The 249,859-nt window shown below is 38.6% G+C and overlaps 12 protein-coding genes, 1 long non-coding RNA gene and 2 pseudogenes across 20 annotated transcripts; 6 read left to right on the top strand and 9 right to left on the bottom strand.

Annotated features, from left to right (window-relative positions):
- Positions 1-1,238: 1,238 nt before the first annotated feature.
- On the bottom strand, positions 1,239-8,212 carry LOC127435153 (platelet-activating factor acetylhydrolase IB subunit alpha2-like). Its single transcript, XM_051688381.1, has 6 exons — positions 7,825-8,212; positions 5,041-5,121; positions 4,807-4,896; positions 4,207-4,323; positions 3,596-3,718; positions 1,239-3,499 (listed from the first exon to the last, which is right to left on the bottom strand). Exons 2-6 carry the CDS (start codon positions 5,116-5,118, stop codon positions 3,221-3,223), a joined length of 687 nt encoding a protein of 228 aa, XP_051544341.1. The 5' UTR covers positions 5,119-5,121; positions 7,825-8,212; the 3' UTR covers positions 1,239-3,220.
- Positions 8,213-13,660: 5,448 nt separating this feature from the next.
- LOC127439742 (myelin protein zero-like protein 2) lies at positions 13,661-27,878 on the top strand. The gene is made up of 5 exons (XM_051695981.1): positions 13,661-13,715; positions 18,645-18,814; positions 19,094-19,304; positions 20,653-20,807; positions 27,669-27,878. The coding sequence occupies exons 1-5, from the start codon at positions 13,661-13,663 to the stop codon at positions 27,876-27,878; spliced, it is 801 nt and encodes a 266-aa protein (XP_051551941.1).
- A 5,318-nt stretch (positions 27,879-33,196) lies between these two features.
- On the top strand, positions 33,197-50,887 carry LOC127435177 (sodium channel subunit beta-4-like; annotated as a pseudogene).
- Positions 50,888-57,163: 6,276 nt separating this feature from the next.
- Positions 57,164-62,868, bottom strand: LOC127439743 (transmembrane protease serine 4-like; annotated as a pseudogene).
- A 1,252-nt stretch (positions 62,869-64,120) lies between these two features.
- Positions 64,121-74,587, top strand: LOC127435109 (transmembrane protease serine 13-like). 3 transcript variants are annotated; one of them, XM_051688322.1, is made up of 14 exons: positions 64,121-64,185; positions 64,397-64,454; positions 67,350-67,503; positions 67,686-67,799; positions 68,327-68,452; positions 68,588-68,714; positions 68,825-68,920; positions 71,485-71,528; positions 71,630-71,792; positions 71,949-72,118; positions 72,327-72,425; positions 72,523-72,665; positions 74,001-74,153; positions 74,382-74,587. In XM_051688322.1, exons 2-14 carry the CDS (start codon positions 64,440-64,442, stop codon positions 74,394-74,396), a joined length of 1,419 nt encoding a protein of 472 aa, XP_051544282.1. In that variant the 5' UTR covers positions 64,121-64,185; positions 64,397-64,439; the 3' UTR covers positions 74,397-74,587. The 3 variants fall into 3 exon arrangements, with proteins under 3 accessions (XP_051544282.1, XP_051544275.1, XP_051544288.1); XM_051688315.1 differs by having other exon boundaries at positions 64,130-64,185; positions 64,373-64,454; XM_051688328.1 differs by lacking the exon at positions 64,121-64,185 and adding an exon at positions 64,190-64,254.
- A 3,168-nt stretch (positions 74,588-77,755) lies between these two features.
- Positions 77,756-100,226, top strand: LOC127435089 (rho GTPase-activating protein 35-like). The gene is made up of 7 exons (XM_051688265.1): positions 77,756-78,416; positions 90,775-94,694; positions 94,881-95,022; positions 95,466-95,543; positions 95,788-95,919; positions 96,103-96,208; positions 96,296-100,226. The coding sequence occupies exons 2-7, from the start codon at positions 90,966-90,968 to the stop codon at positions 96,660-96,662; spliced, it is 4,554 nt and encodes a 1,517-aa protein (XP_051544225.1). The 5' UTR covers positions 77,756-78,416; positions 90,775-90,965; the 3' UTR covers positions 96,663-100,226.
- An 861-nt stretch (positions 100,227-101,087) lies between these two features.
- LOC127435203 (insulin-like) lies at positions 101,088-103,811 on the bottom strand. The gene is made up of 3 exons (XM_051688480.1): positions 103,665-103,811; positions 103,331-103,515; positions 101,088-101,341 (listed from the first exon to the last, which is right to left on the bottom strand). Exons 2-3 carry the CDS (start codon positions 103,506-103,508, stop codon positions 101,193-101,195), a joined length of 327 nt encoding a protein of 108 aa, XP_051544440.1. The 5' UTR covers positions 103,509-103,515; positions 103,665-103,811; the 3' UTR covers positions 101,088-101,192.
- A 3,348-nt stretch (positions 103,812-107,159) lies between these two features.
- On the bottom strand, positions 107,160-107,919 carry LOC127435195 (insulin-like). The gene is made up of 2 exons (XM_051688468.1): positions 107,748-107,919; positions 107,160-107,263 (listed from the first exon to the last, which is right to left on the bottom strand). The coding sequence occupies exons 1-2, from the start codon at positions 107,917-107,919 to the stop codon at positions 107,160-107,162; spliced, it is 276 nt and encodes a 91-aa protein (XP_051544428.1).
- A 9,513-nt stretch (positions 107,920-117,432) lies between these two features.
- LOC127435125 (pannexin-1-like) lies at positions 117,433-130,975 on the bottom strand. The gene is made up of 7 exons (XM_051688340.1): positions 130,747-130,975; positions 128,225-128,361; positions 125,480-125,682; positions 119,693-119,898; positions 119,191-119,501; positions 118,885-119,047; positions 117,433-118,579 (listed from the first exon to the last, which is right to left on the bottom strand). Exons 1-7 carry the CDS (start codon positions 130,925-130,927, stop codon positions 118,494-118,496), a joined length of 1,287 nt encoding a protein of 428 aa, XP_051544300.1. The 5' UTR covers positions 130,928-130,975; the 3' UTR covers positions 117,433-118,493.
- Positions 130,976-132,585: 1,610 nt separating this feature from the next.
- On the bottom strand, positions 132,586-133,916 carry LOC127435209 (uncharacterized). The gene is made up of 3 exons (XR_007896141.1): positions 133,864-133,916; positions 133,688-133,722; positions 132,586-132,784 (listed from the first exon to the last, which is right to left on the bottom strand). It is a non-coding gene; the product is annotated as an uncharacterized LOC127435209 (long non-coding RNA).
- A 19,047-nt stretch (positions 133,917-152,963) lies between these two features.
- On the top strand, positions 152,964-157,004 carry LOC127435134 (uncharacterized). 2 transcript variants are annotated; one of them, XM_051688357.1, is made up of 5 exons: positions 152,964-153,065; positions 153,302-153,457; positions 153,613-153,714; positions 154,509-154,724; positions 155,231-157,004. In XM_051688357.1, the coding sequence occupies exons 2-5, from the start codon at positions 153,302-153,304 to the stop codon at positions 155,720-155,722; spliced, it is 966 nt and encodes a 321-aa protein (XP_051544317.1). In that variant the 5' UTR covers positions 152,964-153,065; the 3' UTR covers positions 155,723-157,004. The 2 variants fall into 2 exon arrangements, with proteins under 2 accessions (XP_051544317.1, XP_051544309.1); XM_051688349.1 differs by lacking the exon at positions 152,964-153,065 and having other exon boundaries at positions 153,230-153,457.
- LOC127435094 (unconventional myosin-Ic-like) lies at positions 156,498-195,916 on the bottom strand. 4 transcript variants are annotated; one of them, XM_051688289.1, is made up of 33 exons: positions 195,774-195,916; positions 195,448-195,608; positions 176,160-176,315; positions 175,819-175,934; positions 174,609-174,807; positions 174,435-174,515; positions 173,391-173,573; positions 172,979-173,077; positions 172,774-172,887; positions 171,351-171,422; positions 171,053-171,172; positions 170,799-170,881; positions 170,475-170,580; positions 169,769-169,849; positions 169,582-169,673; positions 168,820-168,914; positions 168,653-168,699; positions 168,482-168,562; positions 168,002-168,107; positions 166,769-166,886; positions 166,512-166,625; positions 165,928-166,004; positions 165,628-165,696; positions 165,408-165,492; positions 165,144-165,303; positions 161,063-161,146; positions 159,050-159,143; positions 158,894-158,952; positions 158,640-158,775; positions 158,346-158,416; positions 158,142-158,239; positions 157,577-157,676; positions 156,498-157,383 (listed from the first exon to the last, which is right to left on the bottom strand). In XM_051688289.1, the coding sequence occupies exons 3-33, from the start codon at positions 176,283-176,285 to the stop codon at positions 157,363-157,365; spliced, it is 3,087 nt and encodes a 1,028-aa protein (XP_051544249.1). In that variant the 5' UTR covers positions 176,286-176,315; positions 195,448-195,608; positions 195,774-195,916; the 3' UTR covers positions 156,498-157,362. The 4 variants fall into 4 exon arrangements, 3 of the variants coding, with proteins under 3 accessions (XP_051544249.1, XP_051544240.1, XP_051544257.1); XM_051688280.1 differs by lacking the exons at positions 195,448-195,608; positions 195,774-195,916 and adding an exon at positions 187,034-187,353 and having other exon boundaries at positions 156,499-157,383; XM_051688297.1 differs by lacking the exons at positions 173,391-173,573; positions 195,448-195,608; positions 195,774-195,916 and adding an exon at positions 187,034-187,353 and having other exon boundaries at positions 156,499-157,383.
- A 10,909-nt stretch (positions 195,917-206,825) lies between these two features.
- chrm1b (cholinergic receptor, muscarinic 1b) lies at positions 206,826-208,433 on the top strand. The gene has a single exon (XM_051695982.1). It carries the CDS (start codon positions 206,898-206,900, stop codon positions 208,431-208,433), a length of 1,536 nt encoding a protein of 511 aa, XP_051551942.1. The 5' UTR covers positions 206,826-206,897.
- A 2,248-nt stretch (positions 208,434-210,681) lies between these two features.
- Positions 210,682-224,403, bottom strand: dpf2 (double PHD fingers 2). 2 transcript variants are annotated; one of them, XM_051694294.1, is made up of 12 exons: positions 224,349-224,403; positions 221,454-221,614; positions 221,269-221,376; positions 220,907-221,085; positions 220,663-220,755; positions 220,095-220,176; positions 217,684-217,725; positions 215,336-215,473; positions 214,358-214,489; positions 214,150-214,262; positions 213,855-213,936; positions 210,682-213,163 (listed from the first exon to the last, which is right to left on the bottom strand). In XM_051694294.1, exons 1-12 carry the CDS (start codon positions 224,378-224,380, stop codon positions 213,081-213,083), a joined length of 1,245 nt encoding a protein of 414 aa, XP_051550254.1. In that variant the 5' UTR covers positions 224,381-224,403; the 3' UTR covers positions 210,682-213,080. The 2 variants fall into 2 exon arrangements, with proteins under 2 accessions (XP_051550254.1, XP_051550261.1); XM_051694301.1 differs by lacking the exon at positions 217,684-217,725.
- A 6,376-nt stretch (positions 224,404-230,779) lies between these two features.
- Positions 230,780-241,570, bottom strand: LOC127438609 (cdc42 effector protein 2-like). The gene is made up of 2 exons (XM_051694312.1): positions 241,199-241,570; positions 230,780-236,326 (listed from the first exon to the last, which is right to left on the bottom strand). The coding sequence occupies exon 2, from the start codon at positions 236,002-236,004 to the stop codon at positions 235,216-235,218; it is 789 nt and encodes a 262-aa protein (XP_051550272.1). The 5' UTR covers positions 236,005-236,326; positions 241,199-241,570; the 3' UTR covers positions 230,780-235,215.
- Positions 241,571-249,859: the final 8,289 nt, after the last annotated feature.

A 249,859-nucleotide genomic window follows, 5' to 3' on the forward strand; every position in this document is an offset into this window, starting at 1 on the left:
TTCGCAAATATGTCCAGAGTTTGTCTTCTCAACATGAAAATAATGTGGAAATACTGACAAACATGGAAGTTTGAACCTTGTCAAGACACTGAAATTTATTAACTATTACAAAATTTAATTACAGAAATAATGTTGACTTCAGTAAGACAGGGTTTCAAATGTATTAATTCTCAACTTTATAGAGATTAATGAAAGTGATGCAAAAAAAAAAAAAAATGCATGTAACTAATATGAATGTATGTGATGTGCATTAAGGGGCTCTCATGTAGCTTAAAGTTTTGTTTCTTTGTCTGGGACCTGAACAGATGCACAAAGAAAAGGATTAAAATGACGGACATCAGTATGCGGAACTACTTTATTCTATACTTAATTATCGTAATTTTGACTTTATTCTAGATATATTACGACTTTAAACTCGTAATTTTGACTGTATTATCAAAATATTATGACTTTATTCTCGAAATCTTAGAATTATTATTTTTTCCCCCACGGCACTAAAAAGCCGTCGTAGTTATTAGTATGACATTAGTACTGATAAAGTTTCGGCAGAAGTAAATTTTCGCAAGTTGGTATGTTTTGTCTCCCTCTAGCGGTTACATGAGTTTACTGCGTTTGTCACTGAAGACCTTCAGTCTGCCTCTACAACAACGCTCATGGTGTACAGTAGCTCCTCCTACAGGAACTCCTTCCATCCTACACTGAGCAGAAGTGTCATGATGAGGTATGAATTATCATGAAGCTTGTTAATTTGGAATAATTTAAGGATTCATTTGAGGGCATTTTCTGCCATAATGGATGAATAGTGTACATATATTGTAAGGTGAAACTTCATCCTGAGTTACAACAAATCAAAATGGTTGTCACCCAAAGTTAGCTACTAATTTTACAGTTCATCACACCATAGACCATTCCTCAAGTGTCCAGTGTTGACATCAGGTGAAAGAAAGTCCACACAAAGGAAGTTAGATCCCTGATGATTTATTTAAATGCTTGGATCTGAAGCATGTGGGCAGTTTTTGCCGTAGTAGTAGTGCACGCTTTGCAGGCCATACAAATAGTTATAGATGGTTGCTCTCTTACACTCAAACACAAAGACCTTCACATACACTAGCACCAGCTATAATAAGCACTTGCACAGAGTACATGGATACTAACAGATACATATATATATATATATATATATATATATATATATATATATATATATATATATATATATATACATACACACACACACACACACACAGGGGGCCAAAAGTTTGGAATAATGTACAGATTTTGCTGTTTTGGAAGGAAATCGGTACTTGAATTCACCAAAGTGGCATTCAACTGATCACAAAGTATAGTCAGGACATTACTGATGAAAACAACAGCACCATCACTATTTAAAAAAAGTAATTTTTGATCAAGTCTAGACAGGCCCCTTATACTTGAGTAATCATGCTAAATAGCTAATTTGGTACTAGAAAATCACTTGTCATTATATCAAACACAGTTGAAAGCTATTTGGTTCATTAAATGAAGCTTAACATTGTCTTTGTGTTTGTTTTTGAGTTGCCACAGTATGCAATAGACTGGCATGTCTTAAGGTCAATATTTGGTCAAAAATGGCAAAAAGAAACAGTTTTCTCTAGAACTCATCAGTCAATTGTTTTGAGGAATGAAGGCTATACAATGCTTGAAATTGCCAAAAAAAAACTGAATATTTCATACAAAGGTGTACACTACATTCTTCAAAGATTAAGGACAACTGGCTCTAACAAGGCCAGAAAGAGATGTGGAAGGCCAGATGTACAACTAAACAAGAGGGTAAGTACATCAGAGTCTCTAGTTTGAGAGATAGATGCCTCACATGTCCTCAGCTGACAGCTTCATTGAATTCTACCCACTCAACACCAGTTTCATTTACAACAGTAAAGAGAAGACTCAGGGGTGCAGGCCTTATGGGAAGAATTGCAAAGAAAAAGCCACTTTTGAAACAGAAAAACAAAAAGAAAAGGTTAGTGTGGGCAAAGAAACAGACATGGACAACAGATAATTGGAAAAGACTGTTATGGATCTTAACCCCATTGAACTTTTGTGGGATCAGCTAGACTGTAAGGTGCGTGAGAAGTGCTCAACAAGACAGCCACATCTATGGCAAGTGCTACAGGAAGTGTGGGGTGAAATGTCACCTGAGTATCTGGACAAACTGACAGCTAGAATGCCAAGGATCTGCTAAGCTGTCATTGCTGCACATTTTGTGATGAGAACTCTTTGAAGTAGTTTAAGAAGTGCTGAACATTTTTTTGTTTTTCAAATTGTAATAGTAATTTTTCATGTTATTTACATCCTGACTATACATTGTGATCAGTTGAATGCCACTTTGGTGAAAAGAAGTACCAATTTCTTTCCATAAGAGCAAAATCTGTACATTATCCCAAACTTTTGGCCACCAGTGAGTGTGTGTGTGTGTGTATCAAGTCTTGCTCACTCTCACACTCAAACATACTTCACATAATACTTTATAGAGCACATGGAGAAATACTGTACACAATAACATGGATGCAGAGCATGTGGGATAAATATTAACACTATGGTTGTGCATTAGATGCTTAATATGAGATTTTCAATCAAACACACACACGGTATGACATGGTTTGCAATCTCCAGTCCACTCTGTATATTATGTTACTATTTTTGTTACTGAGAACAAATGAAATGGCAAGAGAAATATATTGCAGAACAGAGAGTTTCACACGCATCTGCAGTGTATACCAAGAAATAACTAAAGTATAAATGGGAGCAAGTTAAGTTACGGTCATCATAACACCACTGTGAGTGTGACTGACTGAGTGTATGAAGGCACAGAGAAGCTGGCAGAGTGAGTGCTACAATTAATGGTTGTTCAGACAGTGATGGTGAGATTTAGAAGATATTCTGGTCCCACGCAAAGCAACATGTCCTAAGAAACCGATTGTTTTTCTCTCTTTTAGTCACAAATATTTGCCACTTATTCTTCATTCTCCTACTGTTTTTGATTATGCATTTTAGATACATATAAACACTTAATATTGGTCAAGTAAAACTGGCCATACATCCGCTTTTTGTTTTGTCAAATCAAACGGTCACTTTCCAATTTACTTTGTCTTTCTAAATAAAGTATGTCAAGTACATTCTGCATATTCAACACTTCTTAACCCTGCCTCTCCAGTGATTGACCAATGAAGTGCCCCCCATCTTAGACCAGTGAGGCCCGCCTGTCCTGAGGCGTTTCCTCCAGTAGTTGAAGCAGCAGCTCATGGAGAGTTGTCGATATGGTCCTGTATGCACCAGCGGTCAGATGTAGGTAGTCGAACATGTCTTGAGAGGAAATAGTTCCATCTGAGTGGACAAAACCACCTCCTGCATCGAGAAACTGTACTGGGACGAGTCGAGGAATAAATGCACGAAGTAAATTGTTCACCGATGCATTTTTCTCTCTCAAGGGGTTAGGGAACTCTCCCCTTGGCAATAGGCCCTAAATGACAAGAATTAAGACTAATCAGGTAAAATAAATAAATGTAATGTATTGTCACATGTGATGACATGAGACATAGTTATTTACATAACTTACCAAAACAATAATTTTGGAATTAGGGAGGCGAGAGAGAATTAGCTGTACAATGGCCAATATTCCTCCTGCAACCTGTTCTGCCGTGTTCTCATGATTACTGGTCCCTACCCATAAAACCACCACCTGAGAAAAAATGATAATGCTATTATAACTTCTGAACACACATTTCACTCTATTATGTATTCATGAAGTTATACAGTCAAACAACAAACCAAGAAAACAATAATACCTTGCATATGCCAAAACATTCATGGACACAAAAACGTGCACACAAACAAAAACCTAGAATAAAAGATGAGAGGAAACCAGTCTGAGCTGGTTTTAGAGCAGTGCAACTATTACCAACTTCTATAGTTACATATTTTGCTGCAATGTGCTATGTAAATTGTTTTTGTTTCTTGATCGTGGGGTGAAATGTGTGCACAGAGTTCAAAAGTAGTCTAATAAATCGTCTTCTTGCACACATTTGTTAAATTTACTAACCAAATGCACTACTCTAAGTCATTCTGTAAAAACATTCTCTCTTTATCTCTCTCTCAAAAATAAAAATAAATAAAATAAAAAAACATTCTCCTTAGTAACTTCTATCACTCCCAGTCTCTTTTTCTCACCCTGGGTCTGATGTTCTCCAGTTCTCCATTCTGCAGCCTCCACAGCACATTAGAGGTTGTGTCTCCATTAATCCCAAAATTCAGAGCATGAAGAGGTGAAAACAGTTCTTTCCACACCTGAGTACAAACCAAGTATTTACATTTAGATGAAAACCCACATAATGTTGATTTATTAATCTACACAAAACTCATCCAGTACCAAAAGGAAGCAATAGCAATACTCTTTTTGACACCAAAAATGTAGTTAGCTACCAACTATTGCAGCCATATTACAGAGTAGGTCCGAAGTTAAAAGAACAGTTCACCCCAAAATGTAAAATTCTCTCATCATTTACTCTCACCCTTTCTCAGACTCGTATGACTTTCTTTCTTCTGTGGAACACAAACAAAGATATTGCTGTATGATGTGTTTATATCCATACAATGCAAGTCAACGGGGTCCAAAACTTTCCAGCTCCAAAAAAGCCAAAGTCAGCATAAAGGTAATCCATACAACTCGAGTGGTTTAATCTACATCTTCTGAAGCAATACAATCAGTTTTGGGTGAACTATTCCTTTAACAATAAAAGCATAAGTAAGCATTAGCAAAATAACAGTCACCTCGTACTGCTGCATAAGCTGCACCATGGAGTCCCCCACAAACAGAACATCAGGCTCTGCATCTTTGCACTCCTGCACAAATCGGTTATGCTGCAACAATATAGGACATATCCGACCGTGTTACACTAAACACTCAGAGCGAGGTGTTATAGAAGAGGAAAAGCACTAAGATGCTACAAGCACAAGATTATACTGACTTCCATAATGAAGCTACTGTTACATGCACACACAAACCTGTGACATCCAACGTCCATCTCCCTGCACGTCTATCACAGGCGCAGGTTCAGCAGCAGGGTTCTCCTCACCACTCATTCTCTATAACACAATCACATGCAGCCTGCATTACAAAACACAACACTAGTAATGACCATACAAGTATCTCATAAATAATGGAAAACAATAGAATTTGTTGACTAGACTGAACTCAAACAAAAGCATGTTTGAGCAGCCCCTAACTCACCCAACACTTGAAAAACCTGGTTTGTTGGAACTTGTCGAGTTTGGGTCGGGTTGAAGACCTCTATTGCACATGCAGAATAACCAAATAGTGATTTTGGTATTCGAATAGTGGAGCATCGAACGGTTAACTGAATGTCGACTATCCGTGTACATCCCTATTCTGAACCCGGGTCTTCCACGCTGCTGGCGTGGTCCGGTCACACCAAAGGGGAAGGTAAACACGCAGGAGCCAATGCACACAAGTCTGATATGTGCTTGTCCGTGAGTCGGCATAATGTGGCCAAACCTAGGGTACCGTAAATATCGGAACCAACATGCCGACCTCCAGTGTGATCATGTTGCGTGAGTCTTGTTAGTAGGGGATCATCAACATTTGTGAGATTTATTCCATCAAAACAGTTTTGAGGTTAATTGATCTAATTTGTGTCATTGGAAAATATTGATCTTAGATATTTTATTTTGAACATTAAGAGTTCTTGTTATGGGGGATTTGTGGACACAGTAATGTATTCACATTTGTGGAGTAATATACAGTATATACAGCTCTGCAAAAAATTAAGAGACCTCTGCAAAATTATCAGTTGATCTGGATTTACTATTTATAGGTATATGTTTGAGTAAAATCAAAATTTTTGTTTTATTCTATAAGGTACTGACAACATTTCTCCCAAATTGCAAATAATATTTTTATTTATTTATTTATTTATTTAAAGTTAAAAAGTTAAAGTAAGACCATTGGGCTAAGATGCTCCCCTCAGAATCAGTGCCATGTTGTTGCTGGTGTTATTATTATTTAAATTTATTAATTATTTGTTGTTTAATAATTCCATGCCATTCAAACATCTTCACTGTTCAATATAACCTAGGCTAACTGAGTGAAATTCAATCTGAATTCAAAGAATTGCTATTATGACATCCCTTCAATTAAAAATATGGGCATCTATACATGTATATATTCATAAGCCTGTATGGTAGTGTTGTCAAGAATACCGGTTCTTCGGTACCAAGTCGATACTAAAATAAAAAAAAGATGTAACGATAGCAGTCTTTCTACAGTACTGGTAGTGCAGAGCACTGACTCTATCCAGTACCAGTCCAGTGCGCAGTATGACAGAGTTGACCAAAGTGCTTCACAGTAATACAGTTTTAAACATAACAACATTTCAAAATTACCACAAACACCAGTAATCTAAAAATATATAACATAAACATATAAAATAACATTTAATTTGTCCGACTCAAAGGCCAGTGTAAAGAGATAAGATTATCATCACACTGGGCCCTGTTGCTAACTGTTTATCCGCAAAAGTGAAGCTTCCAGCAAAAAAAACCACATGTCATAATAAAAGCACAATTCATAATAAAAGCTAGATGCGTGAAATTTAAGAAAGTGTAACAGAAATATATTACAACTGTATAGTAAAATGTAGTAGTAGTAGTAGTAGTAATTAAGCAATATATTACAAGCAAGACTGATATTAAATAAAAGTTTGCTAAAAAAAAAAAAAAATATGCAATGACATGTTGAAAAGTTCTAATTTCACTTGTTAAAAGTTGTAAGAATTAATTGATTAGACACCATTTTGATGATGAAATTAAATTAAACTTTAAAACATGGAGTTCTAGAAATAAAAATTATTATTCAAATAATTATTAAATTATAAAAACTAAATAAACTGGTGTTCAATAGCACATTATCATATTAGCATATTTTTGCTGTGGTATTGAAATTGGTATCAAGAACCATGAAATTTCAGTGGTATCGGTACGGACTACTGCAATGCTGGTACCATGACAACACTACTGTATAGTATAATTCATAGAATGAGTTTACCTTTCAGCTTAATCTTTTTGACTGGGATTCTGTTATTTGATTTGTCTCTCAATATTCAGTTATTCAAATATGCAACTAAACTGTATAATTGCACCAATAGTGGGGTATGATGGCCCATTTTCATTATTTTAAATTTTGCGCTATGACTACTTAATTAGTTATGTTTCTATTTATTTTCTGTGATAATATTGAGTGAGGCATCATCATCCTGTTCATGCTCAACTTATGTATAAATATGTTACAATTTGTTACATTAATATGTTACATTCAATGGACATTGTTCTTAAAGGGGAGCATCTTCCCTCATCATTCCCCATACATCCAGCCACCATGCATGCAAGCATTGTATTACTGTCAATAGTACCATCATTCACTCCGAGCAAAATACTGATTATGCAAACAGCGCTTCCGCCCGTACCAAGCAGAAATATACAGGGTACATAAATGAAACGCCAGCAACGCAACAAAGAGCGCATGTGTTTTGCTTTTAGCCCTGAGGAGGATGATGGTGATGATGGACCACGGATAAAGCCAACACACAGCAGAGGTTGTGCTGTAAAGATTAACGGTAAACCTGGACTGCTACTGATCCCGGTGACGTATAGCTAGCTAATGGTATACAGAAGATGCAATTAATCAACAGCTGAGACAAAAGCAAAATGACATTCCCGGAGTTAACAGCATCTCATCCGCCTTTACATGCACGCCTCCTCTCCTCCACTAACCTGGCCAGTGATTGTAAATCCCGTCTGCAAGCGGTCAGTAATCAGCTGCTGGTGAGCAGCAGGACAGGACTCCCTCAATCACCGACTGTGATTATCACTGCAGCACCGCAGTCGACTGTCTGTCCGGGGAGGATGCAGAAGAGTGTTTTATTATGCCGCGCGCCCCTTCAGTGAATCTTTGCTTTTACTTCTCTCCCTTCAAAAGCAACAAAACCTTAACTTATTCAACCTACACAGCGATAATATTTGATGGTTTAATTGTGTGGGTATATAACACTTAGTCTTTTTAAAGAAATCACAGTAAATTGTTTAGGTTATGTAAACCGACAGCATCCAACCACCCGCCTCCTCCCCACTTCCCTGCGTAATCGCCCTCGCACTTTCTGGAAGCCTTACTTCCGCCTACAGCCATCATCATCACGCACTTCCCATTCAACTATGTCCCGCCTCATCGTTAGGCTAAACTCTGTGATATGTATTATACTGGAATAACAGTTGTAAATTCAAATGGGTATTCTTAATCTGGGAAGTAGTGCTAAATTAATTTAAGGTCTGTTATGGTTGTGTGGCCGTCAATGTAAAAGTAAGGCATCAAAAGGCAAAAAACAAAAATAAATGAAACTGCAAAATGCTTGTATGTGCCTAAATATAAATATTTTATTAAAGGAATAGTTCACCCAAATATGAAAATTCTCTCTTCATTTACTCACCATGATGCCATCCCAGATGTGTAGGCTGACTTATTTTTTTTCTGCAGAACAGAAATACAGATTTTTAGAGGAATATTTCAGCTCTGTAGGTCCATACAATGCAAGTGAATGGTGCCCAAAACTGTAAAGCTCCAAAAAGCACATTAAGGTAGCATAAAAGTAACCCATATGACTCCATTGGTTTAATCAGTCTTCTGAAGTAATCCAATCGATTTTGGGTGAAAACAGACCAAAATGTATCTCCATTTTTTTTACTGTACATCTTGCCATTGCAGTCTCTCAACACAATCATTATTTCAAGCTCGATTACACTTCCTAGTGCTTGATGCATTTGCAGACAAAGTTGTTTTCAAGGCAAGTCAGTCCACTTGGCAGCCATCTTTGGAACGATCTCGGGCAGACTTAGCAGTCATTTTCTATATAAACAAATGTCATAAAAGTACAGCTCCTATCTACTTCAATGGGGAAAAACAGAAATCTCCAAAACAGTTAGTCAAAATTATGAACAATAACCAAATCTGACATCACTGGTATCATAAATTGCACTTCTCTAGCTCAGATCATGTTAAAATATGCTATTTTCCCAGCTTGTCTGGCTAATGCACATGTGCATTCTTGAGTTGATTGAGCGGCCTTTTCAATATCACAAGGTGATAGACCTTCGGACCCCTGGGCATCTGTTAAGTGTTTTCACTGTAGGGGGCCCCGAACTCATTGCTAAATTGTTATGTCTTTTATTATTATTTTTCTTGTGATTTTAAAATGGACTTTGTATCTTTTATTTTCTTTATCATTACAATGTAAAGCACTTTTATGTTTATAAATTTATACTACAGTCATACCACTGTTTATGAAATATGCTATATAAATAAACTTGCCTTGCCTTGATAGACAGGTGATGTCTGTATCTAAAACTTTATTGGCTCCTTTACCTGCGCAGGACTTCCTTTTCTACATCTGTTGACTGTTCAGTGTTCCAATATCTCCCATTAATCTCTGCTAAATAGTCTCTGGCTCAGAGTGCTTGATGGAGTAAGTGTAATCAAGCTTGAAATCATGAACGCCAAAGAGACTGCTAAAAACTCCCCCGTGAACACCGCTGCCTCTCTCCCGGATGAGCTAAATACTTTTTATGCTCGTTTCGAGGGAAATAACACCGTCCTCGCGGAGAGTGCTCTGGCGGCCGAAGCTACAGAGGTTAGTTCACTCTCCGTCTCTGTAGCGGATGTAACCCGATCCTTCCGACGGTTGAATATCCGTAAAGCTGCGGGTCCAGACGGCATTCCGGGCCGCGTCATCAGAACGTGCGTGAACCAACTGGCTGGGGTTTTTACGGACATTTTCAACCTTTCCCTCTCCTTGTTTGTGGTCCCCACATGCTTCAAAACGTCCACCATTGTGCCTGTACCAAAGCAATCCAAAATCACTTGCTTAAATGAGTCCTGTTGCTCTGACCCCCATCATCAGCAAATGCTTTGAGAGACTAATCAGAGATTACATCTGCTCTGTGCTGCCTCCCTCACTGGACCCATTGCAGTTTGCTTACCACAACAACCGCTCCACTGATGATGCCATTGCATCTAAACTACACACTGCTCTCTCCCACCTGGAAAAAAGGAACACTTATGTGAGAATGTTGTTTGTAGACTACAGCTCAGCATTCAACACCATAGTGCCCTCCAAGCTTGATGAGAAACTCTGGGCTCTGGGCTTAAACACCTTGCTGTGCAGCTGGATCCTGGACTTCCTGTCAAGCAGACATCAGGTGGTTAGAATGGGCAGTAACATCTCCTCATCACTGACTGTGGAGCCGAGGAGGGCGGGGCCGGGTTGGAATGAGACACACCCGGTCCCCAATCAGCCGATTCCTGTCGCAGAGTCCTCGACACTGCCGTCCACCCAGGGGAGCGCCACTGCCGTCCGACGGGGGACGGAGTAGCCCGACTACCCGGACGCGGGGAACGGCCGCCGTCCGCGAGGCGAGTGGGGACGGGACTCCCCGACCGCCTGGAGCGAGGGAGCCGCTGCCGGGGGCGGAGGAGTGCCCTGCCGTCCCCCGGGAACGTGGAGGGGTCGAGAGAAGACCGCCGTCCGCGGGGGGAGGAGGGAAGCGACTCCCCGACCGCCTGGAGTGGTAGGGCCGCTGCCAGGGGCGGAGGAGAGTCCCCACGGGACGCCGGGAATGCGGAGGGGCGTTCTGTCCGCTGGGGGTCGGAGGTCTGACTCCGGTCCACCCGGGGAGGAGCGGCTGCAGTCCGCCTGAGAGGGTGGAGTAGTGATCGAGGACCACGCGACGGCACATCAGAGAACCTGTGAGTTTCTTTTTCTCTCTCTCCTCTCTCTCTCTCTGCCGCTCCGTGTTGGCCTTTCCCTCGCCATTTTGTGTTGTTTTTTCTCCTCCCAGGTCGAGGAAGGCGGGGAGGACCCGCCGGCAGTCGGGGCATAAGGCACACCCCCCCACCCGGAGAGGAAGGGTGGGGGGGGATGTACGTCATGCCGGGGGCTCCCCGGCCTGAGGCAACGCCGGGAGGAGTGTAGAGCTGAGGAGGGCGGGGCCGGGCTGGAATGAGACACACCCGGTCCTCAATCAGCCTGATGGGGCGCGCGAGGGATAAAGGCGGCCGGGGACGACAGTTCGAGAGAGAGAGAGAATTACAGACAGCTGTGCTGTGTTTTTAGTTGTGTGTTTTTGGTTGGGTTTTTGTTTAATAAATTATTATTTAAGTTGTCAAGCCGGTTCTCGCCTCCTCCTTTCCTCTAGACCCCCTTACACTGACCCTCAACACTGGAGCCCCACAGGGCTGTGTTCTCAGCCCAATCCTGTATTCATTGTACACACATGACTGTGTGGCTACACATAGCTCCAATGCCATCAAGTTTGTTGATGATACGACGGTGGTAGGTCTAATCACTGACAATGATGAAACAGCCTACAGAGAGGAGGTGCACACTCTGACACACTGGTGTCAGGAGCACAACCTCTCCCTCAACGTTAGTAAGACAAATGAGCTTGTGGTGGACTTCAGGAGAAGAGATAAAGAACACAGTCCCATCACCATCAATGGAGCACCAGTAGAGAGTGTCAGCAGCTTCAAGTTCCTGGGTTTCCACATCACTGAGGAACTCACATGGTCCGTCCACACTGAGGCCGTTGTGAAAAAGGCTCATCAGCGCCTCTTCTTCCTGAGACGGCTGAGGAAGTTTGGAATTAACTGCCACATCCTCACACGGTTCTACACCAGCACTGTAGAGAGCATCCTGACTGGCTGCATCTCCGCCTGGAATGGCAATAGCACCGCACACAACCGCAAAGCCCTGCAAAGGGTGGTGCGAACTGCCAGACACATCATCGGAGATGAGCTTCCCTCCATCCAGGACATATATACCAGGGGTGTGTGAAAAAAGCTCAGAGGATCATCAGAGACTCCAGCCACCTGAGCCATGGGCTGCTCTCACTGCTACCATCAGGCAGGTGTATCGCAGCATCAGGACCCACACCAGCCGACTCCATGACAGCTTCTTCCCCCAAGCAATCAGACTTTGAACTCCTGATCTCTCACGATCAATATACATCAGCACTGCACTTTATTACTCTTATATCTCATACCGGACTGTCTTAAATTATATTCTCTCTTAACAACACACTGGCAGCTTACTATCAACCGACAACCTGAATGTCAATACAGTACAATACAACCTACTGAACATTTTATATATACTATTTTTTTGTTGTATAATGTGTATTCTATATTGTGTGTATTGTATACTGTACACTGTATGTTATTATTTGTATATTGTGTTATGTGTAATTATGTGTATATTAGATTTTAAATTGTGTTGTGTAAATTTGATGTTTATTGTAAATTGGTATATGTCTCATCACTGTCATGACTGCAATGTTGCTCGGAACTGCACCCAAGAATTTCACAAACTATTGCACTTGTGTATATGGTTGTATGACAATAAAAGTGATTTGATTTGATTTTTGATTTGATAATAACAACATTTCTAGTGAAAAATTTTAATCTCAACCAAAACTAATTGGATCGCTTCAGAAGACGTGGATTAGACCACACCGTATGGATTACTTTTATGCTGCCTTTGTCCTTTTGGAGCTTTAAAGTTTTAGTCACCATTCACTTGCATTGTTTGGACCTACAGAGCGGAGATATTCTTCTAAAATCTTCAATTGTGTTCTGCAGAAGAAAGTCATAACATGGTTTAGAATTTTAAAAAGTACTTAAATATTTATCTTTTCACATCAAAAGTGATCGTGACGCTTTAGAAAACATTAATTTAACAGCTGGTGTCGTATGGATGACGTTTATGCTGACTGTCTGTGATGTTTGGAGCTTCAAATGTCTGATCACCATCCACTTGCATTTTAAGGACCTACTGAGCTAAGATATTTTTCTATTTTCCTTCAAATGTGTTCTGGTGAAGAAAGAAAGTCATACACACCTGAGATATATGAGGGTCAGTAAATAATGTGAGAATTTTCATTTTTGGGTGAACTATCACTTTAAGGGTCCACTTGAACGTGAAGGCTGCAGCTGCAGTTCTTCAATATACCACAAGACGCCGACAGAGTCATACCACTAAATGTCACACCTGACCTGTGATTCTACTTTGCTTCCTTTGACTGCACATTTTAATGGGGGGGCAGAGAGAACTACAAGTAGTAAATTCTTATTATATAATATTATAAATTTTGCATGGTTGATAACTGTATGTAACTCTCACACCATTTGTTTAACGGAAGAACAAGCGAAACGAATGTCCAAATTCCATTAGTAAACAAAGTGACTAATCGTGTCCTTTCATTTAGATGTTGTCACAATGTGAGAAACATGCACTGGATACACACATAAAAAGCAGGTCTAATTTAGTCTACTTCTGGAAATGGGAAAACTGCTTTTCCTGACAGTTTTTTGTCCAAACTCCTCTTCTATTCATCTCACAGAGAAGCAAAGTTTTGTGAGATGGTTCAGTATAGCCACGGTGCTCAAGTGTGCTCAAGTCCGATTGATATTTAGAAATTGAGTGTGAACACAGTAAACGTCTGGATACAGAGCTAAATTTGTTTCATTTGTAGCAGCTCTGTTTGCTCCTCTAGTATTTGTCTTATGCGTCGGGTATGGATTTATCTGTTTTCTGCACTTTGTGTTCTCGTCTTGCTAGGTGAGTTTCCTACTTCCTAGATCCACCTTTTATTTCGTAAACAGTATAAAAATATTCTGTGTAATGCAGCCTATTTTTTTTCTATGTTTGATTTAGCGGGTTGTTTTTTTTTTTTTTTTTTTTTTTTTTTAGGTGTAGGAAACACGTTATTCTGACTTGTAATTTTTTTTGACATTGTGACTTCTGCTGTCACTTTCATTATTGTTCAGTAGTTCAGGTCTTTGGCAAGAAGATTTGTTTTAACCACGACTAGTTTTAGTGTTTTTCTTTGACACAAGATTTGCACTGCTAGATAAGACAAGATTTTAAGAGATTAGACTGATCTCCAAGGGGTAATAATGGCATTAGAGCAGCTTGAATTGGGTGGCAGGTGTAGTAATGAACATTAAAACTAGTAGTTAGAAACAACTGGAACGAAAACAGTATATAAATACTATATATTAGTACAAAAATGACTCTAAAATGAAATGTAATACACAAACTATGCCCCTGTACAAATTTACAAATAGCCCAAACACATGTTTCTACAGTGTGTAGACAGAGAGTGACCTAGTGCAACAGTTTAAAAGGATGGAATAGCAAAAGTCTCAGTTTAAGCAGAGTTAAACACCTCGATGACAGCAGGATCTGTGAAAGCTTTACCTTCCACACTAATGTTTATTAATTAGTTCAGGTAGTCAGTGCAGTTTGTTTCTGGACAAATTTTCAATGCAAGTGAATAAATGATAGGTGCTGATTCATTATTGCCAAACTTGTTTGAAATTGTTTATTTCATACAGCAACAAACATATGACGCACACACTGATCAGCCACAACATTAAAACCACTGACAGGTGAAGTGAATAACATTTATTATCTCGTTACAATGGCACCATCAAGGGGTGGAATATACAGTGCATCCAGAAAGTATTCACAGCACTTCACTTTTTCCACATTTTGTTATGTTACAGCCTTCTTCCAAAATGGATTAAATACATTATTTTCCTCAAAATTCTACAAACAATACCCCATAATGACAACATGAAAGAAGTTTGTTTGAAATCTTTGCAAACTCAAAAAAAAAAGAAAAAAAAAAAATCACATGTACATAAGTATTCACAGCCTTTGCTCAATACTTTGTTGAAAGCACCTTTTGCACCAATTACAGCCTCAAGTCTTTTTGAGTATGATGCTACAAGCTTGGCACACCTATTTTTGGGCAGTTTCTCCCATTCTTCTTTGCAGGACCTCTCAAGCTCCATCAGGTTGGATGGGGAGCATCGGTGCACAGCCATTTTCAGATCTCTCCAGAGATGTTCAATCGGGTTCAAGTCTGGGCTCTGGCTGGGCCACTCAAGGACATTCACAGAGTTGTCCCGTAGCCACTCCTTTGTTATCTTGGCTGTGTGCTTAGGGTCGTTGTCCTGTTGGAAGATGAACCTTCGCCCCAGTCTGAGGTCCAGAGCTCTCTGGAGCAGGTTTTCATCAAGGATGTCTCTGTACATTTCTGCATTCATTTTTCCATCAATCCTGACTAGTCTCCCAGTTCCTGCCGCTGAAAAACATCCCCACTGCATGATGCTGCCACCACCATGCTTCACTGTAGGGATGGTATTGGCCAGGTGACGAGCGGTGCCTGGTTTCCTCCAGGCATGACGCTTGCCATTCAGGCCAAAGAGTTCAATCTTTGTTTCTCATGGTCTGAGAGTCCATCAGGTGCCTTTTGGCAAACTCCAGGCGGGCTGTCATGTGCCTTTTACTGAGGAGTAGCTTCTGTCTGGCCACTCTACCATACAGGCCTGACTGGTGGAGTGCTGCAGAGATGGTTGTTCTTCTGGAAGGTTCTCCTCTCTCCGCAGAGAAATGCTGGAGCTCTGTCAGAGTGACCATCGGGTTCTTGGTCACCTCCCTGACTAAGGCCCGTCTCCTCCGATTGCTCAGTTTGGCCAGGCGGCCAGCTCTAGGAAGAGTCCTGGTGGTTCCAAACTTCTTCCATTTAAGGATGATGGAGGCCACTGTGCTCATTGGGACCTTCAATGCTGCAGAAATTTTTCTGTACCCTTCCCCAGATCTGTGCCATGATACAATCCTGTCTCGGAGGTCTACAGACAATTCCTTGGACTTCATGGCTTGTTTTGTGCTCTGACATGCACTGTTAACTGTGGGACCTTATATAGACAGGTGTGTGCCTTTCCAAATCATGTCCAATCAACTGAATTTACCACAGGTGGACTCCAATAAATTTGTAGAAACATCTCAAGGATGATCAGTGGAAACAGGATGCACCTGAACTCAATTTTGAGCGTCATGGCAAAGGATGTGAATACTTATGTACATGTGATTTTTTTTTCGTTTTTTATTTTTAATAAATTTGCAAAGATTTCAAACAGACTTCTTTCATGTTGTCATTATGGGGTATTGTTTGTAGAATTTTGAGGAAAATAATGAATTTAATCCATTATGGAATAAGGCTGTAACATAAAATGTGGAAAAAGTGAAGCGCTGTGAATACTTTCCGGATGCACTGTATGTACATGTGATTTTTTTCATTTTTTATTTTTTATTAATTTGCAAAGATTTCAAACAAACTTCTTTCACATTGTCATTATGGGATATTGTTTGTAGAATTTTGAGGAAAATAATGAATTTAATCCATTTTGGAATAAGGCTGTAACATAACAAAATGTGGAAAAAGTGAAGCGCTGTGAATACTTTCCGGATGCACTGTATTTGGCAGCAAGTGAACAGTCATTTCTTGAATTTCATGTGCTGGAAGCAGGAAAAATGGGCAAGCGTAAGGATCTGAATGACTTTAACAAGGGCCAAATTGTGATGGCTAGATGACTGGGTCAGAGCATCTCCAAAACGGCTGGTCTTGTGGGGTGTTCCCGGTATGCAGTGGTTAGTGCCTACCAAAAGTGGTCCAAGTGGACAACCGGTGAACTGGTAACAGGGTCATGGGCACCCGAGGCTCATTGATGTGTGTTGGGAGAGAAGGCTAGCCCGTCTGGTCTGATCCCACAGAAGAGCTACTGTAGCACAAATTGCTGAAAAACTTAATGCTGGCTATGATCGAAAGGTGTCAGAACATATAGTGCATCGCAGCTTGCTGCGAATGGGGCTGTGTAGCCGCAGACTAGTCAGAGTGCCCATGCTGACCCCTGTCCACTGCCGAAAGCGCCTACAGTGGGCACGTGAGTGTCAGAACTGGACCATGGAGCTATGGAAGAAGGTGGCCTGGTCTGATGATTCAAGTTTTCTTTTAGATCATATGGACGGCCGGGTGCGTGTGCGTTGTTTACCTGGGGAAGAGATGGCAGCAGGATGCACTATGGGAAGAAGGCAGTCCGGCGGAGGCAGTGTGATGCTCTGGGCAATGTTCTGCTGGGAAACCTTGGGTCCTGGCATTCATGTGGATGTTACTTTGACACGTACCACCTACCTAAAGATTGTTGCAGACCACGTACACCCCTTCATGGCAACGGTATTCCCTGATGATAGTGGCCTCTTTCAGCAGGATAATGCACCCTGCCACACTGCAAAAATTGTTCAGGAATGGTTTGAGGAACATGACAAATAGTTCAAGGTGTTGACTTGTCCTCCAAATTCGGCAGCTCTCAATCTGATTGAGCATCTATGGGATGTGCTGGACCAACAAGTCCAATTCATGGAGGCCCCACCTTGCAACATACAGGACTTAAAGGATCTGCTGCTAACGTCTTGGTGGCAGATACCACAAGACACTTTCAGAGGTCTTGTGGAGTCTATGCCTCGATGGGTCAGAGCTGTTTTGGCAGCACGAGGGGGGCCTACACAATATTAGGCAGGTGGTTTTAATGTTGTGGCTGATCAGTGTATAGGGCTTGTATTCATGCAATAAATCAGGTAATTAATGAATGTGTATTAGGCCTATGTGCATTGCAGTACCTGTTTGAAAATGGGGTTCACTGTGAGTCAGTGTATCAGCATAAATGTTTATTTAAATTTAGGCGAAGGCTTAGTTAGTGTGTGAGAGAGAAATGGGTCACTCTTGAATCTTGGTTTATATTTAACAATTTGTTTCCATTTGCAGCTTTCATCTATTTACTGACAGATCAAATGTCTGTTGAGTGCTGATAGTTCAGTTCTAGTATCATTTCTAGCCTTTCGTTTGTTGAATAAGATTACAGTAACAGGGCTTTGACAGCTCTTATTTTTAATAAGCAGTTTTAATTTTTCTACACTAATTAGTGGAGCTCTTTGAATTGTGAGTCTTTTGTTGTGTTTGTCCTGGGTGACTTATTTGTCCAACACACTTGTTACTTGTCACGCTAACACTTGAGACTGAAAATGTCTGATCTTGGAATAGCTCATGACAAGAGGTAACATTTAAATAGATTAGTATTAATTAGTATTCTTCTTAGAGGTACTTAAAAAGGGTATGTGAAATGAAGTTGGTGCCAGGTCAAACAGTTTTTATAGAAGAAGAGAAAGGAGGCTGATTATTGGCAGTCACAGGATTTACCTTCTACTACGGGAATCTCTGTTAGCTACTGTAGCATTCACATGACAAATAATGCAAATCAGTGCAGTCTGCCTTTTGAGGACAGAACAGTATTTCTTTTCCCAAAAAAAAAAAAAAAAGAAAAAAAAAGAAATATATATATATATATATATATATATATATATATATATATATATATATATATTATGAAAATGAAAATTGTTAATGCATTCATAAAGTTTGGGATGGCACTATAGTTTTCTCTTTTCTCTATGTTTGGAAGAAGGCCACACAGGGTTGACTTTTTAGTGCCAAGTTTAGACTTGAGAGAATGTAAATATCACCCAACTCCACATTCCATAGACTTCACTCACACGCTGATAGTCTGGCAGTGAAACTGGTGAATGTGTTGAAATCAGCTGTTTGTTTATGCTCCTCTTTGTAACATCAGAATTTATGGTTACCAGGTGTATATCAGGTGGAGGGAATGGAGGTGCTTGTATCAAAAGAGATTGAGGCAGTCAACGGAACAGAAGTACAGCTCAAATGTACATTTAAATCCACCCATCCACTGTCTGAAGACAGAATCTCTATATCCTGGAGTTTTCGGCCCCTCGGAAAGGCAACAGAAGAGTCGGTGAGAAAGTGTGGGAATGGGTATAAATTGCATGAGTTAATGTAACTGAGTTAAGGATTTTGTTATTTTTAGGTGAAATTATGCTTTCAGAATTGCCTTTAATAACAAACAAGTGCTCTTCAACAATCTGCTATCCACTTTCCCCTCTCCCTCATATCTGTCTCTCATTCATCTCTTTCACATCTTTACCTCATACGTGTCAATTTCAACCTTATTTAAATGGCCAATACTACGTCCTACTGCACTACACTTTTCATCCTTTATCTGTCTTCGTCACAGTTTTTTCACTACCAGGGAATAGCATATCCCCCATCAAGTGGCCTGGTTAAGGGTCATGCAGTATGGTCTGGTGATGTAATGAACGGTGACGCCTCCATCACACTACAGGATGTGCAGTTCAGCTTAAACGGAACCTACAGCTGCCAAGTACGAAATCCACCCGACATACAGGGCTATGTTGGCAAAATCAAACTCAGAGTCGTCCAAAAAGGTGATACCAAATGCTAATTTAAATTAGTGTGAAGCTGATGATACTTTTCAACAATACCTTTCATTAAAGGTATTGTTTACTCAAAAACGAAATATTCTGTCATCATTTACTCATGTCATTCCAAACCCATATGACTCCTTTCTTCTTTATGGAAGATCAAAAGAAGATACGCTGAAAATCGCAGAATGTCCAAAGTGCTCTTTTCCATGATTGGGATTAGAACTGCTTCAGAAATGACTGGAAAGCACTGTAAAAAAGCACCTTAAAAGTAGTACATGTGACTGATGGTCTATATTCTTAAGTCTTCTGAAGCCATACGATAGCTGTGTGAGAAAAAGACTGAAATTTAAGTCGTCATCCGCTGAAAACCTTCCACTCTTCCACTCTTCCACTATAGTTTCCAAATATCATTTGCGCCCTCGAATTTAAATGTGTATAGGTCATAATGTGTATTCACATTACAGCAACTCCGCGAGCACTCTCAAAGCTCCCTGCATGCATAATAAGCAACCACACAGAGAGAAGCTGCCTGTCATTCAGTAAAAGTGCACTTGAGTACTGAAATAAGGAACTAAAAAGTGATATTTAAGATTCTCATTATTTGTGTAGTTTCTCTCTCTGCTCTCTTTTCCTTTTAGCCTGTTAACTATTATGCCGACATAATGAGCATCCCTAGCATAGAGTAAAAGATTGATCTTGTGATTTTAAGAATCTAAATCCGGATCATTCAAATGAAGATCACAGTTAATCGGAAAATGTTTTTTTATTAACCCAGCCCTAGTTATTTTCAGATTATTCTATTATTCAGATTATAGATTTTCAGACTTTCTAAAATGTACAAAGCTAATCGTATGGCTTCAAAAGACTTGAAATACATTGTGCATTAATCGGATGAATTGCTTTTATGGAACTTTAAGGGTGTATTTTTAAGACTGACTCTGCTGTGTTTGATCATTAGTTTCTCATTGATTTTTATGATTGTGGATATTTGTGTTTTCTGAGCACACAGTTGAGGTGAAGGTTTTATAAGCAGAATGTTGTGTTCTTTCTTTAGCCCTGTTGATTGGATATATTTGTCCTTCAACTGCTGATATTAGTGTATGAAACTGCCAGGCTTGTCAGAGCACTCACACAGAGTGTAACAATATAGTCAACAAGAAAACAGTGTGAACAGTGAGTAAGATTTAGTTTACTGGCCATTCTTGATATATATAATATTATTATTATTATTATTATTATTATTATTATTATTTATTTTTAAGGAAAATTTAGTTCTTGGTTTATTTTTGGCTCATTCACTCTTTATCCTTTAATGAACAGACTTTCTCTCTCTCTATTCCACTTCCAGTGTCGTTCTCTGAAATTGGAATTCTGACTATAGCTGTGGGTGGATCTATCGGCGTCATTTTCCTCATCCTCCTCATCTACATCATTGTGCGGTCATACCGAAGATGGGACACTGACATGGACACTGAGATGCAAGAAGACAGATTTAAGGATCGGGTGTTGTTAGAGAGGACACCTGACTCTGGGTTTAAGTGAGTGTGTATTAGTGCTGTGTTGTCTGTGGACTAACCTGTCTTTTAATTCCTAACTCTTCTAACTAGTGATACACATAAACTGTATTAAATTCTACCACATAATTATCTGATTATACTTTATAAAATAACAGAAGTCATAAATATTGAGACACCAAGATTGTCAGCTTAGACTTTCTTTGGATTATTTTTAAAAGAGATAAGTTACATTACTGTTTAAACATGATTTTTATTACATTTGAGTTTTATTAGATTTTTACATGTGATTTTAAAGTTTTTTTAAGTGTTATTTTTTACTTTATGTATTGAAACTTTTGGTGATTGTGGTTATCCTTTTTTTTAATTTTTTTTTATGTACTACATTTGAGAAAAAAATCTTTGTTTTCTTAAAGACATCAAATGCCAGTTCCAACACAGGGTTGTGATGTGTTTAATATAAACCCTTAAGAACATGTGGCCGACTCATGGCAGGTAGACTTAGCATTTTTTTACTATACAGTACATTCCATGTTTGTCCATCTACAGAAATATGTACGTTCACACATGTACAGAATTTGCAAATAGCCTACAGATGTGGTTTGTTCATGTGTATCTCTGCATCTATGTCTGGGTGTGTTTCTGTGTAAGTATGTGTGGTTCATGAACCAGTGTGATAAAGGAGGCTATTTGATTAAATGGGTCACCGAGGGTTCTGGAAATGTACTTTTAGCTTGGATGGAGTGGATCAGATAATAACCATAAACATGATTTAACAAATACAAAAATTGCCGATCTCAGTGCATAAACCTCACATCTTAAAAGGGTCATGGGATTCTTTGTTCAGTCATAATGCTACTGCTCAAGATTGTTTTGCTGTTAAGCAAATGCTTGTTAAAATCTACATACTGTGATTTGTGCTGATGATGGTTCTATTGATTACCTTTTGCAAACTGCAGTCTCCCAAATTTGTAAATTGAACCCTAGTTTAAAAATCATTATCAAATAATATCCTTTTTTTGTGACTGTTTTGGTCTCAAAATGTTTTATTTCAGTTTTTTATATATATAACTCTTATGTCAAATTTTCCAAAATGATTTGAGAGATTTTTGTTGACTAAATATTTTATCAGACTTTTATAAAAAGTAAACTTGACATTTTTTAAAACCTAGTGTGTGGATTTTGGCTTATGTGCTCTTTTAAATAAGACAGTACAGTTTAGCAAAGCTAAACTCAGCAAAAAAAAGAAACGTCCCTTTTTCAGGACACTGTATTTTAAAGATAATTTTATAAAAATCCAAATAACTTTACAGATCTTTATTGTAAAGGGTTTAAACAATGTTTTCCATGCTTGTTCAATGAACCATAAACAATTAATGAACATGCACCTGTGGAACGGTTGTTAAGACACTAACAGCTTACAGACGGTAGGCAATTAAGGTCACAGTTATAAAAACTTAGGACACTATAGAGACCTTTCTACTGACTCTGAAAAACACCAAAAGAAAGATGCCCACATGCCAATAAATTGCAATGTCCGTACTGTGAGACGCCTAAGACAGCGCTACAGGGAGACAGGAAGGACAGCCTTGCAGTGGCAGACCACGTGTAACAACACCTGCACCGGATCGGTACATCCAAATATCACACCTGCGGGACAGGTACAGCATGGCAACAACAACTACCTGAGTTACACCAGGAATGCACAATCCCTCCATCGGTGCTCAGACTGTCTGCAATAGGTTGAAAGAGGCTGGACTGAGGGCTTGTAGGCCTGTTGTAAGGCAGGTCCTTACCAGACATCACCAGCAACAACGTCGCCTATGGGTACAAACCCACCTTCACTGGACCAGACAGGACTGGCAAAAAATGCTCTTCACTGACGAGTCGCGGTTTTGTCTCACCAGGGGTGATGGTCGGACTCATGTTTATTATCGAAGGAATGAGTGTTACACCGAGATCTGTACTCTGGTGCGGGATCTATTTGGAGGTGAAGGGTCCGTCATGGTCTGGGGCGGTGTGTCACAGCATCATCGGACTGAGCTTGTTGTCATTCCAGGCAATCTCAATGCTGTGCATTACAGGGAAGACATCCTCTTCCCTCATGTGGTACCCTTCCTGCAGGCTCATCCTGACATGACCCTCCAGCATGACAATGCCACCAGCCATACTGCTCGTTCTGTGCGTGATTTCCTGCAAGACAGGAATGTCAGTGTTCTGCCATGGCCAGTGAAGAGCCCGGATCTCCATCCCATTGAGCACGTCTGGGACCTGTTGGATCGGAGGGTGAGGACTAGGGCCATTCCCCCCAGAAATGTCCGGGAACTTGCAAGTGCCTTGGTGGAAGAGTGGGGTAACATCTCACAGCATGAACTGGCAAATCTGGTGCAGTCCATGAGGAGGAGATGCACTGCAGTACTTAATGCAGCTGGTGGCCACACCAGATACTGACTGTTACTTTTGATTTTGACCCACCCTTTTTTCAGGGACACATTATTCCATTTCTGTTAGTCACATGTCTGTGAAACTTGTTCAGTTTATGTCTTAGTTGTTGAATCTTTTTGTTCATACAAATATTTACACATTAAGTTTGCTGAAAATAAATGCAGTTGAAAGTGAGAGGATGTTTCTTTTTTTTTTGCTGAGTTTAGTATCAAAAGCTATGAAAAATACATATCTGTCTCCACAATTTTTTAGGTTTTCACACATAACCCTCTCATCTGGTTGTGTCCCAGCTAATGTTGGACTTTGTTTTGTGACGATAAAGTGCTAAATCAGCTTTTGCTATCTATGTTCTGGGTGTGTCTGCATTTAATTGCCAGATTATACAGTTTTTATTACTACCATATTTTTTTAATAGCAGAGTGGTTTATCAGAGCTGGGCTTGGTACATAAGCAAGCAAACTCTGTAAGAAACAAAGCCTCAAACTAACTGATTTTGTAGTGCATCTTTGACTGCAATGCAGTATTGGAAACTCTAAATTAATTTTTAAAACTAGGCTGTATTTGTCACAGTCTGTCTCCCTCATTTTCTTCAAGGACTCTTATTTTGAAGTTTTCCCCTGGACTTAATTTCCCATAGTGCACTGCCCTCATCACTTCCCTCTGTTTCTTATTATCCCCACATGAATTCTATTCCCTCATTAGTTTCTTTTGTATAAATATCCTCTAATTTTAACCACTTCTTTGTCAGTCCTTGAAGTGCTACTTTGTGTTTAAGAAGAGTTATGTTTAATAGTTTGTTTCCACTCCAGCGATTATTATTAAAGTATTTAAAGAGTCTATTCATTTTTGGGTGAACTATCCCTTTAAAGTGATTGCTCAGTCATAATTTAATATTATGTCATCATTTCCCTACCCTCATGTTGTTCCAACCCCGTGTGACCCTTTGTATTATGTGGAACACAAAATATGTTAGACAGACTGTTAGGGACTGACAGCCTCGGTCACCATTCACTTTCAAAATATAGAGGGAAAAAAACATTCACTGAAAATAAATAGTGACTCAGGCAAACATTCTGTCTAATATCTCATTGTGTTGCATGGAAGAAAGAAAGTCATACGGGTTTGGAACAACATGATGGTGAATGATGACAGAATTTATATTAATATTAATAATAATTCTGTAATACATGTTAAATGTGTATTATGTAATGGAATATAGAGGAGTTAATGTCCATTATGTCATTTGTGAAAGTAATGAGTTACTGCATGAGTACTCTTTTAATTGGATACTTTCTTACTCTTACTCAAGTAATTATTTATGTTAGTACTTCTACATGTTTTTTTTTTTTTGTTTGTTTTTTTTTTTTTTTTAAGTAATTGTACTTTTACTTGAGTACAGTTTTTGGCTACTCAACCCACCTCTGCTCAGCTTGTCCCGAGTGACAAGAGATGGTTAGATCGCTCGGTCTCATAGATCCATAGTTATTTGTTTAACTTACTATCAATTTCAACCTCACTTAGACCGTCACCATGGTCTTTACCCTGGATTACTAATATCATCAGAGTCACAAGGGATGGAAACCTCACAACCCTGTTTAGTAGCGGCCGAACAGTGGACCCAAAATAATTAGAATTTGCCACATTAACCCCGTAAAATTTAGTAAAAGTACAGAGTGTGCTCCAAGTCACAGCTGATCAGATATCTGAAAGTGCCACCCCTTTAAGTGCTGCCCAAGATGTAGCCATACTCCTGGTTGAATGAGCAGCCAGGTTACCAGGGACTGGTATATTCTGACTAGTATACGCATGAGCAATCATGTCCACTATCCATGAGACAAATGCTGTTTAGATACTGGCTGACTAGGGCTATCACAATTATGCAATTTGGCTGACGATTAATTGTCAAAGAAATAATTGCAATTATGACGATTAATTGTCTGTTTTAGGGCTGTGATGATTCTCATTAAGGGCTTTCACGATTGTCATATAAATTGTAATATTTGTTAAGGTGTGCTTTTTTTCCTGCATGTGTGCTTCATACACTTACGAGGTAGTTTTTACATATTTAACTTCAAATACTGTATATAAATAAAATAATAAAATAGAAATAAACTATGATTTCCTTTTAAGGCTTTAAACTTATGGATGACATAAAAATTATGTTTTAAATATCAAAATATTCCTAAATATTTTTGGTCAACTTTAATTTTGGTCAATTTTACATTTACACTTGTTTTTTGAACTCATATATTTTATAATTTTTTTAAATAAAATATAATTTTTATATATATTTTATTATATTATGCAACAGTAAAACATTTATTTCCTAATTTATTCACTTTCACACATTATTTTAATGTTCTGATTAAACCCTCGAGCCCTTATTTTTCATGAAAAAAACCTTTGAGATTTTGTTTCATCGTTTTATCACTCCACAGAAACAGAGTAAGCGTGTCTGCTCCTCTGTGTCACTGCGTTTCATTAACACTGCGTATGAACCAGAAACTTCTGCCATTACACAATATTTTAAAGTGAAACTGGAGCACTTTGCATTCACTATCAAAATGTATATTTGTTTGTTTATATTTTCATGGGAGTTTAGCGCAAGCCTTTGCTGACGGCGCGTGCATCAGAGCTCTTCAGGACAGGAGCTGGTTGACCTCCTTGGTGCGATTCAGTAACGCTCGGACTCGGAGTTCAACTGAATGACACACAAACGTGCCATTCATGGCATTTATACAATATATTTGCTGAAAATTCCCTTATTTTGGGCATTAAAATATGATTGGAATTTGAATGCCCTATAATTGCGGTCGTCTCAAATAACCGCGGTTAGATCAAATAACCGCGATCAGACGATTATTTAATGACCAAGACTCTTTTTACCAAATAACTGTGTGTGTGAAAGTAGCAAAGACTGAGTGCACACCACGTAAGCACGTTGTGCCCTGACGGGGCACAAAGTGGAAATATCCAGTCCTGTACCCAAATAAAGCGGGTCAGGCAGAAAAGCCTCCAGTTCAATAACCTGATTATCTGTACCTGGTTTCATCACTTTTGGTAAAAAGGCTGGATTGTGACATATAGAGACCCCAGCAATCTCTGCTTTCCACAAGACAGATCTTCACTGACAGATAAAGAGTGTAACTCACCCTCTCTCTTGGCTGAGGGAATGGCAATCAGAAAAGCCATTTTCAATGATAGCAACTTGAGTACAGTATTATCCAGAGGTTCAAATGGACCTTTGGCTAGAGATTGCAACACCACTGTGAGATCCCAAGATGGTGATCTTAATACTCTCACAGTGCAAAGAAACTGAGACACCAAAAGGTTACTTTCTTACCTTCATACCATTCACCAAATAATGAAAGTGGGAAATGGCTGCAATACAATCCTTAATTGTATAAACCTTCCACCCTGAGTCCAGGAGTGACTGAAGGAAGCAGAGAACAGAGCTGATGTCGCATCTGGCAGGATCCAACTGTTGACCTAGGCACCATGCCAGAAAGGCTCACCACTTGTTAGAATAACAATCCCATGCAGAGGATGCCTTTGAGTTACCTAAACATCTGAGTGAAGGACTGAGAAGAGGTCAGACCCAAAGTTGTAGCATGGCCGGATTCAGGTGCCAGATTTGACCCTCTATTTGGGAAAGAAGGTTTGCTCTTACTGGTAAATGCCATGGGTGACCCTGAACCAGACGTAGAAGAGAAGGGAACCAATGTCTTGTCATCCATCTGGGAGCAATCAAAAGCATCTGTAACAACCCAGTGCTACCCTTCTGAGAACAAGTGGGATTAATGGTAGTGGAGGAAAAGCGTAAAATAACCCTTCTGGCTACTCTTGTGACATCTTGCATCTAACCCCAGGGGCCTCCCTGACCATTCAGAGAAAACCACATTCTGTAATGGGTTGTCTCAGCTGGCGCAATCAGATCGGTCTTGTCTCTCCCAAACTATGTCCTTATGAGGCACACAACTTTTGAGTGTAGACGCCATTCCCCTGGAATTGACCCAGTCAGGGATAGGAGATCTGCTGTCTGATTCATCACGCCAGGTATATATGCAGCCCTGAGTGAGGCAAGTCTCGGAAGGGCCCAGAAAAGGACTTCCCTTGTCACCTGAAGACAGCACAACGACTTGGTACCATCTTGGTGATTGATATGGTACACCGTGGAAATGTTGTCTGTCCTCACCAGAATATGTTTGTTCTGAATGAGAGGGAGAAAAGCTTTCAATGATAGATGAACAGCCTTTAGCTCTAACATATTGATGTGTTCTGAGGTCCAAGGTGATTCCCTTAATCCTCTGACCATCCTGCCTTCCCATACTGCACCCCACCCTTTCAGGGATAAATCTGTTGTCACCACTGTACACCTCTCTGAGATGTGTATGTCTTTCTCCAGGGAAACAGAGCGTCACCAAAACTAGATCTTGTACCCTCTCTTGATGGTTTGGAGTACCCAAATATCTGGAACATTTATTTCACAGCTGTACAGGCATATCTGGGAACAAGCAATGGTGACCTCCCAGAGACTGCTATGCGGGGTCTTCCCAGGGTCCAGAACCCCTGGGAGTACGTTTTTGCAGTGGAGCCCCCCCTAACTGAAGAATGAGATTGGCCACCTTGTGACTGTCTGGCACCTCTATTACTCTCCTGTGCTGCGCTTGTTCGGTTGTATCCAATACGGACTGGGAATCTGGGTGAAAAACCTGTCCCGGCACCACTGGCATGTTAGTCAATTCTTTTAATATAGTCTAAGGCAGATATGTCTGGGCCAGCCAGATCTGCCTGCAGGCCAACACAGCCGAGGAAATAGCTGCTCCAATATCTCGAGTAAGTTAGGAATGAGTAAATAGAGCAGCCTCGATTAGACCCATGATATCACAGTCTTCTGAATGAACCACTTTCCTTAATGTGAGCATTACCAGACCGGGCTGCACGTGTGGCTGCATTGAAAGCCTGGTCTTTTGACATTCTTTTCCAGGGCAGCTTGGATTGTTAGTAATTCAATCTGGACCCAATGTGGTAAGTGTCACAATTACATGCTCTTCGGGAGGTATGTCACCCATACCGCTCTCAGGAGCATAATGGATTTTCATTAGTCTCCTACAACCAGCATTGAATTGAAGTTGGGCTTTAGGATTATTCCATGCTTTGCTTAGCATTTGAGAATAATCTTCTGCCACAGGCACAGAAACAGATAGTTGCGTTTGGGAAATATCTGCCCATACCCCCTGCACTGGTTCAGCTGTCGTGACCTCCTGAGTCTCCAGACCCAAAATCCTTGCTACGCTGAGAATTCGGGCGAGAATGTCAGAGTGTGCACTTCCATCTTCTGAAGTGCAAGACCTAGATTTGTTCTCCTGTTGTGGCAGCACATCTGTTCCATCCCCAAATAAGAAGGGCATTCCTGTTGGCCATCACAGGGATGCATGACAGCATGTCAAACCCGGCAAAGTGATGAACTCATGATGTGCTCACTGGTTCAAGAGGAAAAAGATAGGTTTAAAATGCTGCCTCCAGAGGACCCTCACTAGGTTTTGGAACAGACCCAATATGTATAAATGAGGAGTAATCCACTGCAATCCTCAGAGATGCAAGGCACCTGCACGAATACATGACAGATTGAATGTGTGATTCCTCACAGCAGTGTTAGAGGCAAGCTACCAAACCGTTCTCAGATAAGGAGAATGGCAACAGGAAGAGGTCGACTCACCCAGATGTTTATATATGGTAAGCCAACCCCTAAGCCGGTCACCTGACTTTGTTGATAAAGGTCTCAAGGACAGGAAGTAGAATGGTATCATTCAGGGTAAAGACCATGGTGACGGTCTAAGTGAGGTCAAAATAGATCAGCTATTGCTTCATTTTCAAGTGAGTCAAATATTGATTCAGTAATCACTCTGACTGATTCAGTGAGTCATTCAGTGAAAATTTCATCAGATTTAAACAGATAACTTGAGTTTTTTTTTTTTTTTTAAACTATCCATTAAAAGAACCAGTTCAAAAGAGTCATGTGCTTATGAACTGGACTACATTGGTTGCACGGTTTCTGCATGCAGCCCACAAGGCCAAGTCAATAGTAAGGCATGTTTTTTGCCGTTATTTTATGATACACTGGCTTTTTGATCTATTTGGATTTAATTTATGCAGCAAGATCCCTTCTTGGGTAAAATTTCTTCACTTTTTTTTTTTTTTTTTTTTCATGAATTCAGTATCAGCGCTGTAGATTCAGTAGGGGCAGAGCTGCAGCTTGAAAACCTTATTCAGTCTTTTTAATCTTTTCTGGTCCCTTCTCTCAGTCAGTGCACCCAATGCCTTAGTTACTTATCTTTCTCTCTCTGTTATCTTTAGTTGTTGGTTTCATTTGTTGATAGGACTACAGGTGCATCTCAATAAATTAGAATGTCGTGGAAAAGTTCATTTATTTCAGTAATTCAACTCAAATTGTGAAACTTGTGTATTAAATAAATTCAATGCACACAGACTGAAGTAGTTTAAGTCTTTGGTTCTTTTAATTGTGATGATTTTGGCTCACATTTAACAAAAACCCACCAATTCACCATCTCAAAAAATTAGAATACATCATAAGACCAATAAAAAAAACATTTTTAGTGAATTGTTGGCCTTCTGGAAAGTATGTTCATTTACTGTATATGTACTCAATACTTGGTAGGGGCTCCTTTTGCTTTAAATTACTGCCTCAATTCGGCGTGGCATGGAGGTGATCAGTTTGTGGCACTGCTGAGGTGGTATGGAAGCCCAGGTTTCTTTGACAGTGGCCTTCAGCTCATCTGCATTTTTTGGTCTCTTGTTTCTCATTTTCCTCTTGACAATACCCCATAGATTCTCTATGGGGTTTAGGTCTGGTGAGTTTGCTGGCCAGTCAAGCACACCAACACCATGGTCATTTAACCAACTTTTGGTGCTTTTGGCAGTGTGGGCAGATGCCAAATCCTGCTGGAAAATGAAATCAGCATCTTTAAAAAGCTGGTCAGCAGAAGGAAGCATGAAGTGCTCCAAAATTTCTTGGTAAACGGGTGCAGTGACTTTGGTTTTCAAAAAAACACAATGGACCAACACCAGCAGATGACACTGCACCCCAAATCATCACAGACTGTGGAAACTTAACACTGGACTTCAAGCAACTTGGGCTATGAGCTTCTCCACCCTTCCTCCAGACTCTAGGACCTTGGTTTCCAAATGAAATACAAAACTTCCTCTCATCTGAAAAGAGGACTTTGGACCACTGGGCAACAGTCCAGTTCTTCTTCTCCTTAGCCCAGGTAAGACGCCTCTGACATTGTCTGTGATTCAGGAGTGGCTTAACAAGAGGAATACGACAACTGTAGCCAAATTCCTTGACACGTCTGTGTGTGGTGGCTCTTGATTCCTTGACCCCAGCTTCAGTCCATTCCTTGTGAAGTTCACCCAAATTCTTGAATCGATATTGCTTGACAATCCTCATAAGGCTGTGGTTCTCTCGGTTGGTTGTGCATCTTTTTCTTCCACACTTTTTCCTTCCACTCAACTTTCTGTTAACATGCTTGGATACAGCACTCTGTGAACAGCCAGCTTCTTTGGCAATGAATGTTTGTAGCTTACCCTCCTTGTGAAGGGTGTCAATGATTGTCTTCTGGACAACTGTCGGATCAGCAGTCTTCCCCATGATTGTGTAGCCTAGTGAACCAAACTGAGAGACCATTTTGAAGGCTCAGGAAACCTTTGCAGGTGTTTTGAGTTGATTAGCTGATTGGCATGTCACCATATTCTAATTTTTTGAGATAGTGAATTGGTGGGTTTTTGTTAAATGTGAGCCAAAATCATCACAATTAAAAGAACCAAAGACTTAAACTACTTCAGTCTGTGTGCATTGAATTTATTTAATTCACGAGTTTCACAATTTGAGTTGAATTACTGAAATAAATGAACTTTTCCATGACATTCTAATTTATTGAGATGCACCTGTATGGCAGCTGATGTCAGCGTGATGTCAAGTGTACCATTTATGCACCACTAGTGTCACCAAACAGAACTGCAGAAATAACAGGGTTCCTGTACACTCCCTCATCTTCCATAGGTCAAAAAAGTGATAGTCCTTTCCCAAACTCATGCCATTGGTTGAGTCAATAATGCTGTTTCAGGCTGGTCAGAATGCTCAAACAAAAAGCAATGTTTAGATTTACACATAGACATGCATTAATTACATACATTTCTTGGAAGAGCCACACCAAATGCCTAAGTACAAAAAGACTCTGGGTTTCAGATGATGATTGTCCTGATCCAAGAAAACCTGACTCTGCTGTTGCAGACTATTATCAAAGTCAGAGGGGGTGGGGGTTGAGAAATGCAGAGTCATAGGAAACTCAACTCTGCCAATCTATCATGGATGTGGAGGGTGAGAGACATGGACACCTTTTCAAACATACACATGTATGTATCACAGTCTACTCATTTTCATTCTCATGTGTCATGTGATCCATCTCAATGTGTGGGCTAGTAAAACACGCCACTCAATTTGATTTCTATACAGGGGTAACACACACTTTTTTCTCCTTGTCTGTGTTAATTCATGTTCATGTCCAGGCAGTTTATGGTGCTGCATGTTTCTTCGCACTCTTTGTTGCCACTCTAAAAACTGTAATGCAGAAGAGACTCCGGACCCCAAATTTACATTTATGCATTTGGCAGATGCTTTTATCCAAAGCGACTTACAGTGCACTTATTACAGGGACAATCCCCCTGGAGCAACCTGGAGTTAAGTGCCTTGCTCAAGGACACAATGCAACCTTCTGATTACCAGTTATGTGCTTTAGCCCACTATGCCACCACCACTCCAAACAAATAATGCTGCCTAACAAACTGAACCCACATTTACAGCTCAGAGAGAGAGAAAGGAGGGAGGAAAGGAGCAGAGATAGGGCAGGAGAAAGGAAGGGAGGAACAGACAGTCAGCCAAGGAGGAGAAAAGATATGTGGGAGCCAGATTTTAGCAGAATTTTCAGAGAGAGAGAGAGAGAGAGGGAGAGAGTGGAACAGGCTAGCTGCAATTGTCCTCCAGTGCTCCCGACTGGACTGCATGTGTGCCCCTTACGTGGTGCATCAGTAAGAGTGTATGTACTGTATGTGTGAGTGTGAGAGGGTGTGTGCGTGTGTCTGAGCATTATTGGGAGCAGAGCAGTGCAGATTTGTGTGCTGCCCATTCTGTGGACTGATGCCCTCTTCTTCTCCGAACAGGACACACAGATTTACCTGCACAACAGAGGTACTGCACAGACACTCAGACACACATGCTGACTCAAACACACGAAAATGCATGTCATTTGTATACAATATTGCATTGGTAATTTTTGGCATTCATAGTAAGATATATGGATATCAAATTGTGGAGTAATGTTAATCATTACCAAACACAAAATATAATTAGAACATTTGTGTGACTGTGATCAGCAGCAAAAGAAATGTGATCTTAAGATTTTCTCTTCTTTTTCCTGACTGTCTGCACTGATCTCTCTAGTGTTACTGTAGCTACAGTTAATGTGTGATCAGATTTTTTTAATATAGGGATCTTTAGATAAGCTTGGTTTTTATGGAGTTTTCCACACTTCTCTTTAACACAGGGCATCTCAGAAAGCAACCGAAAAAAAAAAGCACTGAACCAGTTGGAGATGTAGCAACATTGTCCCTGCTGGGCAGGTACTTCCAGAACGCTAAGACCTGGACAGGCCTAAGATTGCCCTTTAAAAGGAGGAACCTCAAGTTTGATGTTAGGAACTGCAAATATAGACTGATATAGGGTGCAGTTGCAGAGAAGCAGATCAGACGCTGCCAATGAGGCAGCATCTTGAGGCAAAAAGGCTTTAAGGAAACTGGCGAAACTGGAAGTGAACCACTGAGGAAAGCTGGTGGATGTGAGAAAAAGAGTGCAAGATGGAGGCAAAGAGCAGAGGGTGTCCAAGAGGTGGAGGAACCCCCTCAGAAATAACCATGTCCTGTCTTTTGCTCACACTTTTCATTGGTAAGACTCTCCCCTACTTTGTACTAAAAAAGCAACAGCTATGCTTATTTCTAGTTGTTGTTGAATTATAAAAAAACATGTAGTGAGTCTCTCCAGGAAATCTTTCTGCATGTGTTTTCAATGTGGTTAGAGTTATAATGGTCTACTGGTAAATATGCCACTGGTCATAGTTTATTCTATGTTTACAGTGTTCACTCAAAAATGAAAATTCTGTTATTATTAATTTTTGACATTATTCGTATTATTTACTGCCATTTCACACCTTTCTTTGGTAGAACACAAAAGGAAATCTTATGGAGAATGTTTCGCTCCTCCTTTCCATATAATGACAGCATGCAGTGACCACAACCTGCAAGCTCCAAAAAGGACAAAAAGCACCATAAAATTAGCCATATGGCTCCTGTGCTGAGTCTTCTAAAGACATCAATAACGGCAAACTTCATGGATTTCTTTTATGACCTTAATCACCATTCACTTTCATCGTATGGGAAAGAGCAAATTAAACACTGTCCTACATTCTAAACATTTCGCTTTGTGTTCCGCAGAAGAAATTCATATGGGTTTTTGAAACCAGATGAGGTTGAGTAAATGATGAATGAATTTGCTATTCCTTAGACATATCTAATTTCTTTGAACTATTCCTCTGTGTTTAACTTTGTTTGGGCCTGGGCATCACAAACCATATACAGTACTGTACATATGAGCTATATCTAAAGATTCTGCAAATATTTCCTCTTTGATTGTTCAGTATTTTCAGAGAGCTTTAATGCAAAAAGTATAAAATTGTAAAAAAAAAAAAAAAAAAAAAGGCAAACTAAACTTGTCAGACCTATAGAACATCACAAAACTTGATATTGCAGATGAGATTCATTTGAAAGCAAATTGAGAACTTTTATTAATTCTGCTGCTTCTCAGACTTCTCCACTAGAGTTTCGGAAGAGTGGAACACACTGTTCTCATTTTTGAGAGAACAGTGATGCCATTGTCTGCAATTAAAAGTCAAAATTTTCTATATGAACTCAAACATTTATAACCATATACTTCCAAAGTCAAGTCAAGTCATATGTATTTGTAGCGCTTTTCACAACAGGTGTTGTTTCAAAGCAGCTGTACATGAAATTATGGTATAACAGAAAATGAATGTATATAATGCCAATATTAGTTGTTTAGAACTTTTAGTGGTTAAAATTAGTAAACTAAGTAAGTGTTGTGGGTCAATGGTTAAACAAAATTATTTTGTATGAACTATAAGTTTTAGTGTTAAAGTCCTTGAAGTCATCCCGATATAACTGAGGAAATACACATAGATGCTTTGTCCTTTGATTTTGGCTGATGTAGGCTTTTGTTAGTGGTTAATTCATTTTCTATGTAGTTCATTTTTTTAAGTGAGTATTGTCTTTATTTTGACCAAGCTGATATACTGTAGGTATCATTAAGTGAGGAGCTTCGCAGTCCGGCTTGAAGCTTATGGCAGGTAGTTTTGGTAAACTCCATCCTGAGCCCATGCTTCAGACCCCATGTCTTTGAGTTTGCATCAATTCATCCTCTGTGAAGTCTGTCTTAGTAGACTGAAGTGAAGTCTGGCTGGCACATAATGCAGTTGGACATCATCACTCAGCAACACAGTGGGAGTTGGACATCAGGCAAGATCGGAAATGGATCTGGCAGGCTCTGGTAACCTCAGGATATAATCCTGATATTTAGACAGGGAAAGAAATAGAATAAAAGTAGCGTAGATGCCATTCACTTTAAAGCAGGGTTAAAAAATGAGTGTTTTCGGTTCCAGTAGACCTAACCTAAGTGGCATAACTATGAATTTAGGGATAAATTAGATGTATGCCTGGCTGAATAGATAAGTCTTTAGTCTAGACTTAAACTGAGAGAGTGTGTCTAAGTTCCAAACACTGCTAGGAAGACTATTCCATAGTTTAGGAGCCAAATATGAAAATGATCTCCCTCCTATTTTGGATTTTGATATTCTCGGTATTGTTAACAGGCCGGAGTTTTGCGATCATAGTGAGCGTGATGGATTATAGCATGATAGAAGGTCACTTAAGTACTTTGGAGCTAAACCATTCAAAGCTTTGCAAGTAATTAACAGAATTTTAAAATTAATACGAGACTTAACGGGTAGCCAATGTAACACTGATAAAATGGGGCTGATATGATCATATTTCTTGGTTCTAGTTAGCACTCTAGCTGCTGCATTCAGCAACCAACTGAAGTTTATTGATTAAACCTGCAGGACATCTGCCTAGTAATGCATTAACATTAGGGATGTGAATCGTGAAGAATTTAAGGATTCCGGTTCAGATTCCAATTCCTCTTAATGATTCCGGTTCCTTAACGGGTCCAGTAACGATTCCAGTAATTCTTTTAGTACCTTTTTTAAAATAATTATTTGGAAATGAGAAATGCAATTTTTTTGTATTTACTACCCTCTGCTATCTGTTACCAAATGATTAGATCATTTCAGATTTCTGCAGAGCAGATATAACAAATCAGAAATAAATGTAATACAATTCTTGTAAAAGGTGTGTTTGCAGACTTTTTAGAGACAGAATTACAATCCAATAATAGATACTAACTATATTTTAAATAAATCTAAACCAACAAGAAATTTGATGGCATATTTCATTAATTCATTTATTCTTTTATAAAATTCCACTTATTACAACAACTCTCATGTATCTTTAATTATTGTCATATGAACAACCAGTCAGTAACTGTACTGCTTGATTTAAGTCTCACAGGTCATCATTAAATAAACAGTAACAGTTCCAGAGATTGTTTAGACCGTGTTTTGTAGCCTAATGTTGTACTTCAGGCTTGTGAGATTTCAACAGTTCTTTTTCATTTTGAGTTGGACATTCATAACTTGCACATCAGTATAAGATTACTAGTATATGGAAGCGCTGTAGATTCAAAAGAACCAGCTCATTAGAATAATTCTTTCGGGAATCAAACTATACCAGAAGCACATATGTTTTGCGCTTTAGATTCAAAAGAGTCGGCTTGAGATCAGGAATCAAAGCCACTGGTAGAGCCGTGTGTTTTACGCTGAAGAGTCAGTAGAGGGCAGCACTGCTGCAGAAATGCACTGCTAGAAACACTGTCAGAGTATTTCAGGATAGTGTTCCAGTCACGTCCACAGAAAATTGCATGCAGGAGAACCGTTAATGGAATCGAAAGTCATGAAGATGATACGATTCTGGTATTTTTTTTAAAGAATGGAACTGGTTCTGAACAAGAACCGGTCCACGGTTCCCAACCCTAATTACAATAATCTAGTCTTGAACACATTAATTAGTTTTTCGGCATCAGAAACAGATTAACGTAGCAATATTTCTGAGGTGGAAGAATGCAGTTCTACAAATATTGGAAATTTGTTTTTCAAAGTTTAGATTTCTATCAAATATAACACCTACATTTTTTGCTGTAGAAGTTGACATTTTGTTGACAAATTATTTTTATTAGGCTTTTGTTCCAATAATTAGTACTTCTGTTTCATCTGAATTGAGTAGAAGGAAATTTCTAGCCATCCACTTTTTGATATCATTTATACACTTAATTTGGAAAATTTGGAAATTTCATTGGGTTTCGAAGAAAAATAAAGTTGGGTATCGTTGGCATAACAGTGAAAACTAATTCCATGTTTTCTGATAATGTCTCCCAGGGGGAGCGTATAAATGGAGAAAAGCAAAGGCCCTATCAATTTAGCCACAGTACTGAATAAACATCCAGGATTGTTTTGGTTATTTTCTATGAGTTTGCTCAAATATGCAGACCTGGCAGTTTTTTAGAGCCTGTCTGTAGACACTATCCTTCCATGCGCGAAATACCTCTAATTTTGTATTCTTCCACTTACTCTCCATTTTCCGAGCTGCTCTCTTGAGAGCATGAGTGTGATCATTGTACCATGGTTCAGGAATTTTCTCTTTAACTTTCTTTCATCGAAGGGGGGCGACACTATCTAGAGTGCTAGAGAAGACTGTATCCATATTTTCTGTGACAACATCAAGTTCTTCTGACCTTTTTGGCGTACTGATGTAGTGGGAAATTTTACTTCAATGTAGGGGTAAGTATTTCTTCTGCAATATCTTGGATGACTAGGAAAATGACAGGATCTAAGTCCCCACTCCTAGTATGATTAATTCCTGTACTTATTATCTAAGTTTGTTTTTATCTGCCTTGATAATCTGTTTTCTTTTTTTAGCAACGACTGGTGAGGAGGAGGCTCCAGGATTAAAAGTGTACACGGTAGCTTCCCAGAGTGTGATGAAATTAATTAACCCCTGTTCCGCTCTACTAGCCTACAAGACAGGAGGAATGCCCCTACTCCAAGATGACAGAAGTTTTAGATTTATTTTTCTTAATGTTCCATAAAATAAAAATAAAACAAAGAGAATAATAGTAATGAGAACCACAGATAAACCCTTGTTTCACTTCACTTATGATTCCACATACAAACAAAGAAATAAAGCTTCATTTAGCTTCAAGCTTTTGTTCAGTCTCTTTTCTTTCTACAGTAATACTCAAGCCAAACAAAAGAAAAAAAACAACAACAACAACAGTTCCAATAGAACGTTTAAATGAGACCCAGTTCACTCAACAGTACACAATAAATGTTACATTTCACATCAGATACTTTTCCTCATGTCAATCAACATACCTGAGTGAGATTTACAACCCAAGATTTGAATTTTACCTCGCTGCAGAACTGGGCTGGCGTTGGACTGTCCAGGTATGGCAGGGTAATCAGATCAACTAACAGCGACCTTTCAAAAACAGCGAGTCTTCTCCCTTTCAAACACAAGAAGAACAGTTCAGAGAAAATCCACAAAAAAAAAAAAAAAAAACATCCACGTGAGCGTTTCCAATAGACAAGGCAGACGTTTCCACGAAAAACACACAGTAATGCAGATTCGTTCAAAACAAAACTCTGTTACCAGTTCAGTAAGTTTATGCAGATGTCCATTCAAAAAGGATTTCCAAATCTTGAAATGAAAAACACTGCAAAGCGTAAAATTTTTTTTTTTTTTTAAACGAACTATGAAATATAGAGGGAAAAAATTATTCTCAGGGCAATGGCTGAATACTCAAAATAGGAAGGAAAATACTGTCAAAAGAAAAAGCGTCAAAGAGTTCGCAATGCCGTTTGCGTCCACACAGCGGCACTATTGTGTCAAAACGACGAGCGAGGATTTTTCTCGAAACAACAGCAGCAAAAATCACTCGATCCGGATCAGCTTTATTCCAAAGTAACAACAAAAATGATGACCGTGTATTTCTTCCAGAGGTCAACTGTAGTTAAACAACAATGAAGAAAACTCACAGTACCTCAGCTCCCTTCAATCAGAGACAAACACTCGGGCCAACACAGCGTCTCAGCAAGCACGATGAGCAATGCCCCTCTTCGTATCACACAGACTCACAGTTCAGTTCCTCAGAGATCACGCTCAGCTGAAACTCACGACAGCACAAGCTCGGTCCACAACCTCGACACTTATCAAATGCTGACCACGTAAAAGCGAAGAAGTCACGAGAAAATGGCTTTTTTTCTCTCTTTCACTCCCGCTCGTCTCACTCACTTCCACTTCCGGTCGCAGTTTTTCCACAAAAAAAAAAAAATGAAAGTCCTTGAATACCTCCACACTGAGTATTTGAGACAAACTTGAAAGATTATTAGTGAAGCTACCTTTAGTAGTTGAAAGAATAGATCTACCTGAATGAAAAAATGTCATAGATTGAGTAACCTTTGCTAAGCGCAGCATACAAGATATGAGATAATGATCTGAGACATCAGCGCTCTGTGGCAGAATTTTCTATATTATTAACATCAATTCCATATGACAAAATTAGATCTATCATATGATTTTGGAGACTGGTTGGACCTGTCACATTTTGTCTAACCCCAACAGAGTTGAGAATATCGATAAATGCTTATCGCAGTGTATCATTTTTGTTATCTATGTGGATGTTGATAGCACCGACGATTAAAGCTCTGTCCACAGCAACTACTAGATCTGACTGAAAATCATCAAATTCTCAAAGGAATTCAGAATAAGGCCCTGTTGGTCTATATACTGTAGCAAAAACAAAAGATGACAAATATTTTTTATTTATATCTGACAATATCACAGTAAGCATTATCAGTTCAAAATGATTAAATTTATATCCAGACCTTTGAGTAACACTAAATATATAACTGTACATTGTAGCAACACCTCCTCCTCAACCTTTCAGGCGAGGCTCATGTTTTTAACAGTTACCTTAGGGAGTAGACTAATTTAAACTAATAAATTCATCTGTTTTAATCCAGGTTTCAGTCAAACAGAGCAAATCCAAACTATGATCTGTAATAATTTGATTTACAGTTAGTGATTTGGATGAAAGCAATCTAATGTTTCGTAGCCCTGCCTTTTTTATGTTGTTTATCTTCAGTTTTTTTTTCTTCTTTTTTTTTTTCTTTCTCAAGTTTGACATTAATCAGATTTTTTCTAAATGACTTATTATTGATTTTGTGTTTGGTAGTTCAGGGAACAGACAGTCTCTATATGATATATAGGTGATTCATTCTCTATGTGTTGTAGTTTATGTGACCTGTGTGATGTCTCAAGGCAGCTAGCAGACATTCGGATTAGCCAGTTTGTCTGCTTCCAGACCTGGGTCCCAGTTAGTCAAATATTATCACTATTAAGACTATGAGCCATATTACTAGAGAGGAGAGCAGCACCTTCCCTGGAGGGATGGAGTCCATCTCTCTTTAGCAGATCAGGTCTACCTCAAAAACTCTTCCAACTGTCTATGAATCCAATGCAAAGTAACTGGACTATGCAATTTACATAAATTTTTTATAGCTCTACACTTTTAATATATGTAAAAACTGTCTAACTTTGCATACTGTTTTTGAGAAAATAAGTCTATTTTTTTCCTAAGGAACTTTGCGAGAATTTTTTTATTCAAAGATAGCAACATTAATGCTAACTGACACAACCAAGTAAAATCACTATAAGTCTCATGAGACTTTCTGCTCATCTACATTTTTTGCAATAATATTTTCCACTGGGGTAAAGCAGCTTGGAACATTTCTGTATAGAAAGTGCAATGAAAGAGAACATGATGACAAGTATAATGCTTATATCAAGCTTGAGTACACAGTGTTTGCATGATCATTCCTTTCCTGGTTTAAAATGTCTCTCACCAAGGGTACAGGCGAATTGCAGGACCGTTTTACTGGGATGGTCATCTTAATACCCTGTGCTGATGAGTTACATAGCTGTGTAAACTCAGCACTTTCAAACCGGCTCGTGTTCACTCTCTCACATTTGGTGCCAAACAAGCTTGTGGATACCTGACATCAGTAGCCCAGGTGTGTATGTAATGTCACCACAGTTTGCGTACTGCTGATCTGAAGTGGAATATGTGTAAAAAAAAAAAAAGAAGAATGTAAACCGGTAGTTATACATTTAAAGTTACAGACTGTACTATTTTAATTTATATTTATTTATGTATTTATAAATAAGGGAGGGCCAGTTGCCTCACTTTGGAGCTGTTACGAGGGCTACATCTCATTAACTATAAGGTTTTGAGTCAAAAGTCCAATTACACAAATGTGTGTTTTCTCTGTAAGAGTGGTTTTATAAGCTGGTTTCAAACACCAAGTTCAAAACCTCTTAGGGTGTTTTCACACTTGGTTCGTTTCAGGAGTCTGAGCTCAATTTGTAGGATTTTTTACCCATATGTGAAAACTCCAAATGATCTCCGACCCCTTTAAAGTGAACCCTTTAGAGATTTGGGGTACATAACTGTACCCTTAAGTACACAACAGGTCCTTATGGTACAATTATGTTCCCAAAACGAGTTAAAAACTCAAACTTCAAAGTACCACCTCAGTAAAAATGGCCCATTGAAAAGGGCCAACTTGTACCATGTTAATCAACAAACAAACAAACCAAAAATTAAACAAATGATCCAAACAACGAAACAAGAAAGCATGCATATAATTATTTCACAAATTAAAGTATACCTATGCATTATATTTAAAGAGTAATTGTAAACACAAAGTGGAGAATGTTAAACAGAGAAACAATATACACTGCCTGGCCAAAAAAAAAAAGTCACCATTTGGATTTAAATAAGCAGATACTTAAGAGCCTGTGATTGGATCATTATTGCAGTGATTAATATGTTTCAGCTGGCAACAATACTTTTAACCCTAACTGGTGCAGTGTGTAGCTTATTTCTTAAACAACCATGTTGGAAGACGTATCCTGTGGTCGTGGAAAAGATGTTACTGTGTTTCAAAAGGGGCAAATTACTGTCATGCATGCAAGCAAAGAAAACAACTAAGGAGATTGCTGTAATCACTGGAATTGGGTTAAGAACTGTCCAAAGCATTATTAAAACCTACAAGGATTGTTGTGACCCATTAACTTCGTGGAAGAAATGTGGTCGGAAAAAAATCTTGAATGATCGTGATCAGAGATCACTAAAATGCTTGGTAAAGTCACATCATAAAAAATCGACACTATGCATGATGGATGCATCACTTCATGCACTTCCCTTCTTACCCTGATGCACCAATCGCTTTGGAATAGGGTAAATCTAGATTCATCAGACCACATGACCTTTTTCCATTGCTCCACAGTCCAATCTTTATGTTCCCTAGCAAACTGAAGTAATTTTTTCTGATTAGCCTCACAAACAAGTGGCTTTCTTGTGGCCATGCAGCTGTTTAGTCCCAATTTCTGTAAGTTCTCATCGCATTGTACATGTGGAAATGCTCTTACTTTCACTATTAAACATAGCCATGAGTTCTTCTCTCTCTCTCTCTCTCTCTCTCTCTCTCTCACACACACACACACACACACACACACACACACACAAACTTGTTTTTATATCATTGTGGGGACCCTCCATAGACTTCCATGCATTTTATACAGACCTAATGATAATTTCTATCCCCTACCCCTAAACCTAACCCTCACAGAAACCTTTTTGCATTTTTACATTTTCAAAAAAAACATCGTTTAGTATGTTTACTAAGCCATTTCTCTTGTGGGGACCGCTGGTTGGCAAACAATATAGGTGATCTCAGGTTTTACTATCCTTGTGGGGACATTTGGTCCCCAGAGTGTAGCATAAATACACATACACACACACACACACACACACACACACACACACACACACACACACACACACACACACACACACTGTTTTTGTTAGTATTTGAGTTTGACTCTGTAATTCTTTGTGGTATTCTGACTATTGCTTTTCACTGAATTAATAGACAAGTAGAAAATTAGCTTTCGGTTTTCTTGTCTTTTATTTGTGTCAATTTTCAATAATTATTTTTCCATCTTGTTTTCTGTCTTACTCTCTTCCTGTCTCAGGTGTGTGTTGTGTGCATGCTACTGGAAAGGTTCCATTTTGGAAGTGGTGAACAGTAGCACTGTTCTCATTCCCTGCACCTATGCCAGCTGTATTGGGATCAAGAACCTCTACTTCAAATGGGAGTTCAATGATAATGGCACCATGCAGAAGGTAGCAGACATTCTCCTCAATGGAATACTTATTAATGTACTGCATAAAATGAGAAATAATGCCAGAATAGAATAGAATAGAAAAGATATTGCCATACAATCACATCCGGCCACAGGCCACTAATTAATCATCAATCACAAACCCTTAAGATAAAACATCATTGATTGGATGGAAATATAAATAGAATACCTGCCTTCTTCTTGAACTGATTTTGTATGGCTTGGTTTCAAGGACTCTTCACTAGGTTGAAAAGTATGCAGTTCTTAGAAATCATTAGATTGACTGTATGCTGTTTCTTAATATTATATTCAGTGCAGGACATTGCAAGCACCTTTTTATGTATCAATGATTAAACAACATTACTATTTCTTTCTACTGACAGATATAAATCTTAAAAGTCATGGAGTTTTATATCAACCAAATTTCTGTTGAACTTGACTTAGATACTATTTGCACATGAATACGAATGAATGACCTCTGTGCGCAGGGAGTAGGCTATAAACAAATGTGTAATAACAGATTAGGATATTGTAAAATGGCATAATAATTTAGGAAAAATGTTTGGCACTACAGTAGGACTTACAGTGTCAAAGGTTGAAAAAAAAGAAAATACATTTTCAATCAATATAACAGACAGCTGTTTTCCAACCAGGTGGCTGATTCTGTGAATCCAATGGATATTGTGGAGCCATCTAAAGTGAATGTTTACCACGAGAGGGTGGAGTATGTTGGCTCCAGTAAAGAAAATAACATCTCCATTCTGCTTTGGAATGTAACATTCGAGGACGCTGGTGTCTACACCTGCTTTGGCAAAAACCCCAAAGAGAAGGACAAAAATCACAGTGCCATTTTCACTCTATACGTCGTAGAGGAACGTTAGTGTTATGGATAAGGAAAAGAGAGGGAGATACAGACAGACAAAAATACATCAGTGTTTCCCCTATATGCATTTTGCAGCAGTGAGGGCAGAGCTGGGGCCAGATTCACTAAACGTTCTTAAGAAGAAATTTCTTCTTAACTACCATTTTCTTCTTAATTTTTAACTTAAGAAAAAAGTTACGAAAATGTTATAAAAAAAAACTTTTTAAGAAAGTTCTTATCTTTTAAGATTATTGTTAAGAAAAAACTTAAGAAGCATTCAAATTCTCGAAAAAAAAAATTCTTAAACATTTTCGTAAATAACATCTTAAAATTAGGATAAACTCACAGTTGTCTTAAATTCTAAAAGGTAAGATGTTTAATGAAATTACTGGGTTTTTTATGTTGAGTCTGAAGTAGCAATGGACTGTTTACATAGAAATGTGATTTTAGACCAAAAAACATTTTTGACTGTTTTATGTTATTTTAATTTTCAGCTTGTAAACCATGTAAATGTTATCACCACATTCAAACAATAAATGTTGTTTTGAAGCTTCTTAATGTGGTGATCAATCATGCTTATTCAAACGGATGCACTGCATATAGTGCTCTCACTCCATGATCTTTAGTTCATAGAAACATAATAAATATAACATTAGAAAGCTGAGACTCTTTTTAACCCCCCATCCACATCCCTATTGGTGTTGGGCACAGCGGAGGCAGCCTCCGCCACCTTTTCCCATTTACCCGCCTCTTCATTTCCGACGTGATATAATTATCAAGCTTCTCAAGGAGAACTTTTTCCTTGCAGTAATTTCCTCAACAAGAACATCCTGCTCTTGTAGTTTTTGTTTCTTTTCCTCCATGTCAAATGAAAAATTATCAAATTGTTAGCAGCATGTAAATTCTCCTATGACGTGTAGTGTTGTTAAACTATCACATCTCATGCACTTTGCTTGCTTCTTTAAAAAAAAAAAAAAGAAGGTTAATAGATACATTTATTGTTATGATTTACCAGTGCTGAAGTATTGAATTCAAGGGCGTAGATTTGGCTTGAACTTTGGGGGGTTGCAACATGAAGCATTTACATGTTTCCATTGATCATGGTATAAATATTGGGGGGCTGTACTTGTTGTTTTGATTATTGGGGGGTGGGGGGGAATCTACACACCTGATTGAATTTGTTCTAGGCTATAGCAAGGCAAGCCCATGAGCAGGCTGATCAGACAATGTCAAAGCCTGTCTTAAGAAAATATTTGAGAACTTCTTAAGAATTTTTCAAGAATTGCACTTAGGAACGTTCTTAAGAATTTATAATTTATCTTAAGAACTTTCTTAATATTTTTCTTAAGAACATTTTCAGGAATCCATCCCCTGGTGCGGTAATTCGCGGACTGGTCTCAATCGCATAGACCATTTTAAATGCGCCTGTGAACGCGTGAGATGGCAATGACCCTAAGTGTGGCAAGGAACACAAACTCCATAAGATGTTGGTTAATGGAGGAAAATAACCTTGGGAGAAACCAGGCTCACTGTGGGGGCCATTTCCCCTCTGGCTAAACAACATGAATATAATGCCAATATTAGTTATTTGTGTGCAGTGCAAGTCATGGTTTTAAATTTGTAAATTAAGTAAGCTTTAAGGTCCAGTGTTTTAAAAAGAAAAAAAAAGAAAATATTTTTTATGAACTTTTAGATTAATGACTAATGTCTTTGAAGTCCATCCTGGATTAACTGCAGACGTTCACATAGATGCATTGTCCTTTGTTAGTTGGCTGATGAAGGCTTTTGTTGGCAATTAAATGATAGTCTATGTATTCCGTTTCAAGAATGTAGTCCATCAATAGACAAAGGAGATGCAGGCAGAGATTAATGAAGTGCATCACAGTTCAACCTGCAGGTCATTTCAATGGGGTCCATCCTAAATCCAAGTTTCAGGCAGTGGCATATGAAGTATCCGATGTCTTACAGTTGGAGTTAGCATCAGTTCATCCTCTGAAGTCAAAAGACTGAAGTGATGTCTAGCTAGCACCAGGGCTGGATTGGTAATCTGGCATATCGGGCATTTTCCTGGTGGGACGACGCACTTTGCAGAACGGGCCACAAAACGGCGCCGCGAGATGCCGAAGGGGGCAGCGATATGCACTGTCCCCCACTCAACAACGTTTCACTTTTAATTGACTATATCACAATTCCAGTGGGTCAGAAGTTTACATTCACTAAATTAACTTTGCCTTTAAGCAGCTTGGAAAATTCCAGAAAATTATGTCAAGCCTTTAGACAATTAGCTTCTGATAGGAGGTGTACTGAATTGGAGGTGTGGCTGTGGATGTATTTTAAGGCGTACCATCAAACTCGGTGCCTCTTTGCTTGACATCATGGGAATATCAAAAAAAATCAGCCAAGAATTGTGGACCTCCACAAGTCTGGTTCATCCTTGGGAGCAATTTCCAAATGCCTGAAGGTAACACGTTCATCTGTACAAACAACAGTACGCAAGTATAAACACCATGGGACCACGCTGCAATCATGTCGCTCAGGAAGGAGACGCATTCTGTCTCCTATGAACGTAGTTTGGTGCGAAAAGTGCAAATCAATCTTCCCAGAACAACAGCAAAGGATCTTGTAAAGATGCTGGAGGAAACAGGTAGACATGTATCTAAATTCACAGTAAAACGAGTCCTATATCGACATAACCTGAAAGGCTGCTCAGCAAGGAAGAAGCCAATGCTCCAAAACTGCCATAAAAAAGCCAGACTACAGTTTGAAAGTGCACATGAGCCGTAGTACACCATCCCAACCATGAAGCATGGGGGTGGCAGCATCATGTTGTGGGGGTGCTTTGCTGCAGGAGGGACTGGTGCAATTCACAAAATAGATGGCATCATGAGGAAAGAAAATTTTGTGTATACATTGAAGCAACATCTCAAGACATCAGCCATGGTGTTAAAGCTCAGTCACAAATGGGTCTTCCAAATGGACATTGACCCCAAGCACACCTCCAAAGATGTGGCAAAATGGCTTAAGTTCAACAAAGTCAAGGTATTGGAGTGGCCATCACAAAGCCCTGACCTCAATCTGATAGAAACTTTGTGGGCAGAACTGAAAAAGCATGTGCGAGCAAGGAGGCCAACAAACCTGACTCACCAGTTACACCAGTTCTGTCTGGAGGAATGGGCCAAAATTCCAGCAAGTTATTGTGAGAAGCTTGTGGAAGGCTACCCAAAAAGTTTGAGCCAAGTTACACAATTTAAAGGCAAAGCTACCAAATACTAACAAAGTGTCTGTAAACTTCTTACCCACTGGTAATGTGATGAAAGAATAAAAGCTGAAATAAATCATTCTCTCTACTATTATTCTGACATTTCACATTCTTAAAATAAAGTAGTGATCCTAACTGATCTAAGACATGCAATGTTTTCTATGATTAAATGTCAGGACTTGTGAAAAACTGAATTGAAATGTATTTGGCTAAAGTGTATGTAAACTTCTGACTTCAACTGTATGTATTTATAGCTATACAAGATCATAAAATGTAGTTTAAAATAGATGAAGAAAGTGTTACACAGCAGGACACTGATGACAATGCTTAAAATGTCATGTTAATGTTTATTTTAAAATATCAGTGAAAACAAATTTGGCCAGAATATGTATCTAATTTATATAATATATGTAAATAAATAAATAAATAAACATACCTCTTAAAGTGTAGAACTTTGAAAATATTTTGCAGATTAATTGCTCATATTTTGTGAGTTTGTTGCATCTTTATATCTGCAGTGTTTTAATTCCTTCCCCAGATTATTCTTGAGAAAAAGTGAAAAGCCCAGTGCTTTGGCAAGCGCTGTTTCTGCTTTCCTTTAAACAAAGAAAGCCTCAAAGACTCAAATAGCCACAGAGTAATATTTTTCATGACTTATTTGCTGCACATCATTAGGCATGAGCATTATTCAGCATGCTGCACTTCAGCTCCCAGAAATGCTTTGCGGCATGAATAAATTATGCAAATAACTATGTACTGCTCATAGCTTTACTTTTTGCAGATTTGATATATGCTGCTGTTATTGTATTTGTTTTAACTTGCAGTTATTTGTCATTTAGTGATTATTCAGAGCTTATCTTATACTTAATATGTTGTTTTTGGTTGACACCATTATTGAGATTTGTATGTCTAATTAATCAATTGATGCATACATTTGGAAAAGCACAATGTGTAAGTGATTTAAAAAAAAAAAAAAAAAAAAAAAAAAAAAAAAAAAAAGCTGGCCATTACATTATTTCAAAATAAACGTCATTGTATTGGCTTGTCTTGCAGAGATTATTAAAATTTCCCTTTGTTATGAGCTCTGAGCGAAATGTTGGAGCCCAGGGCGGCTGTCTATATTGCTTGTAAGACGGGCCGGTACTTGCGCAGCAGCGGGCCCGCCCAAATTACCCAGCGGCCCACCAGGAAAACGCCTGGTGCTCCCTATGGCCAATCCGCCCCTGGTTAAAACTATGGATACTATGGAAGAACTATGGTGCATTTTCATAATTATGGACCAAGCTATCAGTTTTCCATCTGTGTAAAATCTGTACTCTTGTAATGCTCTTTGATTGTAGGAAAATATACATTGTTTTGTTTGCCTTCAGAAATTCCAAGACATGACTGTAGTTTCATTAGTAGGAGCCTGATGAATGGAATCTGTAAAGAAGACCCAACTTATTCACACTGTCAGAATATTTCAATTTAGCCATATAAAAATGAGGTGTTCATTTTTTCCACAGATGTTACTGTTCTTAATATTATAATTTGCATCTGCATCCCAACCTCAAAATCAATGCATGGGTGCTACCAAAACAGGTGCTGATGCCACATTTTCAAAGGGCCCTTTGAGGGCACTAATAAACCCTGATGTGGCCCAGGCTGAAATAGAGCTTGACACCTCTGTTTTAATCTATTCTTTGACCAACACTCGTTAATACGGGTCCGGCGTTGAAAAAAATCCTAGGGAAAACACTGTACATGAAGACCCGAAAACATGTTACATTTCAAGGTCTTCAGTTAAGTAACTCATCTTATTTTTTCCCCCATTCATTTTCATTTTTGTTGCTGTGCTTTTCTCTCTGTCTCAGTAAGGGAGGTTGATAACACACTCACCATCATCATTGCCTCCAGTGTTGGCGGTTTCATCGCTGCGTTAATGGCCTTCATGCTGCTAAAAAACTGTTTACTCTGTTCATTTTCACAAAGCTTGAGGAAAAACGTTAATTGATATATACTGTATGTGCATATATTAACCTGGGAGTGAAGGAATCATTATTGTTCACTTCTGTTGTCAATGACTCACTCATAACATAAAAGATGTTCATTTGTCGCCACCCACTGGCGTAGATGTAATCTGCAGAAATGGTGACTGAACAAATCAATTAAAAAAAAATATATATATATCTTTGGTGAACAAAGTTTAACTGAGATGAATCAAAAATCCCCATTACAGTGTACAGTATATGCTATGGCATGCTCCAAACTTTGAATTTTCCATTTAAACTTGTGCTATTAAGCAAACAATAGGGGCTAATTAAATATAAGTATGGGATAATCTTAACCCGCTTATACCATAGTCACTGGACAGAATTGATTAGTTACAGCTGTCATACATTTTTTTCCAGCACAAATTCTGACTGGAAAAACAAAAAATAACGGTTAATTTTATCTGTCGTTAGATCTACAGCTCTGCCTATTCAGACACAGAGAAAAAGTAGTACGACCACACACTTGGTCAAAACTGTGAATTTAAATGCACAATCCAGAAATAATAATATCCAAAGAATGTAGAGGGGATGGCACTCCAGAGAACATGTATTGTTTAATTGTTATTCATTGTCATTTTCACATAAATGTGGAAAAACCGAAGTTATAAATGTGGCATTGACAGTAAAAGTAGCACTTACTGTATGATAAGGGGGAAACCATTCAAAACACTCTGGAACCTGCGGATTTTGACCTCTGAGACATCTTTATGGTATCCATCTAGGCTGCACGACTGACTGAATTAAGATTGAATTCACAGTTTGTTCTTGAACAGCAGTGATTCACCGCAAAATGCTGTGCATTTTGTAAACAGTGCTTCTCCTGTTTAAGTCAGAGATGTGTGCATGCGGGGGGCCTCTTGTGGCTATAGGCGGCACTTCAGCACATAACAAACAACACATTACAGTTTAAATCTTCGACTTGCTGGACAACGAAAGAGGCATTTAATAGGTCCTGATTTCCTTCTCTCACCCTTTGTGCAAAACAAGCTGAATTCCATTATATTAGCTATGCTGATGAAAGTGGTTAGGAAATGTTTTCAATTGCTATTGCTCACTCTGCTTGCACTGTAATGTTATGTTGCTACTGTTACAGACAGCGCATTAATATTGAACGGTGATTAAAACTGACCGGAACTACCTGTGTATTCAACGGTTTGAACCGCATGCATTTCAGTCAATCAGAATAGAGTATTAGAACAGACCATGGTATAAAATGACTAAAAGGATTGACACCGTATTTTATTACTACAAAGCAAATTAACAGGATAATGTATCATTGATCTTGTATACAAAATATGATGTGTGATATTAGTATTAGTACAGCAAAGCCAAAATGTTTTTTGACACATAGGCAGCACTTGAAAATGTATGAATGTCTTTGCATTATTTAACAAAACTGTCAAGAAGTATATATATTTAAAATAAAATAGCACAAGGGCACTTTTCAGGAAAAACATTAAAACAAATAGGTGGGAATTAATAAACAATACAAGATAGATATACAAGATATATTGTTCATACTTAAGATAATAAGAATTTGGAAACGTTCTTTTTAAATGTACTGGAACATGCCCATAGTTAATGTGATAAAGGTCTAGCATTATTTTTTGTGCTATTTTTGTGCACTATTTTTTGTGCACTAGTTTGCCACATGGTTTGATATCTTGCTATCTGATGTAATGAAATACATTTTAATTGGCTTAAGTGTTCAAAAGTATCCAAATACTTTTTGGGGCTGCTTTATATAAATACTTTTTTTTTTTTTTTTTAATTATTCTCTTCCCTCTTTCTTTCTTTCTTTCTTTGTCTTTTTCAGTAAGGAGTGCCTTGTCACCTCCTCAGGGATTGATAACACACAGAATGGTCTGTCGGCTTCTAAATCTACACCAAAGAAAGCTTGAGAGCGTACACACAGTCACACATACACATGGAAACATGGATCAGCCATCAAGCTGTGCCCTCTCTGTTTATTCACATCCGTGTTTACAAATGCTATACTTTTATATTTCTGTTTTGTGAGAAAGATTAAGGATATTAAGCTAAATGCAATTTTTTTTATTTATAACATTTCTATGGATGATATTTAATTTACATAATTCAATTTAATTTTTTCAAATTAATATTTTGTCATAAACACAGATATGAATGAAAAGAGGAGGCCTTATGTATTTCTGCATATATCTGAATTTATATGTGCATTTAAATATGCACCACACATATGCAGTTTCATGCACTTTAGTTTATCAGCCCACACCAAATCTGTGGACTGATTTTTTCTTATGATAGAAAAATATAGAGATATATTTATTTTTTTTATTTTTTTTCAAATTATGCTATAGCCAGAGAAAAATAAACAGTTCTATTCATTTATGGCATTGTGCCATACTGTCATACTATAATAGTTGCAGTTTGAAATGAGAACAGGTGAAGCAAAACTTCATTTAGATCAGAGCTGGTAGTAGAGTCCTCTTTTGGGATTACATTTTGCAGATTTAATTAAGTCTTTTTATGTTTAGCATAAGTTTGCAGCAAGGGCCAATTCATTTTTATTGTGATTTCTTGTTAATACAAATGCAGTCCTCCTCTCAGATGGCCATCAATTTTTTGGGGGGGAAAAACCTTAAACACTGTCTGTTGTAGAAAGATAATTTGCGCAACCGTTTTAGGGAAATTTGTTGAGTGGGCATTATGTTTCACTTACAGTACGAAAGAGACAGACTCAAAGATGGCTAAAGAAACTGCATGTTTTAATGCAGTACTTCTGGACAAAGCAAAATTGTAATTTGTATTAGGAGAATTAGGCCTTGATATAACAATTTGGAGTCCAGTTCAACATAAACCTAATTACTATATTTGCTTGAAAATGAAGCACAGGTGCCTGTAAACGCTTTTGTCGCCACCTATTGGTGAGAAGGACTGATCAATCCAAAACATGATGCAAAAACTGAAAAATAAATAAATAAATAAAAATAGTAGAAAATCGCTGCAAAATTGCAAAAGCCACCAAACAGTTAGTAAAAAAATAAATAAAAATAATGATATTTGACAATGCTGCTTAAATTTCCAATGCATTATAGCATGTATAGGCTGACTGTAACAGTAGAAACATTATATATTATGCTTTTTAATTAAAATATTGAAACAATGTCATGTAGTGAACATAATTAGCTTCAGCTTCGGAAATTATAACAGCTTGGTTAATTTCTTGCTAAACAAAATATGAATACCAAAAAGAAATACAGGTGCATCTCAATAAATTAGAATGTCGTGGAAAACTTCATTTATTTCAGTAATTCAACTCAAATTGTGAAACTCGTGTATTAAATAAATTCAATACACACAGACTGAAGTAGTTTAAGTCTTTGGTTCTTTTAATTGTGATGATTTTGGCTCACATTTAACAAAAACCCACCAATTCACTATCTCAAATAATTAGAATATGGTGACATGCCAATCAGCTAATCAACTCAAAACACCTGCAAAGGTTTCCTGAGCCTTCAAAATGGTCTCTCAGTTTGGTTCACTAGACTACACAATCATGGGGAAGACTGCTGATCTAACAGATGTCCAGAAGACAATCATTGACACCCTTCACAAGGAGGGTAAGCTACAAACATTCATTGCCAAAGAAGCTGGCTGTTCACAGAGTGCTGTATCCAAGCATGTTAACAGAAAGTTGAGTGGAAGGAAAAAGTGTGGAAGAAAAAGATGCACAACCAACCGAGAGAACCGCAGCCTTATGAGGATTGTCAAGCAAAATCGATTCAAGAATTTGGGTGAACTTCACAAGGAATGGACTGAGGCTGGGGTCAAGGCATCAAGAGCCACCACACACAGACGTGTCAAGGAATTTGACTACAGTTGTCGTATTCCTCTTGTTAAGCCACTCCTGAACCACAGACAACGTCAGAGGTGTCTTACCTGGGCTAAGGAGAAGAAGAACTGGACTGTTGCCCAGTGGTCCAAAGTCCTCTTTTCAGATGAGAGCAAGTTTTGTATTTCATTTGGAAACCAAGGTCCTAGAGTCTGGAGGAAGGGTGGAGAAGCTCATAGCCCAAGTTGCTTGAAGTCCAGTGTTAAGTTTCCACAGTCTGTGATGATTTGGGGTGCAATGTCATCTGCTGGTGTTGGTCCATTGTGTTTTTTGAAAACCAAAATCACTGCACCTGTTTACCAAGAAATTTTGGAGCACTTCATGCTTCCTTCTGCTGACCAGTTTTTTAAAGATGTTGATTTCATTTTCCAGCAGGATTTGGCACCTGCCCACACTGCCAAAAGCACCAAAAGTTGGTTAAATGACCATGGTGTTGGTGTGCTTGACTGGCCAGCAAACTCACCAGACCTGAACCTCATAGAGAATCTATGGGGTATTGTCAAGAGGAAAATGAGAAACAAGAGACCAAAAAATGCAGATGAGCTAAGGCCACTGTCAAAGAAACCTGGGCTTCCATACCACCTCAGCAGTGCCACAAACTGATCACCTCCATGCCACGCCGAATTGAGGCAGTAATTAAAGCAAAAGGAGCCCTTACCAAGTATTGAGTACATATACAGTAAATGAACATACTTTCCAGAAGGCCAACAATTCACTAAAAATGTTTTTTTTTTTATTGGTCTTATGATGTATTCTAATTTTTTGAGATAGTGAATTGGTGGGTTTGTTAAATGTGAGCCAAAATCATCACAATTAAAAGAACCAAAGACTTAAACTACTTCAGTCTGTGTGCACTGAATTTATTTAATACACAAGTTTCACAATTTGAGTTGAATTACTGAAATAAATGAACTTTTCCACGACATTCTAATTTATTGAGATGCACCTGTATAACCTTCAGATGCAAACCGACACACTTTGACCTGTAAACCATACAACTCACCTTGTGTTATGATGCATAACTAAATGCAATATTTAAAGTCAATAAGGTTGTAATCATACAATCAAGCAATACAAGAAAATTAAAGTACAGTATATCATGTAAATACAGATCTTACAACAGAAAATGTCTCACAGGTTTACTTAGGTTTAACTTAATTTCAAACATTCAATTTATACAATTCAGTGGAGACCAGAGAAGGGACTAACATCAAGTCAGTCAGTTCATTCAAAAAGAATGGGGGATCACAAAATGCCTAAATAACCTATTATTCTAAATATCTTATAGCAGATTATCCTATCATGCAGAGTAATTAATATATATATTAAAATTTGATAAAATATAACCTGTCAAGCAAGTTGTAGATACAATATACCAATTAAGAATATTCAAACAAAACTACCCTAGTGATCTACCACAGTTTAAAGCGCAACTGATTGTATTTTTTGGTTAAGGTTCTGTAGTTGAGGTGATTGCAATTCTATTTGCTGAAGGATTAGAATGTACCCATAATCATAATTGGAAAAACAAGAATTTAACCAGGGCTAAAATTTTGATTTGCAGATCAAACCATCTCTGAAAGTGAAATTTGAATAATTTGAATATTCTGTGTAACTTACATTTGAGACTATACTAGCTTTGTTTTACAATATGATTCTCAGTTTTTAAAATCTTGTGATGACACGTAGGCTGTGATGTCCCTAAAGCAATAACTATTCACAGGGCTCTTTAGCTTCTTTTAATTGGATAACTATTGTGAAGGTGCATCCATAAATTCCAAAGCAATCGTTACCCTACCTTTCATTCAGAAACCCTTTCAATCACGATTAACTTCCATTTAATAATTTTGCATTTAATTTAAGACATTGGAAAATGGTTTTCTCAGGTCATTTAGTGACAGGGTTGGGTGTTCTTAGTTCAGTTCTCAATGAACAGCCTTATATATGACATTAGGGCTTTTTAACTAATTATATTATCCCTCTTAGTGTTTGCATCTTCCTTAAACTGATGCACTTCAGGGGGTCGGCAACCTATGGCACACGGAGGGGTAATCACTGGCACGCCAGCAACAGCTAGAGAGGAGTAAACTATTTTATTTATATGAAATGTCACACCTGCATTCCAATCTACATCTTGTTGTAATCCTTCCTCTTGATGACAGCGTGTTTTCATCAGCTGAATGGGAAGCTAAACAAAAAGTTAACATGTGACGAGACTGCAATATACCCAACAGATTCTTGCAGCGCGTGTAAGCCATTCGCGCATCACGAGCCGGCAGCGCTTCACTTTTGGTTAATCGCGCGAGTAAACGTGCCTGCTTTAATTCGGTTAGGCTGTGCGGATGACAGTTTATATTCCGTGTTTCATTTGTTTCTTTTTGCTTTCAGAACAACACGTCATGTAACAAGGAAAACGCCACGATTAATCCTTGAGATTTCAAATGCAGCATACAGGTACACCCTCCTTAAACCATGGTCACATTAATATCAAAAGAGAAAACAAATCCACATCGTGGGGTTCAAAAATCTGAGTCTATTCAAAATATAAATTGAACCTGGAAATAAAGTTTAAGTATTTTGCAGGTGCGATTAACCAAAAGTGGATAAATAGCTGATCGGCTTGTGATGTGCGAATGTCTTGCACCCGCAGTGCGAGTCTCGTCACACTTTAATAGTGTTTAGTCTCCCATTCAGCTGATGAAAACACTGCGTGAACGTGATTACATCAAGATGTAGATTGGAATGCAGGTGCAAAAAACTTAATATAAATTAGTCTGCTCCTCTCTGGCTTTTACTTGCGTGCTAGGGATTACAAAAATAAAAAATAAATATTCCTCACAATTTAGTGATCAGGAATCAAATGTGACATTAACTGTAATTTTGTACAAAAAGACAGCACTCAATTTGTGAAAACAAAGGCACTCCATGTCAAAAAGGTTGCCAACCCCTGCACTATATAAATCAACATCATCTCGGTTTTGATATGATCCTGCTAGGCTAACTGACAGGCTTGGCCACTATCATGGCCTAATTGCGATTGTCACAGCACTTTAGCCAACAATGTTCTAGAATTTAGTTTGGAACTATGCAGAATGTAAGGTTTTTTTTTTTTTTTTTTGCCAGAATGAGCATTACTCCCATTTTGAACAATGTGTCTTATGGCATCTCAAACAAAATGTGAGTAAATGTAGAAGTTACCCAAGAGTGCAGTTCTGCCAACATTTCTCCAACCAAATTACAAGTTAAAATCATATTGAGAGAGAACGCAAACATGTACTTATTTCAGCATAGAGCTTCCACCACCACTTAATGTAAATTGTGAATATTTGTCTGTTAATGAATCCCCTGTGTTAGAATCTGTTTTGTCACACACGTTTGTTACCAATAGATCACAAAAAAAAAAAAGATCCCCATCTGGAAAAGGATGAATTGAGTCTTTTCACACACAGATTCTAAAACACTTAATTTTTTTGTAAATTGTCTGCAAGCTATAAAATGTGACAGCATCAGTGTGTCACTAGGAACAAAGTTGTTTGGAGAGATGGATCAGGATTTTTACATTTAGGTGATTCATGAATACAGAGGTAGATCAGTTTGTAAGATCAAGGGGAATAAAAGCTTCCAAAACCACCCAGGGCTTATAAAGCCCATACTCTAGTATTGCTTGGACCAAGGAGTCAATAGTCCTTGATTTAAAAATTATTATTCAAGTACCTGTAAATTGGAAATTTGCACCAGTCTTGATACATAATCTCAGTTTAACCACAGACAGTAGACATTGTTTGACAGACCCTTGTCAAACTCATACCCACACGCTATAGCGTTGATGCTTCACCCAGCCCAGAATCCTTGTCCCTTTAAGCGAGTGTATAGGCCTGTTATTCCACAATCATGCACATAAGCTAATAAAATAAAATGTTTTGGATTTTCACTGGATTGGTAAATGCATTAAGATCTTTATTCATTTGTTGATCCACAGAAAGCTTGATTAGGAAAAAAAAAAAAAAAAAAAAAAAAAAAACCCATTCATAGCTATAGAAGGTTGACAGTGCATTCAACAGGCTAACTGGAAAATTGCTACTTTTAATAAATAATCATGACTAAAAAGCACAAGCTTTTGAAAATACTAAGTCAAATCAAAGAGTAAAAACTGACAATTAAAAAAAAAAAAAAAAAAAAAAAAACATTTGTTCTTGGACAGTGCCATTGCACTGTCAGGCCTAGGTGCAAGAACACTGAAGTTTGGTTGTGCATCCTCTGCTTGTCTCAAAAGCAAGCAGTGATGTGTCCATGCTTCTCATTCTCATGGGTGCATCTAAAATGTGAGTCAATGTGGAATTATATTTTCAGTTCTAAAATCTTTTCATATTTATGTGCACAACTAAGAGAACATACCTCCATTACAATGTAGATCCAGTCAAGAAGTTGACTGACATCAGAGTAAACTCCTGGTTTTCCCTCACGTGCACATCCCACTCCAACTCACTAAGCCCAATAATTGCCAACGTGATGATAGGTACACGAGTGGCCCACCACTGTCACCCTAAAAGTGAGAGAACACTTTAGAGTTGATGGTTCTATTCAGTTTAAATTCTTGGCTTGTCCGTTTATTTTTTTCGATACCTGACACGCATCTACATTTCCTTCAAGGAATCCAGCACAAAGCATTCTAGGAGTAATGGTCGAACCATAAACTGAGGGCTTGGAACACTCCGATCTATCAATAAGTGGCACTGAAGCCTTTTGCCCTCAGTATTGCAACTCACCTGTGGAATAAAAAGGGGGAATATGGAAATGAGACAGGGCAACAACCTTTTAAAATAAATTTATATTAGGCAAGCAACACTCCCTCTTACCCTTCTCCTTTAGCATGCCCAATCCAGTCACCACAAGCATGTCCTTCACAGACAGCTGGTGTGGAGGCAAACAAACTGGTAAGATTGATTCTGTGTAGAAAATGGGAGATATGACAATGCCATTGAACGAACATTTTGTCTCATGATAGACAAACTAATGATTCCATCAGTTTTGCATGAACAAATGCTCATTAATGGGTCTCACTATTTAACAGTGAGGTATCTTTTGCTATAAAGAGTTTCCCTTTGTCATCAAAAATAGGAGTTTCATAAAGTATCTTTAAAGATGCATTCAGTAATTTGTGTGTGTTGTTTTGGACTTAGACATCTATGGGCCTGGATGCAGCGTCACTCAATCATTAGTTTTCGGTTTCAGATGCCATTGTAGAAATTCCCTATTCACAGTCAGCCATGTCAAAAACAGGGCAGTTACTGAGATTAAGCCAGTAGTTTATGACCCCATTTACACCTGGTATTAAGATGTGTTTCAGGTGATCCGATCACGTGGTCAGATACAGGTCTAAACTAAAACATTGTGATCGGATCAAAACCACATACAAATGTGGTCAAAAACGCATGTGACCGCATCATATGAGGTGTAAAAGCTAAACCGTCCTGTATGTATCCCAGCAGCAATGAAGCACCACCCTTCACCGGTCAATCAACTGCTGCGCTAAACCAAGAGTTTAAACTTGGTTACGAGCAGCTTTAAAAACCATTGGATTTTTCTCTTTTTTTTTTTCTCCACAAACATGAGAACTTCACAGATCTTCAGTGTCTCTGAAATCAACATGCAGGGACTTTTGAGAAGCACGAATATCTGCACCTCCGGTTAATACAGGTAATTCACTAAAATAAGACAATTCTGCTCAAAATGTTGCTTTTGTGCTTCAATTAAATTTGCTGCATCTGTGAGAAACAGCACTCCTTTTTCACGATCTGTCATACTTTAATGACATACAGTAGCACGCAGACATATTTGTTGAGGATGATCTGTGTAACCAGTCATGCTCGACCTGCCCCAAGCGGGATTGGAACCGGCATCAGCCTAACAAGGAGGCTAAAGGCTACAGCCTCTAGCATCAGTCACTAGTGCGCCTTGAGGCCAGGCGAGTGAGGTTTACACATACCACATAGCTATCATGTACCAGCTGGCTCCCGTTCCATATGTCGTCATGAAACCAAAACCCCTACAAATCTGATTACAAGCAGTTACAGGAGATGCATTTACAACAAGTGACCAGGTGTAAACAGCGATGTGTCACACCTGACCACGTGTTAGGCTCAGCTGAGACGCATCTTAATACCAGGTGTAAACTGGGTCAAAGGCTGCTGGTCATGTGATTCTAACATGGCAGCCCCCCACGAGGAGACCCTTTCCATGTAAAAGGACAGCTTTTATAAGGTTACTGATATGACGGGAGACTTCATCTCATGCGAGTGCTCATGACTTTATACACTTCAAAATTACAATTAATTTCTTTGAATAAAACTTGAGTAAAAAAAACTGAATGCACCTTAACATCCCAATTAGCGGCAAACCCTGCTTTTTCAAAATGCTGGTTGACCAGCAGACAAAGCACAACATGCTGGTCTTTTCAGAAGGTACAAAAAAATAGCCCAAGTCTAAGATTTGTTTCTCTGTTGGTTATAGATACTTGAGACTTTGCCAAAAAAAAAAAAAAGTCCTTAGAACTCACTTCAGCTCTCTAATATCAGAGTTAAGATCATAATGGATGGATGTAATACCCCCAAGTTTGACAGGCCATGTGAGTTTTAGCAAGGCGATGTCGAAGTCATTACTCAAGCGGCTGTAGTCCTTGGACAACAATCAAGTCTACGGTGACACCCTTGGATGTCCCTAGCTGGGTCTCTCCTAACACCACAGTCCATCGACTCAGCTCGTGTTCGGCTGGGAGTTTGTGCGCAAATGAGACAGACAAGTTATCACACCATCAAAAACCACAGTCCAAGTTTAATCATGTAAAAAGTGTTTCAAGTAGAATTTTATTTAAAAGCAATTGGATTTGGTTTCTCCTAAATTAGACATTTCACTAGGCAACAGCTTCAAAATTTGATGGTTGGAATTTTCCGTTGTTTCACCAACAGTCAGGTTACCTCTGACTAGAATTCTACCAGACATGTGTTATGGATGAATGTGACTCACCCTGTGAAACAGTGAGCTGATGAAACAATCCAGCTTGTGGACAGCAATGCTCCTCCACACAAATGTTGGTGGTTCCATTGTAGACTAGCCTGCCACAGCCAAAGTTGTATTTCTGTGTCCACCCCACCAACAATACGGTCCTCTCCCAACACCTCCCCTCAGTCTGCAAAAGCACAGCAACAAATTGATCTTCATCCACTCAAAGCATGTTTACTTTGTCTTCAGGGAAAGATTTAAAAAAAAAAAAAAAAAAAAAAAAAAAAGCTCCACTCTTACTCACCTTCTGGTAATTACATTATACAATGCTGTTCAAAGTCACCAAATTAGACACTGAATGTTTTTCCTCTATCAAATAATGCATGTCCTGTCACTTCTATGTCTTTATTTGAACAGTGTTGCTGTGGATCATAGTAGATATTGTCTATCATCATTTAGGCTATGTCCACACAAGTTCTTGGTAAAAAAAAAAAAAAAAAAAAAGTGCATCAACTTTGCAATGTTTATGGCTCTCAAAACACAGAGCAGCATTTTCCTCCACTGAAAATGAACTTTTGAAAACACCCTCTACTATGATGTTAAGAAACTGAAAACGGGGGGCGGGGGGGACTGGGTATCTCGGCAAGTAAATATGCTGACTACCACCCCTGGAGTCGCGAGTTTGAATCCAAGGTGTGCCGAGTGACTCCAGCCAGGTCTTCCGAGCAACCAAATTGGCCCGGTTGCTAGGGAGGGCAGAGTCACATGGGGTAACCTCGTGGTCACTATAATGTGGTTCGCTATTCTCCGCGGCAGTCACGCACAACTCCCAACGCGGGAAGCCTCCACACATGCTATATCTCGCAGTAACGCACTCAAGCCACGTGATAAGATGCATTGATTGATGGTGTCAGATGCGGAGGCAACTGAGGCTCATCCTCAATTACCCAGATTGAGGCGAGTCACTACACCACAACGAGGACTTAAGAGTGCATTGGGAACTGGGCATTCCAATCTGGGAGAAAAAAAAAATAAAGCTGAAAACAGATTAGTGGATGTGGCCTTCATTCAGTGCACATTTTCCAGCGAATGTATTTGCTACTTATTAATTACACCCTAAATGCCACAAATTTCAAAGGATTTGTTGATTTTGCCTCACCTGCACACTAGCTTGACATTAGCTTTTAGTTGGTGCTTTAAACAGTCTGATAAAATGGCTAGCTACCTTTCCTAGCTGACTTGTTAGCTGTTCTGCAGACAAGACAGGTATTCATGTTTCATTGTTTAAAGACTCGCAGTGCCTTCACTTTTATCAACCGCAGGTAGCTTGTGTGAATTAGTACATTTTGATTACTTGCTATAATCAAATGGTATAGAGATGTTCAGTTTGCAGTGCAAAAACCCAGAAGAGAATCAGCATGTGAGCCATTGGTTCCCTCTGGATTGTCCGAGGTGTTTTTAAATGGCAGTTTTGGTCTGTAGTGTAAACATTACTTGAAGATATTTTGGTCTAAAATATAAATGTCATGTCACAAACCTGAATTTTTAAGCTGCTGTGTGTTTTTTTTTTTTTTTTTATGTTGTTAACAAGTTAAAGGACTATGATGTTTTCCATTTTGTGATAAAAAAAAAAAAAGGTTTTAAACACACAGCAGCAGCAAAATTCTTGAGGTATGACCATGTAATGCATTTACCACAGACATTTTTACTCACAAATCTGCCATTATCAAAAACCCATGGAAAAATTCCAAGGGGACCCATGGCTAATTAGCCTTCCGGGTTCACCAAACAAATTGACGTCACATCTGAACAGCTTTAGCATGTCTGGATATTGGCCGGGAACACACACACCACACACATTCTTACCAGAGCAGGACAAAGACACCACTGAGCCAGAGAAACATTTATCACTGGTAAAAAAATAAATAAAAAAAAAAATATATAATTTCTACTTGTAAATCATATCTTGTAATAATAGTTGTGAGAAATATCACAAGACTTCATATCTTGTAGTGCAGAGCATTTTGGTGTGATGCTCACCTGGAAGTGAGGAAACTCTGGATGTCAGTGTGTGTTGAGTCAGTGCTCATTGTAGCATGTGCATTCTGAAGGCTTGAGAGTAGTAGACTGTTCACTGTGACTCTTGTACTTCGTTGACTCCTGTAATGTAGAATACTTCATAAACACAAAGACATTACCAAGAGTATTGATTGGTTCATACAGCACTAAGCAGGACATTTCTCTTAGTTATATTAATATTACAAAATGTCATTTGTGTGGTTTCACTGCTTTTAAATTTTACTGGCCATTGCTTACAGTGTATAGCCCAGTTGTTGACAGGTTAACCGTGTGTGCATAGTTCTCCAGTTATCAGCACACACTGTTCTCCAGCCACCCTCATTAAGGAACACTTGCAGGACCAGTCTGTCCCCCACCAGCCTCACTACAGTAAAGAGCAAGAGATAAGCAAATCTAGATAATTCATGTTCTCATAAAAATGCATTAGTAAGCTTAAAGCAAAGGCAACATTGAAAAAAAAAAAAAAAAAAGTTTCTCATAGGTGGTGTTAGAATGAATTGCGTGTTGACCTGGATGTGAGTCATTGGTCCGGAGTTTAGATACACAGATGGTCTCGTCTTCACCACCTGCACAGTCGGCCTTCCCATCACATGCTTTCTCAATTGAAACAAACTTCAGAGAACCAGAGCAGAAGAAAAACTTAATATTCACCATCCTGATGGCTGGAGGGGAGTACAAAGAATAAGTCAGAGATATTTTAGTTTTTTTTCCATGGCGATTTTACATTTCAGAGGACAAGGAAGGATATTAATTAGTGGAGAAAGGAAAATAACACAGCAACAGATTCTTACTGAAGTATAACCCCACTATCGAGGTTGTCAGTATGACAATCACACAGCATACGGTGATAACAATCAATCTCCTGCATGCTCTGCTCTCCTCCATCTCCAGTGAGCTTAACTCTCGCCGTTGTCTCAAATTTGGGGTCATGAGAGACTGGAAGAAAGATAATGGATAGAAATTTGGCCAAATCAGTGGAGTTCACAGGTTCTCTTCAAATGTCACCCAAGCCTAAGTGTGTTGTCCTCCCCTTTTTTTTAGCTGTGATTGGGACTATGTTATATTAACAACTTTCTTTGGCTAAGTGTGTTTAGGCAGGTAGCATCCTACAATCCTAACAACTGAATTTCACTTGAGTACTTAACAGCTCACCAGGCACCATCAGTAATTAGGGAGTGCCTGTCTAGTTATCACATTCACTCAGCTGAACTGCATTGACTAATCATTTGGAGGCAGGTTGAATCAGACTTTGATTTCAAACTCTAATTTAAACAGAACCTCCTCAAAACTTTTATATTCATTACAGAAAAGGGGGATTTTGAAATGATTTTTTAAATCTGAGTGGTTTTAATACCTTTAAACTATTATAGCAGAGAGGACATTTTTCTTGGCTGGCAGGTGTTTCATTTTGTTGCTCATCCATGTGACACCTTATTGAATAAAAATTCTTTGACTTACTGGTTTTGATTGAAACATTAAAATATGACAGACACACACCTGTAAGTGAGGTATATTTAACAGTTCTTCTAGAAATGGAAACAGACACCATTTAAAACATGATTATTATTTTGCTTGTTTCTTTGTGTATGTGCAGGTGTGTCCAATATTCTATATACTGTCAGTCTTAGGCCACATCCACACTAATCCTGTTAAGTTTGAAAGCTCTGTTTTCAGTTTCATAATGACATTATTTCCCAAAGGATGGGAAATGTTTTTCAAATAATGGTTTTCGAAAGTATCAGTTTTTCTGAGAAAATGCCTTTCTAGTGTGGATGAGAGGTGAAATTATTGCATTGGAAATTGGAAATACATGATGGTTAGTAATTGATGACCAAATTTTCATCTCTTTAATGTATTCATCATTCAAGTGATTTTGGCTTTATTCTGGTACTGTCTGGGATTGTGTGGGCTATTGTGTGAAATTTGATCTTTGTGTAAACATATGTCTGTGATAGTGGTATGTATGCTTGTATAAAGGAGAAAACATTTTGATGGCATCAACACAGTCAATGAAGCATCCTATGATGAAAGCTATTCATGGAAATGTGTGTTATGTGCGTATCTGTATTACAGTGTTTCTATGGACATGTCATTAAGGAAATCTGTTTGAAAGGTGTGCCTGTTAAACCAGTTAAACAGGAAACAGCGATAAAAAGAGTTACAGGGTGTGTTACATGGTCTTCTGATTTAATGGTTTTGCTGTGCAACAGGTGCATGACAGAACACAAACACTAAGCTGAGGCATAGGTATGACAGACAAATGAAAAGATTAAAAATGAGAAATAATAAATAAGAGGATGTTCTTAAAATGTTAGGGTAGGTTTCAGTAGGCCTACTGGATATTTTAATAAATAATATTAGCAAGTATAACTTGTGTATATAATGAATATGAAGCTTTCTTTTGATTATCATGTCATTTTTAATGACCCATCAGGAATATTCTTTCATCAACAAACAGGAGGACAATAAGTTCCTGATCTCTTTAAACAGAATACTCACCTATGGAGTACAGACAGGTATGAACTCTTTAAGACATAATATTGCAGCAAAATGTGTTTTCAATGAATATTGAGGGGTCAAATTAACATTGGTTTGTGATTAAGGTGTGTATTTCTTTTTGTGGATGATTTGTACAGCAAAATAATTGTAGTTTTGTTATTTTGTAACAATAAGAATATTTTGAATATTAAGTTAATACTACAATTGTATTAGTACCACATTCCAATCGGCACAATGTTTTTTAATCTAGTGGCCAGCTTGTATTTAGCATTAAAGTTGTCTTGGTGTTGTTTCCAATTTGGCACCTGGATAAGTTGACTTGTATCCTTAGCTACCTTCTAATGTAATAATTAAAGTATATACATTGTATTGTGCTTTGTTTAGTAACCATCTGCTAAGGACATAAATGTACATGTTTATAGTAACAGAAATATAACATTGAGGCAAATGACATTTGACTAGGTGAGTGATTCATTGCCTAGAATATAAAGAAAATGTTCCAACAAAATCTGAATATGTCTTATGGAGAGGGAACAGCATATTCTGTTCTTCATAGTTCTATCCTGTAAAGAAGAAGCTACACTACATTTAAAATCATGTTTTCAACTCCTATAGCAAACAAGTGTCTGGTATTATTATGGAAAATAGTAAAACACTCAAACAATCTTCCTATGTATGTAATCCACATAATTAGTTTTTTTTTTAATGACATGATTATCTGCGTAGGGACCTGGCTGAGGTGTTATGTTGCTCTATAATTATTGTGAATGCAGCGTATGTATGAACACAGGTGTGTGTGTTTGTAGGGTTAATTTTTTCCAAACACACTCATTTGAATACAGCGGTGTAGCCAGAAACAAAACTTTCAGTGTGCCAAGAGAAAACTGGGTTTGCGAGAATTAAAGCACAGTTAAGTGAAATATAATAAAATGACCATAAACAACCATTTCATCAGTTTCTTTTTGGCTATATTTTTTTCAGCTCTGTGTTATCTTTAAATTACTTAAAAAATAAATTAAATGCAGTAGGTAGGTAGGCCTGTTAATATATAAAAATATGAGGCTTGATAATTTGTCATTAAAAAAAAAAATATATGGTTTAGAATGATTCATCATTATTTTCCAAAATATGCTAAAGACACAAATTGAAATGGTGGTAAAATTTGCACAATACAGAAAAAATTACATAAATACGCCAGGTTTTAGTTACATTAATTGGTTTAAAAACTTAATTGTGAATAAGAAATAAATCAGTAATGGATTGTGTTGAACAGAAGAATGCACAACTGTAAGAAGATTCAAAAACTTTTTTGAACATTTGTTGTATTTATAAGGAACAGGGAGGTTTGGTTCATAATAAAAATAATAATAATAATGATACTGTTACATTAATTATTAAGCCAATATAAATAAATAATACCATGTCTGACATGATGCAAACAGATGGTAAGTAGATAAAGACCACTGATCATGCACAATATATTTGCATATCATCAAGGGAATATTTACTGAGCCAATAAAATGCAGTAAAAACACAGGGCAGTATAGACTACCCTTTCAAGCATATTCTCTAAATATTCCACAATATGCATAATATATCGTAGTTGGAGAAGAAAAGAACAACAATTAACTTTTGTTTTTGTTTTGTTTTGTTTTTTTGGACACATGCAATTATTAATAATGAGGCATAAATTAGAACTCAGTAGCATAAACTTTCTTCATTTAAAGTGTGTGCTTGTTTCCTCAGTCATGCGCCCGGCATCTGTTGTGAGAGTGCTCGTGTAATCTGAGACAGCCTCTGTAACTGATTATTACTTTTCATAATCGATGCATTGAAGTTTCAGCATAATAATGTATACCCCTACATATTATAATTAAGCGTAAAAAAAAAAACGTAATTTAATTTAGGTGTGCAAGCTTACGTTTTGGGTGGCAGTTGAAACCCTGGCACACCCGTGGCTACGCCACTGTTTGAAGATGGAAAAAGAGGTGTGCACACAGTACGTTTTGGTTTTAATGTTTTCCTTACCCTGCTGCCAAACCCCCACACAGTCGAATGCACAGCCAAATATCACTTGCTGATTCGTGCTGTAGACTGTTTTGTACGGAAGCTCTGAACCGCACGGTGGAAGAAGAAAAATAAAAAAAAAGAGTGAAAACATTTTTTTAAATAATTAAGCTTTCTTTTGATTATCATGTAATTTTTAATGAACCATCAGGAATATACTTTCATCAATAAACGGAAGGGCAATGAGTAGAGAAAAATAGTTCCAGTGATGTGACAATAACTTTTGGTGATGGCGAGATCTTGTGGTAAGAGGGTGTCAAATGTAATAGACCTTATTCACAGTAGCGCCATATTTTTTGACGGGGATGAAATTAGGCTTTGAGGGATGTACTTACTGCCTCCTCAACGGGTTGCACGGCTGTTGAAACTGTTTTTGATCATTACGCGGACAAAACATTGGGAAAAATACGTCTTTCCAAAAGAATTGTAGTAGACAACAAACTACAGAAAGCACAAGTTGTAATAAAAATTTGTATGTGATCTAGGACCTTGATACTGCTTTATTCAGTGCATTCCTGTCAAAAATGTCATAAATGGCCCTACTGTGTGATAGGTCTTTATCTAGAGTGAAGATAAGGTAGAGAGATAATAAACATTGCATGAATCTCTAGAATTTAATGTTATACGTCAATAGAATAAACAACTTAATATGATGAATAATTACGTTTGAAGAAAAGCAGCCTCGCCGCATTTTTCATTGACTGCGAAAAAAATGAACTCTGGATAGTGGTACAAATATGATGCTGTACATTTAATTTGATGTGACTGATAAGATGATTATAGGTCTATGACAAGTATAATATTGGCTTCCTTGTAAAAATCTTGCATTTATTTTGTGAATGCAGACTGAGGCTCCGCCCTCATATGACTCCGTGGTGAATCAGAACACATGTCCACCTTCATATCCGAGTCTTCAGGCATTGTTGACCACCCAAATCCAACCATACTACATACCTCAGCCAATACCCCAAACACCTGCGCCGTGTTTAGTTGAGACAAGTACTGCTGTTCAGTAACATACAGTACATGTAACCTACACACATAGGTCTTAAAAAACATAAGTCATTAAATAGAAACTGAGCAATTACACTTTAACTCTGTCATCTTACTTACATTTCTGTCAAATCAATTTACTGTAATTTTTTGTTGGGTCAATAGCCATTGTTGTTTCCTTTCTGTAGTTCCACAACAGACAAGACAAGTTCTCTCGTACAGGAGCAAAAGGAGTTACTATGGCGGGTCGGGTGGTTCTGCTTTTGTTGTAGTGCTGCTTATAATTGCTGTTGGGCTGGGAGGTGAGCATATATTTTACTGATTTGATAATATTCACACCTGTGCTGTCCTGTCCACACTACTGTTTACTTCTAAACTTTCAAACTTAAAATATTCTGGGCCAAGGGTATAGCCAGGAAATTACTTTTGAGTGGGCCTCAAAAAAAAAAAAAAAAAAATGGATGGGCCAAGATTTCACCCAATTTTTCTTTTTTTCTTTTTTTTTTTTACCACATTTACCTTAACATCAGAGAAGCAGCGCATTCAAAAAGTTCTTTCACACTTTCAGAAATCAGAATTTATGCATTTTTAAACTATTTTATAAATATATATTTGAAGTCAAAGAATAATCTCTAACTTCATTATTTTTCACCTAAAATGTCCTTTTCAAATGAAACGTATGGCCCAGGAAATAGTTTGGCTCTTTATCATATCTGTAAGTGCTGATTTTGAATTAAAAGCTTAGAGAACGTTTTGATTAGGACCCAAGATCTTGATCAAGATCTGAAATTTGGTGCAACCTTCACTTTTTACACTTTTTAATGCACAGTGCGTTATGGACCATCGCTGTGGGCTCTCTCAGACAAAGATAAGGAAACCGACACATGCCCCCCCTCATCGGTCAACTGTGATGGGAAGAGAGACTGTTCTCAAGGCAGTGATGAAGCTCGCTGTGGTCAGTGTCAATCACGTTACAATTAGATGTCAATAATAATGTGACTTTTAAGAAGTATCTTGTCATTTCCTTTAATTTGGTTTAAAATTCGGAAAGCTTTACACTGATATGCTTTTAAACTGTTTCTTTCTTTAGTGCGGTTTGGGACAGCAAATGAATTGCTGGTCATGACCTCTAAGGCCGGGAGTTTCCTTCCTGTCTGTGCACAAGGCTGGAGTAAAGACATAGCAGACCAAACCTGCCAACAGCTTGGCTTCAGACAGTGTGTACACACACACACACACACACACACACATTACACAAATTATTACATTACACAATATTAAGAGTAGTTTGCGTTCATGTATGTTTCTGTGTTTGTGTGCTTCACAGGAGTTATGCAGAAGGTGTCTTGCAAAGCAACTCATCCTCCTTTCAAAGTGTGAACAGTCTGTTTTCAAACACTATCCAAGGAAGCGTTCAAATCAGGTATGAGAATCCAGAGAAAAGTGTAATTTGATGCAGAAATTACAACAATAGAATTCTAGCTCTAAACAAAAAAACAAAACAAAAAGAGAACTAAAACAATCCCACATAAAGCAGATGATGTTACAGTGATCAGTGGAACAATAATCTGTATTAACTGAGTAGATTCGAGATGAATCTATTTGAATTCCTGTTTGTGTAGCTAATTCCATTGCTTTACAAAACAAGGTCTAATTAGCCCAGGGGTGTCCAAAGTCCTCTGTGGCCCTCCGACTGCTCTTTAGAAATTCATATTCTGGGCACTGGATGTCAGTATCACGTATAGCCACTATTCACAATGCATCATCTCCACTAGTGTGTTCTGTGTCGTCACAAGCTTCATCCACTGGCAGAGTTCAACAGGAGTTTGGAATACTCATTTCCATGGATGAAGCACTCCACGAATGAATTATGCATTCATTAAAGAATTGACATCAGGTTAGATACTTTACTCATGTACTTGTTCTTGTCTGCTGTTGTGCGAGCACAGCTGAACAGAGTTTATTGAGCGCGCACAGAGATGCGAGAGCATACTCTTCCAGAACTTCCTGTTTAGCACTGGGAAGTATACTGTAATTAACTGGTTCATTCTGATATTTCGTTGAAACAAGAAAAATGATTCATAAGCTTCCCAGTGCCATTTGAGTGAGGACATACAGTAGGCCTACTGTGGAAGAGAGCGCTTAAAACATTTGCACATCCGTGCCTGTTGCGTGCATTCAGCTTGCACATGTATGTCTATGAAATAAAATGAAGCGCAATAATTTTAATCCAATTTAAATTGTATTTGTAATGCAAGTAACAACAGAACAGAAGATATAATTGAATAGCTATAAAGAGTAATTCCTTGAAAAATAAAGAGTAATTCCTTGCATCACTTCATAAAGTGATAAAATGTAATCTGGTTCTGATTATTGTGATGGGTCACACCCAACACTCAGTAGCAGATCTATATGTTCTTTGCAGTGCCACTGAATGGACGTCAAAAAGATAAAAATGTGAATAGGCCTACATGAGTATAATATTTAGTATAAGACACATCACTGTTCCATTATGAGAGTTCTTTGTGAGTGAAATACCCTATCCTTTATTTACATGTAGGGCCTGCACAAGCAAACCATAGAGCACAAATTATGATTAAAACTTGCGTAATATTAAGCGTACAATATAAAGATTATGCATAGTGGCAATCTAGTAGCTTCTAGACATTTTTTAAATGATTACAGTGATGCGGCAAGCGGCACCTTATTTTTTTCTGCATTTGGCCCCCGACCAAAAAAGATTGGACACCCCTGAATTAGTCCATGTAAAAAAACACTAATTTGGATTTACCATTGTATGACAGTCAATAGGAAGCATTTTGTTTTAGTCTTTATAAAATATAATATTTAATATTACAATATTATATTAACAGAAAACAATATATTTTTTAAATATCTTCTAATTACTTCGTAACTTCTGATCTTCTTATTTTTCCTAAAGATAGAAACTTCAGTCATCAACTGTATGGAATGGCAGATGTTATTCTGATCTTAAAAGGATAGTTCACCCCAAAATGAAATTGATCTCATCATTTACTCACCCTCATGCCATCCCAGATGTCATTTTCTTTCATCTGCTGAACACGAATATTTTTAGAAGAATTTCTCAACTCTGTAGGTCCATACAATGCAAGTGAATGGGTGCCAAAATTTTGAAGCTCCAAAATCCACATAAGGGCAACATAAACGTACTCTAGTTGACTCCAGTGGTTAAATCCATGTCTTCAGAAGTGATATGATAGGTGTGGGTGAGAAACAGATCAATTTTAAGTCTTTACTTATTATAAAGTCTCCTCCCTGCTCAGTCAATCTCCACTTCACTTTAACTTTCACATTCTCCTTCTGTTTTTGGTGATTCACATTCTTCATGCATATTGCCCCCTACAGGGCAGAAAGGAGAATTTGTGATCAAAAATGAATAAAATGTATCTGTTTCTCAACTTCACATATCGTATCATGTCTGAAGATATGGATTTAACCACTGGAGTCATATGGATTACTTTTATGCTCCCTTTATATGGATTTTGGAGCTTCAAAATTTTGGCACCCATTCACTTGCATTGTATGGACCTACAGAGCAGAAATATTCTTCTAAAACTCTTAATTTCTGTTCTGCAGAAGAAAGAAAGTAATACACATATGGGATACCAGGAGGGTGAGAAAATCATGAGAGAATTTTCATTTTTGGGTGAGCTATCCCTTTAAGGCAAAAGGCTGATTCCAGTAGCCCTCAAATAAATAACAGAAAAACCCAAGTTCATAAACTCAAGTTCACAAACACATACAGTATAGTCAGTGTTTAACAGTAAAGTATTAAACTTAATTTTTCTAGCTACAATCAAGTAATGTCGTAATTAGGTATAAATGTATTGTGGACATGGGAAATGCATATTAAAATTAAAAAGTATAATAAACAAGTGTGTCTAAATGCAGAAATGTTTGAAGAAACTCTCTATTGTGTTTGTAACCATGTTGTTTAATATGCAGTTCATCCTGTCCTCATCAGCAGACTGTGTCCCTGTGGTGTTGTGGTGAGCACTTTACACTGTTCTAGGTTCTTGCGACAGTACATGATAATGCTATATGTATCTAAACACTTTCTTTCTCTCACTCACTCTCTTTCTCTGTTCAGACTGTGGAAGGCCACCGGTCGCCACCAGGATCATAGGGGGAACTGTGGCTGTTGACGGTCAGTGGCCGTGGCAGGCTAGCCTGCATTTCCGTGGGTATCACACATGTGGAGGAACTCTTGTGGCTCCAGACTTCATCATTACAGCTGCTCACTGCTTCCCCCAGTCAGTATACACTAGATACCTATCTTATCTGTCTGCCAAAACAATATTAAATAATATACTGTACATTAGTAAGATTAGTTAATACATTAAGATGCAATATCTGTAAAGCATGAATGGATTAGCAGATTAATAAATCTGCTTTTTGCCTTTTCTTAGAGAAACATCTGCCTATCTTTTGCCTAATAACTGGCAAGTGTATATTGGTATGGTGTCCCAGCTCAAGCTTCCCAGCCCGTATAATGTCAGACAAATTATTGTACATGAGAAATATGATCCAGAGACAAAAAACAATGACATTGCCTTGTTAAAACTCAACAGACCTGCCAGTGAGTTAATATACTTTTAGTATATTATGTGATGTACAATACAAAAACAATTATACAAATGTAGTTTAATTGACTGAATTGTGCAGCCATTACCCATATGTGTTTTAATAAGTGCTGTCTAAATGTAATTTAATCTTAAGAATAAATGACCAGACTCATTGTACAGTTATGACAGCTCACACACCTATGTTTGTTCATGCTATTGCAGGTAACATACAGTCTGCCTGTTTACCTGTGTTTGGCCAGACTTTTTTTCCTGGCAGTCAGTGCTGGACCACTGGTTTTGGAGTTACACGAGAAGGGGGTGGTATGTACTGTATGTGTATGTTTTTGTGGTTTTGTTTTGCATTTATCTATGTATGTATTTATATGTCTGGGCTCTCTCTGTGTGTTTGTGTTTGCAGACAGTGGTTCCACTTATTTGATGGAGGTTGCAGTAGACTTGATAGACTTAGCTGAATGTAACAAACCTACTGTTTACAATGGACTAATAACTGAGACTATGCAGTGTGCAGGAGATCTTACGGGAGGAAAAGACTCCTGCCAGGTTAGACATTATCACATTCAAGCTGTCTTGGAATGCAAATGGTGCCACTTTTTGGTAAAATATAATATTGCAGTTAAAACTTTTTATTTCTCACTGCAGTTGCTCAGTTCTGTATTTCTTCTTGCTGTTCACATTTTCAATCTCTCTCTCTCTCTCTCTCTCTCTCTCTCTCTCTCTCAAATTAAATTTAAAGTACTTTATTGGCATGATTGTGTCTACATACAGTATTGCATTAAAGCTGAAGTATATAATTTCTGCGGCAATTGCACCAACAATGGGAATTGCAAAAATTAATTTTGTTTTCAAAACAGCATTCTGAATACACCCCCCGTCTGCCGTTGGTCAGACAAAGAGATAGTCCCACCCCCAACTCACACCATTGGTTTAGTTACTTTGTTGGGGTGGGTCTAAGCAGGTCATTCAAAACAAACAGAAATTGTTTATTGTGCCACCGAGACAAAGTATTTACAGTTTTTGAGAAAATTAACCCATGAATGGCTTTCTTATCATTGTCTATGCATTTTAATCTGAGGTGGGAGAAAGTATTTAACACAGAAAAAGTTACAAACTTCAGCTTTAATATTAAAGGTGCACTCAGTAACTTTTTGCTTATGTCATCTTGGACTTACAGTGATATCTAGTGGTGTGGATGCAGCATCATTCAAAATCAATAGTTTTCAGTTACAGATGCCACTGTAGAAATTCACTATTCTCAATCAGCCATGATTAGTTTAATCCAAGAGTCAAAGTGTCCAATAAAAAGACAGTTACTGGGATTAAGAGAGTAGTATTCAGCTGGTCATGTGATTCTAAAATGGCAGACTCCATAAGGGCACCCCTCCCCTTTTAGAATAAAACAGCTTTTATAAGGTTACTGATATGACTAGAGTCCTCTTCTCATGTGAGTTGTCATGATTTTATACATATGTTTCAAAATTACAATTCATTTCTTTAGGAGTAAAACTTTTTTAATGGGGAAAATATTACTGAGTGCACCTTTAAACATTAATACACACAACAAATAATGACAAAACAAAGAGAATAATAGTAAAACAGTAGCAAATAACAATAAAAATAGAATTAAAATAAGGTGCCAAGTAATTAATAAAATAATAATAAATATATACACAATAAAATAAACGTTTAAATAGACATTAATGAACAAAAAATAAAATACAATAACAGATTAACAATTATACCCCTAGATTATGTTGATCAAGGCAGTGATTGGTTTCTGAAGGTGAGCAGCTCAAAAATGAATTTTGCTGCAACTGATGAGTAACTGTCAGTAACTCCTCTAGTAACACCTGCATTTGATCTCTCTATCTCTTAAAGGGGGACAGTGGGGGTCCGTTGGTGTGTAAGGCTGACAATCATTGGTATCTCACTGGTGTAACAAGCTGGGGAGATGGCTGTGGAAAGAAAAACCGTCCAGGTGTTTATAGTAACGTAGGTCGCCTTTTAACGTGGATACAAAGCAAGATGCAGGTAAACACATTATCTACACACATTTGTACATATGCTCACACAAACAGAAACTCATATTCAGATATTAAACACATATGGAGATATGCACAAAATAATTTGGTATATCTTATAAATACACAATTACACAAAATAAGGTTGGTACATGCTTTTATGTCCTTTACAAACAATTGTTTTTTACAAAGACAACTTATAAATTCTGTTCTTTTCTCTCCATTTCTTGAATTACAGCAAGAGCGACCATGAGGAACAAAACTTCGCATTCTTCTTTGCTGTGTACACTCCACAACAAACTTTTTTCTAATTTTTTTAAAGTGAAAGAGTAAAGTTGACTTGCACTTTTAACAGTAAATATGCTTTTCTGTAAAGATGAAAACTCACTAACTGTATAATTGTACTGATAATTTATTAATAATTTACATTAAAATAAATGGTTGACATATCTTTTATTCAATTCTGAAGTTTTTCACATGCTTTGAAAATGTTTGTTGGCAACATGAAAGTAGACGGCTGTCATTTTTTACTCCAATATGCATTTTAGGATTTATACGTTAAATGTAGGTGCCATGGCAACAAAATGTAAGGATACAGTCCTCTCTGAGAGCTCTGTGTGCTGTGTATTATATACTGAGGAGGTCATCAACTAACTATTATTTTCTAACAAAACTTCCATACATAAATAGATTTTAAAAACTGTTTACTGACCTGAAATATTTTACAGACATTATATTGTGCAGCATATTGTGCTGCAGTCTCATTCACTCTGTAGTGTAATGCAACAGGCAGTGAAGTTTATATTTCAGACTTCGGCAGTGTTCTTGCTAGCATTTGCTTAAAAATTTGAACAAAGTGCTATTGTCCTTGAAGACAGTTTCTTTCCTTCTGAAAAGGTGAAAGTTAGCATGATCTTTCTTCTCAGCCTTAATCATTAACTTTGCAAAGAAATACCTCCCTTATTCCCTTTTATACTCTGATAGATTTATCTTCCACCTTATTAAAGTGAGAGAGTGTAAACTCACACCTGTTGTATTTGGACAGAAGAGAGTGGTCACTGGAAGAGTCACTATTTTCTACTTCCTATGTTTTAAAAGAAAAAACTATTAAAAGAACTCCTATTAGAACAATGCTTTTAACAGAATTCTCACATTTTCAACTAAAGTGATTAGTTATGTATTTGTTCTACACTTTTTTCATGTGTTGCTCATAAAACAACAGATTAATTCTTAACAACCCACTGAAACAGAACTAACAGATTAACAAAACCAGTTTGGAGTCACAATGCAGTTATAAACTAGGATAAATATATCCATCCAAAATCTCAATGTAATTAATCAATATAATTTTAATTTTATGTACCTTACACAAAATCTAAGCACAAAAAAGTGTTGTAAATTATATTGTGAGATATTAATTAATCTTTTATCTCTTTGTCTCTCCTTCAGAGACAGAATCTGTCTCTCACGGCCTGTGTGTTTCTCATTGATCTTTAATGACCTTGCCCGCTGATTCTAAGGGCAAATTCCCCACTGCTTAAAGGTTAGATACTGTTTTAAGAAATGGCTTGTGCATGTGTGCGTGTTTTGAAGTTTACTGGATAAGACAGGTCAGAGAGAAGGGTCTGAAGGCTGGTCATTGCAAAACATGCACACCCCCTCTCTCCTCCCTGTACATCTCCCTGATTTGTCATTTGTCTCATCAGTCTAAGGAGCTCTGCCTACCCCAAAACTCTTCTCTGGATACTTGTAGAATTGTAAACTTGAGAACTGAAGACCTTGCACCATTGTTAACAATGGTATTGGGTAAGATTATGTGAATGCTATATCCTTCTTGAAAATCAATACTTGACAAAACTACAAATATGTAGGTAACCATTAAATTGTTGGGTGTATGGAGGTATTTTCAATTATATATATATTCTAGATTATGAGTTAATTAGAAGAGGTGGGCTGATCTTTGCAGCTGTTTTGTTCTGTTTGGGCATGTTTATCATATTCAGTGAGTATGTCTAGATTTATGCAATCTGCTGGATGCCTTGTACTCCCTGCTTAAAACATTTCATTTGAATGGTATTAAAGAATACCATCAAACACAAATATGCAAATGCACAGCCTTATTTTTATTTTTCTCTGTGACAGGCAAAAAGCTGAACTGTGGAAACAAGGCAGCATCTAATTAAGACAAATACATACATACATAAAATTCAAAAGATAGCACAACACAGTTACTGTACCTCTTATCTATAGGCTTGAGGACAATGGTGAACTATGACCTCTCCTTCCTTGACCTACAATTCACTGTAAGCAAGCAAGCACACCTGCATTAAAGGTGCAATCAGTATTTTATAAGTATGTCTTAGACTTACACTGACACCTAGGGACATGGATGCAGCATCACTCAATCGTGATGATGCAGTTACCAATGCCATTTTAGAAATTCACTATTCACAGTCAGCCATGACTAATTTAATCCATGACCGAAAGTGTCCAATAACACGTCGGTTACTGAGATTACGTGAGAAGTATTCGGCTGGTCATGTGATCATAACATGACATGCTCCATGAAGGGACCATCTACATGTAAAACAGCTTTTATAAGGTTACTGATATGACTGGAGTCTTCATCTCATGTGAGTTTCAAAAAGTACTATTCATTTTTATAGCAGTATAACTCTAACCCTAACTCTTTTTTTTTTTTTTTTTTTTTTTAAGGAAAATTTTACTGAGTGCACCTTTAACATACAGGTTTATAAAGTTCTCCCTCTGTATATTTATTTGTTTCTAACCAATCAAAGACTTTTTATAGTTCCTAAATGTTTTGTAGGAAGACTGAACTTTACTTGTTATTTCCAATATGTCTTATCCAGATCACATGTCATTTAGAGTTTATTTAAAACTGGACCTTTTACCACATCAAAGTGCATCATATCACAGACTTTCTGTTAAGAAAAGATGGGCTATGTATGTACGTACGCATATTTCTAAAAAAAAAAAAAAAAAAAAACACAACATCCAACAATATCAGAATACATCATGTATCCTTACACTTCCTTACAGTTTTGTTTACACCTCAGACAATCTTACTGAAAAAAGAGATTCACAATAGATGTGTCAAATATTTTAAAATGTCTTGATTTGCAAAGAATGGTTCATGACAACACTTTGACCCATGCAAACACAATGAATTTGTGTATCAGAGAAGAATCGTGTGTTGATGGTCAAGAACAACATTTGCAGTTCTCATTCTTCTTTTTACACCTCAATAAATTCCATGGTCTAAGAGTACAAGTAAGTGTCCTGTCTGTGCAGATCACATTCTAAATGTACATACAGAACATTATGCAAGGAACTTTATGAATTCAATCATAGGTACTGGATGTACCTGTCAAAAAAATCACCTGAAATTATCATGTATTCCAAGGATTTCATGGTGGGTTTACTCCAATTTTATATTTTAATATGCTTTACACATTAGAACAGTATACATGATCACAATCAAATTCAACAACGTCAATCACTCTGTCTTTGGGCCTTACGTTCGCGTGCACGCGCTCGAGCTCGAGCTTGTCATTGGCTCAGCGCTGTGCTGTTGTCCATGCGCCACACTGGGCGAGTCTCTCTGCTGTCTCCGATACCCTCTTTTATCCTCATAAAAGGAGAGAGAAAGAAGACAGTTGAAGAAAGTTGGGTTGGGGTGGACGGACCGCCATTATTTGGAGGCTTGAAAAACCACTTTCACCCTCACGCACAATGTAAATATCTTAGTTTAGTGACATACTTGGCCCAGATTATTTGTGATCTGGCTACGAAACTGGATGTTGAGTCTCGCGGTAAATGCATTGCTGCGTGCCGTCTGCATATGTCGGTGAAATCAGCATTTTATGGCCACAATAAAGGGCATTACAATTAACCAAAACCAATGTGGTTAGGCCATAGGAAGGTATTAAAACAAGCCATTTTCTCCGCGGAAACAACTGGCCTCCAATAAAGGACATTTCTTTGTTTGGATATGGTAAGCCTTCGGTGGATTTTGAGAGCCGTTTCTATACTTGCGTCTGACCAAATATCTCTTGGAAACTGCAAGTCTGTCACGCCACTGAAACAAAAATAAAAGAACCTGCGAGGGATTTAATGTCATCGGCCTTTTGTGCAGTCTTGTGGCCTTTTCCTTCTCTCTGGTATATACCAACGTTGGCCGAGCTGGTTTTAAGCCTTCTCCCGCTGGCCTGAAAGAAGAAGAGGCTTTCAGAAGGGACGGAGAAAGACACCGGTATGTATTTTCCCCCGATGTTTCGATATTAGACAGCAACTACGACGTGACAATTTTTGTATTTTAGGAAGTCTACAAATCGAGTCTGTAACGAGGAGTGGAGTAGCAGAGAAGGGAAATTGTATTAAAGTGAGTGATCTCTGTTGTGCAGACAGAGCCTTGGTTGCTCTGAAAACGGATTTATCTAACCCTTTTTATTGCACAGGGCTACTAAGATCTAGTTATCTTCTATAATCTCGCAGGGTTTTAAATTGGCAGACTATTTTCTCACGTGGTGTGCACCTTTTTAAATTGCTGGTCAGAATTGTAGAGACCGTATTTGTATTATATATTTGCGATTTGCATTATACAGTACTTTTTAAGTGGCTTAGTCGCTTACTGCTTTGATTTTAACGGCCTTCTTTATTTATATACGTAAAAAATGCCACATACTGTGTAATTTCTGTAGAACAACCACATACAGCTGAACCGCTCTAGAATGGCAGTTCTTCTGAAGCATGGCATCCAAATTACGTAGCTGGTAGGTATATGGGATGAATAGAGTATCAAAATTAGTCTCAAATGTGTAAACACTTATACATCAATTCAATAAATGTATGCATTTTACTATCCACACACAAATGCCTTTCAGCTTGTGTCTGTGAAATTCCGAATGGAATGAATGTGGACCTATTTGTACAAATAGGCATGTTTGTGAATAGTGCCCGACAGGTATATCGTTCGGCTGATATTATCGGCTGATATTAGCCTTTCACCGATATATCGGTATCGGCGTATATGTTTACTGATTTGCCGATATGAAAACTTTTTTACAGCACACATAATGTAGAAAACAATGCTTTAGAATTGGTGTCATTACATAGTTTGTCCAGCAGAGTGCGCTCCAACTCCATTGTTTATAGAGCTGACTCTGAACTGACGGCTCTGCAGACAGGGCGGAGTTGAGCTGTGTGTTTTCACAGTAAATTGCTAACTAGTTTGTTTATTAACTTTCCAGTATGTATTTCACAATGGCCCCATCATTTTCCCTTTTCAATATTACTAATATAATGTTAACCCTGTCCCTGACAACCATGTAACTCATGTTTATCTTTGCTATTGTTTTCTATGTTAGTCAGCTATAGTTTGTCAGTGCAGTAAGTAATGCAGCAGATTGAAAGGTAAACATCAGAGCATCTTTTTGCAGCTCAGCAGACAACAGTGTGGTGGTTTATTGTGTCTGTTGAGTGTTGATTTCATGCTATGTTATTACCTAGTTGGTGAGACACAATGCTGGAAAGTAAATAAACAACGTCCGTCTTTTACTCTCCATGGCAACGAGCTTACAGCTAACTAGCTAATCACGTAGCTACTTTCATTGTTGTCAGCTGCGTGGAAGAGAATGAGTAGACGTATTTACCAAACTGTTTTGTTCAGGATTCACAGTTTGGTACCCCCTTCAACCGAACAATTCCAATCGTTGCATTTATAAAATGTAATATTTAAAAGTCTAGTTTTCCACCATTGAAAGTTTTCCATGAACTTGTATAGCAGAATATGATGTAACACCGCTGCCGCTGTTTCTCTCCTCTCGGCAGTATTAATATAGTCAGCTTTGACTGATACTAAACAGGACTGATGTTCATTTAGCTATTTATTTTATTTTTATTTCTTAATTATTTTAATGGTCCACATTTGATTGATACTAAACAGTACTAATGTTTCTTTAGCTATTTATTTTATTTTTTATTTATTATTTGTTTTAATGGACAGCATTTGACTGATATTAAACAATACTGATGTTTATTTAGCTGTTTATTTTATTTTTATTCTGTATTTTAATGGTCAGCAATTGACATAGTAAACATACAGTAGTGATGTTTATTTAGCTATTTATTGTATTTTTATTTCTTTATTTTAATGGTCAGCAATTGACTGATACTGAACATAGAGTACTGATGTTTATTAAGCTATTTATTGTATTTTTATTTATTCTTTATTTTCTCAGTGTTCATTTCTAGAATTTGTTGACAGTGTATAATAATAATGCCAAATATTCTTTGATAAAAATATTTAAGAAAGCAGCCTTCTGAGTACCTTTGCATAGTCATATCGGTGCAAAATTGGTGAAAAATCCACTTAGAAAAGGTCTGTTTTCATTCCAGCTCAAAAAATAAGTATATCGGCCACCATATCAATAATCGGTGAATTTTCTCTCTCTAAAATCGGTGTCAGTCTCAAAAATCCCATATCGGTCGGGCTCTATTTGTGAATATAAATGTTCCCTTTTGTACAAATAAATCACAGTTTGTGTATGCAACCAAATGAAGACGTTCCAAATGAAACACAAAATGGCCTTGTGAAGTATTTAATATGCATTTGTGTTTCAAGTGACATGTGCATTCATTGACATGTTTTTGTGTGTTTTCTGTTTTATTTATTTGAATTTTAAGACTTTTGTTTTGCTGATTTTTGCCATGGCCGACCCACACACAAACAACTACCAATGAAAAGTCCTAAATTCATTCATAAATGTGGGCACATCTACACATCAATTTGGAAAAACTTCACAAATGTGTGTTATTAGCCTCAGAAAATGTATTTTTATTTGTGCTTGTGTAATTTATTATTAAATGAATGTGCACGTATTTGTACAAATAGAGACATATTTGTGAACATAAATGTTCTCTTTTGTATAAGTAAATCACGGTTTGTGGATACAACCAAATGAAGATGTTCCAAATGAAACACAAAATGGTCTTGTGAAGTATCAAATGTGCATTTGTGGATCAAGTGGCATGCGTGCATTCATTGACATCTTTTTGTGTGTTTTCTGTTTTATTCATTTGAATTTTGACTTCCTTTCCGCTGGTTTTGCCTTGCACGATCCACACGTAACTTTGTGTAATAAAAGCAGCTACCACTAGATGGCGGTCTCATTTTACAGATGTACCATCAGGCGGGGCGTGGTTTATTCACAAGGTCACTCGGCATGTGCAGTTTACAAGCACCACTTCAAGCAAACAGCGTCTGAGATCAGCAGAAAGAATCAAAGGTTTGTCTCAATTTTTCTCATATATAACCAAGGATAATGTCATGTCACATTGTAAAAGGCGAAAAAAGGCAATTTTAGAGTGCAAGTACTGGTGACAATATGTTTGTGTTACGTGTCAGAAGCATTCTAGCTAATAGGATTCCAACACCTGCCCAACCAGGTCTTTGTTCCAGGTCAGCGTTAGAGTCTGCTACTTCAATCTTAACTAAGTTTCTAGACTGAAATTCCTGTCTATACAATGGGAAATAACTGTTTGTGTAGTCAAAGCATGAGTACAATTCTTAATGTTGTAGTATCCAATAGAGCTGAGCAGAATGGCGATATGTACCATGGCGATGGAATAAAGTGTCAATTGGTAGAAATGTTTCTATATCATGGTATGCAAATATATGACTATAAATAGTAAATCCAGAGAAACTGATAATTTTGCAGTGCTCTTTTAATTTTTTCCAGAGTTGTATATCACAATATATTTATATCCAGAAAAAAAAAACGTTAAATAACCATGTGATTGGCCATATAAGCAACAAAGTATATGGTAATGTTATGTACATTTTTGGTCAATAATGATATGTATGATATGGAATATAGCCTACGCATTTTGATGGAAGTGATTCAAAAACGTATGAAAAAATAATTAGTTCCTTTTTTTTTTAATTTTTTTTTTTTATGATGCCCAATGTAGACTAATGGAAGACCTGTCATGTCCATTACAATTAAAAATAATATATGATCCGTTTTATCTACTCTGCATCATTTTTCAATGCAAAATGCAAATAGGCTTTTCTATTTCAATATAAGCATTTGCTTTGATTCTGAAGCAAAGCCCTCAATCACTGTTTTGTTTTGGATTTTGTTTTCCATTAGATACTAGAAACCGTTTTGGTAACTATATAGTCTACTTGATATAAATGCACTGTTGACAAAGGTGTTATTTATTCATTCCTGATGTAATTGCGATCGCTTCTCTCTCCGTACTTGCAGGAGAACAGTAGGAAAGCTTGAATGTGGCAATGGTAACTAACAGCAGCTGAGGCACGCTCTGTGTACATGCGCATCATAAACAGGGCTCTCATCCAATAACATGGGACCGCACCTTTTAATGCAAATATATATTCTCCTGTGTTTGACTTGATTCTGAGTTGTCCTGCATTCTGTTTGTTCATCTACCTCTGTGTATGTTTGTCCGTCTCTCTCGCCATCAGTCTCACCTTCATCCAAGTGGAGCATTGCATGCACAGATATTTCCATACCACGATATAGAAACATTTCTACCGATTGACATTTTATTCCATCGCCATGATATATATCGCCATTCTGCCCAGCCCTATTGGATACTACAACATTAAGAATTGTACTCGTGCTTTGACTACACAGTTATTTTCCATTGTGTTGACAGGAATTTCAGTCTAGAAACTTAGTTAAGACTGAATTAGCAGGGGGCTTGGGTAGCTCAGCGAGTACTGACATTGACTACCACCCCTGGAGTCACAAGTTCGAATCCAGGGTGTGCTGAGTGACTCCAGCCAGGTTTCCTAAGCAACCAAATTGGCCTGGTTGCTAGGGAGGGTAGAGTCACATGGGGTAACCTCCTCGTGGTCACGATTAGTGGTTCTTGCTCTCAATGGGGCGCATGGTAAGTTGTGCATGGATCTCGGAGAGTAGCATGAGCCTCCACATGCGGAGTCTCCGCGGTGTCATGCACAACAAGCCACGTGATAAGATGCGCGGATTGACAGTCTCAGAAGCAGAGGCAACTGAGACTTGTCCTCCAACACCCGGATTGAGGTGAGTAACCGCACCACCACGAGGACCTACTAAGTAGTGGGAAGTGGGCATTCCAAATTGGGAGAAAAGGGGATAAAAAATTAAAAACAAAAAAGATTGAATTAGCAAACTCTAATGCTGACCTGGAACAAAGACCCGGTTGGCCAGGTGTTGGAATCTTATTAGCTAGAAAGCTACTGACATGTAACACAAACATATTGTCACCAGGACTTACACTCTAAAATTGGCTTTTTTCACCTATTACAGTGTGACAGGACATTATCCTTGGTTATGTATGAGAAAAATTGAGACAAAACTTTGATTCATTGTTCTGCTGATCTCAGACGCTGTTTGTTTGAAGAGGTGCTTGTAAACTGCGCATGCTGAGTGACCTTGTGAATAAGCCATGCCCCAACTGATGGCACATCTGTAAAATGAGACCGCCATCTAGTGGTAGCTGCTTTTATTACACAGTTACGCGTGGATCGTGCAAGGCAAAACCAGTGGAAAGAAGTCTCAAATTTCAAATGAATGAAACAGAAAACACACAAAGACGTCAATGAATGCACGTGTGTCACTTGATCCACAAATGCACATTCGATACTTCATGAGACCATTTTGTGTTTCATTTGTAACATCTTCATTTGGTTGCATCCACAAACTGTGATTTATTTGTACAAAAGGGAACATTTATATTCACAAATATGTCTCTATTTGTACAAATAGGTGCACATTCATTTAATAATAAATTACACAAACACAAGCAAAAAGACATTTGTTTAAGGCTAATAACACACATTTGTGAAGTTTTCCCAAATTGATGGGTAGATGTGCCCACATTTATGAATGAATTTAAGACTTATTCATTGGTAATTGTTTGTGTGTGGGTTGGCCATGGTAAAAAACAGTGAAACAAAAATCTCAAAATTCAAATAAATAAAACAGAATAGACACAAAAACATGTCAATTAATGCATGCGTCACTTGATTCACAAATACACGTTCAATGCTTCACAAGGTCATTTTGTGTTTAATTTGGAGCATCTTCCTTTGGTTAGACATGCAAATTGTGTTACATTTATACAAAAGGGAACATTTGTATTCACATGTCTCTATTTTTACAAATCGCTGCACATTCATTTAATTCGGAATTTCTCAGACACAAGTTGAAAGGCATTTGTGTGTGGATAGTAAGATGCATGTATGACATTTATCGAATTGATGGATAAGTGTTTATGCATTTGTGAATAATTTTGATACTATATTCATCCCATATTACTATGCCAGGGCCTGTGCTTTTGGTTTTTTAGACATGCATATAGTCATTTTATGTGTTTTTGTAGTACTGCATAAAACAACCTCTGAGATCATAGTCTGTCATGCTGTATGTTAAACCATATATTTCAGAATTTCTCACAACACACCTGGCTACAGCAAGTACAAGGCTATCAGATCATCCAATTGTCTCTTGGTGTGTCAGGATGACTCTAAAGTCATTTAATAATCCAATAGCATTTTCACTAGCTCTCTCACTTAAACTGCACCTGACCTAGTTGGAGATCACCCAATTTGAGCTCTGTAGCCAGACAAGATCTGTATTTGGGGTTCCATAGCTTCAGAGTATTTAACACAATTTAACCTCAAGGCCACAATTTCCTGTGTCTGTTCCCCCAGGACAGATTTTTCAAATTACCATGTGAAATAAACCTGGTGTTGAATGCATTTTTCTGAAGCAGTCTTATAAAACAAAACACAAAGATATTTAAAATAAATTAACAAAGGATAGCAGCCAGTCACCATTAATGTAACAATACATGTAAACACTTGTTTTGAACTATTTGGTGCAGCCCCATCAAGAGCTTTAAGTTATGGATACAGATTTATTTATATACTATTCTGCTGATATTTTATTTATAATAATTTAAATCAAATAATACAAAATAAAATAATTTATAAAAATTCAGCCTAAATATGTTAGCCTGTTAGGGTGTTCAGGGCACTCTAACAAGTTTATGATCATTCTGTTGTTAAATAATGTTTGATAGGTGTTTCATGTATAGTTCATGCTATTCAGGTTATTTTTATCAATAAAAAAATGTTGTTATGTTATGTTATGTTTATGCATAACAATTTAGGCCCTGGAGGGCAGTTGTGGGAAATTCAAGGGCATACATATGTGTACTGTGACAAGTCAAAACAAAAATTTGCGAACTTTTTGTTATCATATCAAATTTAGTGCAACTCACACAGCTTTTTGTATTCTTGTTTCCATTTTTTTTTTTTTTTTTTTTTTTGCATGCAGAAAAATAACTAATGTTAAGTAATTTTATAACCTGTCATCCCTTTCTTGACTAGTCTTAAGGCCTATTCACACCAACAGCCAAGAACACATGCTGTAAACAAGATTTCGTATCAAAACCGAGCATTCCAATGGACTAGGGTTGTAGCGATTCACGATTCGGTTCGCGATACTGAACACACAGTTCGTTTCATGATTCTTTAAGCCTGAATCAAGATTTTTTTTTTTTTTTTTTTTAAAGTTATTTAAGATGTATGTAAAACAGCTCCTTTTTTTATTTTAATTTTATCTTATCCCCATTTGTCCCCAATTTTGGAATGCCCAATTCCCACTACTTAGTAGGTCCTCGTGGTGGCACGGTTACTCACCTCAATCCGGGTGGCGGAGGACATGTCTCAGTTGCCTCCGCTTCTGAGACCGTTAATCCGCACATCTTATCACGTGGCTTGTGTGCATGACACCGCGGAGACTCGCAGCATGTGGAGGCTCATGCTACTCTCCGCGATCCATGCACAACTTACCACGTGCCCCATTGAGAGCAAGAACCACTTAATCGCGACAACGAGGAGGTTACCCCATGTGACTCTACCCTCCCTAGCCAATTTGGTTGCTTAGGAGACCTGGAGTCACTCAGCACACCCTGGATTCGAACTCACGACTCCAGGGATGGTAGTCAACTTCAATACTCGCTGAGCTACCCAGACCCCCAACAGTTCCTTTCCTTTAAAATTTAGCTAAAAGTACTGTTCTTAAAAGTTCTAAATGATCCATCAGAGATGTAGTGGAAAGCCTACATCAGCCAAATAACAAAGTCATTGCATCTATGTGAATTTATGCAGTTAATCCAGGTTGGACTTCAAAGACATTATCATTAATCTTACAGTTCGTACAAAATCTGGTTGTTTAAACATTGGCCCTTAACACTTACTCAGTTTACTGATTTTAAAGCATGACTTGCACTACACACAAAAAAACTAATACTGGCATTATATTCATGCTGTTTAGGAACTGGCCCCAGCAGTGAGCCTGGTTTCTCCCAAGGTTATTTTTCTCCAGTAACCAACATCTTATGAAGTTGTGTGTTCCTTGCCACAGTCACCTTGGGCTTGCTAACTGGGATTGTAAATACAATTATTTACTTATTTATTTTTAGATACAATTTAAAATAATATTTTTATCAAACTGCACAATGATGACTCTAAGACTTTATAGATATTAGTTTAATTTTCTGTTAAAGCAAGATTTTCTGTAAAGCTGCTTTTAGATTAATATGGCACTTATTAATCATTATATCATTATAAATCATGATATAAATCTTTAAACCTCTGTAAATTATCGCACAATCAGAGCAGATCACTCTCATGCTTCAAGCGGACATTCGATCCCTCGCATTGAAAAGGCGCTCCTGGTTTTAGTTTCCGCAGTTTCAGCCAAACTCGTCATTTTTTTTTTCTCATCCAGCTATTACATTGATATCCTTCATAAGTTTATTGTATAGCTGCTCTTTTGTTGTCAAACCAATCTTGTTTTATATTGTTTATGTAATTAAAAAATATATTTTATGAATGATTCCTGAAATCATTCTGTACTATGTAGCATCTGTGAGATAATGTAAAAATATGTCTTAATGCCCAGGTATACTTGGCTTTCCTGCACTCGGGATCAGATCGTGCCCGGTCGACCGAGTTGCCTTTCAAATTATACTCTTGACGGCGAGTGAATACGAACAAGTTCGATGCATGCGCACTACGACTGTTTTGCGATACTCTTTTAGGACCGTCAGCGGCAGGTGCATGACTGAAATTTGCATCACACATATTATGCGTGTAGTGATCAGCAACATGGACAACCAAATGATACTTTGGCCTTTAGACTTTCAATTAATAGGCTACTGCTACTCAAGACGCCTGTATATGATAACCCATTGTATTGGAAATGATACAGAGATATTTATAAAGAGAAATTATTAGGAGTCGTTTTTGGCTGATAATATCAACCAATCAGCATGGTCAGTCTTTATCCATAAAGTTCTAATATTTGTTTCGGTGTGCTCCCTGGATCTTGACTTTGAAAGTGCAAGCTAGCCTTTTGACCCACATTCACCTTTTATTCAGCTGTGTTGGAGTTCAGTGGGGAGAAAACAGTTACATTTTTAATAATTATTTTTATTTCAGATGTTCTGTATTTTACTTCATATATTATTCTGCATGTTGTATTGTTTAATTATTAGTGCATAATAATAATTTATTAGGATTGGGGATTTGAACAAGCCACTATGCCTAAGTAAGTATTTAAAAGAGGTGTGTGATTAATGTTCTAAGCAACTACATGTAGATTTACGAATTTTGAACATAAAACTTTTGAAAAACAAAATCTATAGATTCTTAAAGGAAGGACCTAAGCCATATCAAGGGACCAATATATTTCGGGAGCAAGATTAAATGCCACAATCAACATGGTTTCATCAAACAGACATTTATTTCTAGTTTTAGATTATTTTGCCATTTCTGATTGTAATGCAATATATTTTAGACTACGATGTATTATTTCTGATTTGGGCAGCAAACCTGGAATGACTTAACTGCAGCAGTTTATCGTAATTAATAGGGCTACATTGTATACATATATAACATATACAAACAGATGTGACAACTTGTACCCCCCCCCCCCCAAATGTGACCTGCCCTGCCCTGACATGAAAGTACCCTTTTTCCTGTGAACACCGTTTAATGGGATAATCTTCCTTCATTATACTGTTGACCCTTGCCTTAATTTACTGTATGCTAATATGGTTTTATTGTGATCACTTATTTACCCAACCTCTACAGTAAAAGTATGATGGTATTGGTTTTTCTGGTTTGAAGTGAGACCACTGTGTCCAGGGGGTAACCCCCCGGCAGCCAAAGTCTCGTGAGCGTCTCATTAGCTGTTACTAAGATTAGGTTTAGGGTTAGAAAGATTTAATGGTAGGGTTAAAGTTAAGTTTAGTGGTAGGGGTGGGTGAAGGGTTTCTGTTGGACTCCAAATAAACACAACAAACACTGTGTGAACGTTGCATGCGACTCTCGCATGACTTTCGGCAACTGGGGAGTTACCTTCTTAACACAACTGGATGAGACTGTTCTCACAGTCTTCATCATTTCAGGTAACTACATTCAACACATCGACATGCAGAGAATTATTAATGGAAAGGCAGATTATTTCTACTTTTGAGGACTGTCAATTGGTACTTCATTATTGTTGAATATGAAGTAGCCTCTAAATGTTTCTAAAAATTTTGTATTGTTTTTTTTCTACTTCAAAATGTAGTATATTCAGTTTTTCTTGTAAGAACACAAAATAATAACAAGGATTTGGATGTACTCTACAATCAGTTATAGGGAAAGTATTATTAATCATTTTCATCTACTGACACACAAATCAAGGCTAGTATTAACAGTGGTTGAATCGGCACGCACTTCACTTCTACTGGTCGATTTTGAATTTGAAAAATTAAATTAATTTATTGAGACATGAAAAATGTAACCAAAAATATTTCTAAATTCAAATTACCCTTTAAACTAAATGAAAATCAAATCAAATTAACAAAGTGGTCAAAAAAATCATACAAAATCCAAACATTTTATCCTCTCCAACTTCTTCCACTGGCCCTTTTTGCAGTGACCTAAAAATCACTCTACAACAGTTGGAAAAATACCAGTAAAAATTAGATCATAAATACAGTTGTAAATGTAAGCAGAATAATAATAATTGAAAAATAATCCATGACTAATAGATAGTTTAACACAAATCTTTGTTTGTTTCATAAAACGGCTACTACAGTGAATATCAGGGACTTTTGGACCGAGTTTGGACATGAACATTATTATCACCTGCTGGTGAAATCTCCGAACTGCAAATGCAGGAACTGAGTTTAAATTTTGCACTGAGATAAGACATGGTTTTGAAACATCTTAGCACAATGACCTATTTCTCAGGAAAATAGCAAATTGCGCTTAATGCCACTTCAGTACCATATAATACATCCACAGTTTGTGTGCATACACCTACAGATTGCGCAAACACTCCCACCCGCGCCAACTTGCACTTTGTGCTGGCACGAAAATTAAACTTAAAATTAGAGCTCTCACAAAAATTGGATAAGACATTATGCACAGTCGCTTTGCGCACTCATGAAAATAGAGCCCCAAAGATTCTTGCCACAAGCCTACAGCATTGATCCAGTTACCTTCTCATTAACGTGTGTTTCACTCAAAGGTGATATTCTACTATTCAAAAGCTGCACAAATGACTTTACTTTTAATAAAACTCTCATCTTGATTTTTATTTATATATTTATTGTCCAAAAGGTCTTTCTCAATCATTAAATTAGGTAAATGCATTAACTGCATGAAATTACTGCATCTCTCTCTCCTCTCCCACACACCGGAGCATGGTATTTTAAATGTTTACTTGTTTCACTCAAAGAACACTGGCACTGTATGCTTTACTGGTCTCTTTTGACCTTTGGTGATTTGCAGTTCAAGCTGATCTGTGGTGAAATGTCTGCTACAGATTGTTGTTTGAGGTAAAACCATGAAATTATTTCAGTGTATGTTTATCAGCCATTACTTTCTTAGATTGGCATGAGCTTGGAAGCTTTAACAACTTAATGTGCTGTTGAATTTCAAAGACGCTGCACAGTGTTCAGAATATTAACACTACTAAGGACACTAATTAAAGCAGTGTTTTGGGACACAAATAATGTAAACAAAATAATGTAAACAAGTGAGCAGTATAATTTCAAAGTATGTCATGATGCCAAGTGCCCAAGTATCCACTGTATCAAACTTTGTGCAACACATCACCTACATAGGATAATGTATTTATTTGTCCTTGTGTAGGAATTTTCAGGTTTCCTAGGATAGGAATTGATTACATTTCAAGACGTAGAAATCCATAACCTCTCGGAACATGTTACAAATGAGCTTTTTGTTTTGATTAGGTTTTTATTTCTCATATTAATGTTTGTTGAGGTTATTGAGTATTAATGAAGAAACATTTTGAGAGACTCATGGTAGATTGTGAGCTACTTCAAAGGAGTCCAATTGTGAGACACTTCAAGGGGTGTCAATGTAGAATTATGCCATGTAAATTTGTGGGATTTAATGATGTAGTTTTATTATTGCTTAAAGTTGAGCCTAATTGAGCCTCCTGGGCAAATGAAGCACATACTTTTACCAGTAATTGGTTTGTTCTCTCTCTCCCTCTCTCATTTAGGTTCACCCCAATTCCTGCCTCCATCAACTTCACTCAGGTCCCCCTGCCTGACCCTGATACCCCATAAAATGGGCAGTTTTCTTGACCACATAGGATGATTGAAGCATTAAAGCTAAAGCATCAATTATAAATCATATACAGGGCCCTGACTGTCAAGCTTTGGCCCATGGCAAGATGAATGCCTGCATACGATGATGATGGCTAAAAAGCAAGAATCCCGGATGCCTATCTACAACCTAGTTGTTGTTGGTCTGTCAGGTACTGAGAAGGAGAAAGGCCAATGTGGAGTTGGCAAATCCTGTCTTTGTAACCGCTTTGTCCGTCCTAGTGCAGATGAATTTCATCTTGATCACACTTCTGTTCTAAGTACCAGTGACTTTGGTGGCCGGGTTGTCAACAATGACCATTTCCTGTTCTGGGGAGAGGTGGGGCGAGTTTTGGAAGATGGGGCAGAGTGCAGGATGCATGTGGTGGAGCAGACAGAATTCATTGATGACCAGACATTTCAACCCCATCGCAGCACAGCCTTGCAGCCTTACATCAAAAGAGCTGCCTCCACCAAACTGGCTTCTGCAGAAAAACTCATGTACTTCTGCACTGATCAGTTGGGGCTGGAGCAGGACTTTGAACAGAAGCAAATGCCAGAAGGAAAGTTGCAGGTGGACGGCTTTATGCTTTGTGTGGATGTCAGTCGTGGGATGAACCGCAACTTTGATGACCAAATGAAATTTGTCACCAACTTGTACAATCACTTAAGCAAGACAAAAAAGCCTATTGTACTGGTTCTCACTAAGTGTGATGAAGGGGTGGAGCGATACATCAAGGATTCTCATACCTTTGCCATTTCAAAAAAGAACTTGCAGGTTGTTGAGACTTCGGCAAGGTCCAATGTCAATGTTGACTTGGCTTTCCTTACTTTGCTACAGCTCGTTGATAAGGGAAGAGGTAAGCCCAAGATCATACCTTATTTTGAGGCATTAAAACATCAGAGTCAACTAATTGCCTCTACAAAGGATCGCTATGAGTGGTTGGTGAACCAAATCGTGAAGAATCACAATGAAACTTGGCCCAACATCAGCCGATGTATGCAAACCTCAACTGAATACAAGGAGTATGTTTTTTTAGAAGGTACAGGTAAGGCCAAGAAGCTATTTCAACAACATATTCACCGGCTAAAGCAGGAGCACATTGAAAGGCGTCGCAAAGGATATTTGAGCACTCTTCCACTTGCCTTGAATACCTTGGTGTCTGAGTTGGATGAAATTGAGCATTTGAGCTGGTCTGGGGTGCAGAAGGTCCTTGAGTCCAAAAAAGACTTTGATCATTGGTTTGTGGTACTGGAAGATGCGCCATGGGAGGAAACACCACATCTTGACAACCTGGAGGATGATCGAATTCCTTTTGATGTATTAGACACAACAGCTGCTGAAATAATCTTTGATGCACACCTTGAACACCTGCGCAATGAATGCAAGCGTGCTCAGATGCGACAGGAGTTCAAAGCTAAATTGGCATCTTCACCTTTTGTTACCCCTGGCAAGCCCTGGGAAGAGGCCCGCAGCTTCATCATGAATGAAGACTTCTACCAGTGGCTTGAGGAGCCTGAATATTTGGACATTTATAACCGGCACCAAAAAGCAATCATAGACAGAGCAAAAGAGGATTTTCAGGAGCTTCTACTGGAATACTCTGAGCTTTTCTATGAACTTGAGGTAGATGCCAAACCTAGTAAAGAGAAGATGGGAGCAATTCAGGAAGTGTTAGGAGAAGAACAACGCTTCAAGGTACTGCATAAATTGCAAGCTGAAAGGGATGCTTTAGTGTTGAAACACATTCATTTTGTGTATCACCCTACTAAAGAAACTTGCCCTAACTGCCCACACTGTGTTGATAACAAAATTGAGCAAATACTAGCTTCATACTTTCCCACACGATACCCTTTCTTTGGAAAGTCCCACGTGACTGATGGAAAGGTCGATAGGATAAATCTTGTTATACTTGGCAAAGATGGTCTAGCTAGAGAATTAGCCAATGAGATTCGGGCTTTGTGTACTAATGATGATCATTATGTGCTTGAAGGTAGAATGTATGAACTTGTCCTTCGGCCCATAGAGGGCAATGTTAGACTTCCTGTTAACTCATTTCATACAGCCACATTCACTCCTCATGGATGCCTGTGTTTGTACAATTCAAAAGATTCATTGTCATATATTGTAGAAAGTATTGATAAGTTGCGAGAGTCCACGCTTGGCAGAAGGGACAACCATATTGCTCAGCTTCCTCTGTCACTCTTGTTAGTAACCAAAAGAGGTGTTGGAGGACTGGGTGATATTGGTGGAGAGACTGCCCAAACATTAATCCCACAGGGTCAGCAGGTAGCCATAAAACTGCAATGTAACTACCTGGAACCAGCCACTCCAGGCACTGGCTATGGTCGAAATGTGAATGAAAGGCAGATCAACCAGGTCTTGAAAGGTCTACTTGAAACTAGGAGGACTTCTACATTCCATAGCTGTTCTCCACCTGCACCCCCACTTCCTCCATGTATTAGAGACTTACAGCAGGACCAGAGCCCAGAGGCTGAATTGCGTATTGTGTTGTGCCTGATGTGTGGAGACCCTTATGACACTGATCAACTTCTTGCGCCATTCCTGCACCCTCAACATTGCAAGCCGACCTCTCCTCTGGCAAGTGGTACTTCGGTACTGCTTGAACAGACTATTGGTGGCCACAAGCATACAATTGAACTATTCCTACTGTCATACCATGCTGCTTTTGCCACACGTAAGAGTCGGCTGGTGCATGGCTACATTGCTGTATACTCTGCCTGTCGTAAGGCTTCTTTTGAAACTCTGTGTGCCTTTTTGTGCGAGGTTCAGGACATTATCCCAATTCAGTTGCTTGCAGTGGAAGAAACCCAGGCTGAGCTTATAGACTCTGAGTCTGCTCATGAGTTTTTAGTCCAAGGTGAAGAACTGGCCCATGAAATTGAGGGACGGTGGTGCAGTCTTGTTTGTGGCCCTGGTGGAGTTGTTGGAGGGCTACACAAAATAGACCTCTTGGAATCATTTTTCAAAGAGGTATTAGAAAAGAAAACCATTGTTGAGGCCAGCCACATGTATGAAAATGTTGCAGAAGCCAGTAGCACAAACGAGAATGTTTATTCACCACACTGTGGCTCCCCTAGCCCTGTCACAATGCTGTTAGATTCTGAGGAAGACATGGAAGCTTCCCCGCCTTACCATGATGGCACACTAACCTCTCATGGTGGATTCAAACTACCTGACTTGGACTCAGGTGACACACTCTCTGTAATCTCTGACCTTAGCACTTTTGAGAACAAGCTAAACAATAAAATCCCTCCACAAGTGAGACCCAAACCTAGTGTCACATTTGACCTCAGAAAAACAAATTTCAGCCCTTATGTGGATGCAGTCAGCCAACGGCGGTCTCTTACCACCAATGTGACATGGCCTCTAGGAGGAGATTACGATCCTTCAGACTATGCTGAGCCAATGGATGCTGTTTCTAAGCCACGCCCCAGCTATGAGGACAGCATATACTCTGTACCACATGACAGCACACAGGGCAAAATTATTACCATCCGCAATTCCAATAGGATGCACTCCAATGGAGTAGGCAATGGATCGGACAGTGAAGGGGATGGCAGCTCTTTGGAGAGACGTTGCAAGTTGCAAGCAGCGAGGGTGAAGCCACAACTCTATCGTGATCGTTCTAAACGACTGGGGAAGTTCAGTACTTTTCGCACTAGTTTTTCCATTGGTAGTGATGATGAGATTGGCACCCTTTCAAGGTCAAAAGAAGATGATGTTTCAGGACTGAAAGGAGACATACTCAATGAAGAAGGCGAAGATCCCAAAAAGAGGAACATACTGAAAAGTCTTCGCCGACCAGGAAAAGTGAGTTTTATTTTATTTATTTAACATGGCTTTTATGCCACTCTTTTAAAATAATGTGATAATTTGTCTTCAAATTAATTGATCTTTTTTTATATACCACATGAATGAGAAGGTCTTTTTGCCTTTAACATCTCATTGTTTTAACAGTATTTATAAAGTATTTGTCTGTGTCTTGCTGTTTGGCAGAAAACAAGACCAAAGCCTCGACATTCTATCTCTAAGCCTTTGGAGAGTAACTACTTTGGGGTACCTCTGGTGAACGTGGTTTCCCTTGAAAGGCCCATTCCACTTTTCATTGACAAGTGCATCCGTTATATTGAGACCACAGGTACATTTGCTGCTGCTGTCATTTCCCCATTGTAACACCCCACCAGAGATGTGCAAGGGCTCCATATAAGCTTATCCTTGTCACAGTGTTCAGTTATAATTAGATAGTTAATAGGTCTTAACTGTCATAAATCAACCACAGCATACTATTGAGCATGGTTAACTTAATCACTAGTGTTTTCTTCAGCCTGGATGTCATTTTTGGTCTTGCAATAAGATTCTGACAAAATTATGTGACTTTAATGTGAACTGATTATATTTTGTCCTTTTTATTGCCTCAATACAGAATACTAGACCTATATCGAGTACCAGTTTGTAGCAATGGTAATTTGACAAGAAAGCCAGAATTTATTAGTGCTTAACAATGTTTTCATATTTAACTGACAGAGCAAGTTGTGCAAGAAAACCGATTGATCTCTCTCTCTCTCTGTGTGTCTCTCTCAGGTTTGACCACAGAGGGTATCTACAGGGTAAGTGGAAATAAGGCGGAGATCGAGAGCGTGCAGAGACAGTTTGAACAGGGTAAGTTCAGAAGGATAACAAAACTTAATAAAACTGGGGTCATCATACTTAATATAATAACGGGTTTGCTTTTATATATATATACATTTTTTTTACATGTACATTTTGTATGTTTAAACATTTTGTTAGTGTTTATTAGTGTGTGTTGTTTAAGAATTAATGGATTTCACATTATACCACTCTGTTTTTTGCCGTTCCTTCCAATCCCCCCTTCTTGTCGATTCATTTGTTTGTTTGTTTTTAGACCACAATCTGGACCTAGTGGAGAAGGACTTCACTGTGAATACAATTGCTGGGGCATTGAAAAGTTTCTTCTCTGAGCTGCCTGAGCCTCTGATTCCTTATAGCTCACAGGTGGAGCTGGTGGAAGCTTTCAGTAAGATTTCACCTATCAGTCTTAAAATGTGTATGAGAGGCATATTATATCTTAAATGCACATTTTTAAATTATAAACTAACAATGTGTTGCATGATGATGAAATTAATTTGGGTGTTATGTCACCCATAACACAATGCCTTTTCTAAACCTGTGGAACAATAAGTTGTTTTTTTGTCAATAGAAATTAATGACAGAGAAAAGAGGCTACACACTATGAAGGACGTGCTAAGGCGATTTCCCAGGGAGAATTTTGATGTCTTCAAACATGTTATGAGCCATCTAAACAAGTAAGTGTCAAACCACCTGCAGCTGATAACTGTTGGAGAAAAGTTAAAGGAGTGAGACTTCAAACTTTCTCTCTCTCTGTCTCTCAGGGTTAGTCAGTGGAACAGAGTCAACTTAATGACCAGTGAAAATCTATCCATCTGTTTCTGGCCGACACTGATGCGGCCAGACTTCACCTCTATGGATGCCCTGACAGCCACACGCACCTACCAGACAATCATCGAGATATTCATCCATCAGTGTGCTTTCTTCTTTTACAACCAACCTCCGGCTGAGTCACCCACTGGCCCCTTTGGAACCCCTGGACCACTGGTGCCCTCTGGATTGCCCCCATCCCCCACAACTGCCCCTTCTTATTGCCCTCTGACCCCACATTTTACCCCCCTTTTGCAATCCCCCCCACATTCTCCCCCTCAGAGCCCACACACAGTCCTTGAAGAACCACAAACACTGTGAGTGGGGGAAAATGCAGCCGATGATATAAGTGAATTGTACACACACACTACAATGCATGCATACACATCTACATTCACATATTAGCCCTGCACACACACAGACATTTAAATGCCTCTAACACATGTAGCTTGTTTAGGTCAGTGTTGTATGTGAAAAAAGTGTGCTGATCTCTCAGTACTTGTATTTGGGAAGGAGTTGGTGATCATCTACAGTTACTTACACATCAAGCAATCCAAACACTCACCAGATGAAGGTCTGTGCACTTATGAGCACTTATACATTCTTTAAAAGCCAGCAAAGGCTAGTGTTTGTGATTGCCATGTCAGCACTGCCCTCAATATAGTTTATTACAAAAGGGGGATGTTCTTATTTTCCAGAGTGTGAACATACGTAGATGTTTTAATCAAAAAGGAAATGAGCAGATTTGAAGGACTTGAAGATCTTCCTGCTTGCTCTTTCTCACTGCATACTAGCCAACCTATGTTGTTTTTAAAACTATCTGTGTATCTGATATCTTTCTATCTGTCCCTTTTTCTATTCTGCTTATCTTTTTCTATCCACCAATGCCTCTCTTCCACCATCTATCTGTCTACCTTTTTTATATGGAACTGTAGTAAATGGGACACTATAGTCATGAAAAATCATTAGTACTTAATGATGTTCAACCTTCCATCATAAAGCATTTTGGGAGAATAATAGAATTAACTTAATTTTCCCTCTTTTCTCCCCTTTATTTCAAGAAAATGAAATCACTTTAGCTGCAAACATATTCATCACTTTGCCTGGCTTTTGTGTTCAACACTACCATCATTGGTTTGTATCCTATGGAAAAAATTCTGAAAAGATAAATGCTATGGATTTTGGAGGATTTTTTTTCTCTTGCGTCCGAGACTTGACGTTCTGACACCTAATAGGCCAGAAGGTGAAGTTGATGAGGATTTGCTTGGCTGAGTGGCTCCTGTGAATTTTTTCTGCCTTCAAGCCTTTTCTTGAAGGCTGGGATTTAAATGGCATTGATATCACATGGTTTTAGGGAATGCATTTCCAGTTAGCACTGGTGAGGGGCTCAAGATCACTAAGACTTCAGATTTACTCTGACCTTGAAACTCAAAACTCTCTCACCCTAATTTTGGACTCAATTTCAAAAATGTTTATGTCGAAGGCCTTTCATTAATGACAAATCTGACTGTTTTTAAAAAACGTCATTGTTTTTACTTCATAGACTAAAGCACTTTTTTGTCTTTTTATAAAGACTAGTTGTGAATTGCAACACTGACGACTGGTTGGTTTAAAATGTTGCCACCATGTTTGAAGGATCAAAAAACTTGGAGTGATCAGACAGAGATTAGTCCTATTCTTGGACTAAATTTCCATTTTTGTTCTTATTTTATTTTTATGATTATCCATCTTTATCTGCTATGAGTATTTTTGGACCTGTTATACAGCCTGAATTTTAACTAACATGGACCTTATAGTCATATCACAATTTTTGTATTGTCATCTTCATGTAACTGGATCAGAATGACAAATTTGGCCTTTTCTGCTTTTAACATCTCATGATTTGTCTAAACTCGTCTGGACAAATCCATAATGTATAAAGATACAATATTTCATTGTGTGTAGATTGTATGTATATTACCTAATTACCTTAATATTTTCTCTTAAAACATGAATCTTCTGAAGTGAAGGAAATTATTCCTAAATGTGTTTTGCTTGCATATGCCACTTCCTATTTCTATCCAGCCAAGGTAGAAAAGCTGAAGTACCAAAGTAGTGCAATGTGGTGGATGAGGGTTCAACACCAGTTGTAAATATTTTGATGACGGGGTTGGGGATGAGTATTTCAGATTCAACTCAAATACTTGACAAATAACCCATGGCAAGTCCTTGATGATTTGAAAATGTTTTTTGTTCATTGTCTTCATTCTGTGTACCTGCTGCTTTTCTACCAGGCTAAACAAATATGAATTCATCCCAGCTTTACTTGAAGTGTACAATGTTTCTTTCATATTGAACTTTCCAGCAAGCTGCCTGAAAGCTCTAGAATTACTGTAGTATCTAGTCTGGATGTTGATACAGCCATTTTTGTCTGTAATGGTTATCATAATGGTTGAAGATTTGAGGCCCCTGAAGAGTGCCACAAAATGTTCTCTTTTTAAGTAGAAGTGTTGATATAGAAGTAGAGCTTCTTTGGATTATTTCCACAAAAAAAATGTGAAAATGTGATCATTTCCTGTTCTTCGTTGCTTTGTGTTGAATCCAGAATGTAGATTACAGGCTACACTCCATTGGTTGTGGTTCTGCAGCATTGGGAGTAATATATAAACAATGTGTTTTATGTTGCGCTTCACAACATCTAACCTGCTGAGTTTACATATGTTTGCACCCTGAAATTTTATAAATGAACCCTAGCAACTAGTAAGCGAGCCCAAGGCAAAATCCTGGGGTAGATGTGACCGTTATGGCAATTCTTATGCCACTGTATTAATTGATAATTATCATTATAATACTCATTAAACCATTTCTTGCACTTTTAAATATGTAATTTACCATGACTTTATCAGAATGACTGAGATATGTGTATTTTGTTTTCGTGACCTAGCGAGCATTTAAAGCTTGTTTGACCCTTTTTTTTTTTTTTTTTTTTTTTTTTTTTTTTTTTAAAGCCTCTGAGTTGAAGTGTATATGTTTTGGGTTTTAGCTCACATAAACTAATATCAGTGTAATCAGAAGGAAGTCTGACCAAGTTCAGCTGTATTACTTTGGGGTCTAAATACAAGCTTAGATTGGACACAAGAGCCAGTCGATGCTAATTTCACACTTTTGGCTCTATGAGAATGAATGTTGTACTGCCCTCTTGTGGCCATAATTTCATCAGCAGGTATGAGTTTGTTTAATTGGAAAGAAGTGCATTTCCTAATATACATAACAAATCTGAAAAAATATAAATAATGAGAGAACCCGCTCACAGCCGCTTATTTTTTTATGTTGGCTGGTCTGTTGAAAAAGGATCTGTAATCTGTACTCTAAAGATTTCGTTTTTTATCATTTGCTCTGTTCTCCGTACACCTACCACCCCATTACACCCCCTCCTTGTGTCTTTTGTTTGTATTTAATTGGTAGAGAAGTGCTTTCTGCTGTGAACAGTTGGTTTATTTCCTTTAACGTGGGAAAGAGACAGCTTTTGTTTAACTTAAAAATGTATTTGTTTAGGAGTGATTTGAGAGACATTTAGCTGACAGTATGGCTGTATAATGTGGCTCTTTTAATTCAAGCAACAACAATTTGTTGTGTTTGAGGTGAAAAACACTGCCTTTTAGTTGGACGTGTTTGTTTCATATTTGAACAGAAGACAAGGCCAGGCTACCTTAGTAGCATGCATGACTAAAGATCTATACAGGGAGAAGTTTTTCATATGTTTTCAGTATTTCAGAATATGAGCCTGATTAAAAATATATATTATGAGAAATAATGAAAAAACATCAGCAACATGATCCTGTTATGAAAGAGGGTCAGGCTTTAAATAAACTGAACAACAAACAATAAATCAATTTTGTAACATGATGTTCTCAATTGTTTGTGATTCTCGTATACTGTTTCCTTAATGAGTGACAGTTGTTTGAATATATGGTTTATAGTGGCTATAATCATAAACAATTATCTTTGATACACTATATGGCTAAAAGTATGTGGAAACCCTCAGTGTTACACTATACATTGATATTCTGTGATTCCAAATTTGTGGCTACAATTTGGGCAGGGTCTTTTCTGTCTAAAAATGACAGTATCACTGTTCACAAGCCCAGACCTGAACCCCTTGTTGAACACTGCTGGGATGAACTGGAACAGAGTGCTATAACCCACTGTCAGTGCCTGACCCCACCTGATGCTCTTGTGTTTGTTTTTTTTGTTTTTTTTAAACATTAAAAAGCATGGCAAAAAGTTTGAAATCCCTCCCTTTGCTACTATACAGCTTCCATTCTTCTGGTATGGCTTTCCATTTAATGTTGGAATGTGGATGCAGAGATTTTGAAATGTAAATGATAATCAGGGACCTTGGTAAAAATTAACTTTGGGCATTTGTTTCAAACACTGGGATCATTTGGTAGGCTTGGCATAGCCACAGGTGCAACCCCACAGCCAGAAATGGCACAATGTTTGGATTTGTTCAGTGTACAAGATTCGTTCAATTAAAAAGTAAGTTACTTTGTTACTATGAAATAGAAAATTATACTTCACTGATGAGTTCTTCCCTGAAAACTATAAGAAGTGGGTGCTAGATTTTGTCAAATGATTTCAGCATCTTTTTCTCACTTAAATATTTGCACTTTTAAATAGCTTATTCTTTTCACTTCTCATACTGCAATGATGGATATTAAATATAAATTAAATGCACTTTTGAAATATAAAAAAGCATCCACTGTGTTATTTTGAGATTTTATTTTCTTTGAAAAACACAAAGAGAAGGCTGATACCTGTCTGAAAACAGGTGGTGTCATTGGTAGTTGTCATTAGAAATGTGCAGGTTCTTTAATTGCAGTAATTCTGCAGTTCAAAGATGCTGCAGGGTTTGTGGCAACACTGCTCTACAATGCCTCTCTTCCTTATCAGCTCAGCATGATCTGTGAATGCAAAGTCAGCCACCTCATTTTCCTGGCCAGATTTAGGAGGAAGGAAACCTGGAAACGAATACAACAATGTTTTGATATTAGTCTAGTAGTTTAATGTAAGCAAGGGCATAGATTTGGCTTGAACACTGGGGGGGTTGCAGTGTGAAGCATTTACCCATGTTTCCATTGATCATGGTATAAATACTGGGGGGGGGGGGGTGTACTTACCTGTTTTGATTATTGAGGGGGTTACCTCCCCCCAGACAGCCCCACCTGGAATCTATGCCCCTGAAGGTAAGTGTAAAATTGAGCCAAATCTAATTGTGGCACTTCTTTGAAAATGAACAGCAACATTTATTCAGTACATCTGTAAACCAGGGTAGCAACAAATTAGCTTCTTTTATGTTATGAGTCGTGCAATTATTATTAAAGGAAGAGTTCATCCAAAAATGATAATTCTCTCATAATTTACTCATATGCTATCTCAAACTCGTATGACTTAACACAAATGAAGATATTTTAATTGAGATATTAAAATATCTTGTTTTTGTCCATACAATTCAATAGGGTCTAACACTTTCAAGCTCTAAAAAGGACTTTAAGAAAGCATTAAGGTAATCCATATGGCTTACATGGTTTAATCCATGTCTTCTGAAGTGATAGAATTGGATTTTGGGTGAGTAACGGACCAAAATCTCCCTTTTCACTATAAATGTTGACATCTCCAGTCTCCTTGGCGCAATCATGATTTGAAGCTTGATTACACTTACTCGCACTTGACGCAAGCGCAGAGCACGTGCACGGTGCGTGTACATACACAGAGCATGTGTGTTGCTGCGTATGCATCAAGCACGAAGAAGTGTAATCACTCAAGTCTTATGAATTACCTTTATGCTACATTTATGTCCTTTTTGGAGCTTGAAACTTTTGGACCTGATTGACTTGCATTGCATGAAAAAAAAAAAACATGACATACTGCATCTCCATCAAAAAAATCTTCACAAATGTCCCGTAGAAGAATGAAAGTCATATGAGTTTGAGACAGCATAAGAGTGAGTAAATGATGAGAGAATTATATCATGTTTGACCATTTTTTTTTAAAGCCTCTGAGTTGAAGTGTATATGTTTTGGGTTTTAGCTCACATAAACTAATATCAGTGTAATCAGAAGGAAGTCTGACCAAGTTCAGCTGTATTACTTTGGGGTCTAAATACAAGCTTAGATTGGACACAAGAGCCAGTCGATGCTAATTTCACACTTTTGGCTCTATGAGAATGAATGTTGTACTGCCCTCTTGTGGCCATAATTTCATCAGCAGGTATGAGTTTGTTTAATTGGAAAGAAGTGCATTTCCTAATATACATAACAAATCTGAAAAAATATAAATAATGAGAGAACCCGCTCACAGCCGCTTATTTTTTTATGTTGGCTGGTCTGTTGAAAAAGGATCTGTAATCTGTACTCTAAAGATTTCGTTTTTTATCATTTGCTCTGTTCTCCGTACACCTACCACCCCATTACACCCCCTCCTTGTGTCTTTTGTTTGTATTTAATTGGTAGAGAAGTGCTTTCTGCTGTGAACAGTTGGTTTATTTCCTTTAACGTGGGAAAGAGACAGCTTTTGTTTAACTTAAAAATGTATTTGTTTAGGAGTGATTTGAGAGACATTTAGCTGACAGTATGGCTGTATAATGTGGCTCTTTTAATTCAAGCAACAACAATTTGTTGTGTTTGAGGTGAAAAACACTGCCTTTTAGTTGGACGTGTTTGTTTCATATTTGAACAGAAGACAAGGCCAGGCTACCTTAGTAGCATGCATGACTAAAGATCTATACAGGGAGAAGTTTTTCATATGTTTTCAGTATTTCAGAATATGAGCCTGATTAAAAATATATATTTAATTATTTTTTTATATATTTTAATTTATATTTTATTATATTATTCTTATGCAGACCAGAATGTCTCTGAAGTCTCAAGACGATTGCTTTCTTAGTATCTATTCCCATATTAGTAGTACACCACTTTTCAAAGTTCCTCTAGAAACATATTTTTTCTTACCAATGAGGGGGTCAACATCTCTCTTGGGGTTATAAAAGAAACCTGTTGGACCACAGACCAGGTAGAGCGCATCAACCAGATGAGATCCACACAGATGCTGCGGGGCCCCTCCACTTGCGTTGACACCAGAGACAGCCAACAGAAACAGCAAAGCACCAGCCTGGAGCCACACTGCCATAGTCACACTGAGATAAAGAGACACATATTCCCTTTTAATTAATAAAACACATAAAATTGTAAGTATATATAATAAACAGTCATCATCTCATCTCTTTAGCAATGAGAAACAGTTGTAAGCATTTACTGTTAATTTACAATCCTGCCAGTCTTTTACCTGTTCTTAATGCAGAGGACGAGAAATACAGAGGTAGACGGTAGTGGAGCTGAGAAAGTCGAGATGGTTTGGGATGAACAAGATGTCTTACTTTTATATCTACACAGGTGATGCTGGGTTAAGCCAGGTTCTGCAGACTTTGACTGACTCAGGGGAAAACAAGTCTTGTGAGTGCAAACACACTAGCTTCTTTAAGTGACTGTCCAATTACACATGCCACATTAGCTGTGTTTACCCAACCAATTCATTTTAACGTCTGAGCAGTATTACGCTTACAAAAGACAAACACATTCTGGTGCTCATGCAGGTCTAGTAACCTATGTTGTCAATCTGAAGTCAGTTTTGTTAATTAATAATGGTTGATAATGGAAGTTTACACAGAATGGCCTGATCATGGATCTGCCTGATGAATATTGGGTAATGAGGAGCAGCAGCAGGTGACAGCTGGCGAGCTTTCTTTGTAAAGATCATTTGTGTGAAAAAGCAAGTCTCCTGTTAGCCCATTCTCAAGGACATGGGATGTTAAAAGATGCCCGATTAGTCGTAAGTAATGTGTGTTACGTTGTCAGTGTGACGTTTGGATTGTCATAATGTTCAATTAATGCAATAAAATATTTAGTTGCAAACAACCACATACTGTCATAATGTTCCAAAGAGTTTCAAAAGTTGTAGATAATGTGTTTAGTTAAAAGTTCAAAATAATGTACTCAAAAAAAAGCCACTAATCTCATCTGAAATTATTCATATTTGGTCAAAATAGCACTTTGTAAAGCAGTCCTTTAATCTTTTATGACATTGTGCTATATGTCTGCTTTTTAGATACATGTATGGCAAATTTTGTTAAAGAAGTGTAAAAACACTTATTCCGTGTTTTTGCTTTCTAAATTTGAGATGATAAAAGATAATGATGATAAAGAAAGAAAGAAAGAATAAAAGGAAGAAAGAAAAATGTCCAGCTATAATTTTGCCCAAAAGATGGTTATTTTAAGAGAAACATAAAAAGGAATAATAACACAGCCCCAGCAAAAGTAGACAGAATAAAGGTTCCAAAAAGGGTGTTTCGCAGCAATGCCATAGAAGAACCATTTTTATTTCCCCAAAGAACCTTTCAGTGAAAGGTTCTTAAGAGAACCATTTTGAAGAACCTTTTTCCAGTCTAAAGAACCTTTTCCTATTACTAAGGACCTTTTTTGCAATGGGAAGGTTCCATTGATGTTTAAGGTTCTTCGTGGAACCATACATCTAATAAAGAACATTTATTTTTATTTTTAAGTGTAGAGGAAATCATACAGAAGACTAATAATTTCTTCAACAATGAATTTGAAAAGTATTCAAAGTAATTGTGAGGAATGTAATTTGATAAACACAAATTAAGATATGAAAATATGAGTGAATGAAAGAGGATTTAAAAATTGAGTTGGGAAATTCCCCTGATTTTGCACGGAGAGACAGATGTGCTGGTTTGGTTAGGCAAACCTTAGATGTTAAATAGACGTTGGATGGAAGCTCCATGCGGCACTCACAGTTCAGCATGTGCTTCTCACATGTGTGCATAATTCAGTGCAGGCAAACAGACGAATTTGTTTTTTTGTTTTTTTCAATATTTTGATTAAAACAAGAAACAAAAGCCCTTTAGTACTAAATAACCACTAAGATATTAAATTTTGATTACCTAAGCATCTGGAACCTTTAGAATTTGTAATTTTATTACATTAACCTACTATAGAAAATCAAACTAAAGTAATTTAACTTAACACATTATTTATATAGGATTAATTATAATATTATGATTATTCCCTTGAGTAGACCACTTTGCTGTTGGGACTGTGCTTCTCATAAAAAAATGTGTTTACTAATAAAATGTTGTTTTCCTTTAATCAGGCTCTTTGTAATTTACAGAAAGTAATCTATTGAAATATCTGAAGGCAAACATGGCCAATTTGTTGAATATAAGACATCATTAGAACAAGAGGAAAATGTTGTCTCTAATTTGTCCATAATTAATGAAGGTCCTGACTTTAAACCCCTTCATTCTACACTATACTTTCCCTTATGAAAGTTTAGCTAGCGCTTCCATTGTAAAACTGTGGCATTTGTAATAATAAGGATATTACATAAGCCCATGGATGCCTCGTCATTACTGTGGTTATCAATGTAGCTAGTCTTTCTAAATAATAATAATAATAATAATAATAATATAATAATGGCCTAAACACATTTAGAAACTTTAACAATATAAAATAATACAATAATAAATAAATGAAATCTAATACTTCCCCCTAATAGTTTTAATGTGAAACTATAACATTTCTGTCACTGTTACTACAGTTAAAACATTATATGTTTTGGAAAGGGGGATGATGTGTATAGGTCAGTACAAGTTAATCTCAATTGACAGCATTTGTGGCATAATGTTGATTGCCACCCAAATGTTTTTTTTTTTGTTGTTGTTTTTTTTTTTCGTTGCTTTAAATAAAAAAAGGTTACAATGAAGCACTATACAATGCAGGTGAATGGGACCAATTTTTGTAGGGTTTAAAGGCAGAAATGTGACGCTGATAATTTTATAAAAGCACTTACATGAATTCTGCTCTTGAAATTTGTGTTATTAGAGTTGTGAAAATTTTTAAATCGTAATTTTTACAGCCATTTTAGAGATTTAGGGTATACGCCCCATCATCATGGCAACAAAGTTGAAAACTTTACACTGAAAAGTTTAGCAACTGATGTTATTATGCTAAAATCATGTTAACATGCATATCGTTTACATCTTGTGGTCATACATTTATTTGAAACAGTGAGTATTTTAACGTTCACGGATTGGCACCATTCCCTTTCATTGTAGGTGCTTCAATGTAAGACAAGGTGGCAATCAAAAAAATTTTTTGTGTGGTAATCAACATTAAGCCACAAATGCTGTCGATTGAGTTTCACGTATTGAACCCGGAATATTCCTTTAAAGGGGCCACTGCTCAAATTTACAGGGCCTGGGACAAAAATTTAAGCCCAATGAGTAGGCTATACCTTACAGGACCTTAGTGCCCCACCACTGCCCATCACAGGGCCCAGTACAACATTCTTGATTATCACTCCCCCCTTCCCTCCGCCATAACGAAAGCCCTATTCCTTAACTGGTGTTGCCCTCCTTTGGCAGACATCGCTTTATATATCATTGCTAAAGAAAATGTATTGTTTTGATAACCTTGAATAAAATTGTACAGCCTAGGGATGAAATAATGAACAGACACAATCAGATGTGATTACTGTAATGCAAAGTCAGTCAAGTGTCATTTCTAGTATGAGATCATGCATGTGAGAGATACCAAAAACATGTTCTGTTAATTTAATAAAATTGTATTTTCTATGAAAGCGCAAATTAAGAGCCTTAAGGCTGATACCAGTCTGTAAACTGGTGGTGTCTTTGGCAGTTGTCATTAGAAATGTCCAAGTTCCTTAGCAGTAATTCTTCAGCTCATTGTATGTGCAAGCGTTGAATCAACACTGCTCTACAATGCCTCTCTTCCTTATCAGCTCAGCATGATCTTTAAATACGAAGTCAGCCACCTCATTTTCCTGGCCAGATTGAGGAGGAAGGAAACCTAGAAAAGAATCTGACAATATTTTGATATTAGTCTAGTAGTTTAATATTAGTGTAAAATTGAACCAAATCTTATTGTGGCACTTCTTTGTAATCCCCCCTATTTGATGAATAAAACTGCAGATGATCAGGTTATTTCCACAACATAGACAGGAGGTTTAGCCTTGTTGAGATACTGTAAACCCTGTTTTACTATTTTACCTTATATTTGTTATTGGGAATCTTTTGCATTATTTGTCTTCCAGCCTTTCACTATTATGCACTATTATTCTCTCTTACCTTTCTGTGTTTACTTGAATCAAGAACACCTACTTTAACCGATATTATCATTTTTCTATCCTCTTTATGCTCTGTTTGTATTTTTTTTTTTTTTTTAAAAAGCATAAAATCGACTGTTCAATGTATCAAATACATTATTTAAGGCATAGGAGCAGTATCCTTCCAGTTCACCACATGTCCTCTACTAGAAATATATTCTTTCTTACCCAGGAGGAGATCAACATCTCTCTTGGGGTAAGAGCTTTTTTGACCACAGACCAGGATGATCACTTCAACCAGGTCAGATCCACACAGAGGCTTATGAGTTTCTCCACTAGCGTTGACACTAGAGACAGCCAACAGGAACAGCAAAGCACCAGCCTGGAACCACACTGCCATAGTCACACTGAGAGAGAGGTGCATATTCCCTTTTAATTAAAACGTTTTTTTGTCTTTAAGTGCCTGTCCAATCAGACATGCTACATTAGCTGCATTTACCCAACCAATTCATATTAACGTCTGAGCAGTATTACGCTTAGAAAAGACAAACACATTCTATTTCTCATACGTTGGATCAGTCATAAGGTAATGTCCAATGTTTTTAAAGATTTAATAGCAAACTACAGTACCACATACTATACCTTCATAAAAAAATTTTTTAGAGTTTCAGGATATCCTACATGTTAAGGTTATAGATACTGTCATTTTTATAGGTCCAATATATGCAGTTGAAGTCAGAAGTTTACATACACCTTAGCCAAATACATTTAAATTCAGATTTTCACAAGTCCTGACATTAATCGCAGAAAACATTCCCTGTCTTAAGTCCGTTAGGATCACTACTTTACCAGACAGAACTGGTGTAACTGAGTCAGGCATCCTTGATCGCACACACTTTTTTTAGTTCTGCCCACAAATTTTCTATCGGATTGAGGTCAGGGCTTTGTGATGGCCACTCCAATATCTTGACTTTGTTGTCCTTAAGCCATTTTGCCACAGCTTTGGAGGCATGCTTGGGGTCATTGTCCATTTGGAAGACCCATTTGTGACCTAGCTTCAACTTCCTGGCTGATGTCTTAAGATGTTATTTCAACATATCCACATAATATTCCTTCCTCAAGATGCCATCTATTTTGTGAAGTGCACTAGTCCCTCCTGCAGCAAAGCACCCCCACAACATGATGCTGCCACCCCCATGCTTCACGGTTGGGATGGTGTTCTTCGGCTTGCAAGCCTCACCCTTTTTCCTCCAAACATAACGATCGTCATTATGGCCAAACAGTTCAATTTTTGTTTCATCAGACCAGAGGACAGTTCTCCAAAAAGTAAGATCTTTGTCCCCATGTGCACTTGCAAACTGTAGTCTGGCTTTTTTATGGCAGTTTTGGAGCATTGGCTTCTTCCTTGCTGAGCAGCCTTTCAGGTTATGTCGATATAGAACTCATTTTACTGTGAATATTGATACCTGTCTACCTGTTCCCTATCTGTCACTCACTCGACGTTGTGTCAATGTAGTGACACTAGGGGTCACTCTTGGGAGCCCCAAACACCTCTGCTTTTTTGAAAAAAGGCCAATGAGAATTGGCGAGTGGAACTTGCATGCCACTCCCCCGGACATACGGGTATAAAAGGAGCTGGTATTCAACCCCACTCATTCAGATTTTCTCTTCGGAGCCGAGCGGTTGTATTCAGTGCACTGAATTCAATTCCCTCCAAAGACGCACCTCAAAACTGGTGGATTTATGGCACATTTCAGCGGCTTCTCCCCCTCTGCACCCGTGGAGTGCAGAGAACGCCCCTGGGTGCATAGTCAGTGCTAAAATAAGAGAGTATATTCTAAAAGAGTATATTTTCATTCACAAAAAGAGCGGCACACACACGGAACGTCTTTTTAAAGATGCCTTTGCGTTTGTGTGTTATTCCTGGTTGCGGTCATTATCTCTCTGCTTCTGACGGCCACGATCGCTGTCTTACGTGTCTGGGCACTGCCCACGCAGAGACATCATTCTCTGATGAGTCATGTCCTCATTGCGAGAACATGACAATGGCAACATTGCGGTTGCGGCTAGCTTTCGTAAAGCAAGCCACCCCAGCGGCTCCCCGCACCGGTTCTTCTACCTACGGGTTTGTGGCTGCGTCGGTTAGCACTGGGGGCGATTTGGGGACATCAATGGGACCACCTCCGCTGGGTATCCCCCCACGGACCTCCCATTCCCCAGCACGCTCGCTTGCCCCGATCAGGCTCTCGCATGAGACCGCCAGCTCGTCTCAGCACGAGTTTGACTTCTCGTTCGGAACTCGGGAAGACGATGAGTTATCGAGTGCAGCATCGGAGAGCGGGCTTGTCCAGTCTTAAGCAGAGGCTTCGGCTGGGCTTCCTCCTTTGGGAACGGTCACCCAGCCTCACGCCGATGCGGAAATGACGGACATTTTTTCCCCGGCGGCCGCGAGCGTCGGGCTAGAGTGGAACCCTCCGCTCTCCCCTGAACCCTTGCAGCTCGACAATTGGTTCCGGGTATCGGGGCGCCGCCCAAGGCTACGCCCCGCCCCCATTTCTTTCTTCCCGTAAGTGCATGAGGAGCTGACAAGGGCACCTTTTACTGCCCGGTTCCGGTCTTTCAGCTCCCCCGCTCTCACTACCCTCGATGGTGGAGCGGCCAGGGGGTATACGGTGATCCCCCAGGTGGATAATGCTCCTGTACAGGGCCTGTAGGTTTACGTCGTCCCTGACTACTATGGCCTGCGGTGCCGCTGGACAAGCTGCCTCCGCCCTGCACGCCATGGCTCTCCTGCAAGTACACCAAGCGACCGACCTCGCTCTCCGGGCGATGAAGGTCACGGCGCGGTCTCTCGGGCAGGCGATGTCCACGGTAGTCCAGGAGCGCCACCTTTGGCTCAACTTGGTCGAGATGGGAGAGGCAGACAAGGCACGGTTCCTTGATGCTCCCATTTCCCAGGTTGGCCTGTTTGGCGACGCCGTTGAGGACTTTGCCCAGCAGTTCTCGGCGGTGAAGAAGCAGACGGAGGCCTTACAACATATCCTGCCTGCTCGTCACCAAGGGTGTCCTCCTACAGCAACAACACCGGCTCCGCCGCAGCCCGCCCCTGTGGCCCGGCTCCGGCGTGGAGCCCTCCGCAGGAAGCAGACACCACCCATCTCGCGGCCAGCTGCTAAGAACCCGAGGAAGGCTTCGAAGTGCCCCCGAGACGGGCGACCCAGGGGCGAGGAGACCCACGGTCGACCAGGTGGCTGCGGCACCCAAAAGCTTGACAAAAGAATGGTTCACTCGTCTCCTGGGTCACATATCCGGTGCGCACGGCCATCGTCACGACCACCGTCCACCATCCCATTTTGGCAGGTATGGCGTTCCAGCGGTGGACCCCCCGCCCCAGTGCGCCCAGCTGTGGCACAAACACGCCCACACAGGATTGGTTCCAGTGGACTACGGGGACGAGATTCCTCCTCCCCCCTCCTCGGCCAATCTTATGGTGGGCGGCAGGAGCCAGGTAAGTGCTTCGATGTCCCCTCGACATGGCACCTCGAGCTCCGCGCTGCCGTGAGGCCCCACCCGCCGGTACGTCCGACATGATCATTCCTTGGTCCCCCTTGCCCGGAGTTTGGGCGCATGGCTCGCACTTTCCAACCCGTCGCAATGGCTGACTCGGACCATTCATCTCAGCTAAGCGATTCAGTTTGCCAGGAGTCCGCCCAGGTTCAGCGAGTGAAGGGTGAGAATGCTGCTACCTTGCGTGCGGAAATCGCTACCCTTCTGCACAAGGACGCGATAGAGCCTGTCCCTCCAGCAGAGATGAAGAAAGGGTTCTACAGCCCTTACTTCATCGTACCGAAGAAAGGCGGTGGGTTGCGACCAATCCTGGACCTGCGAATACTGAACCGGGCTTTGCACACACTCCCGTCCAAGATGCTGACGCAAAAACGCACTCTAACGAGCGTCAAGATTGGTTCACGGCAGTAGACCTGAAGGACGCGTACTGCCACGTCTTGGTCTTACCTCGACAGAGACCCTTCCTGCAGTTTGCCTTTGAAGGCCAGGTGTACCAGTACAAGGTCCTCCCCTTTGGCCTGTCCTTGTCCCCTCGCGTCTTCACGAAGGTCGCAGAGGCAGCCCTTGCCCCAATAAGGGAAGTGGGATTCCGCATCCTCAACTATCTCGATGACTGGCTAATCCTAGCTCACTCTTGAGAGTTGCTGTGTGCACAGGGACCTCGTGCTCTGGCACCTCAGCCGACTGGGGCTTCGGGTCAACTGGAAAAAGTGCAAGCTCTCCCCGGTTCAGAGCATCTCTTTTCTTGGTTTGGAGTTGGACTCAGTCTTGATGACAGCGCGCCTCACGAATGAGAGCGCGCAGTCGGTGCTGAACTGTCTGAAGGCGTTCAGACAGAGGACAGTGGTTCCACTGAAACATTTTCAGAGGCTCCTGGTGCATATGGCATCCACAGCGGCGGCCACACCGCTCGGGTTGATGCATATGAGACCGCTTCAGCACTGGCTTCAGACTTGAGTCCCGAGATGGACATGGCACCCCGGGAAACATCGCATGACCATCACGCTGAACTGTCGCCGCCTCTTCAGCCCTTGGACTGACCTTGCATTTCTATGGGCGGGGGTTCACCTAGAGCAGGTCTCCAGGTGTGTCGTGGTTACAACAGATGCCTCCAAGACGGGCTGGGGGGCCGGATGCAATGGGCACACAGCCACTGACTCCTGGACTGGCCCGCGGCTGCGTTGGCACATCAACTGCCTAGAGTTGTTGGCAGTACTGCTCGCCCTGCGGAGGTTCCGGCCGTTGATCCAGGGCAAGCACGTGTTGGTCCGGACGGACAACACAGCGACGGTAGCGTACATCAACCGTCAAGGCAGTCTATGCTCCCATTGCATGTCACAACTCGCCCGCCGTCTCCTCCTCTGGAGCAGGTTGTCCTAGTAGCAACCTACTGGCCCACACAGACAAGGTTCTCAGATCTCACGCTCCTTGCCACGTCTGGCCCCTGGACAGGATGCGGAAGACCTAATTGGCCTACCACCCGCGGTGGTAGACACGATCACTCAGGCTAGGGCTCCCTCTATGAGGTGCCTGTATGCCTTGAAGTGCCGTCTGTTTGCTAAGTGGTGTTCTTCCTGACGCAAAGACCCCCAGAGATGTGCAGTCAGATCGGTGCTTTCCATCCTGCAGGAGAGGCTGGAGGGGTGGCTGTCCCCCTCCACCTTGAAGGTGTATGTAGCCGCTATTTCAGCTCATCACGATGCATTAGATGGTAAGTACTTGGGGAAGCACGACTTGATCATCAGGTTCCTGAGATTCACTAGAAGGTTGAATCCCTCCAGACCATGCCTCTTCCCCTTGTGGGACCTCTCTGTAGTCCTTCGGGGTCTACAGGGAGCTCCCTTTGAGCCCTTGGAGTCAGCTGAGCTTAAGGCACTCTCTTTAAAGACTGCCCTCCTGACTGCGCCCACTTCCATCAAAAGGGTAGGGGACCTGCAGCTGTTCTCTGTCAGCGTATCGTGCCTGGAGTTTGGTCTGGGTTACTCTCACGTGATCCTGAGACCCCGACCGGGCTATGTGCCCAAAGTTGCCACAACCCCTTTTAGGGATCAGGTGGTGAACCTTGCAAGCGCTGCCCCAGGAGGAGGCAGACCCAGCCTTGGCGTTGCTGTGTCCGGTGCGAGCTTTACGCATCTATTTGGATCACACGTAGGGCCTTAGAAGCTCCAAGCAGCTCTTTGTCTGCTTTGGTGGACAGCGGAAAGGAAGCGCTGTCTCCAAACAGAGGATTTCCCACTTGGTCATTGATGCCATCGCGATGGCATATCAGGCTCAGGATGTGCCACCCCCTGCGGGGTTACGAGCCCACTCTACCAGGAGTGTGGCAGCCTCCTGGGCCCTGGCCAGTGGTGCCTCTTTGACAGACATCTGCAGAGCAGCGGGCTGGGCAACTCCCAACACCTTTGCAAGGTTCTACAATCTCCAGGTTGAGCTGGTCTCATTCCGTGTATTGGCAGGCACGAGCAGGTAAGTTCCGGGACAGCTGGCCGGGTGTACCGCTTGCGCATAGCGCCTTTCCCCTCCCTTGAGGTGAAGACGTGCGCCCTTGACTCCCAGTTGTGTTCACAGACTGTGATCCCTGGATGACTTTCCTCCTTAGCCCTCTGGCAGTTGAGTTTGCGGAGAAACTCGCTGACCAGTCCAGTACGTGCGCTAATGAGCCCCTGTACTGAGGTAGGTGCTCCACATGTGCTGGTTCCCTGAAGGCGACCCCATGTGATATTTTCCGCAAAATCGTTTCCCTGTCAGCAAACTGTGTCTTCCTTGGGCAGAGGCCCCTCTGCCCCCGGTCACCATGCTCTGTAGAAACTCCTCCCCCTTCGGGTAGGACCTACCATGGGACCTCTCCACATGACATACTTCCGACAAGACTCGGTAAGACCATGTGACGTATTCCACTCAAAATACCCCCCCCCCCTCTTTTTGGGCGGGGTGTGGTCTCCGTGGTGTCTTCCCCTTGGGAGGGACATCCCCTGACCCAGACACTTATGACTCCCAGTCAGTTAACAAATTCCACTCTTTTTGGGGAGAAAAGTGAGGGAAAGAGGCCTCAGCTGGGCTAGCCTGTCCCTATAGTTGGGCAGTCAACTTGTTCCTGATGGACCGTTCGACGCTCATAAGAGTGTTGGGGGAGGTTACATGACGGCCTGGTGTGCTGACTACGAGGCCCGTCACACACCACCAGTTCACGTAACAGTTCAGATAGTTGTGGCGTTTTGTATAGGGAGCCCTAGTGTCACTACATCGACACAATGTCGAGTGAGTGACAAATATGATGGAGGGAAGGAGACGTTGTGTCTCTCTTGCCACAACGCTGAACTACCCGTTGAAATGGCCGGGACCTGGTCTCAGATCCAGCACAAAACCTGAATGAGTGGTTGCTTTCCAGCTCCTTTTATACCCGTATGTCCGGGGGAGTGGCATGCAAATTCCACTCACCAATTCTCATTGGCCTTTTTTCAAAAAAGCAGAGGTGTTTGGGGCTCCCAAGAGTGACCCCTAGTGTCACTACTTCGACACAACGTCTCGTTCCCTCCATCAGGGAATGGAGGTTACGAAAGTAACCAGGACGATTCCTTCAGCATCTTCACAAGGTCCTTTGCTGTTGTTCTGGGATTGATTTGCACTTTTCGCACCAAACTACGTTCATCTCTAGGAGACGGAATGCGTCTCCTTCCTGAGCGGTATGATGGCTGCGTGGTCCCATGGTGTTTATACTTGCATACTATTGTTTTTACAGATGAACCTGGCACTTTCAGGCATTTGGAAATTGCTCCGAAGGATGAACCAGACTTGTGGAGGTCCACAATTTTTTTTCTGAGGTCTTGGCTGATTTCTTTTGATTTTCCCATGATGTCAAGCAAAGAGGCACTGAGTTTGAAGGTAGGCCTTAAAATACATCCACAGGTACACCTCCAGTTAGCCTATCAGAAGCTAATTGGCTAATTGCCTAAAGGCTTGACATCATTTTCTGGAATTTTCCAAGCTGCTTAAAGGCACAGTTAACAGTGTATCTAAACTTCTGACCCACTGGAACTGTGATATAGTCAATTAAAAGTGAAACAATCTGTCTGTAAATAATTGTTGGATAAATTATTTGTGTCATGCACAAAGTAGATGTCCTAAACGACTTGCCAAAACTATAGTTTGCTAATATTAAATCTATGGAGTGGTTAAAAAATGTGTTTGTAAACTTCTGACTTCAACTGTATGTGTATATATATATATATAGACTACTAAACTCATCCATATTCACATTTTACAAATGTACCTCTTTGTAAACAGTGTAAAGCAGCCCTTTAATGCTTTATGAGATTCCACAATCAATGTAATTAATGCCAGCTTGTTAGCTAGCTGTGTAACTAATTTTCTCATAGGACTGTAAAAAAAAATGGCATCCAGTATTTTTTCCCTCAATATGAGAAAGATAATTATCTGAGGCAGAGCAAAGCCCATTTAGCATTACTGTATATTTGATATATTAATTTATAATCAACCGAACCTTATGACCTAAAGCAAATTTAAATTTCTTTTTATATTTATATGAAGACTCTTTTTATTTTATAGTGATGTATGTAGTTAATACGCTAAAACTTTATGGCTGCCCGGTAACATAGAAAAAAAATACAGTTTATGGGAAGAGTGGTAAACAATTTATCACTTTCTTTTTTTTTTTATTACAAGCATTCTTGTTTCATGTCTGCAATACATTTAAAATAATTTTAAAGAGTTATAGCTATACACAAATACCACACTGTTCACATGTAGAAATGTATTAATTTGTCTAACAATGTTTGAAGTTTTCATCTCCATAAGACATGCAACTAATTTAAATATCGCTGATGGATTCGAGGAATGTAAGGAGGCATGAAGCTACAATAAAAAATAAAAAACACTACACATTGAAATTTACAGTAAGATCTACATAATTGAAAAGCATTTCTTATACAATATAAAACAATAAGTCTATATGGAATAAATGTATACAATTCAATTAGCAAAATGTACAAAAAATGTAGCTCCCCTTAAAACAAGAGTCAGTGAAATATAATTTACAAAACATGATATCTATTGTACATTACTATCTGCATATTTGATTATTGATTTTAGGCAGTGCATTACAATATATTCCTTCTTCCTATGTTAACATTTCATCAGGTCTTATGCATCAATAATAATCATTCACCCCGTTCTTACTGATGTAAGGCATACACAAACATGCTGCTCAGTTCTGCAAGTACTGTACAAGTCTTTAGTCACATATAAACATATCAGAAAACATTTTAGTAATAACTTTTTAAGGTTTTTAGTGTAAATGTAAACATTAAATATCTCACTGTTAGTTTCAGGCATTGCATAATGTTAGATTTTATTTATAATCACATTCAATTTAAAGAAAATCTTCAATATTAAACAGCTCACAGGTCACCAGTTTTTCAAATCAGTGCAGCTATATTGAACTCCAACATTATTAGTGATTTTTATTTGACTGACTGACTTTCACAGTTTGTGTAAACAGCAGAGCTTTTGAAACCAGATTTACATCGTGAATAAAGAAGCTCCCATACATGAACATTTTGATATGTATGTCTTCAGTATATATACACCAATCAGCCACAACATTAAAACCACCTGCTTTATATTGTGTAGGTCCCCCTCGTGCTGCCAAAACAGCGCCAATTCTCACCACAATTGTACAGAGCGGTTATCTGAGTTACTGTAGACTTTGTCAGTTCGAACATTGCCATTCTCTGTTGACCTCTGTCATCAACAAGGCATTTCCATCCACAGAACTGCCACTCACTGGATATTTTTTGTTTTTGGCACCACTCAGAATAAATTCTAGAGACCGTTGTGCGTGAAAATCCCAGAAGATCAGCAGTTACAGAAACACTCAAACCAGCCCATCTGGCACCGACAATCATGCCACAGTCCAAAACACTGAGATAAAAATTTTCCCCATTCTGATGGTTGATGTGAACATTAACTGAAGCTCCTGACACGTATCTGAATGATTTTATGCACTGCACTGCTGCCACACGATTGGCTGATTAGATAATTGCATGGATGATTGTTGGTGCCAGACAGGCTGGTTTGAGTATTTCTGTAACTCTGATATCCTGGGATTTTCACACACAACAGTCTATAGAATTTACTCAGAATGGTGCCAAAAACAAAAAACATCCACTGAGCGGCAGTTCTGTGGATGTAAACACCTTGTTGATGAGAGAGGTCAACAGAGAATGACCAGACTGGTTCGAACTGACAAAGACTACAGTAATGTTGTGGCTGATCAGTGTATATACTGTATATATACACTCACCGCCCACTTTATTAGGTACACCTGTACATCTACTTATTAATGTGATTATCTAATCAGCCAATCGTGTGGCAGAAATGTAATGTATAAAATCATGCAGATATGGGTCAGGAGTTTCAGTTAATATTCACATCAAAGATCAGAATGGGGAAAAATGTGATCTCAGCGATTTCAACCATGGCATGATTGTTGGTGCCAGACGGGCTGGTTTGAATATTTCTGTAACTGCTGATCTCCTGGGATTTTCACGCGCAGCAGTCTCTAGTGTATAGAGCATGGTGTGAAAACAAAAACATCCAGCGAGCTGCAGTTCTGTGGGCGAAAACGCCTTGTTGATGAGAGAGGTCAATGGAGAATGGCCAGACTGGTTCAAGCTGACAGAAAGGCTAAGGTAACTCAGATAACCCCTCTGTAGAATTGTAGTGAGCAGAATAGCATCTCAGAATGCACAACATGTCGAACCTTGAGGCGAACGGATGGGCTACAAAAGCAAAAGACCACATCGGGTTCCACTTCTGTCAGCCAAGAACAGAAAGGTGAGGGCCTACCATCTGTGTACCACAGCAGAAATCCAGATTTGTCAGACCAGGTGATGTTTTTACAATTTCTACGGTCCAGTTTTGGTGAGCATGTGCCCACTGCAGCCTCAGTGTCCTATTCTTAGCTGACAGTAGTGGTACCCGGAGGGGTCTTCTGCTGCTGTAGCCCATCCGCCTCAATGTTCAAGGTGTTGTACATTCAGTAATGCTTTTCTGCATAGCACTGTTGTAACATGTTTATTTGGGTTACTGTCACCTTCCTGTCAGCTTGGACCAGTCTGGCCATTCTCCTCTGTCATCAACAAGGCATTTTCATCCACAAAACCACCGCTAATTGGTTGTTTTTTGCAACATTTTCTTTACACTCTAGAGACTGTTGTGCGTGAAAATCCCAGGAGATCAGCAGTTACAGAAATACTCAGAACATTAACTGAAGCTCCTGACCCATATCTTTTGGTTGGCTGATTAGATAATCGCATGAATAAGTAGATGTACAGATGTACTTAATAAAGTGGCTGGTGAGTGTATGTGTATATATATATATATATTTCAAACAACCCTGTGTCTTACATCTTTCACACAGCTGCAGCTTTTTGCTGTCTGTACACCATCGTCCATCAGAACAGAAGAGACATCTAGAGATAAAACATATTTTCACGTGAGCTGCTTTAGCAAGAGTTCATTCAACAAGACTGACATGTTTTATTATTGTACTTTATTGCCTTTTTTAATTGTATCCTGATATAAAACATGACATGGATTCAGTGTTTATTCCCTTCACATCAAAAAATGAAAAACAAGCAACAATAATGAAAAAAATATTTATTTTAATAAACCAACATCATACTGTTGGTAAATTATCCAACAATGGTAAATTAGTCTTGCAGAAAACTGGACTTCACATTGTGTTCTGATCTTCACATACTGATGTCACACTTACCCTTTAGTTCAGAGGAGACTTCTATCTTAGTTGACTGAGTCTTTCCATCGGTAGTTTGGTATTGTTTCCTGTCCACCATGTCAGTCCTCACTTGTCCCAGAGTCCTGAGGAGACACATGGTGTCAAATGCTGCATCCCCTCCCTCTGACAGTAGCTCTAATACCTGCATACACACACCCCAAATATGTTGTTTTCAGTCACTGATAACAACATCCAGATCTGGGAATTAATACAGCTTCAAACATCATGTTGTATGAAAAAATGAAAAAGAAATGAAATCACATTTAAATACACCTGGACACTTACCTGCAAACATTTGTAGCTCTTGAGCTCACTCAAGTTCTCCTCCAAGAACAGCAGGTAGATACCGAGGTCATCATAGCGCCGTGTAGTCGGCTGTAAATCCAGGGTATGACCGAAAGCAGGCAGTAGGCAGTAGGGACGGAGGAACTGAGCACGCTGGTGCTGGCGGGCAGGCTGGAGGGCAGCGGAAAGCACAGCAGGTACTAACAGTACATATACCGCCAGATTAATGCAACTTAGGACGTGAAACACACCTACTGCTACTAGCTTACATTGCACTGCATCTGGTACCCCACTCTCATTTACTAATATACCTGGAGACAACACACACACACACACAATTCAGTATACAAACACCAGCAAATCATTAGTACACCAGCACAGATTAAGAGACACAGTTTCACTCTAATATATTGATCTTGTCATACTTCATTACTAAGGTGCATCAGATACATGCGAATACACACAAAGACAGACACAACTGTGCTATCCATGTAACACACACCTGTGCGCAGGTTACAGTAGAACTGGTCACTGGGTGATACCCAAAAGATGTAGTAGGTCAGATAAAAGCAAGCCAGCAGTAAAGTGAGGAGTGTTAAAACCCGACAAAGGAGATATTTTGCAGCCAAAGCCCATGAAGTAAGTTTTGTCTTTAGGTACTGCTCTACCAGAGGGTATTTAAAACAACCTTCAGTCAATTCAAAACCACTGAAAGACAGAGAGAGAGAGGAGAGAGAAAAATTAGAGATTAGATTTAGGCTAAGGTTGATAAGGATAGGTTAAGATTTTGGGTTAGTGCTGAGCTTCAAGATAAAAAGAAGATACAAAGTTAGCACGGAATAGCAAAATAGTCAGCATTCAGGCAAGAAAAACTGGAGAGAGTAATAATATTCTGTTGACAAAACACACTTTATTTTGTTTAAGGTGGGAAGTTTAGTGAATTTAAAGGAATATTCCAGATTCAATACAAGCTCAATCAACAGCACTTGTGGCAAAAATTAATTTCAACTTGTCCCTCTTTTTTTCTTTTCTTTAAAAAAAAATAAAATAAAAAATTGAGGCTCTAGTGAGGCACTTACAATGGAAGTGAATGGAGCCCATTTTTGGAGGGTTTAAAGATATGTGAAGCTTATCATTTGAAATCTTAAAAAACATATCACTTATTTGAGCTGTAAAGTTGTTTAAATCTGTTTTTATGGTCATTTTACAGTTTTAGGGTTTAGAGCGTTGCATCATCATGACAACAAAATTGTAAAATTGGATGTAACTTTACACAGAAAATGTTAGTAAGTGATTTTACATACTAAAATCATGTTAACATGCATATTGTTTACAACTTGTGGCTATACTTTTGAAAAAGTGAGTATTTTAACATTTACGGATTGGCCCCCATTCACTTCCATTGTAAGTGCCTCACTGTAACCTAGATTTGTGCCTTTTTTTTTTTTTTTTTTTTTTTTTTTTTTTTTTTTTTTTTTTTTTTTTTAGGGATCGATCGGCCACCGATCTAAATCTGCTGATCTTTGTCTTAAGTCTCTGATTGGCCGATCGTGCCAAGAACCAGGGGCAATCTTTTTGCAGCACGCAGGGAATCACAAATACACTGCAACTAAAATGAATGAGTGCTTTCTCAGCTCTTGATGTATGATGCATGTGGCCTCTGGACATAGGTGTATAACGGACCGGGCCAATGGAGCCAGTACCCAGGAGCCTTTGACTACCAGGGGCCCGGAGTGGCTATATGCTGCAAGGTCTCACGGCCCATCAACTTTGAAAACAAATATTTATATACGCTTGAATATGTGGGCCCCACAGCTTATAAAAGGCCCCCTCAATAGGGCCCTGTGACTATGAGGGTCCCTAGCCCTCTTATAGGACCCTTTTGCCTTCTTGTTTCTAATAAAAAAATTTAGCCACTCTTTAACCCTATATTGCCGTACATATCATATTTGATACATGACTTTCTAAATCCTCTACATCATCAACATGATCAAAACTTTGCTGAAAACCCGGTTGTATGCAATGCACTAGATGTCTACTGCCTCCTGGTGAAAGTTTCCATGCTCTTCTGGAAGTAGAAGACCTTGTAATATAATATCCAAAATGGCTACCTTCATATCGTGATGCACTTGTCTTTTTGATGTGAACTCTTTGCAGATTTTGATAAAGTAAAATTAACAATAGCATTTATATTGTTACTGATATTTCAAAATTAGTGTTTATTGAATTAAAGCAACATGTGCTTGCTTACAGTTTCATTTTTTTTTAGAAAAATCATTTTAAATAGGTTTTAAAAAATATAATTTTTTCATGTTAGGCTTTATAGGGTTGAGCTTTATACTTTGTTTGAAAAGTGCTGTCGAACAAAAATATTTATTACAAAAAATAACTGGGCTTAGGTGGTTAGGGAAAAGTAGACATTGATTTTTTTTTAATTTTGTGTTGTGTAAAAAAGTATGATTAAACTAGATATGTAAAGTTTGTTGATACAGACTATAATGTTGTTTGGACAAAACCTTGTCTGAAAGTTTAAAATACTTTTAAATGCTTCAAGTTAGAAATGTTTACAGGTGTTACAGTAAGAGAAAGACAGAAAGAGCATCTTACAACAGATTAAAGGGCTTGTGTGTAAGTTTTGACAGCTGAAGTTTGAACTCACGAACATTCAAAAACAGACTTTTAGCTTATTTGAACATTCTGTCAATGTAATGTAGCCTAGGGGATTTTGGCTTAAATGATGACTTCACAGCATGCGCGGACTGGCCACTGGGAGAACCGGGACTTTTCCCGGTGGGACGGCCGTGAAATGGGCCCACATGCGCCACAAAAGTTTTGGGCCAGTTTCTATGTAAAATCCCTGGCTGAATTTTCTTCCCAGTCCGCCCCTGCTTCACAGGGCTTTTTTGATGGGAGAATAATAATGGTAGCCAAGCTGTAGGGTCGTTCCAAACAGAATCTCCAATAAAATGAACACTATTTTTGAGCACCACTCCTTTCAGCCCATCGAAGCTCTCACAATGAAGGGTAAAGTCTTTGAAGGAAATACGGCGTAGGGATGATCACTTCTAAATGGAACACACCATAATTTAGACGAGATAGAAAAGATATGGCAGTGCGAGCCAGAACTGCCTAAACTCTTTGCCAAGTTTCACCAAACCCATGCATAGATGCTGTAGGTGCCTATTTGTTCAATTCTACAATATGTAAAGTGTTTTATGAAGTTAAAATATTTCATAATGTATTATTGCCCCTTTAAATATATGCACATGTACACATTTAATACACATTTTGTCACATTCTTGTTTTTTGTATGCATAATTTGTACTATTTACAAGCATTTACATTGAGTTTCTCTTTAAGAACATTTCAGCTAACTTTTCGGTTGAGTGGTTTCTTTACCACATCCGTGCTGTGTGCTTGAATAAATCTGATTGTAAATAACAGAATGGGTATTTAAGGGAATTAAATCAATCGCTCTCCAGGTTCTCTCAACATCTCATCAGTCACTCATCTCAGAGCTATTCTGTGAGGATCCAAATTTAAATCAGATTAATGTTGGTCACATTACCAATAATCACAGCAATTACATTAGGTGTGTTCGACTTGAATTGCATCTCGATTTGCCGATCGGCAAGAGTTGCCGGTTGCATATGGGATCAAAATCCCGTCAAAAGTATTGCGGTCACGGGTCCAAAAATAACAAGCATGAATCAAAAATATACAAACACATTTAAAATATGCTACAAAAAAAAAACCAACAGAAAAATTAAACCATGTTGGGTTCTGAACTCATGACAACATTGGTGCAGCTAGTAAAAACATGCATCAAACATCCATACCAACCCAGCCTTGTTTTTTTTTTTAATATGCAGCCAATAACCTACAAAGAAGGAAGTCTTATATAATGCCTAAACTAAAGACTCTACTAACTAAATTCAGACTCGATACATGTGTCAATGGACTATGATAATATGATGATAATGATAACACATTGTTTCCTAGAGCTGGCAGAAAATACTAAAAACAGATACAAACAGCATCTATCAACCACAAATAATATAATATTGAGCAGCAGTCGTCAGAGTTGCATTGGAGTGACGTCACATCCCCTCTTCGAATGATTGGATAGAGGAGGAGCTGTCGATCAAGAACTAGTGGACCAATGGGGACACAAAACACACCCTGATTTACATAAAACTCAACTCACAAGTTTTGGAAAACCAAGTGCAGAACTTGGAAACAAAATCAAAGAAAAATACAGCGTGAGCGTACAAAAAACAAATTAATTAATTAATTAATTAAAATATAAGCAAAATTGTCAGAGAGCACAAAAAACAGTAATATAACCAAGGAAAACATTATTTTGTTTGCAATTCTTATGACTTATTAACCTTTGCTTATTATTTTGATCTGCGCATTTTATTTATTTTTACGCGTATTATTTTTTATCTGCGCTTATTATTTTGATTCATGCTTATTATTTTTGGATTCGTGACCGCAATACATTTGATGGGATTTTGATCCCATAGTTGCAGTCGTCGTCGGAGGAGTTGAAAAGAGCCGTCAAGCCGGACACTTTGCGCTTCCAGTCGCATGCTGAACCCACACCAGTCACGGATCACGCGATGTTTGCTTTCTTTATTACAGACGAAGTGGAATTCAGACAGACAGATGTTTGAATTTTACACAAAACTAACCAGAAACATTGTTCATTTGAAAAGTTTATATGCTGCTTAATACAGTGCCTGTTGTTTGTATAAGAAGAAAGTCCAATAAAAGCCTGAATTATTTTAATACCAATAAAGGAGTCAGTATTTTTTATCATTTTGATTTTTTTTTTTATTATTATTAATAAACATGATATTACTATGACAAACATAATATAGCATGATATAAACATGATGAACGTTATAAAAACACAGAGTTGTGAGAGTTTTCGCCGAACTGGAGGTGTCAGAATAAACACCATGGTAATGGCATACTAATATACTACTCTTATTTCTGCCATAGACAGACATAGCAGAAGTAATAAGCATTGTATGTGAAGTATGCAATTGTAGACGCAGCCCATGAAACACGTGTAACCGTTGTCATGTTGTGAGTCTGGCCAATCTCTAATGAGCTGTGTCGTCATCAGAGATTGTGCAGCTCCTCTGGAGCAACTGCAGCGACTGCATCAGCCGGCTGCTCTCGAATCGCTCTCGCGGTACTGTGATGGTATGTCACGATGATGCGGTGGTGGCGCCAGTTCAAATTGGACAAAATTTCTTACCGACATGCACTGCTTCAAGTCCAGTGCCGATCGGTCTGCGCAGCTCTGCATGAAGTCGAACACACCTATTTGAACCATAACGGCACCGTGTCTTTTAGTGATTTGTGTTACAGCAAAACGCCAAAGACAGTAAACAAATCATAGATATTAATGATTTCTCACTGGAGCAGTTTTAGAGCTTGTAATGGATATATTTTTCTTGTAATGGATATATCACAATGACCTTTTGATATTGACAACAGAACTATTCATAACTGTTTCAAAACAAATAAATGTTAGCAATTCACAATTAATGCAATTTTTGTAACTTTATAAAAAGGTTCCATTCGTTAACATTAGTTAATGCATTAGGTATCATGAACAAACAATGAACAGTATATTTTTACAGCATTTATTATTTATAATGATAGTTAATAAAATTACAATTGTTCATTGTTAGTTCATGTTAGTTCATTCATAGTGCATTAATTAATGTTAAAAATGTTGTAACTAACATTAAGTTCATGCTAACTACAGTAATGTTATTAATGTTTACAAATGGAACCTTTTTGTAAAGTGTTACCGTAATTTTACTGTGTGCAGCATAAACATATAAATGCACAATATAACTTGCAAAAGTGTGGAGATCGGTACTGGCCTAAAATTTCCTGATTGATGCACCACTATTTTTTTTTTTTTTTTTTAAGAAAACAACTTAAATACTTTTAAGTAATTCTGTTTTAATTACTAGTATTGAGTGGATCTCAAATCTCACAGGCTAGCTGTGGGAGGGAACCCTAACATGTACAAGCGTTGCAATGTGTAACAACCAAGCCTTCATAACAGTTTCGAAGGTGAAGTAAATTCAAGCTTTTGCTTTGAATGCATAGAATATATTATTGATTATGCAGATTAATAGGCAGCACTCAGGCACCAATGATGGGAGGGTTAAAATTGTAAGAATTTATGTAAAATTCATGTTTTCATTATTGAATAAGTTTAGCGCGAGATGTGCTATTCAACAATTTCACACTGTACCTGTGTGGGTCCTCTGCTATGTCTTTGCCTTCAAGGTTGGACGTGAGGCTCTTGGCAAGGCGGATGGCACGGTTATAGCAACGGTCAAGTTCCTCCATGATAAAACTGAGGTCAGAGGAGAGGGAAGGGGCAGCCGTAAAACGCCAGAAGAGAGCAGGAATATACATGAGGATTGCAACCAGCAGAAGGATATAAGGAAAGAACTGCAGGAAAGAAACAGAGAACAGATGAGAGGACAAACAAGCAACTTTGAACTTTGAAATTTGACATATCCCTGCTCATAAGGGTGTTTGTGAATCATCAGTGAGACTGAAGGGCACTCCCAAGTAGACGTTGGCCGATATTCAATAATAAGGTATACCGTGATAATTAACATGCACAATATTGTTATCGTGAGCAATTTCTGGAAAACCTCTTAACCAAATTATTTAGATTTTTCTGAATGCACTGTAGCATTTTCATCAATAAATCAATATTCCCAACACTCTAACTCTTACGGTAACAGGAAGACATACCAAATTACTAGGAAAGGTTTCTTTTGCAATTAAACGTTTCCCTCAAAATGTTACGTTTGATGTTACATTTTCATTTGCAATGAAAATAAACCGAAATAAATCAGATAAATGCATAATAGAAGCATTGGACTCCATGTCTCTTTGAATCTTATATGGTTTGATCTTTGCAAAGTTACTTTCTTTGTGATTTCTAGTAACTAAATCTTGTAATTAAGAACAACAAAGTTTATTTATCTTTCAACCATTTTGTAATTCAACACAATACTGTGATAATACCGTATACCATGATAAATGCTTCAGCAATTGAACCTTCGCTAAGCCCCGCCTTAAAAGCACTTCTGACCAATCCTGTCTTAGCAATTTTTGCCCTGCCTCCATTACTCTGACATGCGTTTGCTATTTTCCAATGAGAGCATATGGAAGTAATGTGTGTTTAAGTACTTTTAAGTGGGATTTTATCAAAATAAAATAAAAAATTTAAAACATGTTGTTGCCAGGTCATTTGTAATAGTGAAACCAGTGACCCAGAGAGAATACCCATAGGTTTTTTCTTCTCTTTTTTAAATATTCTTTAAAAAACAAATCTGGAGAAGAGCATGTTATGGATTATGTGTCAGCCCTCATTCCCAAATGAACATATAACACCTGTAAAGACACCTACATTTGCTCCAAGGTAAATTAAAGCTAATAACTAAACGTTAATTCATTTATGTATTGATTCAAGTCATAGTAAAAGCGATAGTAAATAAAACAGTTCACAGCATCAAAATTTGTATTATGATATGTTATAAACAGCTCAGTTCACTTATGCTAATGTTATTACATGTGTAATAACTATTAAGTGAAGTTTTTTTCTCTTTTCAAGTGACTATAATAATCATTTGCCTTGATTCTGATTCACATTCTACACAGTTTGTAATCAAATTACTGTGTAAATTAACAATATCTTTTACAAAAAACTTCACATAAATATGCATTAAAATGTCACTCTTCATATCAGCCCATGTAAAAATATTATCCATTCTGATGATGAGAATATTTTGTCAAAAACCACATCCTTCACGGCAATCTCCCATTCATTCCAATGGGGCGTTTTGCAGAGCTTGTCAGAGTGAGCAACCGTAACTAAGGGTGGCAGAGCTTAGCGAAGGGTCAGTGTCGTGATATGGAGAATGTATACCATCACATCCCTGAGACTGAGACTGTCCTCACTGCGGACTGTAGCGCGATGACGTAGTGGATTTAATCCACAATGTCATCGACCTCAATGACGTACTGGATGTTTTTAATGTGCATGTGCACAGCTACATATTATATTAGATTCTCTTTACAATATTATATTATTTAGTTATGTCAGTGTGGCATATAACCTATACGCAATTTTGTTTGACAGGTTATATTAGCTTAGTGGCTCCTAAAATTTAGTAGTTTAACTACTGCAGGTAGACATCTGTGTCTGTATAAGTTTTAATGTTTAAATTCATCCATATAACAAATGTTATTTTCTCTCTGGCAGCTTCAAAGTTTGGTGTTTATTTGAAATACTGGATATTTGCATTGTTTTGTATTTATCTCCACGAAACTAGTTGTGCCATTTTGTAATCAACCATTGCAGGATGCAGAAAGACAAATGTTTTCTTCTTTTTATTCTTGTCATCATAAGTACATAAGACATTTTATACTAAAATAAGATTTTAATCCCAAATCAATTTAAAGAAGAAATAGGACTGTATATGTTCTCGAAACAGAATTTTAAAAAAAATGTAAACAAACTTTTTTTTTTTTTTTTTTTAAACATATAGCCTAATAGTTATCATCCATTCCAAACAAATTCACTCCAAATAGTCAGCAACCTCTCATATTCTTTGGATGACTGAAATCCCAGAAGATCAAAAGTTATTAATACACTATACTATATTATAAACATAAAAAAGTTTAAGGATATACAGTCATTATTGCACTCTCTCACTTTTTATTTACATATAACGCTACATATTGTACACACTGAATAAAATGTTTGCATTAAAAACATCCAGTATATCTTGGCTCCGAATGTTTTAAATCCATTAAAACATGGATTTAATCCACTATGTAATGGATGTCCGTGATGTAGTATATGAAATCCACTACGTCATCGCGCTACAGTCCGCAGTGAGGACCTCTTGGACCTACTCAAAAAAAAAAAAAAACCTCTTGGACCTACTCCCAAGTAAAGAATGCATTACATTACCTTATGCAGTCGAAGGGGGGCGCTGTAATCCCCATCCTCCCTGGGCTGGCTCTCCACTGCAGCCCAGCAGAAGGAGTCCACATAGGCAGCCTGTCGCCATGAGAAGTTAGTGGGTGGGAAACATGTGATCTGAGTTCCTAAGGAGGAGGGAATAACATGAAGCAAAGAGTTTTTAATTTTTAGAGCAGAAGAAACCGAAAGAACTTGGGCTGTGTTTAAAATGATGCACCTCTTACATGCACAAATATCCTACTACTTAAAGGAGCAGTATGTAACAATGACATCAAGCGTTTAAAATGGGTACTGCATTCCCCCGCCCCCTCCTCCCAAGACTCGAAGCTCACACGGGTTGCCAGTTTGAGGACACGCAACAGAAACAAGCAAACTGACAATGGCAAGCGACGAGCCTTACACTGTAAGTTGATCAGCAAATGTATACGTTTGCAATATTTTTACTGTTTGCAAATTATAAACCAGCTCATGTGGATTTTTTATAACTCTGTCAATGTTAGCTAGATGTATTGCTGGCTTCCATGGCTGCAGTGCGCTGTGTTTGCCCGCTAACTTGTTTCAAATCTGGCAATACTATTGGGAAATGGGCAGTGGGCGGGAGCACACAGGCCAAAACACAAACAGAAATTCCAGTCCGGTCATTTCAAAGTAGAATATACTGGCAGTAGCATTGTTTTCGGAGAAGCCAGTATTTCAACTTAGCAAGGGTGACAATACGTCCTCTTTTTTCCCAGGCATGTCCTCTTTTTCGGAACGTCCGGCCGGGATTTCTAAATTTGCGAAAATGGCTGGGATTCGGCTTAAGTTGCATTATGATGTGCATCTGGTCTAATACTTCATTGTGTGTGCGCGCATATTTGCATTGTTTTAACCAATCTTTGTAAGTCCCGCCTTCTTGCACACCAATTGGTCGATTATAAGAGGCTTGCAGCAACTATTGGCCAAATTCCTGCCTGTCAATCTCTCTGCAGACACGCGAAGCGCTGTTGTGTTCGGCATCAAACAGTTGCTTGACAGTAGCAGCAAATGACAGCTGAGTGGAAACAATGCCCAAACAAAAGTGCAAATTTACAGAAGATTTGCACACAAAATTCCCATGCTTTCGTCCACGTCGAGGTCCGTGGGAAGCAGAATGTATGACATGTAAAGCTGGCACTTATGTGTCAGTTGCTAATAAAGGTGCAAGTGATTTAGAAGCACACATTAAGCATAAGGGTCAGCAAAAGGTGAAAGTTCATCAGGTAAATAATCGGACAACTTTTTGCGACCAGGTAAAATTATTATCACATTGCTTCATTTTCCATGGCCATTCAAAATATTAGTAATAGTAAATGAAGTTACACTCATGGCATCAAATATTTTATTTTAGTACATGGACATTCAAAAGAATGTTGGAAATGTTTATTTGTTTATTTATATATATATTTATTTTATGCTAATAGAGTGTCTTTTTCACTGTATTAAAGTTCATTCATAGTAACACTGTTTTGAACCCTATTATTCCACCCCAACCCAACCCCTCCAAAAAAGGTGTCCTCTTTTTGGAAAACCAGAATATGGTCACCCTAACTTAGCATGTTTCCTAAATATCTGATAAAAACAAAAAATGATTATTTTATGCTTTAGAACAGTAAATATATTACATAATGCACCTTTAACGCACAGAACATGTACAGCCCCAAGCTGCATCTTTGTTATGAGCAAGCGATATCGCTAGTGGAATTTAAGTTTATACATTAACATGGTGTTCTTGAATGCACGTGTATTTTATGGAATGCCATTATCAAAATCACAGACGTCTGACTCAAGTTCATCGCCATAGGACGGGGGTAAGTACTGACAGATAACATGCCCAACAAAACATAAGAGTTCATTCAGTCTGCAAAATATGACGTTACCTTTTGCGTAAAAATCACTGTATTGATCTTTATCGTTAATACATTATACGTTTTGTGTTGTGAACGCTCAATGCGCTTTTTGCATCAATTGTTTGACGCGCCCATTCTGGGTTTACACACAAAACCGATTATTATCAGCTTGCTTGAGTCTCTTTGTTGCAGTAATCGAGAGTTTCGATCGATGTGTTAAAATGTGGCCTTCGATCTGTAAAGCAATAGGCTAATATCAAATCTTCTACCAAAACACTTGGAAATTACGTGTCTGTTAAGGGTTTGTCTTTTGTTGTTGTTTTTTCAAACAATTGCTCATTTATTCAATGCAGACGTAAACCAGAGAAACAGCCTAGCCAAATACCCGAATGGACTACGTAAATATAGTTTCAAAATGCGTTTGAGCCTATATCTCCCATGTGTAACCTCTAATATATTTAAATGACGTTTCAATGCAACCCTTCATTGTATGATTTTAAGATGGCTTGAAGGTAGCCACGTATGGAATAAAGAGATCGGGAACTCACAGGACAACCATTTGTTTTTATAATTTATCAAATTCTGAGCACGTTTTTATTTACTTTTACGAAAATTAAGGTAGGGATAAAATATTTTACTGACCCACGGAGACTTCTTGTGCAAAGGCGAGTGAGATGAGTAACAAAGGAAGCCCAACCGCGATAAAACTGACCAGTTTGTCTACGGCCAATTCCAGCCGCACGCCTTTATACTTCGATTCACTCTGTTCTTTCAATAAAAAATCAGAAAATACATATTCTGTCGCGACGTGTGCTATAGCCATTGTTGATATGTATATGTGACAAGTGCACCGCTAGTTCCGGTGGGCAAGGTTTTGTGTAGTTATCCAACCAGTATGAGACAATGAAAACAGACCTATGAAAAATATTACGAGGCTGATATCAAATAAAGACAGCAGTAAAGCTGGAAAAATATTATGTCTTATAAGCTAAATTCAAACATTTTTGTAATTTTGAATCAACATTTCATTTTCATATAAAAAGTATATTTTTTCTTTGAGGAAAATGTAAGCAATATAGAGAGATAAATGTATGTAAAAAATACATTTATATTAATAATTTTTATGCAAAGATTTGGAATTGGAAGCCTTATTTATTTTGCCTAATAGTCCCAAATTTCCCAAAGTGAATTCCATGACAAAAATGGGTGACTTGAGAGAAACAAAGGCCAACCATAATTTTCCCCAAATGATTATTTTAGAAAAATATAAGCAGGAATAATTACACAGCCACAGGAAGGAGTATTTAGAGGAAACCATCCATTAGACTAAAAATTCCTTAAAAAATTTAATCTGACTGCTCTCTGTCCCGGAGTGCATATGAAACTACATATGAATCTGAAACGTAAAAAGAAAATGAGGAATTTAATGTAAACAACACAAAATAAGAAGTGAAAATATAAATGAATTAAAAAGGTTCTAACAATTGAAGTTGGGAAATTTCCCTGATTTTGTTCAGAGAGACAGATGTGCTGGTTTGGTTAGGTAAACCTCAGTAAAATATTACATCAGATGGAGGATCCATGTGGCATTCACAGTTTGGCATGTGCTTCCCACAACTGTCATTATTACTGTCAGTGACATTGACCCTGCCACTCCAATTACATATTACATGCGTGTAATTCAAAACAGACAAACAGAGGGATTTTGGATTATTCAATATTTCAGATTAAAAAACAAAACAAACAAAAACCATTGTAACACAAAAACAATATTATGAGGTTTGGTTAATTTGCCATTCATCCTGCAAAACCAATGTCATCACAACATGAGTGCTGCATTAAGCATTAGCCTAAACATAAATGTGTCTAGAAAGAATTAAGGTTTGCTTTACTGCAGACTCTTTTTACAGTACCACAATTCAAAACTAAAAAAATTAAGGGTAAGCAAAGAGAGGAGTGGGATAATCTTTAAAAAAAAAAAAGCCACATTTGAGAGGCATACAGCCGGTTTCATTTGTATCAAACCAGATGGTATATAATATCTTAATGAAAGTGTATGAAACTCATGTCATTGCATTGTGCATATTTCAAACATAGGCTATAACTCTTTTAGATATATTGATAGTTAACTTTTATCTGGCTTATTATAACTTGTAGCTATTTATTATTAGTAGCTTTTGCCATCTTTCTGTGTAAGAATCAAGTCTACAGTAGGCTAATAAAAAATTACTGAACTTACTACTTTTCTTAGTTGCCTACCTTTGTTGTGTTCTCTACAGGTCACATCAGTTCACAGGGATTGGGTGGTTTTGGTCATTTGCAGTAGTGAGATGAACACTATATATATACTGTATATATACTGTGCATGTCAAATTTTAAACAAGTATTATTTCTACATTAATCGCTTTATGATTTTTGTCCTGCAGTCTTTTTTAAAATAGATATTAAAATGGATTTCAGTGAAAGCTTAGCTATATTAATTTTATTAGAATGAAGACACAAAGTCGTAAAAGACAAAAACATAGATATCTATGGTCATATGTCATCTTCTGTTTTTCAGTCATGGAACCTGTCGAAGAAGCTGTGGTCATCTGGTGACTCCTCAAATGCAACACCCTCACAGTAGGCCGGGGGCACAAAGACTTGGTGGTCATCAGCTTCCGTTTCAGCTCCATAGAAACTAAGGCAGGAAAATAACTGTTTAGTGATTGATATCCATCCATTTTCTATAGCCGCTTGTCTTATGTAGGGTCGTGGGTTGTGCTGAAGCCAATCCCAACTGTCTTGGGCTGAAGGCAGGGAAAGACCCTGGACAGGTGGCCAGTCATTAACAGGGCAATACACATAGACATACGAATTCACATGCTCATTGACACCTACAGGTAATTTACAGTCTCCAATTCACTTAACCTGCATGTCTTTGGACTGTGGGAAAAACCGGAGCACCCGGAGGAATTCCACGCGAACAAGGGGAGAAAATGGATAAAATTTTCCAACATTACTTGCTGCATTCATACACAGAGAAAACGTAGCTACTGTATAATCGATTGTACTTTTAAAAAATAAAAACGAAGGTAGTATAGTTCGTGAATTAAATATTAGGTTGTTTTGGTAGCAATAAATATGAAAAAAAAATGTTATATCTCTCCACTTATTTGATACTTAACATGCACACACACTATATTCAGAAGCAACCTCAGCGATTTTGATCTGGAATTGGGAGTGCCAAAGGGACCATTTCTAAAAATTGTAAGCCTATACACATCACTGCATTAGATGTACACATCTTTGCATTAGATTATTTCATTAAAGGTTCAAAAATGAGCTCTCTTTCTGACATTTAGGTGACACCGAAAATATGCAATGTCTTACATTGCTGAATTCCTAGATTTGACTCTGAGTAATGCTACACTTTAAAATGTGGTTACATGCAGTTGTTGCCTTAAGTTGTTATTTGTACTTGATCTGACTGTTAAAAATGTATTTTGTAGGTGAAACCTAATACATTCAGGTGTGCTTAGTCAGAATTAATAGAATTTTTGACTTTGATAAAACCAGTTAGTTTAGATTTTAGTACACTCACCACTTTCATTGTTCCACTTGTCAGTGGTGGTGCATCTGAGAAAGATATAGAAAAAGTAAAATTTCTTACAATACTTCTACTAATTTGAGACAATTTAAGAAAAAAAAGGGTAAAACAATATTACAGAAACGTATTGTTCTAAAACATAAAAGAAAAAGAATTTATAAAGCTCTTACGACATGGCTGGCAATTAGACGAAGCCCAGGAAACAGCACAGAGGCACGAAAACACCACACAGAGCAGCTTGACTGTATGCATCATTGCTTTTTCACTTTCTGCAGGTCCAGACACATGCACCCTCATTCAGACTGTGCTTAATATATATGATACCTCAAATTGTGTTGCTTGTTGAGGCTCTTAGAGGCTATTACTGTTCTAAGCTAAGCATTTAGACAGCCTGGCAGACCATATAACAGGCAACAAAGTCACATACACTTATTCAAGGAGGGACCCGAGCCATACACCATATGGCCAAAAGTTTGTGGACACCCCCTTTTAATTAACATGTTTGGCTATTCCATTAATTCCATGGAAGACAAATCATAATGCTACAACATACAGTAGCATTCCAAAGAATTGTGTGCTTCCAACTTTGTGATAACAGCTTCGGGAGGGCCTTTTTTTATTCCAACATGGCAATGCCCCTGTGCACAAAGCGAGGTCCATAAAGAAATAATGAGACTGAAGTGGAAGAACTCGACTGGTCTGCACAAAGCCCAGACCTAACCCCACTGCACAGCTTTAGAATGAATTGGATGCTGACTGCTAGCCAGGGTCCATCACCCAATATCATTGTCTGACCTCACTGATGCTCTTGTGTCTGAATAGGAGCAAATCCATGAAGCTATATTCCAACATCAAGTGGAAAGCTTTTCCAAGAGAGTGGGAAATGTTATTGCAGCAAAGAGTGGGATTAATTCCTATTGTTTTAAAATTAAATGTTTAACAAACATATATAAATGTTGGTGATCAGGGGCCGATTGCACCAGATATACGTACGTTACAATTTAGCCTAGTTGTGGCGTAAATGGGCACTAAGTCACAATTTACGCACTACTAAATATTTGAGCGTTGCACCATTAAACTTAGGTAGGACGTAACCCAAAGTATAAACTAAATATTTACGGAAGCCTTCCACCAGGCATAACGGTTGGAATAAAAAAGCAGACTCATTTAATGACATCAATGAGCTCATTTTTTGCATGACATGCTTCAGTTGTTTCGACATACAGTATGATGTTGGCATTTACACTCATTTACATTTACGAGAGAGAAAAAAAACGTACTTTTAAGCAGCTCTTCAGCATGAAACCGATCTAATGGTGCAGTTTTCAGGGTGCGTTGCCCGGTGTCAAGTGTCAACATATACGAAATATATAAGATATTAAAATGAATAAATGTCTATTTTTCCAGCCTGTTGTTTTAGTATTTATTTATCACCCCTTATTTATTTTAGATACAGTTCCTATTTATTGTTATTTACACAGGGCAAATATACTATTTATCAAATGTACTTTTATTACGTATCGTATTTTAATGGGGATTTAATTTATTACAGCTGACAGATATGTGAGCAAACAAGGTTTGAACATCAAGGGTAGCAAGATAAAACTCACAGCTTTTTAAGACTTCTCTGTACAAATTTGAAGGCTGTTTATTGGATCAGTACAGGTAAACGTCATATTATTCGACTGCGCATTACTTTACGGAGAGCTTACGACCTACAAGTTAAGTCTTGCCTTAAGAACAGTTGGTGCACGTGCAAACAAATTAAGCACTGATTTAGTTACAAACTAACTAGTAGTTACCAGAGCCATTGAAAAAGAGAGTTGCGACACTCCCATAGACGTCCATTGTAATCGAAGAGTGCGGAAGTAATGCGTGTCATGGGCTGACCAATAGTTCCAAACATTGTATAGTTCCAATGTGCAACCGCATTCATTTTCAGTGTTTCCGAAGCACGCTCGCTGGTAAGTTGATGAAATGACAAGCATTGTTCCAAGCATTAGTGGGCCTCTCATCAATTTAGTCAATAGTGGTATTTTATGTAGCCAACTTTAGTTAAAGTTTATCGTAAGATAACAGATCGTTAGATTCTAAATGGAGTTAGCACTAGTAGCTAACATAAGCAACACCGTTATTCAAATGACTTGGTTGTCATCAAGCTCTGCAGAAGCCTGATAATGACCCATTCATTTGAATCAGGTGTGTTGGAAGAGGGAAAACATATAAAACATGCAGGGCAGGGGGTACTCGAGGACCAGGGTTGAAGACCACTGATCTAGATCACCGGATCTAGCACTACAAATAACAGGAGTAGAAGACCATGGGTGGGGGAACAACCTTTACCCTCTCACTGGACATATTGTATAATAAAATGTTTTATTGAATGCAATTGGTTGCCTTGTATATTCTGTACTATTGACTAAACTCCTTTCTTGGCTTAAATTAGGCAGTTGCTGGTGTGATTGATATTTAGATTAGATTTAACTTTGTCATTGCATCGAGTACTATAAATATAAGTATCGTCAATGAAGTAAATTGTAATGTGGGCTAATTAATAAAAGAACATGTTTAACAAGTCCCATTTACTTAACAGTCTAATGTTAAATGTAAAGTAAAACAATAGTCCTCAGTAGGCTACAGTACGGTAGCTAGCATAGCCATTTCTAGCTCTGCTTAACAATACTGCTGCCTGGTGTTATACAGTAATATAAATAAATGTAAATAATAATAATAAAGTAGCAGACATATAAATTATGCAACACACCAGTAACCAATGGACATTAAGTGTTAATATAATAATAATATATTGCTGTAAATCTAGTTGGTGCTGCTATCTGTCCCGCCGAAAACCACTGAAACTGGTTGACAGCGCGGATTTGTTTGGAATTATTGAGAGCTACATGAACCACATGATCGCGTGTCGGCGAGATCAAAGAGTGTCGCAACTCTGTTTTTCAATGGCTCTGGTAGTTACTAAGCCCTTAGTGTGAACTGTACATCCTAACTTATGTGAGAACTTAAGCACAGCTGGTGCAACCCTACCCTGTCGCCCACTAACTTTTGGCCATATAGAGTACAGTATCTAGGGACTGGGATATCATAGAGACTAAGGCTGTTTGATTAGTCCAGTAAGCAGAAATAATAATAAATAATGAATAAAAATAAAAATAATATTATATATATATATATATATATATATATATATATATATATATATATATATATATATATACACACACTTGTGCTCAAAAGTTTGCATACCCTTGGAGAATTTGTAATATATGTAAAAAATTTAAAGAAAACATGAGTAAGCAGGCAAAACACATTTCTTTTATTTCTTATGGATTCATATTCAACTGTAGGTTATAACAGAATGGAACAATCATAAAACAAAACATGGCAACAAAGAAAAAAATGAAATGACCCCTGTTCAAAAGTCTGCATACCCTTAGTTCTTAATACTGTGTATTGCCCCCTTTAGCATCAATGACAGTGTGCAGTCTTTTGTAATAGTTGTCTATGAGGCCCCAAATTCTTGCAGGTGGTATAGCTGCCCATTTGTCTTGACAAAATGCCTCCAGGTCATGCAAAGTCTTTGGTCGTCTTGCATGAACCGCACATTTGAGATCTCTCCAGAGTGGCTTGATGATATTAAGGTCAGGAGACTGTGATGACCACTCCAGAACCTTCACCTTTTTCTGCTGTAACCACTGGAGGGTCAACTTGGCCTTGTGCTTAGGGTCATTGTCGTGCTGGAAAGTCCAAGAGCATCCCATGCGCAGCTTTCATGCAGAAGAATGCTAATTGTTTGCCAGTATTTTCTGATAACATGCTGCATTCATCTTGCCATCAATTTTCACAAGATTCCCCGTGCCCTTAGAGCTCACACACCCCCAAAACATCAGTGAGCCACCACCATGCTTCACAGTGGGGATGGTATTATTTTCACTATAGGGCTTGTTGACCCCTCTCCAAACATAGTGCTTATGGTTGTGACCATAAAGCTCTATTTTGGTCTTGTCACTCCAAATTACAATGTGCCAGAAGCTGTGAGGCGTGTCAAGGTGTTGTCGGGCATATTGTAACCGGGCTTTTTTGTGGCATTGGCGCAGTAAAGGCTTCTTTCTGGCAACTCGACCATGCAGCTCATTTTTGTTCAAGTATCATTGTATTGTGCTCCTTGAAACAACCACACCATCTTTTTCCAGAGCAGCCTGTATTTCTTTACCTTCACCTGTGGGTTTTTCTTTGTATCTCGAACAGTTCTTCTGGTGGTTGTGGCTGAAATCTTTCTTGGTCTACCTGACCTTGGCTCGGTATCAAGAGATCCCTGAATTTTCCACTTCTCAATAAGTGGTTGAACAGTACTGTCTGGCATTTTCAAGGCTTTGGAAATCTTTTTATATCCTTTTCCATCTTTATAAAGTTCCATTACCTTGTTACGCAGGTCTTTTGACAGTTCTTTTCTGCTCCCTATGGCTCAGTATCTAGCCTGCTCAGTGCATCCATTTGAGAGTTAACAAACTCATTGACTGTTTATACACAGGCACTAATTGCAATTTAAAAAGCCACAGGTGTGTGAAATTAACCTTTAATTGCCATTTAAACCTGTGTCTGTCACCTTGTGTATCTGTAACAAGGCCAAACATTCAAGGGTATGTAAACTTTTGATCAGGGCCATTTGGATGATTTCTGTTATCATTATGATTTAAAAAGGAGCCAAACAACTATGTGATAATAAATGGCTTCATATGATCACTATCCTTAAATAAAAGACAATTTTATTGCATGATCAGTCATATTTTCAAAATCAATGCCAAAATTTCACAATTTCTGCCAGGGTATGTAAACTTTTGAGCACAAGTGTGTATATATATATAATTATTATTATTATTATTATATATTTTTTTTTTTTTTTTTATAAATATTTAACAAATATATCTATATAGATATTGGTGAGGGTTTTTTGGGGGCGTGGCCTGTCGCTAACCCAGTGTCTTTGATGAATTAGTTGTTTTCTTTTGCATGTTATTTTAAGCACAGTCATAGGTTAAGTTTATTTATTTTAGTCAGTATTAATGCCCTTGCGACCTGTTTTATCGTGGTAGTCCTGGCTGGATTGATATGCAAGCATGGCTGTGGACGCCAAGTCTGTTCTGGTTTTGCCAACGCAGACTATCGTCTGAGGGATTTCTTGCTATCCCTGCACTACACTGCCAACAACAGCGGTCCTATCCAGGAAAGGGAGATTTAAGACTAAAAATCATGGATCCAGAGTGGGAATTCGTAATCGGCTATGGAAACAGGGAAGCCGTCACCCTCTCCCAGTGATCACACTATCTAATGCTAGATCCCTCAGCAATAAACTGGATGAAGTGGTACTTCGCGTCAAGCGGGAAGAGGAATTAAGATAATCTCATTTGTCTTACTGAAACATGGCTAAGTGAGAATCACAATGTGGATATTGAAGGATTTTGGACTATTAAGGTGGACAGAGATAAGGTAAAATCACACAAATCTGTGGGCGGAGGACTCTGTGTATGTCGACAAGAAATGGGCGACACAGTTTAACATAATTGAACAGACATGTACTCCGGACTATGAGGTTTTAGATGTCTTTTAGACCCTTTTATCTGCCTCGGGAATTTGGTCAATTAACCATACTTCTCGTGTATGTACCTAGGCCTAATTATAATGAAGCAGCAAAGCACATTACAGAGTGTTTTAACAATGTTTTATTGCGATCAGCTGACCAACCAATTTTTATATTGGGAGACATTAACAGTCTTTCATTGGCAGAGCATCTCCCAAATTTGCAACAGTATATTGACTGCCCAACCCGCTTGTCACGCACCCTGGATTTGTGCTATGGGAACATCGAGGACCCGTACAAGGCAGTACGCAGAGCTCCTACTGGAAGATCCGATCATAATGTTATTCATTTTTTACCGAAACATAGACAGTGGGTAAGATGGGAGAAACCAGTGGAAAAGAAAATCCAGGTTTGGAACAAGGGCAAGGAAGATATGCTAAAGGACTGTTTTTGTACAACAAACTGGGATGTGTTCTTCCATACTTGTATAGACCCTCATGAGTTAACTGACTGTATTACTTCTTATATACAGTTCTGTGAAGAGTCTGTTATAGATACTAACCCAATTTTTTATGTGTTTATCCCCAAAATTTATGACCGCCCCATCACCCAAAATACAGTCTGGGGCAGAGTGAAATTCGAGTGCCTAAAACATCACACAAAAAGCTCTGAACCTTCAGCCACAATTCCTGTATCTTAACACACCCCCCAAAAGCATGAGTTGTGTCCCCATCTTCTGATTGGCATCACCAGCAGGTGGGTGTGTATTTAAGACCAAGCCTATACAATCTAGAGGGGGTCCAATAGAATCTATGTAAAATCTTAAATTGCATAAGGCGCACCCTTGCATCTCTAGATGCAGACTTGACATTTTTTAGAATCCTAGCCCACACTCCCTCCTCCAATACCAAGTTTAAATCTTTCTCCCATAATCTCTTGAGAGAAGTTGAAGCTCCGTCCCCCAGACTCTGAATTAGCAGGGAGTAATATACTGATGCCTCATGACCTTTTCAAAAAGCTGTAATCACCTCTCCCAGAGTATCTGCTGCATTGGGGGGGGTGGGCCACTCCCAAAAACAATACAGAGCAGGTGGCGCAGCTGTAAATACCTATAGAACTGAGATCTGGGAATCCCAAAATGTTGAACCAAATTTTCAAAAGATCTCAACACGCCACTCTCATATAGGTCACCGAGTGTATTTACCCCCCTCACAAGCCACTCTGATCAGCAGAAAGGGGACTTATTAATACATGATTTAGGGTTCAGCCATATGCTTGAGGCAACATTTCAATAAATGTCCGAATTAAACACTCTGGACACTTTTGTCCATACTGAGTGCAAATGCGAGATAACGGGGTGTAACTTAACTTCTCCGATTAGTTTGATAGAAAGGCTTTGCAATGGCAAAATAGGGGCAAGAACTTCCTTCAATACAAAATCAGGGAGGGGCTCTCACAGGTGGAAGTGACCAGTGAGCCAAATGACTGAGACTGAATGCATAATAATAAAAAAACATCTTGGGTAGGCCTAGCCCACCTTTGTCAATCGGTCTATGTAACTTATTAAAATGTAATCTAGGATGCTTACCACTCAAAATGAAGAACTTTGCTATGCTATTAAATTGCTTGAAATAAGAGAGGGGGACATCTACAGGGAGAGATTGTAACAGGTAGTTAATTTTGGAATACAATTAATTTTAATAACATTAACCTTCCCAATCATAGATAAATGTAATGAAGCCCACCTACCCACATCGCTTGAAAACCTTTTTATTAAGGGGTCCAAATGAACTAACTAAATCAGACAAATTTGCTGGGAATAAAATGCCCAAATACTTATACCCTGTTTGGGCCACTGGAAGGCGCCTGGCTGAAAAGCCATTACTGGGCAGTATGCTGTCAGAGCCAAAGCTTCGTATTTATACCAATTGTATCCCAAGAACTTTGAAAAGGAATCAATAATTCTATGGAGGCAAGGCATAGTTCTAATGGGGTCGGAGACGAATAATAAAATATAATCTGCGTAAAGCAAAAGCTTAAGCGCCACACCTCCCACCTGGTGAATCATCTTCCCTTCTTATCACGGCTGCTAATGGTTCCAGGGCAAGACAGAACAATAATGGGGAAAGAGAGCAACCCTGGTGGGTGCCCCTATCCAGAGTAAAATAATCAGAAATTAATCCATTTGTTTGTACCGCCACTACCGGGTGTCTATAAACTTAATCCATCCAATAAAAGTATTCCCAAACCCGTATATTTCCAAAATCTTAAAAAGATAATCCCATTCTACCATATCAAAAGCCTTTTCGGCGTCAAGTGAGATGGCAGTGACCGGAGTCTGATAATTGGCCACTGACCACATGATATTGATGAAATGCCTAATGTTATCAGAAGAGCTGCGGCCCCGAATAAACCCCAACTGATCTATATGTATGAGAGATGTCATAACTTAATTGGTTAGTCAGAATTTTTGACAATATTTATATGTGTAGCTGGATCAGGGAAATTGGACGGTAACTCTTACACTCACTTGGATCTTTGTCCTTTTTAAGAATCAGACTGATCCGGGCTTGTGTCATGGTTGGAGGAAGCTTTCCATTCTTTATTGATTCCGTATAAACTTCTAACAAAAGTGGAGCCAGTTCTGTAGCATGAGATCTAAAAAATTCAGCGGCAAAACCATCTGGCCCCGGAGCCTTGCCTGTAGGCAAGGCCTTAATTACCTCGCCGAGCTCCTCCAAGTTTATCTCAAAATCAAGATAAATTTTTTGCTCAGTCGTCAGTTTAGGGAGTTCTAATGGTTCCACAAAGTTTTGAATGTCTTCATCGGTAGACCAAGTTGTGGAACTGTAAAGATCAAGATAGAATTCTTTAAAAGCATTATTAATATCAATGGCTGAGGTAAATATTTCACCACCAGCAGATTTCACTGAGGGAATGGTAGAAAAAGACACTCTCTTCTTTATATATCTAGCCAAAAGCTTCCCTGCTTTGTCCCCCGACTCAAAGTATGACTGTCTTACCCTGAATTGCCAAAACTCCACCTTCTGTGATAAAATAGTATTATATCTGTATTTCAATTGGGTCAATTCTCTGAGGCCATCAGATGACATTCGGTGCTTCAGCTCTGCCTCGGCACTTTTAATATTCCCTTCCAACTCCACAAGTTCTCGTGCTGTGGATATTTTGATGAATGAGGCATACTGTATGATCCGACCCCTAAGAACCGCTTTAAGTGCCTCCCAACCCACGCCCACAAAGGATACTGAGGACAAGTTGGTCTCCATATAAACACTGATTTCAGCCTTTAACATTTGTTGGAATTCAGGATTTTGCAAAAGGGATACATTAAAGCGCCAGCTATATGATTTATTTTTCTCCGTATGTGGCAACACCTCTAAACTCACCAGGGCGTGATCTGAGACTAAGATGTTTCCAACTGAGCAATCCACAATAGATGAAATGAGGGACTTGGATATATATATATATATATAAATCTATTCTAGAATAAACCTTATGGACTGATGAAAAAAATGTATAGTCCCTACCAGATGGGTTCAAAAGTCTCCAAATATCTGTAAGACCAAGATTTTTACACATCCTTTGAAGCATCAGTGTTGCTATAGTGGGCTTACACACTTTTGCTTCACTATGATCAAGGACTGAGTCCATCAAAAGATTAAAGTCTCCTCCCAATATTATATCATGAGGGGTGCCAATGTCTTGCAACATCCCTTCAAGATCTATAAAAATGCATTGATCATCAGCGTTAGGTGCGTAAATATTAGCCAAAATCAACCTTTGCCTTTCTGCTAAAACAAAAATGACTCTTCCTAATTTATCTTTAATCTAAAAAAATAAAAATAACAATAAATCTTGTTGCACTTTAATCTGTTTTGAATACTACTATTCTGATGCCAGTGAAACTTTGTAATATGGCACTTTTTCTTACCACCGTCTCCTTAAGATGATTCACTTATGTGTTTCTCTTTTGTAAGTTGCTTTGGATAAAAGCATCTGCCAAATGAATAAATGTAAATGTAATCTGTTTGAGACATTTGAATTGTAGATGTTTACTTATCAATGTAATGACTCCCCTGCTCTTACTTGAGCCAGCACTAAAGAAAACATGTCCACCCCATATCTTCCCAAATTTTTCACTTTGCTGCGGGGAAAGATGAATTTCTTGAAGAGACACTTCTTTAAGAAAAGAAATAACCTTCCTTCTTTTTATTGGGTGCCCCAACCCATTCACATTCCACATGGAGAGACAATCCACTCATACTAACATTTGACATTTTGACATATTAGAAAAAATAGATAGTGTGTCAAAAACAAAATTATAAAGACCACATTCCAAAATTAGAGCAACAAACAAACCCCGAATTTCCCCCAGAACAAAATAAAAACAGAAAAAAGAAAAACATGCGCATTAACCCCGTGCACAACAGCACCAACCGGCGTCCATTCCTCTAAACTCAAACAGTCCATGTACGCATACGAGAGCCCCTATGACAACTTTGCCTGCGGTATTCTCAAGTCCAGTGCTTCTATACAAATTTTGTGAGACAGAATTACACAACAGAAAATAATCTGTAAATTAAACTCCAGCCAATAGGCGGGATAAACACAAAGATGTGTAGATTCATCCACAACTGTTCCAAAGGAGTGTTATTCCACAAAACAAACTCCAGCCACTAGGCGAAACCAGCACAAAAAGAAACAAAAAAGGCGCTCAGTTTCCTTGGACAGTCAAGTGTATGTTCATTGAGTCAGGCTCACTCGGCTGATAAACGAGAGTAACAAGTGCCTTAATCACTCCAATGATTGCAAGAAATATACCAGAAAACAAACTCCCACCAAAGGAGGCATAAGAAAAAATAACGTGCAGATTCATCCACAAATTGTTGTGAAAGAAAAACAGTTTCTTGCATTCCTTGAATCGATCACGTTTCTCTCTTGTCGAATTTGCAAAGTCTGGGAACAAGAAAATGCTGTGATTCTTCCAAGAAAGCCTTCCTTTACTCCTCGCCTCACGCAACACAAGATCTATATCGGATGATCTCAGAAATTTGGCCAGAATTGATCGGGGCCTGTCTCCATCTGCGGATCTCCGAGCCGGAACTCTGTGAGCTCGCTCGATTTCCATCTTATGGCCTGTTATGTCAAGCAGACACGGGAAGAGCTCATCTAGGAATTTCACCATATCTCAACCTTCTTCGTTCTCAGGAATTCCAACAATTCGGACGTTGTTTCGCCTGCTACGATTCTCTAAATATTCCAACTTTTCCCAAACGTGTTCCAAATCCACCTTGGTCACTAGTGGGTTAGCAGCTAATTCCCTCTCCGATGACTCCAGATAATCGATCCGTTTCTCAACATCCGCCATTCTTGTAACCATCTCAGTTGTTTGCAGCTCAGATTTTCGTTTCCATGGAAGTGATCGATCGATGTATTACAGCAAGATCCTCCAAGTCCGCTACGACCTTCGCCAGCATTGCTGACATACCCGACAGTTGACGCTGAATCTCTCCCGCCGCACCATCCAAACTGAGTCCCTGGTTTGCGGCCCTGTCTGGGGTATCAGCTTGAGCATGTAAGTGTCTTTTAATGTCTCCAGAGCCCGAGGATTTTGAATTCTTTGACATATTGTCTTCATAGAACAGTTATGGTTCAGGGTGTATTGAATCTCACCGGTTTATGACATAAAAAGTATTAAAAACTAGCAAAGTGCTCAGAGCTCGCCGTTCACATGTCCAACCCTCGCATGGCACCACGCGACTCTCCGAAAAATAAGTTTTAACAAAATCAAAATCAACAATTTTACTCGTGATTTGTGTGACAATGATTAAACCACACTGATCAGGAAAGTTTTAATGATACAATTTATAGTTATGATACAAAAAGTTGACTTTAAAAATAAGGTTGAAAGTAAACTATGTAATGAAAATCCTAATGCTGCATGGCAAGGTCTTAACATAATGATGGGCAGGGTTCCAAGGGACCATAATATCGATATCAACACGATATTGACACTGATACATCTAAATTTGTAAATTATTTGAATCAGTTTTATGGGAGATTTGATGTGGGTAAAAATAGAGAAGATATTAATGACTTGTGTGCTGATATCCCAATGAGCCCTATAATTAATTTTACACAGGAGGAGATCAGGACTTGTCTGGCACTTATAAGTTAAGCCTTATAAGGCCCCTGGGCCAGATGGCCAACGAGGCCGGGTTTTAAAGGTGTGTTCTCGTGAACTGTCAGGAGTTGTTACAAAAAAATTTATGTTTTTAACAAAGACACTGTGCCTTTTTCGTGGAAGATATCCGTGATACGACCAATTCAAAAACAAACAAAAAAACTAGTTTGAAAGCTCTTAAAGATTTTCGTCCTGTGGCCTTAATATCAGTTATGGCAAAATGCATGGAAAGGGTCATAAGGCAGCATCTAAGCTTAAAAATTTCTGAGCAACTATATCCATTACAATTTGCCTACAAGTCACATAGAGGTACAGAGGGCGCTTCACTTTCCATGGTAGAAAAAAATCACTAGTTATTTAGAACAGCCAAAAGCCTTTGCCCGAATTTTATTTATTGGTTACAGTTCCGCTTTTAATACAATACAGATACATCTTCTTTTAACGCGTTTTCTAGATTTGGGTGTAAGTGGGCAATAGTTCTTTGGATTAAGAATATTTTAATTGATCGCCCACAGCGAGTTTGTCTGAATGGAGTAATGTCAGACACGATTATTTTAAATACGGGGGTAACCCATGGTTGCGTTTTATCGCCACTCTTATTTTCTATCTACCTAAATGAATTCTAATAGCAGGGATTTTTTTTTTTTTTAAATACGCAGATGATATGGCACTAGTTGCACTTTTAAATAGGAACTCTCTTAATAATGATAAGCACTATGAGAACATCTCTAAGTTGGAACAGTGGAGTAAGTTGAGTTTACTGCAAATAAATGCTGTAAAAACAAAGGAATTGATTTTAGGTCATTCAGAACCCCTTTCGGAAATTATGTTATGTGGTAAAGTGGCGGATACCATTGACTGTTTCAAGTACCTGGACTTTGATTGACAGCAAGCTAACTTTTTCAGAAAATATGGACCTCATTTGTAAAAAAGAGGTTATTTTTGTTGCGGAAGTTGAGAGGGTTTGCTGTCAGCCAAAGTGTTCTGCAAATGGTTTATACCAATTTAATTTAAAGTATTCTGCTTATTAATATAATAGTTTGGTATGGACAGTTAGATTTGAAGAATAAAATTAAACTGGACAGAACTGTAAAAACAGCAGGAAAAATTGTGGGTGTCAAACAAAGATCACTAGATGATATTTAAAAAAGGGAAGGACTTGTCAATTACAAATGACACAACACACCCTCTCAATTGTAAATTCCAGCTCCTTTCATCAGGACAACATTATAGGACATAAAAGGTAATAAAAGCAAGTTATAAAAAATAATTTGTTGTATATACAAAAGGACTTCTTAATAAATAGATCATATTATTATTATTATTATTTTTTAATAATTATAATAAATGGGTTAAATCATACTGGCTTTAATGTACTTTAATGTATTTTTATGCATCATGTTTGGATATATTTATGCTATATTGTATGTAATTTGTATTTATTTTTTATGCTCTTATGTTTGATTATTTCATGCTTTGCGTGTAATACTGTATTCTTCATACTGTTGCTGGAGTGAAGAATGTGTAATGTTTTATGTGTGTGACGAGACCAAAGACTAATGTTCTGAACAATAAAGTAATATATATATATATATGTATATATATATATATATATATATATATATATATATATATATATATATATATATATATATATATATATATATATACTGTATATATACACTGGCAGCCAGAAGTTTGGAATAATTTACAGATTTTGCTCTTATGGAAAGAAATTGGTACTTTTATTCACCAAAGTGGCATTCAACTGATCTGAATGTATAGTAAGGACATTAATAATGTGTAAAATTACTATTACAATTTGAAAAAAAAAAAATCAGAACTTCTTAAACTACTTCAAAGAGTTCTCATCAAAAATCCTCCACGTGCAGCAATGACAGCTTAGCAGATCCTTGCCATTCTAGCTGTCAGTTTGTCCAGATAGCACTTGCCATAGTCTTGTCAGGCACTTCTTATGCACCTTACAGTCTAGCTGATCCCACAAAAGCTCAATGGGGTTAAGATCCTGGGTAGGGGGGCCTGGGTAGCTCAGTGGTAAAAGATGCTGGCTACCACCCCTGGAGTTCGTTAGTTCGCTAGTTCAAATCCCAGGGCGTGCTGAGTGACTCCAGCCAGGTCTCCTAAGCTACCAAATTGGCCCGGTTGCTAGGGAGGGTAGAATCACATGGGGTAACATTCTCATGGTCGCTGTAATGTGGTTCGTTCTTGGTGGGCATGTGGTGAGTTGAGCGCGGATGCCGCGGTGGATGGCGTGAAGCCTCCACACGCACTATGTCTACGTGGCAATGCGCTCAACAACCCACGTGATAAGATGCGCGGGTTGATGGTCTCAGACACGGAGGCAACTGGGATTCTTCCTCCACCACTCGGATTGAGGCGAATCACTACGTGACCACGAGGACTTAAAAAGCACACTGGGAATTGGGCATTCCCCCCCCCCCCAAAAAAAGATCCATAACACTTTTCCAATTATCTGCATGTCTGTGTTTCTTTTTGTTTTTCTGTTTCAAAATTGGCTTTTTCTGTGCAATTCTTCCCATAAGGCCTGCTCCCCTGAGTCTTCTCTTTACTGTTGTACATGAAACTGGTGTTGAGCGGGTAGAATTCAATGAAGCTGTCAGCTGAGGACATGTGAAGCATCTATTTCTCAAACTAGAGACTCTGATGTACTTATCCTCTTGTTTAGTTGTACATCTGGCCTTACACATCTCTTCCTGTCCTTGTTAGAGCCAGTTGTCCTTTGTCTTTGAAGACCGTTGTGTATACCTTGTATGAAATCTTCAGTTTTTTTTTTTTTTTTTTGGGCATTTCAAGCATTGTATAGCCTTCATTCCTCAAAACAATGATTGACTGATGAGTTTCTATAGAAAGCGGTTTCTTTTTTGCTGTTTTTTACCTAATATTGAGAAAGTGGCCAAAAGTTTGAAAGGGGGACAGAAGTTGAGAGAGAGAGAAGTGAGAGAATAAGTAGCCGAGAAATGTAACAAAACTATTGTGTCAGAGGAAAAAAAAATTATACAGTATTGGATGAGTCAGAGCTGTGAATGACAGCAAGAAATAGAGACACTGCTGGAAAAAGAAAAGAGGAAGAACTGTTGGAACAATATCAGGAGAAAAGTTGAATGTGTGTATATATTTTTTGGTTTATCGTGTGTTTTTGTTTATACTATATTACGCAAATAGATGCGCCTTTTGAATTACACAACCACAGAAGTTCCATGTGTCAGTATGTGAATAGTTGGCCTTATTAACGAAACAAGCTCTATGAATTTGTGTAAATTGTAAAATCAGTAAAACCATTCTAAAATATAATTGTTGAAATTCAATGAGGCAATTTCACAAATAAATGGCTTTATGAATGAATTAAACAGAAATGTTGTATGAATGAGCTCAATTGTGCGTTTATGTCTGGATTATTGTAACTATCTATGCGTGCAAATTTACAAATTTGAGACATAGCCAAAGTCCCAGTATACTACATAGTTACCCCCATTGAAATTTCAGTGGGTGGATGAGTGTTGAGAATAACCCCCACCCACGGGTCACCACCGACCAACAAGAAATTACAAATTGTCCGTCACTGCTTTGCTCCGCCTCCACCATTGTGGTTTCCTCCCAACTTCTCTGTTGTTGGACCCTGCAGCTGAGTGCTCAAGAGATCACCAGGAAGAATCATGAGCGAGGATTTGCTAGGCTCTTGAAGAGGAGATAAATGTCCAAACTGCTTAGTATCAGCAACATAAGTGATGAATTGCTTTCTTAATTGTCCCCTTTGATGACTATAAAATGCAGAAAGAACATATTAGATACAATGGCTCTTTGTGATTATATTCACAAGTGAATAGACATCTGTCTTAAATAAAGCAGAGATTTTTTGTTTGCTTGTTTGTTTGTTTTTTACCTTGGACAAATAACACCACCAAATTCCGACTGCACTTTTACTACATGAGATGAACAGGGGTCAGGAACTAAGGGGGCTCGGGGCAAAAATGCCCCCAAAAGTTGCAAGAAATGCTCCTGAAATTCAAAATGTGGGATGAAAAAAGGCCCAAGTTTATTTTTATTTTTATTTATAACATCAAGTAGTTTTTAAAATTTTCTTCCAAGCCTAGTTATAGACATCATCACATAAAATATGCTTTGACGTTGATTTAATGTTTTGGGTAGGAAGAAATATAACCTCAGTCTATTTATTTAGACTGAGAATTTTTGTTAAAGAATTGATTCAGTGGTGTAACTACGGGCAGTGCAGGGTGTAAAAGGCAAGAAAAAAAAATGTTTAGGGGAAACATGCCCTCATAAATATAAAAGATGCCCATGAAAATCAAAATCAGGTGGCAATTACTGCCCTTTCAAGAAAAAAAATTCTGACAATTCTGAGAGAGAGAGAGAGGGGAAGTGTTGGGTGCTGAGTGTTGCTCAACCGAAAACTACTGGGAAGAAAAACATGAAGTGAGAAACTCATGTGGTGCAAGCGTGGTTTTACATCACTAAACCACAGCATTTCTGTTCAAACAATCTCTAATTTACAAATGTAACCTAACTTAACAGATGTGGTATGAATGTGTGCCATCTTTATTTGCATAATGGTCATATGATTACCTCAATAGCCAACTACATGACCCTATGATGCATGTCTAATAATACAACATATCTTTATAGTAACTGAAATAGTTTTATGGCGTTAGAATGGATATTACCATAATATTTTTTTTTATTTTTTTTTTGTTTTTTTTTAAGTATCCGGATATCCCAGTTTAGACAGACTGAAAGAGAGAGAACCTTAGCTATGCAGTAGACTGTGGGAATGTACAAGAATAGCCCAAAGGATTTTTTTTTTCAACCTGCCAGTTTTTATTTTTTTATTATTGTTTCATATATTTATTTAAGTTATTGCTCAAAACAAAAACATTCTGGGTGAAACTAGGTTTTGAATGTACTTAACATCCTTAACCGCTCTGCTGTTTGTGAACTCTGCTCAGTACAGACATGCAAATCAGAAATGCTTTGGTAGGGCTGCAAGACGTATTAATGATACCTACAGTATATTATCAAACCTCTTCTTCCATGCAGCTTGCAGTACTTCAAAAATCTCTCAGCAGCAAGATCATAAAATGCATATAAATCCAAGGGTGTATTTTAGACTTAAACAATATACAGGGGGGAAAAAATATCCGTGAACAACATTCTGATATCTGACAGATAAATGACAACTACAGACTATTTTATTTAATTAACGCAAATGGCAAAATGAAGAAACATTTGATACACTAAAAATAAAACTGATTCAGAAAAAGGACATAGCAATCCAGAGATGTTTGACTGCAGCTCAAATAATTTATGGAATTCTAAAATTTGCTAGAATACTTACAAACATAGAACTTGAGTTGCTAAGTGATGTAGTGCAGCGATGCTTTAAAAGTCGGAAGCTAATGACACTTGTAATTTTGTGTATGTGTGTGTGTGTGTTTAAATACAGATGTCTAGAATTTACCAACAATATTCTCATTATTTGAGGAGGTACTTTTTATGAAAACATGCCCCATCTGGTCATGCATTTCATGGGACAACACAGACATTTCATTTTCTTGTAGAAAACAGCTGTTGAGAAAGACAACGTCAGACAGAGACAGAGACTACACCATGTGAGGAAGAATGGGAGGGTCTGCCCCCAAAGGGACTGTCAGATGAGAGTTTCCATCTATGAGAGGCGAAACCAGCGACATCTAAAACTAGTATTGATCCCTTAGTATCAAACTATTTTCTGCAAAGAAAAACATGACAATGAAACAAATTCATTGTCATGCCTTTTTGTCTACATTTTAGGTGTTTGAAAAAAAGATGTGGTATGAATGTGTGCCATCTTTGTTTGCATAAAGTGTATGCCTCTTGTGTAGTTTTTCTTTCTTTCTTCTTTTTTTTTTTTTTTTTCAGCTGTTAATTTACAACCTTGGAGATGCCTAGGCCATAGATTTTGAAAATTATATTTTTAGAATAAATAAATAAATAAATTGTAAAAAAAAGTACAACAGAGTAAGATATATAAGCTAATATTTGAGAGTCAGAGGGTGCTGGTGCTATCACCTTTGAAATTAAATGTATTTATTGTTTATTATTCTACTAACTGATCTTCTTAATATGTCTGCCCTTATTCTTCTACATATGTTTGCCTTTTTCCCTGGCCAAGTATCAAAATGCATTTTATGTATTATTTAATTATTTCAGATCTATTATTCCTCAGAGACCCAGAAATACAACGTTTGTTTACAGCACTTAAACAATACCTTTTTTTTTATTTTTTTAAGAAAAATAAAGAAAACTACACATAACAGTATCTGACACTCTGATCTGTACCAGTTTTGGTGGGGGAAAAAATTGCATATTGCATCTCACTGCTTGCTAATATCACACAATAGTCACCTCAAAAAAAATAATCTGCTTAAAAATAAAGATTTTCCCATAGACTGCTATTAGTGTCTTAAGTCTCACAAATTTCACCCCAAAACAAAATTTTATTTGTATTATTTTACATAGTGTCTATTTGTCTGTTTTTTAATGTGATTAACCATGGTGTTAGTACAGTAATATGGTGGTAATATAGTAACCATGGTTCATTTTGTGGTTACTGTAAATTTACAAAACAAATACCATGGTGAAATCATGGTTACTGTAGTAAATAAGTAAGGTTAAGGTTAGGTTTAGGAGTAGGGGTTAATGTAGAGTCTTTGGGACTCTAAAAATACACAATAAACACACTGTGGTGATGCCAATATACTGTATGTTAGCATTTAAACATGGGTGCAAATAGTATTTGACAATACTTACACCAGGGTGCAATTAGTATCTACCATTATTTGCACCAGGGTTGGGATGCAAATAATATCTGCCTCTGTTTGCTCTGGGGTGTAAATTGCATATACCATTATTTGCACCATGATAGCATCTGCAATTTTTTTTTTATAATGAGTGGCTTTCTAAAAAATACATAATCAGTCTCTATAAATGAATCTCTGAGGGTTAGATGCATATAGATTTACATGTTCACTGTTTTCCTTTATAGCAAAAGTTTGATGTTTTCCTGGTATTTAATCTGCATACCACTTATTTTTCAGATATCTCTACTTTTAAATGTATATTAATTACACAACACTTATTAAACAAAATATAGCTTTATAATAGGCTGTAGCCTGTTAAAAAGTTTTCATGCATCATTTTTTTTTTTTTTTTTATTTTTTTAAGTTACAGGCCTATGTAGTTCAAAAATGGCTATGTGTATTTTAACCATTCATATAAAATTGCTTAGAAATAATATTTCGATTTAAAAATCAGTTTGACATTGTGAACATATAACTTAAATAAAATATTACTATACTTCCTGGAATTCCAATGCTATAAGCATACTGAGACCAGAAAGGAGAACAAGACTTACAAATTGTAATTCCCATGTAGAACGAAACAGAAACGATGTGTCAGAGCAAATATACCTATATAAAGATGTTATCTCAAATCAAATCATTGCTGACGACTGAAAGATCAAGTCCTGATATTTTGAGGTGAGTGCCAATGTGATCTTCCCTTTCTTATCCATCAATCTAAACAGAAACAAGACAGGATATTTTTTAACTGTTAAAAATCTTTAATGTAAGTAGCCTATTTCATGTTAAAAATTGTTTAATTCAAATTTGACATTAGGCTATAATGTAATTGACTAATTGACATTAATATAATGTTAGAAGAATCATTGCTTTGAATGATCGGACAGTTAATATACAGTACATCTTTCTCCCAGATGTCTTGTCATTGTCGGACTGTTGTATGCATCCTCCTGATGTGTATGGTGTACCAGAGCTGCTCTTCCCCTCTTGGCCACAGAGGGTCCTTCTCCAATTCACTGCGGCTAACACGCACTATTCGCGCCCGTGTGCAACAGCTGCTGTCTCGATACGTAAGCAAATACATCTTCTAAAGACGGAGAAACCAAAACAAATGATTGGTCATTGTGGATAAACGCCCAAATTATTATTTGTATTATTACATTATACATTATATTGGTATATGCTTCGTTTTGTATATAAAAAAAATCAATTTATTTATGGACAGAAACAACAGCTGTTTGGCGACGAGCACTTTGAATTCAGAGAACGCATGGTGCGCACACTACCTGCCGTCACTGTCAATTACCGGACCTGGCTATACATGAAGGTTTGTCTGCAATCATTTTTTTTGTTTGTTTTTTTTTTGGGGGGGGCTTATTTTCTTAAACAGTGGGTGATTCTCACGAAACAAATAAATCCTATATTTAGGACCATTATGAGTTGTTGTTGTTGTTGTTGTTTTCTTTTCTTTTTTTTTTTGCGTTGTGACATTAATTTCAGAACACTATTATTACGATTCCTTTTGTTTTACATAAAAATGTAGTTGTACAATTTATAAAAGTCTGTGAAAATGAAAGGCCCAGTACCAAGAAACCACTATGATGTACTGTACAAATGTAAATTATTAAAATTGAAATTATATATATATATATGCACACACACACACACACTGGCCACTTTATTAGGTACACCTATTCATGTGATTATCTTGCAATGTTTATCAGCTTGGACCAGTCCGACCATTCTCTTCTGACCTCTGTCATTAACAAGCCATTTTCGCCAACAGAACTACCCCTCGCTGGATGTATTTTGTTTTCACACCATTCTCTGTACACTAGAGAGTTACAGAAATACCCAAACCAGCCTGTCTGGCATTAACAATCATGCTACGGTCTAAATCACTAAGATCACATTTTTCCCCAATCTGATGGTTGATTTGAACCTTAACTGAAGCTCCTGGTCCATATCTGATTTATTTTATTGTAGATTTACAGGTGTACCTATTAAAGTGGCCGGTGAGTGTATATGTGCGTATATTTAATTTATTGTGGGATAAAATGTGCATAACTGTCATGAAAATAATGCACAAGGGTAGGTTTTAACATAATGTGTTTGGATTAGGAAACTGAGCGTTTGCGTTTGGCCTCTCACCATCTCCACACCTTCTGGACTCACCTGGAGTATCAGCGGCAGCAGCTTGAGAGAGAGAGGGATGAGACGAAAGACAGAAGACAGCAGAGAAGAGACAAGCGAGGAAGGCCCCAGCCCACCTTATGTAGAAGTTTTAAGGGTCTACAAATAGATCTGTGGGACCTAATGAAACAAGTCAACTCTCAGGTAAACACTTGTTAGATACATAATCGACTCGACAAATATGTAATTTATAATGCACATAGCCTATGCACTGTATAAGCATATTATATACAGTAGTAGCCTTATACAGTAAGCACAGTGTTTACACAATGAGAAACATTATGTATGCTTTTACAAGTACAGTATTCACAGTATTGCACAACTCTAATGACCCAATCATCATGCATGTTTTGAGTTGCCATTACAAAACAAAGGGGCTCCTGGCAGAATATCTAAAAAAATTCCAAGGGGTTTTTTAGGGCACATAGAAACATGTTTTTAAATGTATTTAAATCTAAGAATAGTAACATTAATGGTTAAGACATTAACTCTAGACGAGTTTGAGAGTTTATTATTCTGTAATATTCTAAACTAGGTCTCCATTTCTATAGGGTCCTCAGACCCAGTTTGAAAATGTCTGTTCTAAAACAACAGAGACAGATAAAGAAACTGAAAGACTAAAACTCATGCTTCTCATCCTCTGTCTGCAGTTGATCAGTTTGAGTATCAGACAGGACCCTGAGTTTACATCCACAAAATCCCCAATTCACTATCCCCTGCACTCCACTCCAACTCTGATTCCCAGCATCCATCATTCCACAGCAAGCTCCACTCCAACCATCAGTAAGAAGCTCCAGACTTTATTTCACACTGACACTCCTCGCAGCTCCACACACTTCACCACAGAATCAACCTCAACGTCCTCCAACATGAAGCTTCCATACCGAGGATTGACTGCAAAGACAGAGAGAACCTCTGTGGGTGTCACAGTGACCCCTAGACCCCCAAAGCCCACTCAGGCATCAACAGTCTCTCATTCCAGGGGAAGCCTGCTGTCTGTGGACAACCAGCAGACAACAAATCTTTCTTTAGGGTCATCGCGATGGGTTCAGCATCTGAGAGGGTACATTATACTGAGAGATCTAGAACGGTACTTGAGCAGATTGGCACGAGATTACACAGTGCTCCAAGCTAAATACTGACAAACACACATAAGCCGTTAAACAATTAAGGAAACAACAACAAAAAAAGCAAAGACCTTGGGGAAAAAAGCAAAACCAAGTCTCACATAACAGACATGCACACTCACACATAATTGAATACACTAACATTCATATACACAAACAACTTCACAGTGTCACAGTTGTTGTTTACCTTGTTTAGAAACTGTTATATTTATTAGAATAATTTATGATCTTTATGTTTACTTCATCAAGGCCAATGAGAGGTACATACCTTGAGAAGAGTGAGAAAGTTTTACCTTTAGATGTGATTTTATTTAGTATTTTATATTTCATATTTCATAAGCATATCCATGTACTGGAAATGACTCAGTATGTGAGAATATGAGCAGGCAGCTAGAACTTTTATTTCAAAGATACCAAGAACAAATTCAAAGAATTTATAGAATTTGTATGCAGTATTCTTATATAGAAACAATCAAATTCTCTCTTAAGATCCTTTTTGGATTTTTTTTATTTAACTGTAAGTTATCATTATTGCCAAAGCACTATTACTTGACCAATAATATATGTCTTCTTTTTTATATAAAATTATTGGGTGAATAGGATTAATATATATATATATATATATATGTCATTCATTAATGAGGCTTTGTTTGAAATTTTAAGCACTTTAAACAGTACAGATATTTTTCACAAAAACAACAGCAAAAAAGTTAGTCAGCCATTCTCGAAAATAAAAATTCCCCAAACACCCCACTTCCCTCCACCACTGATAATCAGCCAATCAGAGGAAAGAATAAGAGATTAACTTTATATCCCCTTTTTTGTTGTCTTCCCCAGTACTTTCCACCTCTTCTTATTTATTAAAATATTTATTTTATTTATGTGAAATGTGTGGCAAGTTTTTTTCATGCAATATTTATTTTTTTATAAACAATTAAAGACAATGCAAAAATATTACAGTATGTTTTGTACAATCTGTATCACGAGCACTGAATAAAAGTACTGAGAAGCAGTTGCAGTGTGTGTGTGTGTGTGTGTGTATATGACAAAGTTATTTCAGACAACAAAGTTAAACCAAGAACACACTTGACTAGACTAGTGTCTAGTCAATATTTTAGAGAGAACATTAAACAAAACAACAACCTTTCTGCACAACAGGCCTTCATAATGCTCATTGGTTATTGCATTCAATACTGAATATCGAAAGTCTTTATTTTATATATATATATAAAATTCAAAAATGCTTAAAAAATTGGAGGGTTGAAACTTTTTAATAGATTGTGGTGCTATTTGTGGAGCACTAAAACAGCTTTTGTTATTTTAAATCTTACTAGATTAACTAGCTAATTAGATAATAAAAAACAATTTAATATATTTGAATTAAAGCTAGAATTACTATAACATAAAGTAAAACGAATTAATTTGATTGACCAGCTGAGAGAAAATATGAAATTGCTTACAGAGTCATTACAATATATGTACTATATATATATACAAACTAATTATTGATATGTGGCTTTGAATTGAAATTAAGCATAAAAAATTGTTATCTGGCTGTGTAGTGTGTCGCTCTGTGTTGTGATTGGCTAAAGTACTCCTGTGAAGTGATTTGTCCACTGTTTGACCCCTCCAGCAAGTGAGCTCTCATTGGCTGATCATGACATTCGTGGGGTGGTCTGGAAAAGAGGGACCAGAATTTTAATGTTTACGTACATCCAGCTAAATTAGTCACCCAGTTAAACTAGTCAAATAATAAATGTTGTTCTCTCTGAACCTCTGCTCCTTCACTTTCTACTTTCCTAATCAAAACCAGTCCACTTTGGTAGTCTTATATTTTCTCAACAGTGCAAGTGTGTGTGCAGGTCTCACCACAGACAAGTGTCCATTCTTGGTCTTGATCACTCGCAGATCTGAACCACTGGTGAAATCTATTACTGCCTCCTTTCCCCTTGCGATGGCAAACCTGATTCTGGAGAGAAATAAATTTATTGAGTTTGAAAGGTAAAAAAGCTTAACTGTGCAACACTTTGGTTGAAGTACTATACTGTATATATATATATTTGAAAAAGCACACATAAATTAAACAACAACAAATAATAAAATCATTGTTGTTGTCACAAGGTTTGTTGATCCAGGGGTATGATACTTGCTTTGAGATTGAGGGATCCTGGGTTTAAAACTCAGAGTGTGTAATGTTTTTTTAAATAAACCCAGCAAATTTGCAAGTGTATTTAAGCAGATGTATATCAGAATCGGGAGTGCTTTTGGTTGCATTTTATTTGGTGATTTCACTCCACTGGAGAGCCTGGACGAGAGATAGAAAAGTGGAGTGCAAGTCTGAGAGCTGTATGTGGGAACAATACCCGTCCCTTATCCTATACACTGGCGAAAGCATTTGTTGTCTGTGCCAGAATATACCACAGCACACACACACCTGTCCTGACTGATGTTGATATTGTGTATCTTGTCTGCCATGATGGCCAGCTTGGTGACGGTCTCAATCACATGATCACACTGCAGCACCAGGTCACCCTGGAGATCAGAAGGCCAAAGGTCAATGTTAAACAACAGAGGACTAGACAACAAAGACAATGAAAGAGCATGACAGCACTCAGACAAGACAGTACTTCTCTCTCACCTTCTGTTTACTGTCAGCTGTGGGAATATGCAAAACTAAGAACCCGTCGCTGAGGGAACTAACAGAGATACCTACAAAAAGAAAGAAAATAAGAATGAAACCCCCTCAAAATTTGAATGTATTGTAGAGTATTGCCCAGTTAATGGTGCACTGGTAGTCTGATACTGATGAGAATTGGGGAAGAGTATAATTACCTAACAATTCGATGTGTTGTAGCACAGGAGTATTAAACATTTATAAGCTTTATTGTCGTACTATGCAACAATGGAGAGAGCTGTATTACAGTAACATTACCCAGCAATGCGCTGTAGTCGATGCGTTGTTTGATTTTTGCTTCCTGGACCAGCACAGCAGCTGAAGTGGTCAACAGCAGCTGACGCACACGTGCACGGAAACCATGACGGTCATACTTAATGACATCTACACCATACTGACAAAGAGAGAAAGGGAACCTGAATCAAAGCAATCAATAAAATGTTTATTATATGAAATTATCTGAAATATATACAGAAAAGGACTCCAGACTTAAGCTTTAAAAAAACTTTTACCTTCACCTTGTTGTCATTGCCAAGAGTTTGCAGTATTTTGAGGTTGATCTCTTCAGTCTCTGCAGAAGTAAAGATGTATCACTGAGTGCCTGTATTTGTTTGTGTGTATGTGTGCATTACACCGTCAAAGACTTTTTATTTCTGTGTTAATATTACCTAGCCTGGTGGCTACGAAAAGTTTGGGAACACTTTGAGGGTAGCAGTCCTTTTGACCACTAAAGATTGCACTGGCAACAACCTTCTGTTCCAACTGCAGATAGAGAGACACAACAGATACAGTAAATGAATTAATCTGTGAATGTGTATGATTGCTTGTGTGTGCTCTTATACGAATGTGTTACCAAGGGCCGTGGGAAGATGATTTATGTTGGGGGTGCTGTAGTGGGAGGTGCATTTTTGCATGTACATGTAGGGTGACCAGATGACCATGAAAAAAAGTCGGCATGATCCATGTATTGGAATATTTGGCAAATTACAACAGATTTCAATGCTCTATTACTCTCTTGAATTAAAAAAGATGAACAATACATTCAAGTTATGTAATTTTATTTGTAGCCTACTTCTGGAAAGTATATCCCAAAATGTGGGGCTACAATTTTCCTAACCAAAAGAAAATATCATCCTTTCTTCTCTTTAAACATTTGCTGGCTGTTGCGTATATAGGTTGATGCCTGTTTTTCTTAAGCGTTTATTTAAGGATGTGAAATGCGTCTTTTCATTTTCTGGTGTCTTTGACCAATGACTTTAGACACAGAGAACTTCAGAAACAACAATAGTTAAAGTGCTCACAGACAGCACAGATTCATTGGCTTTTTACAGCATGTTAATTCACAGTGGGCCACCTTTACCTGGGTTATTTTAGGGCATTTTGTAGAAGATAAAAACATTGTAATCTTAATTTTCACGTGCATTTCCAGAAAAAGTCCCAAAAAATCAGTAAAATATACTGATATGCTCATTTTGGATGGGATTAAAATCAATAAGAAGCTCTGGCAATCATTACATTGCCCCACATAAAATGAATCCCGTCCATATAGTGGTTTATGACATCAAATGGCTCATTGATACAGGGTTGAGATTTTACTGATGGTATGTAAGAAGATGTACATATATGGGGACACCTTTTTTTTTTTTTTTTTTTTTTTGCTATTTGATTACCTTGACCTGTGCTTATATCATCTCTCCCTCCCCAGTTTTTGGCTTCAAGCACATGAGTAAACTTTTCTTAAGGGCTGACAGACAGCAGCAGAGGTGGGAGGGGGTGATAATTAAAGGGGAAAGTTCAGCACACTGAAAAAAAAAAAAATCACAGCTGATACTAAGACTTCGGGAATGAATGATTCTCTTATTATTCATTGCAAGTTTTTCAATACAGAAAAAGCACAAAGCACAGCAATGATCATTTAAATAAAATATTAGGCTAAGGCTGATTATCGGGGCAGTCACTCCGTCAGGACGCTGGACACAACTCGTAAAATCGGGACTGTCCCGATTTTATAGGTATGTCTGGTCACCCTATGTATATGGCTTTTTGAGGGCCGCACATAGCACTGGCACAGATAAATAGACTTTACACAGTGTTCAGTGGGTGTTCTGAAAACAGCAGGTTTCAGCGAACATTTTTCCTTTTTCTTTTCATTACATGCATAACGTCACCGTGTAATACAACATAGGCTTGCTATAGGGACTACTGTAACAATCCCTTTTAATGAATGAGTGCAGTCGTTCTACTTTTCTGAGATTTATTCTTGGCCGTACAACAGGTAAGAGGCAGCACAAAGCTAATGAACAATTCTTTCTCAAAATCTTTCACTCATTTCTCTCTCACACACCCGTGCGCCGTGCATGTGCATACACACCGAACACCACCCCCCCCCCCCCCCCCAAAACTGTTAATATTAAATTTCTCGGTGGCAGCTTACAAAAAACCAAAAGCGTTACCATGAGATGCATTGGCTAGGTACTCCAATAATTAAAATAATCCAAATGTGGCTTGGCCTTCAGGGGTTGCTGAGATGAAAGCCCTCATGGTATTCAGTGTTGTAAATTATTTCTCAAGACTTCCTCAAGTATACACTTTAAGGAAAACATATCCAAAATGTTTTAATGTGTTTATAAAAATAAAAAAAAGACCTGCAACATCCCTATTTCCCATGGCCTTAGTGTTACCTGCTTCTTCCACTCTGGCTGGATTTTCTTGATGTAGTCATTGACTAGGTTGCGCATGCAGATTCTGTGAAGGTGCTCTGATGCCTGCAGGGGGAGACAGAGACTGAATCAGAATCAGAATCAGAATGAGCTTTATTGCCAAGTGTTCTCACATACACAAGGAATTTTTTTTTTTTTTTGGTGATAGGAGAAACAAGTACATAGAGAACATTACAGTGTGACACAGAATATAAAACAAGGTAAGATTATAAATAGACATACAAATAATAGGACATATAAAAGAAAGGCATATGTACATGAGCAAGTGATAATGTATGTGCAAGGTAGGGGTATGTACAGTTATTGAATTAAATATGTGAATTTACATATGTACGTAAGATATGTATTTACATTATTGCACTGCATATCTCATGTACATATGTAAATTGTTAACCCCTTACCCTTGTTTGATATTCATTCAGTCTGACCAAATGGAGCTTGGTGGTTACACAAATTATATGGAAATCAACTTTTGAATACAGGTCAGTGAGAACATCCAAAAATCTCAAACTTCAATGTGCGCACTGCACTGCATACTGCAGATAAACAAATACACCTCACCAGTGATCGATTTGTAAAAAATGTAAAGGGAGATGGAGTAATCAAAGATGTTTTTTTTTTGGGGGGGGGGGGGTCTAATGCTTATGGGCTACAATTTGGCTTCATACATTTTTGAAAAACCTTTATAGCATTTTCTACAAAAAATAAATAAATAAATAAAAATAAAAAAAAAATAAAACTTTAAAATTATCATGTGGTGTAACCATAAAGTAAAAGTATTATAATACTTTCATTGCATCTTGAATACATGAGAGTATAAACAACTTAATCGTTAATTTCCAAAAAGTTTTCAAACATTTTTCAAGAAAAAAAAAAAAAAAAAACTTTTATAAATATTATGCATTATTTTAGTCAAAAATATAAATAATTTTTCTCAGGGTTACACCACATAAACAAAATGTGCCTTTTCATAAAAAATTTCAAAATAATTATCAGATGTTTTTTAAAACTTCACACTCAGTCTTGAGGGTCTAAAGGTGTCCGCTCTGTTTTAAGGTTTTTATGGTCAACATAAACAACAAAATAACTACCTACATGTTGGTTACTTACACCCAATGACTTCGATTTGGTGGACAAAAGCATTTTTAATCATATTTTAAAACAATTTTTTCACTGCTTATTTTTTCAACGAAATAACAGTAAAAGATTATTCTTCACTAGTCATGCCAACATTTCTTTTTTCAGGATTTTTTTTTTACTGTCTCTGGACACCACATGACATTTTTTAATTTAAGCCCCAGAAAAAAACATCAATATGACTTTAAACTCAGCAATTGAAAAATTTTCATCATAGAAGAGGTGTATTCAAGTAAATGGTTTGTGAGAATTGCATTTTTTTATGTACTTATAATTTAATAGACCTGGACAAAAATTAGCGTCACTTCATTGACCCTTAGTACACATGACAATAATATGCACCTGTTACCCTCTGTTACTGTATTTTATGATGAATCTTGTAAAAATAATCCACGTTATGAAACGTTTTTTTTCTAGATTGCTCGCCCACTGCAGACACACATGTTTTCTAATCCAATCTACAACTTGACCATGTTTGAAAGTGCCTGAAACATAAACTTGTGCCGTAAGTTTCATGTGAACACTAGGAAGGACAAGTCAACCCATCGCAAACTCCGACATACTTGTTTTACAGTGTTTTCAGAAACCGCCGCTGCAGTGCAGAGAGAGCTCACGTGCTCATGGTTGCCAGATTGCGTGACTAAAGTGTCACCCTGGCAGTAAATATCCAAAGTGTACAAGTGTCCAGATCTGATTGGGGGATTTCACCTATAGAAATCTGGCAACCTCACACGTTGAAATCTATTCTGACTGGCTAATCGCCCTTATTTAAAGTCTGTTATTTATCAAACGTATTAAAATTAAATATTAAATATTTTACTTGCATAATTATTTCTAAATAATACAAGACACAATTGGTCTAAAGGGGATGGTGGTTTTACAAGGGGGATGCTTTTTGGTGTTTCTTGCAAACCCTTACCAGATCAACAAGTTACAGGGAGTGTAGTTGTAGAGACTAAAAACTAAATGTTTTTCATTTCGTTTTTTTTCTGAGCAGAAACTGTATTTTTTCATAAAGGTTCTGGCGTTCCAAAGCCTTCTTTCTAAATGGTGAGAATGAAATAAAATAACGGTTAATAATGTTCTTTTTAAAATGATAGTGCTCTGTGCTAAGGGTGGGTGATATTCCAGTAGCTGTGCTTCCAGATCTCTCAAGAGAAACAAGGTACCCGTTTTGGAAAAACAAGCTCAAAATTAGGCACTTGCCTCACCCAAAATAAGCAAAAATTAAGCCATTAAATTTTTCCCATGTGGGGGAATTTTCAGGATAGAAATCATAGCAAAAATAGTATACAGAAGCCTACATAAAGTAACATCTTTTCAATAAATGTATTCTTAATATTAAATATATCCCAAAATAGTTCAAATATTTCAATTTTCATTTGGCCATCTAAAATCAAATAATAGCCTAAATCTCTCTCCTGCATGCACATACTTTTTTGAGGGCCGAAGGTTTTTTTTTTACATTGGCTTTTAAAATAGCAGTGTCCTTCAGAATCAAAGTGCATGCTTATGTTCTACTAAAAAGAGAGAAGCCTCATTTTTCAGGCAACAGGAGGTGTTGTTCCAAAAATTAACTGTGATAAACCCTGTGGTCTTTACTTTCATGAAAAAATTATCAGAACAAAATTAACCAGTTATTAACCCGTTACCAGCATTTAAAAATAATGTTTTCACTCCAGAACAATTGAAAGGGATTTCGTTCCCATTTTCAGTTGCGTTCTGCATAAAAATATGTTTGTTTCCTTGAACCGTTTTTATTCCCTGTGTAGCTGTTCAGCAGTTAAATCAGAAGTGAACTACATGCTGTTAAATCTTTGGCCTAGCGGTTATCACATTTCTCACTGAGCTGTGGTGCTTACGTGGGAGATGTTCCTGATCCACTTCACCCCTCTTCTCCCCATCTTATCTCCATTTTGAAAAGTGAAAATAATAATAATATTAAAAACATTTACTGAAATGGAATAAAAGTCATGAACTGCATGCTCCTTGTTCAAACACCTCGAATTCAATACTCACTGTACTTAGCCCTATTCTCTGAAAATGGTTAAATAGTTGATCGGCTTGTGATGCCCAAATGGCTTGAACGGGAGTCTTTACTCTCCCATTCAGCTGAAGAAAACACGCTGCGTGATCATGCGGAAGGATTACATCAAGATGTAGATTGGAATGCAGGTGCGAAAAACTTCATATAAATAAAATAGCCTGCTCCTCTCTCGCTGATACTTGCGTGCTATGATTACCCAGCTCTGCGTGATTTTGAAAAATGTATGACATAATATAAGAAATATTTAAGATTCCACAAAATTTCATGATCAGTAATCAAATAAACAAATTTGTGACATTAACTTTAAGTCATTTTTTGTGCAAAAGGACAGGTTTTCTTTCATTAAAGCACTTTCACAAGATGCTCTGTGAAAATTCATATCCAGGGTCATGATTATATCATAATCATCGGGTTTTGCAAAAAAAATTCACTCAAACTGTTATGCTGATAATATCATTTGTAGTTAAAAATAAACAATTAAATTGGGAAAAATGCTAAATATAAATATTTGTGGACACAAACTTCAGAAAATCACATCCATACGCTTGTTTTTTTTTGGGGGGGGGGGCTTGCCACTGTCACTGAACAGGAAAATAGAAAATGACACTCCATGTCAAAAAGGTTGCCGACCCCTGCTCTAGTATGAATCATTGCACTGTAAGTTCCCACGGAATTCAAACGATGAGTAATCATGTGTCTACACAGAACCAGTTACAGAATATTTAATTCCAGCAGCATGTTGCATCAGCACTTAGAGTTCGATTGTGGCATCCATCTTCATCCACTTATACATGTAAATGAGAGTGGAGGCCTACACTAAATGTTCCACATGACACTTTAAGGGAAAGGGTTTAATACCTCAGTGAGTGAAGGCGGTGGTCTTGGCCAGCTCTTGTCGAGCACACTCTTTGGCAGATTCCGTTTCACTTTCATCAAGAAAGAGAATCGCACGTGGTCAAGGAAGTACTCATTGTCAAGGCAACGAGGCTCATTGCACAGGATGAAGCCTTTGATGAACCTGTGAAAGTGAGATAAACATAAAAACATTATGATGGATTAATAAGAGACCAAATCAATTACACTGAGCAACTCATTCACCTACATACTCAAACACACTCATACTTGCGTATTGTGTTGGCTGCTTGTCTACGACGCTGGGCTTTCCTGCGACCTTTGACCCCTCTCCACCATGACTGGATAACAATTGCTGTGAGTTAAATTTGACAAACACATGGGCTGTAACACATGCAAAGCATTAGGACTGCAAACCTACAGTATTTATAATTGACTGGCTGTAACCTTTTCTTCCTGCCTCTGCATTCTGTCTATTTGTAAAGGTTACCTGCTTGTCGAATGCGATGGTACTTGGCTCGCTCCCTGTAGCCCCGCCAAGAAGTTTGCAGAGTGACGGCTAAAAAAGACAACCCATTTCCAGACATTTCATGATATCTTTCATAAAGGCAAAGATTAACACTTAGACTACAAGTAAAAGGTCAAAAAGTTAGCCAACTAAGTTTAAAAACCAGGAAAATTACCAAAACATTCCAAAACAACTTGCATTGCCAGTAACTGGTTGTAGTGAAAGAACAATGATTATCCTTCTACTCTTCACCATCATCAACACTGTCCACCTCTGTCTTACCGATTGTTTGTTTCTGGGCCTCAAGTGCATCCTCAGTCACAAACAGAGTCCGTGGGAAGTGGATAAAGATTTTGGACCTAAGCAGAAGGACAAATTAAGATCAGTTTTTTTTATCGAATCATCATCATCGGCCCAGCCTCTCTCACTGCCATTCCAGAGCCAGAAGAGGAGGGGCATCTGTAGTTTATAGTGCCTTGTCACCACTGGCTCTTCCCAAGTCTCTCTTCTGTGCATGCACAACGTGTTGTTGATGTCCAGGGTGAATGCAATAAAGCCAGACCACCATCAATACAAGGAATGCTTGGCCAGCACCACTAGAACTCCCACCTTTCTGCACAGCCCTTTCACTTCCAGAACATGACGAGGACACCACACCCTTTCTGTTTCACCTTTCCTCAACCACACAAATCCCCTTTTCTTATTTAGTACATTACATTCAAAATAAATGCCTCTCCCAAGCATCGTGACCAATCTATCCTACCCAGCCTTTACCATCACTCACTTTTCTCTCTACTGCAACACTGTTCACCGTTTATCACCCATCCTTCTATCCATATGTCTGTTCTTCTCTTTACCCCTCTCACCTGCCCAGTTTGTATTCCTCGGGTTTGTAGTTGAGGTGTTTCACCAGAGTGGCGACTCCCTCTGAAAGTTTTCCATGCCAGTTTGGCCAGGTGTCTGGACACAGAGACTTATACCTGCACAAGTAAACATATGCCAAAACAAACCGAAAAAATAAATAAATAAATAAATAAATAAATATCGCAAAGGATAGTTGCAGAACCTTGTCATGTGTTACTAAAAAATACTGGCTGCATGCGACTCTGTATGAGAGACTAACCTCTCTAAGAACACCTCGTAGTTTCTTCTGTATGCGAATCCAGCTCTCCTCACTCTCAGATTCTCCATCAAACCCAAATACTTCACCTGATGCCTGACCAAAACCTCATCAAACCTACCTGAAGAGATGGAGAGTGACATATGGAGGGTGGAGAATAGAATGCACAAGTAAATTTATTGAAATCACATACGAAACAGACATTTTCTTTCCTATTTTTCTAATTTCATATTTTTGTCTTTATTCAATATGAAAAAGAATAGGAAGACAGGACAGGAGAGAAGAGAAGAGTGGGAATGGGATTAGGAGAAGAACTCGAGCAGGGACTCAAAGTCGCTCATCATGCTACTGCACCAAATGTTAAGGCTACGGTTTCAACAGACATTTTCAATTAAAGTTATCAATTATGATTACTAGAGGGTAGGCTGGCTGATGGCCAATATAATGCAGATATATATGATATAACACATTTTAATGATAGAAGTATGAAATGTAAAAAAAACAACAAAAAAAAAAACATTTTTTTTCAGAATAATTGTTGGATTTGGTATTGAACTAAAAAATGCATCATCTGTTGACAAGGCTAATGGTAGATTTTAGCACTAGGGACTATGGAGAGTATTCTTCCTGTAGCACAACTGGTAAATCATGGTGCTAGCCATGCCAAAATCATGGGTTTGGTTCCCAAGGAAACCCACATACTGGTAGAAATGTATATCTTGAATGCACTGGTCCATTGTAGCTGCCAAAGGTATACATTTAAAACAAATAGCACATCTGCTAAGTGGGCACAATTATCAGACAATGCTAATAATATCAAAAAAATCCAAAAATCGTGGGGGACTGGGTAGCTCAGCGAGTATTGATGCTGACTACCACCCCTGGAGTCGCAACTCTGAATCAAGGGTGTGCTGAGTGACTCCAGCCAGGTCTCCTAAGCAACCAAATTGGTCCGGTTGCTAGGGAGGGTAGAGTCATATGGGGTAACCTCCTCATGGTCACGATGAGTGGTTCTCGCTCTCAATGGGGTGTGTGGTAAGTTGTGCGTGGATCGCAGAGAATAGCATGAGCCTCCATAGGCTGTGAGTCTCCGCGGTGTCATGCACAACTAGCCACATGATAAGATGTGTGGACTGACTGTCTCAGAAGCGGAGGCAACTAAAAATCCAAACATCAGCAGATTAACTGGCCTGGTCAATTAAACAATCTACCAATACAACATATCTATGCGCCTACCTGGCTGTTTGGCATCATTGGGTTTTATACAGCGGACATACGCTGGTTCCTTAGACATCAAAATCTCCATTAGTTTAGCCAAACTGAGCTTAAACTGTGTGGCAGCCTGAGTAGAGACAACCAGACTTAATAAGTAAGTGTTAATAAGTGTGTGTTATAAACCAGTGTGTTAATAACTGTATATGTGTTTCTGTGTAATATGTGTGTGTGTGTGTGTGTGTGTGTGTGTGTGTGTGTGGGCAGGTTTAAGTGGTTTATGAGGACTTTTTTTTAGGTTACAAACTGGTAATTACAAGGGTATTATGCTATAAATGTGGTTTATGAGGACATTTCTAGTGTCCCCATAATTCAATCGCTTAAAAAAACATACCAAACAATGTTTTTTGAAAATGTCATAGAAAAAAATCTATGGAGAGTCCTCATAAGGATAGCCACACCAACATATATATGTGTGTGTGTGTATGTGTGTGTGTGTCTAACCGTCTCTGGTCTTTTCTGATCCATCAACTCATCCACATGGAAACACTGACTCATGATGCGATTCTTTGACTGACACATCACCTGCAATGAGACACGCAGGGTTTATTGTCAAACATACATTTTTCACAGTCATAACATCACACCTAAAAATTCACTTTAAAAACACTGTACCTCCTTCAAGTGTCTGTACAGCAGGTCATTATTTTTGTCTAGAAACCCTGAAAATAAAGGAAAAAAAAAGTCTGTTGCAACTGCAGTAATGAGCATAAGAATTATGGATGGATGAAAAAGACAGAGCGATGACTGGACAGATGGATGAAGGGATGATCTCTCCTCACCACTGACATTGTAGTTGACCTCTCCAGCATAGTGAACCAGCCTAAATTCCTCCCGCCCAATTGCCTTGCGAATCTTCCCATTGGCCGTTTTATGACTGGAACATGAAATTGACCAATCAGATTCCAGAAAACAACCCAATGATATTCTAAATTCAGAGCCATGCTGCTCCAGCAATGGAAACACAGAGTTCTCTGAGGGTGCTTCTCAATACTTAAATCGATGCTTCTTCGCTCCACTGTCCGGCATCATAAAGAACGTATGAATTACCTTAATGCACTTTGAAGAAAAAAGGAACAAGGAGAGTGGAAGCTACGAGCAAGGATACACAGATGCATTCTCTTTTTTTTTTTTTTTTTCAAAACACCTGATGTATGCATAAATTCTCCTCGCCCATCACATCTTGTAGTTTTTATAAAAAACATTTTTACAAGGACTTTTTTTTTAGGTTACAAACTGGTAATTACAAGGATATTATGCTATAAATGTGGTTTATGAGGACATTTCTAGTGTCCCCATAATTCAAATCACTTAAAAAAAAACATACTGAATGATGTTTTTTTGAAAATGTAAAAATGCAAAAAAATAACCTTTTTTGTGAGGGTTAGGTTTAGGGGTAGGGTTAGGGGATAGAATCTATAGTTCGTACAGTATAAAAATCATTATGTCTATGGAGAGTCCTCATAAGGATAGGCGCACCAACAGTGTGTGTGTGTGTGTGTGTGTGTGTGTGTGTGTGTGTGTGTGTGTGTTAAAGCTCCTACGTGACAAAATGGGCGTGGGTCCCCAGTGTGTCCTCCAGCTTCTCCAGGAAGCTGATGTCACTGGCATCTCCTGGTCTTAAGCACTCTTCATCCTGATGAAAATAAATGATTGAATTCCCTTCAGCTCAATCTCAGTTTAACTCTGATGTACAGAAAAACTGGATATTCATGATGAAAACACACAGACCAGAATGGCGATGATGCCTCTATGTTTCTCCTCCACCAGGTCACAGATGATTTTGTTGTTAAAGTATTCCACTCTCTCCCACTGGACAAAAAACAACAAATGCAATTTGTAATTTTCACAAATGAATAAGTATTTATTTATTTTTTTATGTGATGTATATGTATAATTAGACTATTGATTCAATTTAAATATTGTTTTGTATTAGGTTTAACAGAAATATTATATTTTATTGAGTTTTTAAGAGGAATAGGACACTGTAATTTTTTAATCGTTCAGTGGTGCCTGAGTTTGCAGCTCCCCTTCAGGTCGTCCAGTGCCCTCACCCATATATTAGTTTTAGGTCAGGGAAAAAGGAAGAGAAGTGTCCCCCTGCTCTACAATGTAATTGTAAATGCAATAATAATTGCACTACACTTAAATGTGAATTATTACTAGAAATGTTTGAAATATTGTAAATGAAGGTGGAGTTGGTGTGGCGAAGGGACACCAGAAGAAGTGTCAAAGGTGAGGTAAGCAGCTGCTTATATATTTTGGGTTGTGATTGACAGTATTAGACAAAAGAGCTCCTCCTAAACTTTCATTTAGATCTCCATATAATGTCATTAGCAATGTGATTGCAATGTAGATGCATTTTTCCAATACAAAAACTCTCACACATAATACACCATTTACACATTTCTGCATCACTTTCATCCCGCACACTCACCACGATTCCCTCAGCCTCATACTCCTCCTGTTCACTCTTCAGTGTGAGCTCAATAAACAGCTGCTGCAGTTTCTCATTGCAGTAATTAATACAGAACTGTTCAAAACTACAGTCACAAAGAGAAAGAGATGAATGTCCTCAATACCTTTTCTTCCATGTCTTAATGTAATTTTCTTTTCCCTTTTTCTTTAATGTGGTACATGTTTATAATGATCTATATAACTATTTCAATCTTATGAAAACAAACAGTAGAATAGTTTCTATGACGCATTATTTCTGCTGTAAAGTTGAATATACTCTCTTTCATGGACAAGCCATACACACCTGTTGTGTTGAAAGACCTCAAATCCATATATGTCCAGCAAACCAATAACAGAAGAACATTTGCTGGAGTAGTAGACCTCATCCTGTTAAAACATATATATATAATAATCTTCCACCATCACTCCACTAGAGGGCACAGCAAAATCAGAAAAAAACATAATAATATCTTATTCATACATCATGATATTCATAACAATAAGTCCATTTAAGTTAAGCAAGGTCATGACTATCATCAATTGAAAGCAGGAGCACACCTTAAAGGCCAACGATTGGTTTATCTTCTGAACAAGCCAGGTAAAGGCACGACCATATGTGGCTTTGGCCAATGAGTCCCGGGCAGAGATAGCCTGTTCTAAACTAAAGGGACTGATCATCTAAAATAAACACACACATACACAAAGAATTAACTGCACAAATCTTTGTTTCCGGCCATTTGTGTCTCTGCTAATGTACTGAATGCAGAATGTGTATGCCACGAGATTACCAAACATAAAGTATGTTGAAAGCTGAAATTGAGAGAGAGAAAGAAACAGAGTGATGTTGTGATATTACCTCCTCCCCTTTGGCAAAAATTTTCTTGTGAGTAAGAGCTTCTTTCAGAATTGACCCATCCACACCCAGCAGCTGTTAATAGAAAAAGAAACACACATTCCATGTGTCTAAGTATGTGTGTGTGTGTGTGTGTGTGTATGTTGGGGGAAGACTTGAATTGATTATTAAACCTGACATAGGTACCTGAGACGGAAGCATAAAACAATAGCGTTAGCCACCGAAGATCATATTTAACCAAGCTTTTAAATGTATACATCCTAAATCAGACAACAGAATGAGAACAGCTTTGTTCCTCACACAAGAATAGTACACAAAAAACCTGAGACAAGTAGTAACTAATGACACTGGTATCTAATTCCCAAACAGTATAAAGTTCAGACAGATATTGATATAGACAGGACATTAATAGTGCACTCAGTAATATTTACTTATTAAAAAGCTTTACCCAGATAGAAATGAATAGTATTTAAAAAAAATAAAATTTCAAATCTTATACACTCAGATGAGATTAAAGGAATAGTTCACTCAAAAATGAAAATTATCTCATAATTTACTCACCCTCATGCCATCCAAGGTGTGTATGGTTTCTGTCTTTTAGAAGAATATTTCAGCTCTGTAGGTCCATAAAATGCAAGTGAATGGGAGCCAACTTTTTGAAGCTCCAGCAAGTACATATGGCCATCATAAAAATAAACCATACGATTCCAGTGGTCTAATTAATGTCTTCTGAAGCGGAACACTAGGTGTGTGTAAGAAATAGATCAATATTTAAAATTGTTTTTACTAAAAATTTTCACTTCCGGCCAGCTTGAAGTTTGTACATTGGCGAGAGTGAATATTCATACATAGATTTCTTATTAGCAGCTGTTTCTATGGACCACAGTACTTTTTCGACACAAAAGGAGTTTATGCAGTGGCCTGAGCAAGGAGCTTAGTCTGAGGCATCTCATCCACTTGCATTTAAACCAATTCAAAAAGCTCTCCTTGTTCACCGTTCCAAAATGGCGCCGCAGTTGACGTGTCTAAACCAGCCAAATTTTCTTTTTTTTTGGGTGAACTAATCCTTTAAGACTCCAGTCATATCAGTGGCCTAATAAAAGTAGCCTCATGGGGGCCACCATGTCGAGATTGCATGACCAGCCAAATACTGCTCATTTTATCCTGGTAACCCCTCTATTATCAGACATTTTTGTTAGTGGAATAAATGAATCACGGCAGAATAATGCATAAATAGCGCATTTCTACAATGGCACTGATAAATAAAATCTACTCCTGTTACACGATGCTGCATCCATGCCGCTAGGTGTCAGTGCAAGTCCAAGACAATTGCCATATTGGCCAGTGCAGCATAAATTAAATCACATTTGTTAAGTACTAAATCATATTAGTTAAGTGCATTGTAAAGCATGAGTGCTTTAAACACCTGGGACAGATATCTGAGCTGAGGCTCAGTGGTGACTTGTGTTTCTCCCTCCTCGTCCTCACCAAACTGTGTGTTACCCAGATGTAGAACACTGGCCACAATCTCCATCAGTTCCTACAGAGGAAAGGATCTTTGTGAGTGTGTACTGATTTTAATTTGAGATCTAAAGCCATGAATGTCCAAGGCGTGTCTGTACATGCATCACCTGTATCTCATCCTCATTAAAGCCAATGATGGTAAGAGCGTTTCTAACAACTTTCCAACCATTCTTGTCACTGATGGCACTCACCCGTGGACAGTTACCCTGACACAGAGAGAGAATATCTGTCTGTTAGAAAGACAAACACACACCAACATACAATGTCTTCACACACTGCAGACACCTAAACAACAGTAGACAATTATATGTAAAGAACTGTATAGGGAGGACTGGTAATGATGATGGAGAAGAAGGGGGGAACATGAACGGGAAATGACGTGAGCCGGATTCGAACTCTCATTACTTGCATGAGCACTCAGTAGAATGAAGCATACCGCCAATCCATGGCTCTTGATAATGGTAGACAAATCTGCTCTCTTTCATGGACAAACATATACACATTTCACATAACACATACCGTAACTAGGTAATGATAGTGTTGTGGGTTGGTTTTCTCCAAACCAAGTCTCTTCAAAAGAGAATCCTCTCCACCTTCCAGTAGCTGATAGAAGATGTGGAAGTTTCTCTCTCCATGGTTCTGATGGGCCACACGGGATTTTTCTAGCAGGTAGTTGAGAATGTGACCTCCAATTGGAGCACCCTGAATAAGTCAGAATTTTATTTAAAGGGCTACAAGCCTGACCACCAATATCTGAAGGACCTGTCAACAGTACGATGCACAGATACTGTAAAGGATACATTCACACTGCAGCAGAATAAGGTTTTCCGTCCTGTTTGTACTGCTGAAGACAGTTCTGTTCATGGATCATTCAGTTATGAAATAGATAGACAACCGCATTCTGTAAGTGAATTCAATAACCGAATTTTGAGAGCCAGTTCGGTTGATGTGTGATGTGTAAACTGAGCTGCAGTCAACAACTAGTTGTCTTGAACGTCACTGATGTATGTGTGACATAAGTGCATGCTTGGGTAATTATTTTGTTGATCACTACTGTTAGGGCAACCTCTTTCTAAATGCCAGAAAAACTCCTGTGTTTGAGAGCAGGAAGAAATACAAGGAATATGGATCTGGAAAGTTTTTGACCACAAATCTGAGGATGAAAGGAGCGGGAGTGTCCCGAAATGCTGAACACAATCAAAATGTAATCCTTAGTGTTTTGATTGAATGCTTTTTTTCATTCAATCAAAGTCAATTTTTATTTAATATTTTCATCTGTCACTGTGGTTACAGGCAATACTCTGGAGTTAATGAAGGGGATTGACTTCAGTTACCTGATCCTAGAGCCATTATTCAATCCACTCCTGTTTGGATATAATGTATGTACAGAACAATTTGAGAGTCACACATGTCAGTGAATATGGTTATCAATCCCAAACACTGACAGTGTGAATGTAGCCAAAGTGTTGCCGTGGTTGCCAGTTAGAGTTTTTTATTTTTTTTAAATAAGCTGAATTTCAGCTCAAGGGTCGTGGTCTTTAAACAAATGTAGGCTTCATTTACCTTATAGTCAAACTGAATGTCCATGTATTTCCCAAAACGACTTGAGTTGTCATTCCGAAGAGTTTTGGCATTCCCAAAAGCCTGGTGTGACAGAGTGAGAGTGATATTTAGTATGTTCAGCACCCTTGCTGTTTTCTTTTTTTTTTTTTTGGGAGGGTGCTTGTGGGTGCATACCTCCAGTATTGGGTTGGACTGCAACAGTCTCTCTCTAATAGTGTGTGTGTTGTTGCGGGTGGGACAGATGTGTGTGTAGTACTGCAGAATCTTTTTGGAGGCCTCAGTCTTTCCAGCACCACTCTCTCCTGAAATCAGAATACACTGATCTCTTCTCTCAGTCCGCAGTGCACGGTATGAATTATCCGCCAGGGCAAAACTGAAGTCACACGGATACAAAAACACAGATGTGGACTGTGCAATCACATATGGCACAATAAAACTAAAGTAGCACTGTTAAAAATACAGAGCGCTCAACAGTTAAACATTAATGATGAATTCACTGAACAGTTGCACTTTTTGGTCAGGTGTTTCAGTTCAAAAAATATTATTCACTAACCACTTGAATTCCATTTTATTCATATAAATATAAGTCATTAACATTCTTTTCAGTGCAAGCACGCCTAAGTAAATTAGGCTTTTCAGAGATAGTGCCTTATTCACAATTACCGGCCACGGAAAGCAGGCATTAAACAATTATTTTAGAAAGAGGTTTGTGTACATCTTCCAACAGTAATTTATCAAATGATGATCAAATGATGGAGAACAGAGTTATAAACAGGCATATTTCCAGACATGCAGTGTATATGAGGGTACTTTCGGCATTTTAAAAAAACGGTTCAGGTGTCTGGATTGCAATGGTGGAGTGATGCTGTACAGTCCCCGTAGTCTCCTCAGATCGCAATCTACTACATCCTACACAATCAAGCACACAACTAACCCGCATGATCAGGAATTGCACTGACATCGCATGCACAAAAAAAATTCTTAGTGAATTCACCACTACAGATTTCAATGCCATGATGAACTACTCTTTATGTGTAAAAACTTCATGTGTAGAGGTGTAGAGGTTTAAATAAAAACAAGTGTGATCTTCTAAAATCATTTTATAAGGACTACTTAAATAGTGGTATCAAACTATCAGCCATGAATCTGACTCCAGTAACTGGCAACATCTAAATTTACCAAACAGCTTGGAATATCCTGGGTGTGAAGAAGGATTTCACATTTTAAAAGAGTGTTTAATTGTGTGTGTGAGCGTGCATAAGTGGAAAGTTGTGTGCATGTTCCAACCTCCGGAATCTCCATGAAAGTGAAGAGAACCTGCGGAATGTTCACAGGGATTCTCACAGCCATGACACACATAAACACACACACATTTAACACTCACATGTGAGGCGAGATCTCATAAAAACTGACTCCTCTGTGACGCTCCATGTTCTGTTTGGAGTAAATCTCCAATTCTCTGTAAGGATTCACCGACACCAGCACTGATCCAATATATGTCTTTTAAAGAGAGAAAGACAAAGAGACAGAAAAAAAGAAACAGAGAGAGAGAGAGACCACATGTATCATACATGGTCATATACTGTATATTGTTTGTGGCTGTGGTTAAAAGTATTTTTTATGTGAAACTAGTTAAAAGTATTAATTATATATTGTTTACAGTTTATTTTACAGTAGGGGCAGTGCGTGCATCCCTCTGGAAAGATGTGTGTGTCTGTGTCTTACATATATGAGGCCCTCTCTGTAACGTCGCCGCAGGTTTTCAATGAAGGCCGCTTCGCTATTGTAGTTCTCCAAGAGCAGGAAGTCTTGAACACCGACCCGATCTCTTGCAGAGAGAGCGTTCTCCATGACTAACCTTACAGCACCTTCTCCAGCTTCCTACAGAGAGAGAGAGAGAGATAAAAATAGAACAAGACCAAGAAAATACAAAAACTCACACACATAGCAGGGTCGTACAAGGACTGAGGGTGTGTATTTGTCCACTTATGTGTGAAGGACACATACTGTAAATAACAGCAAATATTAGAACAAGCAAAAACTCCAATCACAAAAGACAAACAACACGCATGCAAGTACAAATATACTAAGAAAGAATGCTATGGGAAAACATGGGATAGGTTTCCTGTGACACAAACATGGTTGTCTGTTTTTCAGCATGAGTGTTGGTATGGCCTGCAACTGACCTCTGCCTGTGAATCCAGTGGAAATTCTGAAAGGTGCTAAGTGTTTGAGGAAGTGTGTCTTTGTGGGTTCAGTAAGAGAGAGCGTTTGTGTGTGTGTGTGTGTGTGTATGTATGGGCAGGTTTAAGTGGTTTACGAGGACTTTTTTTTAGGTTACAAATTGGTAATTACAAGGGTATTATGCTATAAATGTGGTTTATGAGGACATTTCTAGCATTTCCATAATTCAAATCACTTAAAAAACATACTAAACAATGTTTTTTTTTGAAAATGTAAAAATGCAGAAAGTTTTTTGTGAGGGTTAGGTTTAGGGTAGGGTTAGGGGATAGAATCTATAGTTAGTACAGTATAAAAATCATAAGGATAGCCGCACCAACATGTGTGTGTGTGTGTGGTTTAAAGAGAGAGACAGGAAGGTCACCTGTGGAAGCTCATGCTAGAACAATGATCTGGTTGGAGTAATACAGTGTGTGTGCATATGTGTGTGAGTGGATGTTCACTTTCCTTGGCTTTGCTCCACGGTTGTTTTAAAGATTCTTTCCCAATGAATTAGCGATAGCTCACATCCTAAAATGCCTAACAATATTTGAATGACTCACCACCCCCCTTCCCCAGACACCTGCATTTTCAGATCTTTCCTTTTTCCATTCTTAATCCATTGCTGTCTTAGCCCTCTGTGTGTCTATGCATGTTTTGTGCTTTTAAGTGCTCTACACTCAAAGATTTAGATAAACAAGCTCCAGCAACAGATTTATTACCTGTCCCTAAAATGAATTTCTCTCTGATTGGGACTCATTCATGAAATTTTTGTGTAAATTGTCCGTAAAGCCGATCTGACGTAAATTTTCATGATTCATGAAGGTTTTCATATTCTCAAAACTTTAGATGGTATGAACAAAATTTACACCTGCTCCCGACAATGTGTCGTTCGTAAGACATCCGAACGTTTTGTGTTTCTTATAGATAAACTTCCATGAATACATTTTGATAGAAGTAAATTTAAATAAGGGGACCCTCACACTGTCGTATGGCTTGCAAATTTGTAATATCTTATGGCGTTTCGGTCAAAGACCTTCTTTAGGCATTCAATTTCTTTGAAGATTGTTTTCTGTTGCAAGGGAAGTATATCACTGTTACAGTATTGGATTTAATCGAGATGTTTCTCTGGCGATGTGCTCAGCTGAACCAGAGAAGGTTAATGGTGGTGGACATCCTCCTGTCTGCATGAACTGAAATTTTTTTACGCTAAAGCTTCACGTCAAACCATTTTTATTGACCTCTTGGACTGTTTAATTCACAAAAGAATCTCTGATGACAGCAACTGACTGTAAGTTCCTCAATTTCTTTTTAGATGTGAGTGTTTGCTAAATCAATATTTCACAATGTGAATGCACTCCATTAAAAAAAAAAAAAAACTTTTATTACTGTTCACATGGATGTTAATAGTTTCCTATTCTCATTTACTAGCGAGTCTGAAGCCTTCTTTAAATGGTGTTTTCATGGGCATGGATTATGATAATTGTGAATGAGCGTGCATACGTGCTCTATTTACTGGAATTCTATTTTTTTTGGAATTCACTTACTGAATACACGTTTAATTAACGTTTTTGGGAAGCTCCAATTTACGTGTGAAGTACTCCCAATTTTTTGCGTATATTTACTTTTTTTTTTTTTTTTTTTTTTTTAACTCATTTAGAGGTATTAAAATTGGCCATGCACTTCTTTATACAAAACAAGTCTTCAACCACTTAAAATATCAAAAACAACCCCTTATTAACTTAAAAACAACTTCTGTTTGCTTAAGATTTGTGATTTTATATAATTATCTAATACATTGATTTGTTATACTGTATTTGGAATATGGCAATACATATATGTAACTGTATATATGATACTGTAATGGCCTTGGAAGCTTAATCAGTTGTTTAATTTAATGGCTTTGGCAAGTTTCTTCAGTTTTTGATCTTGACTGTTGTTAACATTACTTGTTTGAGTCGATTTGACAGAGAAGTATTATTAGCTCAACTGAAGCCAAGTCTGGTGTAATCTTCTGTAAGACTTGGGAGCCTTTTTAGGACCCATGTTCTGTTTTGTTTTTTTTTAAAGAAAATCAGTAATCCACATTTCACAAATCCATAAATCCTGAAAAGAAGCCCAAAAGCAAAAGTGACTAAACTATCATGAATAGAGAACACACTTCAAATAACAATACTGGAAAAACAACAGAGGACATATAAGGGAGAAAATGAGAAGAATCAGGAGAATTAGAAGAATGCTTGAGCTTCATCTGAAAGATCATGCTGGTCAACCAGCCACACCAGCTCAGTTTTGCTGCTGAAAAGCATGATGGTCCACCAGCTAGACTAGCACCAACCCAGCACTAACCAGCTTAGAACAGCATGGGAATTGCATGCTGGTTAAACTGGCCTTTAAAGCAGGGATTTAACACATAAAGTCCTGTTTCTAAGAGATGTTTCCAAATTCACTACTGACTCGATTAACTGTGGTAATAATAATCTATTTCAGATAGCACGTTTTGAGTTTTGGTTTACTTGCTCAGCAGAGTTCATATACTTGTGTGGGGTTACCTGTACCTTGGCCAAATCTTCAAAAGATTTAAGATTCTTGTGTAGACCTTAATTCTAAAAAAAAATATATATATATATATGAAATGAGACTATCACAATGGAGAGCATCCTCACCCCCGACACACACACACACACACACACACACACACACACACAAATTCACATCAACAGATGATCTCTATGTTGCCATCAACATGTACAAAATCTACTGCAGACTTTAAACATTACAATATTTTCTTGGATGTTAAAGGTTCATCATGAAACTATACATGCCGATAAAGAACTTCTATTTTTAAGAATGTATAGGTGCCATTATTTGACCAACAAATTAACCAACAAATAAAATTCTTAAGTGACATTTTTGTGTGCAGATACAGTTGTGCTCAAAAGTTTGCATACCCTGTCAGAAATTGTGAAATTTTGGCATTGATTTTGAAAACATGACTAATCACAAGTATTGTGCTCCTTGAAACAACCATACTGTCTTTTTCCAGAGCAGCCTGTATTTCTCCTGAGGTTACCTGTGGGTTTTACTTTGTATCCCGAACAATTCTTCTAGCAGTTGTGGCTGAAATCTTTCTTGGTCTACCTGACCTTGGCTTGGTATCAAGAGATCCCCAAATTCTCCACTTCTTAATAAGTGATTGAACAGTACTAGCTGGCATTTTCAAGGCTTTGGATATCTTTTTAGATTCTTTTCCATCTTTATAAAGTTCCATTACCTTGTTACGCAGGTCTTTTGACAGTTCTTTTCTGTTCCCCATGGCTCAGTATCTAGCCTTCTCAGTGCATCCACGTGAGAGCTAACAAACTCATTGACTATTTATACACAGACACTAATTGCAATTTAAAAAGCCACAGGTGTGGGAAATTAACCTTTAATTGCCATTTAAACCTGTGTGTGTCACCTTGTGTGTCAGTAACAAGGCCAAACATTCAAGGATATGTAAACTTTTGATCAGGGCCATTTGGGTGATTTCTGTTACCATTATGATTTAAAAAGGAGCCAAATAACTATGTGATAATAAATGGCTTCATATGATCACTATCCTTAAAAGTTTTTTGCATGATCAGTCGTATTTTCAAAATCAGTGCCAAAATTTCAGAATTTCTGCCAGGGTATGCAAACTTTTGAGCACAACTGTATATGAAATTGCTGATATAATAAAATATGCCAATGTGCAGCACTGTGGCTGACAACTCATTCCAATAATTATGATCTACATTCGAGGTAGGACTTAAAATAATCAGAGTTCTTGTGATGCCCAAAGTGTAAACAGGACATTCAGTAATTTACAGTGTCAAATGCTGCAGTCAAGTCCTGCAGAATGAGAATGGATGATCTGGAGGATGCTCTCACAGATGCAAGACTTTGGTGTTGGATAGCAAGGTGGCCTCTATGAATGTCTGCCTGACTTATTGCTGTCTAACAGTCTAGAGAGGTTCTAACATCAGGACGGTTGTGGACCAATTCTAAGACTCAATAGTAATTAGAATACAGTTACATTCAAAAAGTATTTTGATTACTGAAGAGATTACTTTGCATTTTATTGTCATTTGTTTCATTTAATAGTTTAGTATTCGCTTTAGATCATAATTTCTTTTTTTTAGTAAGACCTTTGATATTAGGGCAAAAACCATATTCTTGATAATCATTTTTGTATTGCTTTCCTGTAAAAATTTCTAAAAATCCTTAAAACAAGATCAATTTGACTGATCTTGTTGTAGAAACAACACTGCATATGATATTTAGGTTTTTCAGAGAATGTATTTTTAACATGTGTATTCTGTCTTACTGTACTGGCAGAGATTTTATAGTCAAAACAAGTGAAAAAATATACCAGTGCTGAAGAAATAATCTTAAGTATTTAGAATTTGAGTAATCTAACGGAATACGTTACAAATTACATTTTACAGCATGTATTCTGTAATCTGTAGTGGAATACATTTAAAAAGAAACCCTCCCAACCCTGAAGATTACTGAGCAACACTCAAGAAAATAAAAAGAGAGGTACAGTATCTCAGCCTTTATTGATACTGAAAGCAATCAATGCCGACATCAATTCTCTACCACTAGAAAGTCCAACCACAGGAGAAAGCAGGGTGTAAGCAAAGACCCTATCAAGGTAAGCCAGTACACTAGGCATCTTTGGAATGCTCCCAGGCAGCTACATTCTATGGATACAAGCAACACAGAAGTACAGCTCCTATCTACTTGAAAGGGAAATTACTGAAATTTCCGAAATAGTTGGTTAAGGTTCCAATTAAATAACATTTCAAATCAGAAATGAAATCTGACAATAAAGGGATCAAAAACGTCTTGGTTACTAGTGTAACCTCTGTTCCCTGATGGAGGGAATGAAACGTTGTGTCGATGTAGTTTCACTAGGGGTTCCACTGGGGGTTCGCTCTTGAGAGCCCCAATCACCTTTGATTTATTCAGAAAAGGCCAATGAAAATTGGCGAGTGGAATTTGCATGCCACTCTGTGCCCCGGACATACGGGTATAAAAGGAGATGGCGTGCACCACTCATTCAGAGTTGTGCTGAGGAGCCGAGAGAGAGTCCTGGCCATGTCAGCGGTCGGTTCAGCGCCGCGGCAGGAGGGACACAACATCTCATTCCCTCCATCAGGGAACAGAGGTTACACCAGTAACCAAGACGTTCCCTGTCTGTCACTCACTCGAGGGGAAACACAGGGTTCACCTGAGGGGAAACCGAACAGTGGAAACGCATCATACGGGATTAATGAGGGGGGAATCACCATGTATGGAGCACTGAGCCAAGTACACGGGCTCACCTGAAAAGGAGCATACCACGAGTACTGGGCATGGCGGCGTCACTCCTCCGCCGAGTTTGCCACCGAATAGTGCTTAAGGAATTAAAGAGGCATCCAGTGTTCACCAGTTACAAGACAGCGCACATTATCAAAATCAAATCAAATCAAATCACTTTATTGTCACACAGCCATATACACAAGTGCAATGGTGTGTGAAATTCTTGGGTGCAGTTCCGATCAACATAGCAGTCGTGACAGTGATGAGACATATACCAATTTACAATAACATCAGATTAACACAACACAATTTAAACATCTGTTATACACATAATTACATTCAACAGTATTCAAATAATAACATACACTGTACAGTATACAATACGCACTATATAGATACACATTATTCATTAAAAATTAAAAAATAAAAATATATAAAAAAGTATATATATATATATAGAAAGTACAGTATTGTACTGTATTGACATTCAGGCTGTCGGTTGATAGTCAGTTGTTAAGAGAGAACATAATATAATAATAATATAATTTATGACAGTCCGGTGTGAGATATAAGAGTAAGGGTAATAAAGTGCAGTGCTGATGTATTTTGATCGTGGGAGATCAAGAGTTCAAAAGTCTGATTGCTTGGGGGAAGAAGCTGTCATGGAGTCGGCTGGTGCGGGTCCTGATGCTGCGATACCGCCTACCTGATGGTAGCAGTGAGAACAGCCCATGGCTCGGGTGGCTGGAGTCTCTGATGATCCTCCGAGCTTTTTTCACACACCGCCTTGTATATATTTCCTGGAGGGAGGGAAGCTCACCTCCGATGATGTGTCTGGCAGTTCGCACCACCCTTTGCAGTGCTTTGCGGTTGTGGGCTGTGCTATTGCCGTACCAGGCGGAGATACAGCCAGTCAGGATGCTCTCCACAGTGCAGGTGTAGAACCGTGTGAGGATGTGGTGGTTCATTCCAAACTTCCTCAGCCGTCTCAGGAAGAAGAGGCGCTGATGAGCCTTCTTCACAAGACTTCAGTGTGGATGGACCATGTGAGTTCCTCACATGATGTGGACACCCAGGAACTTGAAGCTGCTGACTCTCTCCACTGGTGCTCCATTGATGGTGATGGGACTGTGTTCTCTGTCTTTTCTTCTGAAGTCCACCACAAGCTCCTTTGTCTTGCTGATGTTGAGGGAGAGGTTGTGCTCCTGACACCAGTGTGTCACAGTGTGTACCTCGTCTCTGTAGGCTGTTTCATCATTGTCAGTGATCAGACCTACCACCGTCGTGTCATCAGCAAACTTAATGATGGCATTGGAGCTATGTGTTGCCACACTGTCATGTGTGTACAAGGAATACAGTAGTGGGCTGAGAACACAGCCCTGCGGGGCCACGTACACCTTCAGGGTAGAAGGAGACAGCTGTATCTCCAGTCCCTCTTCTAGAAAGGACAACACAGACCTGACTGCGCACCTCCGTGGATCTTCCCCGTGGGAAGAACACCAATTCGCGAAGAGACGCCACTTCAGAGCATACAGCTGCCTTGTGGTGGGGGCTCTGGCCTGAGTGATCGTGTCTACCACCGCTGGCGGAAGGCCTACTAGGTCCTCCGCGTCCCGTCCAGGAGCCAGACGTGGAGATTCCAGAGGTCTGGCCACGGGTGCCGGAGCGTGCCCTGCCCCTGAGTGTGAAGCTGCTTCCTCAGGGGAATGCGCCAGGGAGGGGCTACTGCCAGGAGCATCAGGTCTGAAAATCAAGTCCGGTTGGGCCAGTATGGCGCAACCCTCAGGACTTGTTGCTCGTCCTCCCTGACTTTGTACAATATCTGTGCAATGAGGCTCACTGGAAACGCGTACTTGCGCAGCCCCCAAGGCCAGCTGTGCACCAAGGCATCCGTGCCGAGGGGGAGCCTCGGACAGGGAGTACCAAAGGGGGCAGTGAGAGGACTCTTGGGAGGCGAACAGGTCTACCTGCCCCTCTCCAAATCTCTCCAAAATCAGCTGGACTGTGCGGGGGTGGAGTCTCCACTCTCCGCACAGCATTACCTGCCATGAGAGCACGTCCGCTGCACGGCTGAGGATGCCCGGGAGGTGAGTGGCTCGCAGAGACTTCAACGTCTGCTGACTCCAAAGGAGGAGGCGGTGGGCGAGTTGCATTATGCGACGTGAGCGTACCCCACCCTGGCAGTTTATGTATGCCACAGTCGCTGCTCTGACCAAGGACTGAAAGTTTGATGGCACCCAGGCATGATAGTCACACGCTGGGTGCCGTGGCACCATGCCCACCTTGGGACTCGAGTCTGTAGCCAGTGCTGGAGCAGTCTCATATGCATCAACCCGAGGGGGAGTACCACTGCGGAGGATGCCATATGCCCCAGGAGCCTCTGAAATTTTTTGACCGGGACCGCTACCTTCTGCGTGAAGGTTTTCAGGCAGGCCAGCACTGACTGTGCACGCTTGTTCGTAAGGCATGCCATCAGGGTGACCGAGTCCAACTCCATAACGAGAAAAGAGATGTTCTGCACCGGGGAGAGCTTGCTCTTTTCCCAGTTGTCCTGAAGCCCCAGTCGGTCAAGGTGCCGAAGCACAAGGTCCCTGTGCGCACACAATAGATCTCGCGAGTGAGCTAGGATCAGCCAGTCGTCTAGATAATTGAGAATGCGAATGCCCTTCTCCCTCAACGGGGCCAGGGCAACCTCTGCGACTTTGGTAAAGATGCGAGGAGACAGGGACAGACCTTGTACTGGTATGCTCGTCCCTCAACGGCAATCCGAAGAAAGGGTCTGAGTCAAGGAAAGATCGATATGCGAAAGTACGCGTCCTTCAGGTCGATGGCCGTGAACCAATCCTGATGTCGTACAGATGTCAGGATGTGCTTCTGCGTAAACATCTTGACTGTTCAAGGCACGCAGATCCAGGATTGGGTGCAACCCCCCCCCCCCCGGGCACGATAAAATAAGAGCTGTAAAAGCCCTTGTGCGACTCAGCTAAGGGGACGAGTTCTAGGACCAAGGCAATCTCGCCTCGCACAGCGGTGGAGAGGATGCCACTGAACCTGGGCAGCCGTCTGGCAAACTGGATCACGTAGCCAAGCCGGATCGTCCTGCTGAGCCATTGCGATGGGCTGGAAAGTGCTAACCAGGCTTCCAGCCTTTGCGCTAACGGCACCAGGGGGACGACTGGATTTATCACGCCTGGGGTGGGTGGTTTGCGGCAGGGCAGGGCAGAGCAGACGCCACACCAGGAGAATCATCCAGGGGAGGCGTGCTGCTCCATGAGCCCACAACGGTGACCGGTGGCTGGGGCGGGCGAGCGGCCCTAAGAACCACCGTACTTACCTGTTTGCCGGCTTTCTTTTGACGGAAAACAAGGGAACGCGAGATACTCGCATCCTGCTTGCTGACCGGAAAGTGGTGCCGCCTTCCCGCGGGAGGATCTTCTTCTCAAAGACCGGCGTACGGGCTCCGATGGTGGGGGAGCCGGGGCCGGCACCGCAGAAGGACGGCCCTGGCGAGAGGCAGACGGGGCACGGGACTTTGGAGGCCTATAGGCGGCCGAGCCGTGCCGTGGCAGGATGTGTTTGATGGCCTCCGTCTGCTTCTTCACCGTCGAGAACTGGTGGGTGAAATCCTCGACAGTGTCGCCAAAGAGCCCCCCTTGGGAGATGGGCGCATCGAGAAAGCAGACTTTCTCTGCATCACGCATCTCCACAAGATTGAGCCACAGGTGCCGCTCTTGGACCACCAAGGTGGACGTCGTCCGGCCCAGGGCGCGCGCCGTGACTTTCATCACCCGTAGATCGAGATCGGTCGCGGTACGCAGTTCCTGCATAAGCCCTGGGTCGGTCCTACCCTCGTGCAGATCTTTGAGCGCCTTGGCCTGGTGGACCTGGAGGATGGCCATGGGGTGCAGGGCGGAAGCAGCCTGACCCGTGGTGTTGTAAGCCTATCGCCACTTACAAGCCTTGGAAGGGAGCCTTGGTCGGTTCCTCCAGGTGGCTGCGCCCTACGGGAATAAATGCACTGCAACGGCGTGTTCTACCTAGGGAAGCTCGACATATCCCTTAGCTGCTCCGCCGTCGAGGGCAGTTAGGGTGGACAAGCCGGCAAAGCGTGTACAGGCAGAGAAATGTGCTACACCCACCATATTGGGCATTCCAGTTCCTCCCATTAATTTTAATAAAAGTGGTCGGTCTCAGCTAAACTATCTCTGGTGTAAGACCAGTTGGGCAATTTGGCTTTAGCAGCAAAAGGTGATTTGATTTTAATGTCCCAATTTGCCCTGGTTAGTGAGCACTTGGACACTGCTGACATTGTTTATATTACATACAGTTTACGTGTTTATGTTGTAGACAGCGAGTTTCACCAGTTTCTTATATCTCAGCTTTTTCTTTGCCTTTCTATACATCTCAGATTCTTTGAGTTGCCTGTATAATTTAAATCATGTGTTATGTTTATGTTGCACTTCATAACAAATCATAATCTATAACTGTGTAGTCTATCTTAAAGAGAGTAATTATTAAGCTAGTGTATTCTGTATGGCATTTTAAAAGCAGAATCCTGTAAACACTATTTTTACAGCAGTGAAAGTGGGCTAGCCCCTAAGAGTTCTGGCACTGAGCTGTTTCTCTGGGTTTTTTTAGTTTATAAGTCTACAGCTCTTCCATATAAGGGATGTTTCTCTGCTTTCCAGCCCATATGAGTGCTCTCTGGGTAGGACATTCAGACAGGCAGGCTGGCCTCCTCAGGAAAGATATATTGTGCAGTGTCACCACAGCTATGCCATGGCTAATGTGGCTTGTCTGACCAAAATAAACAAATGAGTGGCAAATCATCATCAGTTATCCACAATGAACAAAATGTGGGAAAAAACACACTCACAAAACTATAAAAACATGCCTGCAAACACATGCACAAATACACACACCTGGAATACTAAGGACGTTGGATTTATACTTTGTGAACTAAAACACCACTGTTTGAATGGAAGCATACAGACATCAACATAATAAAAAACACCCACATAGACAGATGTGATTAAAACAAGAAGTCTTACCCTGCGGCGGTACCTCATCCTTCTCTCTTTCTTTTGTCTCTCTTTCTCTTTAAGGGAATCCCTTGCTCTTAGCGTTCTTCACTAATAATCTTCAGGGTGTGTCTAACTAATCAGGGAGTACTTGTCTGTGTGTGCATCTTATACAAGCAGTTCCTCTTCTTTTGGCTACCTTGTCATACAATTAAACATCCACATCCATATTCATGCACGCTTACTCCTCATTCTGCAGGCTTGCCCACTAATACAACTCGCCTTTCTCTCTCACACACACGCAAACATATATTCGTTCTCTTCTTTCTTGCTCTAGAAGTCTGAGGGGAAAAATTTGATGACAATATCCAACACCCAAAGCCACACCCACAACTGATCTGTCAAAAGACCACTTTAAAAACTTCACAAATGAAACACTTCTCTCCCTCCCTCTTTCTTTCCTGCTATCAAACTCTTTGTTTTTTGTTTTACTCTGTCTGTAAGTCAATCTCTTATCTCCCCTCCCTTTTTCTATCTTCAGTCAATCTCTTAGATTCTTTTTCCACAATCTCCTTTTCTTTCTCCCATTCTTTCCCTCTGGACAGTTCACAGAAAAAAGCAGTGCTGAGTCACCCCTTTAAAAAGGAGGAAAGAGAAAAATGTTTGCATGCTTAGCTTTGGCAGAATCTAAATCGTGCAAGCAAGAGGCACATAAAAACCTGCAAGACATGGGAAAAAAAAAAAACTGCTAACATCTAATCGCTCATACAACACAGCAACATGACTATAGGCTATTAAAATGCCCAAACAAGTCACATGAGTCAACCTCGGAAATTTTTTTCTTTTGCCTCCCTTTTGCTCTCTCTCCCTCTTCAGTCCCTCCCTCTTTTCCTAACACACTCAGGCACATTTGCAACAATTGATCACTGAATAACAGCCAGATGCATAAATGTCATATATCAGCAACAGTCAAACTTTTACTCTCTCTTTCTCTAATTTTTTTTTTATCTCTCTTTAAAGGGATAGTTCACCAAAAAATTAAAATTCTGTCATCATTCACTCACCATTATTGTGAGTTGTTCCAAACATGACCTTCTTTCTTCTGTGGAGCACAGAAGGAGATGTTAGGCAGAATGTCTTTTTTTCCACACAATGAAAGTGAATGGTGACTGAGGATATATTTCATCTAATTTTCATCTCCTCTCAACATCTCTTTTGTGTTCCACAGAAGAAAGGGAGTCATACAGGTTGGGAACAACATGAGGGTGTTTAAATGATGACAGAATTTTCATTTTGGGTAAACTATCCCTTTAAATTACAAGTGGATGAAGTACAGAAACACTGACGATATCACTGACAAACAACAGCTGTTCTATAGCTAATATATCTGAGCACAACTACACTAAGCAAGACCTGAGGTGTGTCCCAAACTGCACACTTCTGCACTATTTTACGTCATTTTGAAGTGTAAAGGCCAAAACATACTTCACACAAGTACGCGAACGAAGACACGAGAGCTTGGCCGACGCATTGCCTACGCGTGGTCCCACTGTACATACTTTACGTGCGCTCTTGCGTTTATGAACCTCAAACCACAAGGGGGCAATAGAGTTTTTTAGGCGCCACGAAACCAAATCACAAAAATTTGACTCTGTGGTCCGGTGTTTTATGAAGTCAAAAAGTCATCCCGACATGTCCAAAATGACTGGATATCCATAGTTAGTTGCGGCATCTCTGCTGCAGACGCCTTTCCATTTCTTCCTGGCTCAGACAAATCAGTCCTGTAGTTGTTTCCATTTTCTCTTTACGGTGTCGCTGTTTTATTCGAATGGAGAGGGGACGAGAGGTTGTAAATATGTTTGTATAATCAAGCTTGGGTTTGAAATGTCACTTCTGTCAGCTGTTAAACAGTGAATGCTTTGAAATTCATACACTACATGGCTGAGTGCATAGTACATTTTTTAAGTGCATAGTGTGTAGTGTGTCGTTTGGGACACAGCTCAGGTTCTACAATTCTCAGTCTTTTTTCCTCTTGACTGTACGTTGAAAATTGGGCTAGATTTTGCAGTCTGGCTGCATTCTAGCAAATAATTGTCCAATTGGAAACACTTGGCGGGCTTGTGTAAAGGGGCCTGATGTATGACACAATCATGAATCATATTTATAGAACTCTTGGCAGGCAGAAGTGAGACAGCAAGATAATCAATCCAGTGTGCCACACATAATACAAATACAGTTGCAATCAAAATTATTCAACCCCCCTGACCAGCAATACATTCTGGTGATGTGAATTAAAACACATCAACTAAAACCTCAGTAAACAAAGTAAGTTTTTAATACACATTTGAGTGATTTTGAGAACAAAGACTTCAGTTTACCCAAATTTTAAAATAAAAAATAACTAATTCTCTCCACAAATGTCATGTCAAAATATTCATCCCCCAAAGTCAATCATTTGTGGAGCATCCTTTATCCTTAATAACAGCAAATAAATGTTTCAGGTAAGTGTTCTCAGGCTTCGGACACCTCTCTATTGACTTTTTACACATTTCTCATGAGCAAAAGCTTCCAGCTTATTGACATTCTTTGGTTTCTGTGCTGCCACTGCTTCCTTGAAATCCCAATAAAGGTTTGCAATGGGATTTTAATGATGGACTGAAAGGGCCATTTAAGGACATTCCACGACCTGTCCCTGAACCAGATTTTGGACAACTTGGATGTATCCTTGGTGTTACTGTCTTGCTGGAAAGTCCAGTGATCACCGAGCTTCAATTTACACACTGAAGGCATCACATTTTTCATGCCAAAATGGCCTGATACCTGAAAGAATCCTTGGTGTCAGTCACATAGTCAGGATAGCCGTTTCTTGCAGCCGCAAAACACCCCCATAACAGGACTGACCCACCTCCATGCTTGACTGTGGGGATGGTGTTGTTCTTGTCATTACCTTGTCATCTTACTCCAGACGTACTGTTGACCCATGGGTCTAAAACTCATTTTCAGTTTAGTGTCATACGTCTATAAAAACTTCTTCCAGGACTCCACAGGTCTTTCCTACTTCTTTCCTATTACTTTTTGAATATTCAAGTCAACATTTCCCTTGGTGAAGTTTTGCTTTCTTCCACACCCCAAGAAGGTTGCTGTTGTACCATATTCAAAACATTTATGAATGGTGCTGCCAACTTTGTCTATTGGAAATTGAAGTGCCTTGGAAATGTATAAAACTTAAATAAGTGTCATTGCAGCTTGATGACTTAATACTTGTGTAGCCTTAAATATTTAAGGAACAGCTACATGCAATAGGGGTTGAATAATTATGACATGGCTGTATTTTAAAAAAAAAATCCTGCTATTTACAAATATTAGGTTATATATTCACACTATGACTTTGAATGTCACTCAACTGATATAGATGTAAAGTTTAAAAATCCTGGGTCATCAGAAAAGCTTACCTTTGTAAATCCTTACTGTCTTGGGGGGGGGGGGGGTTGAATAATTTCGATTGAAACTGGACAGACAGTTATGCACTTTTGTAATGTATGTATAAATATTCAAATTGAGAAAACAAAAAAACCCCCACAAAAATACACATGGATACCAATGTTCTGTACATGCATATTGCAAAGTGAAGGACTGAATGAATTATTTACAGCATCAGAAATACCAAACATGGAGTAGTGATGGATGTGGTAACCAAGGAGGCAGACAACAGATACGCATAAACACACCCACACACATCTAGTGCATAATTAATCTGGTGATAAACACATGATAAAGATAACAAACTCATGTCAACCCCCTGAAGGTTCATGAAATGTCCTTTCAAAATCAGACATTACTAAACAGTTTGTGTGTGTGCTTAAAGTTCACTTCAGAGCTGCTGTGTCATTTTTGTTTCAGCATGGTATTGAATTTCCCCTCTCTACATGAACAATCATGTCTTTCACTTCAAGCAAACATATACACAAACAAGAATGCATGCACACATGGACATGAACAAACATCCTGTACAGACCAGCTGTGTTAACCTCTTCATCAAATCAATGTGTACTGTATGTCTATGTCTTGTATCTAGTTGATACCAACATCTGGCTGAAAAGACCAATTTAGCCCAGCAAGAATTTCCATGCTGGTCCAGACTGGTTTATACTGGTGCCGGTCTAGCTGGTGGACCAGCATAGGCAAGATGCTGGCCAACAAACAGATTAACATGGTCGTTCTGGTGAAGCTCACTGACCATGCTGGCCAAGCTAGTTGAGAAGCATGGCGGGGACACCTGCACACTAGAATCTAAAACACAACATGTGCTGGTCTTTCCAGCAGAGCACACAGACATACACATGCACAAATTCACACTAAATACAATTAACTGCTATATTCCATAAAAGATAAACACCATTGCACATGTTGATGGCAAAATATGCCTTCACTAAAAATAAATAAAGATACTTTTTTTTATAAAATTTCTGATGTAATTTCTAATGAAATATTCATATTACAATTCAAAATGCACATAGGTGTTTTTGTTTTACTTCAGTGCTACGCTTCACTCTGATGAAATTCACTTTTCATATATTCACAAATAGCTGCCTGCAGGCATCACTAAAATGACACTGAAGCGAACAGACTTGCTCAAAAATCTATGCCGTTCATTGCATCACAGCAAAATTTGAAATAGTTGGAATTCATCCTAATGTACTGTAGGCTAAGTATTGCTTGGGGTGAAAAACAAGATGAGAACTCCCATTCAAAGGTGCTTTCAGCAATCACCAGGATAGGAATCATATGAAGGCTGAAAAATGGTCACATGTACAGTAGTTGCCATACCTACCGTCTCCATTGTCACAATCGTCAACGCTATCTGAATATTTTGGGAATAATAAAAACTTCCGTTAATAAAAAAATAATAACTGGATCTGCTATAAGAGAAGGAAAAAAAGACTGTATGTGTAATGTAATCACTTTATTTTGCTTAAGCTGCAAACACATAATAATGCTCCAGAAGTCAAATTTTAAAAGATGTTTGAAACAAAAGCTACACACATACAGATCTACCAACCTCAAAACTGGTGGCAATAGTTGCTTTCACAGACTTTAGAGGTCATGTGTGAACACCCGTTTGAAAACACTGGTAAATTTTGCACTGGTTATTTCCCTGAATGAGAAATTGTTTTGATGCTTTGTGTGAACAGAGTTGTAAGATTAACGGTTTGAGCATGTACAGTCAGGACGCGCTGATGTAAGATGGAGAGAATTCAGTTAATCTGGAGTCCAAATAGTTTAATCAGATTGGACAGATAGTGAAATTAATCCATTTAACCAGAGGATATAAAAAATATTTGATATTTTAGAGCAGACTGTAGAGGATCTTGTAGTGTTTGATGCTCCATGACTCAAATCTGAAGTCATACACTGAGGAGCCAATGGAAATCGACTATGTGTGGCCACAACACTGGAGCACGAAGAAATGGAGATGGTGAATATGCACTCAAATTGGAGACATGTAAAACACTCACCCCCAACTCACATTGCAGTCTCCGTCTTTCCAACCAACACGGTACCAAATGCGCCCGCCCCGTTTCTTTTGAGACATGGAACAGCAAAATCAATGGCAGCACTTCCGTACATCCATGTTTGCTTACATCTGTCATGTGTCTCAAAACGGGGGTGTGTGTTTCCAAGTGAGTTTGTGATTGAATCGACTTGGCAGCCAGTGTGATCCTCAGTCGTTTAGTGTGTGATGCCCAGTTTATGTCTGTAGCCATTTATATAGTCAATAAGTGTGTGATACCTCGTATTTTTAGAAATAAATTATTCTGTTCGGATTTTAGAAGTGGTGTTGTATAATCCAGCCTAAAAGCGATTCTCTTCATCTGAGCGGACAAAGAAATTTGTCGACTGATAAAATATCTACATCTCAGAGTTTAATGGCATTTTGGTGCTGATGTTTTTTTCAGCAAAACATAAAAAAGACAGTAACCGTTGCATGTGAATAGCAGATGTGGTACATTTACCAGTAAATGTAATCCAACAATTTTTTGCAGTTTACTATGTTGCTTGTGTGAAAAGGGCTAATAAGCGAGTAACAAGTTAGACAAGTCTCTAAGTGAGACAAACAGTGTGAATGCTGAAATTTGGAGGTTCCGACTGTACCTCAGGCCTGACCTTGAGACAAGTGCTTTAAGCAATGTAAATGTGTGTAAATTAAAATGTAAATTATATTTAATATCACTGTGAACTTCTGAACCTGTTTTTCATATTTTCTTTTTCTAAAAAAAAATAATAAAAAAACGTTTATGAGATATATGCTATAAACCTGGTGTTCTAATTAATACATAACTTTCTGTCTTTGAAAAACTTCTTTGTTCAATCATTTATTAAAATTATTAGGCTTATTCTTTTTTTTCTATTTTTTTTTTCTTAACTCATGTTTTTTATTTCATTAATTAATTTGACAGATTTTGAGGCATCTACCAACTCTGAGTGACATTCTGGGCTACCTGTAACTGAGAAAATAAAATCTCGGTGTACAGTGGTGGCCAAAAATATTGGCACCCTTGGAAAATATGAGCAAAGTAGGCTGTGAAACAAAATCTGCATTGTTTATTCTTTTGATCTTTCATAAAAATAAAAATATAAAAAAATCACAAAAATCTAACCTTTAATTGAAGTAAAACAATTGAAACGGGAAATATCTCATTATTAAATAATTATTTTTCTCCAAAACACGTTGGCCACACTTATTGGCACCCTTTTATTCAATACTTTTTGCAACCTCCCTTTGCCAAGAGAACAGCTCTGAGTCTTCTCTTATAATGCCTAATGAGGTAGGAGAACACCTGGCAAGGGATCTGAGACCATTCCTCTATACAGAATCTCTACAGATCCTTCAAATTCAGAGGTCTGTGTTGGTGGACTCTCCTCTTCAGTTCACCTCACATATTTTCTATGGGGTTCAGGTCAGGGTACTGGGATGGCCATGGCAGAACCTTGATTTTCTGGTCAATGAACCATTTTTGTGTTGATTTTGATGTTTGTTTTGGATCATTGTCCTGCTGGAAAATTCAACCAGGGCCCATTGTAAGCTTTCTGGCAGAGGCAGCCAGGTTTTTAATTTTTATCTGTTGGTATTTGAAAGAGTCACTGATGCCATGTATCCAAACAAGATGTCCAGGACCTCTGGCAGAAAAACAGCCCCACAACATTAAAGATCCAGCACCACATTTAACCGTGGGCATTGGGGACTACTTCATCTCTGTATGCGCCAAACTCATCTCTAGTGTTTGCTGCCAAAAAGCTATTTTTTTGTTTCATCTGACCATAGAACCCGGTCGCATTTGAAGTTCCAGTAGTGTCTGGCAAACTGAAGACGCTTGAGTTTGTTGTTGGATGAGAGTAGAGGCTTTTTTTCTTGAAACCCTCCCAAACAACTTGTGGTGTTGCAGGTGATGACTAATTTCTATAATTCTCCAGCTGTGATCTTTGGAGATTCTTTGGCCACTTGAACCATCCTCCTCACTGTGCGTGGAGACAATACAGACACACGTCCTTTTCCAGGCCAATTCTTAAGATCTCCAGTTGATTGGAACTTGTTAATTATTGCCCTGATGGTAGAAATGGGTATTTTCAATGCTTTGGCTATTTTTTTATAGCCACTTCCCATTTTGTGAAGATCAAAATAATTTTTCTGCACATCAGAACTATATTCTTCAGTCTAACCCACTGTGATTAATGATTAAGGGAATTTGGCCTGTGTGTTACCTCATATTTATACCCCTGTGAAACAGGAAGTCATGGCTAAACAATTTCATGTTCCTAGTCACCCAGGTGCACTAAAAAAAATGTAAAATATGATTGAGAATATACTTCAGATATATTTTACTCATAAGAATTTCTAGGGGTGCCAATAATAGTGGCCAACATGTTTTGGAGAATGATATTTATTTAATAATTAGATATTCCCCCTCTTTCAATTGTTTTACTTCAATTAAAGGTTAGAATTTTGTGAATTTTCTGAATGAAAGATCAAAAGGATAAACAATGCAGATTTTTTTTTTCACAGCCTTCTTTGCTCATATTTACCAAGGGTGCCAATATTTTTGGCCACCACTGTAATTCACACCACAAAAATGTGGGTTGCCTTAACAAACGACTGCTGTAGCACGCGATTCTATCGTGTTTCGTGAAACTTAACCTAACATGTGCTCTAATTAAATGGGTTAAATAGCTGTAATTACTCTTTACTAATGACTCTAGCCACAAGACGCTTAGAAGTGAGAAAAACCTAACAGGCACCGAGAAACGGTGAAGGGATGTCAAAACTGATAGATAATTCCACAAACAGAATGGTTTAATTAAAATTGTGGAATTTGTCGATTTTATAATGCACACAAAACAAACGTCTCATCAACGTGCTAGTTATATTGACAGGACATTTATCTTACCTGTATAAGTTTTCCGATCTGCTTCAGAAGTGATAAAAACACAACAGCCCGGAGTCCAGCTAAAGGTCACACTCACGTTTGTTACGGTCCGCTTGGCTTCAGTGATGCTTCACGGGCATCACATATCATTCCTGTAGACAGGTGTATAGAGCACAGCCCACCTGTAGCGGGAGCACATTTAATGTAGTCTTTAAACGTATACTAGTAATAGGGAAGCCAGAAAGACGAAAGAAGACGAATGGGAACACATTAATAAAAATGTAAAAAAGACAAACGAAAAACAAATATTCTGCCAACTCGGTTTGCTTGATAATGTGAGTACATACCTTAAAACTTTAATAGGCATTCAAGCGTTATGCACTTTAGAGCTGTTGTATAGTTCTTATCACTATAACTTGTTAAAACAATGGAGAAAACGCCTAAGGTCGCACACACCCCACCAAATAATTGTTTTTGCAGATGGTTTCCCCTTATTGGTCCAGCCTCTGAGGCGCCCCTGTATCAGAACATCCCGATGACTCAAACGTCTCTGTTGAAGAGTAGAGCGCAATATAAACCTTTCATGATAAAACATGCATCTTGATTACAAGTCTATAGTATTTAATAGCCCAAGTCGAGCGCTAATGTGGTCGTTAAACTTGTAAAAACAGCCCATTTTCAGGTGTATCTGCTGAGAAACTGTCTGGCGCCCCCTGCTGTCCCTGGCCAATCTGCGCAGGCAGAACAGTGTATCAAGCTAAAAAACGATAGGGTGCAACAGGGCTTAAAGGAATAGTTCACCCAAAAATGGAAATTCTCTCATCATTTACTCACCCTCATGTCATCCAAGATGTGTACGAGTTTCTTTCTCCTGCTGAACACAAACAAAGATTTTTAAAAGAATATCTCAGCTTTGTAGGTCCATACAGTGCAAGTGAATGGGTACTTAAATTTTGAAGCCCCCAAAACAGATAAAGGCAGCATAAAAGTAGTTCTTAAAACTCCAGTGGTTAAATCCAAGTCTTCAGAAGCAATACGATAGGTGTGGGTGAGAAACAGATCAATATATAAGTCCTTTTTTACTATCAATCTCCACTTACACTTTCACATTCTTTCTCTTTTGTTTTTGCCAATTCACATTCTTCATGCATATCGCCACCTACTGGGCAGGGAAAATAATTTATAGTAAAAAAGGACTTAAATATTGATCTGTTTCTCATCCACACCTATCATACTGCTTCTGAAAATATGGATTTAAACACTGGAGTCTTATAAATTACTTTTATATGCTTTTTAGAGCTTCAAAGTTTTGGTCACCATTCACTTACATTGTATAAACTTACAGAGCTGAAATATTCTTCTAAAAATCTTTTCATTCCCTATCTGTCACTCACTCGACTTTGTGTCGATGTAGTGACACAAGGGGTCGCTCTTGGGAGCCCCAAACACCTCTAATCTTTGAGAAAATGCCAATGGGAATTGGCGAATGGAATTTGCATGCCACTCCCCCGGACATACGGGTATAAAAGGAGCTGGCTCGGAACCACTCATTCAGATTTTTTCTTCGGAGCCAAGAATTCAGAGAGAGCTGAATTCCACTGCCGGTCCATTCACCTCTGAATGCTGTTGGATTTACGGCGCATTACAGCGGTTTCTCCCCATCGTGCACAGATTGAGTGCAGAGAACGCCCCTGGGCGCTTCAACAGCCTAAAAGAGTATATATTCTTGCAAAATAAAAGAGTATATTTTCTCTAAAAGAGTGCCACTGACGGAGAGCGTCTTTTTAAAAATACCTTTCCATCTGTGTTTAGTTCCTCGTTGTGGTCGCTACCTCTCAACCTCTGATGGCCATGATCGCTGTCTCACCTGCATGGGCTGCGCCCACACTGAGACAGCATTCGTGGATGGATCATGTTCCACGTTGCGGTCGCGGCTTTCCTTCTTCAGAGGGAAAGCCACTCCAGCTGCTCTCTGCCCCGGTCCTTCTACCTACGGGTATGAGGGCACGTCAGTTAGCACTGGGGGCGATTTGGGGACCCCAGTGTGAGTGGTTCTGCCGGGTAATCCCCCACGGACCTCCCATTCGCCATTATGCTCGTTTGCCCCAGTCGAGTTCTGGGATGAGACAGGCAACTCGCCCCATGGCAAGTTTCATGTCTCATTCAGGGCTCAGAAACAGGATGAGCTGTCATCGCAGCATCGGAGAGCGGGCTGATCCAGTCGGACACGGAGGACTCGACTGGGCTCCCACCTTCAGGTGCGGTCACCTAGTCTGAGGCCAACGCGGAGCTGGCGGCCATGCTTGCTCGGGCGGCCGCGAGCATTGGGCTGGAGTGGAACCCTCCACCCTGTCCTGAAACCTCGCGGCTTGACAATTGGTTCTTGGGCTCAGAGCACCACTCAAGGCCGCGCCCCACACCCATTCTTCCCGGAGGTGCACGAGGAGCTCACAAATTTGTGGCAGGCAATATTTACTGCTCGGACCCGAACTCTGAGCTCCTCCGCTCTCACTATCTTCAATGGTGGGATGGCCAGGGGGTACACGGCGATTCCTCAGGTGGTGCATCTGTGTCCGCAAAACGGCGCCACCTGGCGGAATCGTCTGAGACTCCCGTCCAGGGCCTGTAAGCTCATGTCGTCCCTGGCGACCAAGGATTACAGTGCCACTGGGCAGACCACCTCTGCCTTGCACACCATGGCTCTCCTGCAAGTGCACCAGGCCAAGGCACTGAGAGAACTGCATGAGGGTAGTCCTGACCCGGGATTGATGCAGGAGCTGCGCTCGGCGACTGATCTCGCCCTCCGGGCGACGAAGTTCATGTCGCGTTCTCTCGGGCAGGCGATGTCCACCTTGGTGGTCCAGGAGCGCCACCTGTGGCTTAACCTGGTCGAGATGAGGGAGGCCAACAAGGTGCATTTCCTTGATGCTCCCATCTCGGCCTATTTGGCGACACCATCGAGGGTCCACCACCATCGATCAACTGCCCAGCAGTTATCGGCGGTCAAGAAGCAGACGGAGACCATCCAACACATCCTACCCCGGTGCGGATCAAGGTCCTGCCCCATCTGCTCATCGCCAGGTGGCCCGGCCCTGGCATAGAGCCCCCCGCATGAAGCTGACGCCCCCAGTCTCACGGTCCACCACCAAGAACCCTAGAAAGGCTTCAAAGCGCTCCTGAGATGGGCGACCCAGGGACATGGAGACCCGCTACAAGTCTGGAGGCGGTGAACAGACCACTCCATCCCCGATGGAGGGCTGGGAGGAGAATCCTTTGTTTCCTTTTACTTTGATTTAGAAGAAAGAGCGGTTTCCTCATTCCCTGGGTCACACACCCGGTGTTTACGGCCGTCGTTGTTACGATCGCCGGACACCGCACATTCACGGCAGGCACATTCCTTCCCTGTCACTGACCGGTCCTATGGTGGGTATGCGGAGCAAGGTAAGTGCTTTGATGTTTCCCTCAGCACAGCCATGAGCTCGGGACGTCAGGCTCCTCGACGTGGCGTCTCCTGCTCCTCCCCGCCGTGAGGCCCTACCCACAGGTACGTTAGATGCGATTGTCCCCTTGGTGCCCCTCACCCAGAGCTTGGAGGCATGGCTAGCGCTCTCCAAACCATCACGATGGCTGGCCAGACCATCCGACTTGGCTATGTGATTCGGTTCACCAGGCGCCCGCCCAGTTTCAGTGGCATCTGCTTCACCTCAGTGAAGGGTGAGAACGCCGCTGCCCTGCATGCGGAGATCACGACCTTCTGCAGAAGGACGCGATAGAGCCTGTCCCTCCAGCCAAGATGAAGAAAGGTTTCTACAGCCCCTACTTCATTGTGCCACAGAAAGGCGGTGGGTTTTGGCCAATCCTGGACCTGCAAGTACTGAACCGGGCCTTGCACAGACTCCCGTTCAAGATGCTGATGCAGAAACGCATTTTGCCATACGTCCGGCATCAAGATTGGTTCGCGGCAGTAGACCTGAAGGACACATACTTCGAGGGCTGGGCGTACCAGAACAAGGTCCTCCCCTTCGATTTGTCCCTGTCGCCTCGCATCTTCACAAAATTCACAGAGGCAGCCCTTGCCCCACTAAGGGAAGTGGGCATCTGCATCCTCAATTATCTCAACGACTGGCTGATTGTAGCCCATACTCGAGACCTGTTGTGTGCGCAAAGGGACCTGGTGCTCAGGCACCTCAGCCAGTTGGGGCTTCGGGTCAAATGGGAAAAGAGCAAGCTCTCCCCGGTTCAGAGCATCTCTTTTCTCGGGATGGAGTTAGACTCGGTCTCTATGATAGCACGCCTCACGAGCGAGTCAGTGCTGAACTGCCTGAATTCATTCAGGCCCTCAGCCCCTCCCTGGCGAGTTCTCCTGAGGGAGGACCTCCTCTCTCAGGGATGGGGTACCATCTGGCACCCGCGCCTAGACCTCTGGAATCTCCATGTCTGGCCCTTGGACGGGACATGGAAGACCTATGTGACCTACCACCAGCGGTGGTAGACACGATCACTCAGGCCAGGGCTCCCTCTACGAGGTGCCTGTATGCCTTGAAGTGGCATTTGTTCACTAAGTGGTGTTCTTCCCGATGTGAAGACCCTCAGAGATGTGCAGTCGGGTCGGTGCTTTCCTTCCTGCAGGAGAGGCTGGAGGGGTGGCTGTCCCCCTCCACCTTGAAGGTGTATGTGGCCGCTATAGCAGCGCACCACGACGCAGTAGACGGTAAGTCCCTCAGGAATCACGACCTGATCATCAGGTTCCTTAGAGGTGCGAGGAGGCTGAATCCTCCCAGGCCACACCTCATTTCCTCATGGGATCTCTCCGTGGTCCTGTGGGGCCAGCGGAGAGCCCGGTTTGAGCCCCTAGAGTCAGTTGTGCTAAAGGCACTCTCATTGAAGACTGCCCTCCTGACTGCGCTCACATCCATCAAGAGGGTTGGGGACCTTCAGGCATTCTCTGTCAGTGACACCTGCCTGGAGTTTGGTCCGGCATACTCTCACGTGATCCTGAGACCTCGAATGGGCTATGTGCCCAAGGTTCCCACGACCCCATTTAGGGATCAGGTGGTGAACCTGCAAACACTGACCCAGGAGGAGACAGACCCAGCCTTGTCATTGCTGTGTCCGGTGCGTGCTTTGCGCATCTACTTGGATCGCATGCAGAGCTTTAGATGCTCTGAGCAGCTCTTTGTCTGCTTCGGAGCACAGTGGAAAAGGGTCGTTGATGCCATCGCCCACTGGGTCATTGATGCCATCGCTTTGGCATACCACACCCAGGACGTGCCGCCCCCCTTGGGGCTTCGAGCACACTCCACCAGGAGTGTGGCGGCCTCCTGGGCCCTGACCAGTGGCACCTCTTTAGCAGACATCTGTAGAGCAGCGGGCTGGGCAACACCCAATACCTTTGCAAGATTCTACAATCTCCGGGTTGAGCTGGTTTCGTCCCATGTGTTGTCATGTACGAACAGGTAAGTATGCGGGGCAACTGGCCTGGTGTACCGCTTGCGCACAGCGCCTTTCCCCTCCTGGAGGTGAAGACATGCGCTTTTTCCCCCCAAACCAAGTCACGAGACTGTGGACCCAGGATGTCCTTCCTCCTTAGCCCTGTAGCAGGCGAATTCAGCAGAGAAATTTGATGCCGGCCCAGTACGTGTGCTAGTAGGCTCTGTACTGGGGTAGGTGCTCCATATGCATTTGTTGCCCATGAGTAACCCCGTGTGATGTATCATCCGTGGTATGGTTTCCCCGTTGGTAAACCCACATCTTCCTTGGGCAGTGTTCCCTCTGCCACCGGTTGCTGTGTTTTTAGAGCTCCGTCCCCTCCGGGTAGGACCTACCACAAGGACTTCCTCCACATGCGATACTGCCGGTCGGTAAGTCGATGTGACATATTTCCACACAATTACCTCCACTTCGGGCAGGGTGTGGTCTCCGCAGTGTCTTTCCCCTTGTGAAAGGACACCCCCCACCCCCCGACGCGGAACGATTTCTACTTTTTGGGGAGAAAAAGAAGAGAAGAGGCCATGGCTGGTGCAGCCTGTCCCCATTATGGGCAGTCGGCTTGTCCCCGAGGTGCGAGGAACCGTACGATGCTCGTGGAGTGTTGGGGGAGGTTATGTGAGGGCCGGGTGTGCTTGCTATGAGGCACGCAGTGGCTTGCCTGCACCACCAATCCATGTAACACATTTCAGCTTGTTGTGACGTTTTGTATAGGGACCCCTAGTGTCACTACATCGACAGAACGTCTAGTGAGTGACAGATAGGGAACGTCTTAGTTACTGTCGTAACCTCCGTTCCCTGATGGAGGGAATGAGACATTGTGTCTCTCTTGCCACAACACTGAACTACCCGCTGAAATATCCGGGACCCTGTCTTGGCTCCTCAGCGCAAAACCTGAATGAGTGGCTGCGAGCCAGCTCCTTTTGTACCCGTATGTCCGGGGGAGTGGCATGCAAATTCCACTCGCCAATTCCCATTGGCCTTTTCTCAAAGATCAGAGGTGTTTGGGTCTCCCAAGAGCGACCCCTAGTGTCACTACATCGATACAATGTCTCGTTCCCTCCATCAGTGAACGGAGGTTACAATAGTAACCAAGACGTTTTTGGGTGAACTACCTTGGGCACACCTTAAGGAAAAGTTTTTTTGTTTTGTTTTTTCTGGTCGCAAAGTGTATCAAGACTGAAAAAAAAAACTTTTTTTTTTTAAATATTGAATAAGCAGCATAATGTTTGTGAAAGAAATAATAACAGAAGGTTATGATTCAAATATTTTTATTTTATTTTATATATTTATTTAAAGGTGGCAATGGGGCCTTTTACCCCCTGGGAGTGATATAGTGTAGATCTAGGGGCAATAGTTATAAATAATAAATAATTAAACATTCTAAATACATAAATCAAATGTGTCAACTTAGGCAAATACTTTTGAGAATTTTTTGTGTGTGATGAATCAGAACAGGTATTGGGCACGCTGTGCCATTAAAAAGAAGCAAACACATCCCTGTTTTGACACTGAACAGAAACTTTCTTGTGTGTGAGTGAAGCCTCACAGTGTATTATTGAAAGTGTGTGTGCTCATTGTTGCTCATTCTTGTTTGATCATGATTCATTCAAATAATATATTTTTTGGAATCCAACATATAAGTACTCAGTTGTGCCGTTCATCTAAAATTCCAATTGCCCTCCTAATCGGTTGTTCTACCTATAAGTGAAAACCAATTAAAAAATAAAAAGAAACATTGAAAAATTTTGCCTTAGGGTTTGCGTGTCCTGCTTCACAACTGTAGAGCTTCTTTTATGAGACAAAACACAGCCATCCCAAGCACAAGTTTATTTACAACTTTTCTTACCCCCTCTCTTGCTCTCCCTCTCCCCTCAAAATTTCATCTGGTCTTTTACACTTCTCTTCTCACTCAGTCGCAGTAAACTGAGACCTGTACAGTAAAAACAGTAGACCTGTTTTTCATCCACTGGCTTTAATTAAACAAATAATGTCAGCATAAGCCAGAGAATGAACTTTGGTTTACAAACTTCCACAATTAGCCATACAAGTAAAATGATTGTAAAACGCATCCTCTGTATCTAAAGAAAAATGCACAACTTTTCACAATCATGTCTAGATGTCTTTAAATGTACTGTCTTTAATGTGCTTACATAATGTCACAATGCAAGAAATAATGGGGAAAAAAATAGGATTAATTTAATCAAAATATAATTAATATTTCTCATTTGAAATTTTGAGAAATATTTGGGGGTAAAATATGACTCCAAGTTCTTAACACGTTATGTGAGTTTCACTCCTTAAATAATAATAATAAAAGTATATATAGCTGATTAATTATTATCATTACTTTAAAAAAATAAAAATAAAAATCTGGCTACTGCTTGCACAGCCACCTCTTCAAGTCTAAATGCAAACTACACTTAGTTCATAGTTGTAGTGATGCACTTAACCTCATCAGTGTTCAGAGCTCATTTCAGGTAAAAATGAAGAGTGGTGTCTGCACGTCGTCACTTGTGCTTTGAGTTTGAACAGTTAGCAGCCTCTCATTCCATATTTACACAAGTTATGACAGCCACTGCAGCTCAGGTCCTGTAGCAGAAAGAGTATGCATTTCCACCTCTAGCTATGAGTTGGATGAGCCAGTGGGGTACAATATTTTCTACCTTAAACAGAAAACACATCGATGGATGTAGCTGTCATCTGAGCATTGGCGATCATCATATCCAGAGGTACTTCAAGCTTGCAGGCACAGAGTGGATACCATCAAGTGTTAGTGGCCCACAGTGGACACCTGGAGGCAACGGATAAATAAACATATCATGTTTATATTCTTTTAGGAGCCTCAAATAAACTGTAATTATGGGGAACTACAGTTTTAAGAGCCATTACCAAAAAGGTAAGTGTCAGCTGTTTATCAATGCATTTACATTTTGTAAAAAAAAAACTTCTTATAATGCCAGGTCCAATATTTCAAAGATCATAATTCATCAAAGCATAGTCACCTATTGATCTTCATAAAACCTTTAGACTCAGGGCATACTGCAAATAGATGTTTTAAAGCATTTGCTGTATTTGAATCCACTGACAATCAATGTGGAAGACTGTTTCCAGTTAATTGTTCTATAACTGAGACTAGGGAAATGAAAGAGAGAAATGTCCATTAAAATAGGAGGTGGAACTGTGCTGCTATGTTAGTGGAACACAACAGCTTTTCAGAAATTTCAAACTTTTGCTGTAAGTTTACAAGGCTGTACAAACCGACCACCATGAAACATAAGCCTAAAGGTTTCCAAACATCTAATAAGCATTTTTTTAAAAACAAAAAATATTACAATAAGCATTTGCTGTATTTGAATCCACTGACAATCAACGTGGAAGACTGTTTCCAGTTAACTGTTCTATACCCGAGACTAGGGAAATGAAAGAGAGAAATCTCCATTAAAATAGGAGGTGGAACTGTGCTGATATGTTAGTGGAACACAACAGCTTTTCAGAAATTTCAAACTTTTGCTGTAAGTTTACAAGGCTGCGCAAACTGACAACAATGAAACATAAGCATTTTTAATAAGCATTTTTAAACAACTAATAAGCATATATATATATATATATATATATATATATATAAATTTTAACTATTACAACTCAGCCAATTTACTTGTGCTATTTTAATTTAAAATAAATTAAAAAGCAATCAACCAATTTCACAAATAATTTAAAATTGGAAAATATTAATTTATATACTAGAATTATTATCTGTTTAGCTTAAGATCAGTTTTCTTATTAAATACGGAATGCTTTCTTCACATTAAAGTCACTTGTGTTCTGAAGCTTGTGTGTTATTAACCCTCCTATGGTATTCGGTCATTTTTGACCAAAATACATTTTCCTCTTTAATAAAAATGGTTTCCTTTATCTGAGCAGTACAGGACTTGGTGACTTTTCCTTTATTTGCCATCTGAACATGCAAAAAAAAAAAAAAAAAAAAAACAATTGAGAGAAAAGTGGTCATAAAATAAATAAATAAAAAGCAACGCCTTTGGTATTCGTGGTCAAAATTGACCGACCACTGAAAAGTAATGATAAAGACCAAAAACAGAGCAATTTTTTTTTTATCTGTCAAATACAGTCACTAAATCAGCCACAATGCAGGAAAAAAAAAAAAAAAAACAGACCGAAATTACAGGGTGAGACTCTAAAACATCCTCAGTGCAAAACATACACACCCACTCACACACAAACACACACACACACAAATGAACTGGTCAGACTATAAAACAGAGCTTTTATTTTTACATTTGTTAAAAAAACAAAAAACAAAAAAAGTCATAATGCTAAATAGACACACTCATAAATAAAATAGTGAGACGATAAGTCACAATGAAGAACACACTCACACACACACATTGACATTTGCACTGCATCTCGCTTTTTCTTCAGCACCTCACACAGGACTGGCACATTTTAAACACCATGTCAAGTTAAAAAGAACTTCAAATTGTCAAAAATGCATGTCGAGACACCTGCGCTCTGTTTCATTATTTGCGCTACATCTAGATTGTTTTCAGTGCAGTTGTTACAAAGATTCAACATTCTAAACAAGTTCAGGCTTTCATTTTATTCCACATTGTTCTGCACCAAGTGAAGTTTCAGCAAATAAATGGTAAGGCAATGCTTTTTTTCCCTTCTGCTCTAGTGTACTAAGGGGCTGCTGTGCCTTGTTCAAACTGTGTATGTTTACTGTTTCAGTACTGTTACAAATGTTGCCTATATGCTTACATAAAATACAACCTGTTACAACAGTACTTGCTAGGAGCAGAAATTAGATAGTAAGCAATTTGGGGTGGGGTCAGGCTTAAAATCTGATGGTATCATTCGGGCTGGGTAGGGTCTTGGTTACGGGTCAGGTTTCATTTTAAGGCCCGTGCAGACCTCTAAATCTGACACACACACATTTGCAAAATAAATTTGTACTATAGAAAGTTTGAAATTGCTAAATGTTTACTCTGATTCTTCTGTTTTATACTCTAATAGAATTTACAGAATTCTGCAGTTCATTTCTGTTTCTTGATGTTCGTTTTCTTGACATTATTATGCATTTAATTTGAGTTACTTAATTTTTATGTTTCAAATAAATTATTGGTAGAAAAAGGCTTATTTTGTGTTTTCTTTTTGTAACCCCATGGTCAGGTTTGATTGCAAGCATAATGACATTAATTGCAAAAACTGACACTTCAAATCAATTTTAAAATGCTAAACTTTGACAAATAATAGTTTGATAATGTCTAAATATATCTCCAAATGCATATATTATGATAAAATATAAAATTAGGTTACAACAAGCTATCAGACTACACAGTAGGTGGCTACATGGTTTTCAAGTCATATTATTTATATTTTGTTCACCAGATTGCAGCAATCTGCCTCCAGTTTGTCACATTCTCATATTTTCTTCATGTTTCAACTTATAGAAGTTTAGGTTCTGAATTTATCTTTTTCAAAAATTTGCTTATTTGTATATGCAAATTAGTAGTAAAATTTTGAAATTTACATGTAAATAAGATAAAAATAGCATTAAATCCCAAAAGAAATGCATAATTATATTGGTCTTCAGGGAAGAATTTTTTTTATCATTATCATCATAAAAAAAGGGTTACACATCTGACCCTTACGGCCCAAAATGGCCACGAATACCAAAGTGAGGTGCAATTTTTCAATACCATAGGTGGGCTAAAAGGCAACTTATCTATTATGCCATATCTGTATATGTCAACTTGTGGCTGTGGTTCTGTAATCCGGGTAATTCATGTTCACTTGATAAATGACCAAGCAAAAAAAGAATACTTACCTTCAATTTCTTTTTCCTAAGGAAACCAGTGTCATGAAGAATCTGCAGTGTTTGCTGTCAGTAATGCAGGAGACATCACTTCCTGAGGAATGCATTTGGCCCTTCAAGGATTTTAAGTTGTGTCTTCCCTGGAATCATGAACCTCACTTGCGTCTTTACCAAGACAACAAACTTAACTATTGATCCCCTTGGGGGCCACCAGGTATGGGAGGTGGTTCTGATTGTGCTTGTGTCTGGGCCTCTTTCCATTATCACCATCCTAGGTAACCTCCTGGTGGTCATCTCATTCCGTGTCAACAGTCATCTACGAACCATCAGTAACTACTATCTGCTGAGTTTGGCAGTGGCAGACTTGATCTTGGGTACTGTGTCAATGAACCTATATACAGCATATGTAATAATGGGTCGCTGGACATTGGGACATCTCGCCTGTGATCTGTGGTTGGCACTAGACTACGTAGCAAGCAATGCCTCAGTAATGAACCTGCTGGTCATAAGCTTTGACCGGTATTTTTCTGTGACTCGACCTCTGACTTATCGTACAAAGCGTACGCCCAAAAAAGCAGCAGTTCTGATTGCTCTTGTATGGGTGGTGTCATTTATACTGTGGGGACCTGCTATCTTGTTTTGGCCACATGTGGTAGGACGACCATCTGGGGATGAAGCTCATGACTGTTCAATTCCCTTCTTGAAGGTGCCTCCACTAACATTTGGCACAGCAATCGCTGCATTCTACCTACCTGTCAGCATTATGATTATTCTGTATTGGCGAATTTATTGGGAAATTGAGAACCGAGCAAAAGGGCTTGCCAGTTTTATTGGGTCTGTGAAAAAAACTAGGGAAGTTATGGATGGGTTGGAAAAACAATCTATATACGAAGCCAGCGACAAGGGCAGCTTAAGTCACTCAAAGAAAAACATTTCTCGAAAGGGGCAAGGGTTGGCCAAAGACAGTTGGGTGTCAGTTCAGTGTTTTCCTTGGAGACAAAATTCCCTCAGGTCAACAAGGAGCAAAATGGCAGCCATTTTGCCAAAGTCAACTCAAGAGCATTACAAAGAGGCTTGCAGCAACAGTAGCTGGAACATTGAAGATGAGGATGAGGAAGATGTTGGTTCCTTGTCTTCCTCTACTGAGGAGGAACATGAGCAGAACAGTAAGGTAAGAAGACCTTCATGCAGTGCAGCTGTAATTAAGTTAAAGGACCTGCAAAGTAAATCAGAGGATACCAAGGGTGTGCAAGAACAATTCACAACAGCAAGAAATTCATCAACAGAGCTTCCCACAAGAGAGACACTCTCTAAAACACCCAGAAAAACTGACCACATCATCTGCCACCAGCCTAGATCAAAACATCGCACAAGTATGATTATTAAAGAAAAAAAAGCAGCCCGAACATTAAGCGCCATCTTGTTGGCTTTCATCTTAACTTGGACACCATACAATATCATGGTTTTGGCTTCCATTTCATACTGTGTTCCAGAAAAGCTCTGGCAGCTCGGATACTGGCTGTGTTATGTAAACAGTACAATCAATCCCATGTGCTACACACTCTGCAATGAGTCCTTCCGGGTTACCTTCAAGGCGTTGCTGCTTTGTCGACATGGAAATAAACAAAAGTGGGACACAAGTGGCTGGAGTCACAATGCCTTGGTGAGGCTGAATAAGTCTTAATAGTACTGTGTAATCTTTGACTTCACCATTTATCATTCTACAGGATTTGTGCTTTTAGTCCATGGCAATTATATAGTGTCCAGTTCAAGAGAATATGCTTTTCATGTTTTCATGTGTACTCTTAATACGACATAATCTGCTTTTTTATTTTTTGTCTATATTCATGTAACAAATAGGGTACAAAATGTATCAAGGTCAAAAATATTTATTTTTATTGAATATTAATGGAGCAACATATTTTGTGTGAAAAGAAATAATAAGGTTGTTTAGATTAAAATGCTCCCTCACTTGGGATAAAAGGCCCCTTGGGGGTTTAAAGTGATATTGTGCAGATATAGGGAAAATAGTTATAGTACAAAATTTGTCAACTAATTATTGAGACACCAAGATGCTTTTTTGAGCAAAAAATGAAGATGATGCTTACTCAAAATTACTACATCAGAAAAAAGTCAACCATTTCCTGTTAATTTTAAACACATTTGGCATTTTATTAAATCTCAAGTATTCTATAAACAAACTAGTCTCTATTATGATTGGAAGAGTCAATGTGAGCCCACTTTGAACAGATTTCATAACAAATCTATTCGCCCCACATTTAAAAAAAACCAACGTGTTTTATAAGGGTCTTTAGCCCCTGCAACAGGAGGGCTTTTTACCCCAAATACTATCCTTACACTTATTGGAGTTATTGAAAAAAAAAAATATTTAACCACCTTGAACAAAACTGAAAATAATACAAAAGCATTTTGTCTTAAAATAAATTTGATAATTTCCAGGATATTCATTAGTTACATAAATCTGCAATATTTTAACAAAATTTTAAAATTAGATCAAATTGCCTCAAAATCAACCTTTAGACTCCACACGCAAAGTGTGGATGGATCAGGAAAACTTTGCAGTGCATAGTGACAAACAGGTGTTAAGGAAAGTGCTGTGGCAGTTTTTGTTACTATTTAGTGTTTTGTGAGAAAATAAAATCAATGGAGCCTTTTACCCTGCGGAGCCCTTAGCCCCATTGTACTCTACCCTTTGCACACCAGGGTGGTCGCTGGAGGGTGCATAGGGCACGTCATACAAAAATAGAAAAAGTCACATATGTAGCTAAGGCGCCGTCATACAAAAATAGTGTATGTGGGTAACACTGTCGCCTCACAGCAGGTCATTTCTTAGTGTCTTGGCTCAACCTGTGCCTTTCTGTGTTCATGTGGGTTTCCTCTGGGTGCTCCCATTTCCCCCACAGTCCAAAGACATGCAGTTCAAGTGAACTGGAGATTCTAAATTGCCCTACTGAGAGTGTGAATATTTGTCTGTGTGTGTAAGCCCTGTGATGAACTGGCTACCTGTTCAGGGTGTTTCCCTGCATTCAGCCCACTACAGCTAGGATAGGCTAGGATAAACGGCTTTAGAAAATAGATGGATGGATGGACATATAGAGCTTGAGAAAATGTATTACATTAGTGTTTAGGACTTTTCTATTTTTGTACATTTACATTTGTTACGTTATTTTTGTATATTTGAGTTTGCCTCTGCATTTACGCAATACACAAGAGACCTGTTCACTGTATAAAATAAATAAATAAATAGTCTCATTTTGAATTCTGGCACCAAATAGAGGAAGTTAGTTAGACTTGTTGTTAGTCTTGCTACACAAGTAGTGCCATTATGTCCTTTATGTCAGTCTATTTATTAGTGGATTTACGTAGCTCTTCAGCTAAGCCAAAAGCTGCAGTTGTACTTTGTTGACATTGATTGTGTGCCATTTTTAACTTTGTCTTATGCTTGGATGGAATGAATAAATAAAAGCATCTGTCACTTGGGACAACTTTCTATATACAGATTTATGAAACCATGTCATGACACTATTACATTGTGAAAATTCTTTCCGTGAGTGGTATGGGGTTGCGTTACAATTTCCAACTCAGCATCCGGCTAAAGTCTAAACACCAAAAATTATGTTGTTGCCATATGGGATGTGCTTGATACACTGAATACATCCCAAAAACTTCAATCTTGTAAACAGCAGCAAGACACATTTGTGAAATTTGTTTAGTGTACTTTTATAACCAACTGTGCACTGCCAGGTGAAAATTACTGAACTTGACTTGGCAAATTTGAAGGTTAAATGTCCTTTTGCATCAGTTTTAATTTTTTTTACTAATCCTTCAAAAGAAGAACATGTAACCTCTTGGTACAGCAAGCAACAAGTAAACTGGTATTGAACAAGTAAACAAAGAAGTGATGAACAGTATACTGTAAACACAAAAGTTATGGTCGTTTTATTTTTTCTTGGAAAAAAAAAGTGTACCATACACCAAAATAATTCATGAATCCGAATAAATTCCCCCAATAAACAACCAGACAAATACAGTCCTTTTGAAATAAAGCAAACAGAAAATCAAATTACAAATAAGAAACATATTCAATAAATGGCCACTTTCTCTCAAAATAAACTATTTAATCTCTAGAAAAAATCCAGAAGTTAATTGTTGCATTTCTTAATTCAATTAATAATAGTTAGCTTCCTGATATTATGATGATAAATTATAACATTTTCTGTAATCCTTTATTATACCGGTACTGAGAGAGTACAAGAGAATGAATGTAAGCTAAACAGTGTTATGAATAAATGACAATGTAAGGTAAACATGCAGTAACTGAACTGAGAATGCAAAATAATAAATGATAAAATACTGTACATGTTATGGGTGTCATGAGCAGTAATTAATGTATTACCAGTATCTGATATAAGCCTAACTCCCTTTATGGATGTCTGCAGTTGAACCTTTACACAAAAATAAAATTTTGGCTAGTTTGCAAAGGTAAATGGCAATGGACGACAGGAAAGAAGGGAAGATTTGAAGAAGAATTTACTTTAGCTTACTTTTTTAAACTAAGAACGTTTTTCAAACTTTGCTATGCTAAATTAAGCACATACCAAACTTGCTCATCTGTGTTGTATTGAGCTTTGCACTGGGTCACTGCGCTGAATACCCTTGTTCACACAGCTCCTCTTTATCTTTACTAGAGAAGTTTCTGTACTTTCAGTCCTTTAAGTTAAGGGATGACAACATTCATATTTGATCAATTATAATTCAGTTTTCATAAATTGCAGAAACACATTAAATGGCACATGTCTGATTAAGACACATATCCAGACCTCAAATTGTAAAACTCAGTAGCCTACCAGTTCAATCAAGCTGAATTGAATTTACCAGCTTACTAAGCATTTAACTCTCCCAATTCTGCCATTCTGCTAACTCAATTCAAAGGTGGTTTGAGTATTAATTAAAACTTCATGTACCATTTCATTAGTGGATCATTTACTCTACTTTTGCTCACTATTCTCCAGAAATTTGTAATTTGCAATTTACAGAATTGAGTTTGGTAAATGCATAAATATGAGTGGAAATATATGGCTGTATAAATGGAAATTATGTCCTCAGTAAACATGAGAAGTATGGCATTGAAGTTGTTTGTCCACATAATTCCTTACACTATTCCAATTTTTTCTTAAAGCCTGAACTCCACAACAAACCATTCAGAAGAGTTCCTTGGTAGGAACATTCTTGGTGGACAATCTGACTATGAACACTCACTGTGGTGTCGGCACAATTAATTGCTAACAATTATTACTGTTTCTGGAGGTTTATTTTAAACTGGGACCTGCTTGGATGCCCTCTCTTCCTCATTGCTTTACCTGACACATACGTACTGTCCTTCACTAAATTTAAACCAACATAATTAAAAGCAAAAATAAAGGAAAACCACAAAAATAGATGTAATATGACTATGCTAATCTGCACCATTAACCAATTAGTTACTAAAGAACTCACACACTGACTGCAAGATTCTGTGCTTCAATTGCATTCAGTATGCAGATAATACTTACACACGCTATCATCAAGTATCCCTAGAAATCCCCAAGCAAATACCATTGTTATAATGAACCATTTCTATTTTTAAGGTCTTAAATATACAACACACATTTATAAGCTATACAAATATATAAATATACAAAAAAACATTTGTTTTTTGTTTTTTTCCTATTTCGCTTATTATGAACAAGCATTGGCATGCTAATTGGTTTCAACTATTTCTCTCTGTGAGAAGCAGTGTCAGTACACTAAGCAATTCGGATATGGCTGTGCGCAATCTTAATTTTGGCTGATTTTAGCTGTGGTTTATAATTAGTTTTCTATTGAACTGTGTCTGTGGAAACAGGTGGAATAATTCAGGTCTAACATGAGCAGGAACTCAAAAACAGAGTCATATATTCTCATAGTGACATCCTAGAATTATGTACTGCTAAAAAGGTGAGAAGAATTTCTTATTGGCTGTGTCATTTGGCACAGAGGTATTTTGGGAGGGCAAATAGTTGAAAACAAAGAGCGGGGTAGTTTGAAACTTGAAACTGTGTAACAGTCATACTGAGATCAAACCTGCTGAGATGCGAGAGAGGAAAAGGGAAGAGAATAATGCCCTCCGTCTTATTCTCATTCTCTCTCTCTTTCTCTCCCTCCATTTGTCACTACGGTGCTAGGCGAGGTGCTCATCCCTTTTTTTGCTCCACTACAACTTTTGTGCAACCCCTTCAGTGTGCTCATTTGAACAACTCTAGGAGGGAACTTTGAGTATCCAAAGGAACCATCATGAAGGGGGGGCATTCTGATTCTGGTATATGGAGGCTTTCTCTTTCAGGAGGGCCAAACATAGATGGCAACTCCAACTTCCTGTGAACCACAAAAAGACAAAGATATTTACTCTTTATACAGTTATTTGCGACAGCTGGATCCCTGTTCCAAACCAAAGTCTTTTTAGCAAGTCAGTTCACTAGGCGGACATCTCTGGAATGCTCCTGGGCAGCTGTTTTTCTATGTAAACAAGCGGCATACAAGTACAGCTCCTAAGTACTTGAATGGAGAAAGATCTCCAAAACAATTGGTCGAGATTACGATCAAAAACATATTTTAAATCAGCAGTAAAATTTGACAACACTGTTATCATAAATTGTGCTTCTTCTTTACTATTACGCTAAAAACGCAATTTTCCCGGGTTGTATAGCTAATGCGCATGCACGTTCTTGAGTTGATTGACAGGTGATGTCTGTATATAAAAGGTAATTGGCTCTTTTACTTGTAAGGGGGGACTTCCTTTTCTACATCCGTTGACCGTTGGGCATTCCAATTTCAACATTCATTTTAAATGAAGTGACCTGTCCCTGCTAAATAGACTCTGACCAAACCTATACAACTGTCTAAGTGAATTCTCTGTGCTTCGATGTGCATACGGTATACAGCTAATCCAAAAAGTATTTTGGACATATAGGCCACATTTAAAAATGTATGAATGGCTTTGCACTATATAACAGCTCAAGCAAAAGATTTTACATACAGGACACCTGCATGTTTTTTCTTTTCTTACCTTCAGGAGGTTCAGACATAGGGGGTGAGAGGCAGTACATGTGGTAACCTCGGTCGCAGTCATCACAGAACAACAGCTGGTCCTGTGGAAAAGCAGAATAAATTACATTCCCCATTGTCAAAATGAAGTCTCTTTGCTATACCCACACCTTCCTCTTTAGCAAATAATTTCTACCAAAACAACAAAAATCTTTCCACTTAATGAAGTACTGTACACACTGACACACAAACTGAGCATCAGATATTAAGGCAGTAAACATGTTTTTTCAAGGCTAAGCAGTGCTGCACAAACTTACATCATTTTCTGAGGTTCCACACATATTACAGCACTTGCATTCAATGCACTGCCAACGATATGTTTTCACTGCAGCCATCATCACTGGAGTGAACTGCAGACACGAGGGGTGACCTGAGAATGAGAGCAGATCAATGATCAGTTGGTTAAGAAATGCAAGTCAGTGTCTGTGAAGGTGAATGTTTGTTTTTGTGTGTGACTTGTTTTACCAGAACGACCACAGTCTGAACAGGACACAAGCTCCTCTGATTGGCCAGTTTTTTGGTTCATGCTAGAATCTCCCAAACAGAAATCACAGTAGTTGTTCGGCAGAGCCAAACCATCAGGGCCCTTCTTAGGAGCTGAGAAAGAAAGAGAGAGAGAGAAAGAGAGAGAGGAGAATCAACACCGCACCTAAAAAACACATTCTTTATAGTGTTCAAAGACAATAATACATTTTTTTACAGATAAAATCCACATCTGCTGAAACAGCAACACTGTTCCTAAAAGCTAAAAAATAACATTTAATAGGTGCACAAATATGTATACACAGAGTTTACCAAATCCATCATTTGTGTTAAAGGTATAGTTCATCCAAGTATGAGAATTCTCTCATCATGTACTCACCCTCATGCCATCCCAGATGTGTATGACTTTCTTTCTTCAGCACAAATGAAGATTTTTAGAAAAAATATCTCAGCTCTGTAGGTCCATTCAATGCAAGTGAATTGTGATCAGACCTTTGTAGCTCCAGAAATCACAAAGGAAACATAAAAGTAATCCATATGATTCCAGTGGTGAAATCCATATATTCAGAAGCAATATAATAGGTGTTAGTGAGAAACAGAACAATATTTAAGTCCTTTTTTACTCTAAATCTTCACTTCAACTTTCACTTTCAGATGTAAAAGTGAAAGTGGAGATTTATAGTAAAAAAGGGACTTACATTTTGGTCTGTTTCTAACCCACACCTATTATATCGCTTCAGAAGATATAACTTTAACCACTAGAGTCTTATGGATTACTTTTAAGTTTCCATTATGTGGTCAAAGATGAGAGAATTTACATTTTTGGGTGAACTATCCCTTTAATAGAAATGTAATGGATAAAATAATTTCATGTCACTTAAACATCAAGTTAAAATGGTCTCTTTTCATTTGGCTACAAAAGAGTCTGTACAACAAAAACAAGCATGACTGATCAATTACTCTTGGGTTCGTCCTGTTGAGGTGGAGTCGGTTCACGAATGTCCTCCACCTCTTTGTCCTCCCCCTCCTCCTCAGCCAAGTGAGAGTGGGCATAATGATAACTGAGACCAGGTCTGTTTTTGTAGCGTTTCCCACAGACTACATACACACACACACACACACACACAGAGCGCAAAAAAGGGTTATAATCGCTTGCATAATAAAACAGACATATTTTGATACATTTCCATATGCCCTGAACTACATATGTACTGAAACTTCATCTGCATTTCAGCACATGGGGCATAACTAGTTCAAACCAAAGGTGCTCTCATGCATGCACTTGTACTCTTATGCCCGCATGCTTGCTACTTGAAAATTAAGAGGCCTCCGACAAACAAGGAGTCGCTATCCTATTGCTGCGTTCCAGACAACTCGGAACTGTGAATTTTCCCACCTCAAACTAGAAAATAATGAATGGAATGCCACCGGATGTCAGACATCCGATTTGTGAACTCGGGGCAGATCGCTCAACCCCGACCTCAGCGAGAAGCGTAATTTGACGTCATTTCCAAGATGGCAGCAACCGACGAGCAGAAACCGGAGCTGGGATTTGTGAAACATAAAAACAAACTTTTAAGTATTTTCACAACACGAAGTGTATGAATATGGAATGTACAATAAATATACAAGAGGATGTTAAGAAGAATGTACCCACTTTATATTAGGTGGCCTTAACTACTATGTACTTAATCATTTGATACAATGTACTTATTATGTACATACATGTTGTTGCATTGTAATTATATTTAAAGTATTTGCATTTAATTACATTTGTAGTTACACTGTTAACTTTACCTCTAACCCAACCGTTACCCCAAAACCTAACTCTAACCCCTAATCCTAACCCTAAATTTACTCCTAAACCTACCCGTACCTCAACCTCAGTAGCAGCAAATGTGGGCATTTCACAGAACAACATGTAGTTACAGAGTAAATACATAGTCTTGTATGTATGTAATGTTAGTACATAGTAGTTAAGGCTACCTAATATAAAGTGTGACCAGAAGAATGGTTTGTGTTTCAATCATTGCCAACATTTTCACCTATTTTGCTCTAGAAATAGCTCCTAGATAGCCAGCGAGCTAATGTCTGGAATGGTGCAGTGTTTATGCATTTGGCATGTATTCATGTGACCGTGACGTGTGATTGACTGGAATGCACTGAGCTCGAAAGTGGGAAATTTCAACTCAGATATTCCCACCTCCAATGTCATCTGGAACGCAGCATCTGTCTAATTTCTAACTCTGTTTACTTTGTTCATCTAAACGTTCAGTAATTTTCACCAAAGCATAATATTTAGAACACATATCACACATTCTAGTATTCACATTGGAGAAAACAGGAGTGATCAGTCCTTTGGTAAACGTAAAACAATTTCACTCTAATCAGAAGAGGAGGAATGGGAAAAAGAGAGAGGATGGATGACTTGGAGGTGAAGAGACGATAAGTAACAAGGGATGCAAGATACAGGGACCATTTCAGTTATCGGCCAATAACAGTGATTTTTTTATTTATAGTTTTGGCCACTATTAGATATTTAAGTGCAGACTCTCGTTTCCACCTATTTTTAGATTTAAATGACTTTTGCCATCATCTAGTGCTTATTAAAAAGGATATTTTTGTTATCGGCCATCATTTTAATATCAGTGCATCCCTATGAGCAACAGCTTAAAGAAATGAGAGACACAGAGTTACAGAAAGAGGACACAAAGCAGGTAAAGGAGGACAGAGAGAGATGGACAATGGAGGGAGATAAAGAGACTCAATTTACATTTAAAACTTTAAACTGTAGACAGTATGTAGTATGAGTTACAACTGTGAATAGAACAAAGTATCAGAGTTGTAAGAATAAAATGCTTTTCAAACAGCTTATGCTGTGAGCTCCTCACACTGTGAAGTTATATTGAGCCATGCAGCCGCAAACAACCTGCCTGAACGTGTCTGAAAATTGCAAATGGCTTAAAGGCAGCAACGATCCACTTTTTCCACTTATTTGGTGGAAAAAAAGAAATTCTATGGAAAAATGTCTTATTCTACATGTGAAGTGCAGATGCTGCTGTCAAACTGCTGTTTTAAGTTTTCCTTGTCTCTTGATTCCCACAAAACACGTCTAGTATGACTATCAAATAACCTGTCATTTCAAATAAAAGTTTAGCACACTTCTTGTCAAGCACAAATCCTGTTTGCATTGCACACACAAAATAAACAAAGAGGAAAACTAAAAAAAAAATGAGTGGCTGGGGAAGGAGAATAAAAAGACAAAGAGAATGTGGGAGGGAGAACTAGATAGAGAGAGAGAAATGTACCTCTTTCTGAAGATTTTGAAATATGCTTTTGTTTGAAAGTGTCTGAAAGAGAGAAAGAGAAAGAAAAAGGAGAGAAAGAAGATATAGAAAGACTCACAGACTGACAACAAGAATCAGGAAATCAGGAGAAATAAACTCATAAAGAACATGCATCACAGCATCATGTAACATGTAAGCGCAGAAACACAAATGCAGAGAATAAAGATGCAGAAGTATGAAAGAAGAGCACAAAACCTGAAATAAAATGGACATCATTTCATTAAGAATAAACAGTCCTCTGGTTATAAAGGGGTACAGTAGGTGGCTGAAAAACTGTTTTTCTGTGCTTGAACAGGCTAGACTTGGGATAGATTTGGAATCGGTATGTCAAAGTGTACAGATTAAGGGGTTTAATTTATATACTTTATATTTACTTTAGGGCTGCCCCCGACTAGTCGCACGTTTATGATATTAATTTAATTACTTGAATATATTTTTTGGGGTGGCATCAGAAAATGGTTTGAGTTCCAGGACTGAAAAAGAATGTTATAAGTAACATTGCTAACACTGTTCATCATGACAGAGAAATACTAAACCGTAATAATGAGCCTTTAAAATATACATTTTACAAGCGCACGCACAAAGCGACACCGGCAAAAGCTGTAATGATTCTGAATGTGTCGGAAAAACCAGCAAGGAGACTGTCTGAACATTTTGTTAATTTATAGAGAGAAATGCACATTAGGGTTGTGCCAACAGACGATGATCTCGGGGATTGACGATGGTCAGAGTGATCGCCAATAACTGATGCCTTTGACGATGTCAAGACGATATTTGGCTCGTTTTCCCATTAATGTATTAAATTATTATTATTATTATTAGGCTATTATTATCAAATCAATATTACAAATAATTTGCCCATAGACACACAGAAACGCAATTGAAGAAACACTTTATTATATTATTAAGAACAGATGACAGAAAAGCTGTCTATGCGCAGGTATGACGCTGTTTGTACTGAGGCATGCAGTCTCGTGGAACACGCACATCTAAAAGGTTCTCACTCTTTCTTTGTTTCTGTCTTCTGATTTTTTTGTTTTGTTTTGTTGCAAGAACAGTATTGTCTATGAGTGCTGCAGATGACCTCAGACATCTCAGCTCAGGAGGTGCTTTGAGTTCAGTTCACTTTATTTCCACAGAGCAGTTCATTGTGAACGCAACTCTGCAGCCTATACATCTGTGATTAAAACATAAATAATACAAAAACACCTCCAACCATGATTTATAGTTCAGTGATTATTATCATCATTATAATTATTATTTTTACATTTATAATTGTTTTTATGTCTTCATTTGTGTAAGTCATTTTCCACCTGCATGTTTAGATGGATACTTGCCTGACGGTAAATGGAAAGGTGGTTACTTTATATATATATTATTCTTTTATCACTTCATTATTTTAATTGCCGTTTTATTTGGAGTGCAATTTGAATTCAGAAATGTATTTGATTTAAGTTTTTCGTTTTATAAATAAATTAATTTAATTTTCAATGCAAAATCACTAAAGCAAGAATATTCACCGATCCCTCAGCCCGGGGGTTACCGTTGTAATTGGATATTGCGATATATATATATATCGTGAAGGAGGGAACAAAATTAATTTATTCACACACATGATGTATTTTCCCAGACAACTAAATACTCGACCCGTAGAGAATGAACAGATGAAATAGGTTCTTTGCCAGATGTTCACAACTGTTGTAAAGCCATCTTTCAAAAAGTTGAACAACACACATTTTAATTGCACTTAATTCTTTTCCAGTTTCATTTGAATTTTTAGTTCAAATAAATAAAAAATAAAAGTTCTAAGTTTGAAATCAAGGTGTCTTGCTTTATTGTGTAGGCTTAACCTGAACCCTGCTTAACGAAAATTACCCCATAGTACCACCTAGCGTCCAACCAGCGGAAATACGGTTCGTCCTTTTTATGTGGAGTTTTTTCTGCGACCAACCGACCAATCAAAACTTGGTCGACCAAGACTCTTCTCATCAACTAACTTTGGTCGACTATCAGGAGGCAGCCCTAATTTAATTATATAAATATTTTCAATAAAAATCTCAATGTGGTATTTTTCCGAGTCCTGACTGTCGTGAATAAGAAATAGGTGATAGATTATGCTTAATTGAGTGTGTTGGGCGCAGAGTGGCCTGGAAAGACGATCATGTATATTGTGCTGTTTTGCAAGTTTCCTTGTGGGGAAGTTCATCGTGACATCGTGGCAGCAAGTCTGAGAAGACATGACACAGATCTTTGGATGTATTACAGTTTGGCTTTGTCTTTTTATAGCAAAGAGAAGTAGATCTCCAGATGAGATCACTGAAAGGTCAGCTGGCTGAGCAATGTAGTTTCCTTGAATGTGAAATCTGACTCACTGTCACAAGAGTACGGTTTATCCCGATCCTCCAACGCAGCTGCTGCTTCCAACTTCTTCCGAGCACTGCTGACACCACGACCCTGTGATGAGAAGTTTTGTTTAACACCAATTGTGTATAACTATTTTTTGCTGCATGTTCAATTACTTAGAATAAGCAAATGTAACAATTTTTTATTATGTTGTCACAACTTAATTTCATTGCATACAATCAATTTAAATTAGTAAAAAACAAAGTTTACTTATCCATTCTCATTGGGACTACATGAACACTTTTCATTTGCCATGACCAGATCAGTATTTTTTTTTTCTAATCAAACATATTTTATTTTATTTAGTACTCCAGCTCAGCCCTTTCATTGCATCTAGAAATCATTACAAAATGAATTAAAGTTCATTCAACAAGCATAGAACAAGTTTTCATTAATTTCAAGATTTTATTTTTATTTTTTGAGTGTAGTCTTGGGTGATTCAGCACATGCAGTCCAGGAATAATCTCCATGCTTTTTACTGTCTTTATTATAACACACATAACCAATACAAGATCAGGATCTCACTCCCTGCCTTACCTTGCCCTTGCCTTTTCCCCGTCTTTTCGGAGTATCCTCCTCATAATCTTCATCATCCAGATCATCTAGAAAATCATCTGGTTCCAAAATTCTCTACACACACACACACAAAAGAGGGAGAACATGGATCTTACATGACAGATACTGTAGAAGGACTGTACAGGGGCCTTGGAGAGCAGCAAATATTAAGGACAATTCTCTCAGAATGGGAAAATCGTAAATTGTGTGTGTGTTTTCTCAGTACCTTACGGACCCTGGCGTTGGGGTTCAGTCCCCCAGCGGAGTATTCTGTTGAGTTGGGCTCTTCCTCCCCCGTGCAGAGTTCCAATCCCGATCTCTTTTCCAACGGCTCACCCTTCAAAAGGGCCTCTAAGCTGCTGCCATCACTGGAGAAACCGTCCTTCTTAAGCCCCAGATCCAGCTCTGAAACACACACATTCACATCCATAGGCAACTGCACAGAGATGGATAAAAATGTCATCACAACATAATTCTGAAAATCCAACACATAAATACAATGAATAATAGACTGCATATTATGCAAACACAATATATTTTCACTTCCATTAACACGATCACACACAGAGGAAGTCAGAGGTTGCATACCGGACTTAAGAGAGGGGAAGGCCAACCGAGGATCCTCTGGAGGGTGAGCTCTTCTTTTTTTTCTCCAGCGTCGTGCTGGATATGTGTACAACTGACCTGGAGCCACACCTAGGGAAATAGACGACTTTATTAGAAACACACTTCTGTTTTTAAAACGGACCACTGTGAGTGTAATTGTGTCCCACCTGGTCCTCTGTGTCTTTTCTCCATCCAGAAGTAGCAGTTGCTCTGGGCGACACCTGTCTGAGAGTCGAGGAAGGGCAACCTCACACTCCTCTCTGCACATAGACGGGCATTATAGTTATGACACTGCTCCATAGCATCCCTGTAATACTGCTCACCCAGCCTGGAGACAGAGAGACAGAAATGTATATCCATGTTAAATGCAACAACACTCCAAATTCCACCAACTTTTAAAAGCAGCTTGAATCAAAACTAGGTTTAACTAAATATGCATTCTAAAACTCACACTGAGACTTGTCTAGCCATCTTCTGACTGGAACAAGTGATAGTGTCTCAAAACACACCCAACCATTGCCACCATGCCCCTGAGAACAGCTCAACCCTGTTTGGCTTTTTCGCCCACTTGTGTGTGTTTGTATGCAGCAGGAGGTCTTGCAGGCATGCAGCCCAGTCATTAACTCGCAGCCAGTAACTCTCTCTTGCTCCAGCCACTTAGCAGGTGCCGCTGCTGCTCGTCTCCCCGGCAACCACTAAGAGCCCCAGAGAGAGCACAGGCTTGCTAAAGCCCGTGAGATTAGAGCACAGACGGGCTGTTGATGTCATAGAGGATGAAACAAAAGCTTAAAGCTTTGCTGTGTTAGAAGCAAGAGCTCTGAGGGCTTTACAGCCCAGCGACAAAACAGCATGTGTCACAGTTCTAGGATGGACATCCGCCTCCAAGGCACCAAAACACAGAGCTACAGCATAAGGACACTGGTCAAAGGGTCCTTACAGAAGGAATGCACATTCCACAAAGCAGCCACTCTGAGAAAGATTAAGTGTCACAAATTACTTCACTGAAACTGCATGTGAAGTTTGAAAAGATTTTTTGGAGACAGGCAAACTAGAAAATCCTAACAAGTTATGAGTAACATGCAAATCCTCCTTTTGGTAATATAAATGTAGCTCTGCGTTCAGTGTCCTCAATTCACCAGTCATGTAAACACAGAAAACATTAAGTATAAATAGCACACTTAGTAAGCTTTTGTTTATGCTTCGCTGGCTCTTATTCGTCCTAGTGATTTTGGACTTTATACTGACACCTATCAGTGTGGATGCGTGTAGTTTATTAACTGCAGCCACTTCACACTGCATTGCATGGCAAAAAAAAAAAAAAAAAAAAAAATGCAATGAAAGTAAATGGTGACTGAGAATAACATCTTGCCTAACATCTGCTTTTGTTTTTCACAGAACAAAGGGTTTGGAACAACATGACGGTTAGTGAATGGTGACAGAATTCTTGTGTTGGGTGAACTACCCCTTTAACTTAAAAAAATAAAAAATATTTCTGCAACTAGGCTTGTCAAGCCTCAGAAGTTGTTTTAGATTAATAATATAATTTATCCCCTTACAGACCATCACCAAAAAACATTCTTATTGAATAGCTTGATTCATTTAAAATTTAAATGGAGGCCACACACATTCATCAGCCTAAACTGCATGTCCTGTTTTTAAGCAAGTATGGTTTGGTAAAGTCATACAGAGATCTAGTCAAGCTTGTAAAGTTAGAAAATAGTTACAACTGGAAATCACTTTCAAGCAGCGGAGTAAACTAATTGATTAATAACAGAGCAAGTACAATTATCTACATTAGATATATTATGAATTGTATCTAGTTAATGTGATATGCTTCAAAACGATAATTGACAGAAGAGCAGCAACCCAATATTCTGACAGCTGGTGTTTAGGGATGGGCGATACCACTTAGTTTCTTTTCGATCCGATACCAATAATATCAAGTCCAATATCGTCGATACCGATACTGTGATTTCTTGGGATAAAATGGGTAATTTAAAATAGTATTTTTAGTCATAATTCAAGTAATTAATTATTATTATTATTATTATTTACATTTGTGAGCCTAAACAGAAAATGATTAGACTTCTGTTTTGTTTACCCCTACAAAAATTAACCACGGTTTCATTACAGTAACTAGTTTAACCATGGTATTTATTTAAAGCATAGTTATCACACAATTAACCATGGTTACTACTACAATATTACTGTAGTAAAACCATGGTTTCAGCCCCAAAAAAATTGTTATGGTTAACTAACAACAATTACACACAAACTCAGTGTCTCCTTTAGATATGTTGTTATTTTAGCATGAATTTACTCCAGAAGCTGTTTCTCTGATTTTCTATCATTACCTCTACAAGGCACTGATCCCTCTTGTTTGAACGAGCCTTGTGGCGGCGCAAGCACTTGTCTGCTTGTGTCTTTCAGCATTTATGCACGTTAAAATGAGCGGAAGAAGAAATAGTTCCCATCCTGCACAAGTATTTGCCCTAATCCATTTTATTTCACTTTGTTCATGGTACCCAAATAATAATATCCCTAGTTAAAAAAAAGTTAGAATCTATATTTTTGTGTGAGGAACGATATTTTTGATACAACATCAGTATCGGAAGTTTCGATACTTTAGGATCGATCCGCCCATCCTTACTGGTGTTTTTCACAACTAAAGACGAGAATGGCAATCCAGTCAGTCGACAGCACTAACAAACAACTGAAACAGACATATGAACACTTTAACATTTAATTCCCGCGATGATCTACGTCAGCACTGATATAAATACACTCATCAGAGAAACAGAAAGTCCCTCACATACTTTAATCTCTGCTCATGTTAAAAGGCGGAAGCTTACTGAATCAGCGCATTAGCAGCAATAGAATAGCAGCTTTTAGTCCAGCTAACTTAGCCAGAGCTTGGATAACCTTGTCAAACGCGTTTGTTTGGCACTTCTGAAGCAAAACAACACGAAAGCCCACAAGGTTGTATTATTACTTAAAAGTTAGGGCTCAAGTTTCAACATAGAGATATCATTAGCGCTCAAAAAACAAAGAAGAATACTCACAGTTTCACAACATTATCCACCACCGCCGCCATCTTGGCTCTACTGCGCTTCACAGCGGGTGTTCTGCGCATGCGCCAAAGGAAGGACATTAGGGGAAGGTTACAGGTCAGGGCCGTCAGAAGAGGCGGGAGCCAGATGGAGAGTCTTTCACGTTCAAACACTATTGAAACTGAGTTTGTACACTGTTTTAAAGATTTTTGTGAATAGTTAGGTCTTATGTGTGTTTTGTATGACTTTTTGTTTGTTTTGTTTCTTTCATGTATGTTGTTTCATTCATGTTCAACACATTATAATAAACACACACACAGGTTTGTTTCACTATATTAGTGAGGATATCTCATAGACTTCCATTGATTTCATAACAGGCTAATTCTATTTTCTATCCCCTAACCCTAACCCCTGAATCTAACCCTCACAGAAACCTGTGCACATCAGTAGATTTAAAACTAAACAAGATCTGGCCGATTTATTGTCCTCAGTAGTGGGTTTTCAACAAGTTTCTCTATATTAGTCAGAACATTTTCAAAAATTTGGCACTCACAAATATAGTGAAACCTCACACACACAAACTCCTGTTTTATTGGAGATATATAGTATATTATTTGGTGTCCTGGATAGACATAGAAAGTAATTTAGCTATACACTCAAAAAATTTAAATGTTGGATTTAATTAACTTTGTTGTGTCAACAGGTTCCACCTAACTGAGTTAAGTTACATAGAAGTAACTCTATTGACTTCAAGAAACCTTAGTTAATTACATTTGATCAATTCAATCCTATTTAGTTGAATCAATTTAAAATATCTACTTCTGTCCAAATTTATTAAGCTATCACCCAAGGTTAACATTAAATATTTGACTGTTCTTACAATTACTTATATTCATGTAAGTTTAGTTTAATCAATCATGAAAACATACTTTTATCCTTCTATGGGTCAATGGCATAGTGATATTTAATTGAGTTGAGCATTATTATTACAAGATATTAACCGCCCATCCTCAAACTAAACTCAAACTCCGCTCTTCACCGTAACGGTAACCCCCAAAACTCCAACATAACAAAAACTGTTCTAAATCTCAACATAACAAACGAGTGAACACTAGCACTATCCTGACTATTAATTAGCCACAAAAACACATAGCACTTAATTTTAGCATTTAGCATCCCTATCAATTCCTATGCAAAGAATGCTGGGAACTAGAAATCTCCTGTCCTTGTGTTTTCCATTTGCACTTGGGCAAATTTAGTGCTACCTGTCGACTAGTAATGGGAAGTCAGATTCTTTTCCGCGAACCGGTTCTTTCAGATGGTTCATTTCAATGAACCGGTTCAAAAAAACGATTCACCAGTTCATTTACGTCATCGCCTAATGACTTCATTGTACATAATGCTAATACCCTGGCGTCATAGAATACACGCTCAAATACATTCAGTACAGCCATATGTAAGTGCATATTGCTGAGTATTACATTTTATTTAATTAAGTTATAATAATAAGGGTGTTTATTTTCATCAGTGTTTCATTCAGTGATCTTACAACACATCCTACATTAAAGTTTTGCACATAAAGCACCCAATACTGACACTGATATACAAACGTGGATGTTCTACATTTGTCTAAAGCATATAAAGTGATTAAACTAGTCTTAATCAACTCACCCTTTTTTACAGAAACCATGATCCAGCTCATCACAATTTCAGATATAATCTGCATGCACAATTCTCAATAGTAAAATTTATTTACATCTCTCGACTGAAATATTTCACCCCCTCATTCAAGTCCTCGGTTCACGCATGCTCATCAGCTGCTCCCTGATCAGCAGTTCTCAGTATTATGTCCGAAAGAGGCGATTCTTAGTTCAGTGTACTGGTGACTCGCAAACTTCTGTGATCGACTCAATGTACTGCTGACGCGAGAGCTGCTGTCCTCGGATCAGTGTACTGTTGACTCGAGAACTGCTTTGATTGACTCAATGTACTGCTGATTCAAGAGCTGCTGTCCTCGGATCAGTGTACTGTTGACTCGAGAACTGCTGTCCTCGGATCAGTGTACTGTTGACTCGAGAACTGCTGTGATGACTCAATGTACTGTTGACTCGAGAACTGCTGTCCTCGGATCAGTGTATTGTTGATGCGAGAGCTGCTGTCCCGGGATCAGTGTACTGTTGACTCGCAAACTGCTGTGATTGACCCAATGTACTATTTTGACTCGAGAGCTGCTGTCCTCGGATCAGTGTACTGCTGACTCGAGAACTGCTGTGATCGATTTAATGTACTGTTGATGCGAGAGCTGCTGTCCCGGGATCAGTATACTGTTGACTCGTGAACGGCTGTGAGCGACTCAATGTACTATTTTGACTCGAGAGTTGCTGTCCTTAGATCAGTGTACTGCTGACTCGAGAACTGCTGTGATCGACTCAATGTACTGTTGACGCTAGAGCTGCTGTCCCAGAATCAGTGTACTGTTGACTTGCGAACTGCTGTGAGCGACGCAGTGTACTATTTTGACTCAAGAGCTGCTGTCATTGGATCATTGTTCTGTTGACTCAAGAACTGCTGTGATCGACTGTAGACTGGATCATCTTCATATGTTGATAAAACAGTAATACAATCAAGTCATAAACATATTTCCAGAATGTTTTATATATTATGCTTCCTGCTGTTCAGCAAAATACACCAGAAACATAAATTTTGCCCCTTAATCGCACACATACTCAATGTCAGCAGCTCATCGGTTCTCAGTATGTCGGACACCTCTAAAAGAGGCGATTCTCAGTTCAATGTACTGTTGACTCGAGAACTGTTATGAGCGACTCACTGTAATGTTGACACAAGAACTGTTGCGACCGGAGCATTCAGTCAGATTTGTGAACTAGTTAGAGTGGTTCATTGCAAAGAAGAGTTGGCAAAAGCAGATATCACCAGTTCTAGGATCATATTACTCCCGGTTATCAGCTAATTTCGATTCGGAGTGTCAGGCACATCCGAGAGACAAGTTAGACAAGATAGAGTAACTTGTGGATCAGTGTTGACTCGAGACGCAAACTGTTTCAAACGATTCAGTCCGATTTGGTGAACTGGTTCAACTCGTTCACTAAAAAGAACCAGTTCAAAAGAATGATTCTTTTTTTATTATTATTATTTAGAAACTGTTGGAATTATTGTAAATAGTAGAATTAAAATAGTAGTAGGGAGGTGGGTGTCATTTTAATCTTGTCTTTTCTCCTGTTAGAGATGGAGTTAGAGTGGGTTTATGTTGTTTATTAGCATTTTCTTTTGTAGGTAAGTTAGTTTTGACTCCCCTTTAGCAACTGGTGACATTTTGTTTATTTTGGCCTTGCCCCCTCCTGAAGCCTTTGATACTTCCATTTTCTGTTTTGGATTAAATAAAAGTTTTGTTTAACTTTTAAAGTTGACTGATTCTTGAGTGCTAGGATGGGAGAAGGGAAATCCCATACCTTTTTGTTACTCTTCCCCAACCCTATGGGACAGGACGTAACAATACGACAACTATCTTTTCTAATTTTTCTCAACACAATCGTTTCACTTTTACATACATGACTGCATTATTTAGTTTTAACTTAATTTACATGTTTTGAGCCAACAGCAGCCATGTTTTTGTTTTGTGCTAAATCTCATATTCATAAATGTACATTATCTGTCATGAAATATTCTGGCTTTATGGTTTTCAAAAAGGTGATGAAAGACTACATTAAAGGTTAGTTCATCCAAAACTAAAAATTCTCTCATCATTTACTCACTCTCATGCCATCCCAGATGTGTATGAATTAATTTCTTCTGCAGAACACAAATTGTGATTTTTAAAAGACTATTTTAACACTGAAGGTCCATACAATGCAAGTGAATGGGCGCCAAAATTTTGATGCTCCAAAAAGCACATCAAGGCATCATAATACTAATCAATATGACTCCAGTGTTTTAAACCATATCTTCAGATGTGATATGATAGGTGAGAAACAGATCAATATTGAAGTCCTTCTTCCTGCCCAGTAGGTGGTGATATACATAAAGAATGTGAATCACCAAAAACACAAGAAGAAGAATGTAAAAGTGAAAATATTACTTCTGAAGACATGGATTTAACCACTGTAGTCATATTGATTACTTTTGTGCTGCCTTTATGTGCTTTTTTGGAGCTTTAAAGTTCAGGCCACTATTCTTTTGCATTGTGAGGACCTACAGAGCTTAAATAATTTTCTAAAAATCTTTGTTTGTCTTCAACAGAAGAAAGTCATACACATCTGGGATGGCATGAGGGTGAGTAAATGATGAGAGAATTTTCATTTTTGTGTGAACTATCCCTTAAAAAAATATCGTACGATAACAACGCAGTTATATAGATTTTCAACTACTTGCACAAATTATTACTGCCACAGTGTTGGCCTTCAAATCATTTGGTGACTATACATTTCTTTCGAATTACAAAAAAATGTCATATCTCACATGTTAATAACTCATGGCCATTTCAAATCCTGGTGTTGTAGTGTTTACGAATGAACACGGGGTGGCATCAGTGACCCATCTGATGACGTCTCAGCTCCTGTCGGGGATCAGGGGATTTGTATTCAAACTGGAAAGTCTACGAGTTCAGTAGACTCTGTAAATCAAATTTGTAATTGTGAGAAGAACTTTGTGAATTCTCCTGCTCTGAGAAATCTTAAAAAGCTAGTGACTTAATATTTTTCTTGTGATGGTTATTGTCTGGTTCTGGGATAGGATGTGCTGGCCCGGGACGTAATGAGACCTTTGATAATAGAAATTGAAAAGAAAAGACTATCATAGTTAAAATCTTAACTATTGGAGGACTTTTTTCTAGGTTACAAACTGGTAATTACAAGGGTATTATGCTATAAATGTGGTTTATGAGGACATTTCTAGTGTCCCCATAATTCAAATCGCCTAAAAACATACTAAACGATGTTTTTTTGAAAATGTAAAAACGCAGAAAGTTTTTTGTGAGGGTTAGGTTTAGGGGTAGGGTTAGGGTTAGGGGATAGAATCTATAGTTCGTACAGTATAAAAATCATTATCATTATTATCCTCATAAGGATTGCCGCACCAACAGGTGTGTGTGTAGAATAGTTGCCTGGGTGGTTATTATATGTTACATACTGTCAGTATTTGTGTCAGTAGAAAGGGATATTTCAGAAACAGTTATTGATTTAAATGTCCTATTTCTCTCCATTTATCAAGAAAGATCATTCACAAAAATGCATCAACACACACAGTCTCTGTTGTTTGAGAATTTCATATTTAAACCCTGAACATTACACCAGCTTAATCTGTGCTTAAATTTAATAATAATAAAACTCAAATTCTCATTAAGATATAACACTATCAGAAGAATGCAGATCAGCGGTTTATGATGATATCTTTTGTTTTGAGATGTTTCATTTAAGTTGAATCCTGGAATCTCGCCCTCTTTTTCTTTCACTTCAAGTGTGTGTTTTGTCTATAAAGTCCTGCAGAGTCCACCATGAGCATTGTGATCTGGGGTCTCCTTTCTCGATAGCATCTTTATAACTGATACAGATATATCTGGTCTCCTGCAGTACTTCAATCTCCCTTTTCCTTCATCCTAGCCCTCGTTCACCTTCCTTCAACCCTTTTCCTTCCTTACTCTCTTACTCCTACTCTTTAACGGCTCCCACCTCTCTCTCTCTCTCTCTCTCTCTCTCTCTCTCTCTCTCTGGTATTCCCATGGTATGGTGATCGTAAGGTCAGGGGCTTGGGCTGCTCTGTGTTAATAATGCCAGTTGGAAAGATTCCCAGGGACTGTGCGGAAAATAGAGGAGATACTGCAAATAAGCAGAGTACACAGACACACTCTCAAACGCTTTAAAACACACACTCAACCACAAGGTTTGGCTCAAATTTGCATAAAATGCATTCAAACCAGACACATGTATTCAAGTAACAGAACCATGCATGCTCAGACTTGTGATGACATAGGTGTCAAAGATCCATGCAGTTACATCAGAGCCATTCATGCATTGACATGCAATTGTGCTCTTACACCCACACTACAATCAGCCCTAGATAAAGAGTTCTGTTGCAGTTAAACAGGAAAGAGTTCATACACTTCTCTGTTAACTGGTTAGAAGTTTAGTTTTGCTATATCAAAGCCACATCTCTTCTGGTTCTAAATATACAGTACATAACATGCACAAACTGGTACTGTATAGATGTGAAGTCATGGAAGCATGCACAAACATTTAATTTTACTAGTTTTCTTTATTTTCATTTTCTCTTCATGTTGAAAAGTTGTAGTCTGAGATGACAAGATATAAAAAAGTGTGAACTTCAGAGCACTACACTTCATGGTAAACTTGACTCTCAGCTGAAGTTTTTTGTTTTTGTTCTGATTTTGGGATTACCTATAAAAACAAAGAAAGATTTCACAGCCAGACTTCTGGATCAAAAAACAGCATTTATTTTTCTGTCTCTGTGTCTTATACTGTGTATAGCAGCAGCAAATCAGACATCCATGATCATACAAATTAAAGCCCAAATAAAAACCAACATAAGGGTAAAGATGTCCTCTTATGAAGATCTGAACAGGTGATAAGGAGGCATATTATGCTGGGTTAAGATGGCCATAGTGTTAATGATTAACTTTTATTGAAAAGGCAGCACTATAATATTCCTAACCTCTAGTCTACCATCATTTTTGATGGTAAACAGTTAGGCAGCAGAAGACTTTGTCAGGAATGTGTAAATTGTGTGTTTATGAAATACTTTCAGTAAATAAGGGGAACAAATAGACAAAAACGACAAAAATCTAAGTAAGAAAAAAAAAATCTAATTTCCAAGTCTAATTGTTTAAAATATTGAAGATAGAATTAATAATAGTCAACATGGCTGATCACAGTTTTTTGCTGTGACATTTTATGTAAGAAAAATAAAGAAACCCATAAACTAAAACCTTGCAAAACTTTTCAAATGACTGTTACAAAAATGATTTAAAGTCAGGAGGGTTACACAGAAAAAAGAAAATGGAGTAAAGCTGACTGCTCCCCCTCCTATAGTGGGGACATGGTCTTGGACATGACAAGATACAGTTAAATTATATGGGGGGTAGAAAAGTGAAGTATGTCAGAGATGCTCATTAAGTAAACTTGTTAAGGCATGTGGAATTTTATATCAATGCTATACTGTACCTACCTATATTTAGTAGCTTGTTAAGTGGCCTGACATTTGATTGTTCTGGTTCAGAGTTTTGTTATATTATTATTGTTTGATGATACAGTTTCAGGCTCAAAAATGTATTTATTGTTCGCTTTACTGTTTTAATGAGTCAGTGATGCAAGATCATAGTAACCCCAATCAGTGATCAAATCACACTGATAGTTACAGTTGCTGATTTGAGCTATTTAAGTTGGCCTTAAACTCATAAAAGTTGATGAAATCAAGCAAAACTATATTTGAGAAGACATATTCCACATTACCATTTGTCTCATTCAGGTCAAGTGGCTATGAGAAGGTACAGTTGAAGTCAGAAGTTTACACACACCTTAGCCAAATACATTTAAACTCAGTTTTTCACAATTCCTGACATTTAATCATAGAAAAAATTCCCTGTCTTAGGTCAGTTAGGATCACTACTTTATTTTAAGAATGTGAAAATGTCAGCTTTTATTTCTTTCTTCACATTCCAAGTGGGTTAGAAGTTTACATACACTTTGTTAGTATTTGGTAGCAGTGCCTTTAAATTGTTTAACTTCTTCAAATGTTCAAATGTTTTGTGTAGCCTTCCACAAGTTTCTCACAATAAGTTGCTGGAATTTTGGCCCATTCCTCCATACAGAACTGGTGTAACTGAGTAAGGTTTGTAAGCCTCCTTGCTTGCACACGCTTTTTCAGTTCTGCCCACAAATTTTGTATTGGATTGAGGTCAGGGCTTTGTGATGGCCACTCCAATACCTTGACTTTGTTGTCCTTAAGCCATTTTGTCACAACTTTGGAGGTATGCTTGGGGTCATTGTCCATTTGGAAGACCCATTTGCGACCTACCTTTAACTTCCTGGCTGATGTCTTGTGATGTTGCTTCAATATATCCACATACTTTTCCTTCCTCAAGATGCCTTCTATTTTGTGAAGTGCACCAGTCCCTCCTGCAGCAAAGCACCCCCACAACATGATGCTGCCACCCCCATGCTTCACGGTTGGGATGGTGTTCTTCGGCTTGCAAGCCTCACCCTTTTTCCTCCAAACATAACGATGGTTCATTAGACCAGAGGACATTTCTCCAAAAAGTAAGATCTTTGTTCCCATGTGTACTTGCAAACTGTAGACTGGCTTTTTTATGGCGGTTTTGGAGCAGTGGCTTCTTCCTTGCCAAGCAGCCTTTCAGGTTATGTCAATATAGGACTTGTTTTACTGTGGATATAGATACTTGTCTACCTGTTTCCTCCAGCATCTTCACAAGGTCCTTTGCTGTTGTTCTGGGACTTTTCGCACCAAACTAAGTTAATCTCTAGGAGACAGAATGCATCTCCTTCCTGAGCGGTATGATGGCTGCGTGGTCCCATGGTGTTTATACTTGCGTACTATTTTTTGTACAGATGAACATGGTACTTTCAGCCATTTGGAAATTGCTCCCAAAGATGAACCAGACTTGTGGAGGTCCACAACTTTTTTTCTGAGGTCTTGGCCGATTTCTTTTGATTTTCCCATGATGTCAAGCAAAGAGGCACTGTGTTTGAAGGTAGACCTTAAAATAAATCCACAGGTACACCTCCAATTCAGTACATCTCCTATCAGAAGCTAACTGGCTAATTGTCTAAAGGCTTGACATCATTTTCTGGAATTTTCCAAGCTGCTTAAAGGCACAGTTAACTTAGTGTATGTAAACTTCTGACCCACTAGAATTGTGATATAGTCCATTAAAAGTGAAACAATCTGTCTGTAAAAAATTGTTGGAAAAATGACTCATGTCGTGCACAAAGTAGATGTCCTAAACGACTTACCAAAACTATAGTTTGCTTATATTACATTTGTGGAGTGGTTAAAAAATTAGTTTTAATGACTTCAACCTAAGTGTATGTAAACTTCTGATTTCAACTGTAGCAGATCACAATTTTTGGTTAATTTGGGGGTAAGTTCGAAAATATTCAAACACATTTACTAAAGGTTAGGAATAGTAATAAGCTATAACACGTGTGAAACTTTTAATTCTGTATCTATTTCTACAGTCTCTGAAGGCTATACAGTACACAGCATACAGTATGACCATTTTTCATGAAAAGATTAAACTAGTCCTTATGCTTACAAAGATCAAGGTATTTGGCCAACTATAGGGTTTGCACAAATGTGTGCACAAATTTTTCTACATATCACATTTCAATTAAGTTAATTGCACAGAAGCAATTATTCTGTATATAGATTTAGCTTTGGAAATACAATTCACAATGTAAGGAAAAAAATATTTCACATTTTCAGAGAATTCACTAAATAGAAGAAACAAAAATAAATAAAAAATCTACAAGAAGGAATTCCAAGAATCTTGAGGAAACAATGGCTCAATACTGCTAGAAACGAGAAAAAAAAAAGAAAAAGAGAAAAAAAAACTTGGATGAAATAAAAGATATCTTAAATCTCAGAGATTTAAATATTCAGAGAACCCCGCTAGTTTACTAGTTAACTAGTTTAAATTTGTGTTAAAAATGAATGAATACAGTAGGTTTTTTTTATGGTTGTTACAGTGCAAAGTTAATATAAATAAAATATGACTGAAATTTGACGGCGTAGTTCTGTTAATATTTGCTTGCATTCTCTTATTGTTCTTTCAAGTTTCTTCTCTTGTTGATGACAGTTGATGCACTGTGTGGTACTTCTCATTAAATACTTTTAACTCGTAGATTGGTATTTTAGAAAAGAATGCTAAAGACTACAGCTGTGAACTGAAAACACAATATAAACCCATGTGGTTATAGTTTACATGGAAGTTACAAAGGTAACACAAGCCCTTTCTTTAGGCCCCACACTTCAGCTAGAAAAAGGAAGGACTGCTGCCTGAAAAGTGATCACCTGTCAAGGGGGTAATACAATGAAGTAATAAAAAGGAGTGCATACAAAAAAAAAAAAAAAAAAAAAATTTTTTTTTTGTTTTTTATGAAGTGGAAAGCATTGTTGTATACAAAATATTCCTGCTGTCTGAAAAGAATTAGCTTGTTTTTCCTACCATAAAAAAAATACATTAAAAAAAAGACTCGAGTCTCAACAAAAAGAGGTTGAAATCTCAGGGTGTAGACACAGAGGCCTCCTGGCGTGTGTGTTTGTCCAGATCATTGAGGAGGAGCTGCACATTTTTACCCGCTTACACAAATTGCAACAACACAGAGGGGAGAGATGATGTCATCGCTGCATTTGAGGGACAAATATCAGTTTTTTTATTTTCCTGTAGTGAATCTGTTAACCAGGAAGCCTGTAGGTTGTTACTCTGTAACAGTACATCCAGACATCAGATGTGTTTGTTAAAATGGTAGTGTTTAAAATTGTGTCTAAGAATATTTTTTAAGCCAAAATCGGCCAACTGCTTTTAGCTCCAAAATGACAAAGATTATTTAAAATGTTCCATTTGAACACAGTAGAATCCAAGAAATTATAAAGTGGATTTATTTTTGGTTTGTTCAAATCCTGAAACCTGATAATTAGCAGAAAAGGTCAAAATATCCTGAAAATGCCACTGTACAGCAGGTAAATGAGAGTTTTCTCAGAGGGCAAAATGTTTGATACATGAAGAAAAATGTGATTAACCCAGTTATATACCATAAAGTTTTCACTCATACCTCCTTTCTAAAAGTGATATGAAACTGAACCAGTCCACCCTCTCTTTCGGTCACTCTCAGGTATATATCTCTTGTCGTCCATTGGGTGTAAGTCCCCCATTGAGTGTCCCCATTCTCTGGTTGTCCATGATCTGAAGCACATCCTCTAGGATAGATGGCCCAAGGTCAAGATGGAGGGAAAGGAGAGAGCCAGCGTTAGAGAGACATGGTCTTTCCTCCCCCTCTCCATCCCTTACACACCTTTCATCTTCCTTAGTATCTGGCCGTGGCTCATACCTACGCAAATGATGGGGAGAGCGGTTTGGAGATGCAGGCAGTGATGCATGCCTTGACACACTCAAGTTCCTCTCCTCCAGGTGAAGTCTGGGAGGTTTGGGAGGTGGAGCGAGAGATGGAGATGTTGGGGGAGACTGGGTCGTTGTCAGAGCATCCGTATGATGAGATTGGGCTGTTTGCACCTCAGCAGTCGGCATCACTGCCGAAGTCACAGGAATTTGTACAAGAAGGGTGAGTGCCTGCGCTCCTCCAATGATAGGAAGCGATAGGGCATTTTTCAACAGGGGTGAGCTATCATTGGCTGGTGGGTGACTACTTACACTTTCTGTGCGACTTAATTGGCATGTCCCCTGGTGACCTTGTTGCCCCGGTAACAGGTGAAATTTACCTTGTAAGAAAGACAAGTCACCAAAAAGATCATCAGCCCTCCCTCCGCTGCCAATGTGGATGGTGTGTCGAAAGTCTCCCAGTGGGGGGCTGATCATGTCAGATGAAAGAAGATCACGCAGCTTTTCCTTCTTTCCTTTGTGGCTTTGCCTTTTAAGGTATATGGGAGCCTTGGTAGACATGTCTTACCCACCACGTCCTCCCACACAACAGCGAGACAGACCTTGCAGCAGTGTTAATGGATGAGAGGAAAAGTGAAGAGAACAAATGGACAAGACTACACACAAGAAGAGACAGCTCACAGCACACTAACCATGCCAAGTCAAGACACTTAAAATTTTGACTCCTTCTTTTGACAAAATCCTGATTGAAATGTAGAATGTATCTTCATAAACAAAGCCCAGGTACTTCCAGAATTCCCATGTGTTGTCCACATCCAGAAGGACAGGATTCCTATGAGGACAACAACCCTGGCATCCTTATATACAGTACACTCCACTTTGCCTGCAATTTGTGAGAGAAAGAGAAATAATTTTTAGGGTTTTTTTGTATTTAGCACATACACTGTAGCACACTAATTCTACACTCATTTTGTAAGTTTGATACTCTAAGCATCAGTGATACAGTATGAGATGCTTTTCTGATTCTCTTTTTGTTTGCTTGTTATTTTTATTTACATCTAAACTTGTGGAGCCAATCTTCAAAGAAAAAACAGCTAGAGCCCATATCACATTACAAATGATGAAAATAGTCCAAAAAGTAAACCAAACAGCAAAATCAGAGCTTTTAAAACAAAGGTCAACTTTAGAGAGAGGGACTGACTTACAACATAAAGAAAAGTCAGAAAATGTAATAAGCAGAGAGAGATAATTGAGGTTTGTTAGTCTTGGCATATTTGACTTGCACACTATAAGGGAGTTGATTATAACGTCTCCATGTATCTGCTGATAGTGGACTCAGCTGCTCCAAGAGCTGTGGCTGTTCGAGCATTCAGTTACTGTACGTTTCAATGAGTTTGTTCATGAAAATAGGAAGAGTATTCTGTGTTTGTGTTGAGTGCATGAAGTACAGTTAATAATATTTGTATTTGTGGTGTGTGTGAATATATAACAGTACAGTAGAAGTCTAATGTAGTAAATGTGTATGTACAAACTAGCAGGATACATCACAAAAGAAGTTTGTGTGCTAAAAGGTTTAACAGACTTTGCAGTGTGTAGGTGTGTGTGCATGTTGTAGGCACAAAATATCAGGGGTTCTGGAGCATGACTCGTATTGCATACCTTCAGAATTAAATCATACCTCTGAAGTTACATCAGTTAACTACTCCTGGTGTGTGTGTACTTCCTTTAACCTTGACTACATACAATATCAAAGTGAGCTTAACTGGCGGACACATCGACCAAAGACAAAGGCCAGTGTTTCCATCTCAAGTGTGGGAAAAGCCACCTCAGTGTAACATAAGTGACCCAGCAAATGTCAGAAAGGCTCTGAAATGTTCCAGCGCAAAAACTCTCAGAACTCCAGAAGAAACACAAAACACACACAAGCAAGGCAAATTCAAGCTCCAGTTCAAGTTCAAGAGAAAAATGCTCATGCACAAACACTGAATGGAGGAACTTTTTCCATTCTAGCATTTGATTGTGTGCAGCCTCATGCATATATCTGAGCCTCAATAACACTTAACTAAATGCTGATCCTAGATGTGTTAAATGTGTGTGTGTGACTTGCCTGCCAAATTGCAGGCTATGCGTATGTGAGTGAGCATGGCAAATATGCACATGCATGTGCATTGACATGCTTCACACCATGTCATTTCTGTAGATAGAAGCTGGTGTGCTGACTCACTCAAGTGAGCAAAATAATGATGAACCACAGTTAAACAGAGAGAAAGTCAGAGAGCAATTAGCACATACATTCCAGCTCTAACTGAACAAACGCATAAAGAGTCAGAGTGATTCATTAGATTACATTGCAACCTTCAAGTATTTTGTCTTTTTGTGTGGTTTACTGAATAACTTTTTAGGTGAGATCATTTACGATGGTATTTATTTCAAAACAGTGTGGCATGCAAGGTACACTGCTTGGCCAAAAAAAAAAGGCGCCATTTGGATTTAAGGCAGTGATATGATCTGGGGTTGCATCAGTTGGTCAGGTCTAGGCTTAGCAATGTTATGTGGCAAAAAAATGAAATCAGCTGACTACCTGAATGTACTGAATGACCAGGTTATCCCATCATGGATTTTTTTTTCCCCTGACGGCATGGGCATATTCCAGGATGACAATGCCAAGGACTATCATGCTAAAATTGTGAAAGAGTGGTTCAGGGAGCATGAGGAATCATTTTCACACATGAATTGGCCACCACAGAGTCCTGATCTTAACCCCATTGAAAGTCTTTGGGATGTGCTGGAGAAGACTTTACGGAGTGGTTCGACTCTCCTGTCATCAATACAAGATCTCGGCCAAAAATGAATGCAACTCTGGATGGAAATAAATGTTGTGACGTTGCATAAGTTTGTCGAAACAATGCCACGACGAATGCGTGCTGTAATCAATGCTAAAGGCGGTGTAACAAAATATTAGCTTATGCAACTTTTTTGGGCCAGGCAGTATATAATGTGCGATTAAAAAAATACGAAATTAAAATTCAGTCAGGATCTTGTATTACATTTCAGTCTACTGTTAAGAATGAAATCTCTAGGGGGCCTGGGTAGCTCAGCGAGTATTGACGCTGACTTCCACCCCTGGAGTCGTGAGTTCGAATCCAGGGTGTGCTGAGTGACTCCATCCAGGTCTCCTAAGCAACCAAATTGGCCTGGTTGCTAGGGAGGGTTGAGTCACATGGGGTAACCTCCTCATGGTCGCAATTAATTGGTTCTCGCTCTCAATGGGGTGCGTGGTAAGTTGTGCATGGAGAGTAGCATGAGCCTCCACATGCTATGAGTCTCCGCGGTGTCATGAACAACAAGCCATGTGATAAGATGCACGGATTGACTGTCTCGCTTCAACTGAAACTTGTCCTGTGCCACCAGACTGAGGTGAGTAACTGCGCCAGTGGGTAACTTAACACAGACAAGTGTTAAAATATTTCACTGCATAAATTGGTTGAAAGTAATGTTAAACTGCAAATCTGTGTACAGTTGCAGGATATGGCACAAAAAAAAAAAAAATTACGTCGACATTAGCAAAATTTGTATCCAAGTACTTCTTGGATATAAAAAAAACATATGATACAAATTAGGGCCATAACCACAATACACTTTGAGGTGGAGAAATACTCCCCCCCCCCCCAACCCCCAACCCCCAACAATCAGATATGGCCAGATTGTCCACCCCCATGAATGTGGTAATCTGGCAGGCTTTTGAAGTAGCTTTTTAGAAAATTCTCTTCACATTGTCTAAGAAAATTATCTTTAAAAAAAATAACACAAAGTAGAGCGTTTCTAGATTAGAACTAGAACATTAGGTAATAATATAAAATCAATTTAAGATTTTCTAAATAATTTATGTCTTTAATTCTGAATTTTGTACAGCATCTCCTAAGAGTCTACTTTTAAAAGAGACCATTTTGTTTTGAGTATGTCCTTGTCAGGTTTGTGCTAAAAAAAAAATGAGCCACCAGTTATGAGTAGAAGTCATCTAAAAATGGAAAATTTACTTTTACTCGCTCATTTACTCACCCTTATGTTGTTCAAAACCCAAATGCTGGGTTTTTTCTTGGAACATTAAAATTGATATTTTAAGCAGCTCTATTACATAGAATAACAGTTTATAGTGAGCAGGAGCTGTCAAGCTACTATAAAGCACTATTAAAGGTTCAGTGTAAAGACATCATAACAGTAGTCCAAATGACTTGTGCATGATATTACAAGCTTTCTGGTGCCATACAACAGCTTTGTGTTGTATGGACTACTTTTATGGTATTTTATAATGATTTTTTTTTTTTCTCTTTGGACCTTGACCGCAGTGGTCAGTATGAAGTGTTTTTGTATGGAAAAGAGCAGCATTTGGTTTCCTGAAGAAAATATTGTGTTAAGGTTCTACTGGGAGGAAAAAACGAGAGACAACTTGAGGGCTGTAAATAATTTTGTGTATTTTCTTTTTGCGAGCCAGCTGACACAGTCATGTAATTTTACAGATACATCAGTGATGAAAAGAAATTCTATTTATATTTGTCTTTTCTTTGAGACGGCACAAAAAAGAATGAAAAGATGACTGAAACTGGCAAATTGCTAGTAATGCAGACACAGTGTTTATCTTGTACTGTGAGAACTTTAAAAATACATGTATCTTTTAAAACCAAAAAGTATAACATTTTGGGCCTTTATCGCATTTCAAGTCTTTATTCAGATACTTACTATATTAAAGGACCAAAGAGGACCATTGTATTTGTGACCTCAACACCCGTGACCCCCCCCCCCAACAATGTTCAAGACATGGTTATGGCCTTGATACAAATAAATAAAAAAATAAAAAAAGAGGTTCTAATCAAACACAGCCTTTCCAGAGAAGAGGAATCAGGACGCGCAGAAGAGTGTCAGTGATAACAAATGACTTTTCATGGTGATATCTCTTCGTTTATAACAGTCTAGTCATTGATAATAAACTATTCAGTCGAACTGAGTCTGGAGAATATGATGTGTACCACCATTTAACTCAATTAAAGAAATGGAAATGTTCACTACATGTGGACAACTAACTATGGAGAAAGTTTTGAAGGCCTAATTCCGAAAGTTATTTATTGGTTTGGCAACAGAAGTGAAATATGTTGCTGCAAGCGCAAACGGGGCGTTGTGCTCGGACAAGTCTTCAACAGACCGTTCTGTTTGTTAGACAATGCGGAGAACACTGACACAAAAACACAACTGATTTTGGCTTCACAGAGAATGAGAGAGGGGGGGGGGGGGCTACTACAATTTTTCACTCTTTTCAATTAGATTTTTAGACTTGAAGAAGACGTTTATTATTAAAGCAAAAAATCCCACAAATTACCCTATGCCGAAGACTTCGCAGTTTGCGCTCACTGCTCTGCGCCTGTGTGCGCTATTTTGGCCATAACAGGGACATTCCACGTGACATCTGTCATAGGCGAACACAATAGGCACTTTTCTTTATGTTTGACGAATCATTTCAGTACATCGAGTACATCACACCATGGCCGTTTCAAATAATAATTTGATCAATCGCCACTTCGCATGACCACGTGCTGTCGTGTTGCCTAATAAAACAGATGTGAAGAAACATAACTTTGCGTAAACTTAAATTCTTCTGAGGTAGACGCCGTAAATGCGCACACAAATGAACATTTGAAAGTAATTTTCCCAGCATGGAACTTAAATTGAAACTACTTACGCAAAACTTGCATTTTGTGCCTACCGTTGAGAGATGAGGTGCACTCGCTGTCCGTATGGTCTATTCCTCTCCAACTTCAGTCTATACGCAGGTCCTTCAGGTCAAACATCTATTCCCTACCACCTGACTTTCTTAATTCTGTAAAGTCAAATATTCTTCTTTCAGCGCAAAACCGTCAGAACTGACAGAGGTACATAAATAACCCTTACACTTGTTACCGCATACCTATACCATGTGTATGTGCTGATACAGTAAAACCAGAGCCGTGTTATAGAGATCTGTAAGCTCCCCAACCTCACATCTGCACTGCTGGAACAGGGCGCCACATTTTGTCAGCTGCACAGGACTGGAATCTATGGATCTGGATCGGCGTTTATTTTTCCAATTGTGTTATCCATGCCGTTATTTGGCGTTTACCACTGATCTTGTCACGCTTCATCCGTTTTGCTGAAAATTCCAGCGCCACAATTTTGTGAATCTGCCATCGGCACGCACGCATACACGCTCGTACGCCGGTTAAGCACACGCAGCAGTGTCTCCTCTAACTTAAAGATTTTACACCCTTCACATTCTAAAAACCACCAGCGCAAGCATTTACCCATGCTTAAGTGAGTGCATATTAAAAAGAGTAAATCTGTCTGTGCCCTTCTTTATAGGCAACCTCTCATTCCTCACATACTAAACACACACATACACAATACAGTTGAAGTTTACAAAGTTTACATACAGTTGAAATCAGAAGTTTACATACACTTAGTTTGAAGTCATTAAAACTCATTTTTTAACCACTCCACTGATTTCATATTAGCAAACATAGTTTTGGCAAGTCGTTTAGGAAATCTACTTTGTGCATGACACGAGTATTTTTCCAACAATTGTTTACAGACAGATTGTTTCACTTTTAATTGACTATCACAATTCCAGTAGGTCAGAAGTTTACATACACTAAGTAAACTGTGCCTTTAAGCAGCTTGGAAAATTCCAGGAAATTATGTCATGCCATTAGACAATTAGCTTCTGATAGGCTAATTGGAGTCAATTGGAGGTGTACCGTGGATTTATTTTAAGGCCTACCTTCAAACTCAGTGCCCCTTTGCTTGACATCATGGGAAAATCAAAACCTCAGAAAAAAAATTGTGGTCCTCCACAAATCTGGTTCATCCTTGGGAGCAATTTCCAAATATCTGAAGGTACCACGTTCATTTTGTACAAACAATAGTACGCAAGTATAAACACCATGGGACCACGCAGCCATCATACCGCTCAGGAAGGAGACGTATTCTGTCTACTAGTGATGAACGTAGTTTGGTGCGAAAAGTGCAAATCAATCCCAGAACAACAGCAAAGGACCTTGTGAAGATGCTGGAGGAAACATATAGACAAGTATCTGTATCCACAGTAAAACGAGTCCTATATTGACATAACCTGAAAGGCTGCTCAGCAAGGAAGAATCCACTGCTCCAAAACTGCCATAAAAAAGCCAGACTACAGTTTGCAAGTGCACATGGGAACAAAGATCTTACTTTTTGGAGAAATTTCCTCTGGTCTGATAAAACAAAAATGTAACTTTTTGGGCGTAATGACCATAGTTAAGTTTGGAGGAAAAAGGGTGAGGCTTGCAAGCCAAAGAACACCATCCCAACCGTGAAGCATGGGGGTGGCAGCATCATGTTGTGGGGGTGCTTTGCTGCAGGAGGGACTGGTGTACTTGACAAAATAGATGACATCATGAGGAAGGAAAATTATATGGACATATTGAAGTAACATCTTAAGACATCAGCCATGAAGTTAAAGCTCGGTCACAAATTGGTCTTCCAAATGGACAATGACCCCAAGCATACCTCCAAAGTTGTGGCAAAATAGCTTAAGCATAACCATGTCAAGGTATTGGAGTGGCCATCACAAAGCCCTGACCTCAATCTGATAGAAAATTTGTGGGCAGAACTGAAAAAGCATGTGCAAGCAAGGAGGCCTACAAACCTTACTCAGTTACACCAGTTCTGTCTGGAGGAATGGGCCAAAATTCCAGCACCTTATCGAAAAAAGATTGTGGAAGTTTACCCAAAATGTTTGACTCCAGTTAAACAATTTAAATGCAATGCTATCAAATACTAACAAAGTGTATGTAAACTTCTGACCCACTGGGAATGTGATGAAAGAAAGAAAAGATGAAATAAATCATTATCACTACTATTATTCTGACATTTCACATTCTTAAAATAAAGTAGTGATCCAAACGGACCCAAGACAGGGAATGTTTTCGACAATTAAATGTCAGAAATTGTGAAAAACTGAGTATAAATGTATTTGGCTAAGGTGTATGTCAACTTTTTACTTCAACTGTATTCGTAGATAACTATACTCAATTTATTTGAACAACACTTCAGCAGAGATGTATTACAAAAGCTGAAACTGACCTCTGAGTACCACTGAACTTTAGCTAGCACAGCAGCCAGCAGCTTGCCCAAACACATTAGTCGTTTAAACCAGGATCTTGGGTCTAACAATATAAAACCTACACCAAGACTGTATCCTGGCTGGGACTATCCTTTTATCTTTATTTTCTTGGAAGATACATTGCTGCTTAATACAAATAAATAAATAAATAAACTGTAAATGAACACATAAAAACACTGACATTAAGAACTCAACTCAGACAAAAACTGGAAAAAGTGCTGCCTTTCCAAGAAACAAAATGCAGGCTTTTGCAGTTGTATTGTGGGTGTTGCTTTGTTTTGCTCTTGCATTTTACTCTTTGTGTGAACCAAATGTTCAATTGGTCTAGGCATGGGTGACATGCATCTTGCCAGTGGTGGCACAGAGATAACACATTTTGTTGGCGGGTGGGAGTGTGCTGAAGGGGGGTTCACCCAGGGCGCCATACAAGCTAGACAATTTAAAGCCAACTGCTAAATATGGACAGATGTTGTTCATGAGGTAAACAAAAAATGAGAGGGTTCAAGAACTTTCAGAGCCAGACTGAAAGAAGAGAGAAGGGAAAGACAAAGAAATAATGTCACGATGACATTATAAACTCATTCTCCTTTCTTTCTTGATTGTTCTTTTGTACCTGCCTTTCTGGCATTTCTCCAGCTCCTTCTGGATTTGGGAGTGACATACTGTAGATCTTAGCCTTGTTTTCTTGTCATTTTCTGAAGATATTCTAATTGAACTATGCTCAGTGTAGATAATCCAATATGCAATCCTAGTGACTTGTCTTGGTTTCAGGTTCTTGTCTCTGTTATTCTGGTGCTGAGTTTCTGTGCTGCCATGATTAGTGCCTGACTTTTTTGCAGTCCTGCCCTTTACAATTACTTGTAGGATTTATAAACTACCTTTGCTGGCATTTCCTGTTCTTCTTTCTCTTCATCCATTCTCCCAATCTGCTATTGTTGAGATAGATATTTCATTCTCAGGCGATTAATAGGAGCCATGCACAGCATCTGATGTATTTTTGATGTGGTGGGTTTTGGCCTGGGTGGAGTGCTTCCTGCTTTAATGCTCCAAGTTTCTGGTTTATGCTAGAAGCTACCAATTCATAGTGAGAACCCAGAAGCATATTAAAGACACCAATTTAACTACTTGCAATCACTATCATTTTTCGTTTTAGCTCCTCATACATTATATGTGGGGCCTCCTCCATTCCATCTGAAGAATGTGGGCCTACTCTAGTCCAAACCACAGACTTTTATATCTTCCATTTGTATATCTGTTATTCTTAAAGCTCATCATAATGATTAGTCACAGTTATGTTAATCTCTGTTAAGATGCTGATAATCAGTTATGAACTTGTTTGGATTCTGCCAATTTTCACATTTCAGTGATTTTTGTTATCTAAAACACTCAAAGAATAGACCAGACTAAACAACTAGTTCACCCAAAAATGATAAATTCTCTCATCATTTACTCACTCTCATGCTGTCTCAAACTCGTATGACTTTCTTTCTTCAGCGGAATACAAACAAAGATATTTAAAAGGGTGTATGATGTGTTTTTGTCCATTTACATTGCAATTATTTCAATATTTATGGTGAATAAGTGAATATTTTGGTTTGTTTCTCACCAAAAACGCTTGTATCGTTTAGAAGACTTGGATTAAACCACTGGAGTCACATTGATTACTTTTACGCTGCCTTTATGTGCTTTTTGGAGCTTTAAAATTTTGGACCTCATTGACTTACATTGCATGGACAAAAACACATCATACATCCTTATTTGATAAAAACTGTCATAGAAAGTCATAAAAGTTTGAGACGGCATGAGGGTAAGAGCCGTCTAAGAGTAAATGATGATAAAATAATAACATTATGAGAAATTAATCATTTTTAGGTTAACTGGTGAATTATCCCTTTAAAATTAAACCTGCCTCAAAGCCCTTTTTCTTTCTTTCTTTTTCAAGATTTTCTAATTACAGCATTGTTTGAAAGGTTTTGCCCAACCAATGGGGACCAGAATGTAGCTAAATCATCTCACCTTTCTCACTTCCTCCCAGATTCACCTTTTTCATGTCTATCTGCTTATCTGCCCTCATGACCTCATATGCTCTCATGAACCACAAGCCCTCATCCTCACGCATATTTGCCTGCAGAACAGTCTGGAGTCATAATCTTGAGTGTGTCTGTGTGTGTGTAGTCAGCTTTGATTGGGAATCGGGGCCAGCTATTATTCATCTTTCTCTGTTCTCCAAATCCAGATGTGCATTTTGTAGAGCAGACCTGAACATGCACGCACACACACAAGCAAAAACATGATGCATACCACTCCCAGCAACACATTATATATCAGATATTGCCTCTAGTGCTCTAAAGTCTGCCTGTAGTATCTTTCATACATTATGAAATATGAGACTCAAGTAAAACAAACACAAATAACCCCTTTCTTAAATAAACATGGCCGATTTATGGATTTTTTTTTTTTTTTTTTTTTTAACTAGTGAGGACCACCTAAAATGTCCTTATTAAAAATAATTGGCACTCACAAATATAGTGAAACCTGTACCAACACACACACACGTTTGTTTCACTATAAAAGTGAGGGCATCTCATAGACTTCCATTGATTTCATAGCAGGCTAATGATATTTCCTATCCCCTAAACTTAACCCTCACAGAAACCTGTGCACATAAGTAGATCTAAAGTTAAACATGATTTGTCTGATTTATGGCCCTTCTTTTTTTTTTTTTTTTTTTTTAACTAGGTGAGGATCACCTAAAATGTCCTCACTAGCGGGTTTTAACAAGTTTCTATATTATTGAGGACGTATAAAAAAATAAAATAATAATTGGCACACAAATATAGTGAAACCTGTACACACACACACACACATACACACATGTTGGTGCAGCTATCATTACGAGGACTCTCCATAGACATAATTATTTTTATACTGTACAAACTATAGATTCTATCCCCTAAATCTAACCCTCACAAAAAACTTTCTGCATTTTTACATTTTCAAAAAAAAAAAAAAACAAAAACATTGTTTAGTATGTTTTTTAAGTGATTTGAATTATGGGGACACTAGAAAAGCCCTCATAAACCACATTTATAGCATAATACCCTTGTAATTACTAGTTTGTAACCTAAAACAAAAGTCCTCATAAACCACCAATTGTTGGAAGAGGGACTAATTGGATAAATGAACTACAATTCACAGTGTCTACCCCCTTGAAACAGACCAAGTTAGTTTGCAGATTCAACAGTCAAATGCCAAAAAAAAAAAAAAATGTTCAAGTTCATACACTTTGAATTAGCCTAGTTAATGCGTGGGACAATCAATAAACGTGAACATATCTGTGTTTTTTTTTTTTTTTTTTTTTTTTAACCAGAGCTTTCAAAAACATTTATTGAGCTAACAATTTTCCAGGTCCGTTTAAAATGTAGGGCTATATGTAACTCGGGGAGCTATTACATTAATAATCAAACACATGCAGGTTTTTCCCTGTAGCTGAGTGCACGCTCTCTCTCTCTCTCTCTCACTCACGCGCACTGCACTGTGCTGACTCTACATTCTGTGCTACACCACTCAGTTCTGCGTCTCTTTCCTTGAGCATGAACAGAGCCGCAATTCACTCAACACTCTTGATATGAAATATGTGCATTGGCCTATCTGCAACGCAAACACGTTTCAACACATTTGCAGCTCCAAGTCTGGTTTGACTGACAACACGGACACGCGCCAGAATTTCCACTCTGTAAATGTTATCGACGGTTATTGAGAAGTTTCTCACAGTCGCGATAACAAATCAGCCGAACGAACAAACACGCCATTCCTTGAAACTATTGCGCAAACAAAAAACAAAAAAACCCTGCCAGTCACACCCTAAAATGCCTTTGTTTAATCTGACACGAATTCTAGAACAAGCCCTCATACTACAGTTGTGCTCAAAAGTTTGCATACCCTTGGAGAATTGGTAATATATGTAACATTTTTAAAGAAAACATGAGTGAGCAGGCAAAACACATTTCTTTTATTTCTTATGGGATTCATATTCAACTGTAGGTTATAACAGAATGGCACAATCATAAAATAAAGCATGGCAACAATGAAAAAATGAAATGACCCCTGTTCAAAAGTCTGCATACCCTTAGTTCTTAATACTGTGTATTGCCCCCTTTAGCATCAATGACAGTGTGCAGTCTTTTGTAATAGTTGTCTATGAGGCCCCAAATTCTTGCAGGTAGTATAGCTGCCCATTCGTCTTGGCAAAATGCCTCCAGGTCATGCAAAGTCTTTGGTCGTCTTGCATGAACCGCACGTTTGAGATCTCCCCAGAGTGGCTCGATGATAGTAAGGTCAGGAGACTGTGATGGCCACTCCAGAACCTTCACCTTTTTCTGCTGTAACTGGAGGGTCAACTTGGCCTTATGCTTAGGGTCATTGTCGTGCTGGAAAGTCCAAGAGCATCCCATGCGCAGCTTTCGTGCAGAAGAATGCAAATTGTTTGCCAGTATTTTCTGATAACATGCTGCATTCATCTTGCCATCAATTTTCACAAGATTCCCTATGCCTTTAGAGCTCACACACCCCCAAAACATCAGTGAGCCACCACCATGCTTCACAGTGGGGATGGTATTCTTTTCACTATAGGCCTTGTTGGCCCCTCTCTGGTTGTGACCATAAAGCTCTATTTTGGTCTCATCACTCCAAATTGCAGTGTGCCAGAAGCTGTGAGGTGTGTCAAGGTGTTGTCATTTGTGACATTGGCACAGTAAAGGCTTCTTTCTGGCAACTCGACCATGCAGCTCATTTTTGTTCAAGTATTGTCGTATTGTGCTCCTTGAAACAACCACACGTCTTTTTCCAGAGCAGCCTGTATTTCTCCTGAGGTTACCTGTGTGTTTTTCTTTGTATCCCGAACAATTCTTCTGGCAGTTGTGGCTGAAATCTTTCTTGGTCTACCTGACCTTGGCTTGGTATCAAGAGATCCCTGAATTTTCCACTTCTTAATAAGTGATTGAACAGTACTGACTGGCATTTTCAAGGCTTTGGATATCTTTTTATATCTTTTTCCATCTTTATAAAGTTCCATTACCTTGTTACGCAGGTCTTTTGACAGTTCTTTTCTGCTCCCCATGGCTCAGTATCTAGCCTGCTCAGTGCATCCATTTGAGAGTTAACAAACTCATTGACTATTTATACACAGACACTAATTGCAATTTAAAAAGCCACAATTGTGGGAAATTAAACTTTAATTGCCATTTAAACCTGTGTCTGTCACCTTGTGTGTCTGTAACAATGCCAAACATTCAAGGGTATGTAAACTTTTGATCAGGGCCATTTGGGTGATTTCTGTTATCATTATGATTTAAAAAGGAGCCAAACAACTATGTGATGATAAATGGCTTCATATGATCACTATCCTTAAATAAAAGACATGATCAGTCATATTTTTGCATGACCAGCCATATTTTCAAAATCAATGCCAAAATTTCACAATTTCTGCCAGGGTATGCAAACTTTTGAGCACAACTGTAGCTACTAGTGTTGAACAGTCGAGATAAAAGTTAGGCTAATCCTTACAAAATGTTACTCTTGTGACCAAAATACCCTAGTTTCTATAGGAAATTATTACTACTATAAAGCCATGATAAATACACCAAAATCTGATCTCCTTCAAATAGTGCAAGAAGCTTTCTGAACATAATTTCCTTACCACCTCCTTTTTTTAATTTTATACAAAAGTGATTAATAACTATTTTTGTAAGGGGTAAATTTAGTTCTCACCTGTACAAACGCAGAGATAAAACAATATTGGCATGAAGAAAATGAAAGCAATTTACTTACAACAGTTCAGTTGCAGAGCTCGAAAGTCAGATTCCGTTATGTACTAACGATCTGTTTTCATCAGTCAGAGCTTTTGAAAAGCTTGAAGCACTCAGTGACACTGGACGAGGGTCCAGCCCCTCACTCTGCGCTCAGGCAGTTTTAACGGTCGCTGGGTAACGTGCCATTGTGACTGAACACAAAGAGGGGGCCCAAGGGGGCAGGAGGTGAGGTGAGGTGAGGGTGCCGTTGCAATTTTAAAATTGCCTTAACATGCTGGTGCTACGTTGCATTGCCAAGCGATTTTGAACACTGGATAGACTTGATACATGGTGCTCGTCAAACTCGAATGGGTTAAAATAATTATAAGAGGAGGAAGGACTGGTCTACACATTAAAAACTAAATAGGGGATTTGCATA

This window comes from Myxocyprinus asiaticus, chromosome 4 (assembly GCF_019703515.2).
Source record: "Myxocyprinus asiaticus isolate MX2 ecotype Aquarium Trade chromosome 4, UBuf_Myxa_2, whole genome shotgun sequence".
NCBI lineage: Eukaryota > Metazoa > Chordata > Actinopteri > Cypriniformes > Catostomidae > Myxocyprinus > Myxocyprinus asiaticus.

Excerpts from the sequence above, each read along its gene's own strand:
- LOC127435203 (XM_051688480.1), bottom strand. The coding sequence starts at position 103,508 with ATGGCAGTGTGGCTCCAGGCTGGTGCTTTGCTGTTTCTGTTGGCTGTC. Across the intron at positions 101,342-103,330 it reads AGATGTTGACCCCCTCATTG|GTTTCCTTCCTCCTAAATCT; the intron begins GTAAGAAAAAAT and ends ATTCGTTTCCAG.
- LOC127435125 (XM_051688340.1), bottom strand. The coding sequence starts at position 130,927 with ATGGCTATAGCACACGTCGCGACAGAATATGTATTTTCTGATTTTTTA. Across the intron at positions 128,362-130,746 it reads TGCACAAGAAGTCTCCGTGG|GAACTCAGATCACATGTTTC; the intron begins GTCAGTAAAATA and ends CCTCCTCCTTAG. Across the intron at positions 119,899-125,479 it reads ATAGCAGAGGACCCACACAG|TGGTTTTGAATTGACTGAAG; the intron begins GTACAGTGTGAA and ends TCTGTCTTTCAG.
- LOC127435195 (XM_051688468.1), bottom strand. The coding sequence starts at position 107,919 with ATGGCAGTGTGGTTCCAGGCTGGTGCTTTGCTGTTCCTGTTGGCTGTC. Across the intron at positions 107,264-107,747 it reads AGATGTTGATCTCCTCCTGG|GTTTCCTTCCTCCTCAATCT; the intron begins GTAAGAAAGAAT and ends ATTCTTTTCTAG.
- LOC127435109 (XM_051688322.1), top strand. Across the intron at positions 68,921-71,484 it reads CAAGGAAGCGTTCAAATCAG|TTCATCCTGTCCTCATCAGC; the intron begins GTATGAGAATCC and ends TTTAATATGCAG. Across the intron at positions 71,793-71,948 it reads GCTGCTCACTGCTTCCCCCA|AGAAACATCTGCCTATCTTT; the intron begins GTCAGTATACAC and ends GCCTTTTCTTAG.
- LOC127438609 (XM_051694312.1), bottom strand. The coding sequence starts at position 236,004 with ATGTCTACCAAGGCTCCCATATACCTTAAAAGGCAAAGCCACAAAGGA.
- LOC127439742 (XM_051695981.1), top strand. The coding sequence starts at position 13,661 with ATGCGTCGGGTATGGATTTATCTGTTTTCTGCACTTTGTGTTCTCGTC. Across the intron at positions 13,716-18,644 it reads TTGTGTTCTCGTCTTGCTAG|GTGTATATCAGGTGGAGGGA; the intron begins GTGAGTTTCCTA and ends TATGGTTACCAG. Across the intron at positions 20,808-27,668 it reads AAGACAGATTTAAGGATCGG|GGAAACAGAGCGTCACCAAA; the intron begins GTGTTGTTAGAG and ends GTCTTTCTCCAG.
- chrm1b (XM_051695982.1), top strand. The coding sequence starts at position 206,898 with ATGAACCTCACTTGCGTCTTTACCAAGACAACAAACTTAACTATTGAT.
- LOC127435134 (XM_051688349.1), top strand. The coding sequence starts at position 153,263 with ATGATCGGACAGTTAATATACAGTACATCTTTCTCCCAGATGTCTTGT. Across the intron at positions 153,458-153,612 it reads AACAGCTGCTGTCTCGATAC|AAACAACAGCTGTTTGGCGA; the intron begins GTAAGCAAATAC and ends ATTTATGGACAG. Across the intron at positions 153,715-154,508 it reads GGACCTGGCTATACATGAAG|GAAACTGAGCGTTTGCGTTT; the intron begins GTTTGTCTGCAA and ends TGTTTGGATTAG.
- LOC127435089 (XM_051688265.1), top strand. The coding sequence starts at position 90,966 with ATGATGATGGCTAAAAAGCAAGAATCCCGGATGCCTATCTACAACCTA. Across the intron at positions 94,695-94,880 it reads GTCTTCGCCGACCAGGAAAA|AAAACAAGACCAAAGCCTCG; the intron begins GTGAGTTTTATT and ends GCTGTTTGGCAG. Across the intron at positions 95,920-96,102 it reads GGAGCTGGTGGAAGCTTTCA|AAATTAATGACAGAGAAAAG; the intron begins GTAAGATTTCAC and ends TTTTGTCAATAG.
- dpf2 (XM_051694294.1), bottom strand. The coding sequence starts at position 224,380 with ATGGCGGCGGTGGTGGATAATGTTGTGAAACT. Across the intron at positions 221,615-224,348 it reads GTGGATAATGTTGTGAAACT|GCTGGGTGAGCAGTATTACA; the intron begins GTGAGTATTCTT and ends CTCTGTCTCCAG. Across the intron at positions 220,177-220,662 it reads GGGGAAAAGGCAAGGGCAAG|GGTCGTGGTGTCAGCAGTGC; the intron begins GTAAGGCAGGGA and ends TTCTCATCACAG.
- LOC127435094 (XM_051688280.1), bottom strand. Across the intron at positions 173,574-174,434 it reads ACATTCAGTTTGACTATAAG|GGTGCTCCAATTGGAGGTCA; the intron begins GTAAATGAAGCC and ends TGACTTATTCAG. Across the intron at positions 171,173-171,350 it reads TTTTTGCCAAAGGGGAGGAG|ATGATCAGTCCCTTTAGTTT; the intron begins GTAATATCACAA and ends TGTTTATTTTAG.
- LOC127435153 (XM_051688381.1), bottom strand. The coding sequence starts at position 5,118 with ATGAGTGGTGAGGAGAACCCTGCTGCTGAACCTGCGCCTGTGATAGAC. Across the intron at positions 4,897-5,040 it reads ATGGACGTTGGATGTCACAG|CATAACCGATTTGTGCAGGA; the intron begins GTTTGTGTGTGC and ends ATATTGTTGCAG. Across the intron at positions 3,719-4,206 it reads TGGAGAACATCAGACCCAGG|GTGGTGGTTTTATGGGTAGG; the intron begins GTGAGAAAAAGA and ends ATTTTTTCTCAG.